This window comes from Phyllostomus hastatus, unplaced genomic scaffold, assembly GCF_019186645.2.
Source record: "Phyllostomus hastatus isolate PE091 unplaced genomic scaffold, TTU_PhHast_1.1 phas_scaffold_345, whole genome shotgun sequence".
NCBI classification, from domain to species: domain Eukaryota; kingdom Metazoa; phylum Chordata; class Mammalia; order Chiroptera; family Phyllostomidae; genus Phyllostomus; species Phyllostomus hastatus.
Genome location: NW_025334024.1, coordinates 9762721 through 10051078, shown reverse-complemented (window position 1 = coordinate 10051078; position 288358 = coordinate 9762721). Strand labels below are relative to the sequence as shown.

General features: G+C 44.7%; 3 protein-coding genes and 1 non-coding gene across 6 annotated transcripts; 3 read left to right on the top strand and 1 right to left on the bottom strand.

Moving 5' to 3' along the window:
- The first annotated feature begins 46270 nt into the window (after positions 1-46270).
- NUDT7 (nudix hydrolase 7) lies at positions 46271-56349 on the top strand. 3 transcript variants are annotated; one of them, XR_006783392.1, is made up of 5 exons: positions 46271-46397; positions 49512-49665; positions 53891-54049; positions 55190-55641; positions 56100-56349. XR_006783392.1 is itself a non-coding variant. In XM_045818750.1 (4 exons), exons 1-4 carry the CDS (start codon positions 46366-46368, stop codon positions 55556-55558), a joined length of 714 nt encoding a protein of 237 aa, XP_045674706.1. In that variant the 5' UTR covers positions 46271-46365; the 3' UTR covers positions 55559-55856. The 3 variants fall into 3 exon arrangements, 2 of the variants coding, with proteins under 2 accessions (XP_045674706.1, XP_045674707.1); XM_045818750.1 differs by lacking the exon at positions 56100-56349 and having other exon boundaries at positions 55190-55856; XM_045818751.1 differs by lacking the exons at positions 53891-54049; positions 56100-56349 and having other exon boundaries at positions 55190-55856.
- A 35134-nt stretch (positions 56350-91483) lies between these two features.
- VAT1L (vesicle amine transport 1 like) lies at positions 91484-240267 on the top strand. The gene is made up of 9 exons (XM_045819199.1): positions 91484-91956; positions 116337-116466; positions 120349-120564; positions 153846-153988; positions 163163-163266; positions 165388-165443; positions 169000-169194; positions 235981-236064; positions 237757-240267. The coding sequence occupies exons 1-9, from the start codon at positions 91727-91729 to the stop codon at positions 237853-237855; spliced, it is 1257 nt and encodes a 418-aa protein (XP_045675155.1). The 5' UTR covers positions 91484-91726; the 3' UTR covers positions 237856-240267.
- Positions 119529-119674, bottom strand: LOC123806226. Its single transcript, XR_006783459.1, has one exon. It is a non-coding gene; the product is annotated as a small nucleolar RNA SNORA15 (small nucleolar RNA).
- A 28453-nt stretch (positions 240268-268720) lies between the features above and the next one.
- Positions 268721-275802, top strand: CLEC3A (C-type lectin domain family 3 member A). Its single transcript, XM_045819200.1, has 3 exons — positions 268721-268835; positions 273716-273799; positions 275411-275802. Exons 1-3 carry the CDS (start codon positions 268721-268723, stop codon positions 275800-275802), a joined length of 591 nt encoding a protein of 196 aa, XP_045675156.1.
- Positions 275803-288358: the final 12556 nt, after the last annotated feature.

Genomic DNA, 288358 nt, shown 5'->3' with positions numbered 1-288358 from the left:
GGAAAAGAAGCATGTTAGAGTGTGCTGTAGACAGAAGTGCATCCCCTAAAGTTCAGGTGTTGAAGCCCTAACCCTCAATGTAACTAAATTTGGATATGGGGTTTTTAGGAAGTAATTAAGGTTAAGTGGCATAATAAAGGTTAGAATCCTAATCTGATAGAACTGGTGTCCTTAGAAAAAGAAACCCAAGAGCTTGAGATCGCTCCCGCGCGTGTTTCTCTCTCTCTCTCTCTCTCTCTCCTCCCCCACTTCCTCTATCACTCCCTCACTCCCTCTCTCTCCATCATGTGAGAACTCAATGAGAAATGAGAAGGTGCCTATTTGTAAGCCAGCAAGAAAGTCCTCACCAGAAACCAACCCTGCCAGACTTTGATCTGGGACTTCTAGCCTCCAGAACTGTGAAAAGATAACTTTCTGTTGTCTAAGCCACCAGTCTGAGGCTCCTTATTATGGCAGCTCCAGGAGACTAACACTGAGTGACTCAGAAGAAAGGCCTGGAGCTGGTCATCAGTGAGACAGGTTTGGTTCTAAACATTCGCTTGTTTGTTGGGTGCCTCCTCCCTCCCCCTCCCCTCCCCCTCCCCTCCCCTCCCTCCCCTCCCCCTCCCCTCCCTCTCTCTCCTCTCTCTCTTCTCTTCTCTTCTCTTCTCTTCTCTTCTCTTCTCTCTTCCCTTCTCCCTCTCTGTCTTTCTTTATTTCTTTCTAGGACATAGATAATCTTCCACGCGGGCTCATTATGAAGACTGAACTGCATGGACAGCATATGTGCATTGTTCAGCACACTCCCTGACACCTGGAAGTGCTCACTATATGGCACCTCTTATTGGCCAGTTTGCACCCATCCCTGCACCTAACATCCGTCACACATACAGGCATGCTCAGGGGAGATTTGCAAAAAATAACTGAAAGGTAAATGGACCTGCTAAGGCACACCCATGCATTTTCATATTTAATTTCTACAATGAAGTAATTGATGTGAAAGGTGTTTCTGATATCTGACACCATTGCTTTCTGTTGACCACAATGTCAATGGGAAGGAATCTTATGGTAGTCATTTTCATTTTAGTGTAAGCCTATCTTAGATATCATCACCACAATTAGGTATTTTCAAATGAAACTATTTGTCAGCAGTCGTGAAAAGAAAACATGTACCTCCCTGAAGCATACAGTCCTACCACAAGGTGGAAACCATTTGAGGGGGACTGGGAGAGCAGACAGCAGGGTGCTTCCATCTGCAGTTGACGTCATCACTGGTTCATCTCAAGGCTCTGGCGGAGACCAAAGGTAAAGAGGAACGAAAAGAGTGTCCTGCCTCTTGGACTCCACAGTTCCCTGGGGACGGGCTGGGGGTGGGGAACAGTGGATGCGTGGACCGTCCACTGACGCCCACGGCAGCGGTGTGCTGGGCCGGCCCTTGCAGCTCCTGAGAGCCGGCCGTGGGCTCTTCTTCCCCACCTCACACTGACTGATATCGTGTCAGTAGCTTGAAACCAGTCACGAAAGAAGTGTTTCTACCACAGAAAACGGCCACTGCCATAAAGCAGGGTTTCCCTCACTCTCTGGAGAGCTAGTTGTTACACATTTACCAGCGTGATGCTGGGTTCATGGCCCAGGCTTGGTCCTGCTTCCCAGGCGAGTGCAGGGAGCACCTGGAGCTGCCATTTGGAAACCCCTAAGAGGGGTAAGAAGTGGAGAGCAGGGGTTGGCGTGCATGAGCCAAGAGAATGAACGACGCAAGGGGGTTAAGGGAGCGCAGAACCTGGACTTTGCAGGCAAGACCTTTATCTGTCACCATTTTTGAAGTTCAGCAGGTGTTTGTGGCCTGCGTCTGAGAACAGCCACGTGCGGTACTGAGAAAATGACCCTCACAGATGCTGGCTGCACCTTTGAACCTGGCAACTTCTCTGCCAGAACCGTTACTTCCAATGAAAGTATTAAGAATATGTGCAAAGATTTTGTCCTTGGGAGGTTCCACACAGCACTCCCTACCACGCAGTGCGTTCTGGGACCACCTAATGCCCCACAGCAGGGGATTCTCTTCCACTCGGCTATTACAGTGGGTCCACACGTGTGGATGCCGTGCAGCCTTCAATACCTCCTAGCATTGGATTTTTAATGTTATGGGAGAAGAGCCACGATAAAAGGCGAGGAGAGCAAGTTATAAAGCAGGGTAATTTTAATGATAAGAGTTTCATAAAATATGAAAGCCTTGGAGATTATAGAGGAGTTAACTTTGAGTGGTGGCGTTTATTGTAACTTTTCTATATTGTGTTACTTTTTCAAACAAGAAAAAAGAAACACTATTTTTTAAAGTCATTTCTCCAACTAGATCATCTATCTGAGAAGTTAAAACCAAAAATTTGGCTTATCCATATAAAAGTAATGCTAATTTAACTAATGAAATATAAAAACCATTATGCCTACCAGATAACACAGCAACATTTATGAAATCATTGATTGTACCTAAAACAATTATTACTATTTTTATCCCTGTACCTTTACTGTCTTGTTCCTCCTCCTCCTCCTCATCTTACTCCTTTTAATAATACTAATAAGCATTTTCCATGTATCCGGTATGGTACCAAGTAAATTAAACACATTAACTCATTTATTCTTAAAAAAAAACCCTATGAAACAGTTACTATTTTTTAAAGATTTTATTTATTTATTTTTAGAGAGAAGAAGGGAGGGAGAAAGAGAGGGAGAGAAACATCAATATGTGGTTGCCTCTCACATGGCCCCCAATGGGGACCTGGCCCACAACCCAGGCATGTGCCCTGACTGGGAATTGAACCAGCAACCCTTTGGTTTGCAGCCCACACTCAATCCACTGAGCTATACCAGCCAGGCTGAAACAGTTACTATTTGTATTTCCACTTAGCAGATGCAAAAACAGAGCTTACAGTCATAAATAACTTGCCCAAACCCTCTCAGCCAGTAAGTGACAGACCCAATATCAAACCCTAGTTAATAAAAGCACACATTTTGTGCTGAAACAAATAATCAAGTCAACTTGTGTTATTCACACAGTCAGACCTTTAAGGAAATGGTTGGCTCAACACTGAAAATGTTGAACTTCTGGGCTGCATGAACTCCTGGGCTGTAGTATAAACCAGATCTAGGAGACTAAACAACTGCAGTGCAGTGACTCACAGTGTGCGCCCTGACTCCAGACACAAAGGAACTCTTCACTTACACACCACCAACGTGACTTGGGGGCAGCCAGCAGAGTTTTTAGCTGGCCAGGCAACAACTAGTGATTGAGCACCTCCAGGGTACAGGGCACTGTTAGCAGATTCTGGGGACAGAACAGCAGCGGACTCTGTCCTCATGGAGCTCGCAGACTCCCCAGAAAGACTAAGGGACTCAGCAAGCAGGACGGATCCAAGGACGGGGAATCACAGGGCTCACACCAAGCGGTCGCTCTCCCCTTTGACATCATACTGGAGTGACGTTCATCACTCCTTTCAGTCACAGCCTAATCGTATCCTCTTATCCCCTTTATTTAAAAATAAAAATGACTGCTTTAGCAAACAATTTTTATGCCTTCTTCATCTTTACGTGCTCTCTTCCAGGTCTTTGTGAACTTACTCTAAGTGTTCACAGACTTATAAGCAGGAAAGACCAAGACTACTGCAAACCACCTCTGAGCACCGGTCCAGAGGTTTGAGGCCAGGCAGGAGTGCTGATGAGGCGGCTGCAGCAGCTGCACTTCCAGTATTCCTCCTGAATGAAACACTAATGTCCCCACCACTCTGCCCTGCCCCTCTCATAAAAGCAGTATGCTTTCCACCCAGCACTAGGTTCCCAGGGACCGTACTCCCATGCACACCCCACGGTGCCCAAGGATTGCCTTTTCTCCTTAGAGAGGGACTTGCTCAGTGTGATGTCTGGGTGGACTCAGGCTCTTCTCTTTGTGTCAATACACGTGTCATCCAGAAGAGGGCAGGATTGCACAATGCACCCCAGACTTACAGCACCAGGGCTGAGCAAAGCCCAGAACAAATGATTGCCACCATGCTTAGAGATGACAGCGTGAGAAATATTCTGAGCTGGGAATCGATATGAATGGGCCCTAGTGTGGGTCTGGGAGTCACTTCACTGGAGGGCCTGTTCTGTGCCAGTCTCAACCTATCAATAACTAATGCTTTGGCTGGACAAGCCCTTGTAGTTATTATGACTTCAAGACACCCTCAGCGAAGTTTATCACTTACAAGCCCTGGAAATGCAAGTCCTATGGCCCACCTAGGACCACACTATAAGGGTACATGTGGAAAGAGAGAGAGCAGGGCTGGGGTTCTGCTTTTATTGGGTTGAGGGTGGAGCTCGGGGTTTCTCAAGCTCATTATTTGTGGGTGAAGTTAAAACATGAGTGGAAATTTAAAGCATGACGAGAAAAAAAACAAGCAGCCCAAATGGTCAGTTATTGAAATCAAACAAGATCTCTAAAACAAGAGGTGTGGGCTGGGTTTTTTGTTTGTTTGTTTGGTTTGGTTTTTACCTAGCCTTGAATGCCTCACAATCAAAGCTTAAGTCAGGTACTTGCATTATAAAAACAAAAGCCAACAGGCAGAGCTCACACTACAGGGTCTCAATTTCCCCTGGTGTATGTGAAAACATTATCTTAGCTGACCCCAGAATTAATTTCTCCTCGAAATTTCTGCACTATTACACTCTGGCCCAACCTGAAGTAACTCTCTCGAAGTTGTGATCTTTCAACAAGCACACTGCAGCACGTGTGCCCCCAGTTTCTAATCCGGGGGTGGGAGCTACAGTGCAAGATGACTCACGCCTGCTGGCTCCAAGCAGGGTCCTCCTCCCAAGTCCAAGTCCAAGTCCGAGTCAGAGGCTAGTGTTGGCTGTGGTGCGGTGGCAGTAATAATAACGGGCTAATATTCACTGATGAGGCAGGTAAATGCAAATCACTTGACATGAATTAATTCATTTAAACTTCCTGCTGGACTTCCAGCCAAGACGGAGGCATAGGTAGATATACTTTGCCTCCTCGAACAACCAAAAGAAGGACAACAACAAATTTTAAAAAACAGCAACAACAACCAGAACTGACAGAAAATCGAACTGTATGGAAGTCTGACAACCAAGGAGTTAAAGAAGAAACATTCATCCAGACCGGTGGGAGGGGCGGAGAATGGCAAGGCTATGGCTGGCAGAGCAGGGGAGGCAGTCCCGCATTCGTGTGCAGATAAACGGGGAGGAATAACTTGGGGAGTGGGACAGACCACACAACCCAGAGCCCCAGTGAGGGGAAATAAAGCCTCAAAGCCACTGACCGAAAACACCTGTGGGGGTTAAGGCAGCAGGAGAAACTCCTAGCCTCACGGAGAGTCTGTTAAAGAGACCCATGGGGTACTAGAACATACACAAGCCTGCCCACCCAGGAATCAGCACCAGAAGGGCCCAATTTGCTTGTGGGGAGTGGGGGAAGTGACTGAAAGCAGGTCGAGAGCCCAGGAAATGGCCTTGTTCCCTCTTGGACCTCTCCCCCTCATATAGCATTATAACACAGCAAGGTGGGTTGCCCCGCCCTGGTGAACACCTAAGGCTCTGCCCCTTACAACATAACAGGCATGCCCAGACAAAACAAAATTTCCCATATGAAAGTACAGATCAAAGCTCCAGAAAAAATACAACTAAGTGATGAAGAGATAGCCAATCTATCAGATGCAGAGTTCAAAACACTGGTGATCAGGAAGCTCACAGAACTGATTGAGTATGGTTACAAAATAGAGGAAAAAGTGAAGGCTATAGAAAGTGAAATAAAGGAAAATGTACAGGGAACCAAAAGTAAAGGGAAGGAAAACAGGACTCAAATCAACAGTTTGGACCAGAGGAAGAAATAAACATTCAACCAGAACAGAATGAAGAAACAAGAATTCAAAAAAATGAGGAGAGGCTTAGGAACCTCCAGGAAAACTTTAAACATTCCAACATCTGAATCATAGGGGTTCCAAAAGGAGAAGAGGAAGAGCAAGAAATAGAAAACTTATTTGAACAAATAGTGAAGGAGAACTCCCCCAATCTGGCAAAGGAAATAGATTTCTAGGAAGTCCAGGAAGCTCAGAGAGTCCCAAAGAAGCTGGATCCAAGGAAGCATACAACAAGGCACATCATAATTACATTACCCAAGATTAAAATGAAGGAAAGAATCCTAGAAGCAGCAAGAGATAAGGAGGCAGTTACCCACAAAGGAGTTTCCATAAGACTGTCAGCTGATTTCTCAAGAGAGACCTTGCAGGCAAGAAGGGGCTGGAAAGAAATATTCAAAGTCATGAAAGGCAAGGACCTACATCCAAGATTGCTCTATCCAGCAAAGCTATCATTTAGAATAGAAGGGCAGATAAAGTACTTCCCAGATAAGGTCAAGTTAAAGGAGTTCATCATTCTCAAGCCCTTGCTATATGAAATGTTAAAGGGTCTCATCTAAGAAAAAGAAGAAAAAATATGAACATCAAAATGACAATGAACTCACAACTATCAACAACTGAACCTAAGCACAAAAACAAAAATAGACTAAGTCAACAACTAGAACAGGAACAGAATCATAGAAATGGACATCATGTGGAGGGTTATCAGTGGAGAAGGGTGGGGGGAATGGGGGTAAAAGGAAGAGAGAATAAGTACCTTAAGTAGTAGGTAGAAAATAGACAGGGGGAGGTTAAGAATAGTATAGGAAATGTAGAAGGCAAAGAAGTAATATGTACAACCCAGGGATATGAACTAAGGGGGGAGGGGGAATGTGGGTAGGAGAGGGTGTGCAGGGTGGAGGGGAATAAAGGGGAGAAAATGGAAGAACTGTAATAGCATAATCAATAAAATATATTATAAAAAAGAAAAATAAACCTCCCACATACCTCATTTTCCAGATGAGATCCCAAAGGCAAAGAAGTAAATTGCCTAAGAGCATGCTTCTGGGAAAGGCTGGAGCTGGTATCTGAACTCCAGAGAAGGAGCTCAGAGCTGTTCTCTGTTACTACCTCTGAGAATTTTGGGAATGGGAAAGAAGCTGACCAAAGACAACTATGGGTCCCCATTTGGACCAAACTTAGTTCATTCATTCACTCACATCCCCCCTTAGTAAGGTATACCAAGTATTTACTGTTTCCCAGGAATTTCATTAAGCCCTGGAAGCCTTACATTTGTGATAATGGCATCCTGTCCAATCACATGGTTTCCTACCACAAAGCTCAGGAGCCTGGGGGTAAAAGCAATTCAGCACTGACTTACAGTTGAGATTTTCCTGGCGAGGCACAGTGAAAAACGGGGTTTAGGGAGGTGGTAAAAAGTTCTAGGGAGACCATCAACCACGAGGTCCAGCTGAAAACGAGTCGTCCTCTGAGCTGCAGCTGGTCCAGATTTCATGCATCGGCCCCCACCCTCCCTTCACCCCAGCTCCCCCAGCTTTCTCCCAGCACGGTCCTCACTCTATGCTGCTGTGTGGCCTATTTGTACCAGAACAATGGCAAGGAGTATTAGGTTCCATCATAGCTCTGCCCCTGAACGTCTATGCAGCCTGGAAAAACTATTCGCTGTCTCTGAGTTCATTTCCCTCACCTATAAAACAAGGTGCCGTTTATCAATATAATAGTTTTGAACCAAGTAGAATGTTCCTGGTACTGTGCTTCATGCCACTGACATAGAGAACAATTACCCTCTTCAAAGAGTTCACATTCTAGCACATTCTAGGTACTTTTAATTTATAAAACAGTGGTTATACCTATGATAGAAGGTTCTACAAGATACCACCACTACTATTACAAATAGCCTATATTTTGGAACACTTAATTTGAGCCGAGCTCTATATATGAATTGTTTTGCTTTTGTTTTGTGGGAGGCAGAGAAGACTGACTCTGTCTTTACCAGCAATTGATCTTAGCACAGGTTCACTGGGGGAATTGTAATAACTTTGCAAGCCAGTAACTTATAGGATAATATCTCTCAATAAGCCAGATAAAGAAATAACACACTCCAAACAAATGACAAATTAATCACAATATTGTCCCAGGCAAGGGGAGCCGAGAGGAAGAAAGCCCAAATTTTGACAGAGGTGTACCTTTTTATAGGAGGAGGCACTTAGGAGAGATGGCGCAAAAGCCAAAGCCCATGTCGCTAGAGCACGTTGCTAGGGAACGAAGACACTGGTGCTGGCAGATGGGCTCCCTTCCTTCCTGGAGCTGCTGTTTGGCTTTTTACCACTGCCCGTCAGAGTCACCCTGGGAATGGCAGGAACTAGATGCCCCAGATGTCTTCAGAGACTCTCACTTGGCCCTCACGGACTCTCAGTGCTGCATTTAAAGTCTATTGTCGCCTTGCCACGGTGGCTCCTCCACGTCTTCTTATCAGTAAGCCCCCAGCGAGGCCCCTCAGCCTCTGGGCTGCTGTTTGTCTAGCAAGGACAACAGATGTGGAATGATGACATCCTGGCACCACTTACTTCGTTCTTATATCAAAGCAACTTTTTTTTGTCTTTGTGCTAAACAAGTGGGTTAAAAATTCACTTGAGTCATACACAAGTGGATTTGAAATCATATTAAACTAATACACAGCATGAGTTATTTTTGTAATCCTTCATCACAAGCCTGCAGAGCAGATACAGTTACCCTTTCCATTTTCCTGCTGGAAAAAACAAGAATTAAAAAAGGCTCAGTTACTCACCAAAAGTCACATTGGTAGTAAGAGGTAGTAGAACCAGAATTCAAACACAGGTCTGCCTGTCCGAGACCGGCGTTCAGGATCGCATGCAAGTGCAGAATGAGGGACCCCACTATCCCAGGAGGTGAAATTTCAGGTCAGTGGTTTCAGGTGACACCTGCCTTGATTCTTGAAAACAAGCTGTGCTAATCTTATCAATTCCTCTCCTAGAGTTAATTTCTCTAGTGCCTCTCCAGTCTTTATCCAAGAAAAGTTGGCTTAGCATGCAGAACTGGAATTCAAGGAAACTAGATTTCTCCAAATGTTTCCTAAAACTTTTGGTCCAGAGCTGTTCAAAAGAGATGTGAAAAGATGGGAAATGTTAATTTGATACATGGTTTAAAAAACAACAGTTCTGTCTTGGCTAATTCAGAGCTGCTGGTTGAACACCACTTTTTTCCAGGACCTGCCCTGGAAACGGCCCAAGTCTGGAAAGGGACTTGTCAGCACTAACCCTGCACTGTACACCCGGACAGCCCCACAGAATCTAAAGTGCTAAGGAGTCCAGATCTGCTGGAAAACATCTGGAAATCACAGATCTTTTCATTTCAATTAACACAGTGGAAAGTTTCAGCTTCAATGACTTACAAAACTCCTGAGCCATCTTTAAAGCCTTGTGTTCCTTCCTTTTCTAAGCCAGGGACGGAAACAGCTCTGAGAGTTATGTTCGAAAGGGTGTACAGCCCAGATGGCTGTTACAGTTGTAAATGTTTAAAATGATACTTCAGATATACCTAGTAGCCTAAACAAACTTTGGTAGTCTATTGGTCATTTTTAAAAAGTTCTTAACGTTATTATTTATATACCATAAAATTCTTTTAAGTGTACAGTTTCATAATTTTTGGTAACTTTTCAGGATTGTGCCACCATCACCACAATTCAGTTTTAAGACATTTCCATCACCCCAAAGACCCTTCATGCCAGTCTATAGTTATTCTTCACTCCCAGTCCCAGCCCCCAGAAACCCCTAATCTCCTTTCTGTCCCCGAAGATCTGCCTTTCCTGGACATGTCACAGACGAGCTCATCTAAAATGTGTTTGCATCTGGCTTCTTTCACTTAGCACATATTTTTGAGGTGCATCTGTGTTGCAGCCTGTAACAGAACTCTGCTCCTTTTTCCTTGCTGCATAGTGTTCCATGGCACGACCATAGTATGTGTTGTGTATTCATTCACCAGCTGATGGACACTGGGGTTGTTTCCACATTCTGACCATTATGAGTGGTGCTGCTATGCACACTTGTGCACAAGTCTTTGCGTGGACATCTGCAGAGCAGATACAGAGCAAATACGCTTCCATTTCTCGCAGGAGACTCTAGGAATGGACTTGCTGGGTCACAGAGTAAATCTAGGCTTAACTTCCTTTTTTCACTTTGCTTCGCTTTCCTTTTTCTGTGTGACTTTTTAAGAAACTGCCGAACTGTTTTCCTGTTTTCCTGAGTAGCTGCACCATCCTACATGCCCATGCCGGCCACTTTTACTAAGACATGTTAAGAGCAGCATGAGCTTTCTGAGTTATTGCACTAACTCCACAGTGTTGAGAATTTCAACTATCTTTAATCCATTGGAGGCTTTCTGGTTTTAAGCTGCTTCAAACCTTGTTGCTGCCCCATGGGATGAAAGGGGGATATTAGGCCTCTCAGCAAACAATCCAGCAATTACGTAAACTGTCACCCCCACCCTTGCAAACTTATGGTTTACAACAGCTTCCTGGCTTCTCTTACTGGCTACATGCTACTGCTGTCGTCAACTCCACTGACACCCCCAAACCCGAGGAAAGCACCCTTATTCATGATTCCTATAACACCCCGTGCCTGCCTTTTGCTACTGGAATATTTGTAAGGCCTCTCTGAAAGAGCTACCTTCTGCTTACCTGTGTCGGCTCACTACTCAGTATAAATTTTGCACATAGGGTATGTACTGAACAATATTCTATGGATCAGTGAATGATGAATCAATGAACACAGAACAAGCCTATCTGCAAAGTATATCATCCTGATCTTCATCTCCTATAACTGGAATATGGTACAAATGCCAATAATGAAAGATTGGAATCTCCATCTAGGTAATACCTGATTTTCCTCAAAAAATTAATAGGAAATTAGCCCTGACAGTCTAAAGAAGGCCGTGAGTGCTGGGAGGAGGCTGCCTGCTCCGTCTCCCATCAGCTTTGGGGCCTCGCTCCAGTTAATCCCACTAAGCCTCAGTTTCTTTATCTGTGAGCATTGCTGTGAGGATTAAATGAGATAATCCACATAAACCCCTTAGTTATTATTTCACTATGTCACCATTCTAAAATCAATTTACTAAAATCGTTGTGGATGTGAGGATGGAAGTAGATGTATTTTGCTTATGAATGCAGCGTTCCCTGCAATAGGCCCCCGTAAGAGGCAATGATGTACGTTTTACCCCCCGAGGGATCTGACTGACACCACATAATTTCAGGCCATCGACCAACCTCCAAATGATAGTCACCTATGGCGAGACTGTGTAAAACATAAGATCTTAAACCCAAAGGTAATGTGGGACAATGACGTGTATGTTGCGTGTGCACACGTGCACACACATCCACACACGAGATCTCCATCTTATTCCTGTCTCCATAGATTCTTTTAATTGGAGAACTTGAGTCCCGGGGCCTTCTTCTCTGAGGGAGGCTGGTGTCAGCACTGCACCCAGACCATGAGCTACGGCTTCTCTCTGGGGGTCTCTCTGGCCCCGACCCACCATGTCAGTCTCTTTTGGGGGAAACAACCCAGGCCACCAGAAAGCTCCTGGGAATCCTCCCACAGAGAGCAAACCACTGCTGTGGAACTGCCTTCACCGCACCTTACCGGATTTGAAAGCGAAGGGGTTGCGAGGCTGCAGCACGTCACTGGTGTCACGTGGACCAGCGCCGTCCATCTGACAGCTGCGCGAGGTGACAGAGCTCCGAGATCCGCCACCCGTGTCTATGTGAACACACGCGCATTCTGTGAGGCTGCCGTCTGTGGAGGCAAAATCTGATTAGAATCCTCACCTAGCACTTGCTTGTCTCAGTCAAATCATTTAGCTTTACTGTGCCTAAGTTTCCTCACGTGGAAATAAGGATGAAATGCTTTGCTGACATTGTAATAATTACATGCAGAAAATGTAAAATCGTCCAGCCAAGTATATGGCAAGTTCTAATTGCTCAAAAGTAATAGGTGTTACTATTCCACAATGTATATACGAATATACTTCTACACACACAAATATGCCATCATGCTAAACCAATTACTCAGCAGTCTACTTATGACTATGTATCCTGTGACATAAACCATTCAAACAGAGACGAGGAAATAAAGGTAAGTTCTCTCCCAGGTTCTGATCTCCATTTAGTTCGCATAGTTTCTTTCACGTTGGTCCTCTTGTTTCCACTGACTGGTTGCCACTGGGCTAATTTTTTTTGGCGTGAATATTCTGACTACTTGTAATGGACAGTGCTGTCACTGGGTCAGCAAAGGAAGTGAGCCTGTTGAGAACAGAAGGCAGCCCTGGCCTGCGGGTGCCCGGCTCCCGCAGGAGATGGAGCAGAGGAGAGAAAGATGGTCTCAGAGTGGCGGCTGAGGCTTCCCTGCCACCGCCTCAAGCACCTGAGACAAGGGCACGGCCCCCAGGCCGCAGGCAGGTAGGAAGACTCGCAATGAACACACACCCTGAGGACACTGGTACGCCCTCCACTTAACCCCCTTTTCCCAAGACCATTAAATCCACAAACACTTCTCCAGAGAGGAAAGAACATTCATTGCCGAAGGTGGTTTGGAGTGCTTTTTCATTTCAGAAAAGAATAAATACTCATTTGTCAATGAGATAGTGTCATCTGGCATCGTGGCTGGTAAAACCCTGGTGTAATTTATTACACTGCATTTTCCTAATTGCTTATACAATTTATTCCACAATCCTGTGTAAATAACGCCGAGACTGGCACCCATGAAGTGCACTCAACAGATGTGAGTTGTCCTCCACTTAAGCAACTTTGGAACAACGCAAATGAATTAGGATTATTGAATGCTGATGTGGAAAGCTAAGACATTAAATATTCAATGCCCCGAATATAATGATGTAGTTGATTTTGTGTTCTTGTTAGTTTTGGCGTTATGATTTTGCATCAGTGATCCTGCAAATGCGTTCATTTTCCTGCAAGGCTCATTGGGTGTTGCTATGGAGACCAGAGCTACTCCGACATGTCCCCCCAGGCCCTGTTTGCTGGCTTTTTCAGCAAACACTTAATTATGCATTGCATTCAGCAATCAGGGTGGTTAGAGGAGAGTTTGCTTAGCTGATTTCAGGCTAAACATGAGTTCCCCCTCATGAGCAGATGCTTTCGTAAGTCTGGTGTGTATGATTTTAATAAACAGAACAAAATAAAAAAACCCTCCAAGAGAAAGGCAAACTAGTAAGAGGGCAAACATTTGATCTAATGTCTTCTGATAACCAACCTATATAAAAGCTTGTCAAAGTCTAATGAACAACCTTAGCTCCATACTAAAAACATTCATCATTCGGGGAGCAGAATGGATTTTTTGACACCATATGACCTAAACCGGAAAACTGCACAAAAATAAATATTTCTGAGGACTGTCTAGGAAGACAGTATTATCAAAATATAAGATCCTTCTTCAGGTCAGGGATTTTCAATACAGGCCTGAACCTTTGGGGTTTGTGATCGACCCCCTCTTTGCCCAGGTGTAAGCAGAATATTGTTTCTGGGTATATAAATGCATCTTTCTGGAAGGAGGGCCCAGACCTTTTATCGGAAACCCAGAAAATCATTAGACAAAACAAAATTTAGGACCGCTGATGCTAATGAAAAATGCCACATGACTTGCTGAGAAATCACGTTGCCTTTTCCACATCATGTGCGATTACCAAAATGCAGGAAGGCAGTTCACGGGAGGAACCCACCTTGCGTCTGTTCGTCACCCAGATCTGGGTTTGGGCTGGAATTCCTCCTCAGCTGAAGGACAAGGGATGGGTGCCCCAAGTAAAGAAGCAGATCTGGCCCATGCCTAGCATTGTATGTTACAATGAAAGTTGTGCCCCAGTGAACCCCTCATTGGGGTTTACTAAAATGTTTTAATTGAAGGAAGTAACTAGTTGACAAATTCCTGTAGGACTCAGATTTCTATTTGATTCATTGTTACTAGGTATTTACTGTGCACCAGGAACTTCCTTACTCACACTCTATATTTGATGTCCTCCTTGTGATTTCAATGTTGTTATTTATGCTGAAACTAAAAAACGGAGGCAAGGGTTTAGAGTCAGACAAAACTCAGAAGGACTGAAGCAAATCTGGGGATGAGAGGCATGTAGAAAGAGTTCAACACATCCTTTGCTAAGTGTCAACAGTGTGAGTAAGTATTTGTGCAGCCACACAGGATGCGTAACACACCACCCTAAGACTTAGGGCTTAAAGTCGCATCTCTTCCTCATTATCTCTCATGGTTCCATGGGGTGCAGAGGGGGCAGATTGTCTTCAATCCACAGCGTCTGGCTTCCACTGGTGTGACCCAACAGTCTGGCCACTGGATCACCCACCATCTTTCTCTGTGCAGCCTCAGGCCTCTCCATGGGCTCGCTCTTGTGTCCTCCCCAGTACGACACTCTCAGGGTAATCCAACTTCTCACACGGTGGCTCAGGGCTCCAGACCGGGTTTTCCAAAAACCAGGCCAGAAGCTGCAAGGCTCCTTGGGACCTGCCCTCATCAGCTCCAGAGCATCGCTCCATTTGTCAAGCAGACACTAGAGCTAGCCCAGATGAAAGGACGGAGGTTTGGCTGTACCTGTCAACGGAAGACTGCCTAGCTGAGTTCGGCAGCTCAAAAGGCAGGGTAATACAGTAGGTAACACTGTCAAGTAACTGTCCTAACGTCTATGCGTACACATCATTGCAGTTACCGCTGCAAAGCAGCCCTGCCATCCCATTTTACAGATGTGAAAACTGAGACTCGGGGAGATGACATAATTTGTCCAGGTGGTGGCAGAGCAGGGATTCAATCCAAGACTGTCTGCGAATTCTGCACCCTTCTCTGCTAACCTTCTTAGCTCTACCATGCTTTGAACTGAATCACAATCACTGCAGGTCCCGTTAATTTCTTCTCCCTTCCTCCTAACACACTATTTGAATAGTTCATGAACTACAGTATAATTACTCATCACCTTGTTTGGCATGCAGGCATCTCCCCAAAGAGGTCACAGAGTCACAGGAGAGCTGTGAGCGGTGAGATGGGGAAACAGAAAGGCACATACGGCCAGCACCTCACCGATCACACAGATGGCTGGAGGAGAGAGGACTGGGCTGAGGGGGAGCGCAGCTTCTGGCCCCGCCCCCGGCTCTGTCTCTTCCTCTGCAGGTTGGGGCTGCACGTCATAGTCTCTGAAAAGAATGTGTGGTGAAGCCAGCGATTACCGACATACTCCCTTCCTCTGCCTTGTTGAGAGCTGAACCCTATCGAAGGGAAGATAATTTGCTCTCTAACAAGCGTGCTGGAAGTGCATTTCTTTCACTTGCTTTGAGGTTTCTGTCGATGTTTTTCATCTAGTTCTAATCTAATAGAGCCTAAATCCATTTTTGGCTAATTACAGGAAATGTTCCTAATAGGTAAATTAAGTCTGCTACTACTCTGGTAGGCTCATCAACTGGCATCTTTTCCTCCATTCCCCAAGGTTCGCTTCTCCTTCTTTTTAAAGGGCTTGTCCCTCCCAAATCACCCAGCCTTGTTAGAAGCTTCCAGAGGTCAATCTGCCCTCAAGGACCCCGAACATCCACCAATTCTACGTCCAGAGAGAGCCCTGAATTTACTGACTGCAAATTGCTAATCATTGTAGGGGATGCAACACCATTCCAGCTTCTGGAAAACAAAAGATGGTTTGCTACTTGCCTGCAGGCTACAAAGCCTGCCAAAAGCGAAGTGGTGGGAGTTGGAATTACCCCAAAAATGCTGTGAAAATGTCTGTCTCGTCCACAGTGCTGCCTTGCCTCCTTTCACAAGGAGCAGAAGGAAACTTTGGGTCACCCAGCCCAGGACGGGTGCCTGTGCTGATGAAGGGAACAGAGGAGCCCAAGGGACAGGGAAAATGAACACTGGGCTGAGATCACGCCTGGCAGCAAGTTCAGCTGCAGATGTAAAGAGTGGGGCTTCAGATGCCAGCTACTGGCTGCTAAACTGGGTTCTCCATAGTGTGGGTCGGGGTTGAAGAGGCAAAAATGGGGGGACCCAGATGACACAGCCTAGGCTATATGGTATACCACAGCTCCACATGTGGTCGTCGGTGATCGAAATGTCACTCTGCTGTGCGTGACTGTAGCAAGTGTGCCCCTATGGAGACGGGGGAGGGGACAATATTTCTGGAAACTGCCCGCGGCCTCCTCTGCCCAGCAGAGCACCCTGCCCTTCCCCGAACAGGTGTGGTTACTCACAACTCTCTCACCCACCTCAGATCTGTTCCCTCCCTCTGCATCTGGGACATCCTCCCATCCTCAAGTCCTCTGGCCCTGTCCTCTCATGGGCTGGCTAGCCCTGCACCCGCCCCCTGCCCCCCGTGCAGATTTCGGAGCAGGCCGGGCTGCTCCTGCACGGAGCTTCTTCTGCCTACAGCTTCCTCGCTCAGCTCTCCTCCAGGCTTATTGTTCCGGGCTTGGCTTAAATGTTGCCTCCACAGAATGTCCTCTCGAGGCACCAAGTAGAAAATAAGACCCTCTTCACTTTCTCTGTAACACGTTCTGGTGATTTTCTTTATTGTGTTCATAAGAATCTCTGTGTGTATGTTGTCCACACAAGAAACGTCCGCACCTGCAGAGAATTTTTATGAGCTGATGTGAGCCAGCCTGACGGCACAGGCTGGGAGCCAGATCCCAAATGCCCCAGAGAATTAATAGTTTTGCAGCTTCTTTTGTGCATTTAAAATTAAGGAGGGACCATAAAGAAGATTACACGGAGGAGAGGAAAAGCAAGGGGATTGGATCCTGTGAAGTTCCTTTCCGTAGAATCTCCTTTTTCGTCCACAGCGTTTAAGGCATTTGTTTACATTTTTAAAAAGTGAGTTCTATTAGATCCAAAGAGTCCCTGTCATTTGTTCCCTTCTGTATCCCTAGCACCTTGTTTAGTGCAGAGAACATGAAAAGGACATAATATGTACTTGAAGGCAGGGAGGGAGGGTTTCTTGGGGGAGGGTTTCTTGGGGGAGTGGAGGGGAGGGAGGGAGGAAAAAGGAAAGAGGGAGGAAGCTATCCACAATTTCAGGAATCCTGCTCTTCCACTCCTGGCATCCATTCATAGAGCAGAATTCCACTTTGGAATTTGAAAATTAGCTGAAAATACGTTAGATCAATTACAGAGGTGGGGGAGGGGGAGGTATGGAAACACCTGTTGTTTTTCTGGCTTATATCAGTAGCAAAAATGTTGAACAGTATAGATAAAATAATTTTGCAGATGAACTCAGTTATGTTTCCAAACTGTTTTTCTCCACGTAAGTGTGTGTCTCCTTACCCCTCCTCCACCGGGCGCACTGGGAAGGAGTGGCTCGGGGCGGGCAGCACTCACTCGCCAGCGGTTGCTGTGTCTCCCCCAGCTAGGTGATACCATTTGAAATGATTACCCGTCTGAGAGCAGGAAAGAATTTTTACCAATGCGTCATAAATATATTCTGAGTGCCATTTAAGAGCACAATAAAACTATCACTTCTAGACAGATCCCAAACTCTAATACATTTAACAAAGGCATTTTACAGCACTTTGTCTCGATAAAATACACTGAGTTGATTTCTCCCAGACCCAAGTCTGGGTGCAGATCGGTTATGAACATTCAGGAGCTCAAACGTCCCACCCCGGGTGAGGAGCTGCTATACCCCTCACCATTGGCGTCCTGTCTTCCCTCCGCTCCTGTGGCATCACCCGGCCTCCCCTTTCCTCCAACGCCAAGCTCTTCATTTCTATTCTCTGTCCCCTTTTCCATTTACTCTTAACTGGCGGGGTTTTCAAGGCTCGATCCTATCCACTTCCCAAAGAATAACACCAGGAATGTGTGAGCTATACATTTATGCAATTTTCTCAAGCTTTCTCATTTATCTCACCTAAGTAATAATGTAACCACTTCCTACTGTTGTCTCTATTCCGTGAAAGAGGAAACTGAGACCCAGAGAAGTTCAATAACTCCCCCGTCCTGGGTCTCATGACTGGTCACGGCCAGAGCCAGGCAATCAGGCACCACAACTCAGCTTATAACCATTTCTCTATACCAGTGGTTCTCAATGGGGCACTTTTGCCCCTCAGGTGACAGTTGGAAATATTTGGAGATATATTGGTTGTTACAACTGGGGGATACAATTGGTATCTAGTATGTAAGGTCTGTCCAGAAAAAATCCAGCCATTGCTAATATAGCAAGAATGGTTTGCACAACATCGATGTAACCTGGAAGCCAAGGAGAATGGACTGGAATGTGCATGTGTGAATGATGACAACTCCACTGTACTAGTCAGTGGGGGTGGTAGACGCCGTTGAGTGAGCATGTGTATTATATGGCTGTCACATTCAAAATGACTGAGCGCGTAGAGCAATGAATCTGCATCTAATTTTGCATTAAGCTTGAACATTCATCCACAGAAACTATTCAGGTGATTCAGAACACCACAGCCATGGGCAGTTGGAGATTGGCTGCTTCATTACAACAACGTGCCTGCTCATGCATCACGTCCCATGCAGACTTTCTTGGCAAAACATTAAATCACCCAGGTGACAGCCCCCTACCGCCCAGATTTGGTGCCCTGCAACTTCTGGCTTTTCCCAAAACTAAAATCACCTTTGAAATGGAAGAGATTTCAGACCATTGATGAGATTCAGGAAAATACGACAGGGCAGCTGATGGTGATTGGGAGAACTATGTGAGGTCCCAAGATGCCTACTTTGAAGGGGACTGAGGCATCATTGTCCTATGTACAGTGTTTCTTGTATCTTCTTCAATAAATGTCTCTATTTTTCATATTACATGGCTGGATACCTTCTGGATAGACCTTCTGTATAAGTCTGATAAACATTCGACAATGCACAGGACAGGTGCAGGGAGGAAATATATTTCTCCTTCCCTTCTATGTTCGTTGGCTGGCCTAATAATTAAATTGACTTAATACAGATTAATAGGAGAAAAATAAATTTTTTACATACAGACACCCCATAAATACATGAGACTCAAAGGCAGTTGGACAACTGAGCCTCATACACCATCCTGAGTCAAGGAGAAGAGGATAGGAGTCTGGTGCTTCAAAGAAGAGGAAGAAATGCACAGGAAGATGAGAAGAACAAATACTTGATAAACAGATGCTTGCCAAGCCATGAAGGTAAGTCTTTCTGATATAAAATTGTATCTCAGATAATAGCTCTCTTCCTGATATAGGCCCCCTATCTAAATTCTTTTAGGCAGTAAAGGGGAAGGTAAAAAGCTTTGCCTAGCTCTGCTGGATTGTAATTGCCTTCAGCTGAAAGCAATCCACATGCCAAAGTGGCATAGTTTGGGGTGGCATTATCTGCACCCCCTGACAGCCCCCACAACAAAGAATTATCCAGGCTGAAACATAAACAATGCTTGGATTGAGAAACCCTGCTCTGTAGCACTTTTGTAACCTTTTGCTAGGTGAGTCTGCCTGTGCCTATAGCTCTAAGTTCAATACACAAACGGAATATACCAGATTGTACATCCTTAGCCCTTACCTCTTCTTTGACTTTTACGACTTTCCTGTGTTTGGACATACCACTTGACATCGCCATGTGATACCACAAATTCAATGTATCCAACACGGAATTCATGCACCCTCCCCCCCACACATCCTCCCCCAGGTCCCCTGTCTCAGCAAATGACACCACCACCCAATCACCTGCACAAGCCAGAAGCCTGGGAGACTCCTGGGCCATTCCTTCTTTTTCCTCTTCTCCAGTTCTATCCAACACAAGTACCATAGATTCTACCTCCTCAGTGTCTCTGGAGACGACCCACTTCTCTCCATCTCCACCAAGCACACTGCCTTCCGAGTCCCAGTCTCCCTCTAGTAATTTCCAGCTTGGGCAATTTCAGCCGCCTCCTCTGCTCTGCATCACCACTCGCCATCAACCAGGGCACCTCTCATATATTATGATTCCTCAGAAGACATCACTTAAAATTGCTATGCTGATTATTTTTTAAAGTTTGAAACTATTAAATAGATATTTTACCCAGCTCTGTCAACATCCTTCTCTGAGCAGATTTCCCAGTTTGACCATTGTGTTTATCTGTTGGCATCTCCACAGAAAACAGATGGCTCGTTCAAGACAGGATGGTTAGGACCGAGATGGCAGAGCCCAGCCTCTGGCCCCTCTCCAACCACCACCAAAGAACAACAATTGGACAGCTCTCCACGAAGAAAAGTAGCTCCAGGTGAGCTCAGGAGTCCACTGAAGAAGCTTCAGGAACACAGAGGAACAAAAAGACCCCTGAAATTCATGGGAGTATGCGTGTGCATTCTTCTCAATCTTAACACTGCACTTGACACATAGGAAGCATTCAATAAATTAAAAATAAGAAAACCCTGAATATCTATTGGGCACTTACTAAGCACCAGGTCCTATGCTGAGTGATGGGATTATGTTGGTGAAAAAGACTGGCCTTTCAGTTAAGGTCCTCCCCGTCACGAAGCGAACCTCTTCACAGTGAACCTAGTCCAGAGGGGAAGTTGCTCCACCTGTTTCCGGGAGGCAGAGCCCCACCAACCGGGCCCTCGCCCTCCCCTGAAAACAGTGGCTCTGCGCCCTTTCCCCTTTCCCTGAATGCTGGCGTGAATTCCTCTCTTCCATTCTGACATTTGAAAGGAATATTCTTTACACTCCTCATTTTTTTTTAATGTTTATCCCCTCTAGGACTCCACGCCTTGCCAGAGTCACCGAGCAGGATATGAAAAATCAGTGCATTGCTATTTTGTGTGTCCTCAGAAAAGGTTATGTTCTCTCTATTGATTTGCTGGACCACGTTAAAGCCCTGAATTGAACTACTGACAAATCCTAGCCCATTTTCATAGATTTTATCAGCCTCAAGAATAATTTAGTAAGTTCTCAGCTATATAATGATTCTGCAGCCTGCAAGAGCTTCTAGTTTCAGACTATCAAAACTATTTTATTTGAATACACCCAGTATAAGATGCTCCAGAGAGTAATTGATTTATGGCGTAATGACTTTCTAAACACAGTATGTTCTAAGACAAATGATCTGCAGGGAACAGCATGTCGTGGTTTAGTATGGAGGAAAGCTATGTTAAGGATTCTTACTGCCTGTGCCTGTTGCCAGAAATAGTGTGATTGCTATGTACTTAAATGCCATCTAAGAGATCCTTGAACCTTTGACGCTTGAAGAATGTCTCTAATCTTCATATTTCCCCATAGCTTAAATTTAAGGATATTGCTTGCCCTCGATGCAAAGTCAAAATGGCTAGACAGAATGAAATTACTGGGACAGCATGATGGAATAGGAATAGAAACAAATTGAAATTCAGGAGACCTGGCTTAGACTCCCTAACACTTCCACTCGCCATCTAAGTCTACACATTTGTCACTTTTCTCCGTAGCATCCTGACCTGTGACGTGAGGTAGCTGGATCCGACCAGAAACCGCCACCTGGCCGCCACCTGGCAGCGTCTGGCTCGCAGGCGTGTTTTCTTTGGGTTGCACAGTACTGAAAACGAAAACAGAAACACCAACATAGCCAAGATACTTTAAGTCAGGAGATTGCCACTTCAATTCCAGATTTCTAGGTTCTCCTGGAAAACCAGATTTGGCCCCTACACATGCATCCTCCTGGTGGGCGCGGCTGGTAGAGCGGTGTGGCCGCTACCCACTTTGCGGCGGGGGGGCCCTGGCAACCCAGTGTGTCACCATCGACACTCCCCATGCTGGTTCTTGGTGTTGAGACAGAAGTTATTTTTTATTTATGTTCCCAGTACTCTGTTCTCTTACAGTAGAGAACCATTTCATTTTCTGAGTGACAGAAAAAAATACGCATGGGGCAGACAACAATAGCCACCACTTCAATAAAAGTGGCAGAGAACATGTTCTTGTGCAGATGAAGACTATTTCTAAGTATGTCATATGCAAACAGGGTGTATCTTGTTGAAACCAAGCAACAGACTGATTTCACTCACTGATGCTCCCTCCCTTCCTGTAATGTAAGCATTAGAGTTTACACCTCCTAGATGAGATGATCTCAAAGGTCCCTTCCAGTTCTATAAACTTGGTCTATAAAAATGTATGTTCTGCTTTTAGAAAGCCATTTACTCATCTTTTAGGACACTCTCTCTCTCTCTCTCTCTCTCTCTCTCTCTCTCTCTCTCTCTCTCTCTCTTTTCTCTCCCTCTCTTAGTCTCTGTCTTTCCTTTTAAGAATAACTCACATCCCAAGCAAATTGATATCTTTGGAGAAGAGGATCTTAAATGGAAAAGTATGGCTTGACCAAATGGAACACGGCTGAGGTTCAGAACACGCACAAGCCCATCCTGACACTCTCCGTCTCTGTGGGTAGAAATCACCCACGCTGTTCAGCAGGGACAGAGTGGATCTGCAAGGGTGCTGGGTGCACACTGATGAGCTCTGTACAGAGAGAGGCTCATCTCTGTGTGCGTGTGGCAGCATCCGCCATCTACAGCAAGAGTTCTTCATCTGGAGTGCAGGGATCTAATCAAGGCCTATAATGGCTCAAGAGGGTCTCTGAAACATCGCAGAAAAATGTAAATTCTTGCATGTCTATGCATATCTGCAGTTTTCTGAGATGACTCCATAGCTTGCCTCAAATTCCCAAAAGGCCCATGACTCCCACCCCCCAAAGTTAGGAACCATTGAGACACACAGGGAATCAATTAAGCAAATCAACTAAATGTGTTCTTGCTGGGGCATAATTACAGTGACCATATTTTCAAAACTAAAAGTTGGGGTACAGATTTGGCACATTGCTGGACACCAAGATAGAATGTTGGAATGAAACTTGTTCCAGAAAATCCAAGACTTTAGAAATGGGTCCTCAGGACATGATGGGAGCCAGGGAAATGTGGTTTGCCTGAGGTCATGCCCAGCAAGTCTGAACAAGCAGTTGCCCTGAAAACCATACTATTATTGGCAAAATCGGGACTAGAAATGCAGAGGCATTTCCATAACTCCACCCCCTTGCATTTATTCTAGAACGGGTCCCTGTCCTCCACCCCACTCCCATCTGCATGCGTACACACGCACACTTCTTTTTCTATCCTCATGGGAAGAAACTTTAGCAAAACATCCCAGGCTCTTTCCTAGGCTAGGACCACATCTTAGAGTGATTGCACATCCTGGATTTTCTTTCTTTTTTAAAATTTTCTTTCTTTTTTCTTTTTTCTTTTCTTTTCTTTTCTTTTCTTTTCTTTTCTTTTCTTTTCTTTTCTTTTCCTTTCCTTTCCTTTTCCTTCCTTCCTTCCTCCCTTCCTCCCTTCCTCCCTTCCTCCCTTCCTTCCACAGCCTGGATTTCAAAGACCTTTTTCTGATGTCAGACTTTGTTTCAAACCCCACAACCCCAAACTTTGGTCAATCAAAGAGTCTACATCAGAGTAACAACACACAAAATAAAAGGGGATGAAAACCTCCCAGACTATCAGTTCTTGTTACTCAGCCCACAGAAGGTCCTTCTGCCCCTTAGCTGTGCACAAGTTGAAAGCCTTGCCCCTCAGAGCACGGTCCCAGAACCAGCAGCACTGGCACTGCCTGAAGATCAGCCAGAAACACAGAGTCACAGCCCTTTCCTTGGACTTAAAGAATGAGAATCTGCATTTAATGGGCCCCAGGGGAGATCTGAATGTACGTTAGAATTTAAAAATGTCCACATTAAAGGCATGTACCCATCTGATGAACTAATCGCTGGCCAAGGTTAGTTAGTTTGACCATCTTAACCTAATTAGAGACACCAGAAAGAATCCAGTGTGCACTGTGAGTTAGCTCTGTAGATCATCGGAGTGTCCCTTTTTCCTTCAATAAGAGTCTGAAATGATCCCACTCCAGTGCATTTAATGGAGCATGACAGAAGAGCAAAAGGACCGCTGTTCTAAACATCGGAACGTGGCTTCTGGTTGTAGCCCTGCTGCTTACCGTCACATCACTCCATTTCCCTCAGGCCCTGTTCCCTCTGATACAAAACAAAGCTAGTATTACCTGTGCTGTCCATGGGGCAGCATTTCTGTGACTGTCAAATGGAAGGGGGTGCAAGGTCATGGTTAAGAATGTGGACCCTTGCTTTAAACAGCCCCAGGGACAAAGTCTATGTCCAGCATTTCTTAGCTGAGTAACCGTAGGTATGTAGCTTGGCCTGTTATGATAGCATAGCACCTTTCCTCTGAGGTAGCTGTGAAGATTAAACATTTAACATTGGAAAAGCAGAAGGCACTCTAGACACATAGTAAGCAATCGATGAGTGTTATCACCTGTGTGAAAGCGCTTTTGCAAACTGTGAAGAGCTCTGCAGATGTGGACGTGTGTTCCTGTTGGCAGGTAGGCAGGCAGGCTGGCAGCAAAACCATCATCCAGCAGGAGATTAAAGATGTTGCCCAGGGCTCCCTACGCAATTTCCCAGACCTCTGTCCCAGTAACCCTGAAGCACACATAGCAGCACCAGGATTCTTAAAAAGTTACTCTTGTTTTCAGAGTAACTTGGGGCTTCTCCACTATGCTTGGTAGCAAAGCCGTGAAGTCGCAGGCTCCATATGCTCACAAATATTTTAGTTTCATAGAAAGTTATCTTGTGATAGATTTTAATAAACATAAAAGGGACTGAGGTACCAAAGGGTTAACCAATAGGATTTCCTCAGTTTTCCACACATGACTTCTTTATAAAACTTGTTTTGTGCAAATTAAAACAGACCCCTGTTTTGTGAAACCTGCATGTTTTAAGTGCTCTGTGGGTAGAATCACATTTGTTCCTCATAACAACCTGATGATTTAGATACTAATAACATCCCCAGTTTATACAGGGAGATTTGCCCAGGGCCACACAACTGGGAACAGGGGAAGCCAGGACTCTGGTCTGTGAGATTCCAAAGCCATTGCTCTTTTTTCTCCTGAGACGGTTCACTCTATTACGTGGTTGCAGCCAAGGTCCACTTCACCAACTATCCCAGAGGAAGAGCGTGAGAACCACCCAGGAGGTGGGCCTGTCGCATAGCAACCTGGTACTTGAGCCTGGTGAGGAGAGATAGGCTCCCTAAGTTTTTTAAAGTGCCATCACTAAAAATAGCCTGAGACATGACAGCGAAACACAGGTCTCTTCTGAGAAGAAAAGCCCATCTTACAGCTGAATGTCTTTGCTGTGCTGTCCTTGAGAAAAGCATGTGAAATTATGGGGGGCTGGGCACCCGCCGCTCTTCTCAGCAAACGCAATCCTTTATTCCTCTCACTCGCCTCACAGGGGAAGGGCCACCATTTGTACGGTCCTTGTGAAATATCTGTCTCCATATTTTCTCCACTCCAAAGCTGGAATGCAAACCAGGTCGAGGCAAGAGCAGCCTACTTGATTGCAAAACATGGCCTTCAGCACCCCTGTATTAATCTCCCAGAAATTAATCACCTCACTTGGAATTACCTTAGGTGTGAGCGTTTATAATGCCTATATTTGTCAGTCTGGGAGAAACCGTGCCAATTACGGTGGCACCAAGGATAAATCACATGCCTTCCAAAGGATATTAGAGATTTAATTAGATCTTGAAAACCCTCTTCACTTAGCACCTTAAGGGTCTCTGGGTCCTCTTCAGAGGCTGGTAATTAAGGGAGGACCTCCTCCCTGAGTCTCCCATATCTCTCTGGGAACCAGAGTGCCCAGTACAGTCATTGCTTAGGCCCAGTACTGGCCTGGCTTGGGTAGGCACAAGAAGGATCAAAAGAAATTTCAGCACAGCCATTTGTCCACAGAGAAATTCCAAGTTACTTGTCCATTTATTTATTCAAGGCAGAGTAATGGTCCCCCAAGAGGTCCACTTCCAGATCCCCAGAACCTGTGAATATGTTAAATTACACGGCCAAGGGGAAATAAGATTACAAATGGAGTAAAAAGTGCAACTCTGCTGACTTTAAAATAGTGAGCTTAGCCCGGATTATCCAGGGGTGCCCAGTGTAATCATAAGGGCCCTCAAAAGTGGAGGGTGGTGGGAAGTAACAGGAATACAGAACTGTGAGAGAAAGACACAGGGTGACACAACTTTGCTGGCTTTGAAGGTGGAGAAAGGGAGCCATGAGTCAGGGAATGAAGGCAGCCTCTGTGGGTGGAAGACAAAAGGAACAAGGAGGAGGTTCTCCTCGAGAGCCAGAGCCTCCAGAGCCCCAAGAGCCTGCAACATCTTGACTCTGGCCCAGTGAGAGCTCTTTTGAACTTCTGACCTCCGTAACTATAGATGATAGATGTGGGTTGTTTTAAGTCACAAAGGTTGTGGCAATTTGTTACAGCAGCCATGGGAAACTGATATCAGCACCTCCTTGGTGTTTACTTAACAGCTCAGTGCTCAGCACTGGGAACACAACAGCCAAGAGATGGTTGCTTCCTTTACCCTCCTGTAGTCCATACACTGGTGATGCAGACCAGTGGGCAATACAAATAATCCCAGGCTATACCAGGCTGGGCAGTGGAGAAACAACAACGAGAGTCTAACAGAATGGGGATGGGAAATATAGATGGGAATGGCAGTAGGCACCTCTGCAAAGGTGATGTCTTAGCCTAAAGGAAGAGAAGGAGTTGGGGGCAAAGGACTCCAGGTACAGGGCACAGCTGGTGCAAAGGCCCCAGGGTGGAAAAACCTTGACACACTCCAGGCACTGGAGGAAAACCAGTGAGGTCGGAGCACGACAGGACTAAACAAGGGAAGCATGAGACGACACTGACGAGCTAAGAAAGGGCCCGTCACACTGGGCCTCAAAGGCCTTGGTGCCAATTTGGATTATCTGCTAAGAGTTCTGGGTTTAAAGAATTTTGAATAAAAGATGGATATTGTGCAATTCACATGTAAGAGGATCCTTTTTGCTGCTGTGCAGAGGAATGGATCGGAAGGGAAGAACAGAGAGACACCAGGCTTTTGCTATCACTGTCCATGGAAGGAGATGACAGTGGCTTGGACTTCATTAACCGCCATGGAGATGGAGACGGGCAGGTTCACGACAGACTTTGAGAATGGAACTCAGACTTGCTGACGGGCTGCATAGGGGAAGGCACGGATAAGGGAAGGACCGCACCTTTCCGGGAGTTTGGTTTTGTTGCCACTGTTACTGTTTTCTTATGCAAGAGGAAGGCAAGAGGTAGGGTACATCTTTCTCTATACACTACTCAATTCTTGCATGTATATTCATTCATTCAACAAGCAGTTGCTGAGTAATGACTATGCACCAAGTGCTGTTTTAAGTATTAGGGATATGGCAATAAACTCAATAGAAAGCCCTTCTCCCATGATGTTTAAAGTGTAGTGGGTTAAATAGACAATGAACAAACAAATGTAAAAATGTATAATGAGATTTCAGGTAGTCAGGCTATAAAGAATAAAGAAGGGAATTGGCGCTTTCAATGGGATGCAAATCCTCCTTAAGTCATGGAAACCATGAGCTCATTATTTAGCTTCATTAGGAAATAGAGATGTTACTTCTGTGGTTAAGATAATTGGTAATAACTGCAACCGGAGTTGTCATGAGCCCTGAGGCAACTACTTTTTCTATCAAAAAGTGTTCCATGGTGAATATTGAGTCGGGCCATGGAAGATGCCTTTATTTTTGATAGCAGGAAAGAAGGGTAAGAATAAAAAGTGGAGGTGAACCCTCACTGGTGTGGCTCAGTTGATTGGGTGTCATCCTGCAAAGCGAAAGGTCGCTGGTTCGGTCTGATTCCCAGTCAGGGCACCTGCCTGGGTTGCCTGTGAGCATGTATAAGGGCGACTGATCGATGTTTCTCTTTCGTGTTGGTGTTTCACTCCCTTCCTCCCTCCCTCCCCCTCTTTCCAAAAATAAATAAATAAAATCTTTTTTTGGAAGTAGGAAAGCAAAGAGAGGTGAGATGGAGGCAGAGAAATGGGAAGGGCACTGACAGTGTCAATTGGCACGAGACTTTTCCAGCCTAACCATGGATAACGGAACTGCACGTTCTCAGTGAAACACGGTGCCGATTTTCCTGCATTTCAAGGCAAAGGAAGAAGTGTGTCAGAAGGGCAATCAGGCTGACAAATTACTTTAACAAACATGCCTGAACTGTACAATTTGTTTGGAATTCCTCTACGAAATAAAATTTCCTTTTTATTCAGATATTACTGAAATTTGTAAGATCAGAAAAACACTGCTCCCCATATTGGAGGTTTACCAGCCCAAAACAAGAAAAGCCGTCATGTAGCTAAAGTCTTGAAATTTCTCTGTGCTAAAAATAGAAGACTAGTGAAATGCTGAGTGCATCATGAAAGATGTTAGACTTTGGGCTTCTTGATGGCAGACGCTGACCCAACAGCGTTCCATCCAGACCTAGCACATAACAGGTGCACATGCTGATGTAATGAAATGGATTAGTTAGTATATTTGAGCAACAAATTAGTAAAACAATAAAGCATTATTGTACAACCATTGCATACAAAAGTCTTCTGTTCCTTGAAGCAATGCCTGGGACACAGTCTTAAAAAAAGATTTTATTTATTTATTTTTAGAGAGAGGGGAAGGGGAGGAGATAGAAAGGCAGAGAAACATCAGTGTGTGAGAGATTGGTTACCTCTCACATGCCCCAACTGGGCCGCAACCCAGGCATGTGCCCTGACCTGGAATCAAGCCAGGGACCCTGAGCTTTGAGGAAGGGCACCCAACCAACTGAGCTACACAGGTCAGGGCTGGAACATTGTCTTGAATGAAAATGTTTACTGTTTATTTCATAAGGGGAAAGACTTATGAAATATTCAAACAGTCATTAAACAACTACATCTAAGTCCGGGATACTACCCTAGAAAAAAGTAAGTCAAGATACATATAACAGAAGAATTTTTGCTTATTGAGAGGTTTTTATACTAAAGAGAGAGAGAGAAAATAAAAGTAAAACATGAAAATGAGGATGGTGATTGGAGGTGATAAAAAGGGAGAAGAGGAAGAGAAGGAGACTATCCACTATTTACTGGGGTCTTACTATTTTTTAAATTTCATTTACCACATTTTTCATACTATAAGACACACTACCCACCCCCCCCACCATTTGGGAGGAATAATGGTTGTTAACGCTGCTGTTGAATTCTGTTTACATTTACATTGGTGAAATATTATGTTATTTATGTTATTAAATATTTTACCACATTTTTTCCTTCAAAATTTTTTTCCTATTTTCCTCCTCTAAAACTTAGGTGCATCTTATTGTCCGAAAAACATGGTATATTGTGTTATATTTATCATCGTATCTAAACCATAAACCACCTTATGAGGCAATCATTAGTTTTATCCACATGTTACAGACGAGAAAACAAAGAAGGTAGGTGACTTGCCCAACGTCACACAGCCCGAGAATAGCAGAACTGGGATCAAAACTCCTGTAGCCCACGCTCACAAATCTGCCTCCCTGAGAAACTTTTGAGCTTGATCTACAGAGAGAGTATCAGCGAGTGTAACTGGCAGCCTCATATTCCACATTAAATACATGGAAAGTCAGTAGCTACTCACCCTCCCAAATTGTGCATGAAGACTCCTGCTCCCCAGCAGGAAGGGAGAAGAAAAAGCACTTTCTTTCGGCGGCTGTAGTTAGCGTCATCACGGCCATGCAGAGAGAGAATGACTGTAACGACATCATGTTTCGAGCCTCCTCGGACACAAGAACCAACGCAAACTTCAGTCGGTCAAAGGTGCAGATTTTGTTATCCAGCTACTGAAAGTATGTTTTGGAAAACAAATGATCTGCAGAAAAGTCCATAATAATATGACTGTGTATATATCATACCATGCTCCAATTTGTACACAGAAAAAAATTCTTTAGGCATATATGAGTTAAAATGTATTTTTAAAAAACTATGGAAAGATATAAACACTGTGGTAATTTCTGTGTGATGATATTTGGGGTTCTTTTTTACCTTTAATTTTTTTCTATCTTCCAAGTTTTCTAGAAAGATTATATAATATTCTTTTATCAGGAAAAGTTTAATCTCAAAATGCACACACACACACAAATCTACACACATATTGATGTTATTCACAGATTACTTCTAAATTTATACAAGTCCATTTGACATATTGGAGAGAAATCTAGAAATAGCAAGGAAAATATAATATTTCTTCTTGATTCATTAAGTCTAATCTATAACTTCATTAATATGATGAAAGACCATTGTCCCAGCCCAGGAGAGTGTGAAATAGACTTTTCTCCTCCAGACGAATGACCTTTACCTGGAGTCAGAGACAGCGGAAACACAATGCAGAAAAAGTGCAAACACACTATAACACTTCCTCTAATTTTTCCAGAAATCCAATGTGAAAGAGAAGAAATGGATCTTAGCAAAAAAGGGGAAGTGAGTTATAACTTCTCACCACTCCAGAAGGAACCACACGTGCCAGAGGAGGAGAGGAACTCAGCAGACTCCAGCTCCCGTGGCCAGAGGGGTCTGGAAAATCACCCCTCCTGCACCCTAAAGAAGCAGGTGGATCCTGTCATCATGATTCATGCACACTGCCTAATAAACACTTAGAGCGGATACTCTGTGTTTTAAGGAAAGTGAAAAGGAATATTTGTGGAAATAAAGATGATTCCTATTTTTTGGAAAAGTGTGAGATGTAGGTAAACAGAACATTTCACTCTCATCTTTGTCTTGCTTGTACTGTTGACCGTCTTACGGCAAATGCACGGGATGCTCCGCGTCGATGCCTGCAGAGCAATAGGGAATGGTGCAAACTGGGGTTAACTGAGGACCAGGCTCCAGCTCACTGGCGCCTCTCATGTTTTACTCTCAGAATGTAGTCTGCAACAGAATTACCTGGGAATATTTCTTAAACTAAAGTCCCTGAACCACAAAACCAAAGGTTCCATTCACTTGGTCTAGAGCAGGGTTCTGGGATCTGCATTTGAAGGATTGCCTTAGATTGGTACCGTCCAATACAATTATAATGTGCACTACAGCTACCAGCCACATGTATAACTTCATGTTGTCTGATAACCACAGCTTTGTAAGTACAGAGAAACTGAAGAAATTAATTTTAATATGTTTTATTTCACTTCACATATCTGTAATTTCAACATGTAATATTATTAATAACATTATTGATTTTTTTTACTAAGTCTTCAAAATGTGGAGTGTATTTTACACTTATCATGTATCTTAATTCACAGTAGCCATAGTTCAAGTGCTCAATTGTTATTGTTGCAAGAGACTTTTTTTGGGGGGGGGGTTGTTTTGTGAAAGTCACACTCATTGATGTCTGTTGCTTAAGCATAAGTTGTTTGTCTGAGTCTGTTGGGGCAGCTACAACAAAACACCAGAAACTGGGGGGACTGTAAACAACAGAAATTTATCCCTCAAACTTCTGCAGGCAGGGTGTCTCAGGTCAGGGTGCGAGGGGCCGTCTTCCCGGCAGACTTCCCATTGTGTCCTCTCAGGGTGGGAGGGCCAGGGAACTCTGTGGGGTCTCTTTTATAAGAGTGTTAACCCCATTCATGAGGGTTCCCCTTCATGACCTAATCCCCTCCCAAAGGCCCCGCTTCCTGATACTAATGCATGGGACTTCAGGATTTCAACATAGAAATCTGGGGGGACAAACTTTCAAACCATAGCAGTGCTCAAAACTGAACAATGTATTTGGCCACTGTCATTAGGTCCAACCATCCCGCTCCAGGCTGAAATAGGAGACAGAAGCCCCAATCCCAGCTCTACCTCTTATCAACTCCCATGGCCTTGGACAAGTGGCCACTTCACCAGTCAAGATCATAATTTCCTTACCTAGATGTAGGTCACTTGAACTAGAAGCACTCTGAGACCTTTCTTTGAAACTCAGTAGTGCTAACAAGTGATTCCCTGCCCTTCGGCCCCAAGAAAAGAGCATTTTCATAGCCCTCCTCCCTTTGTTTTGTGATTCTTCTCAGAGAGTGAAAGGTCCTCCACTGGGCCTGGAGGACCTGCTCGGTCCTTCACTGACACAGCCAACCGGGTATGTTCAGTTCTGTGAGGCCGTGTGAAAGGGAATCACCACCAACCTCTCGGAAGAGATGCTGCTCTCAACTTCATGCCCACTTATGGGCAAGCCGATGACTTGAATGAAGTGTGCAGACAATTAAAACTTCCAGTGTTAATTAGGACAAGTGAAATAATGCTGATATAACAAACAACCCTGAAATCTTAATTGCTTAAAACAGAACCATAGGTCTGAATGAGTTCTGAGATTGATGAACATCCATTGTACTGGGGGAACAATGAAAGGGGAGGGGAGTATAGACACCGTGCACTTGCCCTTCTACTTCCCGGGGCAGCAGGCATGGTAATGAGGCCATGTTTACTTCAGGGGCAGCACAGAAAAGAGGTCGGAGTACCTGATTTTAGGCTTCAATCCCCAATAACGTGATATTGGGGATTCTTCCCTAGTTATGTACACCCATTTATGATTTTCAGACTGCTTTTACTTATGTTATCTCCTTTGGTATTCTCAGCATTCTCGGCAGGCTCGCGCTGTAGGTAAAGGGGAAAAACAGTTTCACAGAGGTCGAACGATGCTCCTAAAGTTGTGCAGCAGGCATGGCTTTCAAAACCAGGATTACAGCCCACATTTCTCAGGGCTCCTACCAGGGGCCCTCTCTGTGACCCTGGGACAGAAGTTAACATCCTTCCAAATCAACAAACCTGCTGGCCTCAGTTCGAGAAAGGTTTTTGAAACAGGAAAAAGAAACATTTTGTTCAGCAGCCCATTAGTAAGAAGCATGGCTAAAGTGCTTCTGTTCTCACACATCTGGTGGTGTAACATTTAAAAGGAATCCAGAGACACACTGCTCCAGAATTTAATATTTAGGCCAGTGTAGAAATGTAACCATGCAGAACTCTATTTCTTTAACATTTCTTTCTCCTTTCTGTTTGTCCCCTCCATTCCTTAATCATTAAGCCATTAGGACATCAGATTCTGGTCAACCTGTCCTAAGAAGAGAGCCTCAGGTCTGTTGACCACAGAAACAGAGGCCAAGCTAAAGATAACATCTTGGCTTCAGCCACATTTCAGCCTGGGGCCCATGAAAGTTGACCCTACAGACTACATCCTCACGAAACCAGACAGAACAATGCCATCGCTGACATCAGGACCTCTTGCAATAATCAACAGCTCCTTACCCTGGCCCCAACTCCTTTAGCCAACGTGATTAATGATTCTCCCCTGCATGATCCATCCCCTGGGAGCCACTGGGAAGCCAGGTCTTTGGACACTGGCTTACCTGTGACTCTGGGCTTCATGCCATTTCCTCGACTAATAAACTTATGTTTTCTTCTATGTAAACTCCTGTTTGCATGTTATTGGGCTTTGATGTGCTCAGGCAAACAGACCCCTTTAGTCCTGCAACAGAGACACACACGCAGGCTCCAAGCTCCGAGGCACTGCACTCAGGTAGCACGGTCAGGGAACACCTCCCTCCCAAAAACGCTGGCTTGAGAGGCTTCCCTAATGGGCAGCATGGGAAAGATGATTAAAGTGGTGCTTTTAAGATGACTTTCTAATTGCAAAATAATAATACTCCAGCATCTCTGCCTCTCAGAGTTTAGGGAAATATTTAGAAACTGCTTATGTGTCCTAAGAGAAAGGTTGGTATGTAATTGCAAGTTATGAGCACTCCTGCAGGTCACCCAACATGATTATCTCCCAGCAGGCTGACTTTCGGAAATCTGCGTCTAATCTCCTGGGTTTTCACAGCTGGCAACCTTTTTCTTTATCCCTGGGTAGCACGGAACGCAGTGGTGTGGGCCTAAGCCTTTCGCTTTCATGGACCATTTATCATATGAAAGCCCATTTGTCTGTGCACCACTCTAACCAAATTAGGTAAACAGAGTTCTCTGAGGCACTGACAGCTGTTAGAGAGACAAGTAATCACAAAATACAAAGCTTCATTGCAGCAGCTGCCATATAAACAGTTTTCAAAATATGGCAGTTAAGAGACAGTTTAAGGAGAGAATCTTCAGGGGACTGCCTATAATGCTCATAATGTTTAGCTTGAAAGGGTGTGGCTTATAGTCCTAATTCTTTGATATAGTGGGAAAAGGCCTGTAATATCTGGCCCTTCTCCCCTCAGCCCTTCCCAGCCTGCAGGGTGCCAGACACAGTGCTAAATGCATTGCACGCCGTGTTTCATTTAATCCTCAAAACACGCCTTCGACAGGTATAACAACTACTGCCATTTTCCAGATGATCAACTGCAGTTCAGAGAGGCTGAGTAGCCTACCCAGGGTCGCACAGCTAGAAAGGGGCAGAGCTCCATGAGTCCAAACATTCTCCATTCTTACAAGTCACATTATCAGGGGCCATGCACTGTGCTTGGGTCTAGGGATTGCTAAAGCAAGAATCAACCTGATGATTGTTAAAATGGCAAGCAAGAACTGATTCTGGACTATTGCAATAGGTGTTAAAACTACCCCACAGGGAAGCAACCTCACACTCAGCTCCAAACACAGCTGGAATTCATGGCATCTAGCAGAGTGTGGGGGGTCTGTGGATAAGTTACTAAAAAAAGACATCTAGGGAGATTCTTGCTGAAGGTAGGTCAAGGACATACCTCAAAGGTCAGGGGTGAGGAACTTAATCACATATCAAGGGTGGGTTAAATCCTTGCTAAACTGATTTAGCAGGATTTTTTGTAAAACTGGGCTAGGCAAGCCAAAAACAGGACAAGGGCCCTGGCTGGTGTGGCTCAGTGGACTGGGCAGTGTCCTGCAAACCAAAAGGTCACCAGTTTGATTCCCAGTCAGGGCACATGCCTGGGCTGCAGCCCAGGGGGCATGCAAGAGGCACCCGATCAATGTTTCTCTTACACATCGATGCTTCTCTCCCTCTCTCTCTCCCTTCCCTTCTCTTTAAAAATAAACAAATTCTTTCAAAACAAAACAGGACAAGGGCCAATGCTGAGACCTACCAAAAGAGGGGCTTTGGGGACTGACCAACTTTGGTCAGGTAGAGTCTTTGTCACGACACTCAAGTGAGCCAAGTGGGCAACTCCTACCCTTCATGAAGTGAAGAGTCTAGAGGCAAGCGACAGTCTTACAGTCTGTGGTGCCCTGGTGCCATGGCTGTCCGCAGTGGGGCCCTCTCTGGGGTTTTCTTTCCTTTCCTCAGTGCTGGACCAGGATGGTAGAAGGTGAGGGTCGGGATAGTGGAGAGGGGAAATGATGAGAGAAGACAGCTTGGTGGCTTGGTGGGTGGGTGGGGGTGAGTATCAGGACCTGCCTAGCATAATCCATTCACCCCTGGAGAGATGGGGAGGCAGCCAGTTCAGGGCTGCATTTCAGTCTCAGCTCCTCATAACCCTTGGTGCCTGGCCCTTTCTCCCTGGCTATCTTGCATTGGGTGCATCTTCTAACCCTGATGTACCACTGAGCTTTGGGCAGCACCCTGACTTTGCCCTTCCTGATAGAGAGTTCGCTACAAGAGCAGGGAGATTGGGGAGACCATTCCCTGCATGATTATACTAGATCTTTCTAAGTCCTGCATTCTGTATTCCAGAGAAACCCACACCCTCACCTGCAGAGTGGAGCGAGAGCACAGACAAGGCACACACTTGAGTGTTCATTCATTCAGCGAACACTTAGTGAGCATGTAGCATATGACAGACCTTGTGCTAAGTGTCAGCAAGTTATAGGGATGAGTGAGACATTAATTCACAAGTTTAGCAATTGCCACAGCTCACAGTTTGTGTTTAGATACCTACATAGGAACTCATGTTAGGAGCTGGAACTTGAAAAGCTGCAGAGGAGAATATAGTAACAATTATAAGCCTACAATGGTTCTAAGAATTTGATGTACATTAGCAATACACAACAATCCTAAGAGGTAAATCCTATTATAAGGCTCCTTTTAAAAGGAGGCTTAGGGAGATTATCTCCTCCAAAGTCAGAGCAATGAAGTAGTGAAGCCAGGACTGAAACTCAACACTGGTACATCCCACAATACACAACGTACTGTGAAAGTACCATAACCTTCACTGCAGCATTGCACAAGTAGGTAACTTATAATGGGCACTGAGACCTGGAAAGCTCAGTTCCACCTCAGGATCAGAAGAGCATAAAAACTCATTCAATGTGAGCACAAAACAGAAACAGACTGAACTCAGCAGACACTAGGGAACCTGAGCCATTACTGGCAGCAGCTGAGTTCTCAAAAGCTCACCTTGTGCTGAAAAACACTTCTCTTTCCTCTGATGCAGCACTTCTCAGGCCTCACTGCAAACACGACTCACCAGGGAATCTTGGTAAAATTCAGGTTCTGGTTCAGTAGGTGTGAGGTGGGGCCTGAGACTCTGCACACTTGACAAGCTCCCAGGTGAGGCAGATGCGGGGGTTCTCAAAGTGTGGTTCCTGGAACAGAAGCTGCAGCAGCAGCATCACTGTTGGAAATGCTGATTCTCAGCCCCGCCCCAGCCAAACTGAATCAGGAACTCCAGGGAAGAGCCCAGTAATCTGTGCTTAGCGAGGTCTCCAGGTGATGAGGATGCACGCTGAAGACATACAGCATATGTAGGTTTTGTATGACTCAGTAGATTTTTGGTAAAATATACACTAGACTAGAAGAAACATTTCCAAGATCTAAATGTAACTACAACAGAAATGAAAACTGCTTAATGTGTAATATTATAGAAAAACATCTCACTCTAATTAAAATGATCTCAGTATTTGTTAGGAAGGTTATAATTTCTCAGGTTATAATTATAAACAAGCTTATTATCATCATTTTATGAGCCTTGAGTTTAATTTCAATAGAAATTCAGATGTTTGTTTCCACTGTATCAAATTTGCCTCTGGATACTGGGAATCTGTATTACTTAAGATAGAATAGGCTAAGTAGTAAATAAATAGAAGTTTTCAGTGTTTTGTTTTCCTTTCATGCTCATGGCACATGTTCAGCATGGGGTGTGTGTATGTGCATGTCTGTGTGAGCAGTAGGAGTCGGGAGGAGTAGTTTGGTCCAGCCAGTCACTCAGGACCCCAGGCTAAGAGAGCTCTACACTCTCTGGACACAGCTACCTCAGCCTGAGGCTCCAGACTCCTGGTGCAAGGCAGAAACTTAAGACGTAGCTGGGGCTTTTTCACTCTCTCAACTGGAAGTGATATACATCACTTCCACTCACATTTCACTGGCCAGAATAAGTCTCATGATTCTGCCTAGCTGCAAGGGAAGCTGGAAGAGTGGTCACCTATATATCGAGGGAAAAAAGAGAACTAGAAATTGGTGAACAATAGTAATGTCTCCACATGAAGCTAAAATATGTTGCATTTGAATCCCGAATAAGCATCGTAAGTAATAAAAAATGGTCAATAATCAACAAGATGTCTATAAATAAGCATGTGTGACACTGCCAATTATGAATAATTTTTTATGTTCCAGCAGTGACTATCTTTTTTTCATATATCATTTCAACTGGTGCCAAAATAGCCTATGAGATTGCCCCATTATTTATTTAGCCAGCATAAACCTTTATCCAATCTGAGGCAGTATTTGAACCCAGTTCTGACCCCAGAGCATGCAGACCCAACCCATGTACAGTACTCCTGAGTGCCCATGTGCAGTCCCCTCCCGTTTCTTCAAAGCTCTCTCCAATCACACACTGCCTTCCTGCGGACTACAGAGTGGTTTAAATCAGATGCTAGCAGAGATGAACCTTAATCTCTGGAGGGCCTCCTTGAGGATACTGGAATGAGTCCAGGACTGCATCCAGTTGAGACTTCCTAAGGTCAGGTCCTGGCACAGCTTGAAATCTTAGATGCTGCCCTAGTCTTGTGTTCTCTTCTGTCCCACTGAGAGAGATGGGGGGCCCTTGTTTTCCCCAGCAGCTAGAAGAGCCCATCGTCCGTGGACAGACTAAAAAGAAAATGCAAGTTGGAAACATTTAGCAGGATGTAGACATGGAATAAAAAGAAAGAAGGCTTCTTGTTTTCTTCTCCCTGGAACTTCAAAGATAACCTCAAGTGCAGCGAACATGTTGCCACCTTGCCTTCCACTTCTGGTACAATGTCTCCCCATTTCTGACATAATTGATTCATGTTCTTCAGTCATTTTTAGTTTTAGTGCCAGGCAAACCATCTAAACCATTGTTTTAATAGGTAGAGTATGTATTCCAAATAAGGGACATCTGAGGACAAAAATCATGTTCAATAAGGATCAAAATCACAGTCACAGAATGAATGTTGACAATAGAGTGAAACGGTTTTTATTTGAATCCCAGCTCCATCCATATCTGCTCTATGATTCTCAGTTGTTTCTCTGCTGTCTGCCTCAGCACGCTCATCTGCAAAAGCAAAGTATCTCTACTTGGGAGGGTGGTTACCAGGGATTAATCAAGCCCAACCATGCAAAGCAATAAACGCACTTACCTACAATGCCTCACACATAGCCCTCAGCATAAGTGGTGGTGAAACCTCACGTGACTGTGGAAGCAGATTAGGGAAGAAAACTGGACCCCCTGGGGCTGCTGAGTGGAGGATGCGGCAGGGAATACAGTTTTACCAATATTAAACAGGACATACATTTTAATCCCTATACAAGGTTGCAGGAGGACTCGCCTTGTAGAAACTATAAACATCTCATTTTCCACGAGGCTGTACAATTAGACTAGGTAGCTGCCTAGAGTCTGCTTGGGGAACAAAATGTACATTTAACTATGAAGAAAGACAAACACCATTAAAAGAAACATGTTCTGCCTTTTATCCCTGCCTCTAAAGCACATCTGCATTCTGAAAGACAAAGCAGAAAGGAAATACAGTCTGGCAGCCCGTGCCCTTTCCCAGAAAGATGACTCACCTCCTCAATGAATGTCCCGGGGAGACATGTTTATGAGGATGGCAGCCTCTGCAAGCCTCTGGTTGTGCATGTTTTATGCTATGTATTTTGCTCCCATGTAGATAAACTGAAGCAAGTTCGTTTTGAATGCACAACCTTGTAAAATTTCATAAAAGCAGATACCATGCATATATCATGCATGTATATATATATGTGTATATATGTGTGTGTGTGTGTGTGTGTGTGTGTATATCTATATCAGTGGGTGTGCTGTGGGCTGCTAATCTAGCCAGAATCCCACAAAACAGACTGTGGCTGTAATCCACACTGCCTCTTCCTCACTGGGGAAGCCAGCACCCTCCCAAGCCTTGGAGGTACCTCCAACATTTCACCCTGCCCCCAGCAGCTCCCCCAGAAAGCCGACCAATCCTCCCTTTGTGCCTCTTCACGGGAGGCCACAATGTGTCCCAGCAGTGCTATCTCCTACTGCTAGGCCCACCCTTTCCTTTATTAACTCTCCATGCGCTTTTAGTCTTCCGTGTGTCTCCTAGAATGAACTTCACCTTCCCTCTGGCCCATCAAAATTCTTCCTTTAGCCCTGGCTGGCGTAGCTCAGTGGATTGAGCACGGGCTGGGAACCAAAGTGTCACAGGTTCGATTCCCAGCCAGGGTACATTCCTGGGTTGCAGGCCAGAACCCCCAGCAACCGCACATTGATGTTTCTCTCTCTATCTCTCTCTCTCCCCGTTCCTTCCCTCCCTCCCTAAAAATAAATAAATAAAGTCTTTAAAAAAAAATTCTTCCTTTAAAACCCAATTGAAATGTTTTTCAATATCTATAACCAGTCAAAAAAAATGATTACCTGGGTTCTAAGGCCATAGCAGTGAGAAAAAAAAGATGCTTTGCTCCTTCTCTCCTAGAGCTTAGATTTTAGTGGAGGCAGGCAGAGAATTAAGGAGAGGCATGTATTAGATCATCTAGTGATGAGTGCTATGGAGAAGAATAGAGCAGATGAAGGGACTGAGGAATGGCAGTATTTTAGACACTGTTTGGGGCAGCGCCATTGGGCTTCTCCGTGAGATTTCCCTCTACCCCCAGGAGGAAGTAACGTGCCCAGGCGTCACTCTCATGGAGCACCACACCAAATGCCTTGAACCAAACACCAGTTCAGATCAGTGTCAGCAGGGATTATGGGGGCAAAAAGAACTCTGTACATCAGAGGAAAGTGGGGCTAAACAAAGTGTGGAAACTTTACCATGTTCACAGATTACATATCTGTGAGGGGTAGTATCAAATGCAGCCTTCCCCAAACGTATTTGACATTAGTGCCCTCCCCCAGGGCATGCCACAGGTCTAAGGTTGCTTGGAACACATTTGAGAAATACCATATTTCCCCTTCCACAATAGTAACTCTTTAAAAGACAGGTATGGCATCAGTCACTGTGTCCAACGTGTAACACAGCTCACGTCATGTAATTGGCATAAAGAGATAAGCACTTTTGTTGCTAACAGCTTATTGTCTTGGGCAATTGAAAGGCCTGCTTCAAACCCTCCCTGTGGTGATGGGAAGTGGGACAAGAGTGGGTGCCCACTGTGGGTAAGGTGAGCTAACTTTTTTTATTAAAGAAAGGAATTAATGACACTTGCTCTGGCCTCCATTCCCCAAAAATACCCTGGGCAGAAGCCTCTAAGAATTTTCCCCAAAGCATGTGTTTAACCCAAAAGACATTGTACCTTTGGTGGAGGTCTTGAGCTAATATTTCTAAGAAGGTTGCAGGATGGAAGGAAACTCAGAAATTCTAACACTGCCTGTGTTAATACGGTAGCCACTAGCGACATGTGGCTATTTAAATTACCTAAAAGTAAGTAAAATTTTAAAGTTAGTTCCTCACTTACACTAGCCACATTTGAGTGCTCAAGAGCCGCATTTGGTCTGTGGCCACTGTACTAGAAAGCATAGAAACAGAGAATTTCCGTCACTGCAGAGAATTTCTATTGGACAGGCTTGTGAGAAGTACAGTCCTCCATCATCAGATCTGAAATCGCTCCATGACAGCTCACATTCTTCTCTGGCTTCCACTAAAGACCTCAAGCAATGACCGATGCCCACCCTTCCCCCTTAACAAGGAGACTGTGTGGCCGTTTTCAGCCAGCCGGCCATAGGAAACACCAGAGGCTAGCAGCGAATGGACTGCATCCTTCTCAAAGGGCCTGTCCATCTGTCTCGGTTCCGTCTGTCTGTCTCTCTGCCCACCTGGTAGTACATATTACCCCAGATACACCAGAAGGCTGCATGCCCGAGTGCAATCCCCGAGAGCAGAGCACAGGCGGCATAGTTTTCCTTGTGGTAGAAACAATGGGTTGGATAAGGTACCAAGCCAGTCAGTGGTGGAGTCTGGATTTAGGGAGTGATGTGAGTTTCCACATCCCCTCATCGATCTTTTAAAGTAAAGGTTTGCCCAGGGTTGAGTTGTGGGTTCCTGGTGGGCAGACCCAAGGCCAGGGTGAGCACACAGAGGGTTATTGCCTGCGGAGCAGTCTGTGCTTCTTCCACAGACATGGAGCTTCCCCACACACTGGAAAATCTTAAGCCAATTTCACAACTAATTCACAAGCTAATTGAGACCAGACTGTGCCTCATTGTACAGCACAGTTACGTCATTAGCTACATCCTAGGCCGAGCCCTCATTTAGATTACAGATTTCCCAGCACAGTTGTTATTGGTAATTAAACCTAGTTGATTGTTCCATTACACAGAGATTCCACGGCAGTAAAGGAATTAAATGTAACTCATCTTTAGCTCATTTCTAAAGGTGCACGGAAATGAGGACAAACAATGGTATGAAATGTGTGAACGATGCCCGCCCACTGGTTTTTATCCGTTTTTGGCGGGCCTGGCTCATGGAAACTCAAGAGATTTAAGACATCTTAATATACAAGCATATATCTATTTTATTGTTACACAATAAAAATTAAATGCGGATGAAAAACACCATGAATTACTTTGAAAAATCACTTTGGCAGAGCCCAGATGTAAATTCCCAGCAATTTCCATTTTTTGTATTCCAGGGCGGCTCTAGAAGCGTTTTCCTGTCATCTGTGTCTAACCTTTTGTTCCCAGTCTACGCTTGCTTCCAGAAATGAGGGTCTGTCTCAGGCCCCTGACTTCTTGGCTAATGCGACTATGTAGATTTCCTGGGCCTGGCGGATTTCCAGTCTTTCATTTTATTTTTTCAGATTTGAGTTCCATTTGTCCCCCTTCAAAACTCAGACATACCAGAATCACCCAAGGGTCTGGTTGCAAATGCAGATGCTTGGGCCCCACCGCATCAACATCCCTGAGGCTGCAGCCCAAGAACCTGCATGTGTAACCAGCCCCCAGGGGGTGCTTGTGCAGACTGAAGTCACTCACCACTGCATGCGACTCCAAATCTCTTAAGAGCTGGAACAAACTGTCATGTGTCTCTAGACCTCCGACACCCAGCTCCGTGCCTAATCAACAACGGGCATCAATGAGAGAATGTGCAGAACCAAACTCACAAGTTCTTTCCCTTTTTAAATGGTCTTTAAAAACAACAACAACAACAACAACAACAACAAAAACAGCAGAGACCACATTATGGAGGGATCTGTCCACTCCCGCCTATTTTCCACAAAACAACCCACTCACCTTCCCTGGAGTCTCTCCTGAGATGGGCCTGCCCAAGTTGCCAACTCCCAAGACCAGAAAGAAAGATTTTACCAATGCTAGCAGGAAGGGTACCTCCTGGTGCGGTGGCCACCATCCACCCTTTCCTCTGGGGCAAGGAGGTGGCTTATGTCCTCAACATTCAGTGTCTCTCTCTGGAGCACTTAAACCAGTGTCTTTAACCTTTACAACAGAATCACCTAGATGCCTGCTCAGAAAATCATGTTCCTGGGTGAATTTTACCCTGAGGTAAGTACCTGGGGGGGGGGGGATTTGGGGAGCTGCATTCTCCCTGTATCCCCCAAGATGATTTTGATGCTGAGGACACTGGCTCATTCAAAGAGAAATTCCTGTTTAAACCTAGTCCTCAAAGAACTCCCTCAACTCCCTCTCCTTAAAAGGTAGGAAGGCTGTGAAGGCCCATCCTGCTTTGCTCTCTCTGATTTGGCATGAGAGGGGCAGGGGAGGAGGGTGGTAATACAAGGTCCAGCAGAAGTAATGCCTGTTTGAGTGTGGTGGGTAGGGTAATGATATGGGTGTCATAATTTATAGTTTTAATTTGAACATTTCACCTAAAATGTCATATGGTGTGCTTGAGTATGATATTGTTATCTTATAGAATTGCATGCTTATGATTTTGCAATAAAAGATTTTGCAATAAAAAAGGGGCGTTATTTGTTTCAGATCCTGTAGATGGAGGTTGAATGCCCAATCCAGCAATTATAACCATCATACTCTGATGGATGTGATACTTAATATGAAAGCCCTCCCTTGAGACTGTCCTCTAATTGCTTAGAGACCCTCCTGCAAATTGAGGAAGGAATGGAGGAAATTCACATTTCTTAGGAAAATAATGCTAAGTGCTAAGTATTCCCTATTATCTTACCACCTCTCCACAGCCTATCCAGACCTCACTGCCTACTCCCAGACAGAATTAATTGCTTGCTTGTGGCTCCTCACTCCCCAGAGCACTTAGCCCCTTTCCTGGATGAGAGCGTTTATCTGGCGGTAAAGCTAATTGTTCATTGTAGGTCTTTCCCTCAGACATTCTTTGCTCTCAAAGACTAGCCGGAGTTTCTTTATCTCTGTGGCACCCAGGCTTGGCTGTAAGGTGCTGCTCAAATAAAGGTCCCAGGTGGGTGAACTGAAGACAAGGTCCACCCTAGCCCCTGGGAGCTGCCTCTTTGAGAGAACTGCCCATTGAGGTGCTGGCTTTGCATGCTGCCCTGAACTTTTTTTATAGCTTTGCTTCTCTTCCACGCATTTTCTAGAATTATGCCACTACCAACAAATCTGTGTAGAAAAGCTACAGAGACAAGTCATCTTCCCTAAAGACGTTGCCCATTAACCTTGAAGCCTGTGTTATTTTGCAGGTTTTGAGATATACATACATATATATATACATGTATGTATCTACCATGTATCTATAATCTTATTATGATGCATTTCACCTGTGATGTTCCCTGTGCTCTGGCTGCCAGCCTTACAAAACCCATACAAACTAAGTATTTTTACAGCAGTCTTTCTGATCCTGAAAGAAGATGCCGCGCACATAGCCCTGGTACTCAAGACATCTCGATCCTGCTTTTTGCAGTAAGACCATCCCCTGCCAAACTCGGACTTTCTGATGTAGGGAGTTTGGGGGTTTTTCAGAGGGCTCAAGGCATCTTTTTCTTGTTCCTTCAGCCAGATTTTTGGAAGAGCCCCAATTGTCTCCAATCTCTCCCTACTTCCAATCCACCCACTGTGATTGCAGAGATCTTCCTGAAAACCCAGACATACTATTCCTCTATCTTTAGGAAGAAGGTCAACCTCCATCTTAGTGTGGCTTCCAATGCCTTTTCACCTGTTTCCAGGGCTCTGCTCTGCCAAATGCCCCCTTTGTTCCAGCCCTGCTGCTCTCTCTGCTCCTCTGAACAACACTCTTCACTCATGCTCAGCTTCTGCTGCTCCCTCTACTAAGAATGCCATCTCCTCCACTTTGGCCTCTTAAAATCCCACCTATCCCTCAAAACCTACCGGAGTGCCAGCTGCAACTCAGTGGATGGGACTGACACCTGGCTGCACAATTCACCCACTGTGTGACCATGGGCAAGGCACTAGACTACTCTGAGCCTCAGTCTGCTCATCTTCAAATCAAAGGTTCAATCAAAGGATGTGTAAAAGAAGAGAAAATAAAATCCCTAGACAATAATTTTCAGTCCCCAATCCAATCTTCTGAACCACTCTCCCCTCCCTTCCCATGCAGAGCTGAGAACACACTATACATTACTAGAGCTGAGTCATGTTTATTACCACTCCCAGTAAACTAAGAGGCCTTAAAGGTCAAGAGGTCACATCTTAGACATGCCTAGCACATAATAACTATGCAATGGATATTGGATGAAAGGTTAATTTATCTTTTCCTTATTCATAATCAGAGCCATATAATTCATAGGTCAGTTGCTTCTGTGAGGTGATGTTGAAATAAATGAACTCAGAGGTCAGAGTGATCTAACCTTGAACCCAAGCTGTGTGAACTTAAGCAAATCATTTTTTATTCCCTGATCTGGAAAGTGATGATGTTAATACCTCTATGGAAATAACCCTACTTCATGGTGCTGCTCAGAGGATTAAGTACATGTAGGTGCGGTGACATGACTGCTATTATTAACAGTGTCATCAAGCTTTTGGTCTGGGCTCTCTCAGCTTTGGCAGCCTCTCCAGGTGAACACCGAGGCTCCGATGGTCTTGGGAACTGTGGCTCAACTGTCCCACAACCCAGGGACACACAGAACTCCACAGGCCCTAGGCAATTTTGGTTTTATAAACCACTTCCTCCAAAAAATAATAATAAAATGAATTCAATTTTATGACTGTATTGACATAAAGATGAATGTAATCCAGGCTAGATTTATTATTTTATATTGGCTATTATTGTATTCATTTTCTCCTGATTTCAAAAGAAATGAAAATTAAAGCATTGTTGTGGGTCCCAGCCAGCGCACCTCCTGCAGGGATACAGAAGTCCGCCTGGCCTTGGGTCTCTGAAATCTGACTTCTTACGTGTGGGCTCCCACTAGGCGCCCTCTCACCGGCTCTCCTGGAGCCACTCCTCTGGGGTCTTCGCACAACATCGAGTCTGGGCGCAAACTTGCCGTTCTTCCTGAACTCTCTCCCCTGCCCCTGTCCTTCTCTTGTTTATTTTCCACACACACCTGAGAGCAGTGGCTCTCTGAGCATCAGAATCTCCTACGCACAGATCACTGGGCCTTGCCCCCAGTTTCTGATCGAGCGGTTCTGGGATGGGACCCAAGAGTCTGTATTTTAACAGCATGCAGGTGGTGCTGATGCTGCTGGGCCTGAACTACCCTGGGGCACAGCTGCTCTGGAGGTCTGCCATTTCCATTCAGTCTGGGAAGCCTTCTCTGATCTGAGTTGGTCACGTTTCTCTGTCAGATGCTCCCCAAAGACTAAAGGACTCTGCTTTATCGATGTAACATTTTTTTATTCTGTTCTCTCTCTCTCCCTGCCATTTGACAGTAAGCTCCACATGCTGTGGCATCTGCACATACCAAGTGCTCAGTAAATGCATGCCGACGGCTATTCAGAAAAGCTGAACCAGCTCAACCTCCTAGCAACAGTGAATCCTCACAACTCACTGGCACTGCATTTTCACACTTTTTTTTTGTCCTTTATTACAACTGTCAACTTCAGAATTCCTCATACGCCTGTTGTTCTCGAGATAGAGCAAGGAGCTGAGCCGAAACCGCTTCTCACAGCCGCACTCGGAAGGCTCGGTCTTATTTCCCTCCAGCCCCACCCTTAGGGTCGCTGGACCCCAATTCTCAGCGGACAGCACTAGGCCCCGCCCACTTCCACTGCTTCCCCGCTCCCTTCCTCCTCCGGCCGTAGGCCCCGCCTCTCTCCCCTCCGCCGGCCCACTGCCGCTCTGCGCACGCCCGTCCAGCAGAACACCTCCGAGGAATCAGCTGCTAGAAACAAACTTTCCCGAACTATGTCGCGATCCTGGCCTCCGGAGTCAGTCAGGTAAAGACCCCCTGGCCCCGGGCACACTCAGCCCGGAATTGATCGGGACAGGGCCTAACAGATCGTGGGCCGCGGGTCGCCTAGGCCTTTTGCCTGAGATTGTTTTTGCTGAGCCCGCGCTCAGCACTCTCGCCTCCTTGGGTCCAAGGACCTCGGCACCTTCTTCGGCCCTAGATATCTTGAGTTAACACCCATCAGGGGTTCACTTCCTCTCCCCCAATGGCAAAGCGTTTCCCTCTGCGCAGCCGGCTCGCCTCTTCTGCCCCAGAGGTCTCCAGACTTCGACCTTAGGAACCACGTGAGTCCCTAGGAGGTGACCCAGAGTTCAGGTCCCCCGGTGCTACTTCCAGTGGGGACCTTGGGTCTCTCAGTTACGTGACCTCTCTGACTTGGACCGGATAATGCGCTCACCTCGCCAGGCTGTTGTGAGGATAAAGAGAAAAAGCAAGGCAAGAGTGTGGTATAAGCCCATGCTCACAACAGGTTGGCTCCTACTGTTGTTGTTTTTATGGTGATTATTCCAAGGACCGGCCCCTAATGTGGTCAAACACATTTTTGCAGACTTTGCATCTGCTGGACCCTCTGGTTGTTATGGGGGCCTCTTAGAAGCCACACTGGGTCAAGTCCATTCTCACTGGGCCGGCAAGTTGCCTCTTCTGGACGTGGGCCTGTGTGCTTGGGATGCACCCTGGAGTGTCCTCAGGTGCCAGCGCTCAGTGGTTATTTTCAAACCTTTTGGTCATTTTTGCAGTTCACAACCGTTATCCGACGACTAATAGTAAGCACCCTGCCATGTAGAAAGAGGCAAAAAGGAGAAATACTTCCCGCAAGCAACTGCTCATTTAATTATGAGGACATTTATGACAGTAGTCACTATTCATAGGCCACTAGCTGAGTACCAGCCACAGTGTATGAATTATGTTATTAAATCCTCACAAATAGTCCCAGACATGTCACAGATGAGGAAAGGGTGACTTGGAGAGGTCATCTGTAAACATTTTGAAATCAGTTCCAGCTGACTTAAACATCTGGTTTTTGCCCACTATGCAAAACCACTACCTTTCCCATAGAATAATTAAACTGTTAGTTTATTGGGTTGTCAATAACAAAGTGCCACAATCTGAGTAGCTTAAAAAACAAATTCTCTCACAGTTCTAAAAGGTAGAGGTGTTAGCAGGGTCCTTCTCCCTCTGAAGGTTCTAGAGGAGGATCCTTCCTTGCCTGTTGCAGCTCCTGGTGGCTCTGGTGTTCCCTGGCTTGTGACAGCATCACAGCCAGTCCCTGCCTCCATCGTCACGTGGCCTTCTTCCCTATGTGTATCTGTCTGCTTGCTGTCCTCTTTTTGTAACGACACCACTCCTTGGAATCAGGGTCCACCCTAAATCCAGGATTATTTCATCTTAAGTCATAAATGAATTGCATCTACAGAAATCCTATTTCCAAGTCAAGTCACACATGAAGTTTTGGGTGGACACTACTTAACCCACTACACAAATCAGCAACAAAATACTCCTTTCAAAAGGACCAAAACAAATGCACAGTCATAAATTCAGGGCACCATTTGTGGTCATAAATCCAAACACTTGCATAGTATCAGGTAATGGTCTTCAAAGTGTGTTCCCCTGGTCTGCAGTATCCCCATGGCTTGGGAGTTTGGTACCTGCTCACTCTTAGGCCCCATCCCAAACTTGCTGAGTCACAGTTTTAGAGCAGGGCCCAGCAATCCATGTTGTATGTAGTCAGCTCTCCTGGTGATTCTGTTGCTGCCAAAGTCTGGGAACCACTGTTTTAAGGCCGTTGAATATTTGATAACAGAAGGAATACTTAATAATATGACATAAGGGCCAGATTAAGGGAAAGTCCTTAATTTTACTATGGCATAAATTTACAGTGACTTATTCAGCAAACCTGTCTTAGCTGAACATAATTATGGACTTCAGCAATTACCTGTTGCATTGTTAAAACATATTTTATCATAATTTAAGTTTAATTTAGTTTCCAAATGAACTTATGTACTGAACTGTGTTTTTAGTATAGTAGTCCCCTGCTCCCCCATGGGGGATATATTTCAAGACCCTCAAAAGATTCCTGAAACCACAGACAGTACGAAACCGTGTGTGTGTGTGTGTATACATACATACATGTATATATGTACTTTGATGGTGTTTCCTATACATAAGTACCCATGAAAACATTTAATTATAAATTAGGCACAGTAAATAACTAGCAACAATCACTCATAATAAAATAGAACAGTTATAACAACATACTATAATAAAAGTCATGTCAATGTGGTCTCGCTCAAAATATCTTACTGTACTGTATTTACCTTTACCCTGCAGGGGTGTCCAACCCGCAGCCCACAGGCTGCATGCAGCCCACCACGGCTGTGAGTGCGGCCCGACACAAAATTGTAACTTTACTTAAAATGTTATGAGATTTTTTTTGTGATTATGTGTCACAATGTATTTAATGTGTGGCCCAAGACAACTCTTCTTCTTCCAGCGTGGTGCAGAGACACCAAAAGGTCGGACACCCCTGCAGCTAAAAGGAAGCAGTTTAGGCCTCTCTTTGGCATATCTGAACTGCCTGCATCACTGCGCTTGTGCTTTGGGGCCATCATCGCATAAAATAAGGGCTCCTGAACACAAGCACTGTAGTACTGTCCATCAGGTCACCAAGAAGGCCACTTAGTGACTGATGGGCAGGTAGCAGTAACACAGCCTGGATGACGTGGATGAAGGGATGACTCGCAGCCCAGCTGGGACGGCGTTGGACACTGCAAGATTTCATCACGCTGCTCAGAGCAGTGCAGAATTTTTAACTTGTGAATTGTTTATTTCTGGAATTTTTCACTTAATATTTTTGGACTGAGATGTACTACAGATAATTGAAGCCACAGAAAGTAAAACGGAAGCTAAGGTGGACTACTGTAGGTTTTTTATCTTACCAAAAGTTATGTGATTTGGGTATTATTTCTGCCGTATTACTGAAAAGTACACCGAGACTCAGAAATGGTAAACGTCAAGGTACACAATGAAGCAGAAACAGGCCGGACAAGGAAATTTTTACCGTCACCCTGGGACTATAATGTTTGCTTTGTTTCCCTCTTAGAGACAACTCAATAGAGGACGCTAAGGCCCGCTTAAAAAAGCATGATCCTGGGACCAAGTATTCTCACTTGTCGTATAGTAAATATTCCATCCTCTTACCATTGTTGGTTAAAGAAGGAGAACTTCACCTGTTGTTCACCCTCCGCTCAGAAAAGGTAGGTAACTGAAAGGTTCTGCCATTAATGTCTCAGGACATTTGAAAACTCCATGAAATTTTATCACTTGCACACATTTTGAGGCAAGAGATTCCCAAATGGACTTTCAAAATTGTGATGTTTGAGGGGCCCACAGGATAACATGGAATTTTTTGAAGCTTTGGAAAGAAAAATAAATAATTTGAAATACATTTAGACCAGGGTTTCTTAACCTTGATGCCATTGGCATTTGTGCTGAATAATACCTTGTTGTGGGCACTGCCCTGTGCATTATGGGGTTTATGTTTCGTATCATCCCTGGCCCTTCCCCACTAGGTGCCAGTAACACACACACACACCACTTTGTGACAGCCACAAATGTCTCCAGAGACTGACTACTGTCCTGGTAGGAATGGGGGGCAATTTTGCCACTATTTTACACCAGTCCCACCGCAGGTATAATGTGAAAGTTGTGAAGCACAGAAATGAGCAGTCTGGGCCTGGGAGCCGGCTGCCCATGTTGGAATGCAGGCTCTCTCCTTGCCAACTGTATGACTCTGTGTCATTTAGTTGCCCTCTCTGTGCTGTGATCACTCCATTTGCAAAATGAGGACAAAAGGCGAACACCCGTTCAATAGGGCTGCTTCAAGGGTTTCACAGGGTAACGAAGGCAAAGTGCCTGCAACAGCCCTGGCCCTGGGCAGGGACTCAGGAAGTGTCAGCTGTCATCACGAGGGCCGTTAGCAGACGTGGCCTGAGGTTTTCAGATGTACCGCTCAACTTTAAAGAAATGTTGGGCTGGGCACGCAGTTCCCCTGGGTTCACACCGGCTGCGGTCACTGTCCCTTGCTGTTAGGGGGACTTCCGAGGAAAAATTGGTAAGCAGGAATTTCAAAGTTATCCAAGTACAAAAGAGAAAATGGGCCCTAATACAGTGTCTTTCTAAGCAGGACAACAAAAGGTATGGCTGTAGGGGAAGAAAGCAAGCTGGGAACTCAGCGGGAGTTTTGAGGATTTGGGATTAGATTTGTGTGCATTCTCCTGTCTGGGTCAGATGCTGGCAGTCCAGTCTCCAAGGGAGATACTTGGAACTGGGGAGTGGGGGTTTGTTCTCAGCTCTGCCAAAAAGCACAGAAGCACTGCAACATATTTTTTAAATTATAAAAATAGTAATGGAGAAAATCTAGACCAAAATGGGCCTCTGGTCTCTGTTTCAAGTATCTTTGCCTATTGATTATTAAGTGAGAATTACCTTAGACTATAAACTCTGATATGCAAAAGTCACATTTTAAAAAAAGTATTTAAATTCAATTAAATTGGACTCGAAGCATATCTGGCTTTGGGGGGTCAAGAAATTCCCCCAGGCATTACCTGAGCTTGGCCTCTCCCTGGAGTCCCACAGGCTGGGTCCACAGATGTTTGTCCTCATGTCAACAGCTACTCCTGTCTAAGTGGGGCCTCCCCTGCGGGCTCTGGAACCCGGAGCAAAGTTCTTCATCCCTGAGCCTCAGTGTCCTCCTTTCCCTGCCCCTCTTCCTTCTCCACTCTCCCCCAACCCCAGCTCTCCCTCCCCTCCCCTCTCTCCGCTCTCTGCTTCCAGCTCTCTAGGGCTTGAAATAAGCAAGCAGAAAGTCAAGAAAAAAAATAGATGAAAGTCTTAGGAAATTCGGTTGCAACCTTATTTGGCTGTGAGTAGCATTCCATAAGGTTTTATTTAATAAAAATGGTATGCTATTTACAAAAAAATGATTGGAAACTTATGTAGTTAGATAAGGGCCCTTTTTGGTGCTGACAGTTTGTGAATAATCATTCTTTTGAATATTTTCTTTAAAACTGCATGACATTTTCTATTTTTTAAAAGATTTATATTTATTTATTTATTTAGAGAGAGGGGAAGGGAGGGAGAAAAACATCAATGTGTGGTTGCCTCTCGCACACCCCCTGTTGGGGACCTGGCCCACAACCCAGGCATGTGCCCTGACTGGGAATTGAACCAGCAACCCTTTGGTTCACAGGCCCGCACTCGGTCCACTGAGCCATACCACCAGGGCTGTATAACGTTTTCTTGCAAGCATTTAAAACAGTCATTAAATCAGGTGTGTATGTCTGTCAAGCCTGATGTGCCCCGCAGGTGCCTCTGGCACTGATGCCTTGCGGCTCTGTGCTGACACCATGGAGTTGATTTTCAGCGCTGATGCAGCCTGAGGTCTGTTTCTTATGCATCTGGGTGGTGAGTGGTCAAGGCAGTAGCAACATGTCCATCAACCTAGTTTTCACCTACGCTTATAACTAAAATTGATGTGAAAACGTGTGAGGTTTCTGCGTATTGCAGCAGTTCCTGTGTTGCTGCTGATCTTTTTTAACTTGCTTTTTTTGTTACTGATTTATTAGCAGAGAGGAACTTTAAAATGATTTCTTTCGTTTTTTAAAAAGTTTGCCTAAGTGGGACTTTAAATGGTAGAACGTGACAATATTTATAACAGCATCTAGTTTATTTTTACAAGGATATATTGGGCCTGGTGCTAAAAAATGCCTACATGACCTCTTGATTTAGCTTCCAAACATCAAGAATTCTCCTTACGCGTTCTTATGAATAAATATTTCACATGGGCCAGGCGCTGTGCCATGTGCTTCAGCCGTCAGCTCCTGTGACCGACTCCACGATCCTGGGTGGTGGGTGCCGCCATTACACTCACTGCACAGGGTGGAGAAGAGGCCGGGCCAGGAGGCTGACCCTGAGGTCGAGCAACAGTTCAGCAGAGAAAGGATGGTGGGCACAGGTGGGAGAGAGTGTGAGAGAAACAGAGGTCACATTTGCTAAGAAGTTTGGTCCTGCAGAGGAGAGAAGCATGGAGGTTTGTTCCTTACCCGTGCCCAAGATAGGAGAGAAATCATTTTAAGGACAGAGATAAAAAAAGGGAGTGAGGGTATTTAGGATGAATCAAGGATATACGTGGTGGGGGCGATGCAGGGGAAGAGCCTCCTGTTCCTTCACCTGTGTGCACAGAGGTGTGGCGGCATTGACACAGGTCAGCGCTGATAGCACGGGGGACCGAGTTTTCTGTGGGAGGTTGGAATAAATGTGTGGTATGTTCTGGAGTGAAAATGCTGGTTTACATTCCAGCTCCACTACTCACACCTTATGTGAGTCTGCTCAGGCTATTGAGGCTCTTTGAGGCTTAGTTCCCTTATATGCAAGTGGAAAGAACAGTATTACAGTATCCTGTATGTCCATTAATGGAAAGATAGATAACTGTGGTACGGACATAGAGTGGAAAACGACTCAGCCACAAAACGGAAAGAAGTACTGACATGTGCTGCAATGTGGAGGAACTTCAGAAACGTGCAGCTAGGCGAGAGAAGCAGACGCCAAAGGTCCCGTGTCATATGATTCCCTTTACAGGGGATATCCCGGATAGGTGAATCCATAGACAGAAAGTGAGGGCAGGGGGATGAGGCGAACAGGGACAGCTGTCCAGTGGGTAGAGTCTCCGTCTGGGGAGATGATGTTCTGGAACCAGATAGTGGTAGTATTGTGTGATGTTATGAATGTATTAAATGTCACTGATACGTTCACTTTAATTTTATGTTACAGATTTCACCTCAATTAAAAAAAAAACACTTTAGCTCTGGCTGGTGTGGCTCAGTGGATTGAGTACTGGCCTGTAAACCAAAAGGTCACAGGTTCGAGTCCCAGTCAGGGCACATGCTGGGTTGCTGGCCAGGTTCCCCAATTGAGGGTTCGAGAGAGGCAAACAATTGATGTGTCTCTTGCACATTGATCTTTCTCTCCCTCTCTTCCTTCCTCCCTTCCCCTTTCTCTAAAGTAAATAAATAAAATCTTTTAAAAAAAAGCAGCTTGTAAAACTATTCTGATGACTCTGAAAAAAGTTCTTGTGAAGCAACATGTCCAGAACAGGGTCAGCACTCAGTGAAGTTATCCATTGGTAACAGTGCCCTTTCTGGTGCCCTTTCTTTCAGCTGTGCCCCGTCAATGTAAATCTGTGGGGGTAGGGCGTGTCTTTGGGGGGCCATTAGGGAATAGTTAACAGTGAGAGAAGTTCCCTTAAGTTCACTTTTTTAAAAAAGGATTCAAGTAAAAACATTTTTTCCTTTGCTCCATTTATTCCCAATATTGTAAGAATGGTCTCTAGCCCAAAATAGAAGTTCAGGGAGTACTTGTTGAATGAATGGATGATTCCGAAACTGGAGCCACACAGCGCAGCTCTGTTCTTTCCCTGTCCAGCTCAGACGGTCACCTGGAGAGGTGTGCTTTCCTGGAGGAAAGCGCGACCCTACCGATGTGGATGACGTGGCCACGGCCCTCCGGGAAGCCCAGGAGGAAGTGGGGCTGCACCCTCAGCAGGTGGAGGTCGTCTGCTGCCTGGTGCCGCACGTGTTTGATGTAAGGGTTGGGACGGCCACGGGCTGCGAAGACTCCTGAGGTCCCAGAGCATCCCCTGTCTTCAGGATGGCCAGACATGCCCCCGAGAGTCTGGTTCTTGTGTGCTTTGCCTCCTACAAGCCGAGCAGCCTTGGGAAAGCCCTTGGCAAGAATGTCCAGGCCATTCTTGCACCATCCGGAAATAAAAGGGGAGCTCCATGGGTGGTTCTCAAACTGGGTGCTGTGGAACCCTGTAGTTGTTTTTACACTGACCCCAGGTGTCCCCCTCAAAATTTCTAGTAGAATCTTTCACTTAGTAGTGCCCTACATTTATTTGCAAGAGGTCGTGATTGTAAATAGAAATCCTCCCACATATAAACATACGGGTAAAATAGTTCACAGATGATTATAATTTCCCATAAATGGGAGTATGTCACAATTAATGTGATGTCACTTTATCAATAAGATGGCACATCTGTGTCTGTACTGATAGGAAAGTTATCTTCTGCATTTTTTAAGGGCTGCATAGAATCCCATTATGTGGCTATACTCATAATTGGCCTACCCTAAATGTCCATCATCTGAGAAGTGGTAACTTTAGAGTTTTTGGCTACCGCAAATAATGTTTCAGTCTTGTGCAGCCAAGTCCTCACTGAACATTGTTGATGGGTTCTGCAACTTCAAGCGAGCCAGCATCCAATGAAACCAATTTTACCATAGGCTAGTTGATACAAACAAAGTTAAGTTCCCACAGCATTGCATCAATGGCATATTGAAACACTGTGATCATAGGACCTGATGTACTTGTATCTTTTCTCTCTGGTAGGAATTTATCATACAGATGTACTTACACAAATTCAATTGCTAAGTCAGAGGGACCATAGTTTTATAATGCCAAATTGCTGTTCCAAAAGATTGTACCTACTGATGTTCACAAAGTACTTTCAGAGTTATCTCGCAGATGCTGCCTGAGGGAGGACAGAGGCTACCCGCTTCTCACGGGGGACGTGAAGTTTACACCTGCAGCAAGTCCTTCCGACCCACCTCACGTGCTGACTGCTCCAGCCTGTTTTCTTAGTTCACGGGGAATTGGCATGACTTTAGCACTTGAAATAATATCCCTTTACTTGTTAATTTGTATATTTTGTTTTCTGCTTTTAGACAAACACACTGATAACACCAGTTGTCGGGTTTATAGACCCGGACTTCCAGGCGCAGCCTAACCCCGATGAGGTTAAGAATGTGTTCCTGGTGCCCCTGGAGTATTTCCTGCGTCCACGTGCCTACCACCAGAAACACCTGACACGGTGTGGTCATCGCATGGTTTTTCATTGCTTTGAGTACACAAACCCCAAAGACGGTGTGACTTACTATATCAAGGGATTAACTGCAAAATATGCTCTCTTCGTTGCCTTAATTATTTTGGAAAAACACCCGACCTTTGAGATGGAATTTAATCTCAACGATCTAATATCATCCTCTGAAAAATCCTTCCTGCACTTTCATAACCATGCAGCAAGCAAATTATGATTTATGAGACCAACATCCAAGCAGCTTTTGGGTGTGCTTGTCCGCAGAACAACCGTAACGCCAGCTGGTGGAGTTCGACAGGTGTGAGTATTTTTCCTGCAATATGAAGATAAAAAACCTTGCCTTGTTTTCAGTTTCCCTGTTTTCTGAAAGAGCAAAAGTCTTTCAAAAGTGGAAAATGTGTTTGTAGTATTGCATAATTTCACTCACAATATATTAGCACCATTTTTTCTTACACATGTAAGAAAATATATCTGGCACATAGTAGGCACTTAATAAATATTTGTTGAATATATGACCATATTGGCATTTATCTTATTTGTAAGAGGTAATTATATCTCTTTCTGTCCGATGTTACATGTGACAGAAACTGCTGGCCAGCCATCAAAATCTATTGTCCCTTTCTCCCATGGTAGGAGAGTTGAGGTTAAGTCCAAAGCTCCCAGGTAGAAACAGCATTACCCAGGATCCCTTGTAGTTAAATGTGACCCTGGAACTTAAGTTTAGACCAATGGGATATGAATGACAGTTCACTTTGCAGGTCATCACCAATGTAAGCAACAAGCCAGTTTCCCTGGACGTTTTTCCCCATTCCATGAGCTGCAACATGGATTTATCTGTACCCTCGCCTTGACCACACAGATGAAGAGAACTCCTGGGGGAATGGCAAGACCAAAAGATGGTAAGAGCTTGGATCTCTCAATGACTCTGGAGCAAAGCAGCCTACCACCCTGGGCTGTTCACTTGAGAGTTGGGATGACTACACAGGAGGACAATAAAATTCTGTTATCTTTCTGCCACTGTAGTTCAGAGTCACTTTGCCTGAGCAGAGCTATAGCCCTAAGTAATATACCATAACACTTGAAAATGGCCAGATGGATAATCACCCAAACTTGAGGTGTTTGCCAGCAGTCAGAGTTTGGGGTGAGCTGCGACATTTAACATACAGGTTCTGTGGCAGGCACAGGATGTCCTGGGATGTTGGTGGGGTTCAGCAGTCACCATCCAGAGCAGCTGAAATGAAGGAGTACAGGTGGCCTGTATGCCTACCAATCGGGGAAAAGTATCTACCTCGAGATGATGAGAGCAGGAAAACACCAATTTCAAGCATAAGCCCCACATCAGAAGTCAAAAGACAAACGTTCTGAATTGCATTGAGATCTGCCACTTCTGACATGGCCATCTCCATATATCATGCATTACATTTAACGGGAATTTCTTAGTTGAATTATGGTATGAACCAGCCTGCATGAGGACAGGGAAGCAGGTGGGTAAAACAACATAACCTTAATTGTGTGATGGCAACTGCTCATCTTGCTGATGCACTACATTTTTAGAAAGCCAAACCATGTTTTAGTAAGACGTGATAGCCAAAAACGTGATGCCCACACTAAACCCCACAACCAGCTGTACAACTGTCCACTGCTGCTGAGTTTCTGCTTTCTGAGAGCTGGCAGAGGAAAATATCCATTCTGCTGTTTTATGCCCGCCACTCTTGAAACAGCACAAATCTGGCTCCAGCCATGAAAGCAGATGTTGGGTAAGGTTCCCCATTAGCATTTGGTAACGAGGCCCGCATGAACAGGCCTAAATTATTTCTGAGCAGTTACAGAAGCATTTGCAAATGTGTGTTTACAGTTGGACAGCAGGGTAATTGCCGGGCAGACTGTTGACCTCCCAGGCAGTGCAGAGTCGCCTTTCGGAACGCTGTACGTGGACTCCACAAAGCTGCCCGGGTTCCGAGGAGCTGGCCAGGCTGAAGCCTGAGATCAGGATGGCACTCATAACCGCTCAGTTTAAGAAGCTAAATATTTAGCAGTAGAGGCATTGTCCCCTCACCCGCCCTTTTTAGCTGTGTATTTTACAGTATCTCTGCCCAACATTCTAGTTAAACATTCTTTGGTTAAAAGGCAAGGAAGTGTAGCAAATCTGGCTCAAATAAAAGAAAAAGTTACTGGCAGAGTACTGATCTCAGGGAATCTGTAAAAATCACTGAACAAATCAGACCCAGGAAGCGTGGCGATGGGGAGTGCCCTCAGTAGCACAAGGTTGGGAACCTCGTTCACTCTTGCGCTCTGTCACATTGTGATAATAACCACCTGTGTGGGCCGATGGATGCGGACATAGACCAGTGACAGAAGCTCGGTGACTCAGTCCCCAGTTCCTTGGATAAAGCTTCATTTGGCCAGTGTCCAATAAGGAAGGGTCACGGTCAGGACCACAAATGCACACATCTCCCTGAGTCACCTGAGCCAGCAGGCTGTGCATCAGCGTTTGGGAAGTCAGTCTGATGGATGTCCCTGAACACCGATGCTCTCCAGTCCCTAAAATCTGTAAGTTGCGTAGATTCTGCCATCCAGAAAGCTCAGCCCTGTCTCCTTTGCATCCCCGAAGCCTTGGTCAGCAGGTGGTTAACAGCCCTCATTCTGGAGTCAGAATGCCTAGATTTGAATCCCAGCTCCAGTGTCCGCCCATTCTACAGGCCTCAGTTTCCTACTCTGCAGGGAAACAAACTTTTGTTTTAGGGGTGTTGGGGGAGTAAAGGAGCTAATACGTGTGACCCCTTTAAGCACACCCAAATGCTCATGACAGTGCCTGGGAAATAGTAAGGGCTCAGTTACCTGTTAGCCAGTATTTACAGCATTGTTATAACTGTGACATTCGTTGTAACAATAATAATGAGCACTGGCATTTCCCCCACTCAGAATGCCATCATTTCCACATACAGAGGTTCCTGAACTCTCTTGGTTCAAGGTGAGCACCCTTGGCGTCTCAGTAATGTTTTTCACAGCACATCTAAGCCAAAAGAAAAGCCTAATTTTTTTATGTTATATCCAAACAATTTAATAAGTGTTTATGTCCTACTAACATGGGAGTCATTTGAAAATATACTGTCTGTACATTAAATGAAGAACACTTATTCAATCTTAAATAACTGCAATTGCCCATTTGTTGGGCACCCCCGTTGGGCATGTAAGTAAATGGAAGAGTCAGATACAGTCATATAACAGGATAAACAAACAGTGAAAGAGAGGAGGGACACCTCAGATTCGGGACTCAGGGAACACACCCCAGAGGAGGTGGTGGCTACGCTGAGCCTTGATGGACAAGGAGATGCTACCCCTGGTAAGTAGGATGGTTGTCAGGATAATGGGGACTATTGCATACCTGCTTCTTTGCTTTATTTTATTTAATCCTCAACAAATCTCTGCAGAAAGTACTATTATTATCACCATTTGTAGGTGGGAAAATTTGAGGATCAGATTTGCCCGTGGTCACATGGTTCATAAATGGCAGAGCCAACGTCCGAACCACCCGTATGAGTGTGAAAGCCCGCGCTCTTTCTGCCATACCCACTTACTCCAAGGTGAGGCTCGTTTCATAGGCACAGAGGCAAGAACAGAAGGTTAAGTTTATGCTTCTCTTGAATTACCACCGGTGGAAGGAAAAGCAATATAAACTTAATAAATTAAAGAGAGAGCAGCTTATTCAGCTGGGGTTGCACACAGTGAAATGAGTGATCAGTTAGGATGATTTTAATTAAAGTGGAACATACCAATTAATAAATTAAAGTGCTGGCATACTTGTTAACTCCTTTCATGGTGCCAGCTTTCCAGTTAAAGAACTGAGATGGGAAGACATTCCTCTATGCCTTAAACAAGATGATTAAATTCAAGTCTTTTTCTTATTTCTGATTGGTGTTGTATCTGAGAAGAGCACAAGATTTTGATACAATTGCTGGAGTGATCATCCCAGGTCCAGTTGTCTTAGATGTGGCTTACGTGGGGCCCCTGGCGGGGTCTGTATGTAACCCTCCATTCAGAATTCTTGGTTGCCCTGCTCTCACCCCTCAGCTGCCTGCCGTGCTTTCCCATTGCTGAGCCCTGCACAGACTTTAAGAGTCAATTCTTCTATGCTCACTTCTTCAACTGCCCCTACCTACTCTGTAGCGTGAACACTGCTTCATGGCACCCCTTTGCAAATCTGATTAACATATGTACAACTGTGTGCCTATTCCAGCCGTGACCCTGGAAGGAACAGACCCACATACCATGAGACCCCTCCATTCTGACTTCCCCTGACCTGCAGTGAATGGATGCGGGATCAGTAGTCAACCCATTAAGTTAGCACCTGATTTAATGACCACTAATCTATGACTTGTGTGGCCTACTTAAATAAGTGAGATAAGCCTACTAGATTTTCCAAAGGATATGAACTATGCCAGAAAATAATATCTTGGGAACTATTTTAGCCATGTGCATGCCCAAGCAGTCAGAGGTTCAAGGTCAGTTGGCCAATAACTGGTGGAAGTGTGTTTGATCTAGGCAGTAGTTGTCACATCAGAGAGTCCATCAGACACAACTGGAAGAAGAAGAAATATTTCCTGAAGCAACTTAAAGATCCTTTTTAAGGTCCTAACACTCAAGCCTGTAAACTTTTATGTTACAGGCATGGCCTTGGTCTGATACTCTCTTGACTGTAACATCCCTCATTTTTCATTTTATATCCTCAAGACTTTATTCCTTACTTCATCATGATCGTTAATACTTGTTTCCTTCCCTACCCCCCTTCTTTCCCATGTGAATCTTGAAGTTTTCCTTCTGGCTATTTTGTTCTCCTGTCTTTACATTCACTTGTGTTTCTTTATTAATGTGAACAGATTCTGCTTTGGGCTCATTTCATCTCCTTCCACCAGCCTGGAGTTCTTCTAAATCTGCTACATCCCACAGAGCCGTAAAGCAGTCTGAGAAGTTCCTTATGTTTTTTTTTCTGACTATGCATTCTATATAGTCAGCTCAAATAATAAAATGAAGATAGTTTTGCTAGAACTCCTAACCTGTTGTAACATATCAATCTATCTTAGCCCCTGCAATGAACTGAACAGTAGCTCCCAAAAGGTATTTCCAACTCTGAACCCACAGTACCAGTGAATGTGACTTGATTTGAAAATAGGGTCTTTGTAGACGTAATTAGGGATCTTGACACGAGATCATCCTAGATTTACTGCAGACCCTAAATCCAATGACTGGTGTCCTCATGAATGAAAGCGGAAGACATGGGACGCTCAGAACAGGGAAACAGGGAAGAAGGTCCTGTGAAAAGGGAGGCGGAGACTGGAATGACACTGTGCGGGCCAAGGAGCACCTGGGCCCCCCCGACGCTGCAAGCAGCAGGAAAGGCTCCTTCTCTTCAGACTCCAGAGGACGTGTGGCCCCATAACACCTTGGTTTGGGACCAAATTACAAGCCTGTGGAGTGAGAAGCAAGAGTCTTCTGCGTGTGAAGTTTCAGACTCTTTTTTTAGTTACAACTTTTTTTTCAAATAATTACTAATACCTGACCATGGTTGAAAACTGTATCTCCAGTTCAGGATGCTTGGGATTGCCAAGTGGCCTTCAATTTTGCATGAGTACAAAGTAGTTTTTCCCATCATGGGGAAGCAGTCTTGGGGGATGGCCGAGGCACAGAGGTCCATCCACGCTGTTTCAGACAAGGGAGTGGTGAGCTCACCAGGGCCCTGCAGAGGTCCCGCGCTGTCCTTCCGGCTCTTTGGAGGCGCGTGCTTTCACGCCTCCTCCTCAGGGGCTGCACACGCCACACTGCCGAAGTGGCAGGGGGCCCAGGCAGCACTGTGCCTCTTGGGCCATGATTTCCCTTTTCCAAAAACCAAAAGAATTCCCTGGTTCTTTTGTCCAGCCTTGGTCTGCCATTCTAGACTCTTCCTTTCAGGTTCCCTCCTAGGGCCCTGTGGTTCCCCTGGCAACTTGTTTGCACGGGCCCACCCCCCACCAAGCTCTGACATGCTGGCACCTTGCTGAACCCCATTGCTGGAAGGTTTCAATTTACTTTCCCAGGACAGGGCTCAGCCACTGGGTGAATGAGTAGATGAAAACAGATGCCCAAGAGAGGGAGCAGTCACAGCCTCACAGCTCTTCCTTACATTTAAAAACCTCAAACTTCTCGGAGTGTTTTACACATGAGCAATTCCTAATGCAAGTATTTGACTGTGATAGATCAGGGTGTAGAAGTAGAGAAAGCAAGAAGGAAGTTCTCTCAAATCTGTCAATATTCTATCAGGGTGTTGCAGGCTGAGCCAACCGATGTCTGCCAAAGATGCACCACGGATTACCTGGATCTCATCACCACAGCTGAACTCTGCAGCTGAAAGTCTTGGTTTCAGACTTTTGATTTTCATTTTCTGTCTTTTTAAAATTTAGGGAGTAGGGGTTTTTTTGGGGGGAAAACTCATTCTATTCAAACATTTCTTATATTTTATAGCCATTTAAACTTTTTGTTTTAAAGGCTAGGCATAATCCCAACCTTCTTCCCAAAAAGAGAATGTTAAATTCTTTTGTGAATGTTCTTCTAAATAGAGAGGTGTGGAAAAACTTATTTGACAAAAGTATATACTTTTCTATAATTTGCTATAATTTACTTAAATATTTCACAAGCTGCTGGGTGTCTAGGTTATCCTCACTTTTTTCCTCATGTATGCAAATTTAGAGCTGGGATAATTAGCTGGAGTAAATTAGACATTTTTTAAAAAAGAAAAACAGCCCTGCCTGGTGTAGCTCAGTGGGTTTGGCACCGTCCCATGAACTGAAAAATTTGATTCCTGGTCAGGGCGCAGCCTGGGTTGCAGGCCAGGTGCCTGGCTGGGTTATACAAAAAGCAACTGACTGAGGTCTCTCTCTCTCTCACATTGATGTTTCTCTCCCTCTCCTCCTCCCTCCCTTCCCCTCTCTCTAAAAATTAAATAAAATTTAAAAAAGAAAAACATTGACACTTATAAAACATAATTAAAATGCATAAATGGTTACAAAATTATGTCTTAGTGAAACAAATGGTCAGTATTAAGAAATAATAAAAATAAATATTGAAGTACTTGGCAATATTTTTAATCTAATCATTGATATGATTTCATTATTGTGTTGACCTACTTTTTGTGGTAAATGAGTTCATTTATTTTTCAACAAAATGAACTCATTCATCTGTTTAAGATCTACTTATTAAGTTCCTGGTGGAAAACAAAATATAATGAAAGGTCTCAACACACCCAGAGCTTATGTTCTAGTAGGAGGTGGAAAAAACCCAACACGTAAATAAAAATACAACAGTATCAGATATAGCAGTGGTGGGCAGAAAATACAAATGCGTGTCTGTAGTACACAGTGACCCACGCTAGATTTGCCCAGGAAGGAACAAGTACACCAGGAGTTCAGAGTAAAACTGGTGCCAGCCAAGCAACCACCAAGGTGAAGGCCACTCCGGGGAGATGGGACGGCTCATGCAAAAGCTCTGTCATGGGGATGATTTGGGAATGTTTCAGGAAAAGAGTGAGAGGGGTCAGAGATAGCATCCAGAATGTGCTCATTCTGTCAGCCAGCAAAGAAGGTTGAATTTAATTATAGGCACAATTGAAAGGCCCTAGAAGGTTTTAAGCCAAGAAGTGACATGGTGTTACTCGTGTTTTCAAAAAATCTTTCTAGATGTCAAGTGAAGAATGGAGTGCAGGGGGCAAGAGCAGGAACGAGGGGGAGACCAGTTGGGATGCTATTGTAGGTGTGGGTGGGAGGGGATGGTGGCTGAGACCAGGTGTTACAGAAGAAATGGGGAGGAATGGGTGAATTTGGGGTATGCATTGAATGCTAAATGAATGACTTGTTTACAGAATGCAAGTGAAGGATGTAGTGGGGGAAACAGAATCAAGGATAGTCAATGGAACTACTGAGAAGAATAGTTATTTTGTCTGCTAATCATTTTTGGGAAAAAAGCATACTTGGGCATCTATTACAATACCAAGCATATTGCAGATTTTTTTCCAATATAATAATAATGATAGTACCTTCCATTTTACTGACTGCCTACGATGTGTTGGTCACTATTTTCCTTACTGTGTGTGTAGAGGACACAGAGATTGAATTAAACTGTATTCCTTTCATCTCACTAAGTTACAAAATGACCCATGTTTTCCATATGGCCTTTGCCCCTCTGAGGATTGCATTGCCAAGGAAACAGATTGTTAAGCAGAGGCTCTGTAGCTAAATCCTATTAAACATGCAATAATTCAGAGAAAACACACAAAGCCACCAGTGCTTGGGTTTGGAATATTGGCTCCAAATATCCCCTTCTTAATGCCTAACAGTATACCTAATCAGGTTCAATGTTTAAATGCCTGTCTAATTCTACCCGGAGTTCTGCCCTTGTACATTCCTGCCCCAAATCCCCACTCTGAATGTCAGAGTTTTTAATTAATCTCCCCAAATGGTATTTTCGCATAATGAACTCTGCATGCTGCTAGCTTCAAACAGTAGACAAATAGGCAATTCTTTTCTTTTCCTCGATCAGATTTTTCCTTTGTAAAACATTACACAAAACTGCTTAAATACCTGTATATGTTCAAATATGGCTGGAGAAAGCCCAGATTAGAGACCAACTAGTTCAAATCTGCTTTACACATAAGGAGCCTGAGGTTCAGGAAGATCAATTCATGTCTCCAAGGTTACTTATATATTAATGGGCAGGGGCAGGGCCGATGCCCACTTACCCTGGCTGGGTAAGTATCTTTAAGTGATCCAGTAGTATCTTGATTTGGTTCAAGGTTGTTCCTGACACCTCCCCTCTTCTAAAACTTGTCCTGACTACTCCTTTAGTGTAAATTCTTTGCCTCCTACCCTGTTCCACCTCCATGCTTTGCACTCCAGCCTGGTCCTTCCTGCTCATTCCTGTCTTCCCTTGCTCACTCCTCAAATGCAGCTTCTTTCTCCAAGTCCAACTTCTGATGTTATCACTCACTCCCATCACAATTTCTCTGGTTCATCCACCTCCTTAGAAGATCAATGCATTTACACATCAAATATGCTTTGCATACATGTGGTTTTTTCAGTCTAGTGCACATGGGTTTTGCAATAAGGCTGTCCTCACTTGACCCTGTCATTTCATTTTTAAAAAAAAAGACCCAGTGGAATGAGAAAAAGTATGATTGGAATCAGTGTATCACGTATAGATAAATTCTTCTTATTTAACAAACTTCACTGCTAGACTTATTGCATGTGGAAGGTAAATCCCGGTGGGCACGAGAGCCGAGGAGTTAAATAGAGGCAACCCTTTTGCAAATAAGTGGGCGTCACTTCGGTAGGGCAAGCAAACAGGGAAGAGAAAGACAAGGGCAAGCGTTGTTGAGGAATACAGCATCAGCCTGGAACCTGATTTGGCAGAAATGCACAGAAATTTTTAAGAACAAGAAAACCAACATTCAAATTTTGTTTTGCTCCCTCATGTTACAATGCAAGTTCGCCTCTCTGACACCCCTATGTCCAACCATTCATATAAAAGGCAGTCTTGGAAAAACAAGAAGCAGGCTCTGTCCTGGATTTGGGTTGACACTTGGGTTAAGGGGTGGGGGAGATCTCAAAATACAGAATGCAGAACTAAGATTCATTGAAGCTTAGATTTTAAACCAGAAGTGATTAGAAGAAATGTAAGCCCTTAAGGGTTTGAATAAATTCTGGGAGAAAACTGAGCTTTGCCCTGGAGTTAAAATGGGGATTCAAGTCCAGCTATTCTAGATGTGAATGCGGCATGGGCCCCCAATACATGACAGGCACTGGGGACAGAAGGGTGAACAGGGTCTAATTCCTGTCCTCTAGGAGTTCATCAAGACAGCTGGGTATAGAAATGACTAGGTCACAGGGCAAAAAGTGGTTAAAGACAAGAGCTGCTCATGCATGTCCACTCTGGGCAGGGCACTTTATACTCTTCACACAGTGAATGGGAGATGACTAGCAACAAGGTTGGCCACCTGAGGTTGATATTTGTCACATAGACTGCTGGGAAGAGCCCGAATTTTTCCTCCATCCACTGAATTGGCTATTTGATTAAAAATAGCTGCCTTTTCACTTATTTAGTTTTCTTCTTTCACTTAGTACCTATGTATTGGGCATCTATTTTTTTGGCCAAGCACTGCAGTAAGTGCCTAGGGCACACTGATGGACCACAGTGGAGATGTGATTCCTCCACTGTAGAGTTCAGAGTCTAGAGGAGGAGAGAGGTCAACCCAAGAATCAGACAAAAGGATGTAATATTGTGACAGTGATAAGCAGGTATGAAGGAGGGGTACGCGGTAACAGGAGCACTTACATATAACCAGGGGAACTGACCTAATTAAGATGCCAGAGGAGGCTTCCCTGAGAAGCTAAAATCTGAATGAAGAATAAGAGTTAACAACAGGCAAAGGCAAGTGGGGAATTATTCCAGATTGAGGGATCAGCTTGTGCAAAAGTCCTGTGACTCCCACGAACTGAACCAAGGCCAGGGCTGGGGGGGTGGGGTGCACAGGGAGGGGGCATGAGGCTCAGCACACAGCCAGAGTGGGAGACAGGAGCCGGAACATGGAGCTGACAGTCTCCATTACTCCTTCACATGAAAATAGTGGGGAGTCATCAAGGTGTCTCAAGGAAAATGTGATCTTATTTAAACATTGAAAAAGTAACTATGGCTGTAGAGGAAAATGATGCAGGGCAATGGTTACCAGAGAGATATTCTACAGACATCTGGGATGGCTTAAACTAAGTTCATGTCAATCCAGATAGGAAGAACTAGATGACAGATATTCAGAACATACATTTAATAAAGTTTGGTGACAGTTTGGATATAGGAGTATCTTAGTTTGGTTTTACCTGGAGACAAACTCTGAGACTAAGATGCAAGTGATGTATTGGAAAGCAGCTTCTAGAGAGTGAGGTATTAACCCAACTACCATAGCAGACAATTGAAGCTTAGTTCATTCTGGGAGCCAGTGGAAAGTTATGCCTTAGAATTATCCCAGCCGAGGGCAAAGAAGCTATGTTATTGATATACCAAATTCCACTAGTCATTGGTTAAGGACTGATTTGGGGGCACTTCCAACCTGTCAAGTATGGACTTAGAAAAATTCTTCAGGAGCAGAGATGGAATAATTGGCTATTGAAAGTGGAATGGAACACAATGCAATCATAGGACCTAAGGGACATGGGTGGGCACTGACTGTGTCTGCTATGGAGGGTGAGGGTGAGTGTCAAGGACAACTCAGATTTCTGGGTTGAACTGCTGAGATCAGAAACAGTGGGAAGTGTTGCACTCAAGATAATGCCAGGCCCTCGGAATGCCAGCAAGGTACAGTCCCTGCCCTCAGGGAGCTCACAGTCTAGCAATTAAACTACTGGCTTAGCCAAAAAGTCTGTTTAGTTTTTTCCATAAAATAAAAGATATTTTTTCATTTTCACCAATAACTTTATTGGTTTGCATATATTGAATCTGTTGACTATCTCCCATGTGGTATAACATTGATTGCTCTCAATTAATGTCTCGATATGATCACTATCAACTTCAACTAGTCTACCTGACTGTGGAGCATTGTTCAGTGAGAAATCTCCAGCATGAAATTTTGCAGACCTTTTTTCACATGTTCAATCAGCCACAGCACCTTCTCCATACACTACATAATTGTTTTTGAGTTTCAGTTGCATTTCAACCTTTCTTGAAATAATAAAGCATAATAGACCAAAAACATTGCTTATTGTCTTCCATCTTCACTATTAAGAGGGCTACAGAAAAATCCACCAATTTTGGTAAGTTTTTTTAAATGCACACTGATATGACCAGCTGTCACATAACAATCTAACAAAATTGTTTTGAAGGAAGTAAAAGACAACTCAGCACTACTAGAGCCATCATACAGAAAAAAACCAATGAGCTTTTTGACTAGCCCAATAGTTAGCAGAAACACCCGAGGGTGCTCCCCAGGAAGCAGGCAGGCAGACTCGGGTGCTGCTTGTTCCTAAACTTGAAGGAACTCCCAAGGGAGTCAACCCGATTAACCGAGCTTCGGCCAAGTGCCAGTCCCTGGGCGGTCAACAGCGAGCTGTTTCCATCTCAATCCTGACACACAGGGGAAAGAGCTGTTCCTCAAATGAAACCAAGGGCAGGTCCTTTCATGGGATGAGTAGATTTTGAAAACCTTCCCTCTTTCCACATTGATCAGGCAACTCTTTCCCCATGGCCTCCTCTTTCAACAACTCCTACTGGAAATAGGTGGGTCCAAAAAGGCCCCCCCCCAAAAAAAAAAAAACAGATGGAATGAACAATTCTGTGCATTCCAGAGTACTCTCACACTGCGTCTTGTTTAGTTGCCCTTACAATGCTATTTGAGAAACTAGAGCAGTTGTACCGTGTGAGTAAGGTGATTTGGTGATGTGCAATGCTTGCCTAAGAACACTAGGCCAGTAAAGTGAGGATCAGCACAGCAGAACCCATACACCCATTCCACCTCCGTCAAATTCCCCACGAGAGACAAAGAGGAGCGAAATCAGGCACATCACTGTAGGGCTCTGCAGCAGCTACATTTCTGATCGGCCCAGCATGTTTTCCTACATCCCTTGGCCATAGGTCAGTAGAGAAATTCCTGGCTACATGTGTCCATAAAATTATTTTTTGCCTAAGCTAGTCTAAATTGCCTCTCTGTCTCTAACAACCAAAGGGACATTAACTCCAAGTGCATTAACTATCACCATCTTCGACTTTCCCCAGTCACTCCTGTTGATGTTCCCATCGAGGTTCCCATCAGAGAGCCTAGTGCTGTTTTTTCCTGCTCCGGCACCAGCATTTTAAAGAACGCTATGTAAACAGGGGAAATACAACACTAGGCAATATTAAGTTCAGAAGACCCTTAGGAGTAACACTAAGAGAAAAACACTAAGCAGATGACAAAGTGGAAATAGACTGTCAGAGAATTCTATCCTCTCTTCTCTACTCCTGGCAATCTGATAAAATTCATTAGCTTTGCCTTCCAGCTAATAACCCATCAGGAGATCAGCTCTGATGAACGTTTTCATTAGGGCCGTCAGTGTTTGTAGGGCATGCAGCACTTAAATTAATGCTTATGCTCTGCTGGTTGGGGGGAAATAAAGTTGTGTTTCTAGGGCCAAATTCATTAAATGAGTTCTCTTGGCTGTAAGAACTCAGACCCCAGGGATAGCTAAAAATAAACAAATTAGATTATCTTGATCTACTCACATCTTGCGGTTAATTTTTCTGTACTATAAAAGTTCCCTTCTCCAGCTCTGCAGTCGAATCTTGGCTATATTAATGAGAAATGAACCATGCTGTCTATTATTTATTTCTCAAATTATCTTCAGTTATACTCCAAAGTTTGATCAATAAGCACTAAATCATTGAGGGGCCAACATGTTTAAAAAGCAACACCAGAACACTTGGATTATGGAATTCTGCGGTCAGGTTTAAAGCCCAAAGGCAAGGTCCATCCCCTCCCACTAGCACTTTCCCCAGATAGATCTCTCCAAAGAGGGTGCTCATTCACACACTGCCTGTGGCTGCTTTGGCCCCACTTTGGTTGAGGTGAGTATTGCCATGGAGACCTGTGACCTGTAAAATATTTACTCCTGATCCTTGCTAGAGAAAGTTCGTTGAATCCTGACCTAAGTGCTGTTTCAGCATTTCCCCATTGGTAGGTAGATGCTATTTCCATTCCCACTTTGCAGATAAAGAAATGGAGACCCACAGAGGATCAAGTAACTTCTCCAAGTAAAGCTGGGGCTCAATCCACTTCTAATGGTAAAACCTTTGATAACTGGTAAAAGTTCATTCTTCTTAATGAATCTAGAATGCTGCCTCCCAAATGCCTACAATACAATTGTCCTTCCTCACCACTAGTACCCTGTAAAATCTATAAAGTCTGCTGCCCAGACAAGAAAAGCAGCTATGGGGACTGGGATAGGAACCTTTAAAAGGTGAATTGAGGGGGTGGGTGCAGGAGGAGTTAGAGGAAAGGACCTTCTGTATCATGACATTATATAAAATGTCAGCCAGCAGTCAAAAAAGTCACCACAAAATTAAAAATTGTCTGGACAAAGTTATTCTTTCCTTCTAACCCCTGATGTTCCTGAAATTTTTTTTTAAAATTCAAGGATTTTCCTGTATGTTTTATGTCACAGAATAACACAACACAACACACACACGCACAAACCTGGCTAATACAGGTCTTGCTATTCAGAGCTTGTCTGAACTCTGTGGCAACCACGTATCTTAGGTCATCCTGTTCCTTCTAGGACCATAAAGGCAGGAACGCGTAACGCCCAACGACAGATAGCTAGGCTGTTTGAAGGCATCTGTCTTTTTCATGACAGCTTGAGAGTCACGGGAGCTTTACGGAGATTGGTTCTGATCTTCTGCACCACCTGCAGCACCAGGATAACCATGCCCATGGTGAGGAGACCCACCAGAGCCACTGACCTGGTGAGGGGTAAAAGGGCACGGCCTCCCTCAGTGGCCGCCTGCTGTTCAGCTCCTGATGCCACTGCTGTTCCATTCTAGTTCTGAATCTGCACTTTCTCTCCTGTTTTACCCCCATTCCTGCCCCTGGGACTTGCTGAATGTCCTTGGCTTTGCTGACCAAACTCCTGGTGAGCCTTTCCCAGTCTGCTTTCTTCTCCACCCACCAGGTGGAAGAGGGTGCCTTTTGCTGCTCCACCTCTCAGCCCCACGCTCTACAGAGGACCCTCTCTGCCCACTGAGCATTTGGACTGTCACTTTACCTAAAAGGACGCCCTGGCAGAAGCTCTCATCCCTTCTCAGCCTGGGTCTTAGCAAGTCCAATTCAATCCTGGTGACATAAGCCTATTTCACGGGGGGATTTGAATATGTCCACTGAGGTGGACTCCAGACGTTACAGGAATCAGAAAATCACTGCTCCCTCTGCAAAGCCCAGTGGCACATGTATATTATTGATGATCAAGAAAAGATAATGGAGGAAAGTAGTGGAAAAAAAAACATTTATTTTGGAGTTACATAATTCTGGCCCCATCACCCCTGACCCCATGCTGACGTGGCCGAGGCCCTTCAATCCTACAAGACTCCATGTCCTCAGCTGCTAAAGAGGCATGCAGATGCCACTCCCTGGGGTCACTGGAGGTGACGGAGACCGTAAAAGTGAGCAGCCTCCAGACTCCTGACCAGGCCAGGCCCTGAGTGACCACAGGCATCCTCCACCCATTCCAGGGCCATTGCTGCTCAGAGTGCTGCCCTTCAGGCTTGTGTCTCTAAAACGATGTACCCACAGCTGCCTCCCTAAACTCTTCACTTTGATCAGTCTATTTATGTCCACCCCACTGCTTTCTCCTCCATTGCTATTCAAAGCCAGGTCCCTGGGCAAGCAACATGGTCCTCACTCGGGAGCTTGGAAGAAACACAGAGTCTCAGACCCTGCCCAGGCCTTGGGGACCGGAGCCTGCACTGTGAACACACTGCCAGTAATTCTAGTGCGTATTGAAGTTCAAGCAGCACTGCTGGTTCACTCATCTCCGGTAATTACCATCAGTAATGCATGCTCCCTAACACATGCTATCTGGTGTATTAGATTTAATTATCACATATTTAGTGACTCAAAACCACACAAGTTTATTCTGCTGACATTCTGGAGGCCAGAAGTCCAAAGACAGTTTCCTGGGTTGAGACCAAAGTGTTGGCAGGGCCCCGCTGCCTCCAGAGATGCTCAGGGAAAGGCTGTTCTATTGCTTTTTGCAGCTTTTAGAACAGCAACCCTTGGCTGTGGCTGTCTTCTCCGTCTTCAAAACGAGCAGCGTCGCCTCTTGCTTTAGTCTCCACACTGCTTGGGTCCCTCCCTCTGCTGTCTCTTATGATTACACTTGTGATTACATTTAAGACCCAGGAGACAATCCAGAATTCTCTCTGGCTTCTAATTTGAAGATTCTTAACTTAGTCACATATGCAGTTTCTTTTGCCATATATGGTAATATTGACAGGTCTCAGGGGTTAGGGTGTGTGTATTTGGGGGCCATTATGCAGCCTACCATACTTGGATGTCTAGTCTGCACTTGGTAGCTCTTTAATAAAGGTTGGCTGACACTTTTATTTATTTGGTGGATGTCATAATTAGTATATGCCCACCCAGAGATGCCTTTACGGAGACAAGCAACTGAATAAAAATGGACTGTAATTTACCATAATTGTTTATGAACATCACCCTTAGGTTCATATGTTTTCAATAGAAAAAAGTAATTAACCTTGAATGGCTCACAAAAGAGGTGAACTGAGTCCTGAAAACTGAATGGAAATCCAGTAGGTGATGGAGATGGGAGCGACATTCCAGGCAGAGGGGGAGGCACTGGAATAGCACAGAGACACAAAAACAAAGCCTATTCAAGAGACTGAACAGGGGGAAATCGAGGGTGAATATGAAGCCAGGAGATCAGAGGGGGAAGTAAAGCGAGTCAGTAAGGGTCGCATCAGGAAAGGTTTGAAAGTCTCGCTGAGGAAATCCATGTCCATCCTGTTGATGACAGCCACCATTGAAAGGTTAGAATCAGGAGATTGACAAGATCTGAGCATGGCAGAAGAAAGGTCATTCTGGAGAGAGTGTGGAGGTTATTTTGCAAAAGGTGGGCACAACTGAATTAACTTTTCAGTTCATGGTAGGTGTGTGATTAATATCTGCCCAATGTCTCTCCTATGTCCCATCATGCTTGAACTGCTGTAGGAGAAAAGACCCAGAATAACAAGATGTTCTGTTCTAAGCAGCTGCCACTCTGAGCTGGGGACACAGCTAGCTGCTCAGTAGCAGTTAGCACGCCAGTCGCTGTTTCAGTCCTTTTTAACGAGAGAGGGGACACCAGGTGTTAAATGGAGAGAGAACTCTTGGCACAGCATGCCTAGAAGGCACCTTGGTTCCTTCAAGACAAACTCCGTCTGCTCTCTGCTGGGTGGTCAGATTCAGACGGTTTGACTGGTCTCAGTCATCTGCCTTTTGAACGGACATCTCTAGGCAGTTCTGAGGTCAGCAGGATTTAGGAGCCCTGGCCAAGCCACCTGAGCTGTCCTTTGGTTGTCTGATCAGTGGACCATCTGGTTCAACACAGACAGATAGCCAAGGATCTTCTTGGCTTCATCTGGAGAGGAAGATGATGATGATGATGATGATAACAATGGCCATTTGATCACTTACCATATGCCTAGCACTTGCTTTACCTCAATTTCTTGTAATCTTTATAACAGTGTTTTTACTTTTTTAATCTTTATTGTATTTTTTCCATTACCATTTAGTCCCCTTATGCCTCCTCCCCCCAGCAGTCACCACACTGTTGTCCATGTCCAGGAGTCCTTTTTTCTTTCTGCTCAGTCCCTCCACCCTCTGGCCTCCCCCCACGCACCCAGCTGTCATCCTGCTCTCCATCTCTGAGTCCCCATCTCTTAGTCTGTCTCCATTTCCCTTATTAGTTCAGTTTGTTCATTAGATTCCACATATGAATGAAATGATATGGTATTTGTCTTTCTCTGCCTGGCTTATTTCACTTGGCATAATGTTCTCCGGGTCCATCCATACTGTTGCAAAGGGTAAAATTTTTTTTTACAGCTGAGTAGTATTCCATTATATAAATGTCCCATAGTTGTTTTATCAACAGTGCTTTTAATAATGTTAAATATCACTCACATTGAGATATTCATTTTCTATTGCAATGCATTATGTTCATAAATGCTTGTAACAAACATTCCACCAAACCACCCTGTGTGTTAAGGCATTGTGGCATTTTCTATTCCATTCTGCTCTATTTTGTTATTTAAATGTTGGTCATCGTGCACTAAATTGACTTAGTGATCTCCAGTTCATGGGTAAGAGGTGAGCGTGGTCGTTCCTATCATCCTAGCAAAACAATCAAGGGTGAGACGCGTCAAGCCCCCGCTCAAGGCCACACGAAGCCCAGTCTGCTGCAAATGCCGCGCTCTTCCCACCGTGTCACCTCTCATCCCACACCAGAGTCTCTGCTATTGGGACAGATGCCTCAGCAGAGAAGTGAGGATAGCAATCACAGCAGTGACATAAAAAATCATAACAGCTGACACCTTTTAAGCCCTGATGCCATGGTAGCTATTGTGGTAAGTGGAAGTGTTGCATGCTTACCTGATTTAAATGATGGACAAACAGCAGCAGAGACCCCACACAGTGACTGCAATGGAAGTGATGAACTGAGCACTGGAAGTTTGCATTTCCCTGGCAGGACCCGCAGACACCAGCTAACAACGCTTGTCCCTACTATTAGTTGTATTCAGAGTCACAAGCCCTGCAGCCCTTTGTGAACTGCACAAATGTCAGCTCTTGTTTACCATTCCCTAAAGGCCCACTTTGCAAAGAGTCTGGAAAAATGCAAAGCCCTCAGCCTTGTCCTTTCGTCAAAGAGGCAGATATGAAAGTCCTGATGTCCCCTGCTTCAGAAAAAAGGGCCTTACACCACAGGGCTCTTTGCAGCCGCCCACCCCCCAAAAAAGAAACAAAACTTGTTACTTTCCAACAAAGGTAACACAGTGGTGTCCTGGCTAACATATATCCTTCAAGCAGGGACTTGTCCCTCCCAGGGCCAGCTGAGATGTCAGCCCCTTAACTATGGTGCCACACAGGCCCTAATGATAAAATCTATGGGGCCACAGTGTTGGGCTTCAGTGTTGGCTGTAGCGTGTGGCAGCACATGGAATGCAGTACATTTGCGCGTGTCATTAATCTCTCCACGTCTCCGCTTCCATGTCTGTAAGCTGAGGACATGGTGGTATCTTCTTTGTGGTATAGTTGTGAGGACAGGCACGTTAATAGGACATATGTGGTAACACCACTGGTGCCTAAAGCTCAGTTTCCCCAGCTCAGGATGTTGTGAGGATTGCAGGACGGGCTGTGTGTGAGTTCCCTAGGGCTGCTCATGGTGGTGTGAGTGGCTTAGTATTTGTTATCCCGGTTCTTGGCTGGTGAAAAAGGAATCCTCATTCTTTCTGGCTTTTTCTTAGGGGTTCTATCTGTGTCAAATGATTTGTTTTGCATATAGAAGGCTCTTGGTTAGTATTTGTGAAAAATGGAATACTATTTCAGGAGCAGGTTAACCAAGATTCCAGAGGGGTGAGGGGCCCAGGCCAGACCAAATCTCCTAAAGTAGGTTCCAGGAGAGAAGATGCCACAGGAAGTCAACTTGCTGCTGGTAAGGAGTGTCCTGGAGGCATGAGGGCAGAGCACTGCAGCCAAGGTTAGATAGGTTAAGCCTCACCTCAGGTCTCCCTGAGTTCATTCACTCATTCATCCATTCATGCACCAGTACATGAGACCTCTTTTCTTTCTCTGAGCTTACTAAACCCAAGGAAAAGTTTTGTCTTTATCACCACCTTCTGAAACATCAACTTGGCCAACCTCAAAGGCCTTCCCTCCAGCCTTCCAAAACACCACAGTCGTGAGGGATGCCCCCTCACCAGACAGACTGCAGGCCAACACGCAGGGCCAGACTAGTGCAGCGTCTCCTCTCACACTACATGACGGCACCCACAGTCCTGTGGGAAACACCGGGCACAGGGCCAGGCTCCTGCACTTGAGTCCCCGTTCTTCTCACCTCTGCTGTGCACCCAAAGGTAAGTCACTTGGCCTCTCTGGGTGGAAGATGGTATGCATGCGTGTTAATATGTAAGCATGACACAGCTGTGGGGAAGAAGGGGAAAAAGGAAAAATAACATCCTTATGAAGTGACTAGTGTTATTTAATGGCATAGCAATGTGCCTGAGGATTAACTATTTGTGTGTGTGTCCCACAGTTTGGGAAAGCCTGCGGTAAGGTAAGCCACTGCAGGGGCAGGACTAAGTCAGGAGAGGGAGGCACTCACCTCGAGACGCAAAGTTTAAATGGATGACAAAAAAGTGATTTTATGTTTGATTTCTAGAAATCAAAATGAATGAGAAAATTCATGGTATTTTCAATATTTTCAATATTTTCAAAACATCAATATTTTCACAAAGACAGGGTCCACCGCTGTGTTTGCACATCTCAGTCTCACTTGCCTCATCCTAATCCGGGACGGTAGGTATTGTCTGGGCTCGGCGGGTGTGGTAGTACCAGTACTTTCCACACCTAGACAGCGCTCTTGAATTCCCAAAACATTATGAGCATCCTGTTTGAACTTCCCAGCCAGTCCAGCAGGGAGCCAGGGAAAGGAAAGTCATTCCTGTTTCCCAGTTCCAGAGCAGCCGTTTTAACCAGAGAGACCTGGGTTCACATCCTGTATCTGCCTCTTAAAAGCGTGTCATGAGCAAACTCACAGATTGACCTTTCTGGAGCCTCCAGGCCGTCACCTGCCCCACTGTCTCCAGCGCTCTCCCACTGTGCAGAGCCCTCTCTGCCCCCTCTGGAAGGTCAGTCCTAGAAGGAGGGCATCTCTTTATTTCAGACTCTCCATCTCCTGCTAAACTCACACTCCTTCACTGTAAGAGGCTTCTCCTGGTTGACTGACTTTCTTTCTTATGCAGGAGAGGAGCTGAGAGTCTAAACAATCATTTCCCACCACATGCACAGAGAAGCAAAAAAAGGGGAGAGGGAAAAAATCATGTTTTCAGATAGAAGCAAAGAGAAAACACTACACCGCCCCAGAGATGGAGGAAGGGGCCGCCTGGATTCCAGACTTCCTCCTGTTTGGCTCCCACAGCTGCCCAGGTGTCCTTCCAAACACTGCCTCGCTTTTTGTTTAAGGTCATCGTTAAAGGTTTTCACTTACTTGTAAGAAGACGGTTCTAACGAGAAAGCCGAGTCCACTTTCGAAGTCAGCAGCATTAATCAACCCAGCTCTCTTCTTGGAGTTTTTACAGCTCAGCTTCCCCTCCTTTTTGGAGTGAAGTTGCCCCTCTCCCAACCAAGGGGTGAAATTGAATTATGTCATTTGTAAAACATGCCAAATAAATATCCATTACTGCTTTGGCTGTTTATTCAAAAGCACTCCTGGATGTTTACAGATTTACTTGTACAGACTCTGAAGCACACAGTGTTTTGGACTGCTCTGTGCTCCCTGAGCTTTGAATGGAGTGACAAAACACGCCGAAGTGTGTTTCTTTACCTCTCTGAAAGACTGTGACTCATGAATTTATTGTGGGGTCAGGTATTACTCTTTGGAGAGGACGGTCTGGGGATTTGTGAGTCAGACATTGGGTATAAATCCCAGCTTCACCACTTATTTACTGTTTGGTGTTGGGCAAGAAATTTAGTCTTTCTGGATCTTATAAACTTGAAATTTATAAACTGGGAATAATATCTTCCTGGCAGGAGTTCTGGAAGAATACAATAATATAGTGGATATGAAGGAGAAATGAACTGAGCTCCATAGACAGGGTGTAAGAAATGTCACATTTGTTTCTCTGAATAAAATTTGACCTACTAACAGCCCTCTGCATTTCAGCAACAAACAAGAAAGTAAATACAGAGAGGAAAAATCTATGTGATCCCTCACTCCACTAGCATGACAGAAACACAATAATCGGACTCCCTCCAATTTGTGCAAGCCGTAGGGAATTCCAAAGGGCAGAGCATTCATTCAGGCGGCTCCTGGTCCTCACCGATATGGTCCTGAAGGAGGATTTCTTTATTGTGTCCACAACGTGAAGTGGGTGCCGGGCTTGGCTGAGGTTGAAGGTCCTGGTACCTGGAGCTCAGCCTCCTTATGATCCTCCTCCCCATAGCCACTCCCTCTGATGCCTGTCGCCTTCCCAGTGCATGGTGAGGGAACTGGATTGAGGGTCCCAATCACTTGCACCACCCCAGCCTCCTCTCAGTGTTGGGAAATGTCCTCAGCCCCTATCTGTGCGCTGCCTGCTTCTGCCTCCATGATCTCCCAGCCCCAGAACTCTCTCCTTCCCTTGGGGACATTTCAACCTGTGCAAAATGCACAGGCCAGAGATGTGTTTTATTCTATTTTAAAAAGTAAATTAGCTGTCAAGATTTAAAAGCTGGGTAAGAATAAACATTAGTACATTCACACAATGGATTACTCAGCAACTAAAAAAAAAATAAGAAAGATCTCTCTGAACTGATTGTAGAATGATTTCCAGGAGACACTGTTAAGTAAAAAGAGGAAAGTGCAAAAAATGCATATATAAAATGCTACCTTTTGTGTTAGAAAAGGAAAAAGAAAATGTACACATACATGCACTAATCTTTTCAAAGACAAATACAAAAGATATGCCAGAAAACAATGAACTTGGGGTAGGTAGACAAACAGGGTGGAGGGAGGCAGAGAGGGGAGTTGCATAGTGGTGACTTCTGCGTAACAGGATTAACATGCTCTATCCTATTTCCTCAGTTGGCACCAGCTCTCCCAGAAACTGAGATGGGACTTTCTCTCTAAGCATCTGAGGTCATACCTTAGCACCACCTGTTTTGCAATTGGAAAGTAAAAAATTACTGTACTTTCATCTTTAATAAATTCTCTCTACTCCTTCCCTTCAACGTCCTTGGTATTTCTTTCCACCCTGGGATGAAGGGAGTCCCACTTCTCATTCATTCACTGGGTTACTTCTGGGTAGGCTCACTGGGAATGAAGATGCGGGTTCATCTTGGGTTCCGCCCATGAAGCATTCACCAGGCTGTGGGCTCCAAGTGCCACATGTTGCCTTTCCTCTGTGCTGTCCAGGAGTCTGCCTCTTGCTCCTCCTCGTGTCCTGTTACCAAATACTGTCTCCTGCTCTGGACTGGGTACACAGTCTGTTCCCAAACGAGGGTCTAGGGGAGTGACCCCACCCCAGGTACAAATATTGTTGGCTGTTTAAAATCAGATAGCCCAAACTCTTGCCTTTTTTTCCCCCTCCTCCTCCCTCCCTCTCCTCCTCCCTCCCTTTCTTTCCTGAAAAGGAGTATTGACCTCTCAAAGCCGATCTGAGCACTGGGCTCTGGGGAATGAAAGGCAGGGGTGGAAGAGCCCTCCCGGAGATCCTTCACGGCCTGGGCGACAGCTGCTGTGGTGACTGTGTCTGGGTTTTGGGACCAGCGACGTGGGTTGAACCCAGCTTTTCCACTTTCTAGTGGTGCGCACCTCACTTCCTTGTATATAAAAATAAAATAAAGATAAAAGTATACTTTCTACCTCATAGGATACTATGTCAATTAATGAAATGATGTATATCAAAACATCATATACCATGTAGCTATTCACTTATTAAAAACTACTTCTTCCTTCTCCCGTCAATAGAGTCAAAAGGGAAGATGTATGCTGGATAATATTTTTTCTTAAAACAAGGTCATTTAAAATGTTTAAGCATAAAAGCAATATATAAATGGTATAAAAATTAGAAAGTACAGACAAGCACAAAGAATAATTCCGGGTATTCATAAAGTCATCCACCAGAAGTAAACCACCATTAAGACCTCCCCTGGTATTTTCAGAGCTGAACATTAAGTACATACGCACACGTGTAGGTATCACTTACTGGGCGCTTTTTCAACGTGCTTAAAATACCCTTGCATTGACAACATTTGCAAAGGTCCCATGGGTTTCATTTGTACGGTTATGAAAAACAAATCTCTTGTCCTGTCTCCTGGTGTTAGAACTTCAGATTTAGAATATCATAATTAATGCTGCAGTGAAAATGCTTAGACCTGAAATATTTGTGTGTCTTTATTTCTTTAATATATCTTTCTAAAAAGGGAACCGCTGAGTCAAAAGTTGATATTTTATCAAGGCTTTTGTTTTGCACGCAGAAATTCCCCTCTCAGATGTCTCTTCCTAAAACACTTCATGCAGAGCCTTTGCCCGGACCTTAACCACACTGGACCACGGCATTCAAAGGTACACACACACACACACACACACACACACACACTCTCACACATGCTTTTCAAATTGACTTGCACAATAAAGGAGTCGGTATTTAAATTTATATTTATTTGAGCCTATTATTTTCAGGCACTCTTTGCTCACCATGTGGAGCATTCTAGAATAAATTGCTGCCCTGTCTCTTGGGCCTTTTCCATGAGTAGGGGTGGTCTCCTCACCTGAGCTGTGTCTATCTGAAAATGACTTTTACTTTTGAGCACGTGCCTCCCCACGAAATCCCAAGTTAATATCCAGATATCCAACATTACAGATGGAAAAGTCTTAAAAAGATTATGCAGCCCACCTGTTTCCAAAACTCTTCTTATGGGGATAATTTGATTTCTTACATAATTAGAGAAAAGTTGGTAAAGGCAATTTACCTAGAAGCCTAGAATTTTTTATTAAAAATAATAAAACCTTCATTAAACTCTAGTGTGTTCAGTGAAGTCAGTAAGAACTTCTGCTTAAAAGGCCTTGATTAATAGATTTCCTTTGAGTTTTAATTCTAGGGCAAGAGCGGTGGAAAGCCAAGTTCCCCTTGCGTGTTCCCTTGGCACTTTCTGAATACTTCCTGCAGAACATTTGGTGTTCTTACAGACCCCTTGGTCTTAAGTGGTCTTTCTTCAAACTATAGCTGGAGGTCGCTGGGCTTCAAAATACCTTTGCTCATCCCCTTTCCTCACGCCAAGTGGAACTCTTTCCTGCTCTGCTCTAAAAATTGCACTTCTCTCCTCATTCCTGCTAACTCAGTGCTCTACCTATTTGTCTTCAGGAGCTGAAGACCTACTATGAAGTGTGTCCTCACTTCCCTGCCCCTCCCTCTCCTCCTTTAAGCGTGGACTCCAGGCCTGTCCTTACTTTCCAGGGAACAAGTGAGGAGCGCCCCTCGCCTTCTAGGATGAGCTAGAGTCGCAGGCCCTGCAGAGACAAGACTACACCGATCTTATGTACCGAGCACCTTCCATTTCCCTATTTTTGGAAGTTTAAAACATATTTTTTAGTTGAACACCTCAATAACTTTTGGGGACATTTTCAGCAGGCTGTGACCAACCCACCAAACTTTTCCTTTACTCCTTTAACTGTGATACCCTAATGAGAAAAGAAAAAGGAAGGACCGTAGTGGTTCTTAATCACATTATTTTTGGCTTCCCAGCATCTCAATCTCCTTCCTATGTCTGGGGGATGCCTCCCCTCAAACCTGAGTCCCACTCTAGAACCTGATGACACAGATGTTTGTTTTGCCAGTTAGGATGCAGGTGCCTGGTCCAAGCCCAGTCATCAGGTTCACACCTGACCTGGGCTTTGCCGCAAGGGAGCAGCAAATTGATTTTGATGATGGGTGGCTGGAGCAGAGGCCGCGGATCAGGATGTTAGGAACAGGAGGGCAGTGAAACAGCAAGGCGGCCCGGGTCAGCTCTGGGTGGTAGAGGCACTAGTAAAAGTGTCCCATGTTTACCAGGAATGGTTGCAGCAGTGTCCTCACCTCCCAGGCGTGGCATGGGGTCCTATCTGCACCCCACCCTCCATCCCTCCAGTAGGACCGCAGAGCCCGACCCTCGAACCTTCCCAGCGGTCCTGGGAGCTACCCAGTACTGTCCAATAGATTCCTTTCCTTCCTATGTTGAATCAGCCAGTATCATGAAGAATCCTGACTGATAAAAAGACAATACAAAACGATGCATTTATGTCACGTGAAGACCAAATGACCCCATAGCCACAGAAGTAACTTTTGCAGCAGCTGGAATATAGAAACATTTGGTGGGGGGGGGGGTCAGGATATAAAAGTGACTCTGGTTAGTCTATTGCTGGAACTCTGGTGGTCTGTACCATATTTGCAGTGCAAAGATTGATTTTGTTTGCCCAAGCAATGCCACCCATCACATCGAGTTATTGTTGTAGTTTTGAATTTTATTGGTTTGTTTTACTGCTTAAAAACATAATGTATGAGTACATTTTGCTTTTTGGAAGTTGTCTGTAAGAGCTGCACATTTGAGGATATTACAATTGGCTTCCATTTATATAAGTAGTGCGATGAGAGCAACAGTTCAAATCAATGCTCGACAGCAGCTGCCAGCACCGCCCAGCCCAGATACCCTCGACACTCACCTGTGCTCTCCTAAAGCTGCTGCCTGAGAACACCTGCTCCTCCCTGCCCGCGGGCTTTCGCCCAGCAAGCAGGGCAAGCTGCAAGTTCTGAAAAGTTAATGCTCCTGAAAGCAATCTTCCACAAATGATAGAAGGAAAATGATTGGTGTACAAAGGCCCGGCTTTATTGATGCCCACATGGGATAACTGGAAAGAGTGTTCTACACGGTCTTCGGGGGTTTTCCAGGGGGGTGGGCCCCAGGTGACCGCTTGCTTAAGGATGCTCCCTCCCTTTAGCCATTTTCTTGCATTCCCCATCTAACTTTCCCACTCCACTTCCAGGGCTTCCTGGGCTGCTCTCCCAGATAAACTGTGTGGACTCACAGCCTCATTTCAGGGGCTGCTTTAGGGGAGCCCTAACTATGGCACCTGCACATCGGACAGCATTGTACCGTCACCTGCACTTCTAGTGTGTTAGGAACTGGCAGGGATCACCTGCATTCGCTCATACTGCTGCCATATAATTAGATTTATTTCTCAACGCTCTAAGATAAGGGTACAGGAAGCTATTGGGAGAGCAACTGCTACCCAGGCTGGGGGCAGACATAGCAGGTTTTGGTGTGGTTCCTCAGGGCCGCAGAACTCTAACAGGGCACACCTGCTGATGACACTGTCATGCAGCATGGGGTTGGCTTTGCTACTGCTCTTGTGTCCTCAGGCTTGCGTCACTGTTCCCGAGGAGTTTTCCCTACCAACCCACAGGCTGCTGTGAGAGCAAGTGTTGCAGGCACCCAGCTCTGCAGGTTCCTGAGTGGAACTTGGCAGCACCAAGGTCACAACCTGCTTATGGGGGAGGCTTGGGAAGGCAGAATAGGGTCTGTGCCCAGGAGCCCCTAAGCCACACCCCTGCCTCTGCCTCTGCCTCTGCCTCTCCAGGACTGCGGAAGGCCTTTCTCCCTAGGGATTTATCCCAGTCAGAGAAACCTTGCAGCAGTCCCAGAAAGGAGCAATGATGTCCCCTGAAGGTGGCCTGAGTAAGTGGGTGACTCACACTGCCTGAGGCAGGGTTAGAGCTGACATCAGCAGTGATGTGCTGGGCGTTTGCACTGGGGACTCCTGTCTTTGTCACCCTCTTGCAGTCTCTGTTCTGGTCACCCCCACCCCTGCTCGCTCTGCTCAAAGAATCAACACATACACCTCTCCATACACCTCAGCCCACAGTCTGCCTCTGTTCCACTGTGGGCATGATGGAATTAAATTCTTGAGACTAAAAAAAAAAAAAAAAACCTTTGCTCAAGATAACCAACTGGACAAACAGGCTCATGCAATGCCAAAACTCAAAATCAATATCCGAGAGACTGTGCCTGTTTGGAAAGGCTGTGGTATATTAAATTAAAGCATGTCCTTTGATTTTTCCTTCAACAAAATGTGTACGCTCTCTAAAACAGAACTGCCCGGAATGATTTAGTAGCCTCTAAAACCAGCTTCAAATGTATTCAGCTGCCCGGAGTGAGACCTGCATGAGACGGGCTTCCGACTGCATCCGAAGGACGAACGGTGTTGCAGGCCGGACCCATTCCCCTGGGTGTGCTGGCGTTTCAGAGGTTATCATTTCTGATCGATGTTGTTTCTGCAGAGAGAGCCCCTGTGCCAGGCCACCGTCCACACTGATGATTAATGTGACCTCATCCCCTGGGCTGAAAAGTCCCCCGAGCATCAATTAGTCCAAGTATCCTCTTTTACCATCTAGAACAAGGACGCTTCCAAAGTCACACAGGCAGCAGGTCAAGACCAGAGGCCTCCTCCCTTGCAGGATCTGAGGAGCCCTGGCTTAGATCAGGGCTTCTCGACTTTGATGGTGTTGACTTTGGGGACAGGGTAATTCTTTGCTCTGCACATTGTAAAATGTTTAGCACTGTCCCCTCCCTCTGCTCCTTAGATGTCTGTAACGTCGGCCGCAACAAACAAAAATGTCTCTATGTCCTGGGGGGGGGGGCGGTTGAGATCACCCCCGGCTGAGAACTACTGGCTTAGAGCAAAAATTGTAAATTGGTCCACATGGGCTAAATTTGGGTCATAGATAAGATGTGTTTATCCTATATAATCTTGTCAGGGTATTTAAAAATTGGGAGATTTCACTAGAAAATCCAGACTCCTGTTTTCTCTTGAGCGTCTGGAAGACTTGGAAGCCCTGAGCACACACTGGCCATGAGGAACTGAATGGCCGTCTGCACTGCTGCTGGTCACGGTCCCCACCACTCTCTCCTGTGACCCACATGAGACCCATTTTACAATCTTCCTGGGCTCCTGCTGAGTTTCAGGCTTCTCGAAACTGTGTATATTTATTTTCTCTTAGGTGTGAGTCTGAGCTCATTGAGGGAGGGTCATGTCATTCTCCTTTTGCCCCTCTATAGCGCCCCGCCCCCAGCAGACACTCTGAAAGAGCCATCCACTGATGTGTCTAGAGCAGCAGAAGGCTAGCCTTGGGGACTTCAAGGGAAAAGGGCTGGAAGTCGAGCAAGTTTGGGTGAAGGTATATTTTGTATCCCCTGTTAGAGATTCAGAATCTCAGGAGCACATTCAGGAGCAGGCATCCTACCCTTTATAAAATGCCCTGCATTAAAAACAAACAAACAAACAAAAAAACAAACAGAAAAACACTGCTTAACTGCACTGGACCTAGGGTGTCACAGGCCAGTTTTTGACCACCACACTCCCTTTCCCTTAGCATCAGTAATTATCCCAATAAATGACTGTTTTATTGAATGCACAGTCATTGAGATGTTTGGTGCTGTGACCACAGCAGTTACAAAGTACAAGCATGTAAAGAGTCACTTTTCCAAGCACAGACATTTATTTGGATTACTCATCTGAATTTCCCTCGCAATGGAAATGCGGGGGAGAAGTGTGAGAAGTGGGTGCAATCGCTATCCACAGCTCGTAGATTAGAAAATAAAGCCACAGAGAGATTAATGGATATACCCATAGTTACACGCGCAGGAAGGGTCGGGTCAGGGCTGGAACACAGCCTGTCCCCACCCCCCGGGCCGATGCACCTGTGGACTCTGCGCTGTCCTGTCCCTTTGGGGCACTGCGCCCTGTTTTTTATGCATCCATCTCCCCCAAGGAAAGGAATTGTCCTTCACTCACCAGCTGCTGTGTGCGGGAAATCCTGGGAGGAGTATGTCATGGCATCTCACACAGTTTTTCACATGACCCCTGAAAATCAGGCCTTCTGATTCTCATTTAACTTGGGCAACTCTCTGAACCTCTTGGAGCCTAAAAGCCTCACAGTTAGTTCATGGAAAGCTGGGATCTGGACATGTTCTGGAAACGAGGCCTGTGTTCCTCCCACTTTGCTTGCAGCATAGCGAGAATACAGGAACTGGATGGATAAACGGGTGGGTGGGTGGATGATGAATGATGGGTGGACATTATTGCTTGCCCTCTTACCTGTGCAGAGCATCCTACTGAACTTTGTGAAGAGAGGGGTAGGATGCCTGCTCCGGAAGAGCTTTTCTCTAATCTCAGAACAGGTGGGTAATGCGCCCTTCTCATATTCAGCATTTTTAGTTTACAACAAGATCTTATAATTTTACAGTCATTACTCTGAGAAAGTCTCAACCAACTTGATACAGGGCATTAAAATAATAAAGGAAACGAAAGGTAGCAGCTAGGAGCTGCCCAAACCAGAGGCATCAGGAAAACAAGAGGCTGAGTTAGCTGGAAGATTATTTGATCCTGATTTACAGTGCGATGTGTCAGCTTGTAAGGAAAAAATATGGTGGTGGTGGGGTGGGAGAGGGAATTCGCCCACTCTGTGGTTTCTCCTGGACTCCACCTGGTGAGTGAATGCTTTGTTTACTTCTGAACTTTACACCCCATCCCATTACCATTATTCATAATGGTCTACGGCAAAGTGCTTTGGGGAGAACACAGCCCACGACAGCATTTGAAAGTGGCAGACAGCGCCACTGTAGAGATGATTCATACAAGAACTCAGAGAGCCTCACACGGGGGGAAACCCTAGATGATATTCAGGGAAGGGGTAAAAGAAATCACTCAAATTATCTTCTGGCATAAACAAGACTCCAAAACATAAACTACTTGATTTAAGTCCCATACTTGATTCAGTCCTATGTGGTATATTCTCCTTCTCGCTTGGCGACCATGTTTACCAAATGATGCTAAACTCTATGCATAACAGCCACTTGTGGATAAAGGAATAACAGCAGGTGCGATGTTTCTAATTCTATTCATACGTGGTCAGGTTCATAAAGAATGGAGACGGTTCTCAGCATCTTTTGGTTATGGGAAGAGAACTGGGGCTTCCAGTTCACTTCCATTATGAAGTTACAGTTGAATTCCTATAGAGAGAAAATCCACTAGGTGAAAACTCCTTTGAAAAAACCTGTTTAGAGGTGGCAGAGTCCCAGGGGTTGAGAGCCGTGGACAGCGTTGTGCTTTCACGAGGCACAGGGACTAGCTTCCACTCTCTACACAGTCGAGCATTCATTTGTTAAAAAGCCCTTCAGTGGCGTCTGCTATGTAGCACTACTATACTTTCCAATATTATCTCTCCTCTTCCACATTAATGATGGAACCCTGACTTTTCCATGGGACATTGTCACTGCATTTCCCAGCCTCCTTTGCAACGGTACACGGCCAGGAGAGTTAAGTAGATGTATCATGGTGTGGACTCCTGAAGTTTCCTTTAAAGAAGGATGCGGGCCTCTCTCCCCCACCCCCACTTCTCCCCGCTGCTACCTGGAACATGGATGTGACAGCTGTGTCTTGACCCACGAGAATGAGGGTCGATCTTCCATCTAGATGATGTAGAGATGGAAGGAACATTGATTCTTGATGAATTTGTGGAGCCTTTCTACCATACTGATGTAGTCTATCTTCTTTAAACCACTTTTTATTTGGGGTTTTTGAATTTGCTGCCAAATGGAATACTTTGCCATCACTCACACAGTGAAACCTCCCCTGACCCCCTGACCACACCCAATATTTCTTCTTTATAGCACACATCATACTAGCAGATGACTAATTACTTATGTGATTTTTTTGTTTGTTTCATCTATAGCAAAGACTGTTGATTCTCTGCCTGTTCCTTCTCAGAACTCACCATTGCCTGATGGCTTTCAAGTGAAATACCTGCAACTCATTCAGGAAGCTTGGGCTAGGTGACAACTTTCGAATGGCCCACGCACAGGGCAGACCAAAAGAGGCAGATGATGTGCCCCCCACTAACATCCCTCAGCCGAGGACTGGCAGGAGTTGGTGGATACTCCACGTACCTTGCCTCTTGGTTGGGATACCTTTGAGGTGTGTTCTATACTGGAGTCATCTAGAGTTATCCAGCAGGACTTAACCTGAGTTAATGACCGTGATAACCTATGAGGTGATGCACCTTGTATTGACTTCCTTCCCTTTCCTGTCTCTCTTCCACAGACTCCTGCTTCCTGGAATCACCATGCAAATAAACCATTTGCACTCAGATCCTTGAATTAAGAAAAGTTTGCTTCTGGGGAATCCAACCTAAACCAGTATGTGTCTCTTCAGTTAGAATACTAGCTCCACTGGGACTGAGAATATGTTTGTCTTTTTCACAATTCTACCTCCAGGACTCATCAATAGCCCAAGGTCAGTACTCCAAAGGTGCTGGGAAAACACTGGTTCACCATTTCCCCTCTGACACATCTAGAGTTTGCCGCCTATGACTGGTCCTACGAGACACGAGTAGGCAGTTTATCCCACCACGTTCAGCGTGGGCTGCACGCCTTCCCAGCACTTCTCTGAAGACAGTGCTGTGCTCGTGGCATTCATGCTCCATTGTCTCCTAAACTGCATCGACACAAACTGTCAGTAACTATGTGCACATCCTGTAATAGGAGCCCCTGGACTTTACTAAGATATTTCACTGCCAGAATCTGCTGCCTCTCTTCACTATTGACCTTCTACATGTGTCTCCTTCTTCTTGACCTACTCTATGTCATTTCCGAAAGGTACAGCAGCATAGACATTACAGCATGGTGTTTAAGGATCCACATTTCAGAGTCAAATGGCCCCCTCTTCAAATCCCAACTCTGCCACTGACTAAGCAGGTGACCTTGAGAAAGTTACTTGGTTCCTAGTAAATGTCCTCCTGTGTAAAATAGGGAGGATGGTATGTATGGCACAGGATTATTTTGAAGATTAAATGATATATGTATCATACATGATTCTCATTGTGTTGAGTAAATGACAATAGATAAAATACTAAAGGGTATAGTTAAAGACATTAGGGGTCTGCCCCAGGCAATATATTTCACCGAATGTTACTCAGCCATTCCACGTTATTTAAACACATTTCTAAATTCACACTGAAAGCGTTCCCCATATATTCTTACTCAAATACCTAACCTTTGTTGGGTGACACTCCTCTCAGTGGCCAACACCTTGAAGCATTCCTGAATTTGAAACTCCACATTCCTCTCCCAGGCACATACACCTGTGCCCAGGCCATGTACAAGTTCATTGAGCTGAGCTGTAATGCTGTGTTTCACCAGGAGTGGCCGCTCTTTGACTGACCTACATGTAACATATTTCACAACTGAAGAAGCTCTAAGTGAATGCCCAAGGAATCAATTTTTAAAATTAAAAATAGATTTATTGTGTTTATTTGAAGAGATGCCTTGCAGTATGTCTCTCGTGACATTCCTCTGGGGAGGATCAGATTTGGGGACACTTAGCCATCCAAACGGCGGAGCGCAGGCTCGGAGGAAGTATTCCTCCCCACGCAGCACAGACTGCGCTGCGTTTCCTCTCAGTCGTCGTGAAATCAGCGGCATACCAATTATAATTTGGGGCTTGTAAACAGCCAGAAGATTCCCTTGGAGAGAGCAATTATATTCCCTTTAACAAACTGTAGGGTAAACGGCTTCTCTTAAATATGCTGTGTGCTGAGTGCAAAGTAGATTTATGTTATTGATGCTAAAAGGCGGGGGATTTGGGGGGACAGAGACATGAGGAGACTTATAAAAGAGCAGAGAACATCAAAAATGCCATGGAATAAGAGGGAAGACCCAAAAAACCCGGAGTTACCTTATAAAAAAGTGTGTATTTATTCTTACATTTTAAACTCCAGTCACCTTTTAAGTGCTCTCCATTTGATGTAATACACCTATTGAGACTTTTTTCCCACTGCTCAGAACAGTTTTTGAACTCATAAATTTTGATGCTTTTAGTGCTTCTGTGGTTTTTTGTTTCACCTCTTCCACATCAGCAAAATGTTTCCCTTTGAGGACTTTTTTCATCCAGGGAAACAAAAAAAAAGTTGTCTGGGGCAAGATCAGGTAAACAGGGAGGGTGGGGCACAGGGGTCCTGCTGGTTTTGGTTGAGAACAGTGGAACACTCAGCATGGTGTGGATAGGTGTGCTTGCACATGAGCAAACTCATTGAAAGAATCTTCAAAAAGAAATTTACTGAAGTCGAACACACTATGTGAGTTCCCAGCTGGTACACTGTTACAGATGGGTTCCTAGAACACTCACCTAGCAGGGGAAGCCTGTACTATGAGGGGCCTGCCCTCCAGAAAATAATTCTGAGTTTTGGGGGGTCCCTCTTTGTATTACCAATCAGGGCAGAATTGATTTGGCCTATCCAAATAAACATGCATGGTCACATGTTCAGAGCACTGATTTGGAGTGGTTTTGTATCCATCTCACCGTGCTCATTGTGTTCCTTTGAGCATGATGGTTCACCATGTTAAAACTCACCTTCCTCTTCTGAAAAGTGGGAATAACAATGCTTACTTAATAAGGTTATTCTAAGAATCAAATGACCAAACATACCTGAAATGTCTAGAATAGCAGACACCGCCCAAATAGTACCATATATCAGATGTTATCACTGCTGAACCCACACCCCCTTGGAGGTCACCATTACCTGTGTGGCTAATGGCTTCCTATGGAGAGGATCTGAAGTTCTCTGCCCGTGGATTCTCTCAGCCCAGGTACATGGGGCAGGAAGAAAGTGCCAGGGAGTTAACACTTTCAGGAACAGACCTTAGACATCATGCAGAAAATTTAGCAATAAATGTCCATTTCCTTATTCCGTAATCAGGACAAGTCTGAGCTTTGTTCCACGCTGCCGCCCGAGGGTCTCCTGTGGGACTGAGCCCCATTTGCCCCTGCGGAAGCCTGCCCATTAGTGCACCTGCATTGGCTTTTATCACTTTCTAGTCTCACTTTCTTACTTCCTGATGGGAGCTTCCTGGGAGCACCTCCAAATCACACCACTGGCACTCAAAACCTTGTTTCAGGATGAAGTCCAACCTAAACACTATACTCACACTGTAAGCAGGCTCAGTCATCTGGACAGTGGGCTTACAGCAGCAGTTTTCAGCCCGTGGGCTGTGGCACACCGGTGTGCTGCAGACGCTTTTCAAATGTGCAATACCTGACTACTTGGTCAGGGGCACTGGCTCCTTTTCCCTTAGAGCATCAAATTAAAAGTGCCAAGAGCCAATGCAACAATAACTACCCTGTGTGAATGAGTCAAAATTATACCTATTTTTGTCAGATCAGCAAAAAAAATGTTTTAAATTCGGTGCCACAGAATTTTAGTAATTAGTTTCTGTGTGCCATGAGGTGAAAGGCTTGAGAAGTGCCCGGCTTACTGTAAACTGTTCCGTTTGCTAACCAAACCTTGTCTGCTCAGCTTTCCTCCACCTCCTTCTCTTCTACCCTACAGCCATCCCTTGGCTAAGGCTCTTCTCATTTGTTTTTTCTGCCCTGTAGTCTCTGACTGATCTCCATGCTTCCAGTGCCTCTGCCATCTAATTCATCACCCACTTACTGCCAAAGTTACCATCCTAAAATGCAGTTCTGTAATACCATTCCCTTGCTGTTGTTTTTTTTCTTTTCTATTTTAAAGACTTCAGTGGTTTCATTGCCTTCCCAATTATGTGATAAATTTTATAACATGGTATGTAAAAACCCTCGAAAGCTGGTTCCAAGCAACCTTTCAGCCTCATTTCCAGTGATTGCTAAACACAGCTGATGCTCAGCCCACACAGAAAATGCCAGTGTTGTCTCAAAGCCCTTTCGCTAGTCACCTTTTAGAGATATTATTTACATTCAAAACCTTTTGATGTGTTTGAATGTACATGTGATTTTCCCTGTCTGAAGAACCAGCCTCATTTGCACGGCCTGGCTCAAAATGCCCCCTCCTCCAGGAAGACTTCTCCAGTTCCCCGGGCAAGTCAACAGTTCCCTCCTCTGGGCTCCCACCATAACATCTGAGCTCACTGACTCATGCATTCATTCGTTCAACAAGCATTTTCTGAGCATTTTCTACTATAAACCAACCATGTGCAAAGTCCTGGGGAAACCATGCTGGAGAAAAAGCAGAAAATGCATGAAGATCACAGTTGGGAAAAGGAAACAGACATTATCAGGAAATCATATAAAAGACTGGCAGCGTCTGCACAGTGACTAGATCATACACCTACCATTTCTCAGCGAGGTCTTTTTAAACTGGAGCATGGCAACCCCCAACTTTTTATCTTGAAAATAGAAGTTTGTCTACAAGCTCTTCTTCAAATTGCTCTGTAACAAAAAAAATAAAGCATAAAGCCAGTTATATGTGTGGAGGGAGAGGGGGTGGGGGGAAGAGAAAGGTGGGGGGAAAGAGAGAGAGAGAGAGAGAGAGAGAGAGAGAGAGAGAGAGAGAGAGAGACTGTTGGGAAATGCAGAGAACCCAGTTTATAATGGCCTGAAGTGATGCGGATGCTGAGAATTAGCCGTCTTAAACATGACTTTCCTAGTGATGCCCCCAGCTAAACGACTCTGGGTTTGGACTTTCAGATCCGTGAGCTGTATCTCTGGCCTCCCGCTTCCCGAACCTCTGCGTCCTTCCAGCCAGGAACCGCGATTTGGGAAACAGCCCAATTTCCCGTCTATCCTATCCGCTCCCGCAGATTGGTGGGCGAGGAGGCAACTACGTTGCGGTGAGACATCCTCCAGGCCCAGACATTCATCTCTGTCCATTTCAAGGCCCCGAGCCTGCGCCGTATATAACCAAACACTGCGCCCACAACGGAGGACACAGCGGCCTTTCTTTGTGTTTTATTCAAGAATCTTGGGCAAATCTGGCTCTGGGCCTGCGTTCAAGATCCTGATTGGAGACTGGTTCGGAAACCGGAGTTGAGGCTTCTTTTGGAAGGGAAGAGAGGAGGGGAGCGCGCTCTGGCGCTGCTCTTGGGAGGATTACGGCGGAGGCTGTGGACCGCGGCGCCGCTCGCCGAGGCTGCAGCCATTGCACAGCTGAGCATCCTACATTCAACAGGAGGAACCCGCGGGAGAGGAGCTCCGAGCCCGCCGCGCCGCAGCCGCTGCAGCCCGTGCGTCCCGCGCCCTCGCGCGCCATGGCCAAGGAAGGCGTGGAGAAGGCGGAAGAGACTGAGCAAATGATCGAGAAGGAGGCAGGCAAGGAGCCGGCGGAGGGCAGTGGCGGCGGCTCGCACCGACTCGGGGACACCCAGGAGATGCGCGCGGTGGTGCTGGCAGGCTTCGGGGGACTCAACAAGCTGCGGGTCACCAGGAAGGCCATGCCCGAGCCACAGGACGGCGAGCTCAAAATTCGCGTCAAAGCCTGGTCCAGTATCCGCGCCTTTCTTGCTTTCTCTCTCTTTGCGCGCTAGGCGCTCGCGGGGTGGAGGTGGCAGAGCCTCGGTGGGGACCGCGACCGGGGTACTGCCTCCGCGGGGTCCACCTCGGAGCCCCGACCTGGGTCTCACCTCCTCCCCGCGGCCAGTCGCCGCTGATGCTGGGGAGCATGCTGAGTTGGCCGTTACCCTCCCCATGCCGGGTCTGGGGGTGACAAGAGGGGACTGTGAGCTCTCGGAAGGGGACGCGACGGGTGGATGGTGGCGCTCAGCACTCAGGGTCTGGAAGATTGCGCCGGGGGAGCAGCTGCCAGGATAGGGGGTTCAATGGTAACGTGGTTTAAAAAATAATAACCGTCTGCTTACTGTGTACCAGCCATCGTTTTTAGAGTTTTTTTGTGAGCGATCTTACTTAATAGTTCCTGGGACCCAGTGCCTTAGCTACTACCATCAGCATCCCCGTTACGGGGACCTGGGCTCAGAAAGAGAGAGAGTGAGTGATTTGCCCAAGATCACCCTGCCACCACTAAGTGCCATGGCCAGGATTTGATCATCGTTGTCACCTCTATAGACGCCCTGATGGGGCTGGGGACAGGATGCAGGGCTAGGGATATGGTGTCCTTCCTCCCTGCTCCTGCACTCCTTCCTCCTTGTAGCTTGGAATGGGAAGCAGGGAGCCAGGTACCAAGCATCTGGGCTTGGTGGGGGGTGGGGTCAAGGCTGAAGCCTAACCCTTCTTCTTTCCCACTACATCTTCTGTTTCTTTGAAGAGGGGGTAAAAACCAAACCTGGTCAATCTTCTCCGAACTCCTGCTCCTGGTCTCAGATGGAGCTCATCAATATGAGTGCCTTTCTGCTCTCCCTCCTCCTGGGGCACTTCTCAGACCCAAACCCAGCTGGGATCCGCCTCCCCTCACCCCAACCCCCAGGTGTTTAAGCCTCTCTGACTGCTCTCACTGCAGGATCATTTCCTGAAGGTCAGGCAGGAGCGTTCACCTGTAGTGTTCACTGGACCCAACCCTCTGAGTTCTCCAGGCAGCAGCCTGGAAAGCTCCTCAGGGAAACTTGCCGGGAGCACGGTCAGATGGGCCTGTCCCTTCCCATCTATACGTTTTAAATCCCTCAACAGACACTGCTCTGTAACACAGCAGCCAGCTCAACGGTTCCCAGGTTAAAGCCCCAAACCCAGAATCTGGGACCATATCTAGAGGCGAGAAACATGCAAAGGGGATTCACCTGCCTTGCTACTCTGAGAGCAGGGGCAGGTTTTCCATTTGTCAGACTGGAAGGCAGCTAGTGAGAGAAGCAGGCACAGTCTCCTCTTGGTCTGCATGTATGCAGCTGGTCATGCTTGATTCTAAACAGGACTCTCGGGCCTCTCCCTGGAGAACTCAGGGCAAGGGAAGAGGCTTTTGCAAACTGGGGCTCCTATATAGCTCTATTTTGTTAACTCTTGCTGAACCAAGCTGATTGATCCTTGAAGGCAGAGTTCTTGTCTGCTCCTTTCGCAGATAAATCCCCAGTACACAGCACAGTACGTCCTACATAAGTTATTGCTGAATGAATGGATTGAGGAAAGGTGCTTGGAGGGAGATTTTTGTGTCATTGCTTTTCTTCATTTGCTGATGGAAGAATGTCTGTCTAATACAATTAAAACCAGGAACTGATAATTCACCTTCCTTAACCACCAACCAAAAATATTTTATGTATGTGTATATACACATATATAAAATTTTTCACTCTCCATCCAAACTGAGGGCTCTAGGACTCTGACTGAGTCTGTATGCAGGAAGTGAAAACGCTGAAGCTACTTTTTAAAGAAAAGAGCATCACCTGAAGTGCCAATGGGTCTGGGTTCTCTAGCCTTATGCTAAGGGCATAAATGCTGATAGGAGCTGAAGCATTTGCAATAATAAATGTCAAGATGAAGGTGAGGAGATTGATTTTTCAAAGCTAGACACACGATCCTGTTCTTCACTGGGGCTGTGTGCACAAACATGCACGCTCGCGCGCGCACACACACACACACACACACACACACGGGAATCACTGCGGACCCCCACCCAGTTGTTCAGAAAGCCAGCCAGGCCTGGAGGAGCATTTGGAACACAGTGTTGCAAAAGTCCCAGATTGATTTTCATTTCACTATGCTGGAAGCAGAGTTAATCGGTTTTGCGAGGGGGGATCAGAATAGATGTGTGAAGATTGCCTGCCAGGCCCCTCCTCCTCCACGGGGCTGGGATAGGCTGGCCAGAGATGCCCATTGAGTGTAAGTTTAGCCTTAGGAGCCAGGATGACTCATTCTGTGTTTTTATGAATCAGTGGATGGCCTCCTGGATGAAGGTCAACACTTTATCTGCTTTCTACTTTTAATGGAAACCTTTTATCATCAAATAGGATATGCGTTTTTGCTTGGGAATAAAGCATAGTCCACCTGAATTAGTATTCAGACCTGGAATGAAGGTCCAAATTGGTTTCTCTATAAATTTTATGGAAATGGAAGAGAAGAGGCAGGGGAAATACATACTATACCTCATTTACACCCTCTCATTTATGGTCTAATGAAATTGGTATTATGGTAGAGCAAATTAGGTTTGGAGATGTTGAGTAAGTTGACAACATCATCACACAGATAGAAGAGTTAGGACTTGAACCCTGGTCTCTCTCTCCTTAAAACTCTGTTGTTTTCCTTTTATTCTATGTTGTCTCTCCCCATGGTAAAGCCACAAGAAATGTGAGTTACCTCTCCAGACCTTTGGCATGTATGCTTCCTTTCCCTTTTCCTGTGAAGACAGCTCCTTTGATCTTTTTATGTCTGGCTTAAGGGAACACTCGTGGCTGTTTCCAGAGTAATACAGCTTTTCCCCTAAAATGGAGACAGGATGGTCAAATACAACGCAAAAAGAACCAACTCAGGGACAGGAAAGTTTTCTGTCTAAATTGTTGCAAGAACATCAGTTTTGATGGGGAACCCATTTCACCAACCATTCTTTGACCAGTTTACACGGCAAGTGGTTTGGGCAGCCACACAGAGGCAGTGGGTGGCCTTTGTGGAAAGGTGGAGCCGGAAGCCCAGGCACCACCCCTTTCTACCTGTGTAGCATCAGTGGACCTGTCTCTTACCTCCTCTAAGCTTTCTGTTCCTTGGCTGCAAAATGGGGATATGAAGATGAACTTCATGGTGTTGAGAGGACTGGGTGCAAGGAAGAGACTGGTCCACGGTTAGCATTAAGTAAATAGTAGCTATTGTTGCGACTGTTGTCATCTTTGTTGTCATGAACTGTGACATGGTTCTTGGCAGCTTGATAACTTGAAGGCCATCATTTTAATCATGTGTATAATCAGGCAATATCATGTCACGGCTTCTTAGTGATTAAGAGTGAGACCTTCCTAGACATGAGTCACAGCTCTGCCACTTGCTAACTGGATGTCTTAGGTCTGGTCCCTGGCAGCAGAGCCTGAGACAGGGATGTTTTTTCTAAGCGGTTGATTGAGGATGCTTTCAGGAGAATGGGAGCAAGAGAAGTGGGATAGGGCAGGGAGAGAGGCTAAGTAAGGATGTGGTTTCACTGGATCCCATCAGGAATTCTGGAGCAGGAATTGTACCACAGAGTCCATCTGACCTAGAAGCAATGGGGGAAATCTTTTGTACCTCTACACCTCCCCTCCTTCCCACTTTCTTCAGTTAGTTTTGGGGTGTGGGCTACTTCCTGAGTGGGGGCATGGAAACTACAAGCAGACTTGGCTTCTGTTTGACTGAGGACAGTTCCCCTTGGAAGTGGGGAAGCAGGAGAGGGGACCGTTCTGAGCAAGCAGCCCACACTCCCGGTGGCTGATGGGTGGGTGCATTACCTAGTGAAAGGGACGGGGTGAGGCACGAACAGTGTGCCTTCTATACTAGTTAACCTTGGACATGTTGCTTACTCCTCCAAACTTCAGCATCCTGTGAAATGGAGGTAAAAACAGCCCCTTTCTTTGTAGTGTTGTTATGGAGTTCAAATGAGACACAGTGCATAAGGACCTTCCTGACGATGCCTGGCACACAGCAAGTGGTCAATAAATGATAGCTGTTATTACTTAAACGATTATTTTTGGTTTCCATAGACACTCTCTATGGTTTAGCATTCAAACTGGAGCTCTTTTGAAAGGGGCACTAAAGTAATTAGTCTGGGACTACAGGAGCAAACTGGAATTGTCCTAGGTAAACCAGGTGTGTGGTCCCCCCTAACTGATAAGGATCAGGTCAGTGCCTTTGCTGTCAGCAGTCTGGTCACCGTAGAGCTTCTGCTGGGCAGGAGCTGGTAGAACACAAGGCTGCGGGTCTCCAGGCTGGGCTATGGGAATGTATTCAAGTGGCCATTAACAAGCCTTGGCTGGTTTGTGGCTCCGATTGGCGTGGGGTGGAAAGGCACTAATGGACTGGGGACGTTTATTTTCTCAGACTGATTTATAGCAAGAGGCCTCAGGAAACTGCTGGAATGAGACCAATTGGATGAAAAATGGTTCCAGCCAGTCATGGCTCCATGGGCTGATCTGAAAATGGGCCGAGGGCAGGCCACGCCAGAGGAAAGCCAACAGACTGATGGGATTCTATATGTCATGAAGGGAAAGTACATGGGAGATGTGGGAGGGAACTAACATTTATTGAACCCTTGTTATGAGCCAGGAACTGAGTAGCCTAATATATATTCTTTGTTTCATTTTATTCTAATAGCAACTCAGCAAGATTGGTATTACTACCTCCATGTTAAAGATGGGGAAACTGCCCGTCAGAGACGTGTCAGGATCGCAAACCGCTAAGTGGAAAAGCGGTGTAAAAATCCAAGTTCTGCCTTGCTCCTGGACTGTTTACATTTGGGAGTTGGAAAATCGGAGAGACACAGTGACAAAGGCATGGGCGGGGGAGGGAGGGAGGGGGAGAGAGAGAGAACAGAGACAGTGAGAGACCAAGAGAACACAGACAGACAGAGAGACACAAGGCTGGAATCAGGGATAGAGAGAACCATCAGTGCATGTGGCTGATTTGAAGTGCAACTACTAAGACTCAAAACTGTGCAGTGCATATTGCCCCCTCAAAAAAAAAATGTGTTTCTGTACCACATCCACGTTCCCTCCCTCCATTTCTGAGGTATGAGATGTTTTGGGGATCCACCTAGGATCAGATTGCTATGGCTGTTGACCCAGAATACCGGTGCTAATTACATACAGTCACCACTCCTTGGGTCCACTCAAGGCATCCGAGTTCCTTTCTTTGCCTCCTTTGCCTCAGGTGAGCTACCGCTACACTGACAGCCTGAATGCAGGAAGTCCCCAAGTAATGCAGCATTAGACTGTCACTGATAAGGTCAATCCAAGGAAATGTGACCAATATGATCTTCCCTGTGTTTATCAAACAAGCAAATGAAGTACATGAGGTTGAATGGCACAGGTGTTTGTAAAACTGAGAAATTGCTTGGAGTGTGTTCAATACTCAAGCCTGGAACCACTCTGGCACAGAGATTGGGAGAAAGTGTTCTGAACCACTCTGTGTTGGATGAAGATGTCAGGATTTGACAGGAAGGGATGACTGTATTGAGTCGCACTGAGCCCCCTCATTTGGTGATGGGAAGATGGAGATGCTACCTCAGGGTTCCTTCTTACTCACTGAAGTTTGCATATTCCCATTGACTCTGTCCTCAATGGTGAGGGCTGGGGATGATGACGATTCCTCCTCTTTAACCAATAATGGAATGGACTTCTTGTCTCCCACAATTCTAAGAAAAAAGGATGCCCAGAATGAGTGATTCTTCCAGTCCATAGAAAAGGGAAGTATAGAAGATCTGACGCAGAGTAGACTCTCGAAAACAGCAGGCTGATCTTAACTGTGCAGGCACTCGTCAGAGACCGCAGGCAGGTAGCTCGTGGTGGGCGGTGGGCAGTGGGAATGACAACTGACGATGAGGCTCACCCTGCCCTCCACTTGCAGTGTCTCTGCAGGAACAAAGCCTGATATTCTCACCCACGTTTCATCTGAGCCCCACGAGTCCATGAGGTTACTACCCTCACTTCCAAAGAGAGGACACTGGGACTCAGGTGAAGTGCAGGTAGTGAGAAGCTTCAACAGGTCCCAGTGCAGACCCTGGCTCTGCCTGGTGCCTGTGTGATCATAAGCAAACAGTACTTTCTACTTGCCCCGCATCACCTTGGTAATAATACCCACTTGTCGGTGTTGTTATGAAGACTAGCTGAGAGTCCAGGAAAGTCCTGACTATTCATTGCATACAGTGGGTGCTCAGTAAGGATTATTTTCTTTCCTAAGTCACTCAGGCTATAAAAGACAATGAGGGCTTGATGCCATCCATTTGTTCCTTGTCCTCTCACCAAACTACACAGGGTGCTGGCTTTTGAATCGTATTCCCAGGGTTGGGAATGGATTTGAAGTGACCTACTGTGGGGGGGCTCCATCTGCAGAGCCTGCCCCCCTCCCTGGCCACCATGGATGAGAATAAGTCTACCAAGACATGATCATCTTGGTGAGGAAAGGTGGCTGATCTCTCAGAGGAGAAGGACCAAGAGCCTTTTCCTCAATGGGCTTTTATTGGGTTCATTTGCATAGGAATACAGATAAAGCTCATTAATCATTGCAAGGCAGTAAGGATCAAACAATAGATAACAAAGAACTCTGAGGGGCTATTTTGAGTCAGGGTCACATAGCTAAAGAGCTGTAATACTCTGAGGAACAAACTCACTTCTTGCTTGGATCCTTATCATTTAATTGAGAGCATTCTAAACAAAGCAGGTTTCACAGGATTTTACATATTCTTTCTTAGACCTGAGTGCCCAGGGGAACCTGCCCTTTCCAGCACAGTGCGACACCACCCTCTGTCATTGTTTCAGGCTTAAGTCAGGCAGGGGAAGTAAGGCAGCCAAGAGATTAGGAGACTTCTTGCAGACAGAATGAGGACTCAGGCTATGTCAAAGCCGAGGGGTGAGGGTCCATCACCCCCTTTTGCTGTAGCCCCCCCAAGTACTTCCCTGGGGGCATCCCACGTGATTGTGCCTGTCTTAGGTCATTCCCCCCTTTGGGGAATCTTACTCATCATTGGCTAACTGACCAAGCATTGGGGGCCAGTTATGGATGAAGTAAAAGGAGCAGAAGCAGTGCTCCTGCCAGGGAGATAAGCTTTGTCTCCTTAGTGTCTTATGGTCTGAAGGTTGCTCCCTTAGCCTTAGCCTTGGGGGGATTACAGGTTCTGAAACCAGGCAGGGAGGTTCCCAACAACCTACTGCTGCCTTTACACCAGTGACCCATGAGTGGTGGCAGAGATTTCTCTGGTAACCAGGTGTGCACAGACAGCCCAGCCTCTGGAGTTTGGTTTACTCTCACTTAAAGGAACCAAAATCCATGACCTTTTGGCACATCGCTGACACTCAACACTGACAACAGAGCTCACCCAGGCATGGGGAAATAGCACCCCATAATCCCAAGCTCCTGGCACTTCTCATTCTTAATAGGGATCTTTTTTGGCATCTTGGTATTTGTCATAGAAGAAAAAGTTTAATTAGAAACAAGAAGAAACTCTTCATAGGAAAGGGCAGTGGGCATGTAATCTCAAATTAGTTTGATTCCTCTGTGTGTGATTTCACCCAGAAAATCAGTTGGAGCCATGGCATTATAATGAGTAAATTTAATGTCTGAAGGCCCAAGAGACAAAATAGATGCTCCGGTGAGAGGGGCTGATTCATGTTTGTGATATTTTCTTCATGAGAGCATGCAGTGAGCTTTTGATCCCAATCTCCTTCCGTGGGTGACCTCTGACCCCTTAGCCAAGCCTCATCTCCAGCATTGTTCTGGAGCCACAGACGCCCCTGGCAATAAAGCGCTGGGTCCTCTCACTCCTGGCTTCTCTCAGAGGATATAGTCCCCAGAGCCTCCTGCAGAGCACTTCTCTTCTGTGAGAGAAATGATTACCATAAATCTCTTGGATGGGAACTGACTATACACTCAAACTGGATGGAAGGCAGTGTGCTTTTTTGTTATAAGATAGTTAATGTTGGGAGTGGAATAGACCTGGATTCAAATCTTGGATCTGATAGTTTTAGCAACTTGTATAATCCTAGGAAAAGGATTTCATCTTTTGAAGCTTCACTTTTCTTGTCATCTGTGATATGGGTATAACAACACCTAGGGGAAGATGTTTTGTGTGATAATAAAATACAGTGCATCTGAAGTACTTAGCAATGATGTTGGCACATTTAATATTGGTTGAATGAATGAAGTCTTTCGTCACATAGTATATGTTTACTATTTGTGAATGGTGGAGAGGAGGTGCAAAGAAATAGGACACTAGAAAGTTCCTCTGTAGTTCATAAAGCTTTCTGTATGGAGTCCCTCTGTATCTCCCCCAAGGGGTATGAGACCCTAACATCAAATGTGGTCCAGATCAGATGGGCCACTATGCTGTGACATACACAAGAAGAGTCAAGTGAATTCCTGAGAAAAACAAGAGAGGAATGAAGCACAAATGCATCGTGCTCCTACTGTATGCCAGAAACAGGCCAAGCTTAGAGATCTTCAGAAGGAAGACCAATTCCTTCTGCCCTCACTTCTTTTTTTCTTTATTTTGGCCATGCTGACCACCGTGATGGATTTGTTCCTGGACTTCTTGGCTCTCTGCTTACTTTCCCTCCCATCTTTTATCACCTCTCTCCTTGTGAGTTAGCTTCAGGTGCCCCTACTGCAATGAACTTCTTTCTTGGGAGTAGAAAAGATGGTAGCCTTTGGCTCCAGCTGCCTGGTGCAGGTTTAGCAAGACTCAGTGCATAGAGAACCTTTTTCTCCCAATTTTTATATAACAAGGAAGGAAGCTGATTGACCCTTTGTGAATCACATACCAGCCCCCTGGATATCTCCCTCTCTCTCTCTGGCCCAAGAGATGAGATAGAGATAGAGATAGAGAGATAGAGATAAAGATAGATAGATAGATAGAGAGAGAGAGAGAGAGAGAGAGAGATTGGCCACTTGTGTGTCACATGCCCTCCTACCCTGACCTGGAAGAATGGGGCATCATGATTGATAGTCCCACCAGGAACACATGAAGAGTGTGTGTGTGTGTGTGTGTGTGTGTGTGTGTGTGTGTATGTGTCTGTGTGTGTTGGGCTGGACAGTTCTGGTAACTGTCCTCCAAAAGGAATGGAGGACAGTTACCAGAAGACAACAGGAAGAAACACAGTGGACTGATCAAAATGGTAGCCATTGTGGGGGTAAGAGACTCTTCACTTTATCAGAAAAAGTGAAGCATCAGAGAGGGGACTGGAGAAGGCAGCTCCATTGTCTATCCTGGGACCATACTTATTTCAGCACAAAGTTATTGAGTCATATTAAATAATATATGTAATATTTTCAACTTTGAAGCCCATTGTCTTTTTTTCCAGTTGCAGAGGGTAGTTAAGCACACTGGGAGCATGTAGACAGTCCCTCACACTATAGAAAAATGCTCACTTGCCCATCCTTTTATATGAAAGCTGTGGCAGGTTTCTCCCCCTGCCCCCATCATATGGAATTTATTTGGGTCACACTGCCTAACAGAATTATAAAGGTTTCAGGTTCACAATTCTACGTACACTGTATTGTGGGTCCACCACCCCCAGTCAAATCTCCACTCGGCCCCACTTACGCCCCCTTTACCTTCCTCCATTTTTGGAAATGTCAGCAACTCTCTCCATTAACGTTTAGCCGATGAATGCCAAACCTGGTGCTTGGTTAAGGTAGGCACCCCATACATTTTTTGAGGATGAGTGAATATATTATCAACATTCCCCATAACATTAGGTGTCCTTTTCTGCATGTTGCCATTTCACTTGTAAATACAGATTTCTTTCTTTTTCAAAAAGACTTTATTTATTTATTTATTTTTAGAGAGGGAGGAGGGGGGAGAAGGAGAGGAAGAGAAATGTAGATATGCAATCAGTTGTCTCTCTCCAGCCCCCAACTGGAGATCTGGCCTGCAATCCTGGCATGTGCCCTGACCAGGAATCCAACCTGTGACCTTTCAGTTTGCAGGACAATGCCCAACCCACTGAGCCACACCAGCCAGGGCAAATACAGCTTTCTCAATAGAAACAATGGCCATTCCAAGCCAGTGTGGCTTCCTGCTCCTCTCTGTCACCTTAGCTTTCTCTGATAAGAGGCCTAAATCTTTCTGCATGCAGGTCTTTTAGGGGAAACCTAATACCAAAGGAGCTATGTTTTCAGAGAGATTTACCTCTCCTTAACACAGCCTGTTCTCTTGAAACCCCAAGTTCATCTCTAATAACGACTTTCCCTCGGCTGGGAAGTGTGGGTTTCTGACTTCTCAAGATGCTCTGTATTTTCCTCCTTATCAACATGAGCCCCATTGAGTGCTGGAGGCAGGGCACTGGGAGAGAACGCACTGAGCTGCTGTTCTGAGGACTGTTATTCCAGGAGAACTTGCTCCAGCATTCCCATATGACTGGACACCTGGGGACCCCCGGGCCCAGCGGCCTGGACATTAAAACAGGGTTTCACTGAAATCTGACTGTGGTGATCATTTTGCAATACCTGCATATATTGAGTCATGGTGTTGTACGCGTTCATCTAATATGATGTCAATTATTATCTCTCAGTAAAACTTGCAAACAAATAATTATTTCAAAGTATCAGGGAAGAAACAACTTTAAAATAAACAGTATGTGCAGGACTCTGTCCCTGCCTTTCTTTGTGGGTCTCAGGACCCCAAGCCCCTCCCTTCAACACCTCCCAACAGTTGCAAGGGTTTCCTAGGGGCTGTTTCCTGGGCACTCAGAAACGGTTCTCCTGGTTTCCCCATTATTCCAGCCCTCTCCTGTTGCCCTGTTCGGCTCCTACTATATGCTGAAGCCATGAACGCCTTTGCTATTTCCTCTCCACTCCGGGTGGAGTCTGGCCCTTTGCTTGGGCTGTGGCCCCCTTTCCACCCAACACAGGTTACAAGGCAATGTATGACACCTACATTTAATAACCTGCTATTTGGAGTTAATAATGACACTTTTGGCACTAATTACTTATCATTATTATCATAATGACCTTTATTGAGTACTTCCTGTGTGACACAGGTACTAGGTTAAGTGTTTTAGGGGAATTTCTATGATGCCAAACATTTTATAGCTGAGGAAACAGAAGCAAAGAGATGAGGGAACGTTGCTAACTTTCACACAACTAACAAGGACAAAAGAGCTGTGATGTGAGCCAGGGTCTATCTCTCTCCAGAGTCTACATCTGCACTCCCTGTACACCCGCCTTTCACCGTTCCGCCCCCGCTAGACCCAAGCTCCCGGAGCTGAAGAGTGGCCTGAGCAGTGAAGGCGAATGCCGCGTTCATAGTCAAGCCTTCCTCTGGCACGGCTGTAAGCCTCTTCATCCGGGCTTCTATTCCCCAATTCACATTTCCCTCAGGACCAGTTTTTGTTTGTCCTTTCCCCCGAAGGCCTATCTGCTCTTCATGCAAAAGGATATATAAGGGGGGACCCCAGAAAATAGAATTATCTTCTGGAAGGTGGGCTCTGTGTAGTACAGGCTTCCCCCAAGGGTGAATGTTCTAGGAACACATCTGTATCCATGTACCAGCTGGCGTTGTTGTGAGAGGCTGCGTTCAGCCTCAGTGAATTTTTTTTGAAGACTTTGTCACTGTGTTTGCTCATTTCATGATGGGTGATTTACGAACACACCTGCCCATGCTGCCTGAGTGTTCAGCAGTTTTTGACTAAAAATGGCAGGACCCCTGTGCCCCACCCTCCCTATCCACTTGATCTCACCCTGGGCAGCTTTCTTGTTCGTTTGTTTCCCGGATGAAAAAAGTCCTCAAAGGGAAACATTGTATCGATGTGGAAGAGGTGAGACAAAGAGTGGCAGAAGTACTTAAAGGCATCAAAATCCACGAGTTCAAAAACTGTTTGAGCAGTGGAAAAAATGTCTTGATAGATGCATTTCATCAAATGGAGAGTACTCTGAAGGTGACTGAAGTTTAACCATGTAAGAATAAATATACAATTCTTCATAAGTAAATTCCAGTTCTTTTCGGGCCCCCTCACATGTGGCGGAGCAGCCCCCGGCCGAGCTAGACTGAGCTCTGCAGGGAACTCTGCTGAGGGTCTCAGACACCACTCTGCACAGCCCCTCCACTTCCTCCAAACACAGACACACTTGCTGCTTTAAATAGTTTATCCATCAAGTTACAGACCACTTAAAAAAATCCCTTGTCTAAGATTAGAAAGAATTGCTTTTCATTTATCTATGCTACATCTAGTTCAATCAGCTAATGAGATGCTATTAAACCTACCATTCCTATGATTCATCTGAGTGACCTTGTGATTGGTTTCCCTTTATCCTTCTGACTAAACTTGCTAAAATTTTTCGGATCGAGGACCTTGTAATAAACTCTGACTCAACATTTGGCAGCCAGAGCCGGAAGCAGGGGTGTGTAATGCAGCTAGCAGTGTGCCCACCTTTCCTGAAATAGTGCTTTCAGGTTTACTTGCCTTCAGATCCCTGAGAACCTCGCTGACGACAGAGGACTTGGCCCACACCTCCAGGACCGCTACTTCCTGGGACAAAAGGAGCAAAGGCAGTTTCACCCCCCATCCCCTGGGAGACTCAACCATCTCTATCCTCAGCTGGCTTCTTCCTTTTGCTCTTTTAACTTTTTTTTCTTTTCTTTTCCTATTCTTTGTCTTCCCTCTTTTGTGTCCTTGATGGAGCAGGGCCTGTTCGCTCTCGAAGAGAAGCCCAACTTCCAACATAACTGAAAAGCACTCTCACATTCTCTGGGGCCCTTTGGGAAACACAAAAGCTAGATCCATTCATGCTACAGAGAACTTCTCAAAAATACTCTTTCCAGTGACATCTCCCCAGCACCTCCTGTTACCTCGAGTGCTCTTCAGACTCTCCCAGACTCTTGACCCCAGCCGTCTCCTCTTGTCTTTCGCATCTATCTCTGCCCACTTTGCACAACTATTTTGTTGTTCAGGGTGAATCTTTGCTCTTCCCAAGCACATCCATCAAGCAGGTCTTTGATCTCACTTCTCCCTCTTATCACGGCCAGCGCACACACGCCAAGCTTGGCGGAGAGATAATTCCCTCTAACAAGAGGAGAGGAGGGGACAGCTTGAACCACTCCGATGTTATTTTTCTACTTACACCTTCAGTGGGGAAACCACTGTCTGCAAGAGTAGAACGTGCTAAGCAGTGAGCACTCAGAAATGAGTTTTTATAAAACACTCTCTGCCTTTGGAGTTGCCCAGGGTGCAGGGGGAAGACAGGAGGGCAGTGACTCTGCTGCAGCCCCCTCCTTAGGCAGCGTAGCATTTGTGAAGTTTCTACTAGACTAACTTCATAAAATGAATCATGGTTCCTCATTAATGTGCTAAAAGATTAGAAGTAGTCAGTGACTGTTGTAAAATCGTAACTATAGAATTAGTAAGTCTTTTTCATCACAATTATTAATGGGAAGTGCTTTTGAAAATATTGGCAGCAAAACAGTTTAATTGTATGACTATAATTAATATGCTATGGTAAAATAATTCCCTTAAAAAGCCATTGAAAGTGAAATAAAATGGTTGCAAAAAGGCTAATTAAATGTAACTATTAGTTAACTAAAATGACAAGTTCAGTGCCTCCCTCACACTAGCCCCATGCCAGGTGCTGTGTGACCACATACGGCTGTGGGCGCCGTGCTGGAAGCACACACGTTTCCGTCACGGAAGAATATTCTGCTGGACAATGCTGCCCAGTCTTCACCCCATTTTCCCTGTTGAAACAGCTGGTTTACTAAATGCTTTTTAAAAAAACACATCAGCAGCAATGACGTAGGAGACAACTGTTGTGTTACAGCAAAAATGGACAGTTTCTCTATGGGGACCCTGCCCCTCGGGGTCTGCAGGGAGAAGCCAAGCAGAAACCACTCTACGCTCTCTGACACGGCCTCCCCTCCCACAGAGGGGGATGGGGCTGGTGAGGCTGGAGAACCAGAGGACACACCCATTCCTAAGTGACAGCTTTCTGAGGAAGCTTCTTAGTTCCAGCAAAGTGAGCTGGTAACTGCCCGCTCTGTGCTGCCTGCGTCCCTTGTACCACCTCCTGTGAGGAGTCTGCTATACCCTGTAGTCGTTTATTTGTTTATCTCTGAACTCCTGGGAGCAGAGCTGTCATTGCCATAGGACACTCCAGTTGTAACACTAGTGCCAAGCCAAGCCCCAGACCACGGAGGGCCTGTGGCACTCAGGTGGAACCGGAGTGTGCATTCTGCCTGACCAACCACTGCCAGGCGCCGATGAGGTCTGTGACTCAGTCAGCCTCTAACGTGGAGCACAGAGATTTTAACCTTTCCTGGAACCTTCTTAGGAATAAATACCTGCTGTGCCCCCAGGAGAGGCTGAGAATAAATAAATGACCCTAGGTCCACCAGTAACGGCTTAGTCTTGGCATCAAGGAGAACTTGTTTGGGACTGATTTGTACCATGGCTTTCAGTTTCTGTTGAAAACTGGCTCTTGATATTTAGATTCTCAGTCTGTTTCCTTGGCCATTTTGTTCTGTGTTTGAAATACTACTAAAGTGTGTTTGGAGTACTAATTTAGACATGTGACCTGCATATATCGTCTCTCAGAGGGGGTATGTACAACTAGAACCCAAGCTGTAGCGCCCTCAGCATCAGCCCAGACTTCGTGGATAAAGGGATCCGGGTGGGCAGCAACAAGCACTGTTCACTTCATAAGTATTCTGAGCTAGCATTCTTCATGGGTTTTCCCAAGCAATTTACCAACCCTGCATGTATGTTTTTAATAACTGAAAATGCAGGTTACAAAAAACTTCAAACGTGTCAGAGAACTTCATGTGTCTCGTAGAGCAGCGGTGGTCTGTTCATCTAAAAATAGTGTGTAGAGAGGGTGTGATGTAGGGTCACGTGCAGCCAGACACCAGGGGGACCAGTGTCAGGACCCACGGGCCAGCCATGGGGAGAAGAGAGCTGAGTGTCCATAATACACTCTTCCCACCCTCTGACGGAGCGCAGGTGACTCCTCTCTCCCGAGGTCCATCCAGGACAATTCTGGCTGTCCTCAAATGAAAGATGCCATTTGAGGTTTGCATAAAAGATGTCCTTACGTTAGACAATGAGTACTTTCCCCTTTGTAGCAGATTTGTATCAGTCTATTCTCACAGTCTTGGGATAACAAAATATGTGCTTAAACAAGCCCCAAAAGAGGGGGGAAATATAATTGTTAACAAGGTCTTTTGAGATCAATGTGTATTGTCTTAGGCGTTTTCAGGTTTCGGCTGGGATGAACAAATGAAAGGGAGAACTTCAGTTCTGGGGAAGCAGAACAACTCCTATACCTGCTTCTCTGCCCGCACTTGGGCTCAGCGTTCAGTGCTCTGAGGGGCACAGCAGCAGCGAGACGAGGGGAGAATACAGAAGGTGCTGCTTCCGCTGGGAGCAAAGCGTCCACTGGGCCCTCTTGCTCCTGTTACCGGTTGCCCCGGGTGCTGGGGCATGGGTGTTTACCAAGCGGAAGGAATTCCAAATTTCCCCCTTGGAACTGGGCAGTGTCATCCCGATGGCCAGGCCTCCTCCAGCATTCTGTGATCTCTGACTTCCCACAGACACATAGAAAGCCCTGAGCTAGCACTGTGCATGGATTTTCCCAAGCAATTTACTGGTCTTGCATGTATTTTAATAACTGAAAATTGTTTATAAAACCCTGTAAAAGGCCTTTTCCCTCCAGCATTGGGATACAAGTGACATATTACATACACATAACATCCTGTAAGTTTAAAGGGTATAGTGTGTTGATCTCATACATTCATAAACTGCAAGCTGATTACCACCATAGTGTTAGCTGCCACCTCCACCCTGTCACAGTTGCCATTTCTGCTTTGTGGTGACCACACTCAAGATCTGCTCTGGCGTGCATTTTGACAGCTCATCTGCCTTTACCCTTCTCTCTCTCTTTTTAAAATCTGTATCCATTCCTTATTTGATCTCTTCAATTCTTCTATTTCCCTTCCTGTCATTGTTTCAGGTCCTGATTTAAAAGATCTCATTCTCATTTCCCCCTTTTCAGCATGAGTGATAAGATCCCCTAGACCTTTTCTCCTCAGGGACTGCTGTGCTGAGGAGCTCCATAAATCCTCACCATCAGTTACAGCTGCTCTGGGACCACAAGGGAACACAACCCTGAAGGGGAGATCATGCCATCCTTGTGGTAGACACTGGGCACGTGCCTGAGAACTAGGACCCAGGCATTCACTCTCCCAGCTCCTGGGAGCGTTGGCTCTGGGGGCTGGTGGCTGCGCCCTTCCTGCGGACTTGCAGGAACTGCCCTTTTTACCCAAGGTTCTCCACCCACCCCCCAGGCAGCTCTCATCAGAGGACTAGCTGATGCAGCGGGACAAAGGTCCAGCCCCCTTGTCTTGATTCATGAGAACTTGAGGGGCCATCCTGGTTCTGAAATTGAAATTTTCTGTGGATTAACCAAGTTCATTATACTACTCTGTCAGTGTTCAACTTCTGCTGTACTCAGCCCAGATTCCCTCACATCCAGACAGGTGGGGCTCCCTAGGGCCAGCTTATTAGACCTTCTGTATGCAAATCTCTGTCTCAGAGTCTGCCTCCCAGGGAACCTGACACCTTCTTTGTGTGGTGATGTTGGTGATGATGGAGGTGGGGGTGGTGGTGGTGGTGACAATGATAACAGCTCACACTTACTGAGCACTTCCTAGGTGTGAGGCACTCTGTTTTACACACACTGTTCCATACAATCTACACCAATGCCCCATGGGGTGAGTGTGCTGCTGTTACATTTCAGAGACAAGAAAATTAACAATCAAGATGGTCAAGCAACCTGCTTGACGGGGAGCCCGAAAGCTGAAGCTAAGAATTAAATTCAGCCTCAGTCCTTGCAGAGGCCCACCAGTGCGATTCTTTGGGAAAACCTTTGGGGGGATCAGTGTTTTGAATACATGGGTTTCCTTGTGTTGGTGCATCTTCCGGTGGCTGTGTGAGCTCTCTGCCTACACTTCTATACAACCACTCAGCACAGCCTGGTAATCAGCTTCTATGATTCGATTTCCCCACGACAGTTTGGAGCCCCTGTGCCTAATCATGTTCAGTGTATAGCAAGTGTTCAGATATCCAGTGCCTAATCATGTTCAGTGTATAGCAAGTGTTCAACGTGACAGATGAGTTGAGAAGTCCCTTCTTTGTAACTGGGAAAACTGAGTAATGGTCTCTCAAAAGGAGAAGAAAAGTACAGTAATCAAGAGCAAAGCCTTTACACCTTGGCTTTGTGAACCTCCATGTGCCTTGATTCTGTTCTCTATAAATGTGGATAGTGTCATTTATCTCTTAGCATTCTTATGGTTGTTATAAAAATTAAATGATATCATGCTCAGAAAGCAATTAACATGATGCCTCTTACATAGCACTCCATAAATGTTATCTATCACAATTACCAGCCATGAATAATTCCTTTTCCCCCATATCCCACCTTGGAGAAATTAGAAGGGGGTCTCTAGATATCTGCTAGCTTCCAGGACCCCCCGCCACACAGTCCTGAAGCCCTACGGGAGAAACGGTTCGTGTCTCCTTGGACATTCTTCTTCATATGCGCAGCTGACGCTGGGCTATCAGAGCAGCTCTTCTCGGTCCTAATGGCACGTGTGAGTGTGTGCTTGGGCTAGAGAGATGCTCAGAGTTGGGGCCAGGATGTACATGTGTAGGAAAAAATAAGAATAAAACACACACCATAGTGATCCAGACACACACCCAGAAAGTCGACTGTAGTAGGGGCTCCGTCAGGCTGCACCCCACGGGGTCAGCAATCACTGCTGTGGGGGAGGGGCACGGACCACCATCACCCCCAAAGAGGGAGGCCTCATGGTCTCACAGCATGCTCGTTACACACACATTCAGAGTGTCTTAGAGATGGCTCAAAGAATCATAAGAGCTCATGATTTGAAGAAATTTACAATCTGTTAGCCAGTCCTGTTTTAAATCCCCTCCACGGCATCTTAATGGTCTTCACGAACCCCCACAGTAACCAGGAACGTGACAGCCCATCCAATACTTTCATCAGCAGTTGTGACATAGACGTCAGTGGCCTGATAACCACATTTCAAAGGATACAAATCCAGGAGGAAGAGCCAAGGATGAGGATTCAAGAAAGAGCCAGGCAAATTGGAACAATGAACTTAATCTAATAAGAGCACATTTAACAAGGGGAAATATCATCAAAAAACTCAGCTGCCCTAGAGGACATGAGAGATCTTTTCATTTTCTTATCTACTTAATAATTGCCTATTAGTTTTTTTACCTGGCCTCATTCCAAAACGGACTTTTTAATAGCTTAATGTAAAAAGAAATGTCACCATGGTGACTCTCTAAGCGTGGCCCCCAGACCACGGGCAGCAGGATCGCCTGGAACCTCGTTAGAAATGCCAAATCTCGGACCTCACGCAGACCCAGTGAGTCGGGAACTCGGGGATGGGCCTGGAAACCTGTGTTGTAAGAAGTCCGCCTGGGAGTGCGGTGCACACTAACATTTGAGAACCACTGTAAGAGAGTTTAAGGCTTTTAAAGATGGAAACTCCAAGGCATTTGGAAGGTTGAGAGGAAGTTGAGTGTTGGGATAACAGAAAATGAATGACTAAACCCTGAAGTTTCTGGAGAGTGGTGCTACAAATTCGTCTCAGAGCTTTTTAATAGCTAACTCGATGTATATGTATACTCACTTTATACACTGTAGTGGGCCTGTAATACTCGTACAAATAATCCTTGTGCTGAGATTTGAAGAAAATGCCTCTGTTTATAGGAAGAAGCAAAAATGTAACATAAGAGATGATATGCTCAACAATATCCCTTTAGTAAGTAAAACAATGAATTTCTAAAGGTTATTTTTTTGGCCATCGATTTCTCAATTGAACCAATGATGGGGCAAGACTTGGGATCTCTGCTGAGTGTGAGGTTATGTGGTAGGGCTCTCCTGTTTGCATCTCTACAGAAGTAGGCTGTTTGTAGAGGGGGATCTTCCTCACGCAGTTGTTTGTACAATGGTCTGCCAGTGTTTGGATTGCCATGGTCACTGCTGAAGACACCTGCAGCCTGAGGAAGGAACCAGATGAAAGTATCTAAAGTCCTCTCACATGAACAACGCCTGCCCTCCATTCAGTTGGATAATAAAAGACAAGGGGCCCCGTCCATATCTCCTTGGGTCAGTTTTATCTCGAATTGAAAACTGAATAAATTCTAGCTGGGCTGATTCTTTTGTCATCTGCTTCATGGTATCTTTTAAGAAATCATTTGTGTTTTCTTCAATATCACTAGCTGATCCAAAAGAAGTGGACAGATTCCAAGTCACAACTTAGGGAGAATACACAGCAGTCTACAATGGATAACAGAAGGACAGCTTAGCAATCAGAAATTCAGACTCTGAAGTCATATGAAAAGGGCTTGGATCTCAGTTCTGTACCTACTTGCACGAGGTACCTGACTTTCTCTAGGCCTCACCTTCCTCTTGCAGAAAATAGAGATGAAAATGGTTCACACCTTACACCTAACATGTAGCATCCTCATCAAGGGAGATGACGACTCCAGCAGCCACTGGCGGACTAACTCCACTGGAGCACCAGCAGGCTCCAGAAGAACATGAAGGGAAAGCACAGACACAGCCCCGAGACTTCACAGTACCCATCACTTAACAGGTAACAGAAAATACAGAGGCCGAGCTAGCTTGCCTTCCTGTAGCTTCTAGATAGAACATAGGTATCCCAAGTTGGTGTCTTTTACGAAGGCCACCAAGCATCTCTCCCTCTCTAGCTAAGCTTTGGCTTGGATAGTATCTGAGGCAGAGCCCACAGGATGAAGATCATCGAGTGAGCAGAGAAGGAGAGCCGGGGGACCTTTAGAGACTTGGCCAAGGCCCCACAGCTCACGATGGCCGCGTGGAAACTGGAGCGCAGGCACCCCGCTTCGGTCTCCTTTCACCACTTCCTCTTCTCCTCAAGATGCCCCTGGGTCTTGACAATACTGTTTTCATTAACATTTGGCTTACTGGCATTTGAGATGTTACGATGTCATGGGATATACAATGAATAAGGAGTTCAAAGGCCTTAATTCTAGCCTCGGTTCTGCCAGGTACTAATTGTGTTGACTCCGACGACTCAGCTCTCTTATCTGAGTCTGAAAGTTCACATCTATTTAATGGGAAGAACGACAATTGAACTTCCCATCTTTCTGGGGTGGTTACAAGATTTAATGAGATACGCCTGAAAGCACCCAGTAAACTGCACTATGCTACGCAAACCCCAAATTCCCCTGTGCCTTCTGTCACATCCTTCATCCTGTGATTTGAGTGGCTCAGGGTCCCTGTCTCAAACCTCTGCCTCCATTCCTCAAGAGTCTATGTTTCAGTAATAAATAACCCTTTAAGCCTGGCCCTTGACTAATAGTTCAATATGGGAAGAAAAAAATAGAAGTCTTAGTACAGTTATACCAATGTTTGAGAAAATAGGGTTACCTAACAGAGCATTATGTCAAGCACTTTCCAGCACTATTTTTTTGCAATGACCTCAAATGTCCGAGCGCCATGTGAAAGTGAGCTGAGAGAGACATTTTACTATCTGTTACCCACTCTGGGGGTCTGAGTCGTCAGGCACAGTCACTCCCCCCCACCCCAAATTTCCAGGTGAAAACTGAATTGCCTTAGAGAGTGCTGGAAACTATAGAGAGTGCCGGAAACTATAATCAGGAAGATGTATAGCTTGATCTGCCTCTATTTTTTCCTGTTGCAGTGGAAAAGAAAAGTTTTAGATAGACCCAAGTTTAAGACCATGGCTTTGCAATTCACTGTCTGTGTGGCTTCGGGCAAATAATTTATCTCTAAACACTGTTACTGGTTTTGTCTGAAGACACAATGAGGTCAGTAATGTCAGCCTAGTGGGTAAGATTTAGGGTTATTGATTATAGTATTTATTTTAGTTTGTATCATTCAGTTTTATGAGGCAGAGACCACACACATAACCCAAAACGAAGAGTTTCTATTATAAAGACGTGTGAGGTAACAGAAAACCTGGCAATCGGAGAGCAGGAGGCACGCCAGTTGGGCCTCAGCATGAGCAGAGACTGGCCCCTCCCAATCCGGGTGACAGCAGTGCGGTCTGTGAGGCCTGACCCTGGTGAGGGCTGCTGGTTGACTCTACTGCTCCTCATCGATTTTCTTGTAATTCCCCCACCTGCTGGCTTTTTCTCTTACGCTTCCTCTTCCAAAACATAGGCCAACTAGTCTCTTAAGGTCAGTTCTATCTTACGACATCCTCTCTGATGCTAAGTTGTTCACTTGCTACGTGTTTCCCAGTTTGTAGTTTGTGAGCACACACCCAGTTCTTGGACCAGCTCCTTTATTTCATGCTAGGGGATGGGTTAAATTACGAATGGCTGCCCCTCCAACATTTGGCCCACCACCCATGTGGCCAGCTGTCAGAGATAAGACGTTCTACACGTGGCACCTTGGGCGCGCCTCTACAGCAAGGACGGTGGGTAAAGTTCCCATAAGGAAGTCCATGTTGTGTGGAATGGCTCGGGTTCTAGAATTTGCTTGAACTCTAATCCTGACTATGACAGTTTCTAAAGATGGGACCTTAAGCAAGTTACTCAATCTTGCTGAGTCTCAAGCTCTGCATCTGAAAACAGGTATAATAGTCCATACCTCAGAGCAGTATTGTTGACTTTTAAATAACACAAGTAAAGCACTTAGCACAGCTCCTGCCATGCACTGCACTGCACTGCACTGCACTGCACTCTCATTAAGCGCCCGCTATACCTGTATGAGGAGGAGCTGTGTGGGCAGGCACCGAGAAGCAGGTCGGGCATGACCCCTACGGGCTCTCTGTTAATGGCACTTCGCCTCTCCTTTGTGCTGAGATGAACAACACTGACTTGATCCCTGCCCCCAGGACACAGCCGCTTCACACTTTTTCCCTGAAGATGGATGGCATTCTCTGTGACCCTGATGCAGTCACTGCGTACCTCACTGAGGAAATGGGATGCTACAGGACTTTTTAAAGTCCGTCTTAGTCCTTCTCGCCGGAATTGGGCAGCTGGCCCTCCCCAGTGTACCACCACCGTGCCCACTTCACAGAGCCCAGTAGAACAGCGTGATGACCGTCTCGGATGTGCCTCCCCAGGGACTGGCATGTTTACAGAACTGTCAAGTAATGTCTTCTGGCATTTCTCCATCAGGGTCTTGGGAGATCACAGGTTTACACACAGAAAACACAGTGAGCTGAGATGGAGAATTTGATTTGGGACATAGAAATTCCTCTTGTCGATATTCCTTTATTTATTTGGTTGTGTTGGCAAATGGGCTACTTCACAGACGTGAAGCTTATGAAGGGACAGCTGAAGTTTCCCCACTTCAGCTCTGAAGCTGTTTGTAACTCTTGTGTAATGGAGTCTTCCTAAAATGTATTACATACTTCTGCCTTTTTAAGAGAGGTTGCAGATTTAAAGGTTCACGTTTATTGAGCACTTACTATGTATGTGGCACCACACTGAAGTGCTTACGTCTCATTAATGTCCCCGAAACCCTGTGAGATAGGTACTATCATAATCCCCATTTTACAGATGAGGAAGCTGAGGCTTGAAGAGGCCAGGTGACTGCCCCAACGTTACCCAGGTAGAAGTGACAGAACTGGGACTTGTGCCCACGACTGCCCAAGCTCGTTAGAAACTGGCCATGATTGGAGAACACTTGATTAATACATGACCCTAATGACTATTAACTTTCAAAGTTGGGCCTTTGGCAGCCTACACTCACATTTTAGAAATGTGTCCATTTTTCTGAGTATCCCTTAGCCGCATTTGAAAAGGAGTTAGTATGCAAATTGGCAGCACAGAAGCCCAGATTTTTGAATATTCAGGTATATTCCTTCATTCATCAGATGTTACTCGACTCCCTACCATGTTACTGTGCCAGGCACTCCGGAGGTAAAGAAACAGGCCTGCAGCCGCCTCCAAGGAGGGCACACGTCAGGGCTGCTGCAGTGGGACAGTATATGAAACCCACCTGACTTGTGGGCAGGAAAGCCTCGAGAAGGTGGTGATTCTTGAACACACCGTTCAAGGAGGCTGTCCTCCTCGTTGACACCCATGCTGTATGGATGAAACCGATGAGTTGAGAGCAGGTGGAGTTGGATGCCTCCCTGGCTCCAAAGAGGCCAAGAAAGAAATGGGGAAGGCATATATAAGAAATAATTCAAGTTGTCTTGCTTGGAAAAGACACTGTGGTCAGATGTTAATGGGCTCTGGGCTAGACCAAGGAGCTTGGTTTCTATAACCTGAGTCTTTCTTAGATGGTGGTTTATAAAAACAGGAAGTCTATTAGAACCACATCTGGTGGAAGAAAAATACATGTTTAGTGGGATGTGCTTTCTCATTTGATAAGTAAATGGGTGTTAAATGCAATTCCCAATTGTAGTTCTTAAATATATATATATATATATATTTTAAAGCATTGGTAGCATCATTAGAATCAAGTATATGGGTTTCCAGGTGATGCGTTTGACATATTTTAATGACAGTGTTCTTATTCTAAAAGAAGCATGTTAATAGAATATACCAACTTCTCTAATCTAGAGATATCTAACAATTTTGAAACAAGCCTCCCCCCGTACACCCATATCCGTGGTCCATGCCTGTGATCTCTCTTCTTCGTGTCACGCCCCTCCAGCTGGACATAATGTCATCTCTTGATGCCTCGTAGTCACCATTATGGATGCTGTTTATGGCACAGTGCTGTAAGCTTGTGTGATGGCTGAGGTGGGACAGTTGTTTAGAGACCTTTTAAATTAGGCCTTTTTTCTTTTTCTCTCTTTCTCGTAGGTTGGCTCATGGTCATTGCGTCTGGCTGCTTTCCATATGTCTTCTCACAACTTCTTCCTAGTGCATTTTCTGCCCGCAACGATAAGTGCTAGAATGGCTAATGGCCAGGCTAGTCAATACGTGTTTTAAAGCAAGAGTAAGCAAGCTCCAAGAGAGGGCAAAGGGGCTGTTTTCTGAATTAGAGCATAAACTCTGCAACAGCTATTTTAACTGCCAGGAAAGCGTTACCTGTCTGTAAGAGATAATGGAGTTTTGCTTTATTGGTGACAGTGAGCTAAGCAATGTTACTATTAGGCAAACTTTTCCAGACAGAAAAAAAAAGAAAGGAAGAAAGAAGAAAGGAATGGGGAGGTGGGACAGGAGGAGAGGGGGGTAGGGAAAGAAAGAGAAAAAAGCCAGACCAGTGCTGGCTTTGGGTTCTCATTTTGAATTTCTCTCTTTTCCCATTTGCTGATCACAGTGGTTTAAACTTCATTGACCTGATGGTGCGACAAGGGAACATCGACAACCCTCCTAAGACTCCCCTGGTGCCAGGTTTTGAGTGTTCGGGGATTATTGAAGCTCTGGGGGACAGCGTGAAAGGATATGAGGTAATGTTTTGACTTTTGACTGAAAGAGTAATATCAATCTGAAATCCATTGAGATAATAAAAGATTATGCAAAATTGCTTGACGTAATCTATAATGTGTATTGTTATTGCTATCTTATTGTTTTATTTTTTTAACAGTGTTGGACTTTCCAAATGCTGCATGTAGTTCTCATGTACCATCTTGGTGCTCCTGGCAACAGTCTGGTGGCCAGGGGAAATCTTGCCATCCCCTTTGTTCGTGTTATACAGCTGTTAAATAGGAGTACTTGGCCTTGGATTAATGAAGTGTGCATACCTACTCTTCCCCCCCATGCTTCCCGCTTTCCCATCACCTGTGGCTCAAAAAACAATTACAAAATGTAAAAGTTGGGGAGAAATAGCCTCTGTATTTTTATGTCGATTCCTTTAAATATCTACTTAACTGATACATTTAAGTGATCGTTTACAAGTGGCATTTTGGGGTGAAGTTTGAAAGCTACAGGGTAGAGGTATCTGACAGTAGGACAGAACTGGTCATGAATTGATGGATTTGGGGGTAGGATAATGGACAAAGAGGGTTATTATATCACTCTGACTACTTTTGTACATGTTTGAAATTCCCCATAATAAAAAAAAATTAAACAGTGGAAAGATATAGACCTTTTCTACCATTATAATGCAAATAAAATAGAAACCAGTCTATAAAAGCTGAAAAATTGTGAGCAAACCAATCACACAAAATTGCAGTAGTTCGGAGTCAGAAAACCAATAGAAATTAGGTACAAGAGCTCTTGCTTACTACTAAGTGCTTCCCCAGGGAGACATGAGTGGATCTAACATTGAGAACCCGCTATAACCAGAAACAAGGGCAAGTTTTCTTTTTTCAGCCTCACTAAAACCCCGCGAAATTACGTTTGTTACTGTCTCCTTAGAGTTGAGGTTCAGAATGGTTCAGTAATTGTCTGTGAGGTCCAAAAAGGAGCAAGTAGTGGTGGAACCTGGATTCGAGTCACCAGGGCCTTCTCACCATTCCATGAGCTTTGCCCTCGCTCCCAACCTGCAGATGCTGCCATACTAACTGCAGGAAGAAAAATCCTATGCAATGCGATGCTAAAACACCCTTGGGACTTGAATTTCAGTCTGCTGCTCAGTCTCTGTGCATCTGAGCCCCAGTACATTCTGAAAATATCAATATGCTCCCAATTCATGATGATGAATGTCTGGAAATCGCTTCTTACCCATCAGTCTTTTTGTCACTGTTTTCAGATAATGGGGCAGGAAAATGTTGAGCAAGAAGTAAATGTGCTTTTTTTTTCTTTTGTATGACTTTTTACATGTTCTGCCCCCAGGTAGCAATAGAACCCGAGGCAGCACCACCTCTCCCTGGAAGTGCTGCATAGAGGAGACACTGCCTGCTCTTCACTCCCTCATATGGTCCCAAGGGAAATGATCGTACTACTAACTCTGTTAATTCTGAACACTGGATACACGACCCTTTATCTTAGGACATAACAGTAGATGGGGATGTCGCTGTCTTTAGTTTAGAGGGAGGACATGCTCTGCTGGATTATATATTTTCCCCTCATATATGACCTTTCTTCTGCTAGTTAGCTCTGGCCTCCAGATTGTCAGCCTAGTCTCTACCCCCACTTCCCTGCAGCGACTTTCAGCTGCACAAATGAAAGACACAGGTTTCCAGTCAGGGTGTGATTTGGGAGAAAACCATTACTAAAATTCCCTCCATAATTTTGACTTAACATTTTCACTTATGTTAGAGATGGAATTCCACATGGCAGCACACTGGACAGGTCTCCTGGTTGATGGATTGTTAGAGGCTTGAAAAGTTGTTGCTGGAGGCCCAGCAGTAAAGGAACAATTTGGTCTTAGTTGCCCAGGTTTTTTTTTTCCTTAACAAAATAAAAAAACGAGTGAACTTGATGTTTTTGAAGTTGCCTACCCCTGGGCTCTGAGTCCGGGGCTGATCTGATGGTGCAGCCACTTCTGCCACTTTGACTATGAGATGGGAGAGGGGGACAGGCAGCCCTGCGGTGATGGCTGGGACCCTCACCATCTGGGCGGCTGAGACAGTCTTTGCCACACCCCGTGTTGACACTGGAGACCACCCGCTACTCTGGGGTACTGAGTCTGTACCTTTGGGTTTCCATGATTCTGTGCAGAAGAGGCTGCCAGTGTTAGTCCACAGTGATTCTCTGGTCCAAGCCATTGCATTTAAGATGGTACTGCTGACACTTATCATTTGGCATTCAACACTTCCAGGGGCTTACACCTTCATTGTCAATGGGACGGCTCCTCCATTTCATCAGCTGCTTCATTAGACAGCTGTTCTCTGCTTCATAAAGCATAATGGGTCTATATTTAGCTTTTGAACACTAAACTGTGAATTCCATGAGATCAGGAACCAATCTGTTCTTTCTAAGAGCTTATATTGATTGCTCTTTTCTCATTTTACATATATACTGCCAAGTGCACTGCATGCACTTCATAAGGACCTTTTCCTAATGTTATACCCATTTTAGAGCTGATAAAACTGAGGCTTAGAGTTAAACATTCTTAGACTTGGAAGGTTCACCTGTTGTGCACCCTTATATAACTTTTTCTTCTTTGTAGTACTTATCTCAGGTATAATGAATTATTTTATCTGGAGTCAGATTGCCTAGATTCAAGTCCTGGTCCACATGCTCTCTAGCTCCAGGACTTTGGGCCTGTGCTTTAATCTCTTTGCATCAATTTAAATGTTTTTGTGTAATCTACAATCATTCATCCGTAATAGGGGATTCTTACAGAACCCACCTCATAAGAGGATTTTGTTGTTTGTTGAGTAGGGTAGAAGAGAAATGCTAAGCTACAAAGGAATTAAAACAGAATCAATATGAACATAAAAGTATACATATATACTAAAACATTCATATATGAAAGCCATTAATTTATGGAGAATTTATTATAACTATGCAGTTTGAATGTTGCATTTGAAAGTCATAGTACAAGCCACTAACATGAATAGCAGCATGACTCAATTTAACTGGCACTTTGCAGCTCCTACAAGCTATCGGTATTAGTTCACTTATTTGTATTTCCCTTCAGTAATGACATGCTATGAAAAAAGGTAGCATACCATCATAACCACTTTAAAGGGAGGACTGCTCTTATTTTTTTGCATGGTGTCTGGCTATGTAAACTACTGATAAATAAAACACAATATTCTGCCATGCTTTTATAGGGAATTTGTACAGAAGCCATGAATTAAAACATGCAATGTTCTTAGCACAATGCCGGCCATATAATGTATGCCCGGTAAATGGTAGTTGTTCTCGCCCCCGCTGGCATATTCCTATTTGGCACTAAGCCTGGTTATTCTTTTTGTCTCCTGCACTTAGATCTGCATGGCTATTTTAATGCGCCATGTTCACATCCACAGTGATATCTTCATTGCGAATACCACAGTGAACTAGCATGTCAGGGCATCCAAGAGGGGTGGCAGAGAATAAGCAACAGTCGATTTGACTCCCGGCCTCGCCCCACTAACTTTCCTAATGGCTCAGTCTTTCTCAGCTCCAAAACAGAGAGATTAGATGAGAGCGTGAGTCAGGACAATGACCTCCTGACAGTGGCACTCCATGGTGTGTGACGTGCTCCACGTCATATATTCATGTGCGAGACAAGGAGTACAGAATCTGGTTTCCACGGCCCCTGGGATTTTTTTTATAGATGGGCTTCAGAGCATCCAAAAATGCCTTGAAATTGAGAGGCAGGTGAGGGTGTGCATATTTGAGGGTTCTTTTTTTCTGGGAAGGAATCTATATTTTTCATCAGATTATTGAGTATTTGAGAAATCCCTCAAAAAGGTTCAGAAAGCTCCACTAACCCTGTGCCTCCCTATGCCCAGATCGGGGACCGTGTCATGGCATTTGTCAATTACAATGCCTGGGCAGAGGTGGTCTGTACGCCAGTGGAGTTTGTCTACAAGATCCCCGATGACATGAGCTTCTCTGAGGCTGCTGCATTCCCCATGAACTTCGTCACAGCCTACATGATGCTCTTTGAAGTGGCCAACCTTCGAGAAGGGATGTCTGTTCTCGTGCACTCAGCTGGTGGTGGCGTGGTAAGTTGGCTGTTTGTGTGTCCTGGTCCTCAAGGTCATGATGGTGAAAGTGAAATCACACCCAAGTGGCAATGAAATTTCTCTGTGAGCTATTTCCATTAGTAGGGATGCTCTCTATAATTCCAGTGAAGCTCACATGGATGGGGGAGGTTGTATAAATGACTGCACTGCAAATAGGGCGAGCCTCGTGGCATGTGAGGACTCAGTGGGTCTCGGAGATGGTTTCTGTAAGACGCACTCTCAGTCTTGGTATTACAATGAGCTGCTTCTGTCAATCATTGTGAGATGCCTCACAGTCCTGTTCTACTACTATTTGAAATGCCAAAAATGTGGATGATGATTTACTTTTTCAATAAATTGCCAAGAATTTGAGATTGTTCCCATATTAACAACATTCTTATTCATTTGTGTTCTGATGTATTTTCTTGAGTGGGAGAGAAGGAGACTATGATTGCACTAGCATAATGGGAAGGTCACATGCATGTAATGGGAAAGCCACCCCATGAGGGTAGCTGCACGTGTGAATGTCATCTGTCAGGTGTGTATTTGACAAGGGGGGAAGCACTGGAACTAAAAACTGCTGCTCTGGAATTCAGGGATGGCAGAAAATTCTTCCAGGGTTTGGATGGGTCTCTGTGACAGTCACTCAGTACATACTGCACACCTGCCACATGGTAGGCACTATGTTCCTGTCATGGCCTACTGTGGGTGGAATAGAACACCAGTCTTTCTGAGAGTGAGAGGACCTACTCATCAACCCAACAATTATTTATTGAACACATACTATGTTCCGGACTCCACGGGTTAAAGATTAATAAGAGAAGGTCCTGATGTACCATCTAATAGGGTTTGAGAGGTTCTCAGTGTTGGTGATCCTGTGGCTGGATGACTCAGAGACTGACTCCTGTGCCTGGGTCTACCTTGAAGATATCTTCTCTGGAGGTCACGCTAACATTGATTTTCTTAAAATATTGGCTTTTTACAATTATCAAAACCCTGCATAGTATATAGCACATTGCTGTTTTTCCCTTTCTGAGAAGACAAGGTCACATACAAAAAAAACAGGAAGGCAAAGAGATAAAACTTTAGGAATGTCTTAAGAGGAATATCTTCAATCACTTTAGCAAATTTGCTAATGTCTTTTGACCATGAGTAAAGATATAATAAAAGCTAAACATCCCTTGGAAAGGAAATAGATTTTAGTGCCAGTTAATGTGGTAACAGCCAGCAAGCCATTTAGAATTCTGACGTTTATGATCTTCGTGTGCTCAGCATACAAAGCATTAGAGACTTGTTTTCGTGCTATGAACATGAGCGCCAGTCTTTACAATGGTGCTGAAGCCAATTCTGCTGAGAACTGGATGTTTGAACACTGGCACTGATGATGCTTCATGTTTTTTATTTTTCATTTGAGTTTGTTTCTGGAACAAAGAGGAATGTGTCAGGAGAATGTATCTCCCAAAAACAAAAAATCTCTGGAGGTAAAAGTTTTTACAGTGCCTTTTTCTGGGCTTACATACACTACAGCAGTAAGAACTGAAATGTGAAACAGACGAAGGAACTGGGGAAAGGGGACAATGCAGGTAGGAAAATAAACTGGCACACACGGTGCAGGCCATGGTGTCCTAGAGCTTTGTTCAAGACGGACAGGAGCCTGGGTACTTAGCTTCCTAATACTGTGCACGAACAGAGAAACACGGCCAGCTGTGTGAGTTTGTGTTCACTCGATGGAAATAAACCAGTTATTACAGAGAATTTTAACCAGTACCAGGTTTTGAGACCTGGGGAATACTTCTCAGTGATTCCTCATAAGAAATGTGTGCTGAAGTGTAGTGAACATCCTCACAAAACTGTTACAGTAAATGCCATGACTTCCTTGATGCTTTTTCTTTAGGTCTACCTCTAGGATTGTCTAATAGCACCAAAGTGAAGGAAATACAGTGAAAGCAAATATCCTGGTGCCAAAAGGAAGTAGTCTGGTTTAAACTGTGGCCAGTTTAAAGGTGTGGTTGTACGGCCCATCTCTCAGGTGAGGGGGTCTCCTTGAATAGTGTCTCTCCCACCCAGGATGCGATAGGTGGTATGAAGCACTGAGTTCAAAGTTATCATTAGAGGAAAGACTTCTGGCCAAGTGCACATCTGTGTGTATGAACACTTAAGTAAGCTATGGTGGAGTTGACCCTGTCTTACAAAATCTAAGAACACCTAAAGAGAACCCAGACCATTCCACCACCCCACAGTGGAAAGGCCAGTGAGTCACCCCCAGGCAGAATTAGACTCCTTCCAAGAAGACAACCAGTCACTGCTGTGGTGGTGGCGGGTGCTCCCTGGGAGCACTTGAAATGTATTATCTGTGTTACCCTGGTGAGGAACGAAGATGCTTCCTATCCCTGTTGGACAAATTGTTAAGTGCAGCTGCTGGCTGTGTGGTCAGTGCAGCAGGCAGGATAATAAGCCCCTTCCCCTTACCGACATCATGTCCTAATCCCCGGCACCTATGAGCAGGATATTTACACAGCAAAGGAATTTGCAGACTAAGGTGAGGACCTTGAGATGGAGAGATCATTTTGGATTATCCAGATGAGCCCAGCGTAATCACGAAGGTCCTTAGAGACGGAAGTGGGGGGAGGGTCAGAAAGAGGTTTAAAGACTACACTGCTGGCTTTGAAGGCAGAAGCAGCACCAGGAGCCAAGGAATGCGGGGAACTTTAGATGCTGAAAGAGATAAGGAAATGGATTCTCCCCCAGGAGCTTCCAGAAGGAACACAGCCCTGCTAACACTTGATTTTTAGCCTAGTGAGACCCATTTTGTACCTCTGATCTCTAGAACTGTAATATAATAAATCTGTGTGTGTGAGGGAGGTTAATTTTTGAGACACTCAGCTTGTGGTAACTTGTTACAGCAGCAATAGGAAACGAATACAGACATTTCCCTGGGCTGCCTTCCCTTCCACTGTGGAGAGCCCACAGAGGCCTGAAGAAAAGCATGTAGCAAGTAGCAGAACTAGGATCCATACCCTCATCTGGCTGGTTCCCAAGACTTCTCTTTCTATTTCACAACCTAGAATGTTGGCAGAACCCAAGTCATTCATTCCTTCATTTATTCATGTGTTTAACAAATACAGTTCTCCTTCTACCTGGTGCTAACTATAGACATTTTATTTTATTTTATTTTATTTTCTAGTGTAATGAGGATTATCTTTTGTAATTGAATTTATTGGGGTTACATTGGTTAATACAATTACATAGGTTTCAGAGGTACAGTTCTACAACACATTATCTGTACATTGTGTTGTGTGTTCACTATCTAAAGTCAACCTCCTTCTGTCATCACTTGTCCCCTGTTTATCCCCTTCTACCCGCCCCCACCTCCCTTTCCCCCTGGGAACCACCACACTGTTGTCTGTCTATGAGTTGGGTTTTTTTGGCTAAATACCTTCACCTATGTCACCCAGCCCCCCATGCCCCTCCCCTCTGACAGCTGTCAGTCTGTCCTCTGTATTTATGGGTCTATTTCTATTTTGTTTATTTTTTATTGGATTCCACATATAAGTGAAGTCATTCGGTATTTGTCTTCCTCTGACTGGCTTATTTCACTTAACATAATACCCTCCAGGTCCATCCATGCTGCTACGAAAGGTAAGACTTCCTTCTTTTTTATGGCCAAGTAGTATTCTATTGTGTAAATGTACCCCAGCTTTTTTATCCACTCATGTACTGATGGGCATTTGGGCTGCTTCTAAACCTTGGCTCTTGTAAATAACGCTGCAGTGAACACAGGGGTGAATACATTCTTAGTGTTCAGGTTTCTTTGGATATAGCTGCAGAAGTGGAACTGCTGGGTCATAAGGCAGTTCCATTTTTAGTTTTTTGAGGTATCACTACACTGTTTTCCACAGTGACTGCACCAGTCTGAGTTCCCACCAATAATGCAACAGTGCCTCTTCTCCACATCCTTGCCAGTACTTCTTGCTTGTTGATTAATTGATGACAGCCATTCTGACAGGTGTGAGATGGTATCTCATTGTGGTTTTAGTTTGCATCTCTCTGATGATTAGTGACATTGAGCACCTTTTCATATGTCTATTGGCCATCTGCATGTCCTCTTTGGAAAAGTGTTTATTCAGGTCCTTTGCCAAATTTTAATTGGATTGTTTATTTTCTTGGTGTTGAGTTCTTTGTAAATTTTTTATATTAACCCCTTATCAGATATATCATTGGCGAACATGTTTTTCCATCCACTGTGTTGTCTTTCTGTTTTGCTATACAAATGGGCTGCCAATCCCATTTTGATAGTTCCTTTGCTGTATAAAAACTTTTTAGTTTGATGTAGTTCCATTTATTTATTTTTTCTTTTGTTTCCCTTGATTGAGGGGATATGTCAGAAAAAATATTGATAGGAGGAATGTCCGAGTAACTACAGACATTTTAGAGAACTAGACGACCTTGGCCTGGTGCACGTTTTCTAACTGGATGTTGAAGAGGTGGCAGGAAGACTAAACCTAGTTAGAATGAAGTTTTCTAAATTGAGTTAAACATATGTGTGCAGTTTTAATGGCACCAAGACTTCTGTCTCATTTATATCGAAGTCTGGGATAGGGAATTTGCAAACAGAATATGACAAATACCAGACTTAAACTGTAATTTCAAGGGAACCTTTAATATAGGATAGGAAAATAATCTGATCCAGAGCGAGTTGCTTTCTCAGTGTCTACACGTCTTTGCACGGCACTGTTTTCCTCTGACAACAGCACAACCAGACAGCCTGAGAGGGTAATGCCCCTAATCGAATCTTCTGAACCCCACTGAAAAATGGGCTTACAACCTCTTAAAGGAAAGATAACAAAATAAGCAACCAAGTGGGGCTCATGTTAGGAATTTCAAGATGAGAGTTTGGCTGCCAATCCCATTTTATAAACTAGTGTGGCTTTGGGCATCTTGTTTGGGGGTGTGCTTGATTTGTGGAGAATAACATTACTGTTACTATGTGGTTATTTGCACCTGTGTGTGACATTTGATGCTTTTGAGTTTTTAGAGTCCCTTCACCTTTTTCATCATCCCATCCTAGCAGAGAAAGTAGCAGCCTGATGTGGTCCACAGATCTTGGAAAGGAAAGCAGAACTTCATTTTCAGACTGAGTTAAATAGCCATCACTGAATTATTAATTTCTATTCATTATGGATGGGGTGTTTCCCAGTGTCATTCAGATCGCTTCAAAGGAGAAACAACAGAGGGAGAGGCAGAATCTATAAAGGAGGCCCCAGGGGGCTCCCTGACCTCATGTATGGGTCTGTTCATGTATGGGCCTGTTCATGTATGGGCCCAGAGATGGATGGTCCTCCCTGAATGATGGATTAACCATACACTGTTTTAACATTAGACTGGGAGAGCCTGGGGTAAGTAGGAATACTCAGTGTGTTAGATGATTTGAACATTGGCTCGTTATTCAATTTCAGCACAAATGACATGACCATTTGCAAAAATCACTACAGGTGAATATTTTGTTGAGATACAACCATCCTTGATCATGAAAGGCACCAATACCTACCCAGCTACCAAAGCCAGCAACCCAAGAATTGTCATTAGCTCTTCTTAACATAGTACAAGTTTCCAAATCCTATGATTTATTTCTTTATTCTTTTCACTCATCCAACACAGATGTAGTGAGGGTCTCAGTTCAAGACACTGAATTAGACCCTAGGTGTTCAAGAGCATATGGCAGATTTTCTTCCAATGAGAAGCTTGATAAGTCAAAGGGGGACATTTAAATCAAAGAATCGCATGCGTAACTGCCAAGTGCTATGAAAGGGAGATACAAGTTGATACGAATGCTTTCAATAAGAACCTGACCCAGGATGGAGGTGGGGGATGAAATCAGGGAAGGCTTCCTTGAGGAAGTGGCATCTGTACTTCAATCTGAGGCTGACAAGCAGGTAAACTGGATACGAGTGGAGGTGAGGTCTGGGCATTCATGAACAGTGAAGTTGGGGGCCCGGTGGGCTACCATGTAAAGAATTCCAGGTAATAGCACATTTCCTATATCTCCCTTTCTCTCCCTGTCCCATGGACTGTTGTTTTACCTTTGGCCCCGGTGTCTCTCACCTAGATTACTGCTGCACACACTTAAAGGGCTTCCTGCCCACAGTTTCCTCTTTACACCAGCTCTTCACTCACGGCCAAAGTGGTTTCCCCAACGCACCAACCAGCTCTTGTCACTCCCTGCCTATAAATGACACAGATTCCCACTGTTGTCAAGATAAAGTCCTTAATTTCTTGACACAAGTGGCTCTCTTCATCTGGTCTTTCTCTCTCTCCCGTTTCCTCTCTTTCTCTCTCAGCTTCCATAGGCGAATGGCTGAGATGGCTGCCCCCAAGCTCTGCTCTCCTTCTGCATACAGACTTGCTGCTGGTAGGGGGCTGCTCAGCCAGGGGCTGCTTTATTAAGCCACCAACCCCACCCCTACCCTCCCATCTACCTAAGGCCATGCATCTGAGCTCACGCCATGGGTGAGGGCAGCGGCCATGTGAAATGTATCACTTCCAGGCCTGCCCTGTCTTACGAGATCCTCCATGCTCTCTCTCTCCCCAGTTTCCTGGCAGATGCCAAGATTGACCTGGGCAGCACAGGTTAAAGGTGGCAGAGCCTGCACCCTCCCAGTAACCTCGATAACTGCACTTCCATCCCCTGTCCTATCCCTGCCTCATTGCTAAGGAGACTTCATGTGAGAAAGAAGAAAGAAACCCCTGTTATTTTAACTACTGGCATTCCACAGGCTACTTATTATAGCAGCTAGCATTCCCTTTACTCTATGCACAAGGCATATGGCTTTTCCACCTCTCCAGGCTGCCCCTTCCCTCTCCCTCTGCTCTCCTGAGAGTAAGGGCAAGTGCAAGGGCCCTGGAGTCAGACCGTCTACAACCAAAGCTCACGCCCTTGGGCAAGCCACTCAGCTTCTCCATTTCCTCATTCATGTAATGGGAAGAACAACAATACATTTATTCCTCAGAGGGTTTCTATGCGTGTTCAGTGAGCTTATGCTTAGGAAGCACTTAACATAGGACCAGGCATAAAGTAACTGTTAGCTGCTGCCATTACTGTTATTCATTGTGGGTTTACTCATCTCCTCTCCCTCAATCAATAAGCCCTTCCGTCAGGGCAACTGGGTCTTGCTCTTTTTGTGCCCATTTCCTGCCACATAATAAATGTAGCAAACAGGTGTCAATCCAAAAACTGTTGCAAGCCATTTTTTCTGTGCTCTAGAGGAGTTACCTTCTGAACTAAAGAAGGCCCTGTTACTGCATTAATCCCTGGGGTCGGGGAAGCTTTCCTAGTGATCTTGTATATTTCAATCTATTAAGCAGTCTTTGGTGCCCTTGCCCATGCCATCCCACATTCTGAATACTCGTCCCAGGTTTTTTGTCTGTATCTGATGTGCGTTATTAGTTGAATGAGGGCCCCTCTTCATGGCCCCCATGGCTGCCACAGCAGGCGTCCGCTCCGTCATCACACATCCATCCATGCTCAGTCTATGCCCTTCAGCACCTGGACTAGCAGGCGCATGCGCGGGACCTCAGAGCAGAAAGGAAACAAAGGCGGACACCAAGTTGTGTCAGACATCAGCTGTGAACTAGACACTTTGAGAACATCAGTCATTTAGTCCTTACAACAACCCTCCCCTATTGGGTAGTACGTGACAGAGACGAGATCAGATTGTGAGTTCTAGAGGGAGGCTCCCTGAGTTTAATCCCAGTCCCACCCTCCCAACCACTTTAAGACTCATTTTCCTCATCTGTAAAGTGGGATGATATTAGTGCCAGCCTTAGGTGGTACTTAGGAACCTGGAACAGGCTTGGCATAGGATAAACAACCAGTGAAATTTAGCTATTATAACTTTCCAGGTTAATTAAGAGGTTCAGTGTTGTTTTTAAGGCTGCAATGTTAATGAGTATGGGGTCATATCTGAACCCGAATGTCCAGTGCCAGGAATTTCTGTCCCAGTGCCCTTAGCACTAAACCACAGACAGCAGTGGCCTCAGAAACATCTGCACCACCCTCATTTTTTCTGCTTGCCCCACCCTGTGCACCTGGATAAAGGGGACTTCACTCTAGCAAGACCTCACCATCACCAAGGACCTGCAACTTCAGGAAATGGAACCTCTGAAAATGTAAACAGAACAAAGTGGATCTATCTTATCCTTCATGAATAATCAAAGGGATGAGGACGAACTGTATCTTGGCATCTGAGGAAAGGGCTGTGGCCTGGGGACTCGCTGGAATAGGTAAGACCTGGTTCTCTAACTGATGACCCCAAGAATCAGGTCCTCTCCTCCCTAAATGACAAAAATGCTCCAGAGACAAGTCATGAAGCAAGGGCCCACTTCCCTCCTGGCCATAACCTCTGATGCCGGTGGCCAATGCTTGGACTTCTCGCAGGTCAGTAATATGTCTAAGGTTAGAATGAACTACATCTAAAAGCACTTCTTCCAAGCTATGTCTAGGCCTGTGAAAGCCTCACTTGATTTTTATTCTAGGTGCTTTTAATTCCTTTAGAGTAAATCATGAGTGGGTCATGGGAACAATCTTTATCATAAACATTATAAAGGTTAAATTGGGCCTCTGAGACAGGATTCATTCATTCCTTGTTAATTGAATTAATATATCAGTTCACAAGGGGATAGGAGGTAAAATAGACTGGCCCAGTAATCTCCATATCCTCTCTATGAGGTAGTATTGTTACGTCCTCATTTTACTGGAGGAAACAGACACACAGAGAGGTTAAGTAACTTGCTCCAGCTCATGTAACTATGAAGAGGACAAGCTGGTCTGTGAACTCTTTGAATACAGAGCCCATGTTTTTAAGGACAGGGCTGTGCTGATAGTAGGCAGTGCTGAACGGAGTCCTGCTTCTACTCAGAGTGAGCTGCAGTAGATCCTACTCCACAGGATTAGTCGGTGGGCTTTCTTCCCCAAGTACTGAGGATAAGCAGGGGCTTCCCAGAGCTGAGGGATCCTCAGGAGGAGGAAAAGAGCCCCCATTGACACGGCTGACTTTGTCAGGTTCAGCACTGGTGTTGCCCTTGATGTTAACTCTCCAGCTGAAATTAAACCCCAAGCTACCATGTCCAGGAAGGCAGGGATGGTGTGATCTCATTCTTCTGGAATCCTGAGCACTGAGCCCAGGGCTGAGCACATGGGTGTTGCTTGAAAAATATTTGCAGAGGAAATGAAGGAAGAAAGAGAACAGAGAAAGAAAGAAAGAAGACAAAAAGGGCAGCATCTGAGTTACGGAGATAGATTCCGGAACCCCAGAGCCAGTTTACATCTCATGTTCTCTGGTTTCCAGGTGAGAGAGCTTGAACAAGTATGTTAACTTCCCTGGATGTTGTTTCTTCGTCTGTAAGACTCAGTGTAACACCTAGCTCTTAGTTTTTACAGTGTTTTAAAAGAGGATTATGTAATGGGCTTTGCATACTATCTGACACAAAGCAAACTCATATGCCAGTTGCTATTATTACTACCGTTACTAAGTTCTTACTATCATTATCTGATTAGAAAATATTACTCAGTGATTCTCTGGCACTTATAGCCAGAATCAAAAGAGCGGAAAATAGGACAGCCAACTGGCAGCTGGTTGTTGAAACTTGAGAGCAAGGGGCAGATAAAGCCAATCTCCACTCCAGATAGCACTTTCCTCAAACACATAAGACATGATTAGACTTTAAGGAAAATTCAGCTCCATAGTTCCAGGCCTCGGACATGCCCCAAAGACTCGAAACACAAGGACTAGTCTTTGCTGAGGGTCTGTGACCCCAGGGACCCCAGCAACACACACAAAAGGTCACAGTTGCTTTTCAAAATATTATTGCCCTGATTAGGATGAACAATTAATTCAGTGGGGAGATACCGAGCAAGAAGCAGCCTTGTCCACTCTCATGGGCACCCACCAGGCTGTCGGCCATGGCCTGGGGATCCTAACCCCCAGGCTGGCCACCAGTCACTCTGACTGTGCCTGCCCAACAGCTTCCCCATGACACACTCAACAGAATCCCCTGTAATGCTGTCAGTCTACTCCTGCACAAAAACATCCTTACGTATTACTCGTCCCACCAGCACCCACTTCCCTAACCCTCTGCCCCCACCACGATCCCCTTGTTTAAATTCTTAGGGAGTCAGAGGAACAGTCAGCAACAGTTGTTAAGCATTCAGTCTTTGGAGGAGACTCCTGGATTTGAATCCTGATTTCTATGACTTATTACCTAGTGTGCTTTATTTTCCTCATGTTTAACACAGTTGTTATACTTAGCTCATAGTATTGGGAGTCTCAAATAAATCAATATGTGTAAAAACCTTTAAATAATGCTTGAACATAATAAGTACTCAATAAATGTTACCTAATGGAACTGTAGTGGAGGCTGGGATGTGCCATCCAGAACCCCCTTCAGGACTAAGGTATTCATTTCTCCTAGCTGCCAGATTCTTGGCTCCTGATGCCTCACAACTGTATCCCTCTCCAGTAATTGCCCCCAGGGGAAGAGAGCTGCCTCGCTTAAGGGGTAGCCTGCATCTAATCATTGTTGGATGCAGGACTAAAGCGCCCAGTTCCCTTCCTGAATGGAAACAACACTGAAGGGCCAGCCCAGCTTTGGAGCTCCTAATGGGACTGGCTAAAAGCATCTCTTGCAACAATTAATACTCAGCTTCTCTCTCTGCCCAGTCTCCCTTCCCTCACTCCTTGGCAGATGCTGTCCCAGAGTACTCCCCAGTAAGCACCCTGCATGCACATCTCCAGTCAGAGTCCTTTTCCAGGGATCCTGGCCAGTGACAATTGTTGTGATGATCATTTTGATTATTGGGCATCATATCTGCAGCCCATGCAAAACTGCTTGCCTAGCTGGTCCATTGGTTGAATTTCCCAATGCTGGCCCTTATTTAGACCTTACTTCTCAGCCCTGTGCTCACTTGGTTCAGGATGAGCTTATCCTCTTTCTGAGAATCCTCCTTGTTGTCTGGAACTCTGCTGAGTGCCCGGAAGCAGCTCATAAGTGCTAGGGATTGAATAAGTGGGTAGGCAAGGGAGCTAGTGCTTATTTCTAACTCAACATTTTGGGTTCCTCTCAGTATTAATAAACCTGGGATGTATGTCAGCCTAAATAACTTTCCAACTTGGCCCTGAGCTGGTTCAACCAGGCTCTAGGTTTTAACCCCCTATGGTGAGATTTGCTGGAGAGAGAAGTAAAATTATTCTGGGCTAAGCTTAAAGAAGAGAAGTTCAAATAAAAGATTAAAGGTATATTTCTCTTTATTTAGGCAAGTTACTTAATCTCTCAGAACCTCAGTTTCCTCATCTTTACGACGAGGCTTAAAATGTTGACGCGAGTGTTCACTGAGTTAATTCATACAGAGCAGTGGTTTCTGAAGTGTGGTTCTAGGCCAGCAGGGTCATCTGGGAACTTGTTAGAGATGCATGTTCTTTGTCCTTACCCTAGACCTAGTATGGAATCAGAAACTCTGGGGTGGGCTAACAATCCGTGTTTTAACAATCCCACCGGGAGACCTCCATGCATGTTCAAGTTTGAGAGCCGAAGACACAGAAAACTTAGAACAGAGCCTGACGCTCCGAAGTTCGCCGGGAATTAGATATCACTGTCATTGTGCAGTGGTGCTCTGTGATGCACAGTGGATGTAGATTTAAGGAGTTTGTTTGTCTTCATTTTAATCCTATCTGTATGTGTAGTTTATGCTTGTTCTGGAGTAGACGTTTAGAATCCTGGAAGTCAGGCCAACCTGTATTTGCATTCCAGATTCAACCACTTACTTGGTGATTAACCAAGTTGTTTTTTTAAAATATTTATTTTTCCATTACAGTGTATGTTCAATATTATTCTGTATTAGTTTCAGGTGTACTGCATAGTGGTTAGACAGTCATATACTCTACAAAGTGATCCCCTGATCTTCCAAGTTGCTTAATCCCTCTACTTCTTAATTTCCTTGTGTGTAAAATTGTTAACAAAGCACCACCCTCCTAAGGTTGTGCAGTTAACGAGATAATGGAGAGACTCCTTAGCACAACGGCAGCTCTGAGTCGGCACGCAGTGCCCATGATTACGTCCAAATAATACCCAGCCTTGGAGATAATAGGCAATGGAATAATTAACTTGCACGCATTTTTATGTTTGCAAATAAAAGCAAATGTGCAACCCAGTTTATTGTGTGAGGGGGAGGATGAGCGGCTGTCATCTTTATAAAAAGGGACTCGTTATGTGTCACACTGGAATGAAGGGTTATTTCAAATTCTCTCAATACCAGACCTGTGAACTCATCCACGTTTGAGTTTTCCTGATGCCTGGCTTCTCTGGCTGCTCGCCCAGTGTGTGGAAGGGCCGACTTCTTGCCGGAGCATGAAGTCAGTAGCTAGAGAGCACCAGTAACACACTTCAGTGTAAAATGACAATACAACACACAAGGAGTATTTGGACACTCAGGGTGCTATTTAAACTCCTTGGTTTTATTTTTTTATTTTGTGTCCATAAAGTCTGTCTAGCATGCAAGTCCGTGTCCCACAGCTTGGAGCAGCCATTCAGTTGTGCATGTCAGCTTGCTGGCTCACGCGGTGGTGGAGTGTGGTGGCTAGGGCACGGGAGGTGGCATGTGTGGGCTTGAACCCTGACCCTCATTCTCATTTGTAAAATGAGGAAGCTAATTTAACATGTATTGAGCAGCCGGCACATGGTCTGCATATAATACCTACTTAACTACTTTTAATTCTACTATTGGAATTGATGTTGTTAGAATATCCAGCATGGATTTCAGGAGGCAAAAATTCAAATTATGCAAGCATGCTTCTTTTTGCACTGTTTTTTTCCCTGTCCATCTTCAAATCAAATTGGGGTCACAATAATTCCAGTCTCAAACCTGAAGAAGCTACACAGATTTAAACAGTAACTGTTAAATCAGAGGCCCCCCTAGGAGACCATAATATGTTTTTCATGAATGTTTCTAAATGCTCTTATATAGCTCTGACTACAGGCAGACATGCCCATTTATACTCCCCTCCTGTCCCGCATTGCACGTGACCAATCCTCAGCCCCACTAACCAGTCTTGGGGCAGTGGAGGGACAACTGCCTCCTGTTCTCGCCCACACGTGTCTAGGCCACATTCAGACTGAGGCAGGTGTGCAGGAATGCCCTGCGTACCAGAGAGATAACAGTTCCATCGAGCTGCCAGCCTGTCTGCTGGACTCTCTGCCTTTTCAAGCCGGGCTTCATTGTTCTGACAAGGAGGGAGGAAGGTGGGGAGCTTGTCCTGGGGACTGGAAGAGCCTGGAGGCTGGTTCCTCAGGAGCCCACTGTCCTGACCTTAGCATGGGGTTGGGATGTGGTTCAAAACAGGAGTTTCAACAAATGCAAGGACAAGTCTGTGCTGCACCTTTTCTGAGGGTCACAGTGACACCCAAGACTGTACCCATCAGGGAAGCGACCAAGGGCTTTCAAAATTGGGCTGGTCACTCTTTTCTAAGGAAAAATGTTGAAAACTCTTTCTGGAGCCAAACGAACCTAAGAGTCAGTTGAAACTGAGCCATATAGATGGATGGCCACTCCACACTCCCCCTGCACAGTGCCCCGAGGAGACAAGGCCGGGGGAGACGGTCGTCACACCAGGAGGGCTCCACATTCTGGGAAGGAGACAGATATGCCACCAACTGTGAAGTGGAGTGTGGAGTCTGCACTAATTGAAGCAATAGAATACTCTGGAAAAGAATAATGAATTCTTCATGGGGGAGGGATGATATGTCAGCAGAATTCTTAAGGAAAAAAGTTGCCAGAATACATGGCATGAAGCCTGAGGAAAGCATGCAGCTGCAAATATTGGGTAGGTCGTGACGAGTGACACAGGCAGACAGGCCTAAACCACGACAGCCCCGATCCACCTGTAATGCTGGCTGGCCGCACGAGACTCTTCCTCCTCTCCATCCTCTAGCTCCCAGTTATGAATATTTATAACTCTGATTAGATGTCTTGATGGATGAATCAGAGCCAAGATAATACGTAGTGCCAATTTTTCTTTAATTTAAAATTGTCAAATTTTAATTTTTCAAATTTTTAAGTTTACTACATATGTAAAACCAAGCATGGAAATGCATTTTTATTGCTAATTTCTTACAAGCATTCTGCCAGTGCCTTGCACTCATTATGTTATTTATATGCTTGCAACAACCCTACGAGGTATCGGCCATTTTGAGATTGAGGAAACTGAGGCTTGCTGCAGTGAAGTCATTTATTCACGGCCAAGTGGTTGGCAAAGAAGAGGGAGGGAGAAGTCACACTTGGATGGGTCTTCCTCAAAACCTGTGCTGTAAACCACTGAGGTGGGTCAGCAAATGAGGAAGGAGACAGCAGGTACAGGTCTACCCATCTGCTCATTGCTTCTGCCCACTCGCCTATTTTTGGAGCATCAGAGCGACCTGGCTGCAAGCTGTCTTTTTCCATGGCATGTAGGGTCATGTTGGCCTCCGAGGAGCCAGGTGGGCGGAGGGGGGCTGGGCAGGAGGGAAGCTTGTGGAGCAGGGCCAGGTGTGGGTCTGAACAAAGCCACCCAGTTCTGAGGGTGGGCAAGCTGCTCCGCTTTCTTCAGAGCCCCACCAGAGGGTCAGTCCCAGTAGGCTTGCCATGTCTAGCAGGTATGGGTTTTATCTTGAAATTTAACTTCCCAGAGGCCCCTGTGTTCTCCTACAAAAAGTTTTAAACCTTCCAGGAAATTAATTACACAAGTGAGTCTGAAAACCTGGATTTGAGGTGATTAGGCGATGTATCAGCCAGGAATTCACTAAGGAGGGCAAATATTTTAAGCCTCAAGAAAAGCGACTAAAAGGAGCCCTATTCTCTAGAGCTCGTCCCCGTGATGAGAAAATGGCTATGTGTTCAATGCCAAGACCTAGACTCCCCTTCCCAAGGCCAAGCAGAGGCCAGCCTTACTCCCAGATGCTCAGAGACCTCCCCCAGCCACGCAACTCTGCAGCATGGAGAGATGACAGGACCTTGAAGGCTGGGGCAATGAGGATGGGGAAAATGGAGGAGACCAGCCTTCCTCTGCCAGAAAGTGCATGAGGCAAGTGATTTACTCTCTGTCACCCAATGGGTCTTTATTGAGCAATTACTATGTGTCAGACAGCATGCTGGGTGTCTACTATGCAATGGCAAATAAAGGACACAGGCACATAACCAAATGAATATCAAACAAGTATTTATCTATATTTACATACCTATCTATATGTGTATATATATATATATACATAGATATGTATTTTTATGTATAAATAATGCACATGTATATGTGCATATTTTATAAATATGTGTGTATATATATTATAAAGGATCAAGAATATGTGTGTGTGTATCCATGATCGAGATGCTATCACAGAGAATAAACAGGGAGAAAGATGCACTGCATATTGAATCATCAAAGATGACCTCACTGAATAGGTGACATTTAAGCAGAGAGAAGGAGGCAATTATATGAAAAGCAAGAAAGAAGCATATTGCAGATTTTGGGAAACAGCAAACACCCCAGGAAGGGAGTGCTGGTGCTACCAAGTCATTGAAAGAGGATTATTATTCTCATCTAACCACAGAGTTGGCTTGCTGAGATCTAGCCTGCTACCCACTAGGCTTTGTGGCAGACACCTGGATGACCACCATGCCCCATCCCTGAGGTTGGTGCAGACAGTCCCAGTTTAGCCAGCTGATACCTGCAGCTCTCTGCCTGAGGTCGTTATTTCCAACTTGGCCCTTGTTTAGGATAGGCTGGAAGTTTCTGTGAGTTAATTACAGGCCCCCAAGAGTATCCCTCAGCGAGTGAGTGATGGGAGTTGAGTGGCGGACACCTAGCTTCTGCCCCCTGGGTGGGAGAATTACGAGGTGTGTTCTCTTAGAAGGGACCCACTAGAGATGAGCTCCCGCTGTTCACTGGGTAAGGCTTTTCACAGGCTTTCTGCCTTCTCTGCCTCACTAACCTATTTCTTCATCTCATTTTTTGGGGCCAGTTCTCAAATAAATGATGTGCACACAAATCCTCATCTTAGGGTCTGCTTTTGAGGAAACCCATACCCTCAGAACAAGTCATTCATGATCAGCCAAAGATTAGCTCCAGCATCCTTCCTCATCATCTCCTTCCCACCAACGTTTCTATCTGCAGCCACACCTGTCCCTCTTCCCTTTGTAGCCACACACTTTTCAACCTGAGAACCCTTACTAGCTCTTATTTCTCTGCCTGGCAAATTCCTGTTTATCATTTCAGTATCACCTCCTCTTGGAAGCCTTCCCTGCTCTCTCATCTATATACTCTCAACAATGTTTTAGTGATTTTTGCCTTGACAAGACTCCACCTGTCCACCCCCATTCACCCATCCACCCACTCATCCAGTAGGTATGTATTAGCTACCTCCATATGCCGGGCAGGCACCAGTGTGCTGCAGCTGTCCACGGGTCTTTCTGTCTAGATGGATCTTTGTGAAGTAGGGGTAGGTCTTAGACATGCCTGTTCTTGCAGCACGTAGCACAGGGTCCAGGATGGAGTGGGTTCTTGGCAATAGTTTGATCAAATTAAATTGATGAACTTTACCTGTTCCAGGCAGACAGCATCTGTGTAATGAGGTTCTTAATTACACAGAGGCAGACACATTTATTAAGCATGTGGAATTAATACCCGAGTATGTTATCATCACAATGTGAATGACATGTAGCCAGTTTCATTACTAAAATAGCTTGTAAGCCATTAAGCCAGTGACCGTGCTTGATTTCCCAATACCGAAATTATTCTTCAAAGCAGACACAGCCCTCCAAGGACTCTGCTTCATCACTCTGTGAACCATGGGTCTGGCATTCCTGCTTTCCCTCCTAGATCTTCTCTCTGGAACTGGACTAAGCCGTTTGACCTTGTAATTTCATTCTGGTAGGGTTGCCATATAAAATACAGATGCAACACTAACTACTGACAATATCTTTTAAAGAAATAATCCGAGAGTTAGTCAAATGGGCAGCCAGGCTGTACTCAGACATTAAGAATCCATACTTTGTCCCACAATGAGCTGGACTCAAAATATACGGGAGCAGGGAAACCAGATTTTGACTCTGCCTTCTGAATCTTACAAAGACCTATGTGTAGAGATGTTCACTGAAATATGGCATATAATAATATAGCATTCTAATTTCCTGCAAAACAGGGATTGGTTAAAATGCATTATAGTATATCCACATAACAGAATATCCCCCAGCCATTCAAAATGATGATGTTAAAGAATTTTCATGACCCACAAAAGTGCTCACAATATGAGCTTAGGAAAAAAATAATCAGGGTATACATGGCATATTCAGTGTGATTCCAGTTATGTGCACAACCTAATACTGATATGTTTCTCCATGTTGAGAAACTACTGGAACAAAGTAAGTCAAATTATGTAGAGTATTTATTTCTGAAATATGGCTTCATAGTTGACATTTTTATAGATTTCTATATTTTCTAAATTTCATTCTTTTCAATTGGCATGAACATGTGTTGCTTTCATAATACATTTTTAAAAGAGCTTCATAGAGATCAGAATAGATCCTTCCGCTGCAAAATGTGGCATTTCATTCTCTCATATATCAGGAGAGCTTACTAAAACGTTCAGGCTCTGTGCTGTGCTTTGGGAAGTAATGGCTTCAGTCTTGCCAAGAGATTTTTGGGAATGAGGAAGCAGACCGGAAACTCTGGAACTGGGAGTGATTTACCCTTAGCTCTTTTGTTGATTGTGACCTATAAATTTTTAGTGGCCAAAAGCAGCAGGTGTGCGGGGAGAGGATGAGAGACAAAAGCCAAGCCCTCCGCCTCTCCCTCTGCGCCCCATGCTTCTGACATATAAACCCGTGGTCCTCGAATTGTGTTGCCTGAATACTGTTCCAGCAATGCACTTCAGAACCTGGGCAGTAATGGGTCCACGTGTACACCTGACCTTTGCTACAGTTAAGGACACATACCTGCCTGTCCACCAGAGTGTGGGCACGCGAGAGCTCTAAAGTGCAGCGTAGTGTGCGAGACAACTTGCTGTAAGCAGAAGCAGCAGCACCTTAGATTGAAGCTGTCACCTCAGGAAGATTGCCTATTTACTGGGCCATGCAGGAAATCTGTCTCACGCGTGAAGTACAGCGAGCGTGGTCAGGCCACTTTGCTGTTCTAAAGTCAAGTGGCGAAACCATGGGAACAGTAGGATGACTGTTGTTGCCTTTGCCCACTGCAAAGACATGGCTGTGCTATAGCTGTGAGTAGCAACACAGCCCTCCCTGCTCTTTTAGTTTGATTTTGACCCTTTGGTTCATGTAAGTGTGCTAGCCAAAATTCTGTTGGATGAAAGGAGGCCAAGAACAGTAAGATATCTAACACTGCTAATGCTCAAGTGGAGAGAGATGGTCCCACCATGCCACATTTAAGAGGATTTTTACCCTACAGGCCACTGTCCACTGGATGTATCTCATTTGTCAAGGAGAGGACTTGAATGGCTTGAACACGGTCAGGCTGGAGAAAAGGAGATTCAGGATGTGGGAGTCATGATAAGGGTGTAAGACACACAAGTCTATTCCCTGTGCCAGGCCTGCTAGGGGCAAAATCTGCAGAGAGGCTACCATAGCACAATATAAATAGAACCTCTGAAACAATGAAAATTGCCCCCAAATAAAATGGGCTAGCTGGGGAGGCAGTTAGTTCACCATCTTTGCCTCATTAGTTTTTCTACTGGAAACACGCAGGAGGGAGCTGCGTCAGGCTTCCTCCATCAGGCAGGAGAGGGAGCGGATGGCCTGAGACCCTGTGAAGGTCTCAGCGTCTGCCAGCCTGTGCTGTCGGTGCTCCCCAGGGTTCTCCCTTCCTGTCTCACCATGTGTCGTCACCTGGCTGGTGTCCAGCCCTCTATGGGGTCTCACCCCTTCAGTCCTAACCCTGACCTTGAGGGGGCACCATCACCACACACGAGTGTGAAGACTGATGTTCTGAAGGCTCACATGACCTGCTCCATCGCAGATGGCTAGTAAGTGTGGTCAGGCGTACTCCAGGCCATTCATGTCTGGGCCATTTAGCGTTCCTGGAACCTAGCACCGCGTGCGGCACACAGTGAATGTGCACAGTGCACAGGGATTTCTTTGTGTGGCATATAATTTTTCACTAAATGGGACAATACATAAACATGGAAAATTTACAAGACAGTGAAAAGGAAACCATGAAAGGAACAGAGTACTGGCTTACTGAGATGTGTCAAAGAAGGAAAAACGTGAAGAGATTTTCATCCATTCATTGCCACACTTTATGAACACCTGTGTGCCGGTGCTGTGCAGGGGGTGGGGGGCTCCAGATAGAGATATTAAAGGCAGAGCACCGGACCTGGTGATGTCACTGTCTCAGTGAGGGGGACAGCTTGATAAATAATATTGAAGTGAAATAATTTTACACACGTTACATTTTCAGTTACCTGAATGTTTGCTAATGTTCTTCGGGGAATGAGCTGCTTTTTAAAGAGAGCGGGTCTGCGAATGGAGAGGTAGAAGGGGTCAGCGGGGTGTGCCGAACATCCCCGCGGGAATCCCATCCAGAGACCCGGCACTGCACTTCCACTTCCTACAGGACTGACTATTGAAGGTACTCTCATCCAGAAGCTTTTGATGCCATCCTCCAACTGGGAAGGGTTCTGCACAGCTTAGTTCAGAACCTCAGCCCTGGGATGTGAAACTGCAGAGTCCCGAGGTCTGATCTCTGAGGGCTGGCAGGGGAGAGCGTGATTTGAGAGCTTTAGTGTTTCAAACCCGGGGTGGGTGCTCTCACTGAAGTTGCCGATCACGTCAGAAGGGTGCTGAAACCAAGGTCAGGCTGCTGTCTCGAGGCCTGACTAATGAGGCACCTTCCATGAACAGGGTTGCTCAGAAAAAGGCAGGAAAGTCAGATCACCGAGTTGTGAAAAATGGCATCTAAAGTAAGGGCAGTTACACCCTGCTGGACACTGTTGCACGCTGCTTTTGGAATCCCTGTGTGCAGGGCTCAGGCGATGCAGTAGATGGGCAGAGATGGGAGCGGGCAAGCAAGCTTGTATGTCCTCAGCCCCCACTTAGCGCCTCGTCCTGCGCAGACCTTTCTCTACATCTGTTTACTTATTTATTTATTATTTTTTAAAAAATATTTTATTTATTTTTAGAGAGAGGAGAAGGGAAGGAGAAAGAGTAGGAGAGAAACACCAACATATGGTTGCCTCTCGCATGCCCCATACTGGGGACCTGGCCTGCAACCCAGGCATGTGCCCTGACTGGGAATCAAACCAGTGACCCTTTTGGTTCACAGGCCCACGCTCAATCCACTGAGCTACACCAGCCAGGGCTTTGTGTGTCTATTTAATACTCCGGACAACCCTATGGCGTAGGTAATATTATCCCAACTTTAGAGATAAGGCTGTCAGTTCACAATAATTGGGCCATAATCCTTCAAGTGATGAGTTGTGGTAGATCCCGGGATCAAAATTCAAGTCTAAGGATGCCTACATTTTTGCTCTCCTCTTCTGGCCACCCTATTAGTTCCTTTCCCTGACTTAATATTAGGGTGGCCACACCCTAGTTAGTAGGGTAGCTCACTTTGTCTAGGACACTTCCAGTTTAAACTTGTTGAACTGGCAAAATAACTAATAACATCCTTCTTCACTCTCAACAAGTATCTGGTTTACACAATAAATTGTTTGATCACCCTACTGAACAAGTTTTTGGTTGAAATAGATGCATTTATCAAAACCACAGCTCCAGACGGTGGGTACAAATCGTAATTTGGCTGGAAATGTGAATCCAGCACCCCACTGTGTGAGTGTGGTCATCCAGGAAATTTATGCAGATGCACTGCGTGGAAGGCAGCCAGCCTGGAACTGGCTGTGGCCACCATGACTTGCAGCTCTTGTGAAGGGACTTCGCCATCTGGTGGGCTGGACTAGCTCCCTGGCCGGGATTCCAGCCACATGGCTGCTGGAGTCCAGCTCTTGGGCAATGGGCTGCCTGTGACTACCCACGGGCTGTTAGTTGGAGAGTGGGACTGATGACAGACGAACTTGGTACTATCCCCGTTAGCAGAGATGCCCTGTGCAGTTGGGCAAATTATGCACTGCACAAAACCCTCAACTCCTGGGGCAAGCGAGGGATGCTGTTTTGTGTTCTTTTATGAGATGGTCAGTTGGATGTAGCCAAAAGGAGACAGAGGAGAGGAATGAGAAAACCATATTTATTGTATTCATAGGTCCTAGAGGCAGAGGCACAACATGCCATGCAGGGCCACTCAGGAAACACTAGGGTGGTCAGGAGGTGGGGGCAAGAGCAGAGGAAGCGCTTCGGCCGTGGTTTTTATTGAGGTGTCTGCAGAAAGGACAAGGCGAGGCAGGGCAGGTGGACAGATTAGGGTGCTGGTCTGAACAGTTTCAGTGGGGTTTGGGCCATAGGGCCGGTCTCTACTACCTGGTGTTGGCCGTGGGATGGTGAAGGTAGAGGAACATGCCTCCTGGGGTGTGCGGACTTGTAGGAAAGTCTGGCTCTGGATCGGTTAGTCTGCATATCAGCGGCATGCTCCCAGCCGGGCCCTTTGTTATTTCTAAAAATTGGCTGGGCCAGGAAAGAGCAGTCTTCCCCCAGTCAGAAAGGTTTTTCAAGATGTTAATATACAACATTATATAATGTTAATATAAAACATTAATATACAAAAAATTTTAAAAATGAACAATATAGATACTGACACTCCAGTTGTCTCTCCTCTTCCCTTTGCCTGCCCCAAGGTAGGGCAGTGGGAAACCCTAGCCGTAAATTGTGCCCTTCCAAACCAGCTACCTGCGCGGCAGTGGACTGTCACAAACCCCCGAGGGCCTGAGAAAAGCCTGCTTAACCTGGAATGAGCAGGCTGGAGATCGTAACACAGCCTGTGCCTTTTTTAATGTAAGAAGAGCAACAGGGCCCTAAGATTTACTGAGTACCTGCTCTGTGCCCAGCACAGCACTACGTACTTCAGTCTGTACTAACCAACACTTTGCAGTTAGCCCAGTGAGGCTCAGAGAGGTGAAATATCTTTCCAAAGTCACACGGCCCATCAGTATATCAAGGTTTCAAGTTCAGGTTTCCCTGACTCAAAATGTTCTCTCAACATCACTAATGATCAGGGAAATGCAAAGCAAAACCACAATGAGATATCACCTCATGCCTGTTAGGATGGCTATTATTTAAAAGAAAAAAAAAAGATAACTGTTGGAGAGGATGTGGAGAAACTGGAACAAACCTTTGTATTCTGTTGGTGGAACTGTAAATCAGTAATCGGTACAACCATTATGGAAAACAGTATGGATGTTCCTCAAACAATTAAAACTGGAACTACCATATGACCCAGCAATTCCACTTTTCATCCAAAAGAAGAGAAATCAGGATCTTGAGGCGGCATCTGCTCTCCTGTGTTCGCAGCAGCATTATTCACAATAGCAAAGACATGGCCGCAACCCACATGTCCATGAGCAGATGACGAATGGATGAACAAAGCGTGGTATAGACAGGCAATGGAACAGCCTTCGCCCTTTACAAGGGAGGAAATCCTGCCCTTTGCTAAACATGGCTGAACCTGAAGGACATCATGCTAAGTGAAATAAGGCAGACACAGATGAACAAGTCCTACACAATCCCACTTAAATTAGAATCTGAAATAGTCAAACTCACAGAAGCAGAGAGGAGAATGGCAGTCACCAGAGGCTGGCAGGGGCATAGTTCCAGTCATGCAGGATGAAGAATTCCTGAAGACTCCCCTGCGGCGCAGAGCCTGTAGTGAACAATACTGTATTGCCTGCTTACAAATTTCGAAGAGGGTGGGTCTCATGTTAAATGTTATCACACACAAAAAAGAGGAAAGGCAGAAATCTCAGAGGTGATAGTTAAGTTCATAGTGACTGTTTCATGGGTATATACTTATCTTCACACTCATTGAGGTGCATACATTAAATACACGCAGCTCTTTTTCTGTATCGATCACGTCTCATTGTTTTAAAGCCCATATTCCCCTCTCCCCGCATGTGGAGCTGCCTCGGGTAGGCCCTCAGGATGCCGTGCCCAGCCCTTCCTGTCCATGTGGGCAGCTCCAGGGGGAAAGGGTTTGGATGGCAGGAGGGGGATCAGGACTCAGTTCTCTGCTCCTGTGTGACAGGGCTCCCTCCAGAGCCACCCTGCTGGGTCTGGTTCTGAAAGAGAGGACCTCCTGCAGTCTGCCCTTAAGGCCCCACCTCTGTTTCTCCAACTCCCTGTCTTGGGGCTGCCTCTCCAACTGCTCAAACAAAAACACCCCATATTGTTTGACCTTCCAGCATACCATGAAGTGACCTCCCTTTTATCCAGAGCAGAAAGCTGGCCTGTCACTGGTGTATCACTGCAGTAGCCCCCAATGCTCATGGGACCATCTCCTCAGAGAAAGTGAAAGTCATCTCCCTGCCCACCTCAGTCCTGAAGCTGCCTGCTGTGCCCAGTGGTGACTGGTCCGTAGGAAAACCAGCTGTGCTAAGACAAGGGTTTTAAGCACCAAGTAGGGAGCTGGATTCATACTGGGCGGTGGGGGTCATTCTTGCCAGATCCCTTCATGCACTTGCCTATGTTCCCACAGGTGACCAGATTCTTGGGAGCATGCCTCTGCTGGCTGGTGTGCATGGGTGGGAGGTCCACCTCAGCCCTGACCAGGGAGCATCTGCAAATTGCCTTCAGGGGAACCTGTGCATTGACCTAACTGTAGTAGGGCTCCAGTGGCTCTTTGACAAATACATTTCTATGCCCAAAGAATGAGAGGAATGGGAAAGGGAGAGAAGAAGAATCACAGCTTAGAGTGGAAGATGGTTGAACAGTGATGTGTGTGAGTTTGGGGGCAAAGCAGAAGACATTAACTCTTCTAGGAATCTTCAGGAAGGCTTCCCAGAAGAGGTGGCTTTGAGGGCATTGGGGAAGAAACCAGCTTAGGAAGCAGCTGCTTTGGGTCATCTCTGATAAGTCACATGACATAAATTACCTCCTTGGACACATACTTGGCCCCATGGAGTAGATATTACCATCCTTAGTTTAACGAAGAGAAATCTGACGCTTGACCGAGTTAAGTGGCAGCTCCAGGAGTGAATCAGGAGGGGATCTAGGAGCTTTCCCTTGCTCTGCAGCATCTGCTGTGTCTCTTCCTACTGAACTGTGTTGGCGCTTGGTAACAAAGAACAAAGAAGTTGGGCTTTGGGACAGGGGGCTTGGGTTTAATCCTATCACTTCCAGTTGCAAGTACTTAGCTTTTCTGAGCCACAGTCTCCAATTACTAGATGGATAACCTTGAGTAAAGTCACTTGATCTCTCTGAGCCTCTATTCCCGAGCCTGTCTTCATGATGGGGACGTGATGTTGGGAGGGTAAAATGCGATGCGAGTAAGTTGCCCAGCATAGCGCTCGACAAAGAGTAACTCCCTAGTGTGGCATGTTCTACTTTCTTCTCTCCTGTCAGTCTCCAGACCCACTACTGTCTTGCAGCACAGGGCAGGAGTTAAGACTATGAATGCTGAAGCCAGACAATGTTCATTCAAATCTTGTCTCGGCTGTTTACTTGCTGCGTGACTTTGGGCAGTTACACAACCGCTCTGTGCCTCAGTTCTTTCATCTGGGGAATGAGGATAAAACAGTACCCATCTCACAGAGGTCACAGTGCAGATCGACTGAAATGGTGTTTCCAGGGCATGTAGAACCCTACCTGGCACACAGGAAGCTCTGTGCAGAAGCAGCTGAGTAAATAAATCTACAGTCTTCACCCCTTGACCCTACTGCTTCTCAGCTGAGTGACTATGCAATGATTTCAGTGCAGTATGATCAGGGGGAAAAGCTTAAATATTTGCCCTTGCAGTCAACCGATTGGCAGAGCTATGAGTGGCTGGGAAAACCTAGAGGTTCAGCAGCACAGCTGAGGCCCTGGGAGCAGGGAGGCTGAACCTCTCCAAGCATCTGGAGCTTCAGACCTTGTGGATAGGGATGGGGATTATTTCCTCTTCTCGCTTCTCTGACTTAGAGAAGACTGTGTTAGTCATGCCCTGATCTACAGGATCCCACCTACTAAACCCACGCTGTGACGTCAACCTCAAGGGGGGAGAGAAGATTGTTACAATGCCAAAACCAACCAAACTAGGAGCAGGAGAACTTTATAGACTGCTGGGTCTGAGCACTGGTTACACATGAGAATTACCCAAGGACTTATAAAATATACACTAATACTCAGGCCTACCTTGGTTTTAAATAAGATATCTGATATTGAGACATCCTGTGCATCATGGGAGCTTAGCGTCTAAATCACGTGGAGTGGAGCGGGGCCGTGAACGACGGTTGCCTTGGGTGAAGAGTGGAGCTGCACAAGACCCCCTGGAAGGGTGGTTGAAACCCTGATTGCAAGGCTGCACCCCCAGAGTGTTTGAATCTGCAGGTCTACGGCAGGGCCTGAGAATCTGCATTTCTAACAAGCTTCCAGACAATGTGGATGCTGCTGCTTCTGGCACTGCATATGGGGAAGCACTGATCCACATAATAAGTGAAAGAAATAAAAAGATATTGTTTACTATGCCTTCCCCAAGAATGTGTCTACTGCTTTTTCAGACTTAAAAAAAAATGTTTCCATACCTAAATCTTAAGTTGAAAAATACCTGTCTCACTCTTCACTTTTTCCCTCCTTTTCTCTCTCCTCTCTCAGCCACCTGACCCTGAAGTATCTTTCCTGTTTTTTAAGATTTTTTAATTTATTTACTTTTAGAGAGAGGGGGAGGGGAGGTGAAATAGAGGGAGAGAAACATCCCTTGCCCCAACCAGAGACCAAAACTGCAACCCAGGCATGTGCCTTGACTGGGAATTGAACCAGTGACCTTTCGCTTTGCGGGAGGTCACCCAACCAACTGAGCCACACGGGTCATGGCTGCCCCTGAAGCTTCTTGCTGTTGAAGTTCTCAGCACAGGTACACATATGTTACAGGGATTGTCAGGCGTAGTTCTGACAAACAAGATGAAGACAAAGAAGGGCTGACTCATTCTCAGCATGTGCTGGGCGAGAACACAGAACATTCTTTGCTGCCTTTGATGGCAGTCACGCAGAGCAGCCCACACAGCGGGATTTGAATATTCTCTTATAACAATCAAGTCAACTAAATTGTTGACAGGAAAATGACAGCACTGATCTGAAAAAAAAAAAAAAGATTTCTAACTCTGTGTCTAAATCCCAATGTGGGAGTTTGTATTGTCACAGGTATAGCATAAGCGCAGCTCAGGTATTCAGTGTGCTAGATTTCACGATAACATTCAGTTGTCTTCTCTAGTCCCAGAGCCTCTTGCATTGGTGAAGATGAAAGGGCAAACTGACAATTCTTTGGAAGACAGAAAACCCACCTCACCATTTCCTTCAGGCGTCCTCTCAGTACATTCGCAAGCTCATTCTTTTCCATCCTTTGACCACATGAATGGCCTGTGGTTTCCACGAGCTGTTGAAAAGTGAAAACAACTTTTGGAAGAGATGCATAATTGTATTTTAAAAGTCATCTCGGAAATGATCAAACTAGCAGAAGAGGATTTCATTTTCCACCAAACTTGGGGAAATGAGTAAACTTCCATTCTCTTTAGGGGCTTCTTCAAATAGACTTTCTGTAGCTCAGATAAAGAACCCTCTGTGTGACCTACAAGTCACAGAACTGGAGAGACCATAGAGATCATCAAGTCCAAGTTCTTACTCTGGTCTCTTCCCCATGTGTCAACGTGAGTTTAGTGCATGCCTCTCATTTTCTGTACATTTGCAAGAATTGAGTAGTGTGCCAATGCGGTCTTATCTTAGGGGTTCAGTGGTTGGAATTGGTTTTCTGAACCTATTAGTATAGATGTATAATTGTACTTGTAATAGCATATTTATTTTATTAATATCTGTTGCCTCTATTAGAATGCAAGCTACAAGATAACAGGCCATATATGACTTTGTTCACCTTTGGATTCCCAGCACCTCTTCTAGTGTCTACTCTATTAGAGGCACTTAATTAAATAGCCCTATTATGATAGAATGAATGACTCAATGAAGTAACAAGGAAGCTGAGATTCAAAGGATAACTAGCAATCAGCCGGAGAAAAGACAGAGAAGAGGATTCCAAATAGCGGAAATTGCATGTGCGAAGGTCCTGTGGTGAGAGAGTAATTGGCCCTTAGGAATGACTGAGCAATTTTCCATATGGTCAAGCTAGAATTCTGGTATCTTATGAGAAACAGCTGAGGAGATAGATGGTATCTGCATTACAGAGGGCCTATTAAGCCATCCATCCTTTGCCTCTTCTTTAGTTGACCCTCTGATGCTGGATCCTGAATCTCAGTGCACTGACAGGATCATAGATCCCAAATTCCCATTTAGAGAGGGACCAGAATTTCAGCTGGGCTCAGTCCTAAGTTCAGGGCAGCTATAGCTAACTACTGGCCTTTATCGAGTACTTAGTGAGTGACAGGCAGTGTATTAAGCCTTTTACATAGACACATTTGCCCCTTTTACCATTTGTGTACTGTGCCTAGCTTTTCTGGAATAAGATCATGCTTTGAGCTGCCAGTATGTTAACACAGGTCAGATTTAGGGATGCAAAACAGCTCTCATGACTACTGTTCCTGATTCCTCCCAGTCTGCACTCTGCTGAGGGGTCCTCTGTAGCCCTGGAATTAGGGTTGATGTGGTTGAAATATGTTCACCCATGTGAACCTGAGACAAAACTATCGCCAGAGTGGCTCAGTGAAGCCTCCCGCTGATGCCAAGGACCCATGGTTTTTCTCTAAGACTTCAGTTCCCTGTCAGCAACTTGACTGCTTAACTGATGGATAAGAAGACACGGCTGAGTGGCCTTGCAGCTGAGTTGCCTCTGAGCTTCATCATTTACAAGCCATACAGCCTGGGACAAGTTCTTTTCCCTCTCAGAACCCCCATGTTCAGCATAAAAGGGAAACAAAGATACTCAAAAAGTGTGTTGAGGGTTTAATGAAGCACAGTACCTGGCACATGGTGAGACAAAGGGACCCCCGGCGGCTGTGACTGCAGTGTTGTGAGCCACAGGGGAGAGCAGCTTTCCGTGGAATTCCTACATCCTACAGAGGGAGACGAAAATCAATTAAAATCAAGTATGTGCATATCTCCATTTATTGCTGTTGTGAGGAGAATGGATTGTCTTGTTCATTTTCTGTTCTGGGTCTGCAGGTAAATTGCAAAATCCTTTTTATTGAAAAGTCATTCCGTCTTCTACAAATGTTTATTGAGTCTGTGCTATTTGCTAGGCATGTGGTAGGAACAAGGATAAATTAGGTGCTGGTCCCACGTTCACCATGGGAGTTGCAGAAGGGAGAGTACAGATTTTCTATAAATGTGAGGGAAAGCACTCTGCTGCTTAAACATGGACTGCTGAGCATTATTTACTTTAGAAAACCATGGAGGATCTTGCAGAGGCCTCTCATTGCCTGATTGAATCCATTCAGAGCTAAAAGGTATGGGGGTGCTGGAAATAGATGGACACTGGATTTGTTTTCTACCCATTGTTATTTACATAATATAAATTTTGATATAATATGTGATACTTACATGTTATACTAATTATATACTATGCATGCATATATAATTGTATTAATTATTATATTACAGTGGTCCTCCCCTTATTCACAAGGGATACATTCCAAGACCCCCAGTGGATGCCTGAAACTGTAGATAGTACTGAACCCTACATGCACTGCATTTTCCCTTACACATACATACCTATGATAAAGTTTAATTTGTAAAGTACACACAGTTAAGAGCTTTGCAACAGCAAGTAATAATAAAATAGAACAATTACAACAGTAACACAGAAGCGGCTTGAACACAAACACTGTGCTACCAACGACAGTCGATCTGGTGACTGAGCCAGTAATGAAGTGGCTAACGGGGTGGTAGTGTGCACAGCAAGGATGCGCTGGACAGGCGGTGGCTCTCGTCCCAGACAGGATGGAGTGGGATGGCAGGAGAGCTCATCAGGCTGCTCAGCATGGTACACAACTTAAAATTTATAAAGTGTTATTTATGGAGTTTTCAATTTAACATCTTCGAACTGTGGTTGACCTCAGGTAACTGAAACCAACGAAAGTGAAATGTAAATGGGGGAGGAGTGTACTGTGTTATTATACTACTGTAATTATATGTTATAAATGGGATATTATGTTCTAGATATTAATTATATATACATTCATACATATAGTACTAATTACATGTTATTCTAATAATGTAGAGTATTTGTATATCAGTATATTGCATACTTCATATCCGATATCTATGTATCTTTCTCATTAAAATGGAAATGGTAAAGTTCTGCTTGGGTCAGAGACTAAATATGCTAATTAAATCCACGCTTTATTCCCACTGTGCAAAGGACATAGAAATCTGCAAAGCAATTAGGGGGCTTTCTCTTTACATGAAACTCCTCTAGTTTCTCCTGCATCACTTTGTCAAGTTGTAGCAAACTCCTGCTATGTGCCAGACTCTGCCCTGAGCCCCAGGGTGCAGAGCCAAATGAGACCTCATAGAGCTCACAGATGGGTCCGTTAGCAGCCACAGAAGGCTGTGAGGGCCCTTATCCTGGAGGAAAGTACCACAGGTCTACAGTGGCACTAAGAGGAGCCAGAGACTCTGCCTGGGACGCTGGGAAGGCTTTGTAGACAAGATGCATTGGGGGGAGTGGCTATGATCTGAAGGTAGATGAGTGGGCACCACTGGTTGGGGACAGCATGTGAGAAAACTAGCACTGAGGCTAAATTAGCATGACAGATTGAGGTGCTGATGGTGATAGTGGATATGCTTCTACTACTGGTATAAGAAAAACAGTAAGTATAGTGATACTAGTAGTGATAGCAAATGTTTATTGCCATTCACTGCCATTTATTGCTCTAAACTCTTGGATGTATTATGTCATATAATCCTAGAACAGTCTTAAAGTATATGTATTATTACAATCCACATGTTAAAATGAGGGGCTAGAGGAACTATGTTACTCAAGGTTGCTCTGCTGGTGAGTACAGAGGTCACGGTCGCCACATCTAACCCTAGTGGCCCTGGACCAGGTACTAAACCTCTGTGAACCTCAGCTTCTTCTTCAGTAGGATTAGGTTAAAGACTCATCCTGACAGTGCAGGGGATGAGGGCTACACAGGACCAGGCTCATGGTGAGTGTCAACCAGTGATGGCTCGAGTTCTGTGTATTGTTAGGGAGTGGCTATTGCAAAGTGGAGGGAAATCACGTCAGTGGGGTAGAGTGGGTCAGATCTGTGAGGCCTGGCCTTGTGTGATAAAGCAGAGGGCATGCATTCCATTCTGAAAGCCCACTTTGGGAGGCTTTGAAAAAAGTAGTGAAGTGCTCGGTGTTGTGTTTGGGAAAAATCACTCTTTCCACAGTATGAGATGCACATGGCAATAGCCAGGCGAATTAGAAGAGTGTTGTCATCATCTGGGGGAGGAAGGATGACCACCTGCACTAAAAAGTGACAGTCATAAGACAGGTTGAGTGGAAATAACACACTTGCCAACCAACTGGATGTGAGGGTGAGGGCAGAAGAAAAATCCAGTATAACCCCAGATTCCTGGCTATAGCGATGGGTGTATGGTGCAATTCCACCCACTGAGGCAGGAAATGCTGTAAGAAGAGTGTTACGGGTTGAATCATGTCTCCCCAAAATTCATATGATGAAAATGAGGTCATCAGGGTGAGCTCTAATCCAATATGATGGGTGTCCTTACAAGAAGGAGAACTTGAGACACAGACACTCACAGAGCAAACACCATGCGAGGACATGAGAAGATGGCTAGCTACAAGCCAAGGAGAGAGGTTGGGATTGGACCTTTTCCTCACAGCCCTTAGAAGTAACCAGCCCTGCCAACAACCTTGATTTCGGACTTTTAGCCTCCAGAACTGGGAAACAATAATGTCTGTTGTGTAATCCACCCAGTTTGTGGAACTTGGTCACAACAGTCTTAACAAACTAATACAAGGAGTAGCTCATTTGGAGATGGCTCTGGTTCCATTTTAGACCAGTTGAGTTTGATGTGCTAATTTTGAACAGCCAGGTAGAGTTAGGTGCTGAAATGGTGGTTCAATATGCAAGTCTGGGACTCAGTGAGGGGCTTGGGACTAGAGATGGAGATTAAGGTGTGCCAGTCATTTCTGACACTCCAGCATCTCCAGCACAGTGTTACTGGTACATAATGGGAATTTGAAAAACAGGTGAGTAGGTGAATGTCATGTTTGCTTAAGGACAGAGGACAGGAGGGAGTGCACAGATAGTAGAACTCATTCTAATCTCCTATCCCAGCACTGACAAGGTTAGCTCAAGCCCTGCTAAATCTGACAGGACTGCTCTGGTAATTGCTGATATTTACACTCACTAGTGAGGACAGTCCCCTCTTTGTTCTCTAGAGTCAGGGGATAAAAAACTTAACCAAATATCAAATGTATTCTTAGAACAGAGAACTATATAGCCTGTCTGGCGCCTTAGGTCCACACCCATGTTCTGAAATGTTGACCTCCGAGTGAGCATGTCAGTACTGTGTCTTATTTCAGGTTGCAACTTAAAAGTCTGCTTAGCTTAAATGTCAAAATAAGTTGACAACATGGCATAATAGAAAATGGCAATGACTGGAAATCAGGAAACCTTGCTTTAAATCTCACATCTGCCTCTGAAGACCTGGGTCACCCTAACCTTCCTGAGTCCCCTTTCCTCATCCATAAAACAATGATGGAAAAGGGTAATTGGATGATCTTCCAAGTCTGGCATTTCTGATTCTCTCAGTGTTGCCTTTGAATGTAAATGTTGGAAGAATTAAATTTTTACAAATTGACCTGCCAACCTAATTTAGTCCACCAATATGAAGAAGACATGTAAACAAAGCAATAGGCAGAATTAAAAATCACAGATGACTTTGGTAGAGTAAGTTCTCTCCTTGTTAGGAGGCATAAATTATTATTTATATGGCAGATGGCACTGGAGAGAGACAGTACTTGGTTTCAGAATGCATCTTTACCAGAGATTTAGGGGTTTTGGGTGGAAGGTTTCTGAATGCACATGCTTACAGTATTCTGTCCAATGACGTAAATTTCTGACCATACTGAAAAAGGACATGGAAAAGTCACCCATTTCTAAATGCATTTGTGATTTCTTCTGGATCATTTAATATTTAAAACTCACCCACTGGTCTTTCTTTACATGCCTGGATATCGCAGCCCTGGGTATAATATAAATAAGCCACTAAAGGGTACAGATGATTAAGATGTATTGAGTACTTACTAAGTGTCCTGTTCTGTGCCAGGAGCTCGAGCTGTGTCACACATTGCCTCAGTAAACACCCTCCTAGCGGATGCTGTCAGCTGCGTCGTGTTGTCTCTGCACTCACCTCACATGCCAAAGGTGGCCTGCTTAGGGCTTCTGTCTGGCTGTCCGAGAGGACAAGCCAGACCTGTACGAGAGTTACTGCTTCAGAACAACCCTCAGCCGCTATCAGATGGAAATTTGGTAGATAAATATTCTAGCTTCCTCACCAATTGGTTGGGATAATATATCTGATGTGCATTCTACACTTGCTCACGGAGTTTTTCAGAGGTCTTGCATTCTAGTTGCCCACGGTGGATACAGACTTGATAACATACACTTTATGGGCTGCCTTCTATTTTTCTTGACACCCTGGTATTTCCTGCAGTCGTTCTCCTGACAAAGTGCTAACACTGGTATCTTTGCCTCAGGGTCTGCTTCTGGGTGATCCAAACTACAGTAACACATCCCCGAAGATCCCTGTGGAGTAGGTCCCATTATTGCTAGCTTCTAGACAGGAATCTGAGGCTCAGTATGGTTAAATAAAAGTTGTTAAGTCTTGGTGCTGGGGTTTTGCTGGCTCACACCAGCATTCCTGTACATTGATGCTTCTCAGTCAAGGGAGATTGTGTCCCCCAGGGGACATTTAAAACGTCTACCTACAGTTTTGGTTGTCACAACAGGGAGTGCTTCTAGCTCCTAGTAGATGGAGCCAGGGAGGCTGCTAAACATCTCATAATGCACAGTTCAGCTCCCTACAGTCAAGACTAATTCAACCTAAAAATGGCCAGTAGTGGCAAGGTTGAGAAATCTGCTCTACACCCAGCAAGGCTGGTTGCTGGATGGTAGCTCTCTGTGACTCCTCTGTTGTATTTCACTTCTAGGGCCAGGCTGTGGCTCAGCTGTGTTCCACCATCCCCAATGTGACTGTCTTTGGAACAGCTTCTACTTTCAAGCATGAAGCCATCAAAGACTCTGTGACCCACCTCTTTGACCGAAATGCAGACTATGTACAAGAAGTGAAAAGGTAAGTGTTTGCTTAAAAGAGCACCGGACTGGCCCTTGCTCTTCGCTCTCTGAAAGAAGAATTGCATTCATTTGGATGGTGACTAATACCACTAATACCAGTAACAATAGTAAATATATATTGGGGGCTTAGTATGACTAGCTCTGTGCTCAATACTTCACCTGTGCTCAATACTTCACTCTGTGCTCAATACTTCACCTTCAATAATTCACTCATTTTATCCTGTCAAAAAATCTATTATTCCCCTTTTACTGAGGATAAAACCCAGGAATAGAGCAGTTAAGTAACTTGCAAGGCTGATTTGTAGCTTGCAAAGCTGTTATGCTGGCTGCTATAACACTGCCTTAGCACAGAGGAGGTTATTTCTCATTCATTCACACAACAGCCTAAGGAAGTGTGGACTCCACTGTGGGGAGGAGTGAGCGCCAGCAAAGGACCGAAGTGGTGACACGATAAGATTTGGGTTTGAACAGTCAGTGGTGGGTGTGCAGAGAAGGGAAGGGAGAGGGGAGGCTGGAGGCAAGGAGATCAGTCTACTGGCTGTTGCAGTCACTCAGGGGGATGCTGGCTTCTAACCCGATCCATTGCCACCTGTGATCCTGGAGCTGCTGATCACAGCCATGTGCATGCCAACACAGAGAATCAGGGGCAACCCAGCTGCCACTGTGTTCTCAGATGATTTGTGAGTCTCCCCGCTCCTGCTGCTCCGAGTTCATGGCTGGTTCTCAGGTTCTGTTCCACTCACAGCTCCTGAGGGCATTCAGGGATGTCCCAGAGCCAGCATTTCTGTATTTTCATTAATCAGCACTAAATTGGAAGGTTAAAAGGAATTAAGTTGTCCAGCGAGCATCATAATAATAGCATCATGACTTTCTGCAGTCACCCCTTAACGTGGAAAATGGAAGCACTAGAGGGATGGGAGAGCTGGTTGTGTGAGGGGATAGAGTTAGACCAGATTAAGTGAAAACTTCTTGGAAAGGAGAGTCTTCTGATAGTCTAAATTTCCAGCTTTGTTTTTAGATTTTGAACCAAGAGATTTGCATATCATTTCAAATTGTCCCAATTTTTCCAGTAGGGCATGAAAACAGAGCTTTACAGCTGGATAGCAGAAGTTTGCCACCTGGTTCTCAGACGTCTAGAGATAGCAGGCATATTTCAAAGACTTCCAGGATTTGTCTTTGCCTATTTTCATAACCCCGTAGCTGGCTCTTCCTTCTTTTAACTAACATCTATCAAGCTGTGGTCTGGACAGCGAACTACCACTGTCCCTTCAGGAACCTTTTCTTTCACCCTCTTAATGATGTTTTCGTGTGCATCCATCCCTTCCTTTACTCCTGTACCTGCCCCTTTAATAGATAGCGAATGTCTGTGGGGGCGGGAGATACAGCCAGACCACCTTGAGAGTCACCATCTGCATGGGGTTTGAGTGTAACTGGGAAAGAGGGGACAAAGTATTTTTTAAACTCATGGATTTCCAACTTCCATACGTGCCCTGGTGGAGAAATACAAGGTGCTAGTAAACACATGCAGATGGGAAATCAGATACATCGTCCATCAGAGAGTGAGATCTGGGTTGGAATTGAAGGATGAGAATTTGGCCAAAGGAAGAGTGTTTCTGACGAGGGACAGTGGCGTGTGCTAGGGCCCAGCATCGGGAAGGGCTTGGTAAATCTGAGAATCTGAAAGGAGACCCGTCCCGCTGGAGGTGGCAGGATGTGGAAAGTAGTGAGAGAAGAGGCTCTTCTGAAGATAGGACGGACAGTCTACAGTCAGGGAGTTCCTGTCATCTGCATTTTCTGTGTAGCTACTCATCCCCTTGCCTCTCTCTGCCTTTGACCTGCTGCCATCAGCCCCTAAGTCAGCTAATTCTACCGACGTCAGAAGAGCAAAAGGCAGCTGCCTCTGAGACCCACCTCACCGCCACCTTCTTTCAAGTGTGACTTCCAACAATTCCTTATGTTTTTAAGTAGAGACACTGGAATTAGACTAAAAATGACTGGGAAGCTGCAAACAGGTTTATGCCCTCTATCCCACTAACACTATCCTCACAAAATAATCCAAAAGAAAAAGAAAGCAACAGGCCCACAGGTGCCTCCTGCAGAGAAAGCGCTGCCTCTGATTCATTGTAGGTGTGCAGCATATGTCAGCTGGGTGAATTATGGCATCGCCCATACTAGTGAAAACGCAGAAGCTGCCTCTATTATCAACAGAAGGAAAATAGTTCAGCAGATTACGCTACACCCACACACTTGAGTATTATGCAGCCCCTAAAGAAAAGATAATTATGAAGACTGCCACAGAATGAAAAAAATACCCTTGGCAGCATATTGAGTGAAAAAAGCAGAGTGCCAAATTTCATCTACACTGTGATCACAGCTTTGTATAAATTCTCAACGCATAAGGACATAAAATGAAAGGAAAGGGGAAAAATTCAACTGCTAACATGCAATGGGAGGGGAATGCAGAATGATTTCATTTTATTTTTTGATCATGGATATTGTTTGCAACGTAATTATGTGTCTGATAAACTAGAAAAATAATAACATAAAATTCTTGGAGATGAGAACTCTTTTATAAACCAGTCAACTGGTAAGCTTCTTTTGAACACATTCTCAGCCTTCAGCCAGGCATTGTAGAGGGAGTGGGGGAAAATATTTATAATACAGACCTACCCTTCACATCACTTTCCCCTTGGTTTGGGAGAGAGATGACTCCGCTTGAAACCAAGCACAAGAGTTAGAAGCCTTGAATTGCTTGCATCTGACTGCAAGGGCCATAAAGATAGAGAGGAAAGAAAAACCAGACAGAGCGCCAGGACAGACAGCCCCCAAGGGGGTGTGTGAAGGATGGAACAATTTCAGTAGGTAGAGGGAGGTGGGGAGGGAGTCACGGGCAAGGCGAGTGAGCCCAGGGCAAGGTGGATGGGAACACAGGCTTTGTCGGTCTCCTCTTACCCTGCTGAGCACTGCAGTTAGGCCACTGTATGTGTACGTCATACAGTCCAGCAAGGTGAAAACCTCTCATTTGCACATAATGAAACAGACTTAGTGGAAATTAATGAGAGTCTAATCACCTGGACAGAAGAGAACGTGATCAAGAAAGGACTCCTAAAGGGGGTACTGCTAAGCACACATGGGAGCCGTTCATAGTAAACGCTTGCTAAGAAGCATAATGTGCACCAGGCACTGTGCCTGGCACCCTGCGTGGAGCCCACTGTGCACTGGGTGCTGTGCTCAGCCCTCTGGGCACTGGGCACTGGGCACTGTTAATTGCCTGTGAGAGGTCTACTGTGTGCTAGGCACTGTGCGGGCCACTCTGCAATAGCCCCACGCCTCTGTCATGAGCGTGGAGGCGATGGCTAAAGCTCTGGCACCAGTGTGCTCTCAGGGGAAGGGAATTCAGAGAATCAACTGAGTGGGGAGCCATGGGCCCAACTGGAAAGGAAAGCTGCAATAAAGCAGAATTAATTTCTTGACAAAGTAGAAGGGTTTCTCCCCCCGCAATGGCTCTATGGGACCTGCCACCACTCAAGAGAAATTCTTCAGTGATCCACGTGGTTGGAAAGCAGAGGTGGCACTCCCAATAAAGGGGTGAGGAGCTGGGGGCCAAGGAAGGACAGACACAAAAATCTTGAATCGGCAATTCCAAAATACCTTGCTGTTGAATCTGGCCCACAGAACCCCTGAGCCAGGGTTACTTCTTTCAAATCTGGAGAGATTTGTGACTGCAGGAGAAAGCAGACACAGCACCCGTGGCCTGTGGCTCGGCCCTCAGCCTCACCACGTTTGTCATTGTGATTATGTGTGTGTAGGCAAGGCGAACACCCCCAGAAATGGGGGGCCTAAGAAATGAGGTTGGCCCTGTGCCTCAGAGAAGCTGTGCTTCTCACAATTATTCCATCAAATTATTCCATTAAAAGGAGCTGCTAGGGTACTTTTCAATGACTGAGGGGGGACCCACCCCCAGGCAACTGTGTGGCTGGCAGCATTTTAAACAGACCCCGCTGGGTCTAGTTCGGTTGATGGATTGGGCTTGTAATGACTGAATGAGGGGTGGAGCTCTTTTCAGTTTGAAATTCTCACCTGAAGAAACAGTGCCAACCTCAAAAGGAGCCATGTCTGCCTAAAGGTTTGATGGAAGTGGCCAAAGCATCTTTTCCCTCGGGGTCCAGGGACCGACATCTGCCTCTACCCAGCTTCTCTTCCTCAGAGTTCATCTCACCCCCACCACACCAGTGACCTTCAGAAGGATGCAATGACAGCAGGGGGTGATGAATTTGAGGCATATTTGACCCTGTGCACACGCAAACCCTGTTTTACCCAATTCAACTACAGAAATGCCAGGAGAGGCGTGGGGAGGAGCAGGTGGCCTGAACACACAGGAGACCTGCAGCGGCTCCTTCCAGCAGAAGCCTGTTAACAGCCCCCGCTTTGCTCAGTCTCTGCTGGGAGACTGTGTGGCCTAGAAGTGCCAGTGGTGGTCACTCCAGGACTGGCCACAGCTCACACTGTAAAACCCTACCCTGCCTATGGGTCCTCCCCTGGTATCTGGATGCAATGGGTCAAACCCCTGTCCTCCCATTGCCTGCAGTGGCCCTGGGGTAAGTCACCTGAACCCACTGAGTCTCTGTTTCCTCATCCATCAAATGGAGATGATGGCCCCCGAGTCATCAGCCTGTATCATGTGTCAGAGATGAGATGTAGGAAGTGCTCAGCACTGTGCCTGGCACGTGGTGGGTGCTCTTGAATGTGGGGCACGCTCTCTTAGGAGGGTCAAGGGCACTGAGGCTCAGTGGTTCTAATGGTTTCTTGGCTGATGACTCTACCCAGCCTGAAGGATACTTGGGTGGATGGTTGGGTTGTTGAGGTTTTGCACAGACTTTTTTCCATGGTCTTTTACCAAACCAAAAGAACTCTCTTTAAGTTAGACTCCCAAAAATGGTACTCAAAGCTACCATGGACCCAGAGCGACCATGCCCTGTGCTCTCTCCACATGCATCAACTCCTTCCAGCTTTACAAAGAAGCCAGGGGTAGGTGTCATCACCACCAGCTCCTGCTCCGGCTGGGGAAATGGAGGCACTGAGATACTAAGTAACTCACCTAAGGTCACACGCAATTAAGGGGCAGAACTAAATGCTTAACACTGAGATGAAACCCATATTCCTGAGCCCAGTCCTATCTTGCTGTTACCCTATCCCCACCGCTGCTCACTACCCCCATATTAGTTGTCGGTTGTGGCAGCCAGTCTTGGGGCCTTCTGGAAGGAGACAGTGGCCAGGACCGCTCATTACCATGGCTGGTTGGTCTCCCAAAGCCTCCTTGGGTCTATCCTGTGCTGACTTCCCAAAGTCAGGCTGTTGCACTGGTCCCTGAAAGGCCTTCCCATGATCACCTGACCAATTCCTGCTCATCCATCATTCCTCACCAGAGAACTGTCTCCCACAGTCCCTGCATCACTCTGTTGGAGCTGTGATTACTCTGTGTCTGGTCTGTCCATTTGTAATCTAACTCCTAGTAACCCATGAGCTCCTGGACAGCAGGGATAAACTTGACCCTTCATCTGTGTATTCCTAGCTTAGCATGCACAGCCTGGCATGAAGTAAGCACTCAGGGAATGGTTGTCCAGCGGCTGGAGATTCAGGGCGAGTGTGTTGGACCCCGACCTTGGATGTCTGTCGTAATCCAGGATGAAAAAAGCAGCTTGAAAATAGAAACCTCTTATCCTACTTGTGTGGAAAAGCATGACTTGCCTCTGGATATATGTATATTTATTTTAAAAGACAAAGTTTTAAGCCTGAATTCTTCAAAAACTAAATTAAATTGACTGTATCCCCAGAGATGCTTTGCTAACGCAGTGCTTCCATAATTATACTTGGTTGAACATTTATTAAGCCTTAAATTCAGCGTGGTGAAAAGGCCATCAGCTTTGCCCTTAAACCAGACTGACATTTGAATTCCAGCTGTGCTGCTGACATCAGCTTGGGAGATGTGCTGCCTCTGGGAGCCTTGATCTCTTCATCACAACAGTGGAGTTAAAATGCCTGCCTTATAGCCTGGCTGTGAAGATTAATTGTGATATGCATGGGCACAGAACTCAGAAAATGTGTGTCCTCTGAAAGAAATATAAGCAGAGAGATACAGAATACCAGTCTAAAATGTTTTCTTCATTCTTTTCATTCATCTGTTTACTTTTTCATTTAATTATTCATTCATATAATTGATCGATATTTCCTGAGAACCAGTGCTTTGTTCAACGTGTTGATAAAGATTGAGGGCAGAACACTCAGCAGCACAGACACGGTCCCTGTGTCATGGGGCTTTTATATTGATGAAAGAAATAGTCAGTGAGTAGGAAAACAAAAAAGTAATTACAGCCTATGATAGATATTAAAAAGCATCCCTACTGTGGACCCTAAAGCATGTATAGAGCTGAAATAGAGATCATTTGGGGGGTGGAAGATGCCACTTCACGTGGGGTGATTAGTTACAGCTTCTCTGGGGAGGTCACATGCGAATGAAGCCTGCAGGATAGGAGGAGCCAGTTCTAAGGAGAGCTGGGGAAAGGGTGCTGAGGCCACGATTATAGCACATGCAAAGGCCCTGAGGCAGGCATTTTAGGGATAGCCAGACAGTTAGGGGGCCTTGAAAAATTAGTGGGAAGTAAGGATGGGGAGTGGGCAGGGGCTCTTAGGTCATCCCTGACTGTGGGCCTGACCTCTATGTCTGTAGAACCAGAGTCCAGAGGATAGTACAATAGGCCCAGGTGGGGCAGCTAATCCAAGGAAGTTTGATTGGCAGGTTGTAGGAGAAAATGTGGACCTACAGGTAAAGTATAGAGTGAGAAGCATCAGGCAAGATGTGAGGATTCAAAGCTGGGCAGGTCTACCAGGAGTGCCCTGGAAGGTGTGCATAGCCTAGCATGTGGGATGCTGCTCCTGAGCACAGCCATTCTGCAGGCAAACAGACAGGTGACGGTAAAATGGAGTTCACAGGGAGGACTTGATGGCCCAGGAGGACCAGCTAGTAGAAGCAGAGCTGTGTCCCACTTCCAGAGGAATGAGAAAACTTGGCAAGAAAAATGGACCTGGCAGAAGTGAGGAAGATGGGAGCATAATCACTCATGCCATGGTATCAGGTGGAGAGCTAGTCACCAGGTGTGAGGCACTGGCTCAGAGCCCACCAACAGTCTGTGTGTTTCAGCGCCCTCCCGTCTGTCCAGCTGCACCTTACAGCAAGCTCCCTGCCTTTCCTCTACTGCAGCCCTCACAACTCACTGCTTTCCAGACTTCCTGCTCACCAGGCTCCTCCCACTGTGGGGTTTTGTACATGGAACACTATTCTGCCTGGAACACTATTCCCAGCACTATGTACCCAGCTAACCCATTCACCCTCCACTCATCATGTCCATAGGGAACTCTTCTCTGGCAGTCCTGGTTGAGCCAACCCTCAATTTAAATGGTCTCATAGTACCTTTGTGACACTAGACGAATTCAGTTTCAATTTAACTTTTATTTGTGTAATCAGTGGTTAATGTCTGCCTAGTATAAGCTCCAAAAGGAGAGAAATCAAATATGTTTGGGCTCACCACTACATCCCCCGGTGCCTAGTGCAGTGTTGGTGCTAAATATATAATGAACATACTAATTACTAGTTTAAAAACTGTTGGCTTGGCTCTTGGGTAACTGGCATAGACCAGAGGTTCTCAAAGAGTGGTGGAAGAATCAGCACTATCAGCATCTCCTGGGAACTTGTCAGAAACACAAACTCCTGGGTCCCACTCCAGACCAACTGAAGCTAGAAGAGAGGGGGAGGGTGGGCAAGTTACAGTCTTTAGGAGATTGCTTTGTACACTTAGGTTTGCAATCCACTGGTTTAATTCCCTAGTTCTGAACTTACAGGTTGGACTTGAAAGGACACACCTGTACAGATAAGAGTGCTATTAGATGGAAGCAAAACTGATCATTTCGGATTAGCCTTTGCAGTGGATTTTAGACTTGACTTGAGGGTTTTGAAGGGCATATTTACATTAAGACTCAGCTGACCAACTAGTGTCTAAACATGGGAGATGCACATGAAACTTCCCACTTAGCAACATTATGGACACAGCTGATGTGAACTGCAGTACCTAAATTTTGGTGGGGGATGAAGGTGTGGGCAGAAAAACTGATCTATGCGCTAAAACAAGATAATCCTGCAAACTCACAAATTTGAGGAAATGCATTCCTTTCTGAACTAGGCCCAGTCAAAATTGGTAACTCTGTGGGCATAAGTATCTCCCCTGCAATCTTCAGAGCTCCCTCCTGCATAATATCGCCTAACAGTGGAAGACCCAGTAGATGTTTTTTAAATGCATGAGTGAATGACTGAATCAGTGGCTATATAAATACATGAATGGAAGAAGTAATCTTCCTAATAGAATGCTGCCTAATGGAGTACAAACGTGATTGTCTTTAGTGTGGAACCTTCCATTGCTGTAGGAGTATTCTCTCTATTCAGTCCCCTTCCCCTAAGACTATGTTTTAGATCGAACCTGAAGGGTGGACAAATAGAAGTTTGCAAATTAAATTAATGTGATTTTTATAGCTTCACTGAAGAGGGAGGTGGAGAGGGAAGAAAGCCAATCCCTCTGAGGCCAGAAGCCCCATGAAGATGGAAAAGTCACCACTCTATCTCCAGCACCTTGGACAGTGCCTGGCACATAATTCCAGCTCCACAAATGTGAATTGTTTGCTGACTGATTTATGGGGTGATGGTTATGTGGCTGGCGAAGGGCCAAGCATTTCATCCATCACCTCGTTTCACATTTAGCACAAAGAAACTTGCTAGCTCCACTTTACAAAGGAGAAAGCTCAGATGCAGAAAAGCTGAGTGAGGCAGCTAGCTACAAACTCAGACGGTCTGACTGTGGTGTTCACGCTCATTCTCCTAGCCCAAGCTGGTTCCCAGTATCAGCCCCAGCCAGCTCCTTAGCTGCCTCCTGCTTTCTAAAATTCCTAGGGTTGGACCCTTGAGGACAAATCTACCTCCCGGGCTTCTGCCCTTTTTATTGCTACTCACAAGAGCTCTCCCTCTTCCTGACTCTGGGCATAAATGGTCTGACACAGGAAGGGAAAGGGATCGACAATTTGGTCCCTGACAGGTCATAGTATTGTTCTTTGTCTTCTCACCATTTAGAATCTCTGCTGAAGGAGTGGACATTGTTTTGGATTGCCTCTGTGGGGACAACACTGGGAAAGGTCTCAGCCTCCTCAAACCACTGGGGACCTACATTTTGTACGGTGAGTGCTCAACAGGAGTGGGGGTACAGTCAGTGATGGGGAGCACTGCACCTGTGCTTCAGACAGAGGCCCTGAAAAATGAAATGTGTTGCCATACTAGGGCAATGAGGTTGTACTGTTTGCTTTTCCTAGTGTTTTCTAAAATGTTGCTGTTGCCATTAGTTGTTTTCAATGATAAAAGTAACATGTGCTTACTGCCTGGGTACTCCTATGAGTACTTCTTATTCCAAGAGGGATCAAGCCCCACCCAGCCAATGTTGTCATTGAGATGGGACTCGACTCATAAAGTGGCACAGGTGGGAAATGAGGGAATAAAGACCCACAGCAGGATGAGGAACAGGGTGGGGGGGGGGGATGTTAAGGAGGCTCTTCAGTTTTGGAAGTAAAATTACAAAGAGCAGACTCTCCTTCCTCTGAATTGTCCCTGTATGTCCCAATCAAGACAGAGCCCTGGTAGATGGAGCACAGACCTGCTTCTGTGTCTTGGGTTTCAGAGGATGTACAAAAGACATCTGGGAGCAGGTTTTCTCAAGCAGAATGAGAGCCCAGAGTTCCCCCCTTTCTCATCTTCTTTCATGGGCATGCAAAGTAACTCAAACATTAGTCTCCACAAAGTCAGGCATGTCTGAAGCCAGCTGTCACATTCCAAAGCTGAATGATATTGGGTTATTCAACATGTGAGAATTTGGGTGCTTCTGTGCCCTGTACGTACAATAGAAAATTGGGCTTTAGCTCCGTATGACTCAGGGAAAAAATGCTTATTTTCTTGCTATTAGCTGAAAAGTTTATAAAAGTGATATTTCAGATGCATAAATATTCAAGCATCTTTTTGTTATCATCAGATCATTATGAAAGAAAAAGAGGGAATAAGCATTCCAGTGCTGCAACATTTTGTTTTTTTTTCAGTAGCAGCCACATATTTGAAAGTCTTTGGAGGTGAACACATAATCTTTAATTATTACTATTGATAAGAGGGGCTCTGAGTGTCAATGCACAATGTAGGAGTATTGAATATGACTAACACGTGAGGCAAGTGCAGGTGGATAATTTATTCATTTTTTACTTGTGTACCGATTCTATTTTTGCCCCAGTTGTAAGTCATGTTGGTGGGATACAATTTGATCATATCACAGGTATCTAATTCATGTTGATTATGTGGTTACTAAGTAGTCGAAGCCCAGCACCATGACTCTTGGTGGTAGTCAACACATAATATTAGAAACAGTGATTAACTGGCTGCTAGTTTACTCAGGCAAAAAAATAAGTTTAAAAATACATATTGTGTTTTCATTAAATAACAGTTCCCTGAGAAGGACTTACTCCCAGTTCTATGGGGACAAGGAGGAAGAAAACTCCTTGAAAAGGCCCCAACATGGTACCTGGACTGTTAAGAGCTCTCATTCACCCACTCTGGGAACCCCACAGGGCATCTTTTCTCCCTGTAAGAGCATCTTAGGGAATCTTCCCCAACTTTACTGCCCATCTTCCTTCTACTAGTGCTTATTCCAATTAGCGAAGCTCCGTTTCTCACATCATTCCTCTCCAGCTGTTTTTACCTCTCTGCCCAGACCTCTCTGGAGCTAAGGCAGTGGCCACACCAGGTCCTGGCTTCTGAACCTGTTTCCCTCTCATCCGCTCGCTCCTCTGTGTGCCATTTCTCCATACACCTAAATGCCAGCTCAACCCAGTCTCTTCTTAACCACTTACATGCCCCACCCAGGTCAAAGCCCGAAGCCCCTCACTTGTCAAGGAACCAAATTCAAGCCATAAAGGAGGCTCACACAAGAGTTCGTTTCAGTCTCAAAGAATGGAACTGACAGGACATTTCAGCACTCATCATTTTATTAGAATGTTGGCTTAAGTCACATTTTTGCCACATGCCCAATTTTACAAAGTAATGAAATTGTCACCTTGAGAAATGTTACTTTCTTCTTGATCTAGTGTAACTTAGTTAAAATTAAGTCCACTTGACACTACCCACCCCTTCCATTATCCTCATCTTCCTCAGGCCAACTCAAGCTCTTGACAGTTCTGGACCTAACAATGGCCATTCTTTCATGTGTAAACAGAGATGTTGATTTTCATTAGCAGTCGCTTGATGTGGGGATCTTCCATTTGTAGGTTCATCCAACATGGTGACTGGAGAGACCAAGAGCTTCTTTAGCTTTGCGAAATCTGTAAGTATCCATGTAAGTGTAACGTACCATGTTGGTGCGGCGATTGGCATGTTGTGAGCTCTTCCATCTCAGGACACTGACCTAATAACCTAAGCCTTGTTTGTCCTTCCTCCACATTCCACCCTCGGTGAAGCCTGCCTGCTCGCCTTGCTCACTGCACGTGGGCAGGACTGTGACTGGGGCTGCTTTTGTCTAAAATGAGGCAGAGAAGGGGGAGTGTCCATGAAACTCCAGAAGGCTTCCTTTTGATTTCAACAAAGATTGCTTACATGCTGATGTTTTTAATCACTGGTTGAAGAGAAACTGAGCATCAGTGCATTTTATTTGATCCACAGAGAGCAAATAAACTTTCTGGCCAGGTTTCCAAGATTTCTCTGAACCCTCATTACACTGAATTGGAGATGTGAATGGAATCCTTTTGAGCAAGTTTTGAGCAAAATCACCCCAAAAGGGGTGATTTTTGAGACCTGGGCAAGTTTTATGAACCATTTTCTTAGGTAACCATGCTCTGAATACAGTGGTCACTTTGTCTGCAATGGAAAAGCCACATCCCTGGACATTCACCCCATTATGAACCTACTTGGACATACATTGCCCCCTGGAGCTACATTTGCTGGGATTAAAGAATGTGGGCTTGAACTTTGATTGTATTGCCTCTTCCCCAACAACAGGGGATTGCTACTTCTCATAAGAGCTTGCTCATGCCTTCTCTCCTCCCAGGCTCCCAAGGCAGCCAGTGCAGTGCTGATGCTTCCCTTACTTTGTAAGCATCTTTGAGCACCTGCTCTCTGTGACTCTGAGCCAGTCACTGGCATCACAGTGAGTGAAATAGGTGCATCTTAGTCCCTGGTGGAAAAAACAGCTGAAATAAGTAAAACATATTAGTGATGTGATTATAAATGGTCATAAAAAAGCTCTGAAGAAACTAAAAACAGTGCTGAAATAGAAAATAGGAGGTTAGGCTACAGGCATTTTGAATCGGTGGTCAGGTAAAGCTACGGTAAGGGGTTTAGATTCATTCTAAGTGTGGTGACAGGGTGGTCATATGCTCTTTAAGTGCCAACGGGGCTGCCAGAGCTTTATCCCCAAACATTATCGGATTCTGGAATGATTAATACTTCCTGGCTTGTGAAATTAGAATTGAAGTGCCTCTGTTTGCATTTGAACTTTAAAGTTCAGGTCAAGAATCATCTCGACTACAGAATAAACAGGGAGCAGGAATTGAGTCTAATGAAGGATGCTGTCTGGAGCGTGTCCCCTGAAGACAGACTTTGTGTCACTCACAGCTGCTTTGTTGCTGTGGCTATAATTAACGTGATGCTGACAGCCTTCTCTGGGTAACCGGATTCGTCCCAAATTACATGCAATTGTAAGAAGTGTTTTCCCTTTCTTCCCCAGATGCACAATTACAACACACAGTCTTAATGAAATGATTGCAGGGTGCCCAGGTTCAGTGAAGGCGCACACAAAAACACAGCCAGGATGGAGGTTGCAATGTTCCTGCCCAAACCAAGGGGGCCAATTACTGGGACGCTTTATGGCTGGAGGTCAAGAATAACAGCTGTTCCCTTTCAGAGGCCTGGCCCAGTATCAGTTGGTCAGTTAGAAGCAAATTGAAGATAGGGCATGCCAAGCAGTGGAATAATGCCTTTGTTCTGGAAGGTTCTAGAAAAGAATTTTCTTCTTTACATTTAAGAAAAGCTTAGAAATTAAAGCATGTTTGTAATCACACAGGAATTTCTCACTCAGCTATCTTAATTATGCTCCACCTTACAACTCCCACAGAGCCTGTACACTCTCTGTCAAGCATGCCATTCACTTTCAGACCATAGCAATGATGCTAATAATAGGTGATGTTACTGTTAAGAGAGCAGTCTGACTCCAAACTCAGGAGTACCTATTCACTAAATCAAAACCATCCCTTCCAACATCAGATGACAATAAAGCTAGTGTATGTTTATAGAGCACCTAGTATGAACCAAGCACTTTGCATGCATTAACACATTTACACCTCAGGCTGACCCCATGAGTACAGCAATGAAACTGCACACAGAGAGGTTAAGTGCCTTGCTTGAGGTTGCACAGCTAGTAAGTGGCAGCACTGGGATTCAAACCAGGTATTCTGCTCTAGAACTCAACCACAACTGTGCAGCAACTGTAGATTCAGCAAGCATTGATTTCATAAACATTTACTGAGGTATTTCAGATACACTGCAAATCAAGTTATTGATGATTTCTTTTTGCTTTTTCTGGCAAGTAACCCATGACCAAATACATGGCTGTCCTGCAGCTGGCCCTCAGGCCCTTAGGGAATGTACTCTGGTGAAGAATTTTGTACATGAATCTCATCCCTTTCTCACACTTATTTTCCTAACAATATGATTTTCTTAATATGTAAAAAAAATCAGATCTTTTACTTTTTTGAAACTTGTCAATGCTGGAAGAGTCAGGATGTAAATAAGCAGAGCAATAACACAGATGTTGTAATGCTTGTAAGTGCCCGTCACAGTCCCCTCCGCCTTCAGGATTGAACTGATATGAACCATCTCACCTCTCAGAACCCCATAAACTGGAACTTGAGTTTCTAAATTCAAACATGAGCCATAGGAAACTAAAATTAAATCAGAACAAAGCAGTTGGATAACCGTTCGTGTAGTGTGTTAATGGACTGTTTACTGACTGTCCTGTCTGTCTGGGAGGTGAGAGACTGGAAAAGAGGCAGCCGTGTTTGCCAGTCGTGTGTATCCCGTGAAGGACTTGACTCTGGGGTTTCTCAGCTTCAGTGCTATTGACATTTGGGCTCAATGATTCTTTGTTGTGAGGCACTGTCCTGTGCACTGTAGGGTGTTCAGCAGCATCCCTGGCATCTACACACCAGAGGCCAGTAGATCCTCTCTTCAGTCATCACAATTAAAATGCCCTTACACATTACCAAATGTCCCCTGAGGGCCAAAACTGTCCCTCAGTCAGTTGAGAACCACTGACTTAGCCCCCACACTATGATTTCATCACTCCGTCATGCTGTTCCTTCTTCCTGTATTACACTTTCTTAATCTTCCTTATCTGGCAATTCCTGGTCACCTCTCTATCCCTGCCGTTATACCCACAAGAAAGCCACACCTCCAGTCAAGGGCCTCACCTCCACTGTGTCCTGCTACACTTTGTAAACTTCTCTGCCACCCCACTCTCTTCTCCAACCCCATCACTACCACCACCCACTAAGCCAAGTGCTTTACACAGCAAGTTGTACAGCCAGGGTGCAACTCCAGAGCTGATGACTCTAACCATACACCTTAACACTCCAGCTCCCTGTGGCCTTGTGGTTGTTTTATCAAGGGCTCTCTCTCCCACTTGGATCCTGAGTTCTTCTCATAAGCATCACTCTGTAGTTTCCCATGCACTCACCAAACAGATGCTTGAAAACATGCACCAACCAGAGCTACCTCTTGGCCAGCTAGAATCTGGCTCACTGACCTCAGCCCCTTTCTCTCCCCATAATGCTGAGAACACAACATGGCACTGAGTGCTCGTAACCTGGCTCCTCCTCTCTTTACAGTGGTGGCAGGTCGAGAAAGTGAACCCCATCAAGCTGTATGAAGAAAATAAAGTCATCGCAGGGTTTTCCCTTTTAAATCTGCTCTTCAAACAGGGCCGCGCGGGCCTCATTCGAGGGGTGGTGGACAAGCTCATAGGGCTCTACAACCAGAAGAAGATCAAGCCCGTTGTGGACTCCCTATGGGCCTTGGAAGAGGTAAGAAGAGTGTTTTTTCCCAGCAAATAATCTCTTCTTAGTCCAGGCAGGTTTGGGCAGCCAAATACAAATTTTCACTAAATTATTTCTCTCCAGGTTTGTTTTAAATGGCTGTCCTAAAAGTCCTTGCCTTGTAGTATGGTGTTTTGGATGTAAGCAATACTTTAAGTTCCCTTGTGGTGCCGTTATTTTAAATTGAATTTCTTGGGGTGACACTGGTTAATAAAATTGTATCAGCTTCAGATGTATGATTCTGTAATACATCATCTGTATATTGCATTGTGTGTTCACCACCCCAAGTCAAGTCTCCTTCCATCACCATTTATCTCCCCTTTACCCTCTTCTACCTCCCCCCACCCACCTCCTTTCCTTCTGGTAATCACCATACTGTTGTCTATGTCCATAAGGTTTTCTGGGTTTTTTTTTCTTAATTCCTTCACCTTTGTCACTGGACCACCCAACCTCCTCCCCACTGACAGCTGTAAGTCTGTTCTCTGTATCTACAAGTCTGTTTCTATTTTGTTTGCTAGTATATTTTGTTCATTAGATTCCATATGTAAGTGAAATCATATGGTATTTGTCTTTCTATGACTGGCTTATTTCACTTAGCATGATATTCTCCAGGTCCATCCTTGCTGTCGAAAAAGGTAAGATTTCCTTCTTTTTTATAGCCAAGTAGTATTTCATTGTGGAAATGTGCCATAGCTTTTTTATCCACTCATTTACTGATGGGCACTCGAGCTGCTTCCAAATCTTGGATATTGTAAATAACACTGCGATGAACATAGGGGAGCATATATTCTTTTGAATCAGCATGTTGGTTTCCTCAGATAAATTCCCAGAAATGGAATCACTAGGTCATAAGAAAGTTCCACTTTTAATTGTTTGAAGTAGCTCCATACTGCTTCCCACAGTGACTGCACAAATCTGCATTCTCACCAACAATGCATGAGGGTTCTCTTTTCTCCACATCCTTGCCAGCACTTGTCATTTGTGGATTTATTGATGACAGCCATTCTGATAGGTGTGAGGTGATACCTCATTGTGGTTTTAATTTGCATTTCCCTGGTGATTAGTGATTTTGAGCACCTTTTCACATGTCTATAGGACATCTGTATGTTCTCCTTGGAGAAGTGTCTAATCAGGTTCTTTACCCATTTTTTAATTGGATTGCTTGTCATTTGGTGTGGAGTTGTATAAGTACTTTATAAATTTTGAAAATGAACCCCTTATCAGATGTATCATAGCAAATATGTTCTCCCATTCGATGGGATGTCTTTTCGTATTATTGATGGCTTCCTTTGCCTTGCAAAAATTTTTTGGTTGTTATAGTTCCATTTGTTTATTTATTTTTTGTTTTAATTGCCCAAGGAGATATGTCAGAAAAAAATACTGCTATGAGAAATGTCTGAGATTTTAATGCCTATGTTTTCTTCTAGGATTTTTAGGGTTTCAAGTCTAACATTTAAGTCCTTAATCCATTTTGAGTTTATTTTTGTGTATGGTTTAGAAGGTGGTCTCGTTTCAGTTTTGCACATATTTGTCCAATTTTCCAAACACTACTTATTGAATAGACTGTCTTTACCCCATTGTGTGTTTTTACCTCTATTGTCATATATTAATTGATCATAAAATCATGGGTTTATATCTGGGCTCTCTATATTCTGTTCCATTGATTTATATGTCTGTTTTTATGCCAGGACCATGCTGTTTTGATTACTATGGCCTTGTACTATAGTTTGATACTAGGTAGTGTGATTCTTCCAACCTTATTTTTCTTTCTCAAGAGTATGGTGGCTATTCTGGGTGTTTTGTGGTTCCATATAAGTTTTTGAGGCCTTGGCTGGTGTGGCTCAGTGGATTGAGTGCCAGCCTGTGAACCAAAGGGTCACTGGTTTGATTCCCAGTCATGGCACATACATGCCTGGGTTGTGGGTTAGGTTCCTAATTGGGACATGCAAAAGGCAACCACACATTTATGTTTCTTTCCCTCTCTTTCTCCTTTCCATCCCCTCCCTCTAGAAATAAATAAATAAAATCTTTAAAAATATATAAAATAAATAAATTTTTTGAATATTTGTTCTAGTTCTGTGAAATACACCCTTGGTATCTTGATAGAGATTTCTTCGCATAGTATGGACATTAACATTTTTGTATTTATTGTTTTTAGACAGAGAAAAGGGGGGAGAGAGAGAGAGAGAGAAACACTAATTTTGTTGCTCTGCTTTTTTATGCATTGATTGTTTCTTGCATGTGCCCTAACCAGAAATCAAACCTACAACCTTGGTGTATCAGGATGACACTCTAACCAACTGAGCTATCTGGCCAGGTCTGGTATGGACATTTTAATGATGTTAATTTTTTCAATCCATGAACATGATATATGCTTTCACTTATTTGTATTTTCTTCAATTTCTCCCTTCAGTGTCATAATTTTCCAAGTACAAGTCTTTTACATCCTTTGTTAAATTTATTTCTAGGTATTTTTCAATGCAATTATAAATGGAATTAGTTTCTTAGTTTCCCTTTCTTGTAATTAATTATTGGTGTATAAACATGCAACTGAGCCCTGGCTGATATAGTTCAGTAGATTGAACGCAGGCCTGTGAACAAAAGGGTTACCAGTTCGATTCTCAGTTAGGGCACATGCCTGGGTTGCAGGCCAGGTCTCCAGTTGGGGGCATGCAAGAGGCAACCATGTATTGATGTTTCTCTCCCTCTCTTTCTCCTTCCCTTTCCCTCTTTCTAAAAATAAATAAATAAATAATTTAAAAACATGAAACTGATTTCTGGATATTTATTTTGTACCCTGATACTTTACTGAATTCATTTATCAGTTCTAGTAGTTTTTTTGGTGGGATCTTTAGGTTTCTCTATATACAGTATCATGCCATCTCCAAATAATGACAGTTTTTCTTCTTCCTTTCCAATTTGGATGCCTTTTATTTTTTCTTCTTGTCTGATTGCTGTGGCTAGGATTTCCAATACTATGTTGAATAACAGTGGTAAAAACAGACATCCCTGTCTTGTTCCTGATCTTAAGGAAAACACTTGTAGTTTTTGCCCATTGAGTATGATGCTGGCCGTGGGAATGTCATGTATATGACCTTTATTATGTTGAGGCATGTTTCCTCTATTCCAGCTTTGCTGAGAGTTTTTATTATAAATGGGTGCTGAATTTTGTCTAATGTCTTCTGTATCCATTGATATGATCATGTGATTTTTATCCTTCATTTTATTTATGTGGTATATCACATTTATTGATTCGTGGATATTGTTCCAACCTCACATCCTCAGAATAAATCCCACTCGATCATGGTGTATAATCTTTTTAATGTACTTTTGGATCTAGTTTGCTAATATTTTGTTGAAGATTTTAGCATATGTGTTCGTCAGGGATACTGGCCTATAATTTTCTTTCTTTGCAGTGTCTTTTCCTGGTTTTGAAAACAGGATAACACTGGCCTCGTAAAATGAGCTTGGGAGTCTTCCCTCCTCTTAAATTTTTGGGAATAGTTTGAGAATGATAGGTGTTAGTTCTTCTTTGAATGTTTGGAAAATTCACCTGTGAAGCCATCTGGTCAGAGCTTTTGTAAGTTGAGAGTTTTTTGAGTACTGATTCAATTTCATTAGTAGTTATTGGTCTCTTCAGATTTTTTTTTTTAAATTCAGCCTTGGAAGATTCTATGTTTCTAAGAACTTATCGATTTTGTCCAGATGAACTGTCCAATTTGTTGGCATACAGTTGTTAATAATATTTTCTCATAATCCTTTGTGTTCCTTGGGTGTCAGTTTTTTTCTGATTTTACTTATTTGGGTCCTCTCTCTTTTTTTTCTTGATGAGCCTGGTTAAAGGCTTGTCGATATTGTGTATATTTTCAAAGAACTAGTTCTTGGTTTCATTGATCTTTTGTACTGCCTATTAGGCTCAGTCACTGAAAGTTTCATGAGGAAGATTCTCAGTAAGTCACCAGGGAGGGGTGAGTGGTGTTCACCAGATTGATACAGGTCCAAACTAGGTGCCAGTGCTGAATCTGAGGCCACTCAGCAATGTCCCAGGGTATACCAAGTCTAGCTGCCACCCTCTGGGTGCTTGTACACCTTTGTGGTGGGGTGGAGTTTCAGGAAGTCTTCAGGGTAAGGCCCCCAGAGTTTATCAAGCCCAAACAGACCAAAATTTGATCATGTGAACGGGGCTCTGCACTGGTCGGGTGTGCAACCAAAAAATGACTCCTGTCCTACAGCCACACAACTCAGTCTGTCCCGATTCTACTGGGAGCCTGAAGCCTGATCTTAGCAGGGTTGGGCAGCCAGGAGTCAGGAGGAAGAGGCTAGTGGATCTCCCATGAGGAGGAGGTGCCAGTCAGGCTTGAGGGAAGGTAAGGGAAGCGGTCCCCACCCCAGACTCAGTCAGTCCTGTATTCTGCCCAGATCTTAGCAGGCTGGAGCCACCAGGAGTAGGGAGGGTGAGGCCATGGGAGCCTGAAGAATGGGTCTAGTGGATTTCTGGTGAAGGGGAGGTACTAGTCAGGTTCAGGGGACTGTGAGGGTAATGGCCCCCACTCCAAAACCACATGACCCAATCACTGACACATCTTGAGTCTGCCCAGACATCTACAGTCCAGTCCAGGCAGCTGACTCAGCAGCAGGGGGCAAGCTCCACGGGGTAGCGTGACAGGGAGTCCAGAGGATGGGGCTATTGCATTCCCCCAGGCTGATGGTGTAAGGAGGGGAGTGCTCCACCCAAGAAAGATGGTGCCTGGGGTATGGGAGAGGGACTCAGCACAGGGATTCTGGTGGCTGTCTCTTCAGCTCTCTCCCCAGAGCCACAAACTCCAGTCTCTTCTCACATGACTCTAGTCCACTCCAGCCTCCTTCTGCTGGAGCCCAGGCTGAGTGGCTTTGAAAAGAGTTTGTCCACTGGCCCTTTAAGAGCTTACTTGTGACTCTAACAGACTTCTGTCTCTCCCTAGCAGACAGAATCCCTGCTGATTTTCACAGCCAGATGTTATGTGGGCACCTCTTCCTGGCTTTGGTGCTCTGGGCTGGGGAGCCCAACTTGAGGCTGAAAACCCACGTTTCTAGGAGAAACCCCCACAACTAAGATATTTCTCCAGACTCCTAGCCACTTCCTTCCCATAGCTGTGGGGCCAGCCCCTTTTTGAATTTTTGCCCTTCCTACCAGTCTTGCTGTATCTTCTTCTGTAAATCCTTGGTTATAAGACTTCTCTGCAACTAGTCTTCAGTTGGCTATTCAGGTTGCTTGCTCTGTATTTTAGTTGTAATTCCAGTTTGGTTCAGGGAGGAGGTAAGTGTAACATCCATCTGCTCTGCTGCCATCTTTGATCTTCTCTTTCCCCTAGTGGTTTTTAAACCACATGTCTCACCATACCGTTTGTACCATAAACCATTTCCAGGTAAGCCACTAAACTTTGATTTATGATGTGATTCATCATGTGTACAAGGGAGCATATATATTGTTGCGGCATCATTTCCATTGTCATCTTACAGGTATACATAATAAGGTCAAGGTCAGGGCAGAGAATGACTTTGAACTGAAACAATTTGTGTGCTAAGCACAGATGCTTGGTGTCCCTGTGAGACACTGTTAGCCGTCACAGTGGGCACCGTAATTATTGATGAATTGTTGTATCTACTGTTGGACTGAGTGTTTCATTAACTCATCTACCAAAAGTTCTAGTATTTAAAAACCATTCCTTGATCATGAAAAAAATTAAGAGCCTCTAATGTAACCTTCGCCGATATTGAAGTGTAACTGGTTGTTTGGGGGGAGGTAAGATGAGCTAGGAGGATGCAGATTCTAGAAAATTGTTCAGGACAGGGAAAGTTTGAGGCATTTGGGAAGCCAGTCATAGCAGTTACCTGTGTGGAGAACATGAATAGATGTGGCCTAGATTTCCAGAGGCACTTTACTAAGAAATCTTCGTAAGTCTGGATTTCATCACCTTAGCTTCAGGTAGCCATGAAGCAAGCAAGGAATATTTTTAAATATATGGGAATGTGGTCATTTGTCTGATTTTGTATTTTGCATGGGTGAGTGCCTTATAGTTCAAATACTTTTTTATACTTTCAGGAGTCATGGACACCTTAGAAAAGCTAACAAACACAAAGTTTTGTGGTACACAGAGTGGGTGTCCTCCTGGAGAGAAGACTGGTGCTATTTGCCTGATGGACATGGTTGGCAAAATCCTATGGCTTCCCTAAACACAGAAATCACCCTAAAAAGCTTTGTGGGGGTCATTGTATAATCAAATAGGACTAGTCCTAGATCCATGGACTAGGATGACTTTCTGATCCTGCCGTGTTACGAATGGTCTTAAAAAAGCCAACCATCAAAACCCCCACTTCTTATGAAAAAAGACATAAATGCTCATTGTAGAAAACTCCTAAATTAACCAAAAGCATACAGAGAAAATGAACTGCAAGTCCACATTTCAGAAGGGAATAACATTGTTAACATTTTGGTTTGCTTCCTTCTGTCTGTTTTTTATTGCAGGTGCTCGCTGTGATTCAATATCTTACTAAATCAAATGAGATAATCACTCACTACTTCTGCTGTGTAATTTCCAAGATTCTTAACCTATCATTGTACTTTTCTTGAAAATATTTTTAATTTAATGAGTCAGGACATCCATATGGTATTACTATGGTACCTCAGTGCAAGAGAATGCAGCTGGATTACACCACTACCAGATTCTCAGTGGTCAAGGAGGAGAGAAAACTGGGAATAGTCAAGACCAGGGATAAGAGATTAACTTGACCATGGGTCAAAGAAGAGGGTTTACACTTAGACTCAGTGCCCAACAGAGACCCAACAAGACTGATAGTATTTAAGCAGAGGTTGAGATCCCTAAGGTATCCCATTGGTCCAGTGGTTCCTTGTTCTAGTTCTTGAAGTCAGTCCTTAGTCACAATGGTAACTAAACTACCAAATATGTACTGAACAACTATTACGTGCACAGGACTAAACAGATGCTGGGGATATAGTGGTGAACAGATGGCTATGACCCCTGAGTTTCATGGAGCTTAAAGTCAGATAGGTGAAAAGAGGCAGAAAATACTGAAATGAACAGTGACAATCGGGGTATTCACCAACTGTAATAAGTTCTTGGAAGAAGTTAAATTAGGGTATATGTGGGCAAGTAAGTGGAGGGGGGGAAAGGTTTCCATGGAGCAGTGTTTTTCAGCTTCTTTTTCATTTTACCCCATAAGGAGACTTTTTAGACATTGTTTTCCTAATTTCACCCCCTCTGAAATTTTAATATCATAGATATAACATCTATCTATATTTGTCTATCTACCTACTATTATCTATCTATCTATCTATCTATCTATCTATCTATCATGTCCTGTATGTATATCTTGCTTTATACTTTAAAAGAATAAGACTTTTTTCATCCTCCAAGAACCAATTTTTACCCCTTTGGGGGCAGGATCCTCCCACTGAGACTGCATGCTATGCTATAGGGTGACTTTAGAGAAGAAAGGTTGGATGTCAAAGGACATGAAAGAGGCAAAAAAACTGGAAGGAGAGCATGCAAGATAGAGAGACCCCCAAAAGCAAAGGGGCAAGGAAAGAAAGATCGTGATGGATTCGAGGGACCAGTTTCCCTGTACTGTTGTTAAATGATGGAGGGAATGGTTTAAGGAAAGCCTTGATGAATAGGTCATCAGGGGCCAGATGGAAATCGAGATTTTACTCTCATCCCCACAGGAGGCCACTAAAATGTCAGAGTTAAGAGGTACTATTAATATACCGCGTTCCTAAGAGTATTATTCACCAGGGAAAAAGCAAAAAATATTCAGCTCCAACTGCAGAAGTCTGATGATTTTCAAAGGAGATCTCAATCCAATTCAGCACTGGGGAGGGGACACCAGACCAAGCTCAGCTCTCATCAGAGAGGGTCTGACCAGGCACGACTGATCCATGTAAGGTGTCCAGGGGAAAGCAGAGCTCCATGCATGCTGGGGCTAAGTCCAGATTGGTTCAAGAGCTGAGTCAACCAAGGATCTCGACCCACACTGAGGAGAGATGGGAAAGTTAAGACTGGCAACCGATGAAGTAATGGACCATATGCAAGTCCAGGCATTTCTTCCAAATGCCTCCCAAATTCACACACTTTCTTTCCATTGCACTCATGACATTGTAGCCTAAGCTGAAATCTCTCCTGTAAGGAACTCCTGACCAGCCCCACACTTCCATCTCGCCCCTCTGTAGAGCATTCTGTACCCAGCTGCCCAAGTGAACTCATCACTACCTAACCTAGATCATGCCCATCCTGTTTTAAACCCTCCCATGGCTTCCCATGACACCTGGAGCACAATCTAAATTCCTCTTCCAGGCCTGTGTGGCCCTGCTCAGTCTGAACTTTTGACCTCTGACCAACCTCACGCAGTCCACCTTGCCTCCTCCATCAAAGCTTCAGTGGCTTGGATGTTCCTGGTGCTTCTCTCAAGCCCTTCCTGTCTTGGGCTGTTGAACCTGTTGCTTCCTCTGTTTTGAACAGTCCTCTTTCAGATTTCCAGATTTTCATTCTCATCATTATGTTTCAGCTTCAATGAGACCTATATAAAGAGGCCTTCCCAATCCCCTGTAGCATCCCACATGGCCACCCCTGCCTGGGTCACCATCTCTCCCTTTACCTTGCTTGATATCCTCCACTGCATTTATCACTGGTTGAAATTACTTTGTTCATTATTTGTCACCTTGTCCAGGCTCTTGTCTCCCTTCCACTAGGATGTAAACTGTAGATGAGGAGAGACTCAGACTATGCTGATCAAGACCCCAGTGTCTGGCATGGAGTAGATAATCAATAAACTTGTATTACACAAGTGAATTAGTGAATCCACCAACACACAGAAATATGGCTACTTGGGTATTTTCCATATTTGACAATAAACATTTTGCGTGAATGAATGAAAAAGCTACCCTAAAATAAGATATTTCTGTAAGACAACTTGGGCACGATTGACATTTTCACCAAACAATCCTTTGTTGGGGGTAGGGGGCAGGGTCTGCTGGTACACTGCAGCATGTTTAGCAGCATCTCTGGCCTCAATCCTCCAGGTGCCAGTAGCTGGGACAGTAAAAAATATCTCCAGATACTGTCAAAAGTGCCACTAATTGAGAACCACTGCCTTCAAAGAAGCCATGTTGGTTAAGACGATCACCAGGAGAACAAAGGAATGTTAAGTCCCCCTGGCAGGCTAGTCATCCACAGAGAGACCAATGGCTGCTGCCTGTTTGCCAACAGAAACATCCACAGGCACTCATCAGTAACACCCACCAACTTCCCGAGGGCTCTTTCCTGCGATCTTTACAGGCGTCTGTTTAGAGTGCCAGTTGGGCCAAACCCAGTGATTTATCAAGCCCACACAGCTCTTCTGGGCTTGAAGAGAGCAGAGCGTGCTTATTCCTTGTGAACCTCAGAAGGAGGACTCTAATGATTTTCCCCTCCCCTTTGATAAATGATTTCACAAAATTGCTTTTCAGGCTGGCTCTGTAATTTCATCTATGGAATATAAATCCCACAGGGATTAAAAGAAAATTTTCTTGGGCTCTCTGAGCCCTCAAACTAGACTTAATAATACCAGAGATGATTAGGGTTTCTTTTTAGCCATCTGTCTTTGACGTTACCATAAATTTAATACACAAAGCAGAGTGGATATGCTGCAGCCTCACATTTGCCTCAGGATATTAAATGTGCAGCTGTACCTCCAGTTGGGAAAAAGTTAATCTCTCCAAGGGGTTCAGAGGTAGGAAAGGTATAAAAAATACAACTGTTAGCAAAGTAGCAGTACTATTATTGAGCACCTACTATGTGCTAATAAGATGTCAAGTTTACAGAAAGGATGGAACATGTGTTCCCTGACACTTGAGTTCATGATTTAGTTTTTGAGACAACTATAAAACAATTACAGAATAACTTAGGGAGCAATCAAGGGGTACTTATTTCAAGTGCAACTGGATGTGGAAATGAGAGAGGGTGCTGTTAAGGAAGAATGAATGTTCAGACACAGTATCAAGAATGAGGTGGGGCCTGGAGGAGACTGGAAGGATATAAATTCGTTGGATGATGTTGAGGTTAAAAAACAAGGTATTGCAAGCAGGAGAGACAGAGATCACGAAGTAGGAGTGAGTGTGACGTAGCGGGGGTTGAGAAGTCTCAGCTAAACCAAGTAGATGTTGCTGTCAGAGGACAGGAAATAAGTCTGGTTGGGTCAATGGAGTCACATCTTGGAGGCTGCTGCTGCCAGGCAGAGGAGCTGGAGTCAGCTTTCCGAGTGAGGGGCTTGCTGTTAGAGAGTGTGACCTATGGAGCATGCACCATTCGACCCTCCCAATTCCTGGAAGCCCATCCTGGCCCCGTGTATGACACTAGAAATATACACACCTGACCTACACAGCTGTGGCCTCAAATCAAAATGTTTTTCCCACCTGCCACTAAAGAGTACACACAGGGCTCTGTTATGAGCCGAAGTGTGTCCTCACGTCCATATGTTGAAGCCCTAACCTCTAGCACCTCAGAATATGATCACATTTGGAGACAGGGCCTTACAGAGGCCATTAAGCTCAAAGGAGGCCTTTGGGAAGGCTGACTGGTGCACTTATAACAAGAGGAGATTAGGACACACAGAGAGACACCAGGGGTTTGGGCGCATAGGAGAGGCCGTGTGAGGATGTGATGAGAAGACGGCCGTCTGTGGGCCCAGGAGAGAGAACCCAGAATGAAGCCAACGCTGCTGGCACCTTGACCTGGGACTTGCAGCCACTAGAACTGTGCAAAAATAAATTTCTGTTGTTTAAGCCACCTGGGCTGTGGTATTTTTTGTGGTGGCCCTGGAAAACTGATACAGGGTGGCATGGAGATCTTGGAGATTTAAAGATTTTCTATTACAAGCATCACCTGTAGTACTTTACAACGTTACTCATGTAAAGATCAATGACCGTGCTAAGATGGTGCTGCTAGCCAGCTGCATGTGGCTATTTAAATTTAAGATTAAGTTAAATTAAAAATTCAGGTCCTTAGCTGGAGTAGACACTTTTCAAGTGGTCAGTAGCCACATGTGGCTAGTGGCTACCACGCTGGACTGTGCAGAGAAAGAATAACGTCCCCATCATTATAGATATTCTGTTGAAGCTGGTCCATAAGATGATGTCATCCTTCTGTTTGAAGACAGGAAAAATTTGCCTCGCCAGCAACCTGGCATGATTACCTTTTTGTAAATTATGTTAATTATGCCCTTCCTCATATTTATATCTATCTCTCTTTGCTTTGGCTGCCCAAATGCAGTCCATTATTTGACTTAAGTGCCCCTAATTCCTCATTATGTGTCCACCACATCTTTGCCTTCCTATTAATAATTGTGGTTTAATTATGTGTGTCTTTCATTCTATGCCATCATAAAACCCATACAGTGACAGGCCTGTCTAAAAGAATAAATGAAGGAAAAATAATGTGACACTGCATTTGAAAGGGACCCTTATCTGTCCCAGAGCAAGAGGGTGACTTGATAAAAGAAAAATTAATGATGAACTAGCAACAGGGTGGATAGAATGATCCAAGAGACATGGCTGAGTGGGGAGGGTGGTGGTTGTCAGTTTTGACAAAGCTCCAAGCTTCAACTCCAACACCAGACTGGGAAATTAAGAAAGGATGAAGCCAAGCATCTAAAGCAAATGTCCAAATCCAAACTAAGAGGCAAAGACTCAAAGAGAAACCATGGAAAGTTCTACCTAATTAGGGCAGAAGGCAACTGGCTGGCTCAGACCATAATTAAAGACTTAGAGGATCTTTCCGAGACACAGTTGGGGCTGGGGACAGTATTTTTAAAGAATCACTGAAAGGCAGCAGTGTGTGTTGCATTATTTACATTTGGTTTGGAGAACAGAAAGAAGGTGGGAAGCTAGTCTGGCCAGGAGCCCATTGAAGATTCCTATGCACGACCCCTGACCAAAGCAGGTGCAATAGAATGGGAGAGAATGAGTGAATCTGAGTCATGGGACAGGCTGGAAATTGGAAATAAAGGACAAAGGAGAAGCAAGAGTTAGAGATGACCAATGGTCTTACAGCCTGGGAGAGCAGGAATGGTGTGTCAGTAATAGCGTTTTAGTTCACAGTGATAGAAGCTGCCATGAAAAAAAAACAAACCTGATGAGCTGAGGTGTGAGTCTGTTTTAAGGTGATGGTGGAACATGCAGGTGGAGATATCCACAGGCAGTTCAAACCCATAGTCACACTTACATGGGAGGAGAGGACTGGATCGCCACTACCACTGCTGACATTTCTAGAGTCACTGCTCTGTTTTACATGTATTGACTCACATGCTCCAATAGCCAGCCCCCTAAGACCCAGCTACTATCATCCCCATCTTACAGGTCACAAAAATGAGGCTTTGGGGAAGTTATACTTGTCCAGAGTCCCTGTTTATAATGGAGTTTAATGGAAATTTTAACCCCAGGGAATCCTAATGCATGGAAGTTGTTGAAAAAAATAACAATGAGCCCTGGCTGGCATAGCTCAGTGGATTGAGTGCAGGCTGCAAACCAGGCATCGCAGGTTCGATTCCCAGTCAGGGTACATGCCTGAGTTGCAGGCCACGGCCCCCAGCAACCGCACATTGATGTTTCTCTCTCTCTCTCTTTCTCCCTCCCTTCCCTCTCTAAAAATAAATAAATAAATAAAATCTTTAAAAAAAGAAAAAATAACAATGAATGAAAGAATAAGCAAAATAATTATATTAGCAAGCACTTAGTATAGCAAGTGCCAAGTACTTTTCCAAGCATTTTCCCTTAATTGACTCATTTATCCCCATGATAACCCCACATGGTGGGTACTGCTGTGACACAAATAAGGAAATGCACTTATGGGGAGGTGAAGTAAGTTCCTCCAGGTCAGCCAGCATGGCAAAGCTGGCATTCGGGCCAAGACAGTCTGGCTGTCAAGTCCATGCCATGGGTATTAGCTTCCCTACTGCAGAGGGAAGTGGGTTATGCCAGAACCCTACCATCCCCCAGCCCTAACACAACAGGTAAAAGATGAGGCACTCTCAAACAGGACAGTGGTGAGGGAACCTGTGTGACCATCTGACAGTTCTCAGTGTCCCCAGCTGCTGACAAGTCAGCAAGCAATAGAGGAAGAGCCTTTGAATTTGACCAGAGGGTAATTGTTGACTTTTCAGTAGAATGTTGAGAGCAGAGGTCTGAATGCAGAGGGTCAGGCAGGGAATGCGTGGGTAGGGAAGACTGACAGCTGAGCAAAACAAAGGCCTGGGAGATAGCCAGCAGGTGCAGAGTCCAGAGCAGGGCTCTTTAGAAAGTAGACTAGTGACTGCCTAGGGCTAGGAGGGGGTGGAGGAAGGAGGGTGGGGAGAAATTAAAAGGGACTGCTAATGGGTAGACAGCTCTTTTTGGAGACATAAAAATGATCTGAAATTAATGATGGTGACCGTTGCACCACTCTGATTATAATGAAAATCATTGCATTGTACACTTTATATAAGAGAATTACATGGTATGCAATTACGTCTCAGTAAAGCTATTGTATACAGAAAGCGGGAGAGGAAGAGAGAGCAGTGCTGTTTATCATTGGGATAAGGGGACTTGGGAGATGGGAGACAGTACAACTTGAAAAGTCCAGGTCCCTGGCCTCAGTCCTTACTAATATCCTAGCTTCATGGGCTTGTAAAACCATTCATTCAGTCTGCTGCACTCTCCCAGTTTTCAGGTGAGGAAACTGAGGTTCCAGAAGTGACTGCTGTATTTGCTTTGTGTCCCTAGCTGCCCTTTTTCTTTGTTTCATATCCCCCTTCCTCTTAAGTAGAATCCTAGAGTTTTCAGTTCAACATAGTCACCCCTTACCCAACCACCTCTACACATTCCCAATCTCCACACATGTTCTCCCAGCATGCCCAGGTCACGTGTCCCTTCTGCAGGTTAAACATATTAGCACCATCTTGCTCCCAAGCCCTGCCATGCATCTGCTTTCAAGCCTGCTCTGATCTCCCCAATGTATCAAATAAACTGAGGCACAGCTGTGGTTCAGCTTCTTCGTCCGTGGTGGGCTGATTAATGGCCCCTCCAGATGCCCATATCCTAGTCCTTGAAATCTTGGAATATGTTATCTTCCTTAGCAGAAGGGACCTTACAAATGTGATTGAATTAGGACTATAAAATGAGGTTACCGTGGACTACCAGGGTGGTCCCCATGTCATCATAAGGGTCCTTAGACAAAGGAGACAGGAGAGTCGGAGAAGATGATGTGACAAAGGGCACAGAGGGAGCAAAGGTGCTGTGATGCAGGGCCACTAGCCAAGGGGTACAGGTACCCCTAGAAGCTGGAAAGGCAAGGAGACAGACCCTCCCCTGGAGCCTCCAGCACGAACTGGCCCTGCTAACACCTTGATTTTAACCCTGAGACCCATGTGAAGCTTCTGATCTGCAGAACTGTAAGAGAATAAACTTGTGTTGTGTTAGGTACTCAGTTTGTGGTGATTTTTTACAGCAGCAATTGAAAAATTAATACATCATCCAGTCAGCAAGTATTGGCAGAAACTGGATTTTGAAGACACACTTTGAGACGGCCTCTTCTCAGCTCAAGGAGCAGCCGGTGGCAGAACAGAACAGCCAGACAATTACACATGCAGGAAGCGCAACCTGAAGGCTGAGAGTCGGAGGGGGTGTTACCTAGGCATGCATCACAGCTTGGGGAAAAGCCTAGAGAACGAGATGGAGGGAGGGGAAGTGTGCATCCAGCCCAACACAAAGTGATAAGGTGAGAAGGCAGGCCTGGATAGGAGGGGAGAGGAAACAGGTCAGGTTCAAGTTCCCACCATTTCCTCAACTACACGCACCACTCCAGCCTCAATGGAACATTGTGGTTCTTCAGAAACCTGAGTTAACATTGCCACCTTGCCTTTATTCATACCTGTTTTCTCCACCCATTATGCCTTCCCTCATCCTCGTTCTCCCGAAAAATTCCTGCTCACCTTCCAGAACTCAGGGGTTGTGTTGGCTCCTCTGCAGAAATGTCTCCAAGGTCCCCCAGTCTCGCCATGACCCCAACCCCGGGCACAGGCTCCTGATTCCAGGTCCCGTGGGCTGGCTTCTTCACTGACATGTTTATGGACAGTTGCCTGTGCAAACAGAAAAATAACAGTGCCTTCCATCAGTTCCTAAAGGGAGGAATTAAATGACCTACAGGAATTAAATGTATGAAGTATGAAAGATGCTCAACCTAATGCTGCAAATAAAGTGATCACTAGCTTGACACGATAAATATTCACCATCTATTATTCTTCCAGGACATTGCAAATGTATCCCTCACCCCCACCCCAGGCAAGCCAGCAAGCAGGGAGAGCAGGGATGTGCCCTGCAAAGGGTTTCTGGGGCCCCAGGGCAGGACTTTCATCAGCTTGGTTCAGCATTTGCCGTCCAGGCCCTAACCAGACAATTTCACCTCCACCAGAAACCACAGCGTGTGGCAGGATTAGGTTTATTCACAGCTCAGCACTCCTTACGAGTCCGGAAGCTCAGCTCTGAATGCATTTCTGTCATGAAGAAAATGATCGCTCCTGCCTTCGCTCTTATCATTTGGCTGAAAATACCTCACAAAACTGGATTTCCTTACGAGCCAGAGACAGAATTTCTGCAGGCTGTTCTTAGATGTGTTTTTAAAAGACCCAGGCAAGATTCTGCTACTTCCAAAGCTGAAAATGTCTCTTTGCTTCTGTTCGCCTTCCAAATCAGTGGAGGAATCACTTTGCATGTCTCACTTGCAAGGTGGCACCAGGAAAATCGTTTTCCAATATTTTCTGAGGTGCCTGTACTGATGTGTTAATAGATGCTGAACTATCTTCCAGACCAGATAAGAGGGGAACTGTGCTACAGAGCAAGGTCACTTGAATCCTAGCACATACATGTAAATCACAGGATGCAGGAGCACAAGACAGAGCCTGGCAGGTAGCTGTGCTGTGGGCGATGCCTCCATTTCCACCCATTTTCTGCCTTCAGTCTCATTTTCCTTCCCTAAAAATGGCACTACTCATGTCCCCTATCATTGCAAAGCATCTTATGGTTATTGTACGATCAACTGAGTGTGCAGGTGCTGACCTCTTATAAACGAAACCACTCCACCAACACGAGGCATGAGTTGAAGAAGCAGCTTCGATCAGATGTGATAGGCATTTGAGCAGGAGGACCACACATTGGCTTCTTAGCCTTCCTACTTCTTGGCTGTTTGACTGCTAACCCTTCATTCTCCTGAGCTTCCTTTTCCTCACCTCGGAAGTAGGAACAAGGCTCCCTATGGACCAGAGAAGTTGTGCATAAGTTTCCTAGGGCTGCCGTCACAACGTGCCCCAAACTGGATGGTTTCGAACAACAACAGAAATGGACTGTCTCCCAGCTGGAGGCCAGAAGTACCAAATCACGGTGTCGGGAGGGAGGGGCCTGCCGAGGGCCGTGAGAGGAGATCTGTCCCGTGCCTCCCCACCTTCTGGGGTTTGCTGGCAACCCTTGGTGTCCTTGGCTTGTGGAAGCGTCAGCTCAACCTCTGTCTTCCTGTGTTTGCCCCCTTCTTGTAAGGACACAGTTGTATGTAATTAGGGGCCTTCTAATTCAGCATCACCTCATCTTAACTCATCACATCACATCTGCAACGACCTTATTTCCAAATAAGGTCACATTCTAAGGTTCTGGGGTTAAGACTTCAACATGTGAATTTGCTGGGGTGGGAGGTGCAGGGACAGGGAGAACACAATTCAGTCCATAACAAATGGTGAGCCAGATAAGATCAAAAGGGGGAATATGTTGTAAAGGGCTGAAGAGACAAAATTTAGCAATAAAGACTAAAGGGTCAGGCTGTAGAATAGTTCAAGTCGTCCTTCCCCCAGGTGCAGCTGTATGTCCTCAGAACACTTACTCACTTTCTCCTTAAGGGGGGTCATAGCAGAGCCTGCCCTCTGGGACTGTAGTGACAATGTCACGAGGCCGTGCAGGGAAAGTGGTCGGGGCACACCCTGGCACCCAGCAGAATCAGCCTCTGGTCATTTGGGATGGGGGGGCCCTGTCTTTCTATCCTCCTGCAGTTAAACCTCCCAGGGCCACTGTCCTCTCTGCCTTACCACTGCCAACATGCAAACGGGCTCGGTGGTGCTCCTGCCTTATGCTTTTATTTATTTCCAAAGACATTTGTGGGAGCTGCTTCATGGAACAGAAGCTCTGAGCAGCACATGATAAACACATGCTGGTGTTTGGATCCCCCATCCTCCAACCATCTCACTGCTTACTAACCACTAAGTCATCTGAGAGCCAAACTGTTAGCTTGTTTGGGGAGGTGCTGCCAGGGAAGTGCCATGCTCTCTGGCTAGTCATTTAATAAGCTCTCAGTGAGCAGCTGCCCGGGGAGCTCCGGACAAGTGACAAAGCAATAACAGTGGCTAACCTTGGGTGTTTACACCAAGCCAGGCAGTGTCCTGGGCACTGGTTCACTAGACTTATAGCAATCCTGTAAGGAGCTATGATGTCCCCATTTAACATATGGAGAGACTGAGGCTCAGAGAGCCAGTTAAGGGGCCTGGACAAGGTCACACAGCCAAGTGGTGGAGTCAGGCTGGCTCTCTCCTGAAGCCAGGCTTGTAATGGAAGCTTCTACCTTCTCCAGGAGGGGTGACTCTGTCCCAGGCCCTTCACTCTGCCTGCCCCATCTCCCTGACTATAGGCATCCCAGTTCAGAACAAGAAGACTGGTTCATCAGTTCCTAACTTCTATGATCACAGACAGACGACGGGTATCTGTAGATGGGGCCAGTAAGCCTTGCCAGTCCTGCCAATTTTAAAGTCTGTTGCAAACCATGTGTGAGCTGTAACATGAATGCTGTGCAGAAATGCCTCAGAGTGGGTGCTTAATATAACTTTAGCTTTTCTTCCCTTCCACTTACCCTCCCAAACATGTGGTACTTTCCTAGCGTCCCTAGCGCATTCACACGTGTTACCACTCTGTGAGCTTGCTCCACAAACACCAATAGGGTGAGGATGGGTGCGTGGCAATTAAGCTGACAGCCCTGGGGTTGGTGTAGTTGCGCCCAAGTGTCAGGTAAGATGACACGCAGACAAGGGGCGCTGACACCTCCTCCGAGACACAGGCCCCTAAGCCGTGGCACAAGTTCCCTTGAATCCAGGGGCAGTACTTGGGTTTCACCACCTCCCTCCCTATCTTGCCCCAATGTTTATAAATTATGAGATAGCTGGGTTCATATTTTACTGCCTTTTTATTGTGTGGCAATTGGACATGCTCCAAATGATCACCTTCACCATGCACGCCACTGAACGCAAGGCTGTGCGGGGGGAAGTGCATGGGTGACAGCCCATGGAAGCCGCCCCCCCACCACACGCCTTCTATCTGCACGGCATTTCCCTTGCCTTGTGGGAATCCAGCCTCCGAGCGAACCCACAGAGACAGCAGGGCAGGTGGTGTTGCAGCCACTGTACAGACATTTACAAAGAGGGACTGAGGTCATTTGTACCAGGCAGAATTACAGAACCAGGGATCCAAGCCAGGTTTCCTATTCTGTCTGTGTTTGTGGGTATGTGTGTACTTTGCTTACGTGTTTGTTTTGCCTTTTTCCCAACATAATTTTGTCTTGCAATTAAAATAATTATATAAATATCATAGCCACAATATATATTTAGAAAATAGAAAAAATAACATCCATAGCTGTGCTACCCTAAACAAAACTACTGTTATTGTGTTCCTGTATTCCACTCCTGGCTTTATTTCTATGCATCTCTGTCCCCCACAATCATAATTGTCAGTGCAGATCCACTCATGAGCATGTGTGAGCACATGACGAGTGTGTTACTATGATGCTTGGTTAAGGGGTCACAGCAAAATGGAAGAGGTGTTTGCTTTGTATCATTGGGAATAAGGGCTTCAACATATGGATTGAGGGGCAGGGGCATTCAGTCCATAATACTTCCTAAATTCCCTAGAAAGACTTAGAATAATTCTTCTTTTCTTCTCTAATTAATGTAAGAATTTCAGATAAAGGGTTATGCTTTCAATATTTTGGGGCTGCATATAGATTCGTTCCTTGACCCATTTTTTAATTTAGGAAAATTTTTTTTTCAGTTTTCATGTAGCGACATGAAATAGTTTTCAATTCATTTGTAAACCAACTTGCATTTATTGAGTACCTACTATTTACCAAGCCCAGAGCCAGGCCCTAGAGAGACAGAAAAGCAAAGCACCAAAGTGGACATGAAAGCAGGTGATTCAAGTACAGTGCAGCAGGCTCAGTAATGGGGGAGGTGCATAAAAAACTCTAATGGCAAACAGGAGAATCCAGCTCTGCTGGAATGGTTACGTGGTTATGAAGGACCCTTATAAACCATCCCTTTAGTTGTCAACAAGGTCCTGGGCTTTAATTTGTAGGCCTCCTCTTGGCAACTGATAAAGACAATCAAATGTTCAGGTGCTCTAAATCTGGAAATAAATGACTAAAAAAAGGGCAGGTAACATTACATGTGTTGGCATGGCTTGTTGTCTTTAAGTAAGAAAAGAATCTGAAGCAGAATCAAAAAAGGAAAAAGCAAGAACTAAGAGGATGCACCTGCTGTTATTCTCACTGCCCTTTGCTTTTTGCCAAGATTCTAACCTTACTTCTTGCGTTTAAAAACTTGACAAGGAGCTTTCTTCAGATTTTCCCTGGAGGAAGTTGCTTGAGAGCAACCACTGAGTGGTGCCTGTAACCCCTGCTAAGATCATTTTCCCGCTCAGATCGATGTTTTTATTGTTTTCCTGCTTCTGGGTTCCACTTGGCTGCCGTTTTTCAGTGTCCTCTGTTGTGCTGTGATCCAAAGGTTGATTTCCTCTGTTCTCTTCTCCAGGCTGGCAGGCTCTCCTGCATCATTATTTTCTGTGTATATCATTAGATGCAATTTAGGTGTGTTGTGTTACAGGATCTTGCCTTGATGCTTTGCTAATATGACTCACCATCTGTAACTTTCATCACCTATGTTTGTTCCTCCCCTAAAGAGTTTATAAGCTTATCACAGATCTGCAGTGTTATAAGCATTCTTTTTAACAAAGTCATTAAAAATCATCAATAGCAGTGGTTACTGCTTCTCTCATTGACGTTCCAAGTGTTTTGCTGGATCTAGGAGGTTCTGGCTTATGTTCATTACAGGTTTACGTTTGTACTTTTCCTCTCGCCATCAGTCTGTGACTTTGGGATGGCCTTGGCAGACAGGAAATCACTGTCTTCCCCCGATAATGGGTGTTTCATAAATGGCTCTTCCGAGGGTGTGCTAAACAGTTCTTGACAGTGCTTTCTTTATTCACTCTTTAAAATGAACACTGATATCTACTCTGTGCTAGGGGATTTTTATAAGGTGAGGAACACAGCAGCCCATTGTCTTAGTGTCCAGGGTCCGGAGGGGAATGACCTGAGGTGTAAGTACGTGAATTCCAGTACAAGGCAGTTCCCCTGGAAGCAAAGATAGACGAGGTCTGGGGGAACCAGGCAAAGCTTCACTTGGAGGCAGCAGTGGACCTGGTTCTCCATCACTGGGTCGCTTTCTGCTTATCACTGTGGGTATCACAACAGGACAGTCATGTGAATGATAGGCAGATGTCAACAGATTCAGAGGATATCTTAGGCTGGGACCTTCCCAGTGCAAACTGAGCCTGGGATACAGGCTCAAGTGCAAGAATGTGCGTGAGAAGTAATCCAAGGGAGGGTAAGTGAGGGAGACAAAGAGAATTTGAGAAATGAAAAAAGGATGTGTTATCAAAGGCAGCTACTGTTATGCTAAGTGGTTTCCAACTGTATTCTTCCAACAGCCTAAGGGGCTCCAGTAGAAGCCGTCCTCCTGAGGGAGGTGGAAGGGGAGGGTAATCTGCAGGGCTGGGTTGACAGTCAGAGGCAATATGCAGGCCTGGAAAGATTCAGAGTTCCATTGATATGGGTTCAGATCCCATTTTCTCCACCAATCAGATGCATGACCTTGGGCAAGTAAGTGAATCTCACTGGGCCTTTGTCTCCTTCCCTGCTAAAGTCAGATAGCATGAGAATGTACAGATAGAGTGCTCAATTATCAGGGAGATTTAGGAATGCATCTCAGGACTGTCTTCCTGGGAAACCAAAAGGGGAAGCATTGTCAGGGACTATCATCCCCCATTAGTCAAGGTGTTCCCACTGGCACAGAGTCCTAGTAATCTGGGCTGGGCATGCATGTGAGTGGGCTCTCCACTGTCACATCAGTGACTCCTCAGGGTGAAGCACAGGTACAGGCAGGACCCAAGGCCCTGTCAGGTTGCATCTGCACAAAGCTGGTCAATCAATGCCTGTGTGTGGTCCCTGAAGCTGTAGCAAGCGTGTGAAGGGCACTCAGAAGATTTAAAAAGGTGTGTAAGTGGTGTCCAATGCAGTGGAAATAAAATTGTATTCTACCACAGTAGAATAAGTCAGAGACCTATAAAGTGGTTATACTTTGCGAGAGGCAGCATAGGAAGCTCCCAAATGGAGGTACACACAGGGGCATGCTGGTACCTGTTTTAACAACCAGTCCTGGAAACAAAAGCCCTGATATTTCACACTTGCCAATTTCCATGGTGTAAACACTCTCTACCATGACCAAGAGCCGGTTACCAACATGATATCACTGAATGCACAGTTAGGAACAGATGCACCCAACTGCTATGAGAGCTAGCCCCCCAGGACCCATTTCTGGTTTGCAAGTTCTCTGGGTTGGCTGATGCGAGGATCACTTGGAATGTGGATTCCATCAGGCACAGAGCTCACTTTTGTTGGCCTCCTATGTGGAGAAACCCTGGCTATGTGCCTGCTTGGTCACCTGGTAAAAAATAACTTGGAGAAACAATCTCAGAACGTTCCACAAACTGTATAAAAAATTAATATCCAGGCAGAACTTCCCTTAGTAGCCTCGAGCTTCAGGACCATTTCTGCATAGTATTTTAGGCCCCTGTTCAGCTCCCATTTCTTGGACACCCTACTTCAGTTAAATCCCTCCTGTGTGCCGCCAGCACCTGGTACTTCCAGCACTGAGATATAACATATTTTTTCTTTTCATTGTGCATATTCCCCATCTAACCTTAAGCTTCCCAGAGGCAGGGGCAGACATTGTGCCAGCATTTAATTTACTAGCACAGTGCCTGAAACCATAAATACCGGTTCTCTTCTCTTGCTCAAGGAAGAGTACTGAGCAGTGCCAAGAGGTGAGTTTGCTCATGAGCTGGGCAGCTTCTTTCTATGAAAAGCCAAAGCCAAAGTCTGTAGCTATGTTCCTCACCATCAACGACTAGAGAGGGAGCATGCAGTCACTAGGGCCTGTTTAGGGAGAACACAATAAAAGCATTAAGTAGCAATGAAAGATTGAAGTAACAACTCAGACAACAAAAGAAAAGTCATCAAAAGGCTCTGCATGATGAATTGTGCAGTGAAGGCCCAGGTAATAGGAGCTGTTACTTTACAAAAAGTAAGGAGCACTTGCAGAAGAGAAGGTGGTTACCTTCTGACTGGGGTGATCTTTAAGTGGCTTAAAACAAGCAAAGGAGAGTAGAATTGAGAGAGAATAAGGGGGAAACAGAAGGATGTGGGCAAAGACGGATGAAAACAACACTGTATAATCATCACCACCATCAACAACACACACTGAGTGAGCACACACCGGCAACGGGGCGCTGCCGTAAGCACGTTATGTGCACCGTATCTCATGGAACCCTCACAGTAACCACAGGCAGTAGATGGTATTATTTATCCCTAATCCACAAGAGGGAAAGTGAGATAGAGGAGTAGAGCCACACAGTAAGACATGAAAGATAAAGCAATCACTTATTTTTAAAGAGGTTTTTAAAGATTAGTTTAAATTAATTTAAAGGTTTTTTGATACCAATTCTTTCTCAATAAATTATATAGTTCCACCAATCCTCACCTTCTGCACTGCTTTCTTCACGTCCCTGCAGTAAGGACTGTAAAGACTTCTTGAGCTGCTAAGTGCTGGGAGCTCTACCTGCACGTTCTTGTGCAGTCCACTCACAACAGAAACCGCTGTGGCGGGTAAGCAGATAGAAGCTCAGAGAGGTTCAGTAAATTGCCCAGACTAGACATGTACTCAGTGGATGAGCTGGGATTTGAACCTGCACTGATTCTTTCCATGCCTGCAAATGGCCTCTATCTATCAACCAGTCCTGCCAGCTCACCCTGCCTCCGCTCCTCTGAGAGCGGCTCCTACTGGAACACCAGAGGCTCTTGGCAGAACACAATTGGAAACCATTTATCACAAATATGTCAGCGGCCAAACTGCTCGACAGGGAAGCCTTAAGAGATTCCTCTTCCGATCTCTTTTGGAAGACAAGAATGACCAATAAGGTGCAATGTAATTAAAGTTGGAATATTCTTTGCAAACGTGATTTCTTCCCACAAGGAAAACTCCACTCGACTCTCTGGAGCTCTGACTAGGGCTCCAGCCACTGCTGTGTAGACATGAGTGACGTGGCTGCTCCAAGGGAAGAGAACACGAAAAGTTGGGAAATAGCAGTTGCTCTTTTCTCCTGAAGGAGAATGGCAAAGATTTCCAGGTAAAGGTGAAAATGGGCTTCTCCCAGTGTGTTTCACAAACATGATACCGGTGGTCTGGGAAGTTCAACATGACTTCTTAGGAATACACTAGGCCTTCTGCATCTTAGAGACTGAGAAGCCCTGCAGTCAAGAAACCTCACTAATGCTAGTTAGACTAGCATTTCCCAAAGCTGTTAGTGTATTACTATTATTACTGTCATCATCTTACATTATTGGAGCACATACTATATGACAGGCATTGTGCTCAGAGCTTTACATGAAATTTTACACTGAATCCTTACAAGGCTAGAAGGTACGATTACTGTCCCCGTTTTATAGATGATGAAGCAAAGGCTTAGCAGGGGTGTCCTACCCAAGGCCCACAGGCCACATGCAGCCCAGGATGGCTATGAATGCGGCCTAACACAAACGTGTCAATTTACTTAAAACATTATGAGATTTTTTTGTGATTACATGTCACAATGTACTTAATGTGTGGCACAAGACAACTCTTCTTCCAGTGTGGCCCAGAGACACCAAAAGGTTAGACACCCTGAAAGATTAAATAATTTTCCTGGGGTCACATTGGTAGTAATTGACATCTGAACCCAAACAACTTGACTCCAAAGACTTATTTGTAACCATTGCATGTGGACATTTACTATCATCAGACAAGCCAAGGTGCCAGACAGGACAGGGTCTCAGAGCTGGTTGGCAGTAACCAGTCAGTGTCTAAGACAGCCTGCCCAACTGGGAACACCACTGTCCAAACTAGGATGCCAGCTTATTAACTGACATTGAAAAATATACCCTGGACCTCAGATATACAGTATCTTTGGAATTGTCCCTGTTGAGGAGAAAATTGAAGACTCCAAGCGCCAATCAGCCAAGGTCCTTGGTTAGAATAAGGAAGTAACAAAGAGGTAACTGAAACTTCCGTCACTCGCTCACTTTGCCCACTTTCTGCCCACCGACCAAACCCCCCATCCGCTGGCTTGGTGCCTGGAGCAGTTCAGCAACAACGTTTCCTGAGACAGCGTCTGTAGACAGCCTGAAGTTCTCAGTCTTTTTGGTCATCTGCTTTCTTGAAAGCTAGAGCCACTCACTCACACAGCTCATGTTCAGAGAGCTTTTACTGCGGCCCGGAGCCAGGCGAGACACTCCGAGTTACAGGATGGATGTGGTGGTGTGCGGCACTGCTGCCGGCTCCTACCGCTCCCAAGAGCCCATTAAGAACTTACAAATGTTGTGAGCCGGTCATTCAATGAAATTATAATAGTAAAGATTAAAGGATAGTGGGGGGAAGAAGGGGAAAGGACTAATCAATGAACGTGAATGAATGACTCATGGACATGGACAACAGTGTGGGGACTGACTGGGGGCAGGAGGTGGGCTGGGTGGAAGAGGGCCAAGGGGGAAAAATTCGGACCACTGTAATAGAACAATAATAAATTTTTTTCAAGTTTGGGGAAGAATAAAAAACGTGGTTACTACAAAACTTAAAAAAGATTAAAGTATATAAACTTATGATTTAAAAATACATTGATATATTGTAAACAAAGTTACTAAATACTTACAGCTTATCACTTAATTTTTTTACTGCATTTGACAACCTATGCCCTCCAAGTTATTTATCTGAATGGGAAAGTACTGTACAATGATGTGCTGTGGTGCATTGCTTCCTGGCTTTGTGTTCGCTGACATTGCTTGGGTAGCTTGAAAATCAGCTATAGGGAGAGTATTTACACCATAGAAATTGGCTTGATTTATCACTTTGTTGACTTCGTAACCCTAAGAAAGTAATGGAGAAAATGTGAATAATGCAGATAAAATTTTAAATGTGTCACATCTAATGCTGAAGCTGAAAGAAGATACAGTGTATTGAGTAACATTTATATGAGGGTGAGAAATAGTTTAAACAGAGGTCAGATATCGGTCGCACTTCAGAGTCAATAACACCAGATCTAATGGGTGAAGAGTAATAGGATTAGGATGCAACTCAATTTGTCAAATCATGACTGATCGTGACCATGGGTTGGCTACAGATAGGAGAGTTCAGCAAAAATCAATGAAAGCATTCTATGGGAATGAATTCACTACATGGACTTTAAAATAAAGAGTATCATGTATTTTGTTATCACTTGATAATTGTGGAGTACGCATTCTCCATGTCACTTAAAATTTATTATAAACATATGCACATACATGTACACGTACATTTTTTCCCACAGTCGGCTGTTAAGCATTTACCAGCATGCCAGTGGCTGTGAGCATGACCCTAACACACAGGAACTTAACGTCTATTTGGAAGAGAAGGAGGGGAACAGCATGACTATAGGAAGAATTAGGGGACAAAAACGTATATATGACAAAAAAGTATATTGTTTAGCCCTGGCGGGGTGGCTCGTTTGGTTGTAGCACTGTGCCTTGCACCAAAATGTTGCAGATTCGATCTCTAGTCAGGGCACATACCTAGGCTGCGGGTTTTATTCCCGGTCAGGGTGCACGGGAGGCAACCAAATGATGTTTCTCTCCCTCTCTCACTCTCCAACCCCCCTTCCTCTCTCTCTAAAAATCTAAAGTCAATAAACATATTCTCAGGTACAGGTTGTTTTTTTAAGTACATTATTTAATGTGGGGAGATGTTGTAAGTAGATGGGAGGGACCCATGTGGAGTCATCAGGAAGGCCTCACAGAGGAGCTGCACTTGAGCAGAGCCTTGTAGGGCCCACAGAGCTGACAGTGCGCAGCACGGGGGAGACAGCACAGCAGAGCCTGGGTCCAGAGACCCTGTTATTGGTGTTCTTTCCCCATGTACGTTACAAGACCGAGTCTGTGTGAATGGCTGGATGGATGGAGTACTAACCACAAGCAGGGATGGAAAAGCTGAGATGTAGCCAGATGGAGGGTCTCACCAGCACAAGCAGACCTGGAGACAGGGATTCAAGTGCAAGATATTTATTTGTCTCCCCACAGCGGGAGACACGGGAAAGTGGAACAGGAAAGGCAAGGCAATCACTGCGAGGTGCATTAGCAAGTCAGCTGCACCTGTGAGTAACTGGAGGTCAGCCCCACAGGGAACTCTGAATGACACTATAAAATGCCCACGGCAGAGAAATCCCACTGAGGGATGGGGGGACCTGGCTACTTAAGCATCAACTCCCAAGAGGCACTGGTTAAAAAGCGGCCCTCCGTGCAGGGGCACTGGCAGAAAGCCTTCAGGCAAGGAAATGGGTAGCTGACCCTGTGGGACTGGGAAGGCTGGGGGGCCGAGGGCAGGGCGGTGAAAGCATCTGCTACACCGTTAAGTCAGTTTGGGTTTGATGAACTCAGCAGTAGCCATTCACTTACTGTACAGGATGGGGCAAAAGTAGGTTTACATGGAAATAAAATACAATGATTTGTTTATATGGGAGTAATACTATAATTCATAATAAGATAAGAACAAACTCTGTTTTGCATACTCAAAGCAGTAAACCTACTTTTGCCCCACAAAAGTAGTGTCCTTGGCAATACTGCTTCCCCCGAAATCTTCCCCATGACAGGATCCCTATGACATGGTACAGAAGAAAGTGAAGGGGCTTGGGTTCAGCTGATCAGAGTTCAAGTCCTGCCAGTGCCACATAGTAGCTGTGCGACTACGAAATTTGGAGGGTTCTTGTCCCCTCATCTGTGAAACAGGATTATTACTACCTTCCCCATGAGGTTGTTCTGAGCATTAAAAATGTACATGAGGGTGTTTTGTACGTTGGTATTTTGTTATTGTTATCACATGTAGAAATTTCAAAGAAAAGTTTTCAAAAGAATTTATAGCTCGCCCTGGCTGGCGTAGCTTAGTGGATTGAGCATAGGCTGCGAACCAAAGCATCACAGGTTCGATTCCCAGTCAGGGCACATGCCTGGGTTGCGGGCCACGGCCCCCAGCAACCACACATTGATGTTTCTTTCTCTCTCTTTCTCCCTCCCTTCCCTCTCTAAAAATAAAATAAATAAAATCTTAAAAAAAAAGAATTTATAGCTCGATCTATCAACCACTACACCACACAGCTATATAATAAATTAATCACTTCCCATTCGCTCTTGAAAAAAAAAAGAATCTATAGCAGAGTTCTTTTTTTTAACCTACTCTTAAAAGGATCTTCCTTATGACATAATTGAATTTTCCCTTTTTTAAAGGTAGGCATATCTTCAAAGAGACCTCTGTCATTTCTCCAGTTTGTTATTGGCATTCTGTTTAAAGCATGCCCTCTGATTAGTGGTGATGGCACTTACAGTGACATTAGTCATTTTCACAGTGACAGCCGTGCCCACTGGCAGGAGTGCTCACAGACACTGCTTTGATAAAAAGCCATCTCTCTGTATTACCTCAGTGAATCAAAGTTGATTATTCATCCACCAGCACTTGAAGGATTTAGATAAGAGATGTCTTGAGTCATTTGTCTCCTTGGCCTAATGGAGCCTCGGAAACCTAACGCAGATTCTTGGCTTCGCCTTTGGAAGCCCGCATTCTCCAACGGAGGGCCAGCTCGGAAGGGCAGCACGGGAACAACGAAGGAAGGCTCCCCTTCCCAGTAAGTATTAAGGTGGAAGGGAGAATTTCTCAGAAGGGGAGAAAAACTGGACGGAATGAAAAAGGGAAGGTTAAGCCACACTGAGCCCTAAGATATACTAGAGTAGTCCCCGCCTTATCCACAGGGAGTATGTTCCAAGACCCCAGTGGAGGCCTGAAACCACAGACAGTACCAAACCTTGTATATGAGTATATGCTACATTTTTTCCTATATGCACATACCTACGATAAAGTTTAATGTATAAATTAGGCACAGTAAGAGATGAACAACAATAACTAGTAATAAAATAAAACAATTATAACAATATACTGTAGTAAAAGTTCTGTGAATGTATTCTCTCTCTCAAAATGTCTTATTGCACTTTTCACTTATAAGGAAACACTTTACCACTTCCCTTTGGCATACTTGAATTTCCAGCATTTCAACTTTTGCACTTTGGGGTCCTTATTAAATAAAATAAGGATTACTTGAATACAAACAGTGCAATACCACAAGAGTTGATCAGATCATCAAGTTGTCTGTTTTGTGACTAATAGGCAGTAGTGTGCACAGCGCAGTATACACGCTGGAAAAGGGGGTGGTTAGAATCCCAGGTGGGATGAAGCAGGACCATGAGAGATTTCATCACATTACTCAGAACAGCATACAATCTAAAACTTATGAATTTTTTTATTTCTGGAAGTTTCCACTTAATGTTTTCAGACCATGGTTGCCCACAAGTAACTGAAACCCCAGAAAACGAAACCATCAATGGTGGGGGCATATTGTATTATGTGGAAAGTCATATTTGTGCTTTATCATCTCAACGATATTACCTTTTATTAAAGTATTTCCTTTAGCCACATCACCTTTAATATTTGATAATAAAAATTGCTAAAGGGACTCAGGTCCCAATGCAAATTAAGCAGAGATAATTAAATTCAACCCAGTGCAGTCCCAAGGATCCCTGTTCAACTTGAAATCATTGCAATTATGAAGGCACTTTTCAAATAAAAAAATAAAATAAAATAAAAAGGTGGCACTCTTCAATCCAACTCATTACCCTAACAGCATTTTCTTTGGTTTGCTTTTCCTTTAGCTTCCATTAATAGGCAGTTTACAAGGTACAGCTAGGAAAACTGAGGCTTAAAAAGATTGCTAAAGGGTGGAGAACAATTTAGATTCTTTCTGTTTAACGCTGCCTTGCTTTTTGGTTCCAGTGAATCTTTTGGAATGGAAGAGAAACTGTTACTGAAGTACACTGAGGAGTAATGAGGAGGGCATAGGATCTGTTCTTCTTCTGAGTGGGAGACACACAGGTTGGAAGGAGTCCGATTCCCACACTTCCCTACCTGTATACATGGGGGAGCTCTGGGAATGGAAACCAGCTGAAGCCAGACCCTGACATTCTGGAAACGTAAGACCCTGCAGATCTAGGCAGCCCCTTCCTGTCATCCCAGGAAACAATCAATTATTTGACACTCAACTAGGGGAGGAAACAGAGAATTTTGAGGAAATGAAGAATTTCATGGTCCAGTAAGAATGTGAATAGGGAGCTATGGGGATGCCAACAAAGGCATTAGGAAATTTGCTCACTGGCTCAAGAAACTAGAAGTTTCTCTAACTGACCTCGCACCACTTAGCCCAGCAAGATATTTATGTTGTTAGAGGCCATGAAAAGGTGATGCAATGTGCCAATAAGCTAGTTACTGATTCAGACATTTGGAACTGTTCTTCTTACATCCCAGTTAATGGTGCTACCACCCACACAGGCGGCCACGGTAGAAATCTCTCCTTCTCCAAAGACATATTTAAATGTATACTTTGCCCACTCTCCCCTCTGAATTTCTCTTGAATCTAGCCCTTTCTCTTCACTCCCATGGCCACTGCTGTGATTCCACCCATCACCTTGCTTAAGTGAGGTTACTGCACTGGGTACTTGTCTCCCTGCCTCCTGTCCCCTTGACCTCTGCTCTTCTTGTGGTCAACCTGAGCATATCGGGTCCAAATGCCTGCTGGGAGTGTAGTTAAGTTACCCATGGTGCACTTGGTTGACCTGAGCTGTCCAGAGAATGGAGAAACCTCGTTTTCTAATTGTTTTCAACATTTAGCTCCATCCCTGAAAATACACTGGCTTAAAATGGGAAGGAAATGCATCGGCCCTGCTGGGATGGTCATGAGCATGCTTCTCACGGGGCGGCAAACAGCGTTTCTTAAACTTTCAGTCTATAAATAATGTACTTGGTATAGATAGACCTTCCAGAAGTTCCTTGTCTTTTGTCCTCCCCACAGTCTCCTGAGCCATTCCCATCGCCCGACACCCCACAGAGCACGGCTTCATCCAGGAGTGGCCTCACCCAGTCTCCGTCCTGCTGCGCAGTCAAAGAATCATACTGCCTTTCTCAAAAGGGGTACCTGTAAGCCACACACACCTTTCCCTCCCTGATGCTGACACCCCTCCCAGAATATGATTTCAGTATGTTACTATTCTAATACAGGTTTCCGTTTCTTTTTTAGTCTCTTAATTAGAGGCAACCCCGCTTCAACACACACACACCCCCCACGATGAGGAGGGGAAGGGAAGAAGGGCACAAGAACAGAAAGAAAATCCAGTTCTAGGAATTCTGTCAGACTCAAACCAAGCATCACCTTCTCCAGAGTGCCTTCTTTGCCTGCTCCTCAGCAGGAGCCAACCATCCCACTGCTGAGCTCCCAGAACCCTTGGGATTCCTGTGCCTCACCTCTGCCACACTCTACATAATTCTTACTTGGCCTTGCTTTCTCCTCCATCCAACTTTGAGCTCCTTGGGGGGAAAAATCTTTCTTTATTCATCTCAGGGTTTAAATTGTATAGCACAATACCCGGCCCAGGACAGGCTCCCAGGAAATGTTGGTTCAGTGGAATAATAATCTCTCTCCCTCTCTCTCTCTCATTTAGCATGGCTATTAGTTAAAATTAAGTTGTTCTGGAAGCAGGTATTATCCATCATTCCTTCCTATCTAGCTTCTTGTTTATTCAAGAGAGCCTTGGCTAGGTAAACAATGCTGAGGCATCTGCATCACTTTTCACAGTAGAGGCTGTGCCAGTGGGGGAGGGGGAGGGCACTGAAACCAACCAGTCACTAATGAAAGGCTGAAAGTCCCCCAAGAGCTTTGAGAGAGAGAGAGAGAGAGAGAGAGACAGAGAGTGAGTGTGTGTGTGTGTATGTGGGGGGCGGGGGGATGCTCCACCTGCAACCTGGGTGTCCAGAGGAAAGCAGAAAGCTCCTGTGTCTCCTGATCTGCAAACCCGATCATGCCCTTCGTTGATGGCTGTTTGACCTAGACGAGAATGCTATTTTGATTGGGAAGGATTCTGGGCTGATTAGTTGAAACAAAACATTCTCCAATTAACAGAATAGTCTGGAGCTGGGATTGGAAGTGTTCAGCAACAGCGTTGCCAGGCAGCCTATTTAAAATTAATTAGAGGTGAAGACATGTGGAGCCAAAGAACACTTCCCTCCCCTGCTTCACAGGGCCGGGGTACAGGGGAGAGGATGTGGGACTGTGTGAGTTTGTGCTGCCTTCTCAGACACCTGTTCTCCAAGTGGTGGCTGTCATGTAGCATTGAGCTAAAGCGAGTGTACATGTGAAATAGAGAAAAGATGGCTCTGACAGAGAAGGAAAAAAAAACTTGTAAAATATCTATTACTAGCTACATCACCTTCACTCCGGGATTTGCAGAGCAAGTGTTCAGAAAGCAAGAAATACCTGGGATGAGATATACTGACAGACTCAATACATCTCATTTAACCAAAAACCAAACCATGCCTAGACACAGCCATAAGTGCAGAAGGAAGGGCCAAGGGATCCCTGTTGGGGCTGCACAGAGGTGCCCAAAGCATACGCCGAGGCAGGTGAGACCCCGTGCAGCTCCTGCGGACTTTTACTTATTGTACATTTTTAACCACTGCACATCTTAGCTGCTTCTCATCTGGTCTGGGGTGGGGTATGCAGTTTCAAAAGGTGGAGGACACTGACAGGGCAGGTCCGAGACAACTGCCAGAATGATAGTGGCCCAGCAAAGGGGGAGGAAAAGCTGAGCAAACCTCCAAAAAGCCATCCAAAGGTTTCACCAAAACACAGCTGCCATTTATAGCAGGGGCAAAATACTTAGCCTACCTCATTAGCACTTGGAAACCCCATTGAGTCACAGTTGAAGATGTCACCTGATGATCATAATGATGGCCTTGTATTGTGTCTTCCACGACTGAATCTCTAAGTGTACACATTCCTCAGCAGACTATCTAAATATTGTGTATATAACTAATATGTCTGTGTATGTATATATGTATATAATATTTATATTCTATAAATGTACATATAGTGTGTGTGTATATATACACACGTATATATATGTAGTCTGCATACACACACACATACATATAGGGAATCCACCAGAAGCTAACACAAATATCCATTCTTCTAGATCATCAGGGACAAATAAATTTTACCTCATATACCACTTTCAGTGGGTTGCCAGTGGCTACCTGGGAATCTGTGTTGGGGAAGATTCTGAGGCCAAATGTTAGAAGAGACAAAGGCCATTACTGGGGGTGGTGTGCAGGTCATGGGATGTGGGAGGGAAGTGCAGCTTCCTACTCTATCCTGTTGGGGCGAGTCGGGGCTGAAGAGCACCAGGAAATCAAGATCCTTTTGCTCTAATCCCTCACAGGACTGCTTTTACTTGCTGTGTAGACATTCTCCTGTCTTCCATCAAGAGGTATTACAGTAAGAAGAAACTCTGTGTGTATCTATAGGGGTGTTTGAAGAACTTTATCCACTTCACAGATTCTACTTTATGAAGACCCATGGGAGAAAGATATCTAGTGGGAGGGAGAACTGTGTTTGTCTTAAGAAACTGGTTGCTTGAAACCTGTAAGGATGATGTTTCCCTCTGCCATGGCTATGGGAGCCAGAGTGGGCTCTTCCATAAACCTGTGGAGGACCTGCTGTATGCATTTCACCTCTTCATCTTACCCACGACTTAGTATTATGTCTTTATTAATAGCTTTTCCTCTGTCCTCATTTGATCACTTTGAGACTTATGGGCACTGATATTTTTCTAAGACACCTCAAATCCTACTTGAATATACAAAAACCAGAAAATCATGTGCACTTCAGTAAATCTTTTTTTCACATCAGCAGCTATTAAGTCATTACTATCTGGAAAATTCAAGTGTGTGCAACACTATATTCAGTAAATGGAGAATAATTATGTGTGTGCATGCATGCTTGTGTGTATAAAATACATGTGGGTCTTGGAATTAAAAGGCATCGTGTTCAAGCTGAGCTACTCAGAGCCACAGAATTATAGTAATTACCAAGGCCATTTCTATCAGGGTAGCTGAGCCAGGCACGTTTCAGTTGAACAAAGAGAGCCTAAGCCATTGTTAGAAATGTGCTGCTTATTAATGGCTGCAAGGGAACATTCTTTTCCTGCCTTGTTCTCACAATGAAAGGAGATTAATTCCTTATGATGAAAAGATAAGATAGGCAGCTGCCGCAGGCTTGTCACAGCTGGGAATGTGATGAAGACAGAGGTGATTCAGTCATGTGCCGCAAAGGACAGGAGTACAAAGGGGAGAGCAGGAAAGAAAGCAGCCTCCCAAACAGGGGCAGAGGGAGAAAGGTACTAACATTTATAGAGCTCCTACTATGTACCAGGCACTTTGTCAGGCACTTTTTAGAAATTCTCTTTAAACTTTCACACCCTAAAAAACTTCCCATTTGATGCCTGAAAAGGCTTAAGGACAATCGGCACTCTTATTTTATAAATTCTTTCACTAAATTTTGGAGTTCCAATGGGATAAAAAAATAATAATAAATTTAATTAAGCACCAAAGGATGAGGCCCCTTCCCCACACCCATGTAGCTACTATGAAGCAAGCCCAGGATTTCAACCTAGGTCTGTCCAACTTCCAAACCCATGCGATTTGCACTGTACCCGTACCCATCAGAGTGTGGCCTGTGAACCACCTGAGCTGGAATTCCTGGGAGCTTCATAATGCAGATTCTGGCGCCCCACTCCAGACCTACTAATTCAGAATCCTGGTTGATTTCTATATGCACTAAGTCTTGAGAACCATAACACTAGACCTGGTGGCCTCTCAAAGACTGCACTCTCTTGCCACGGTGCTGGGCTCCACCAGCTCACCATGTCCTTCCCCAGAAGCAGGCCATGAAGCCTGAAGCCCCCCGCCCCGCAAACACTGATTCCAGAGAGTAGTTCTGTGTAGCCAACAGCACCAGTTAAAAGGAGCATTTAGTAAATTATATTATTGTGTGTGTGTGTGTGTGTGTGTGTATGTGTGTAGTATTTTCCCTCCTCTTGAAACTAGAAGAGGGAAAATAATGTTGAATGTCAACTGTAATAAAAAAATAGTATTTTTTTAAAGGACCAACCTCATGGGCCCTGAATCAGGTCTTCAGATCCCTGCCCCGGCAGGACTGATTTTAACAAAACCAAGCCTACTTCCTCCCTTGCCAGACTTTTTCTGCTTTCTGTTGGGCTTCCCTAGAATCCCCTCGGCATTTTTCAGAAGTCAGCCTCCTGCCTGGTTACTGAGCTTTTCCTTCTGGGCCTTGGTTTCTCAGTTTGTAAAATGAGGGGGATAAACAAGGACACCCCCCAAGGCCCAAAGTTTGCTCAAAGTTTCTACCTAAGTTAGTAGACTCAGCTTCTGAAAACAAACTGCCTTCACTTAAGAAAAAAAAAAGCATCCTGAGAAAACTGTCCCAGGGCAGCTATTTTAAGCTTAGTGGCTAGACACTGGCATGTACGAGACTCATTTGTCAAGCTAGCCTTTTCTTCACAAGCCCGATGTCTCCGCCTCCCCACCTTCCCTTCCCCCAGCACAGAAAAGGGTATGCAGCTCTGAAACTAGACATACCAGAGGTTGGATCCCCACTGACTCTCACCAGCTGCGGGACACTGAACAATTGACTCAACCTATGTGAACCTCATTTTTTCCATTTGTGTGTAGTACAGATGTCCCCTTAAGGAGCCATATTGACTCAGACTCCTAGCCAATCCTTTGGTCTGCTAATGTGTGAAACTCTTTTTTCTATAGTTGCTATTTCTCGGGGCTTAATGATCTGGTGGTCTTCCTCATGACTATGGGCAATGTCTCTGTTCTACCTGGGAGCACCCCGACATCAACTCAGGGCCTTCGCTGAGTTCCATACTACACCACGCCATCTCCACCACCACTACCACCATCACAATCACATGAGACTCAGGGGCATATATGGGTAGGGATAGGGATCACACCAAGGTACGTGAACCCTCAGCCAATGTCCCCCTTCCTTCCAACTCCCCTCAACCCTGCCTTCTGAGACCACTTTTCCCTTCCTCTGGCTCAGTAATTTTATTTTCCCTTAAGACTCAGTATCAGCAAGCCCATAAGCACTGAGGCAGGGAGAAGGCCAGCTCATTCTCGATTCATTTTTGTTTGATCAAAGGATATTATTTCAAACATATGGCCCTCTCTGTAAGAGGAATTCGTGTGCATAAAACTGTCTCTATGTTCCCTGGCTGGTGTGGCTCAGTTGGTTAGAACACTGCCCCATAACCGAAAGGGTGCAGGTTCAATTCTTGGTCAGGGCACATACCTAGCTTGTGTGTTTGATCCCAGGTCTGGGTGTGTACAAGAGGCAACCAATTGATGCTTCTCTCTCACAACAGTGTTTCTCTCTATCCCTTCCTCCCTGCCTTTTCCCTAAAAAGCAATGAAAAAAATGTCCTCTGGTAAGGAGTTAAAAAAAAAAATCTGTCTCTACCTAATCATTTGTACACTAAAGGTAAATATATCCTGTCTCAAGGCATTAGAGATCATGGGTGATCCTTTACATACAGCTCCTGGCAGTTTCCTATTCCCCCACCCCCCAACCAATGCTCACAGCAGGGTAGATGGTCAAGGGTGAGGCAGAAGAGGCGCTCAGCTGCAAAAATTTACGGATGCCCTCATCCTCCAATTCATGTACAACCTTGAGAATGAGGGCCTCCTTAAATGCTGCCTTACCCTGGTCCTGGCCCTGGGTACAGCATGGTCTGCCCTTTATGGTTATTTGAATCTGACAGGTGTGAATTCCATCCCAGCTTCATCAAACACTACTCATTCTCTGCACTTAATCAAGATGCTTGTTTCACCTATTTATAAAATGGGACACCAAGTCCTGAAATGTAAGGGGTTTTTGAGGGAACTAAAGGTGCCCATATACAGAGAGCACTTACAGAGGGCATTCAGTAAATGCTGCTTTCCTCTGCCCGGGGAAAAAAGGGATGATACCAGCTTCCCATGTCCCCAGGTATTCTCCGTTTCGTTTGATAAAATGAACTAAGTGGGAGAGGCGACTAACCTAGAACCACTTTCCAGAGCCCTGCTTCCTAAAATCCGCTTTGCTTTTCCCCAGAACTGCAAATAACATAAAAGTCAGGAAGGAGACAAAAGGAAATTGAAGGAAAGTAGATTGTGGACTTTGGGAGTTGTTACTAGATCATAAGGCAGTGCCTTTTAAGAAATCTTTAAAACAACATAAAAAGCTGGAAGCATCATCTTTCTTTAATACTTCCCCCCACCCCCACCCCTCCCGTCTTGCTTTGAAAGTCCTTGACCATGAAATTTACTAGATGCTTTATTTGGTCCTTTGATGATCAATGCTACATGTTCATTTGATCCTTCCTGCTAATGATCCATCATTAAAAAATAATGGAAAAAATGGAACACTCAAAGATGTGGTAGTTAATAAAATACGTGGAAATATGGTCAGATTTTTAAAAATATCTCAGAATAAAAAAATAAAGTTGGCTTTACAGCCCTCCCATGCCCACTAGCATACACAACTGTGCAAATTACCGACCTAGAGCTCTGCCTGAGTCTTTGCTTTCAGCCCAGAAATACAGCGATGCTCATTCCTCTTGCAGTCTCCCTTTGTGGGGACACTTCTCCCTCCACGTGTGACCTAGAAAGGGACTCTGGCTCTGCAGGTTACTCCATCATGGCTGCCCTTGAAGTTGCAGATCAACCAATCACTTCCTCCAGATTTACAAGGACGATTACACATTTACATATTCTACCTGTCTGGTTAGGAATATGCAATACAACATGACAATTGTTAGCTATTCATTAGAACTTACTACCCATCACATGGCTAGGAGGGCTTTACATATTAAGTACTGCTATTGTCCCTGTTTACAGATGGAGAAACTAAGGCTCAATACAGTTAAATAACTGGATGAAGGTCAAAGGGCTAGTAAGAGGTAGAACCAACATCAAAACCAGTTAGTCCACCTCCACAGTCTGAATTTAGCCAGAAATCTGTGCTATCTCCCTATGATCATCCTAGATACACCCACTAATTTACATCAGTTCTGATTTACAGTTCAGAAAATAAGATGACCACAGCCATCGAGTTCTCAAAATTCTTTTCAAGTTCTTACAATTAGCATTCTTGACCTATGGTTCTGAGTCCCTTTTTTCATGGAAATCAAAAGTCCTTTGACCTCTAGTTCAATCCTTTCACTTTACCAGAAAATGCATCCTACTCACAATATCAGAATAATAAAGCCATTTAGTATCCTTGGTGTCTTCTTGGCTCAAGTGGAAAGTTTTCACAGTAGGACTGACTGACAAGGTCATTGCAGTGTAGCTGAGTTCGATCAAAGACCCTGGAGCCGGCCTTCCTGTGTGAGGACTTGAGGACAGGGACACAGGCTCCGGACCCTTTGCTACCTACCTGTGAGATACCAGGGAAACCATTCTCTCTCTGATCACCAGGCTCCTTTCTGACAAATGAGTGTGTGGGTAACTCTCAATAAGAAAAATTATCCAATCACTCAGCACAGTGCCTGGCACTTACAAAAACTCAGTAACTGTTCACTAATCCCACTATTGCTACTACTATTCTTTCTTTCCTTGTGGATGGGGGAAGACTCAGGGGTGGAGGGAGGTTGTCTCTCAGCCTTTCCAGGTTCATCATCTAGTGCTGAGGCTTTTTGTGACACTACATTACACGTGAGATACAAGTCCTACCCAAAGGCTCCATAATTAACATCTCAGAAACCTTAATTTGGGCGTGACAGCCAACATTTTCCCCTTAAAGGATCTGTACCTCACACTCTCCACCACAGTAACATTTAAAGAAATAGTTATGATCAAAGGGATAAGATTGGAAAGCAAGCCCCTCCTAAATGACTTGTTTCATATTGCTCACCAAAATCAATGATAAAAACAATCGTACAAAATGTCTTCTATTGACAGAGGAGTCAGAGATGCTATTCATTTTTTTAAACAAGCATTAATATCTTCCAGTCTGCTCCAGTCTTGCTACATTTTGCTCCAGTATTGCTACACCAGTCTGCTCTGGTATTTTCATACCGTGTGGTACTGCTGTACTTTAAATGTTTTCTATTTGAGCTCTGAATTCTCTAGATGGATGGCATACAGCATCCTTCTTTGTCTAAAGAAATCCCCATCCCTCTCCTTCAATAATTGGTCTCTTGGCTCAGTGCCACCTGAACAGTGGGGCTCTCTCTTCCAGGCAGGGATCGTTAGTGAGGGAGAGATCAGCAACATTTTTCTACATGGGTAGAAACAGGAGTTATTTGAGCGCTGTGTTCCTAAGACCATACATTAATATTATTCCCGAAGGAGTTTCAAGAATGGTAAATTTCCTTCAGTGTTTAATACTTCATAAATAAAGCTTTAGTAGCAATTCTCAGCTCTAGCAAATCATGGATGTGTTCCAGAGAACATTTAAAACATAAAAGTCAATTCCAAATGGAAGAAAAGAGCCCCATTTTCCCAAATAGTCAACATATCTCAAACCACTGACATTTTCTGAAAGGAGAGGGTGGCAGATAGGGAATCAGGCAGGGACTGTTTGGTGGGACGGAGCTCTCTCACAGACTGAAGCGCAGGCCACCCTCACCCTTACTAAGTGCATTTATACTCATGAGATGACGTGGCCTAGGTGCTGTGATCACCCCCATGTTACAGCTGAAACCCTCAGAAGGTAAGCCCCAGCTGGTGAGTGAGAAAACTGGGATTTGAAGCCAGTGGGAGGATTCCCAAACCTGCCCTCCAGGCTGCCATCCTGGGCAGCACAACACACGCTGCTTCCTGCACACCCGCCCAGAAAAGGCATGTATTTCCAAGTGAACCTCCAACCCACACCCATAGCCTTTATTCCGTGTCCTTTTTGTAACGAACCACCAATGCAGCCCTCCCCCCTACCCTTATCCCTTGTTCTTCTTGGACTGATCCCCAACATGTCCCCCCAAGCCCAAATTCATTATCTTTCTTGGAATGAATCACAAACACCACCACCCCCAGCTCCTATTTCTTATACTTCCTGGAATGAATTATCAACACCCACTCCTGGGCCTGTATTCCTTATCATTCTTGGAATGAACCACCAGGTTCCACCTCCAGCCCATGGCTCTGTTTCCTGGCCATGTGTAGCCTCAGAGGCTGCCATTAGGTTTTCCTCACTGTTACCACTACCAGTGTCATTTGGGGTACACTGCTCAGCTGTCTTCTGCACCACGGTTACTCCCCTACTTCATCCATTGGTCCTGTCTCTTACCACTGTGAGAAGGGCCAGCAGGAGTTTTGTTTGCCCCCGTCCTTTAAATGACTTTCTGGTATGGCTGGTAAGACATGTTCCCAGGAGGGTGTCATACAGATGAGCCATGCTCAGCTGAATCATGCTCAGCCACCCCGGATCCTGAGCCAGTGTTCTGGGTGGGTCCTGGGGCTCCTGTCTCATTTACATCTCAGGGTAAGTTCCCTGACACCCAATAAAACCCTGGGCAAGGTGTGGATCACCTTTGGGTGTTTGGATATTAATCCCAGAGCTCTGAAAGCCTTGCCTGTTAAGAAAACCCCTCATTCTTGCTCCCAGGAGGTACACGTGTCCTCCTGGCATGGTCCAATGTTGCAGTCATCCAAGGGAGCAAGCATGTAGATGAGTGCCCTGCTCTCTCCAATCCGACATGTCTGTCCCTCTGGAAAGAATGGAAGGGGAAAGTAGGCTGGTCTCCTGACACTTTATTCTCTCTGACTTGACCCTGACCCAACCTAAGACATACATTCAACATAATTTCTTGTTTCCAATGTGCCAAGCACTATACTAAGTATTTAAATTTAATCTTAAACCTCACAGCTCTAGAGGGTAGGCAATGTATTGTCCCCATTTTACAGATGAGGCTAAAAAAAAGGTCACTTGCTCAGGAGCACACAGCCAATCAGTGGTGGATCTGAAATTCAACCAAGGTCATTCTTCTCCAGAGGTCATTCTATTCCAGAGGTCAATGGCTTAATCCTTTATAACTTTGCCTCCTAGATCAGAATTATTGCCCCATAAGAATATTCTGTTGAGGTTGTGAATGGGTGTTAAGCAGCTTAGCTTCATAGGAAATAATGTGAGCACTAACAGAATGACAAACTGTGGGAAGTGAGAGGTTCTGGGCTTTTTAACTATTTCAATAGTTCCCTCACCTTTTTTTATAGGTAAGAAAACTGAGGGCCAAAGAGAGGAAATAACTTGGCCATTTAACCTTTGGAAAACAAACAGCAGCCAAAGAACAGTGTAAAATTAACTTTTACACTGGATTTTCCAACATGTGTTCTATGGAAGAGCAAGACCTGTGGTGTTAAAAGTGTAGATCAGGGAAATGGGAGAGAAGGTCCTGGGGTCAATTTCTATATTTGCTCGTGTGGAAAATTTACCAGTTATATGAGACATGTCCCAGTTTCATAGATTTTGTGCAAAATAGTACCTTTCACCAATGCTTTTTCGACAGTGATTACACAGAGGGAAAAAAACTTATACATCTCAGTGCAGACTGTTGTACTGGAACCCAGTTGGAAACCATAAAGTCTGAATACGTCACAATACCTCATAAACCCCTGAGGGGATGTGAAAGTTGCGTAACTGAAAGAAATATATTGGTCTTAGTGAATGCTGGCAGGTGGCTGGACTTCGTAGTAATAATATATTTAAGTTCAAAATATTAGGAAGAAAATCCAAATTCTATATCTAAGCACTATGTGGACTTTAACTTACTATTTTTGATAAGAAACCTCTGCTCTAATGAGAGGAAAAAATACAGGGTGGGCCAAAGTGGGTTTATAGTTGTTGAGATGGAAAATAATACATTAATAAATATTGATACAAGAATAAGCTTTGTGTGTCACACACTCACAACTGTAAACCCATGTTTGCCCGCCCCATATGTTTGGACTGTGATGTTTTTAGACTGCCTGTTTTTCTTCTAGGGGAGTCATCGTATATTCTTTTGTCTTGAGTTTTCATTCTTTCATCCACACCTGGGCATTTAGTGCAAAGTAATTTTTAGATTCTTATTCTTTTATTGCAACGTGGGAAGAGAAATACAGGAAACACATTGTATAAGCTAGAAATAAACTACATGTAAGAAACCCAAATTAAACAAAGTTCAACACGTTTCTTTCCTACAGGACTTTTTGTCGATAGAGTGTATTGCACTGTCCTAATTACCTGACTGTGCAAACATTTTCTTTGTAGTTCACTTAATAAAATTTCATGAGGCATGGATGTTCCACAAAACACTGTTTTAAAAACTACCTTCTTTGCAAACATAAAACTGTGTCTCTGCCATCAAATGATCAAATCCTAGCAATGCAGTAGTTCAAACCTGGGGGAAGAGCAGGACAGTGCGTCGCCATTTAGAACCCACAGAAACAGAGAGTGTCTGGGGACAAGAATGTCACCCCCCACCAATGAAGCAACCCCGAGATATCACCACTCATTATTTGTGCTGGCTATAGCACCTCTAGGCTTCTATTTCTTTCTGCTTAGCCCACAGACTTGCATTCTTGTTTGCCTCCAAGAATTTACAGAAATTCGAAGGGAAAAAACAAAGGGGGTCTTTCTTAACCAAGAGTTCAGAGACAGCATACAAGAGAATGTTAGGACTCAAGCATGCTAGAACTCTACACAAAGGGACAATGCAGTGGAATTCCAAAGACTTGGGGAATATTCTCCTGCACAAATCTCATTGGCTAAAATTGGTCACATGGTCCCACTTAACCTAAGGGGGCCAGGAAATGTAGTTTTTCCTGAGTGTCCAGAAAGGAGGGTAGAGCTGGATATGGGTAGCACAAGTGTCTACAAGTGTCTCTGCCATAAGCCCCTAAATTCTTGATAATTTCAGTGGCCTATAGAAGAAAAGTAAATTAATGTGATAGAATACCTCAAGTATCACATCTTGCAATTTCATAACACTATGTCATTTGAACTTATACTAAACCTGTAATATAGCTTAGTTTTTATTTTCAATTGGGGAAATTATGACTCAGAATGATTGAGTAGCTTGCCCAAGGTCCTTCAGTTAATAGGTGAAAAAGCCACAACCAAACCCCTATCTGCCTGACTGTAAAAACTGTACTTACCCCACAGGGCTGTTGTGAAGACTGATTAAATAGAAATACATCCATTCCTTAAAAAATGTATTAAACACCTACATGTATTCCTTACTATTCAGGATGTTGGGGATTCAAAAGATACTGCCCTCACAAAGCTGAAGTTTGTACTGGGACAAAATAATAAGAAAATAACCAAACAAATTCAGTTAACGACATATTGAAGGAAGAAAAATAGAACAAGCGAAGGGAATAGAGACGGGGGTGATGAAGTATGGGAGTCTGGGAAAGCCTGAAGTCACCTGCGGACAGGAGCCTGAAGGAAGGAGAAAGCAGTCTTAAGCAGAGAAGGAGGAAGGAATGGAGTAGAATCATTTGAAGGAACAGCAATAAGGGAAGTGTGGCTAGGAGTAGGGAATGAGTGTGTGCTATGGTCTGAATGGTTGTATTTCCCCAAAATGCCTGTGTTGAAACCTAACTCCCAAGCTAACAGTATTAGGAGGTGGGGTCTTTGGCAGGTGATTAGGTCATGGTGGCCCTGCCCTCATGAGTGAAATCAGTGCCTTTATAAAAGAGGCCCTAAAAACTCCCTGGTCCCTTCCACCATGTGTTTAAGAACCATGAAGTGTGTTCCCACCATCCACCTAATCTGCCTGCATCATGATCTTGGACTCCCCAGCCTCCAGAACTGTGAGAAATACATTTCTGTTGTTTATAAGCCACTCTGTCTATGGTCCTTTGTTACAGCAGCCTGGACAGACTGGGGCAGGAAAGGAACAGTAGGTGAGGTCAGAGGCCAGAAGATGTTACAGAGTGAGGGGCATGCTGTATAAAACCCAGGAATTTTCTAACCCTGATGGAAAGGAAGACACTGGAGCGCTTTGAACAATGGGTTGACATGGTCTGATTCTCTTGTCCTTAAAAGTCCTTCAGGTTCCTTTGTGCAGAATAGACTGTTCTGAGCAAGGAGGAGCAAGAGTAGAAGTAGAGAGAGCAATTAGGAGGCCACTGAAGTCAGGCAAACAAAAGGGGATGGTTGACTGGATTACAGTGATCAAAGAGAGGAGGTGAAATGTGCTCAGGGTATATTTGGGATGTTCAATCAACCAGACTTATTAGTGAATTGGATATAAGATTGAGGGGAAGAAGAGAATCAAGAAAAACTCCCAGATTTTTGGCCAGAAAAACCAGATGAAGAGTAGTTGTCCTAGAGAGAATAATGGCCCCTCAAATTTGTCTGTTCTAATCCCTGGCACCTATTAAAACATTATTTTACATGACAAAAAAGGACTTTACAGATGTGTTTATATTAAGGATCTCGAGATGGGGAGATTTTCCTGGATTATCCATGTGAGCCCAGTGTATTCCTAAAGTCCTTAGAAGAAGGAGCAGGTGGGATAGAGTTAGAGATCTGGAGACGCTGCTGGCTCTGAAGGTGGAGGAAGGGGCCAGGATCTAAGGAGCATCAGAGCATCCAGAAGGCACACAGCGCTGCCGACACCCTCATTTTAGCCCAGTGAAACCACTGGACTTCTGGTCTCAGAAGTGTAAGATAATAAATCTGTGTTGTTCTAAGCCACTAAGTCTGGGGTAGTTGGTCACAGCAGTAAGAGGAAACCAATCAGTGGTGTGTGGAACAGTGTTTTGAAAACTGTAAAACATGGAACAACGGCTACCATGGAAAACTAGGAACTACAGCAGGGAGATCAGAGGGAGACAGGGTGGGCTTGCTGTCAGCCCTACATTGGAAGAGGACTTAGTTTTGTGGGTGCTCAGAGCTTCCCAGCCAAGCAGGAGGTGTAATTCATGAGAGGTCCTGCACCAGATGATGAAGGAGGGGTAAGGACAGGTTAGAGGCGGGGCAGATGTCTCATTTCAGTGCTAAAAGGAAGTCTGATCTAGTTTGCATTTCTGATTGGAGAAGAAAATGCCCCATGATGCTCACATAACATTCCTTAGGTCCTTTATGGTCCCATGTAATGTTTTGTCAGATCTCTCCTCTTTCTTATTTCTGTCCCACGGATGTAGTTTATTCTCCTTGGTTCTAACTTTCAGCTGAAACGAGCCGAATGATTCACAGTGTGTATGACAAACCCAAAAAATGCAAAATAAAAGATTCATTTCAAGAGTGGATTTTCTTTTTAGTTGTAGGAGATGTCTCTTCATCTAGCCTGATATAATTCTAAAGTGATAATTGAGATTTTTATGGAGTGCAATTAAGGAATTGTATTATGCTTATTACAGATAATGAAATAAATTGCCAGTGCAGGTAGAAGAACTGATAGTCCACAGAACTATGACTCTTCAGGAAATCAGAGGTGGGCAGCCTCTGGGGCACCAGGATGTAACACCTTCCAGTCAGTGGGAATCTTGTACCCTCTACTCCCTCTACCATTCATTCAATGAAGTTCATGAGAAAATCCTCCCCTTACTCTAAATCTGAGAGAGAGGGTGGCGGGGAGAGAGAGAGATCAGAAAGGGAAGTGAGAAATATGGGGATGAGGTTCAGATTTACTGGATTATCTACAGCTATTGCTGGAGACAGAATTGCTTAGGAAAATCAGTACTGGCTGTAAAGTTAAGCTGACCTGAATCTGAAGTCCATCTGTGGCATAAATTACTTGTGTGACCATGGATAAGACAGCTAACCCCTCTGAACTTCAGTTTTTCCATCCATCAAATTAGAGTAATAATACCAGTTTACAGGGCTGTTCAGAATTCTGATGCAATAATGTATCTAAAGTGCCTGGCATTGTTTAGAACATAGTAGAAGCCAACTAAATATTAATTCATTCTTCAGAGCATCCTGCTTCTCTCTCTTCTTGACACTCCCTCCTTTCTCTTTTCCAAGAGTTGGTGACATATGCCTGGCTGAGGTGAAAGTAGGAGGCATAATAAAGTTCTGAGACGGGGAGGAAGGCCTGTTTGAAGGGGTGAATTGGAGTTCTAGAGTCACGTGAATAGAGGAGAGAAGCTGAGACTTAAACCAACTGTGATGCCCCAATTAGGTGAGGATTCAGGCGAGGCTAAGGCAGAAATTTAAAGAGAGTTGACAATTATCTAAGGGAATGTGCCCATAGGTTTGAGATAGAACCACAGTCTTGTGAAGAAGAAGGTTGAAGGTTTAGGGACTGGAAAGATGTGCAGTTCCAAAAATAAAAAGCATTGCTCTGAACAGGTAGGAAGGTTGCTTGTTTCATTAGCGAGTCTATTTGATGCTGGTGCAGGCACTGGAAAAGCTGCCAATAATTAAAGTGGGTCTCGACCCCCCCAGAGGGAAGACAGTTTGGCTCATGTCTCCCCAACTGGGCACCGCCTGGCAGGTCCACTCAGCTTTTTGCCACCATCTGGGAAGGGTGAGTCTACGAGTGTGAGGGGCACAGCCCTTCCTTCTGTGAGCCACAGCCACTGCTGCCTACTCCCTCGGACCACAGAGACCCGGGTTCTTTAAGGGTGGGCCACCCGGCACCAATTCCTGGGCCCCACCTCTCACCCAGTGAATCAGATGTTATTGGAAATGGAGCCAGGGTCTCCCATTTAAATTATGCCCAGCTGAGGACCCCTAATTCCCACTGCATGCTGGGTACCTCTGCTCTAAATAGCTGACTTGTGTCCCTCTCTCTTGCCTACTGGATCCTCATTCAACAGCTATTTACTGGATTCCAACTACTTGTCAGGCACTGTTTTAAATACTTGAGCTATATCTGTAAATGAAACTCATAAAAAAAGAAAAAATTTCTAGAGCTTACATTCTACTGTGTGGGGGGTGGTGAGTGGAGGAGGAAAAAAATAAGCAATAAACATAATGAATAAGTGAACTGTTTTTCGCTTTATGTTAGAAGGTGATAGATACTAAGAAAAAAATGGACAAGGGTAAAGCAGTAAGCTGAGCGCAGGGAGAGGAGAAAAGGGGTGAGGCCACTCAGGTGTGTCCCTGGGCCCTCCCCCACTCCTGGAACAAGGCTTTAGACCTCTGCCACCTGCGCCCACCACAACTGCTCAGACCGGGCCTCCTGCTGGAGCTGCTCCCTCCCCTGAGACAGCTTTACTGCCCCTTATGGCTCCTGTGGGCTCCACTCACAGAACACAGTGGGGAGACCCTTCCACGGCTGGCTGGAATTTGCCACCCCCTCTCCAAGCTAACCCTGGGGAAGCACCTGTCTGCACCTCTCTGCAGGACTGAGTTCTTCCCAGTGGCCTGGAAGGTTGGAAGGCCGGGGATTTATCTGAGCAACACTCATTGATCTGTTGGAGCCGGGGTGCACACCCCTGGCTCAGCATCAGTGACACTGCAATGTGGTTGAAAATCAGCTGTGGTGGGAGCTGGTGTACCATGAAATCAGCAAGCACTGCAAACTGGGGCTCCCCCATGCCAAAAGTAGAAATTCCACAAAAAAATATTATGACACTTCACCATCACACCAATGGTAACACTACATGCCAGAGACAGCCACACAGAAACTTAATTCCAAAGTCCCACCCTTTCCCCTACATGGGGAAGGGGGGTAACCTGGGTGTGGTCCCTTCTCCTGCTTCCTGGATAAGTTAGTAAGATCAAGGAGTTTGAGCTTCTGGACCAACAAGATACATGGAAAGGCTTGAAATAAAACAGACAGTAGCGACATGAAGGAATACAAAGGGTGAAAAATGTCTGCCCTCAATTTATTGTCTTATGTCTTATTTTTTTTTCCGTAATAGTCATTACACCCTCCGAAATAGATGAGTTTCCAGGGCATTATAAATTTTAAACATTTAGCAGAGCCAGCACTAAAATCTGAGAGTATGGGTTGGAAATAAGGATTGTCGGTGTACTTTATATGCAGTAATCAATTGCAGTAAATTTCTCCACAGTGGTTTCTGCTACTGTTCTTTAAGATGCAGTAGTGACGATGAGATTGCCAGACTTCAGCATGTTATTCGGTGGATCTCAGGTTTTTCCACACAATTCTCCCCAGAAGTCTAAGGCTAAGAGATTTAAACAAGTTCAAATTGGCATGTAGAGTTTTAGTTAGTGGCATCCTAGCAAACGTTTTAACAATCATTTCTTGGAGTGTGGGAGACTCAGGTCTATAGTATTTGCCAGTTTATATAGTGTAAAGATTCCCCTCATGGTCAATTTCAACCTACCAATGTGCTGTCAAGTGACTTGCTAAATTCCTGAAAATTTAACCATCGATTCTCATGAGCTAGTACAAGCCAAGTCCAACACACCACTGACTGTAGCTTTAAAATTAATATGAATTTTGCATTCAGTGATACATCCCTACTCAATTTAAAAATAACAATGGTTTTCTTTCTGCCTTCAATGTTTTAGCATCATCTAACATAGTGTTTTCCAAAGTGAGCTCCACTCTCTTGTGTGTGATGTTGAATCGGGCATAAACACGAAATAGCCTCACATTGAATCATCTGGTGGGAAAGATTTTCTCCCTCAGTCCTGACTATGCCAAGAGTGAAGTCTCAGGGGCACAAATATCCTTTAACACCTTGTTCCTCTGCCTCTTCAACAAAGAGGGTGCAGGCCTCAGGTCCAAGTCTGTAGGCAGGCAATGGTGTAAAGCTAGAATGTAAGTAAAAATTGCTTCTTTTTATTTTACTTACTATGTTTAGCTTTTCATGGCCAGATAATACTAACTTTTCTCTATTTATGGAGGTAGCCCAGCATTCTGTTTTAGACATGTTACTAAATACACTACCTGTACTTAGGAGGTACCTGGATGGGGCATAAGTCACTTGTAGGTGGGAATCTTCACAAGATGAGACCCAGCCTCTTGTGGGGTATGCTTTCTGCCCTCTTGGGGCAGAAAGGCCTGGAGGCAGCCTGGCTGTGTTAGCAGTTGATTCCCTACCTTTGGGACCTCCTATTCCCATTTGTCTGTATCAAACAGACTTAGAATCAAGCAGCAGTATATTGTCATATGCTGATTTGTAGCAGTTGCCAATTTCCATGGTGTAAATGTCTCTACCATGGCTGATTTCAAGCAACCAACCTCACATCACTGAACCCAGAATTGGGAAGAAATGCACACAGTCAGCTTTCATGAAGCAGTAGGAGCCATCTCCAGCACACTGCTGGATTCAACCATCACTTATAAATGGGTTTTGTGGAAGGCACCATGCAAGGCATTTTCACAAGTCATCTCATGTAAGCCCCCAACACTGTAGTTTCTGATAATGATTGTCACCATTTTGCACAGAGGTTACAGGACATGCCCAGGCCCATACAGCTGGTAATGGAGTTTGGGATTGAACCCGTGGACACTCTACTCCACCCCTGGAGCAGGCACAACTGCACTGAGTGCATCACCCACAGGCTTCCTTCAGACATATCATCCCCTGGCATGGGTAGTGATGCAGCTCCCTTCTACCATGGGAGCCCTAAACCCTCTTTGTAGCACTTGAAGCTCTGCATCTTGCCCATCTTGCCTTCTCTCTCTTGATACAGACCTTCTTTCCCAAGCCCCCATGTAAGCAGTCAAGAAAAAGAAAAAAGAAAAGTATTTTATCCAGCAGGTCTTTCATAAAGTCCTTGTTTAGGCCTCAGGAAGCCCAGGCATCTCCCTGCTGCTGAAGCTCAGTTTTGCCCTGGCCATGGCATTGAATATCCTGCTCCAGTAGGGGAAAGAGGAGGAGAGCCCTCTGCCTGACTCTACCTGCAGCTTTACCCCATTATCTCATTTATTCTCACAGCCATTCTCTGGGGTAGGCATTCTCATGCCACTTAAAGATTAGAAAACTGAGGCTCTGAGAGGTTGGACAACCTATTGAAGGTCACGCAGCTTGAAAGTGATGAGGCTAGAATTGCAGCTCCAGAGCCCATTACGTCCCCACTCAGCTAGCTCTGCCCCAGGGCCCAGCACAAGCTCAGACACACTAAATGCAGACATGATCTTCTGTGACAAGGCACAGGGCAGAAGAGCAGTAGAGAGGGTCAATTGTCCTTGGAAGGCTGGACCTTCTGGGGCAGTGGCTTCAGGACTCCCACTGACAGAGCTTTCCCAGGGTTTACTAAGCTGGGTCACTCTGGAAGGCATAGATTGTACTGGAGGACTAGAGGGACTGCTCAGATTTCCATCCTGAGAAGGAGCAGTGTAGCCCATCAGTTTATAACTAAACCTCCCAGTCCCCTTGCAGTGAGGGACCATGTTCTTGGAATGCCAACATTGCCAGCTTCGTCCCCCTGCAGTAGCCCCCACTATTCCAGCATGTAAGTATGCTGATCTGTTTGCGCGCCCCCCCCCCACTACCTAATAGCCCCTAAGGCCAGGGAGGAGGTGGCATTCTCTTGTCGATGTTTGTTGAGTGATGGATTGGATGGGGCAATATTGGTAGATTGGCATCTCTCATTTGCCCAGGTGCCCTGTCCCAGAGACAACGTGTCAGAAGTGACGACAGACCTGAGGTTCAGTGGATGCTGCAAACTGTGTCCACACTGGGCTGCACCCCTGGCCCTTCATCTAAGCCTTCCCAGTTGCAATCATTACTATGCCACAGTGGCTCCATTAGTCCTAGAGGCAAGGAGGGTGAGAATACTAGAACTCTACAGAGAAAGCAGCAAACAAGTTCGCATCGGCTCCTTATCCAACTCATGGGATACATAGGCCAGGGCTTCTTAAACACCTGCGCCTAGGAATCAAATAGACAGCACCCCCTGGTCTCCCCTCCATCTTATTTCAGATGAAAAACTGAAAGCAACTTCCCTGGCTGGTATGGCTCAGTGGATTGAATGCCAGCCTATGAACCAATGGGTCACCAGTCAATTCCCAGACAGGGCCAAGGTCCCCAGAATGGGGAGTGAGAGGCGACCACACATTGATGTTTCTCTCCCTCTCTTTCTCCCTCCCTTCCCCTCTGTAAAAATGAATAAATGAAATCTAAAAAATATTTAATAAGAAGAAAAAGAAAAACTGAAGGCAATAAAGTGAAGTGACTGGCAGAAGGTCAAAGCTGCCTTGAGGTTGCAGGTCCCCTGAGAACTAGACCAGCCGCCTCCCCTGCCTCCACGCTGATGCCCGTGAATGACCATGGCGTGTTTGTAAGTCATTCAGTTGGTTGGCCCGGATCTGAAACCTGCACATTGACTTTATCCATCTAAAAATAGAAGGAGCCAGGCCTTGAAAGTCCAACTTGTATTTTAATCCAAACTTTGTGACTTATTAGCTGCTTTTCCTTCCACAAGTCACTTTACCTTTCGCTAATTCCCTCTTCTTCTTTATTCTCTATCTGCAGGGTTAATTTGAGGCTAAGGGAGGATGCCATGGTCTTAAGCAGGAGATGAATAAATTATTAGTGTAGGTTACATCTGAACCTTTAGTTAAGTCTCATTTAGAAGGTGAAGAACAGCAGCGCCCCCCACAGGTCAAAGTGGTAATGGCAGTGGTGGTAGTGAAATCTTTGGAAGGGCCATTGTTCTTTGGGGAACAGGAGTCTTGCATCCACAGCCCTCTCTCCCCCTTTTCCAATTAGTGACCCTCCCAACTTAGGAGAATCAAGTTCAGGGAGTCCCCAGGGTCACTTATCTGTGTAGACAGTGCTGCGCAGTGGTTTGAATTCAGAGACCTGCCACTTACTGGCTTGTGGCCTCAGGCAAGTCATTTAACCTTAAGGAGCAATAGGTTTCTAAGAGCATGGAGCAGGGGCTCCCACATAGCCAACGACAGCTATTAGGATCACCAACCTCATTTGCCTCCCACGACTGCAGAAGTCTGCAAAGGAGACTTGTTTAAAGAGGGTGTACCTTCAGAGCTCTCTCTGCACCTGTGCGTGCTTCCCTGATGCCTTGCCACAGCCCTTGCTTCCCTGCAGCCTCTTGTTCCTGAGGCCACCCCTAAGGCAGGGGTTCTCCACTGAGAGGGACTCTGTCCTCTACGGGACAGTTAACAATGTCCGAGGACATGTTTGGTTCTCACAACTGGGGCAAAACTGATAGCATCTAGTGGTATTGTGTTAAACATTCCACAATACACAGGGCAGTCTCCCACAACAAAGAATTATTCTGCCCAAAATGCCACTAGTCCTGAGGTGGGTCAATCTGGAAGATGTGTCTATTTTGCTGGAATGTGAGGGAAACCCCTAGCATGCCCATCCTGAGCAGGAACAGCCTTGCCCCGGGGGCTGTATTAAGTCTCACGCTCTCCGGGCGAAGCTGGGCACTGCGTTCTCGGGGCTGCAGCAGGGAGGGCTCCCTTCAGCTCCCCTGTGTGCACTCTCTCCTGGGGCCTGTCCTTCATAGACACCCCTCAGCAAGGCAGCTCCATGGAGCAGCACCTAGTTTCTGGAAGAGCAAAACGAATCAGAGCATGAAATGTGCTTACCTCTTTAGTTATAAGCTGCAGATGGACACCGATACCTAAGGCACAACTCTCCTTCGGTAGTGACTCAGGGCATTTTTGTTTGGTTGGCTGAGAATTGCGTTTGGAATGAATGAATGCACCTCGAACTCTCACTGCCTCGCTTAGAGATTCTCAGCATCTATGTCACTTACTCTTCCTTTCCACAAATCTTCTTAAGCAACTGCTCTGTACTGAATTCAGCATTGTGTCAGAAATGAAATATTTATGTGACACTCTGTCATGCTCTGGTGACAGGGCCATCATGTGCAAGGGGAGAGGAAGCAGGCTCTAGAGTCACATGGACACTAGCTGAGTCTGAATCCCAGAATCCCATGCTGCCTCCTAGCCATATAATATTAGAAGATTTACTCAGCTTCTCTTACCTTCCGCTGTCTCATCCTTAAACAGTGCAATGGTGCGCCACACTTCTCAGGCTTATGAGAAGCACTAAAGAACAAAATGGTTGTGATAGGACAGATTTTAAGTTCCTTGATTCCCATCTTTAAACTCTAGTTCTTCCATTTTTAATCTTTTTAGCTATGTGACCTTGGGTATACTAGTTCTAAGACTCTTAATTTCCTCATCTGTAAAGTAGAAAATAATGTACCTGCCATGCACAAACTTCTGAAGATGAGGGAAGCTGATAACTATAAACCAGTTAGCTGGTTACTGCTGGCATGTTGTAAAATAATCAACATAACATTATCATTATTACTGTTACTATTATATTGCCTGCAGTGATCAGAACTGAAATAGCTACTTTTGTTCGCATTATTATTCTGGATCTGTTTCAGTTTCTTAAATAGCTATGGGCAGCTGACAGGCACATATCCCTGCCTCTTCTCTGTGCCAAGACTCTGCAGACTGAGGAACTGTGGGAAAGGAAAACCACCCAGGCAGAAGGGACGGGGTCAGGTTTCTCATAATTCTACCTGCACGTATGCAGAGATAAACTGAACACTCTCCCAAGTTTTCTTCATCCGTGAGATAATTTCTTTAAAACCAGCCTGGAATCCCAAGGAATGAAGACTGATGAGACTAATTATAGACTCCGTGTGGCACAAAGACCTGTCTGCTGTGTGTTTATACAGATTATCTGGGTTGAGCCAAAGTCCACTCAGAGGGCTCAATTACACAACCATCCGGAAGCTCACAGACCTTGTCAGTCAACTCCATGGGGCAAAGACGCTGTATCATTTGGTTCTGACTCCCACAATGCCCAGAATTGCTCCGACACATAGAAGAGCACCTGCCCCCCCAAAATGGTGTAAGTGGCTTGTGGTATCTGAACTTGGTAAGACCACTGACTCATTCACAACGATCATGACTGATTCCTGACTGCAGAATTTATTTGTTAAACAGGAAATCTTCCGATAGTAAAAATGACACATACTCAATAGAAACACTTAAAAATATTTCCCTTTAAAGAAAAAAATCTAGCCCCAGCTGGTGTAGCTCAGTGGATTGAGCATGGACCTGTGAACCAAGGGGTCACTGGTTTGATTCCCAGTCAGGGCACATGCCTGGGTTGCAGGCCAGGTCCCCAGTAGGAGGCGTGCAAGAGGCAACCACACATTGATGTTTTTCTCCCTCTCTTTCTCCTTCCCTTCCCCTCTCTCTACAAATAAATAAATAAAATCTTTTTTTTTCAAAGAAAAAAGTGTATATTCTCATCACCTAACAACAACCCTTATGTATATTTTGTTGTTTTTTCTTCCAATATTTTCTCTTTGTGCATTTTGGGGGTTTGTTTTGCTTTTGTTTGAGTGACAATTTTTAGAAATTATAATCACACTAGGTAAAAATATTTATAGACTTTTTTTTCCTGTTTTTCTCTGGTGGGGGGGGGTCCTCTTATAGACACTTATAAGCATTTTAAACTATCATGGCCACTTAATATTCCAACAAATGGATATAGCAACTGTTCCCTGTTCCTGGATATCTAGGTTATGTTTCATTTTTATTGTTATACCTTTTGGAAATGAAGCTTGTGTTCTTATTATTCTAGCTGTAAGATTATTTCCTTAGGATATATTCCCAGAAGTGGAATTACTAGGTCAGAGAATTTTAAAGACTTTGCAAGGCTTGTTAAAGACCTTGAAAAGACTCTGCAAATATTTCCTACACTACTTGCTCTGGATATGACTTCAGTGTCTTATTATTGTAAGTGAACTGCTACCCACCTCCCCAACTTCTACCAAACTCTTTGTCTGCCATGGGAACCTCCCCAGAGCCACCCTTCCTCATGACTCTTGAGGGTCTGACTGTTCTCCAAAACCACCCTCGAGAAGCAGTCCAGTCTGACCACCCAGTGAGCCCTGGTTCGGAAGAAGAGTGGTCCAGTCTCTCCGTCTCCTAAATGTGGCCCAGTCAGCTGAGGCAGTGGGCCCCTGAGTAGGAATGAAAAGTTACTGGAAGACAACACCTCCCTTGTCTACTTACTTTCAACCCCTATAATGAAAGCCTGTTTTTTGTTTTGTTGCCATGGCAACACAACCTCAAGACAATAGATACTAGCCGTAGTGCTTAGAGAAAAGAAACTCAGCGAACAGACAAGTGAGAGGGATGCAGGAAAGGTAAGGTTAGCCCTCTACCTCCCCTGTGTGCCTCTACAAATGGGCCGAGGTAATTAAAAATTAAACTTTGGAGTCACACAGACACTGGCATAAGGAAGGTTCCAGGTCATCTGTTTCCAATGCTAATTAAAGTGAATGAAGATAAATCAAATTATCTCCACCTCATCTCTGCTTGATGGAGAATCTTTCAAAACGTGGGTCATTTTCTCCATGTCCACAGGTCATATATGCCTGACCCGTGGGCATGGTAGACAGTGTGGGAATTGACTGTGGGAGAGGGGGGTGGGAGGGGCAGAGGAGAGCAAAGGGGGGAAATTGGGACAACTGTAATAGAATAAGAATAAAAAATCTTAAAAAAAAAACATAGGTCATTTTAGAGTCTTTCTACCCTTTGGGGGATTACATGGCTTCCACACAGCCTGAAATGACCTTAAAGGCACGGTGGGTTTTTACAGCATTTCTCTGTATTCCGCCTTCAAATCTTATCAATTCCACTTCACCAGCATCCCTAATTCTCATTGGTCTCCCAGTATCTGAGTCCTCTTCCCAAGACACACGTCTGACTACATCCCAGTGAGTACCTCTCCTAGTTCCTTGTCAACATGGAAGAGAGCCGGCTCACCAAGTAGAGCACAGGGTGTCTCCCAGGCACACAGGCCCCACCTCCACTAACTCCCGGTTCTGGGATGAGATGCCCATCCCCTTTCAGACTCCATTCCTGCTTTGAGCATACACACTTTTTCTCTTCCTGGAAAAGGCCTCCCCACTCTTAAAAAGCCAACGTGTATGCCTTTTCTCTAAACTGTGTCATTTCCTCACCTGGGCTCACATGCCTCTTCTTTTGAACCTAGATACAGCTCTTCCCACGCTCTGTGGCAACTGACTGTGTAGTGCTCCGGTGCCCCCCCGTGCCTATGTGCTTGTCTGGGGCAGGGGCTGGGTGTGTCTTTCTCCCTGCATGCTGACTGGCACAGGGCAGGGGCTCAGCACTGGGAGTTATTACTCTCACAGAGCTGGGTTATGCAGTTAAAAGCATACATTTTTCTACCTGGGGAGGAGAAAATAATACCTTGAACTCTTCTACCACCAAGCTTCTAAGGCACCCAGAGCGCTCTTTTCTGCCATCACCACCAAACACACGTGGGGTCCTGACCACGGTGTAACAGCATCAGAGCGTTTGGGCACTGACATCGCTGTTATGGCTGTTGTTCAGAGAACAAAGCTCTGAATTTACATTCTTGGACTTCTCGGGAAATTCCAGACATGTGCAAAAGGAGCAATAATAGAATGTGGGCGCCTGCCCTGCAGCCATGCACCCAGCAGCCCAGCCTCCCCAGTGTTTAACATCTGGCCAAATTTATTTCCTTTGTTGCTCCCCTTCCCCCATTATTTTGCTGGAATATTTTAAGGCAAATCACAGACATAATATCATTTTATCTGTCAATATTTCACAAACAATCTAGGTTCAAGTTCTCGCCTGTCTACCTACTATGTCTGTGACGCCAGGCAGGGAAATTAACCTCCCTGATCCTCATTTTCCATCTGTGTAAAGTGAGAATGATTATGATGTATGTACCACGGGGTTCTCATGAGGAGCAACGGACTATTCCATGAAAATGCATGCCCAGCTCATGTGCTGAGTGGTCAGTGTCATCAAAAGCACATTATCATTACTCTCACTAAATTTACAACACGGTCTCAGGCATTCGTGGAATGAAAGACATAGGGTTGTACCAGCAATCATGGCTCTGGAAGCAGGAGGAGGGTGGACTGGAGTGTGGGAAAGCTCAAGCCTTACTGAACAGAGAGGAAGCTGGAAGACTCATCTTGGAGGGCGATGATGGGGTCTTGAGCTGGGCAGTGACAGAGAGTGGAGTGAACACACAGGAGGAGATGAGAAATTACGGACTCGCGGGCACACGCACACACACATGCACACAGGTTTGCCGGCTCCACCAGAGGCTGTGAGAAACATGCGGAAAAGCTGTTCCCTCAGAGCTCTTCATGGGAATCTGTCCTGCTGGCACCTGGACTTCTGACTTCTGACCTGCAGAACTATGCAAGAAAGTTCTGTTGTTTGAAGCCTCCCAGCTTGATGTGCCTGTTTCACTAGCCCTAGGAAGCAAATACACTAGGCAAACATTCCCATGTGTTTGTAATTTTTTAAATGAAAAGAATCATTACTTTAGCAGTGCACTGGGTATAATTTTTTAAGGTAGTATTTCCAGATTCTTGTCCATATGCAGTTATTTACTTGGTTGTAGTTAAAAGTCAAATATAGTTTTACTTCTGGGCTTTTTGTTCTCACTTGACAGAGCACTAATCTGCGTTTTTTCTAATTCAAGGGAATCCGTCTCTACTGACCACTGGGTCACATTAGATCCTACTGTTTCCACCCTCAAAATGAAACAGGTTCCCCACTGCATCTCCAGCAGGCAGCTCTGCTGACTTTTCTGCTCACATCGCAGTACGATCTGCTCATTACATCATGGTCTGTGGGTTGCCCAAGTAACCCACTGATTCTATCTTACCCAGATAATGTCCCCTTGCACCAAATCAGATAAAACTCAGCTGTGGAGTCCCCTGAGAGGCCACATAGAGACACTGAGTGGGTTTAACTAATGGCCAAGCAATATCCTGTAGGTCTCCCAATGCACAGAGCAGAAATCAAGTTGATTCCTTCTCAGTTGTCCTAGAACGGGAGGGGCTGTAGCCGTGGCTCTCTGCCACTTTCCAACATGCACATGGAAGCCAAGTGTTAAAGTGGGTCATATCCAAACACCAGCCCAGCCTCTCAGGGGGCATTTGTCAGCCAAACTGGGGGCTTGTCCTTCCGGTCCCTGCCATGAGTCAGCCAAGCCCACTGCCTGACTCATGGTGCCCAGTCAAGGTTCATCAAACAAAACACAGGTATGTTCAATACTTCAGGGCCCCTGAATCACAGTCATAAACAAGAGAAGGGTAAGGCCAGCACATTGCCTATAAAGCCACACTTGGTGATTTTGATGCAGGCAGCCTTCAGTCCACACTTTGAGAAAACCCAATCTAACCAGTGTTTTGAAGTCAGAGACCATATTCTGTGTGTATGTTACTGAGCACCTGCTGTGTACCACACACTCCTCTAGTCCTGGGGATAGAGCAGCGCCCAGTCTTCTGTGGACAAGTCCCTGTCCAAGGTGCCACATGTGTGCTGAGGTGAGGCAGGTGTCTGCCCTGGAAGAGACCCCAGAGGGAGATGGGGAATTGGCTCCCAACACAGGTCTCAACTGGAGGAGATTTTGCCTTCCAGGGACCACTTCCAATGTCTGCAAACACTTTTGTTTATCACACTGGGAAGTGCTATGGACAGCTAGTGAGCAGAGGCCAGAGATACTGCCGAGCATCCTGTAATGCTCAGGGGGGGAGGGCAGCCCCCCCCACAACCAAGAATTATCTGACTCAAAATGGCAGTAGTGCCTAGGTTGAGAAATCTTCAAGAGAGAATGGAGAAAGTGTCATAACCAAGGAGGAAACAAGGCTCATATGAAAGTACAGAGGAAATAACACATTAGTGGCTCTACAGTGCAGTACCCAGGGCTCTGCAGCCTTCTTCCCTCCCTCCCAGCTCTCACCCATCCTAGCTGCATCCTACTCTCGAATACCTGGCAATAGCACGGCAAGCCCTGGAACTACACAGGACTTGGTTTGAAGCCTGGCTTTTCCATGCTTCACTGTTTGACCTTGGGCTAACCCTCATTTTCATCTCAGCTCTCCTCCACCAGCAACAGGGACTCAAGAAGAAAAGGGAGAATATTTTTATGAATTTCTGATTGACAGTCTGACAAACTCCCACTTACCTCACAGGGTTGATGCAATGCAATGAGATCATGCATATAAGGTGTTTTGCTCAGTGACAGCACCTGCTAAGCACTCGTCACATGTCAGCTGCTATGATGATACTAAACTATGTCCCCTATAGTCCCTGCTTCATCCTTTAAATTTACCTTTTAGATTCTTGTTGAGACTCTCACTTTTTCCTAATACAACCAATGGGCAGCTGGTGACTCTTGTAGCACCATGGTGCTAAGTCCAGAGCCTATAGTCTTCCATCCTTCCTTGTATGTGGGAGCATCTATGAAGAAACCCCTTCAGTCAAAGTGGTGGAGGACCAGCTTGCTATGGGAGTACACTGTTGGCACACCCGTCTTACACAATCATTCTTTTCTTCCACTCCTCATTTTAGGCCATTCCACAGCCCTGGATAGTGTGTCTCAGGGATAGCTGCCCCTGTAGGCCACCTCTAATTTTGTACCCTAGGCACCCCAGCACCTGTCTAAATTACCACCATGTCTAGATGACATAGTTAATGTATCTCAATTCCCCTGAGGTGCTGAAAATGCCTGCCCCAAACATCTGCAAATAAGCCCTTTTTCTCCAAGCCTAAAGAAGGTCCCCCTCCGCTTTCTACACTGGACTTGTCTAAATGTCAGCTGGTCTGGGTGTCATCTTTTTTGAAAGATGGCTACCCATATGAGCACTTTCAACACTTTGAAGGGTCTTTGGGCTCCTTCTTGTTCTAAGCCTTTTCCACAAACTCTCACATTTGGCAATTCTGGTTGAAAACATTCAGGGAACATGGAATGGCATAGTTATTAATCTGTGAATAAATAAAGCCAAAATTATCTGGAAGAAAGGTAGTTACGTCATTAATAAGGAACTAGCATTCTCCAAGCAGAAATACAGAGTCTCTCTCCCTGGTTGGAGGACTTGGGTACTATATTCAATATCAAGAACCAGCTGAAATTATATTGTACCAGTTCTGCCACTGTCCTGTGGAATTTCAGGAGCAGCCAGAGCTCAGGTTACTGCTTAGCCCACCCTGCTTTGTCCAGCACCCCTGAGGAGCTTAAGCGATTCAAGAGGGTTTTCAGAGTGTAACTCACCATCAGTGCCCTCAAGCTCTCTGGCCATCAAGGGCTCATTTGCTGGGTAGAGCAATGTTTACTTAGATTATTTGTCCTCCTGTTTGAGTGACAAAGTTCTACTTGACTTTCAACTCTCAGACTCAAAGTTACTTCCTCTCAATAGTTTTCCCTGGTTCTCGCCCTTCTTCCATCCCCGAGTCCCTCTTTTGTGCCCCGTCACAACTCAGATGTTCCGTCCTGTGGGAGACTTGAGAGCACCTCGTGCGCCTTCTTGTTTCCCTCCCCGGCCTCACTTGCATGTTGGAATAAAGCGTCCTCTGAGTTTCCACTCCAGTCCTATTCGTCCACCCAAATCCAGCACGAGGGAACATTGTTAAATAAAATAAAACAAACACTGGAGGCAACTCCCTAGATCTTTTTCATCTTTTGTTCTAGTTCAAAATACAGTAGCATAAAAATACATAGTTTGGCTTGATCGGGGATGGCGAATTTCTGTAGAACATGGCCATAGCACCCATTTGATCAAGAGAGTTTCTGTCGTCCAGGTTCTAGGGAAAAAGGATCAGTCACTGCATCGACATTCTGCTGTCCCACTTTTTGCCTTCCCTTCTTCCTCATCTCAGAAGGCTCTTGACCTCTTCTGAGCCAGTGTTCATACTAACGATCCCTTAAAAAATCCTCCTGGAGCGTCCCCATTGGCTGTCCTGTGGCCAAGCAGATACTTCTGATGGCTACTTAAGGTTCCCCTTCCTTTAAAAGTCATAGTCAGCCTTACAGGACCAGGACCTAGTTGGGGCAATAAAGGTAATAAAGGTGCAGTATTTAAGGATGTGCTCACGCTCTGGTTCTGACCCAGCACTTGAACCTTGAAGGTGAGCACCACCTTAAACTCTGCACCCTTGTCACCTCTCTTGTCCCATCCGACCCTACACCCTGCATTATTGTTTAACAAGAGAAAATATTTATTTTTACATATTTAAGGGAACTCCATGTGCATGAGAGGTTCTTCCTGCATTACTGCAAAGACCCCACATGCAACTGTTCCAAAAAGAACTGGAGTGTTTGAATCTTTTCTCTGCCTTTCCAGTGCACTGGTCATGATCCCTGATGTTTTACTTCTGCAGTCGCTCTTGCATCCAGGTCAAAATCTCAAGGGCTCACTCACTTGTAGACTCCTGCAGCTATTGACAGAACTCAAAAGTTCCAGATTCCAAGTCTACCTACAAGGGATGTGTTACTTTTCAATACCCACTTTGGATTTTACATAATCCCTAAGATGGCCATTGTTAATATCAGTAATTTTCCACAGATGACTTTGGTAGATGTGTTAATTGTAGTATTACTCACTTCTTATTTTCAAATCTTTTAATTTATCATCTAATAGACACAGTGATCCATGAAATAATTCATTTTTATTTTGTTCCTCTTTTAGGTGGCCAGGCTTATTACTATTCATAGCACAGCCCAATGTTTTGATTATTAAGTGGTATCATTTTTGCCCTAATGACTTTGTGCCTTACACACCATTCAAAAGGAAATTGAATATTAATGAAACATTAAATGCGACCCCAAACAAACACTGAGCAGTGTTAACCCTCGTTACCCACATGTGAAGGAACTGACTACTCAGTCAGAAGGGGGCTGGGAGATATTCTAGAGTGGCACGCTCTGGTGTGAGCAACTGCATCCTTGGAAGCTCTTTGGGATGCTGTTCCCAAGGCCCCCATCTCCCTTCCCAGCATTCTGCCCGGCATTCACTCCTGTTCTTTGTCCTCATGCCCGCTGGCCTCTCTTCAGCCTCCCGTTCCACACTCTTCTCCCTGTGCTGGGAATGCTCCTCTCACATGCCAGTCATCCCTTAAATCCCAGCTTAAGTTCACTTCTTTGGAGAAGCCCTCTGTAGTCCTCCCAACTGGGTCAGATCCCCTTGTCACATTCTCATGACACCACCTTACAACTGCCAACTGGCAATCTTACATTGACTTAAGTCATTCTTTGATGAATCTGTGTCTCCTATAAGATCATAAACCTTTTGAGGGCAGAGGATATCGCAGTTGTTTGTTTGTTATCATTTTACCAGGTTTCCAGAAACTCCATCTTATCTAGCTCCATGGCAGGCAGAAACGAGAATGATCACAACCACTGCTCCTCTGAAACGTGGCCTGAGCCAATTCCATCTTCCCTGTGACTCACGCTGGAATGCCATCTGGAATGCCCACAGGCTTTGCTGAAGCATGAACCAATGGTACAGGATCAACTCTGAGAGATTGTGATCCATGTGGGGCCTAAACGAACTGGGAACACATTTTTAAACTGTGAAATTCTCGTTGTTATGATTAGCCTATTTAATAAGTAAAACTGTAATCTCTTAGGACAGAGAAAGCATATCTATTTCACCCATTACTCTATACACAGCTCCTGCCATAGGGCTCTGGCACTGGTGAGTGAGTGAGTGAGTAAATGCACGAATGAATAGAATAGCAAGTATCACTTAACATATAGAAAAGTTGAGGGACAAAAAGATGAAGTGACTTGATGGAATGATATTACCGAGTCAAAGCAGAACCTAGGACTCACCTGCGATCTCCCACCACCACCCACCTGGGATAGTACTAAGGTGGCTTCCCCAGGACAAGAAGTGTCAGAAAAGGCCCAGATGGCCTCTGTACTCAGGATCCTGGCATCGTAAGGTGTTTGAATGACATGACTCAAATTTCCTCCCACTGTCCTGATGGGAAACCAGCTCCGCAGAGATGGCCAGAGAATGCCCAGAATCCCTAGTTCTGGGAAATCCAGCTACTAAGACCAGATCTGGCCAGCCATGCAGATGGCAGTGGAGTCACAGACTGGGTGTGGGAACCACACCCTGAGTCTGAACAGACTCCACTGGGCCCCGGGGCAGCACTGAGCGGGCCACCAGGACACTGCTGCCTGGGCCAGGGGCTCTAGGATGTGGGACAGACGGGAGAGAAACCTCTGGGTACAGCTTAGCCACTTGGTATCTCTCTCCACATACCCATTTACTCTCTCTCTCTCTCATTCATTCATTCATTCATTCAGAGTCTATCCTATGCCAGATACTTCTTTGCACTGGGGTCCCAAAGGTTAGTGCCATTTCCCCAGCCACGCAGAGCTTCACTCTCTCATATGGTTGCCATGAGCCCTGTGCAGCCACGGGGCACGTGAAGTGTGGCCAGTCTGAATTGAGACATAAGTGTAGAATACATCCTGGATTCCAAATGCCTAGTACAAAAAGAAAAGAAATGTAAAATACCTCCTTAACACTTTACTATATATTGAGTATATATTGAAATAGTAATACTTTGGAGTACATTATTAACATTAATTTCACCAGTTTCTTTTTACATCTCTTACTGTGATAATTAGAGAAATTTAGTTACAGCTGCAGCACAACGCTGGTCTAGAGACCTGCCACCTAGAGGAGAAAAGCTGATGAGCACCTTTCAAGCCGGAGGGGGAGGGTAACATTGCTGGCTGGCCCGAGGTGCTAAGGGAGCCCAAAGGAGATGTAGCTGAAACTGATGGGCAGGGCTGAGGGGCACAGAGCAGCTTCCTAGAAGAGTTCACATGCAAATCAAGAGTCCCAGGACAACTCTGGGCTAGCCCCAGGACCAGGACCCTTGGGAGAAAACCCAGTCTGTACGGAGGCATGGAGCTGAGAGGCCCAGTGAAGTCCAGATGTGTTTCCAGGGGCAGCAGTGAGAGGGGAAGAGGGGCAGGGGGAGCAATGAAGCCAGAAAGTCCAAGAGACGTCAGCTCCTGGAAATGAGTCTGGGGCTCTGCAGCAGAGTTTTAGTGTGAGCCACATGCAAAGTTTTTAATTTTGTAGGAGCCACATTCAGAAAGGTAAAAAGTAGGTGAAATTGACTTTAGTAAAATGTTTTACTTAACCCATTTAAAATATCATTTCAACATGAAATCAATGTCAACCATTCTTAGTGAGATCTCTGTGTTCTTTTTTATTAAGTCTGTGAAATTGGGTGTGTACGTCGCACCCCAGCCCCCAGCCCATCACACTGTGTGCTCATGGCCCCCTGTGCCAGCGCAGGTCTGCCGGACTTTTCTCTGGGGTGCAGTGGGAACAGCTCTTAAAGAGAGGTGTGCCTTAGAAAGCTCTCTCTGTAGGTATAGGAGAGAGGAATGGCTTTCTGGAGGCTGTCACCACCATCTGGGTGCTGTCACCTGCTGAGGCACCATAGTTTATAAACTGGCCAACGTGGGAGCAAACTTTCCTTTTGCAGACTTTACCCTGATACGGGGTTATTTGAGGGCCTTGTTGGGATGCAGACCGCAGAGCATTGTCCTGAGTTTTGTCCAGAGTTCTGAAAAGGGGAAGCTGCTCATTCAGTTCCCATCTGGTTCTAACCACCTTGCCGACGCCGGCCTGGAACAGACTCCTTAGATTGTTCCACCTCTGGGCTTCCCATCTGTGAAACTGTAATGCCAACACTCGCCTCAAAGGCTTGGGGCACAGATAAAAAACTGAAGCAGCATAAGCTGAAATGCCTTACACTGTGCCTGATACAGAACCGATCAGGAAATGGTAGTTTCCTTCTTTCTAAGTTATCATTGAAAGGACTCTCTCACATCTCCAAGAGCAGCTAAGGGGATGTGAACTCAGACAGCATGTCTGGGGATCAGACTGCCTTCACTGTCTGCTGGAAAGACTCCTCACCTTTTCTCCATCCCCCACGCAAGGGACTTCAAGGACTCAGTTCATTTCAGGAAGAAATATTTAAAACTATGCAGATTAGAGCCAGCCCTGCATGGGGGCTTTTTCCTAGCATCACAATACGCATTAACTGGTAAGAAAATGCCTTTTCATTTCCTTGGGCTCTATCTTATTGGAAAAGCAGCTTAAAAACTGTTCCTTATCTTCAAGGAGTTTCCAGGTGTTTAATGACTTGGTGGGGTAATAAACAACTGAATTCGGGGAAACCATTATGTGAGATGTTACCTCCCACTTTCCCCTCTGCCTTTGAGAATCAAATCCAGCTATATAGTCTAGGTGGAATTGGGAAAAAAACATAGGTTTTGAAATCTGACAAACCTGAGTTTGAACCACAATTCTGTGGCTGATAGCCATAGAATCTTTGAGCAAATTGCTTATCCCTTTGAGCATTGAGGTACTTTTCTATAAAATGGGTATGACATATCTTTGCAAGGTAAGAGTTACACATGCAAGGTGGGAATGTATTAGTTATCTATTGTTGCATAATGAATCACGCCCAAAACTTATCAGCTCACAACAACATTTGTCATCTCACAGTGTCTGTGGGTAAGGAATCTGGCCATAGCTTAGCTGGGTCTTTTGGCTCAGGACCTCTCCAAAGGCTGCAATCCAGGTGTCAGCCAGGGTTCAGGTTTCATTTCAAGGCCCAAGCTCACTCTTTGGCCATTGGCCCTGCCCTGTGGGCCTGTGGAGATAGGGCAGCTCAGATAGGGCAGCTCATGTCATCAGAGCAAGAAGGCAAGAGGAGTCAGAGAAAGAGAGACTGCAAGACAGAAGTCTTTTATTCTGCTGTGTCTATCGGTTAGAAGCAAGTCACCAGCGCAGCCCACAGTCACAGGGAGGGGATCACATGTGGGGGTGAGTGTCAGGAAGTGAGGACAATTAGAAGCTGTCTGCCACAATTTTTAAAGATTTTCAGTAAACAGTAGCTGTCATATGACCAAATAGGAGAGAACTCTACAAAGTAACCTTTACTACAGAAATAGACAAAATCTCCTGGATTATGTATTAGGGTCAAGAAATTTAACAATCATATGACACTGTCAGTCCATCAAAGATCTTGATTCTACCCAATGCTACGTTATCCAGAGACTACATTTATAGATGTATTTAATTTATATTAAATACAGATTTAATAACTTGTTGCCAAATAACAATGTTTGAATACCAGAGGTAAAAGACATACATCTCCCCTATGTAATATTTTATTATATATCTAGTTATGTTAGGATGTCCATGTTTTTATGGGAATGCAAATAAAAATATGCATCTTATTCTTCTCCTTTAGCATATTATAAAGGATTGGATCCTTCTGTATGTTCTTTATAATTAGCCCTTTAATAGCTATGTAGCGTTTCCATTCAGTAGATAAATATAAGTCACGGTTTACTTAACCATTCCCCTTTTCTGTGACATATCAGTTGCTTTAATGTTTTGCCATTAAAAGCAATGCTGTGACTGAGTATCTTTTGTGTGGTAAGTCCCCTCCCCCCCATAATTTGAATTATATCTTTAGGATAAAATCCTAGGAAAAGCAATTAGAATACACACATTTTAATGGCTCTGTCAAGTTTTCATCCAAATGAGAAAATGGCTTTGGTTTTTACATAAGCAAATATTGCTCCATCAGCTCCAGACTGAGCTCCTCAGAGGCAGATACCCTAGCTTAGTTTTTACATTTTTTTTTTAAACAGGGCATCTTGCCTCAAAGCAACATTTAATGAGTATTGTGGGCTGAATGAACAAAATATTTGAAAATCTGAGACTTTAGAAAAAATATTTAGGCTAAATCTATTGAAACATTTTTTTTTTAAATCAGGAGATGTTGCAGTTCCATTTAGAAATCACTGAGAGTTGTGAGGGAGGTATCCATATGAAGCACTGGGCTCTCTTGGGTTCCCTTTTCTCTCTCATTGAATCCTCACAGCACCCCCTACAGTTCATTTTCCATACAGCAACAGAATGAAATGCTCCAAGCACAATCAGATTAGGTCTAAAGTTGGCTTTAATGAAGGGTCCCAGGAGACATTTGTTGGCCCCCAACGTTTGAAAAGAAATAGTAGGTCCTTTTTTCTACGGAGAATACTAGTTCTCTGGAGATGTCTACTTGGTCAGACACAAAATTTTCACCCAATACCAAGAATCAGGGGAATTTTCTTTAATGTAGTTAACCCCAGGGAATGAGTCATTTTAGCCAAACTGTAAGTCAGAGTGATAAAACATTTAGGTAAGCATGGCACCAATGATCCTGAAAAAGCATTTTTATTGGTCAAAATTTACACTGGCTGATGTGCCCTGCTACTCGGCAGCACTTACATCTTGGAATTCCACAGTACCTCCTCCCCCACCCACCACCCCTTTTTAAAAAGAAATTTTAATTGACTGATTTCAGGAGCTATCATCCTCATGTTTCAGACCCAAGAGACCAAGTTGTACAGATCAGAGTGTGTGAGCACCACAACCACAACTTATTTGAACCCTTGGTTCAAAAACCATCTCAGGTTTCGCCACTAAACTGGAACCACAGTGCCCTCTGGTGGGCATCCGGTCGCTTGGTTTGTTTCAGGCCCTCTTCACTGGCAGAAGTCTCACCTACTTTGTGCTTCCGTTTTTCTGTTACTCAGGTGAAGGAGGCCATGCAGCGGATCCATGACCGAGGCAACATTGGCAAGTTAATTCTGGACGTGGAGAAGACCCCGACTCCACTGGTGAGTCAAAAGCAGAGGGATCTGTCCCATCCAACGCGAGAGAGTCTGATCAGGTGCAGGCACAGGCAGGGCAGAGGGAAGTGCAGGCAGCTTCTGGGCTGGCAAAGGCAACTAAGTATAATCAAATAATTGCACAAATGAAGGGTGTCACACACTGAGACAAACGCTAGGGAGGAAAGGAAAATTCTCCCACGAGAGTGTTTCAAGAGCAATGTGGGGGCTGTCAGGAAAGGACAGAAACCATCGACCTATGTCCGGAACCAGTGCTGTCTATCGGCTGCCACGAATGGGAAGAATTCTTGGTAAAAATCTAATAAATTCATGTTCACGTACTGAACAGATTGGTGCCGACTGCCTCTGAGATGCCACTCAATGACTCCATTGATTTTGCTTCCTTTTATCAGAATAAAACCCCTGTATCCAGGGATCTCACCAGGAGTGAAGCACATCAAACCCACATCCCAGACGCTCTCACAGTGGCCACTTGAGGGGGGCTGTGCGGTGTGGGGGTCAGCACAGAAGCTGCCATCTGACCACGTGACTCAAAGTCCAGCTCTGAGCGCCTGTGTGTGACCTGGGCAATTACCTTGCCCTCCAACATTCGTCCCCGTCTGTAAATTGGAGATTGATAAATTCTCAGAATTATATGCATAAAACATTGTCTTATACACACTACATTCCAGGAATGATTTGACAAAGAAAATACTTAGGAAGGTTTGTTTGTTCTCACATGTTTAAATGTGGAGCTGCATCAGTCCTTTACAAAAGAGAAAGGACGAAAATGTCTGGCATGGTTTAATCCAAAGTGTGCATCTTCAGAAGTGTTTACTGGGCTTTTATAACCATAATGCAGTTTAAGTATGATGGCCATATCCCCCAACGGAGGGCAGTCACATGAGAGGGCATTTTACAACGTATAAGTGACTGATGGCAATAAGGATATACTTCATTAAATGCTGTGGCAACAAATGTTCTGGGGCAGATGGGGGGACCAGGTTAAGGAGGAGAAGGTGGCTGGGATCCTGGATCTTCTGTGCACCTGTGTTGTGTTCTTTAAACAAACGACCAAGCCTGTTTCAGGCCCAGCAGTAAAAGGCAGGCAGGTCTAGACACACCCCGGAATGCTTGTTGCTTTCAAGCCAAATAGCTGGCACTGGCATCCTACCTGTTTCCATTACACGTGAGGTCCTGCTGGGCACTAGGGCAGGTAGGAAGGCCTTTTTGACCCGGAGTGTGTGGGCAGTTCTTATCAAAGCAGGAGCTGAGAAGCACACCTGGCAAGGTGAGAACTGAAACCCTGCCTCGGCATCTCTCATGGGTTTGTTCCTGGATCTCAGGAGGGCTTTCCCCCTGGGACTTGGGGAAGCAAAGCAGTGATGGAGAGTGGGCCGGCTCAGTTCTGTATTTGGAGCATCACTGGGGTGGGTGGAGACCACAGCCCATCAGGATGGAAGACTAGGCTTGAAGAACTCCTCTCCCAAATTCCAAATACTTGCCCTGAAGTCCCTAGCTCAGAGACGCTTCTTGCAGTGCCCAACCTAAGATAGCTTATACCACACTGCCTTCCTGGGGGAGCAGGCAACCTTAGCTTCTGGCCCTTAAAAGAGTCCTGTCGAGTGACTTCATCAGTTGCTTGAAGGAGGTGGGGGTCAGGCTGCAGAGCCATCTCACAGGTCCGCTGTTGCATTACAGATGGCCAACGACAGCACGGAGACCAGTGAGGCAGGAGAAGAGGAGGAGGACCATGAGGGCGACAGCGAGAACAAGGAGCGGATGCCCTTTATCCAGTAACCCAGGCCCCAGCCAGAAGAATGAAGGGCAGTTTGGAAGAAGAGGGGCCAGCTGAGGAAGCTCTTCTGCACCCCAGTGAACAAACCCTGTAGTCCAGTGTGTGTCGTGTTTGTCTGCAGTCGGCTGAGCTAAAAAGCTTTTGATCACTGTTGTTTTTTGAAATTAAGTGCCAATCTTGTTCCACGCAGTATTATGTCCCTCCCCTTCTGTGTATCACCCTCTCCCCTCTCCCTTGTCCCAAGACCATCCATCTTTGGGTCCTTCTTGACAGTTCTAGAATAGCCTTGCCAATTAATACAAGCCCACAGGCCCAATGCCTAGGAAACCAGGCATGGGCAAAGACAAGTTTGGATGGAAAGGTGTGATCACAGAGCACTATCCAGATCCGAGAATTCTTCAGGCCAGTGACACTTTTCGCTGCCAGCCACCCATGCTTCTGGTGAGAGCACATGCCAGTGTGGCTGGGCAGAGAGGGGGTAGGCCAGATCGTTTCATGAGCCTATCAGTTGAAGATCTCTCCAAATAGTCCTTTCTCCCCCTGTAAGAGGCAACTTCCTCACACTCATTCCGTTGTTTCAAGGTCAGAAGGTAGGATGCTCCATCCCTTCACTGGTCCTTGTCCATAAATGCAGGGAATCAGATGTGATTTTTTCAGGATAAAAGATGGGTCAACAGCGTGAGCTGGAGGACCAGTCACAGAAACCTCTGAAACCACATCTCATGAGCTAAACCCTCTCCTCCCTCACCGTACATACTGAACTTTAATTTTAAGAAAACTGACCGCGTGTGGGACTACTTCAGCAGTCACAACTGAGTCTCGTCTGCATCTGCACACTTGCCATCAGCATTACCAAATGTACTGTGCTCACTTTCTAGGAGTGAGCCGCCACCTTTACTGTGGCCCCCCCAGGGGAGGCCTCCCTGGTGGACAACATTTGGAAAAGATCACTGAGCAAACTTGTACTTGCCAAAGCATGTTTCAACATGTACCAGATTTCTAGTGCTACAAAAGTTTACGTTTAGTATCACATGCCAAATGCGTGGCCCTCTCCTCTGAAATATAAAATTATGGTGCAGACTTTTTGCAGAACCCCTGTATTGGGGAAACTGGGGACCAAACTTGATTATACGCTGTTGTTCAATTTTCCAGCTCCTAAACTGTGAAGAAGTTCACCCATTGCCCCACCGCACTTGGCATGGCTGAGGTGAGCCGTTAACCTGCAGGAAGAGAAAGAGGCTCCACAAGGGGGTCCTCCTTTCTTTCTCCCACTCCTTTGGTCCCAAAGGGCTGACTCTACCACGCATAAACCACACTGGAGACACAAGAAGCCCACACGAATGGTGCCCCAACTCACTTTACACGCTGGAAGATACTGGAGGGTTCCCACATTGCCCGATCTCTCCACCGCTGAGCCTTAGGGGAGGCCCAAATCTTCCAAGAAGTAACGGGAATGATCGAGTTTCAGCAGTTACCTGTTTTATCTCCAAAGTCCTTTTGTAACAAATGTCACCTCATCAGTCATGTTCTCTTTCCCACCCTAAGCTCGTGATGACTTATTTATGCCAAATATTTGCCTGAAGGGAGTGTCGTTGTGAATGTACGAGGAAAATATGGAGATGAGAAAGGGCGCTGCCGTCTGATGTGCAGAGAGAGGAGAGTAGCTCCACCCCCTCTTCTCTGCCTGCTGTAGGGCTCACCAACTGTCCAGCTCTGGAACATTTAGAGAGCGGATGTCGAGGTTCCATCCCGACTCCTTTGCCAAATACTGTATTACTGGTCGTGTGCCTCCCATACCCAAGCAGACCACGGGTCTTAAGAAGACCTCTTCTGCCATTTCCTTCCAGCTACCCAAGGGACACTCCTGGTGCGCTGGACAGAAACGGCATTTTCTAGGGCTGAGGAACAAAGAGCCACTGGTCACATCCGAGTTCCCCTCGGCCAGGTACGTGGGCACTCCATGTTCGGAACCCAGCCAGCGGGCCTGTGTGAGGAGAAACATAAGTCATTCCACCCCAAATCTGTTTTTCCACCTAGCAAGAGTAACACAATAATCACAAATAATGCCAGTTGGTTAAAGAAAACCCTGTCGTCTCCTCGGAATACAGAATGAGAAGAGAAAACTAGACCTTGACTAATGCAATTAATTTGTGTCACGAAGGACAAGGGACAAAAAGAATCAAAATTAACTGTTTAATGTGCTCCCTTCTGGAGCGCCCTCTTTCCTGCCCTGGGACGGTCTCTCTGGAGGAAGTGTGAAGAATGTCTCAGTTTGCCTTAAAGGAACTGTGAAGGCTTCTCTGTAACCTAAGCTTGATTGGAGTGAACTGAAACATTGTCTAATGTATTTGTGGCTTTAGAGCTTTTGTTATATTGTGCCTACAAAGCAAATTATGTTTACATAAAAATATAAATAAAGTATTCAGCATAGCATAACCTCGCCTGGCATGAGTTACTTCACGTAAATAGTTGTTGGGAAAGAAGCACCCCCGACCCCCGAAGAAATGTAAGGAATGGGTGACTGAAAAAGGAAAAACAAAAAACTGGTGACATTAGACTCTCCAGATGAGGAACTAGGGACTACATAGAAAATATAGGGTAGAGATGAAACAAGCCTTTAAAAAGACATTCAAGTTTCCCTGAGCAAGGAAGTAAAACCATTAACTAAAAGGATTAGCAAAAACATCATATAATAATAATAACAACAACAACAATAGCCCTGGCTGGTGTGGCTCAGTGGATTGAGCTCACACTGAGCTCAGTGGATTGAGCTCACACTGAGTTCAAACCCTTTGGTTTGAACCTACAAACCAAAGGGTTGCCGGTTCGATTCCTAGTCAGGGTCACTGGCCAGGTCCCCAGTTGGGTGTGCATGAGAGGCAACCACACATTGATGTTTCCCTTTCTTTCTCATTCTCTTCCCCCTCTTTAAAAATAAATAAATAAAATCTTTTAAAAAATAACAACAATTATAATGGCATTTATAAGGCACCTACCTACTATATGCTGTTAAAAGAGTCATATACATATGTACAATATGCATTCACTGGCCTTTCCCAACAGCCCTGAGAGGAAGGGTTTATCACCAAGTCCACTTTATAGCTGACAAGCCTGAAGCATAAGGGAGTTTTGCCCTTGCCTAAGATTACACAGCCAGTAAGTGACAAGAGCCAGAATTTCTGAACCAAGCCAGAATTCATGCTCTTAACTGCCGTATCGTGTTCTCTTGCCTTAAATAAAGTTAAAATGTGATGCATTTCAAATTGCCATCCCTTGGTCACTAGAAACTCTTTAGGGATTTTGTTTTCTCTAATTTCAAGGATATGTCTGTCAATTTGTTTTGCTTAGTAGCAAATAATATGCATAACAAGAAGCACTTTTTTTCTCCTGGCCCTCTCTGCAAGTGTTCAGTGCAGTACTGATTTTAAAACACATGTCAACCACTTTTATTTTCACGATCTAATATCCTCAAGGTTATCAAAGAAATACACAAAAGTAAATCTCCAAGGGCTAAGATTTCACGAAGGAGGAATTCATGATTAGGGAGGCTTTATCGTGTTTACCTGATTTCTCAGCAGGAAGCCAGGGGGAAAAAAATAGAGCTACTCCCATGTCAATAAAACGCCACCATCGATACACCTGAGTTTACAAGGTGGAAAAGTTAGTCACTCTGGTTGCCAGTGAAAATCCTACAAGGCCACGCACAAGGGATTTTTCCACACATCCGCATTTAACGCTCAGGTGCCCCACGCAAATCGCACGGCTTCACATGGCCAGTGTCAGGGCACAGCCACATCTGAACTCAGGCAGCAACAACAACTGGAATCTGAACTAAAACCCACATCTTCACCTACAACTGTGAGAACGGGGAAGAGGTCTAGCAGTGGGAAACAAAGTTCTTTTCAGCAGTGTGACCATGTAGGGTAGTAATGGAAGCAAACCTTTCAAAAGCCATTTAGGGCACAGCGAAACATTTTTGTAGAAGCCGAGGTGAGAACTTTTGAAGGGCATAGGGGAGGGACGAAGAGTAGAGCAGTGTAGCTGGAATACACACGTGCAGGAGTGGAGTGGTGGAGCAGACAAGCATGATGGGAAGTTAGTGCCAGGGTTGGAGACCTCTGAATGCCAACCTGATAATCTGGGATTGCCATGGGAAGGAAGAAAGAGATATTGTACAATGGGGAGTGGAAAAGTTTGTGGTGTAGATGCAATTACTAAGAGTAAATACAGCATTTAATGGAAAGAGAGGTATGAGAGAAGGCTACAGGTGGTCTGGAGTTAGGTATCAAGTGCTGTGCCTAGTTTGGGTCCTCCAGAGTCAGACACTGATACAAGGGTTTGGACATCAGCAGTGTTGGGAGGCGATCCTGAGAAACGAGGATGTTGGAAGAGGCACATAAAACAGGAAAGAGGCAATGCAGGGTGCGCTGATGAGCAGGCTGCCACCACAGACATGCCCACAGTTGTCCCACTTGAAAGGTGAGGAAGTGGTCTGTTTGCTCTGCTTAAAAGGCTCAGTATGGGGGTGGGAGGGGGGGTGGGGGATGCGCCTTACAGACCTGACCGTTGACCGCACTTAGCACGTTCATGGGCAGAGACTAAAAACGGTGGGACAATGCTTACTTCAGTTCTGGCTGCCGAACACTGGAAAGAAAAATCCCCCCTCTGCTGACTCTTTCTAGGATTTGCTTAATTAGAGAAGAGCTTTGCCCATCAACCACAGATGGTGAAAATGGTTCAATAATCTCTTAACAGCCCTTATCAGTTGCCAATAGAAAGAGAAGAGAGAGGGGTGAATGTAAACAGGAGGAATATGTTTGTTACTCTCTAAACCCCCCACCTACTATCGATAAGTGATTTAGTCCCTTCTAAGCTTGTTTACCTGAAGAAATGGCCAAGGCTCCCAAGAAAGGTGATGAAGCTGTTGTATTTTCCACTCATACCCATGCATCCTCGGTTGAGGGCTACTCCCCCGAGTGTGTTGATTCCCTGACACTCCTGACATTCCCCTCGGGTGGACAGGGTACACTGCTGTGGCCAGACAGTGTCCGCAGGCAGACAGCCACAAGAAGCCACTGATGCGTATGGGAGCAGCGAGGGAGGAGGCACAGAACAAGTGTGCACAGCTCCTACTGTAGCACTTCCAGGGAACCTAATCTTTATCCTGAAATTAAACAGGGACACTTTTAAGGCTTTCCATAAACCATACTGCCGTCTTACTAACCATACCCTCCTTCCAGCTGTCCCGTTTGCCCAGATCGCCCCTTCACTTTCTGCTTTTGCTCTGTGAGTGGTCTCTTGACTTAGAAGAGATGGCCGAAATGCCTCTCCATCTTGCCACAAAGACTCACTTCACTGGGGTCTTCCTGCCAAATTCAGGTCTTCCCTACACATGGGGCCAGAGAATCTGGGGTCGTCCTATGTTGCATAAAACCACATGTTTGTCCCACAAATTTGTAATGAACATTTACTGGGTGCAGTACCCTGTTCTGGATTCTAGAAATAAAAGGAAAATAAGGTATAGACATTTCCTTGAGAAATTTATACTCTAAAACTCTGCTGTCTGATACAAATATATAGGGTGGGGCAAACGCGGGTTTCTAGCTGTTCATATAGAAAATAATCCAATAATAGATCATAGTACAAGAATGAATTCTGCATACTCACAACTGTAAACCTACTTTTGCCCCACCTTGTATGTGAGCCACATACAAAGTTACATTTTCTTGTAGTCACATTAAAAAGGTAAAGAGAAACAAGGAAATGTAATTTTAATATTTTATTTAACCCAATATACACAGAATGTTCTCATGTCAATATATAGTTGACATAAAGGTTATTAATGAGATATTTTGCAGTTTATTGTTTATACCAAGACTTCAGAATCTGGCACGAATTTTATGCTTGCAGCACGTCTCCATTTGAACTAGACACTCTGAAGTGCTCCGTAGCATTAGTGACCAGTGGCTTCCATTCTGGACAGCCAGGATGAGAGGAAAGGCAGAAATGGATACCAAGACATGCAACACTGGCTCCAACAAGGCCAAGGTAAAGGCAGCAGGAGCACGGGCAGATAGGGATCAATTCCGTGATGCAAGGGGATGGGGAAGACAATGAGTGTGCTTGGAGAAAGTGATGCTGGAACATAGTCTTCTAAGATCAGTGGGTGTTGCTCATGAGAGCAATGTATTTAAAGCACACAGAGGAGAGCCTGGCACACAGTAAGCACTCCCTCCACATCAGCTTCCTTTCCCTACTCCCATCTGCCCGTGATGGAAGAATGAGATGACTGGGAAACACTCAGGAGCTTTCCTCTTATTTGTAACAAAATAGAATATATACAGGTCTCTGTATTTGCATCCAGATTTGCTTTTGGGAGAAAAAATAAGTTGTTATGGACTTAATGTTGTAATGTTTTTGTCCCCACCCCATCCCCCATCCTCCCCAGTCCCTACGTTAAAATCCTACCATCCACCACGTGATGGCATAGGAGGTGGGCCTTTGGGAGGCAGGGTAATTGGGATAAGCTGAGGTCACGAGGGTGGAGCCCTCATGAATGGGATTAGTGCCCCCTATAAAAGTCCTGAGAGAGCGTGCTTCCTCTCATTCTCCCTTGTGTGACAATGCAATGACAAGTCAACAGTCTGCAAGCTCATGAGAATCTGACCATGCTGGCAGCTGATCTGGGACTTCCATCCTCCAGACTATAAGACATAAATTTCTGTTGTTGATGAGCCACCGAGTTGATGATACTTTGTTAGAGCAGCCTGGACAGTCTAAGACAACATAAGTGTTTTTGCATTCTCTGCCATGAGCAGAATGAGCAGAGCTCCTATTACCAGCCAAACAAAGCTGCTGGGAAATCTGTCCCCTGAGTTTTTCAGACTGGCATCCAAACACCCAAACAAAGGAGTGACTCAGGAACAACCGAAACCTCAATGCACCACACACATATGCACCCACACACAGGCAGTGATTAGGAGCATAAGCCTTGGAATCTTGCAAATCAGGGATCAAACTGGGGAAAATTGATCAGAATTTGAGCTTTCCTTTATTAAAATGGGGATGATCATATTGTCTATTTCCTAGAATTGTTATGAAGATCAAATGTAACAGTGTATATTTAACCAGATTGAAACCATGATGCACAACTCCAGTCTGGAAGCCAGATGGTGAATGCTTTCAAAACAAGGTTTTTTTTTTTGTTTTGCTTTTTTGCATTCATTCAACGAACAGTGATCAAATACCTTGCATGTTTCCTATGCAGTATTTTCAGTGTATTGGTTGAAAAATAAGAAATACATAGCCTCTGCCATCCAGGACCTTAGAGTTCCATGATGTGACAACAACAAAGTTTATCTCTTGCACAATTGCCAATTTATTTGTAGATTCTGACTCAGAACTGAGAGCTTATTTGGGTGGACTGATAAGGAACAGTGTAACTGACAAAAATTGCCCATCAGTGGTAGGTCAGGGAAGCTCCTCTCGGAGCAGGAACGATCTTTAGACACGTCAGTGGGGAAGTACCAAGTAGATTAGTAGAATGGTCCATTTAGCTATCAAGAGAAAAGACAAAAGATTAAGAAGACTGGATGATAGAAATTCTTCAATGTCCCTTCACAGGTTCTGGATTTTGCACAAAAGCAAAGGGATTAATCAAGGGATTACTGGAGAAAGACCATGGGAAATCTCTCCAAAATGAACTCCACCATTTCACTTGGTCCAGTCAGGGGAGGCAGAACAGATAGATGGGCCATGTTGGAATAATCGTTTAGGGGCTAGTCCCCCAAGGTCCATCCATAGTCTATTTGGTCATGAGTTAAGGCAGCATGAGAGGAGAAAAGGGACACTTCTCCCTTTCAGGAGAGGGAAACAAAGAGGGTTTGGTGATACAGGCTTTTCCTGAGGAGCTGGGACTCTTGTCCATGGGAGGATCCCAGAAAAAAATATCACCACATATCAGAGCTGGGAGTCAAAACTAACAGTGTCACCACCAAGCAAGGGCTTGCTGCCTGGTGTGCCTAAAAGTCAATACTATGGCACCAGGTTTTGGAAAGAAAAATCTGGTATTGTGAGGTCAGCCAGCAAGTCTCAAATCTGTCCCCCCATCCAGGGATGCAAGATTCTGGTATTGAGGCAAGATTTAAGGGATTTCAGCACGAGATCTTCCCGAACATCAGACCCTTTACCTCTGAAAGGATTTTCAGGATGTTCAGATTCTGGTTATGTCCTGGTCCTTTGGTTCCATCGGGGCAGCAGTTACGGGTTCAGTAGGGTTGCTTGTAAGTGGTGTACCCAAGGTTTAAACTTTGGTTACAGGTCTTGTTAGAAACAGGACAGGACCAGTTGGAGCTGGTTCATGGTTACGAGAGGACAATGAAACCACACGGCAGGCTCAAACACACTCATAGAGATTGGACTGGCTTTCCAAAACTCTGCCAGCTTAGAGTTTGGAGATTTCCATAGAATGAAATCTAATCAAGGCAAACCACAAAAACAAAACTAACATTTACTGAGAACTTGTTGCTTGCCAAAATGTTACACATGCCCTCACTGAACTGAAACAATACCTGAAAATTAGGCATCCCCCCACTTACAGAAAAGGACACTAAATTTCAGAGGACTCAGGTGGCCTGCCCATGTTCACCCACCTAGAAAGTAGAGGAATGCTGTCCAGAACCCAGGACTCCACATGGCAGAAAGGTGTCTTCCCAGCAGCTGAGAAAGGTGGGGCTCACAGTTCCAAATTAATATCTTCCTGGCAAGGTAGTCATTCCCACTACCTCCCCCTACTCCCTACCCCTTCCCTTCAACCTCCAAAAGGGAAAATAACTTCCTCTCCACCAGCTCTGGTGTGAATCAAGGTCTCTCAGGAAGGCTCAGATTAACCCAGTTGGGTCACATGTCCATCCTAAACCAATCATTGAAGAAGAGGAATGGATATTCTGATTGGCTAGCCTGGGTCATGTGACCACCCCTGCAACTCACACGGTAGGAGCTGGCACCTTGACAGACAACCCTAGAGAACCGTATCAAGTGACAGAGGGATAGATCAGCATAGCAAGGGATGATGGACAGGGTTTAAAACTCCATTCACTATAGCTGCAGTACACTGAGTACTCATAGTGTACCAGATACTGTTTTAAGCCTGCATAGCAGTCACCATTGATGCCCCACCACATACTGTCTTGGTATAAGAGAGTTCACCTGCAGCTGTACACAGTCCCTGGCATGCTGTCAGCTTCCCACTGCAAGCACCTGCATCTGTCTTTCTTCTTCTGTGCCCGTAGGCTTACTCCAGAACCACAGGGCACAAACGCACAAAGGTAGCCCAGAATTACTGTGGTGGGAAATGGGAAGTAACACGCCCAGGGGCGGCCTCAGCCATGGAGGATGGGAGCCAGTGGACAATGCCCCGATTCCAGTTCCTCTGGTGTCATGCTTCTGAACCACGTTCCACAGAGTATGTCAAGGGTCCCTCCGGTGGGGTCCAACCTAACTTGCCCACAGCAGTAACCTACTCATTAGCATGACTTGACTGGCTTTTCCTCCTTCCTTATCTCATTCCCCACACTCCCCCACTGCTGCTTCTTGACACCACCTTCCAAATAAACTATCTGAAACCCAGTCCTTATCTAGGGGCCTAGTTTGGGGGAACCCAAATGAAAAATAGCATTTTGTGTGTATTATCTTGCAAATACTCCTAACAATCCTAGAGAATCCCCATTTTACTGATGACTACATGAAGCCCAGAAAAGTTAAATAAAATGCCAGAAACTACCCATAGCAACTGAGTTTCCAGAATTTGGGCCCAGAAATCAAACTAAGCTGTCTCTAAATGCCCAAAGTCACTAAAGACACATGATACCATTTAACAAGCTGGAAAAGTTATTCAAAAGCTAAGCTAGTGTCAATTAAAATGACTTCTGGGGCCAGACCTGATCCGTGTTTCACAGCCTGCCCAGGAAGTGAGAATGGACTGTGACTGTTTTCCTGACTCTGGAGAACTGTGTTCAAGGCCAGCAGGAGGGGCGCGGCAGCCCTGGTGAGTTAAAGGGCTGTGCTGCAAAACAGGGAATCAGACCCACACACAACCACAGTGCATTTGATCTTTTCATCTTCTGCAAAAACAAGCATGAACACCAGTTTACTCAGCCCAGGCTAATGCTGGGGTTGACTGCTGATGTGAAGAGCCGGTATGACTATTGTCTTTGTTTAGGGGCAGGGGACTGGATATCCCCATGACCCTTTGAGGTTAGTCAGCCAGCAAGGCAGAACCTCAGTGTACCATCAAACTGACAGAGTGTTTAATTATTAACTAGATGAATTAAGAGGGTATCAACACTCCCCTTCTCACTCAGGATCAATTGATCTGCCCTGTCTATCTATCTATCTATTTCTGCTAAGGTAAATAGTATCATGGAGATTAAATTCAATTCCACAAACACTTCCTAAGCTTTGGCTATGTGCAAGGACCTGTTTCACAGGCTATAAAGGATTCAGAGACAAACACAGCCTGCTCACTGGGTGAGACAGGGGCACGCAGCGCCAGGAAAAACCTAGCAGCGTAAAGGGGAGAGGTGCGCAGGATTCTAGGGTGCAAAAGTGGGAGAGGCGGCACTGGACAGAAGGTAAGACAGTCTCTGTGGGACAGAAATGTGGTGGAGACCCCAGGGTTTGCCTGCGAGAACTGAGTTTACCCCACTTACAGTTCAGTGGTCAGAAGCGGGACTCTGAAGACCGATGGACCGATGGCCTGAGTCTGACTCATAGCTACCAAGGTGCATGGCCTTGAACAAGTTACTTCATCTTTGGGCTTTTGTCACCTCCTCTGTAAAGAGGAATGATAACATTAAAATGCCATCAGGTTGTGGTAGATATGAAATGAATAAATAGATGTAAAATGTTTAAATAAGTGCCTGACATAGAACAAGCACTGGTAATTATGAGATGTTTTGTCAACTGCATCTGACTTTCCTCTGGGAAATGGCCCCACCCATTGCATGTCGTCTTGGGGATTCTGCAAATAAAAGTGCTCTATCCTCCTCTAGGCAAATGGGACTCATAACACAGAGAAGGCAAAATACATGGTCTCCTACTAAGGCGAAGCTTAAGAAGGGACATACAAACACAGGAAACCACACGGAGCCCATCCGTTCTGGTGGTGGTACATTGAAAAGGGTCCCCATGACTCCCTGCTACCCAGCCCCCAAAGCTGCCATGTTTCCATTTCTTTCCCCAAGCCTAGAGCTTCAGGCTGATCTTCAGTTCTGTGAGTGATCCATACATACAGCTTAAGTTAGCCAAACCTGATTTCTATTGCATGCAACTAAAGAACCCTACCTGATATAAAGAGGGTCTTTGAACTGGGCCTTGAATCACTTGGTGGTGTTACTAGAATAGTTCATCTTCCTGGTTATATAGATGAGGTTTTGTCTGGAAAAGTCCCAGACACTGTTAGTATAACAAGAATGGTTTGCACATCTATGTAATCTGGCAGCGAAAGAGAGTAGACTGGAATGTGCATGTGTGAACAGTGCACTGTTGAATGAGCCTGTGTACTGTGCGGCCATCACATTCAAAATGACTGAGCAAGTAGAGCAATGAATCTGCATCAAATTTTGCATTAAGCTTGAACATTCCTCAGCAGAAACTATACGGATGATTCAGAAGGCAGCAGCTATGGGCAACTGGTGATTGGCAGCTTCATCAGGACAACATGCCCACTCGTGCATCATGTCTCATGCAGTTTTTTTGTGAAACATCAAATCACCCAGGTGACTCAGCCCCCCTACAGCCCAGATTTAGCACCCTGCAACTTCTGGCTTTTCCCAAAACTAAAATCACCTTTGAAAGGGAAGATTTTAGACCATCGATGAGATTCAGGAAAATACGACAGGGTAGCTGAGGGCAACTAGGAGAACTGTGTGAGGTCTCAAGGTTCCTACTTTGAAGGGCAGTGGGACGTCACTGTCCTATGTACAACGTTTCTTCTATCTCCTTCAATAAGTGTCTCTATTCTTCATGGCTGGATACTGTGTGTGTGTGTGTGTGTGTGTGTGTGTGTGTGTGTACCACTTTTGTTTCCCAAAGGAAGGTCAGGACATGTAAACTGGCAAAGGACTACTGTGATGCATCAGGGTTAAGAGGCAGTGTAAGAGACAGTGTACATGCCAAAATATAGGCATTTCAGAAACATTCTAAGTTTTTAATTGGGACACATGGTCAAATATCTGAAGTGTATAAAATAATAGAGCTGACATACCCAGCATACAAGAGCAGTATTTTGCAAATTTCAGAGGACCTTGAGGCCAGGTTCCTCTTCTTTATTATCTTATTAAAGAGGAGATTAGCAAGTTTTAGAAAGGTTTTAAAAGACATAGCAACATCAAATTAAAATCGTCTCGCTGACACCATAATCAGGATTTAACAGAACTGGGAAGGGAATAATAGCCTTCTCACTGTGTGATCTGGTGTTCTCTAATACATGTGCCCCAGTGGTATGAACACCAAACTTCAGGGAAACCTGCTCTCGAGAAAACAAGGCTTTTAGAAGCTTTGATCTGTTGAACAGCTGGAAGCCAGGGAGGTGGGAGGCCAGGGGAGAGGACTTCCTTCCAGCGCTTGGCTGGGAAGACATGCCAGGGCACGGAATTTAACACCCAGGTTTCCTCTGTAAGAAAACCACTTCGCTCAAAACAGTTCTGAAACCCTTCTTGCTTCTGGGTGGTGACAGTATTTTCTACAGCCAGCAGTTTCTATTTAAATGCTGGCTAAAGCCAACTTCAACAATGAATCATCGACAGAAGTTTTGTTTCCTTCACACCAGGAAACTCAGATGAAAAGACAAATCTTCCATCAGCCACTTCTGCAGCCCATGTCTAGCTGCCAAGCACCTGCAGTCCCAAAACTGAGACAGAATCCCCTCAAAAGGCCCGAAAATGGCCCCAGGACTTTGAAAGGGCTGCATTTTCGTGACACCAGAGAGTGCTGGAAAGAAAGCACAGCCATGTCCACCGAATGTTTTACCATGGCTGTGGGGAGCTTAGGGATTCTCAGTGTGTTTATTTATCACTTACCACAGGCAGGGCCCCATAAGCACTTTGCATGGATTATTTCATTTAATCCTCCTGCAATATGCTCTCATTTTACAGATGAAGAAACTGAGACTAGGCGAACCTAAGGAACTCACCCTGGTTTGTGGAGCCTCAACTCTCAAACCCCAGACAAGCCCGGGCCTAGTTTTGTCACCTGTGTGACTCTGTGGCATCGCTTTCCCTCCTCGGGCCTCAGCCCCCTGAGAGGCAGAATGACAGCGCTGGTCTCGGCGGGGTGGGGAGGTCCCGAGGTGTGGTCCCCAGGCTGCCGGTACCAGAATCACCTAGAGAACTTTTCATACAAGTCGATTCTTAGTTTCCACCACAGACCAACTGAACCAGAAATCTAGGGAAAGAGTCAGGAAAACTGCATTTTGATAAGCTCTCCGGTGGATCCTGATGCTTCCAGAAGTAAAAGACCAACTGGACTCATTAATAAAACTGTGAACATACTGTGCTAATTTAAAGAAGTCAAAGACAGAAGGTCATGCATTGTGATTTCATTTATACAAAACGTCCAGAATAAACAATTCTACAGAAACAAAAAGCAGATCAAGCTATGGGGTAAGGGGAGGGAGTGAGGAGTGACTCCCTAATGGGTGTGTGGTTTCCTTTGGGGTGATGAAAACGTTCTGGAATTTGATAGTGATGGTTGCACAGCCTTTTGGGTATACCAAAACCCACTGAATTATATACTTTAAAATGGTGAATTTTATGACATGAATTATATCTCAATTTAAAAATATACTAAGAAATTGAAAATGGTAATAAAGAAATAAACAATGGGACTATGGTCCTAGATCAGGGTTCCCCAGAGTGTGCCCCCAGAATTCTCTGATGAAAGCCCCTAAGGGAACTAATCGAGCATGAAAACCCCACCCAGAAGGTCCAGCAGTTACTAGGGGAAAGGCTCTGTCCTTAAAAGGAAATCTTTAGCCCAGCAATTCTTATGCTTACCTTCATTCTAAGGAACGTGTGACTAAATATTCATGAAATAATTCATGTAGGTGGCTATATACAGTATATGTGAGACTTCGTGTCCTCAGTCCACAGCCAACCTGTACAGTTGGTGTACAAATGTGAGGGCCCCTGACATTACTGTGCATGTAATCAGGACAAAAAAAAAAAGAAGCAAAGCCACAACCTGTGTGTATATGTGCGGATCTATGTGACAGCCTGAGTATGTGCACCTGGAGGTGGCTGGCACCGCTAGACCTCTGAGACGCCCGTGAGACTCCCAGGAAGGCTCCAGAGAAAGCCTAAGGGCCTGCTTCTCACACCTCAGTTGTACAGGAAAATCACAAGGGGCTTGTTAAAAGCCAATGCAAATGCAGGCTAAAGCACTTCCAGGGGTTCCTATGGAGAAAGTCTGGTAGCTCCTAGGAATCTGCGTTTTTAGACACCCCAGCCCCAGGTGATTCTGTGGTGTTATAAAGAGACCTTTGTGGGAGCAGGGCTCCTCTTGCAGCGGGAACAAGCTCTGCGGCCGGACAGTCCCGGGTCACCACCACCAGGAGGCCTGTTCCACAGCGGGCTCTGTAGGCAGGAGTGCGGGACTTCTCGGGTGCGTGTGTACACTGGGGTGGGGAGAGAGCAGGAACAGAGGAAGAAGGACTTGCCACTTCTGTTTTGAAGCTGTTTGTATATTTAAAGCATTTCAGAAATACTGTTTCCAAAAATACACAGATCTAGAGTTACATGAATTTTTTTCAGTCCTGTCTGTGAATTCCTGTGACAGTGGAAACAATAAACTCACGTGCCTGAGTGTGCGCCCTTGGGAGTAAGGCCTCCTTGTTTGCTCCAGCCTTCCCCTGCCATGCCCCAACCAGCCTAGGAGGACAGTCAAGGCCCCTGGAGGAAGGCTCCCTGTCGGGCGCCCCCACCCTCAGACAGGGCAGCCAGGCACCTGAGTTTGATCCTCTTACCACCTAGTGGTCGGTAAAAAACATGCTTTTTTATCTTCTGACCCTCCACTCAGCCTCATTTATTGATCCTGCAAAACTTTGTCAAGCACCTATGGTGTGCGCAGGCACCTTGCTGGGATCTGAAGGAAAATAAGACTGTTACGGGGCTGGAAGGAATCCTGCCAATTAGGTAAGTCAAGTCATTTGCAATGGTGAAACGAGGCCTAGGGGCCACAGGGGACTTGCATGACCCACCTCAACCATCCTTTCCATCACAAAACAGGGTTGTAAGTCTGAACCACCTGTGAGCTTTTTTTAAAAAATGCAGCTGTCCAGGGGCCCACTCCTAGACTTTTGTATTCGGAAAGCTTAAAATGGGCTTCCTCATACTAAATGTATTTTTTTAAACTCCACAGATATTTGTTTCTTACATGTACACATACATGTATCAAGTTGAAAGCCATGGTTTTACATCACAAGACTCTCACCCAGTTTTCTATGTGATAACGATCTCTCCTTATATGGCATCTTACAGTTTACGAATTCCCTCCACACACTTTATGGCCTTGACTTTCACACAATAATGTGCAAGCATAACTTACACCTCGCAGATGAGGAAATTAGACGTCACAAAGACCGATCCTTCAGGGTCCCGTGACTGATCAGCCCGAAGGCCAGGTCTGGAATCCAGGTTCTGACCGATTCCAAACCCCATCGTTTTCTGCTGGAGTGGGCTGCCCCTGGATGGCTAGTGGGACAATACTACACATGAGGCCAAGGCTGGAGGACTGATCCCAGTCTGGGCCAGCTGTTAAAGAACAATATATTTTCACTTGGGAGCCCACAAGGTGCAAAGCATCGGGAAGGAACAGTTTTAGAGATGAACAAACATGGCCCCTGCCTTCAAGGTCCTTAGAATGCCCTCTGGAATTGCTGTCACATGCATCCCCACTGAGTCCCACATGCCCCCCATGCTCCCCACCTCACACAAACACTCACCCACAGTGGTGTGCTGGCAAGCCAGCTCTCCAGCACTTTTTTCTAACTCTAATTTGTAGCTGCTGATTTCTGTAAATAATTCCAACATGGTCAATTTTGTGCTCTCAAGACTTTGACAATGAGCTCGCAAAACCCCCCAATACCTCAAGATTGGTTCTGGAGTGCGGATGGGAGCTAGTCCTGCACACACTGCAGCCACACATAAAACACAATGCCACATTAGTTCACACGTCTGCTATAATAAACAACCACAGACTTAGCAGCTTAAAGCAACATACCTTCGTTATCTTACAGTATTATAGGTCAGAAATTCAAAAATGAGTATCCAGGGCCAAGATCAAGGTGTCTACAGGGCTGCATTCTCGTGGAGGCTCTAGAGGAGAGTTCATTCCCTGACTTTGCCAGCTGCTAGAGGCCACCCACATCCCCCTGCCTGTAGTTCCCCCCCGACCACTGCACGTCCCTAACCTCTGCTTCCCTCATCACAGTGCATTCCCTCGAACTCTGACCCTGCTGCCTCCCTCTCCATCAAGATACTGGGCCCACCCAGATAATCCAGCACAATCTCTCCATCTCCTTCTGTCGTGTAACCTAGCACAGTCATAGGTTTCCAGGGACTAGGATGTGGGCACCTGTGATGGGCCATTGTTCTGTCTACTACAAACACTTTGATGAAAGAATGCCCAAGATGCTGAAAGGACCAGTGCCGATTCACCACATCCTGTGTGTCAGGCCCCTGTCAAGCAAAGATACTGAGAAAGGGCAGAGTCCCCACTCTCAAGATGTTTAATTTGGGAAGATCTAAGTTATTACCTCTTGGCATAGAAATGTCCTGTTGATCTGTGATGGTTCTAGTCCCCAAACACCATCAGCAATACTTATCTAGGCCTATAACTATTCCTCTAAACATTGTCACATGTGGACCATACCACATGGGCTTATAATGGACAGGTACTAAGCTCACTTCAAAGATGAGAAAGCTGAGGCTGTGTTGCCTAAGGTCAGACAGTGTGTAAATGGTGGAACCAAGATAAGACAATTAACTCCAAAAATCTCACCCCGAAGTCTTACCCAATTCCATGGTTAAGGACCTATAATGGGACTTCTACAACCTACATACTCATCCCATCTACAAAACAGAGCTGCACCAGTCAGAATTCTCTATGCTGAGAAGAACTCAATAGCTTAAGGAAAAAAAATGGGGGGGGGCAGGGAGCATTCCATTGACTTATATAATTTGCAAGCTCCAAGCTGATAAGAATGTGGCACCCTGGCTGACAACCACCACAAAGTGGGGTCTCAGTCATACAGCTACAGGGAAGTGACTTCTGCCGGCAGTCTGAAATAGTGTGGATGCAGCTTCTTCCCCAGTCAAGCACCCAGTTGAAAACACAGCCCAGCTGACAATAACTTGACTAGAGCCGGAGCAGCAGACCAGCTAAGCCCAGACTTCTGAGCCACACAAACTGAGATAAGATTGTTTATTTTAAAAAAGGAAAAAAAAATGGCTCCAAGTTTGTGGTAATTCATTATACAGCAATAGGAAACTATATTAGTACTCAGTAAATCTTTGTTGAAAAGTGGAGAAATGAGACGGGAAAGTAGAAAGAGAGAAATAAGAGAGAGAAACAGTAAGTTGGTGGGTTAGTTCTGGAGGAGAGCTGACTTTAGCACAACTGAAACTAAGTCAAAAAGCAATGTCTCTGTCTCTGTCTCTGTCTCACTCTGTTTCTGTCTCTCTGTCTCTCTCTGTCTCTGTCTCTCTCTCTCTGGTATATGTGTGTTGAGAGGCAAGAGTAGATAGCATGTGAATCTTTGGCTGCTAGGAACTATCTGTCTGGTAATCTCAGCAGGGGAAAATCCAACCCTGCTGATGGTTCTGGTGGTTAGGCTCCAGGAAGGACTCTGGCTGGACCTGGAGGAAAGACCTCCTGGTCACTCACATCTGGTATACTTGTCTACCTCTGGAACACTGAAATGGGAGCTGTTCATCTCCGCCCAAACCACAGAGAATGTGTTTCCCACAACAGAGGTTTTGTAACTAGGAGGAGGAAAAACATGCCAGGCAGGAAAAAAAGCTGAATATGTTCATCATGGAGAATAATAAATTGTATCTAATGGGTATTTGTGAGCATTGCATGTTCTCAAAATAGTAGGTATCAGAAAACATTAGAACATAAGTTCTTTGCAGGCAGAGATTCTGTCCGTGTAGTTAACTGTTGTATTCGTGCACCTGGAACACTTCATGGCATACAGCAGGGCCTAACCGATCTCTAGCAAATGGACAGATCTGACATACGGATGCAGACAGGGACAAAATTCTTTTTTGTTGTTATTGATTTTTTTTTTTTGCGGGGGAGAGAGAACCATCAATTTGTTATTCCATTTACTTACGCATTCATTGGTAGATCCTTGTATGTGCTCTTACTGGGGAATGAACCCACAGCCTTTATGTACTGGGATGACGCTCTAACTGACTGAACTACCCAGCCAGCCAGGGCATGGGGCCATAGTCTCATCAAAACAATCAGTGGTCTTCCCCATTCATGGCCCAGAAAACCAGTTCTGACACGGGTCATCTTCTCACCCTTTTGTACCTATTCCCCTTAGCTTGAAAAGCCTTGGAGGAAATGATGTTATTATTCTAGAGCAGGCGGTAAGGAACATGAATCCTAAGTCACAAATATGAGACACAACTGTATCACTAAACTCCGGCCCTGTTTCCAGGAGAGTCTGATTAATACTGACTCAAGCCTTGTCAGTGATATGAAGTAAAGGATAAATCCAATTCCCCCATCATGGACTTCTCATAGTAGAACACTACATTTGTCAAACACCCAACACCTTGCTTTATTAAATAGTTGTGCCCAACAAGTTAACTGAACATCCTGGAACAGATATACAAACAAAAGTCAGCAGAAAACTGAAAATTTCACTTCTCACAATGATTTCTATTGATCAGAACTAGCAAAAAAGAAAAAGAGTGGGAGAGGAGACTAAAGCCCGTGCAGTCATGTATGCCAGACCTTGTATCCTCAGGCATGAACCATGCGATGCGCGGCTGGCAAGAGATGTAGGCGCTGTTGAATAACAAACTGTCCAAATCACAGTGGTTGCTGCTCCAAAAAGAAAGTACCCAAGGCTTCACACCCCCAAGAGTTTAAAAGGAAATTCTTATACAGTCAGAGAAGTTCTTCCCTACACAGTGGTAATCGGAAAATAAATAGGATTTTGGCACAGAAAGAGTTTGTGGCAGACCTTACTGGTTGTTTATCCAAAAGCCCCCGCCGCCCCCCCACCCTTTTCCTTGCTGACAGAATCCATGCTTTATTCAAGTATCTGCTAAAGTACCTGCCATCTTGGGGAAAATGGGCCTGGCCCCCTGTCTAGGATTTCTGTGACCCAATTCTGGCCTAGGAAACATTGAGGAGAAATCTTCTAGGGAACATCTGAGTGCATGTTTCCTTCCCTGAAAAAAGGGAGGCACGTGAGGACCACGTTTCTGTCCCACAAAGCCTGCTGCTCACTGCTTTCCAAGTGGTGCTGTGCAGGTGTGATGCTGGCGCTGCCACAGCCATCTCACACCTCAGAGAAGGCCTAGGGAGCTGCGAAGACGGCTGGGCCAATACCCAAATGTTGAGCTGCTGAGCTCACACTGCACTATCTCCCCCAGGTTTCTTATTATGTAAGAGAAAGGTACCTCTCCCCATTTGTTTAAGATGTTACTTATAGCAGAACATGCCCCTAAGTGATTCAAATTTGTACTAACACTGTCAGGAATTTTATGGCTGTTGCTTGGTAACAAACCACCTCAAAACTTAAGGGCCTTAAACAACAACCACTTCATTTGGTCACAGTTCTGTGGATCTAATGTTGTGTAGCAAATTACTTCAGAAATTAGCAACTCAGAATAACAATATACATGCATTATTTTACATAGTTTTGGGGGTCAAGGATTTGAGAGGGGTTTAGCTGGGTGGTTCTGGATCAGGGTGAACCTCTGCATAGGGACAGCGGAATGTCTTCAGGATAGGGCAGCTGGCTTCTCCCAGAGCAAGACACCCAAGAGAGGAATGAGAGTGGCAATGTCAGTTATGACCTAATCTTGGAAGGCACATACTGCCATTTCCACCAGGTCAGTCCTGCTCACAGGAGGGGACTACACCAGGGTGTGAACACCGACAAGTGAGGACCTGTCATTGGGAGTCACTATCATCCACCCCCTAAGTCTATTATCAGACAGGGTTCAATCAGAGAAGCAAAATCATTAAGAGATACACATGCGAGCACGCACATACTCATATTAAAGAGTTGATTACAGGGAACTGACCTGACGCAATTGTGGGAACTAGAGAAATGGCCTCTCTAAGGCTGATAACACTCACGTCTGAGGTTGGAGCAGGAGGCCCACGGGGCTGGCCGTGGGCAAGGGAAGACAGAAGTAAAGTGGGGGAGAAGGAAGGCAAGCTGGAATCTGTGAGCATGAGCTGAAACCCCATCAGCCTCTCACTGCCCCCAACTTTTGATGTTGTGGGGGTCCTGCAGGGAAAGCTGGTGCCTCGCCATAATTCAAAACATACAGGGAAGGGGGTTCTGGGAACACAGTGGAGACAGGCTGAGCTGATATCTTCCAAAGTCACTGCAGTGGCTTACCCTTTCTGGGACAGTGACGAGAACAGGGCACAAAGAAGCGTCTGGGATGCTGGGAATGTTCTCCTCACATCATCTAGGTACTAGTAGCACATACTTGAATTTTATGAAGAGAAAGAAAGCTGTATACGTACAATTTGGGCATGTATCTACATGTGTGTTATGCTTCAGTGAAATATACACATTTAAAATATTGCTGTATGTTTTATGCAAAAGACTGAGGAACCCCCCAAAAAATAATCTCAGCCCCCAAAAGGAACCATTAACTGCTATTTTGATCTACACACCTGTTACTCCCCAACTCGTTAGTTCTACTTTATAACTGCTTTTTCCTCTTTAGAAACATACTATGTGCATTTTCCATGTCGACCGGTATCCTTTGTAACAGAACTTTAACGGTGGCATAGAAGACTAATTAACAGTAGATTAATCCCCTTTGAGTAATCCTCTTTCAATTTTTGGTTGTTAGGAATAATTATTTTGCTTACTCCTTCTAAACTATTGTCAATAGACCCAAGCCAGGACCACGAGCTCCTTTATTTCCAATAAGGGAATGTACTGGGTTTTCAACAACAATCCCAGCTACCTGGTATATATTTTGGAGGATGGCCCAGTCTCCCTGAGCAGAAATAAACAACAGACGGAAGCAGGCGTGGTGAATGTGGGTCTTTCAGAGACATTAGACTGTCTCCTGGACTGACTGTCTCCTGGACTTTCTGTCTCCACACCCAAGCAGCCAAGCTCTGGGAATATTTCCTGTCTGGTTTCCACTGGAAGGAACCCTTCAGCAAAAAAAAAAAAAAGTCTACCAATATCCAATGCAAATTGGATGGCCCTTGGCTCATCACAGGAAAGAAGAAGCTGAAAAATATTCCTGAGATGAAAACTAGACATTCATAAAACACTGACCCCTGTGTTATTTACCAGACATTCAAAATGGACATGCTAGTGGTTCCGTGAAAGGAAAGAAAAGCTGGTTCATATTCTGAAGTCCTAAAGGCCTTCTGCCTCTGAGAAAAAGAGCAGTGTTTATGGGGCACCAACACAACTCTCCCTTAAGCCCATCTGAGGGACCTCTCCACACCGCTAAGAAAAGACACAAAATTGAAAGCTGCCTCTTACATATTTTTCCTTCTCCAGAGTTACGTATGAGGGAAGCATTTGGGGGCATGACTAGGTGATATGGGCAGGGAGTGCAGAAATACCTGAATCCTGCTTTGGCCTGCCCAACCCTCCTCCTTCATGCACAAGGGACTGTGAGGAGTGGACACAAGGACCTGCTCAGCTGGTACAGAGCTTGTGTCCCAAACTCCATTACAGAGCGCTCTGCTGTATACTGCGCTGGACCACAGAAAACTGCCCCAAGTACAGAAGCTTCTGAGATGAGACCCACATCTCAGGACCTCACCAGTATCCATCCAGCTGCATACGACAGAGGAGCAGAGAGATGAGCAGGAATGTTCAGGGGAAGAAGCAAAGAGAAAAGCTAGCCATTTCCATGTGGCGCCCTTTTGAGAATCAGTGAGCCTGTCTGCTGGTCCAGCAGCCCAATCTGTGGCCTCAAATGGACCCAGTCCAATCACTAGTCTTTCCTCCTGGAAAGGAGACAAGCTAAAACCTTCCCTGTCAAATATCATTCACAGTATGTATTAAGACTCTTAAATATTCATCCCCCTTGGCCCAGTCATAATAATTATTACTTATTGATGCTTACTGTAGAATAAACATTGTTTTAAAAGTTTTATAAATATTAACCTACTTATGCCCCACAATAACCTCATATTTTAAGGACTGCTACTGTCTCCTAAGTTTACAGATGGGGAAATCAGGATGTGGGGAGACTGATCCATGATCCACATCTGGTGGCAGGGCCTCCCTTTGTTCCCAAGAAATCCAGGCTCCAGGCACTCCTGTTAAGCATCGGATTACACAGCCTTTCAGTAAATCCACTTGTAAAACAGTGTGTTCTAAGAAAATAATCTGGAGTACAGATAAAGATTAACATGCAATGATGTTGTCTCATATTTATCTTACACATATCTCATCGTTACTTATAAGAGAAAAGTTGAATGTGAGTTAAAAAATTGAAGAAACTTTTGTAAAGTAAGGTACACTGAATATTATGTACCCTTTGAAACAATATGTAATAACTTTGTTGGCGGGGTAATAGGGGCAAACCTAGGGCAACTGCAGACCTACCCAAGGCTTCTACCTGATACGGAGAGCACAGATCCTCTGAACTGTCACTCAGCCCTACTGCCCTGTCATATTAGGGAGGATCAGGCTGCCAGACTCCCAACAGGGGCTCTAGGACAACTCACCAACTATACAATGAGCCCCGCCTTGACAGACAAAAACTTTACCAGGGTTAGAACCACTCAGCATCCCCACCTATTTAATAACCATTGTTAGCATTTGCTATTGGACAGGCATTGTTGCAAGCTATTATGTGCACTCACTAATTTAATCTCCACGTAGGAGAGGTAGATGCTGTTGTTAAACCTTCTCTCTCTCCCTATGAAATAAGAGATGTAGCAGCAACAACACACAGCTGAAAAATCATAAAGCCAGGATTCAAGCCAAGGTAGCCTGGTTCTAGAATCTTCATCCATAACCACCACCCCACCCAGCCATTTCAGCATAGAGCCTGTGGTGGGAGCCACCTCCTGCCCACCAGCCTGTGGGCATGGATATGTGTGGCCCTGGGGCCAGCACAGTTCCGCAGTAAGTGTGAGGTGCATTCAAGAACATGGATCCAGCCCTGGCTGGTGTGGCTCAGTGGATTGAGCATGGGCCTGGGAACCAAAGGGTTGCTGGTTTGATTCCCAGTCAGTGTACATCCCTGGGATGTGGGCCAGGTTCCCAGTAGGGGATATGCCAGAGGCAACCACACATTGATGTTTCTCTCCCTCTCTCCTTCCCATCCCCTATCTCTAAAAATAAGTTAATAAAATCTTTTAAAAAAGCCCCATGGTCTGGACCTAGGGTTCTACGGAACAGGTAGCAGCAGAGACTGGATCAAAAGATGCAGAAGGAGAGATTCCCCCACCCCCTTGCACACACACACCCCCTACCCATCCTCCCATGGTCTACAAGCAGAGAGGAATATGCAGGGGCAGTGCGTACTGGGAAATCTCTGTACCTTCCACTCCATTTCACTGTGAACCTGAAACCACTTTAAAAAAAAAAGTCTGTTAAAATTTAACTTTTTAATCCCTACTTATTATTTTCCTCACTTCCATGTCTAATGAATTACAGAAATTGCTTGAACTCATTTTCTAACTCCAAAGACCAAGGCTTATTTTCATCTTTTTCCTATTTTACTTCTTTGACATATTTGCCAGCTCTGTCCTCTCCCTCCTCCCTAACAACCTTCAGCTTAAGTTCAAAAAATGTTTGTTGAATCAGTAAAAGGAAATGCAGTTTTTCTCTAGCTTTCCTGACCACTTAATCCCTTTCCTGTTTCCACCTAACCCTTAAAAATTTCTGGGACCCCATGGGGTCCTCTGATCCTCCTCTGTTCTCCATAGAAGTATCTGGCTTCATACCCATCATTGGTTTCCTGCTATTATATATCACTGATTCCCTACTAACAAATTCTTGACTCACTCGTTCAACTCTTTTTACCTCATTCAAGCATCCAACTATCATTTCCAATCATCAACTAGACAAATCCAGCTGAGCATCCCTTGAACACCTTAGGACCAACTTGTCCAGTACCAACCTTATTTCAATCCTTCTACCCTAGCCATCTGTTCATTCTCTTCCTCTTTCTTTATTACTCTCAGACTCAAAAGAAATGTAAGTACCTAGGGCATTGTACATACAATTTGTCTAACTATGTGGTTTCCTTTCCTATTCTTTCCAAGAAACAGGTATCGCAGACACAGTTTCCTTGGTTTACCCATTAAGGACAATTTCATTTTCCCCCTTCAGGGTTTCAGCCACAGAGAGCACTTCCTGGAAAGTGTTTCTAAACCAAAGGGAATCACTTGACTCTTTACTTGAGTCATCTCAAGGGGAACACAAGATGAGACTTTAGTTCTATCCCTAAATTCTCATCAGTAAAATGGTCACAGATTTAAAATTGGAAACTTAGTTAGTACCCACAAAGGCAGCCCTTCTCAAAGGTTCACTCTGACAAGGTGCATCATCTTGCTCCAAGCACAGGCACAGTCTGCAAGCCTCTGAACTCCAAGGAAGAACAATGACCTCACTGTTTTCACCTGAAGGTCGGAAACTCTTTCCACCAAGTCCAACCTTGGGAGGCCCACAGAGAAGAATTATGAAGGTTTTCCACTGTGGGCTGCCCTTGCTCTCGGTGGAAGGGAGGTGAATACTGACTTATTTGTATTCTTGGACTATCTTGGCAGCAGGGCCAGGCAAACCTCATACTAAATTTGAAACACCAGTACACCTAAGAAAAACAGGCCAACGACTGTTTGCCTTCCTTTAAAAACACACTGTTCGCTGCAGTGAGTGCTTGGAGGATGGGGCGCAGCTATACCAGATGGACCCAGTGGGGAAGCTGGAGAGAAACAATTTCATGGTCAAATCATTAAGAGCTAGGACATTATTATAATTAAGATGGTGATAATGATGATTAATTTAGTAATAGTTAAATCCACATATGAAATAATCTGTTCTGTATCAGCCACTAACTAACTATATTGCCTGTTTTTAGGGCATCTTTTTAATCTTAACAATAATACTGGCAAATAGTCATTATGATCCCCAATTTACAGGAATGTGAGGCTCAGAGAGGTTAATGAGCTTCTCAAATTATATATGGGTAGCTGGCAAATGAGAGAGCCCTGATTCAACCCCAGGTCTGTATGATCTCTTTTGTGCAGTTTCCACTACTGCATGTTGCTGTGGGAAGTAAGGACTTAAGTGAGGTGTCTGACTGCTGGGAGCCAAGGATGCAGCGGCTCGGCTCCTGCCAGAGAGGCCCTACAAAGAGGCAGGGTGGGATGGGGCCAGAAGAACACTTGAATCTGGGCAGGGAGCAGGGGGAGGTAGTTCAAGATGAGAACACACAATAGAAACCAGCTCAGAGAAATAACTACCAATGACCCAAGCAGACCAGAGGGACTCAGGGAGAGGTCACTACAACTAACATCAGAAAGAACCCACAGAAATTACAGTGATGACGGAGGTACGCAAACAGGGCAAGTCAGACACAGCGATGTCTGGCAGCATTCATGAATTAAACTTGGTGCTGAAATCTTTCATTATAGGTTGCCGAAAACAAAAGCTGGTCTTACTGTATAAGAGAGAAGAAGACATAGAAGAGGAGGAGGGGCGTCTTATGGAGTAAGGCAGAACTTTCTAGCAATAGAATTGGCTACCCTTGTTAGGTAGTGGATTCTCCATAATGGGAATTGTTCACAACAGACATTTGTCTCTCTCAAACTTGGGATTCCATTGTCCTCATCCCACCACCCTGATTTTATCAGAAATATTCACACTGACCTTCTAGGTAATCCCAGGAAGCTCCAAATCCCTTGTACCACCCGGTGGGCCTCACACCTCAGCTGAACTCTAATGTGGGAGAACCAAGTTTGATGAACACTAGAAACTGAGGATTCTAAGTCACTTTACTCCCTAAGACTAGGTCTCATTTACTATCAAAGAGAGATACCAATGCCTTCTTACTGGGTTTAGATGAAAAATCCTGGCATAGTAGTTAAGATGAGATTAATTGAATTGAAATTGCCACTCTCTTGACTCCAGACCCTCATGGTCAAACCATTTCATGTAATATACATGTATTAAATGCCCACTAAGCATTAGTCATTTTGTTAGCCACAAAAACTGGGCTATCCAATACGACGGCCACTAGCCACTCTCAGACTGGTTTAGCAAATAAATAAGAAAAGAATAGGACAAGATCCAAGTCCAAGGTAAAAAAATGTGGGGAGACAAATATCAAATAAGTATATGTTTAGAAGTCCTACGATAGAAGTATGTTCAGTGTGGGTACAAATGAGACCAAATCTGTGGGGCTGTGGTCAGAGCAGGGTGGTTCTGAGGACCCTGTGCGGGTACAATGCCCCGACATGCATACGATGGTCATGTGGGAAGCCCCAGTTCCCTTTGAAGGATCACCTCCTCTGACAAGATGTGACTTGAATACTTTACAGGTGTGCTCTAATCTTCTCGTTTATTCTGTAAGACAGACATCCAGGGTCAGAGAGATGACAAAGTCTGACCCTTGTCACAAAACTAGTAACAGACCTGAATTTTACCCCCAAATTATCATAGTCTTTGTTCTTCACCTATATTCAGTGCTGCCCTATTTCAGCAGAGTCTCAACCCTCTTCCCTAGAACCTGTCCCATCCTTCTCTTCAAATGCCCTGATGTTCACCAGTCAACAGTGACAAGTAACAGCCCTAACAGAAACCAGGCAACCTGTACGTACACCATAATCAATCTTCCCTCCAAGCATTTCAACTGGTGGCACTCTGCTATATTCAATTTCAATCCTAACATTTCTGCTAAATGCTGCCCTTGAACCTCTGAACACAGCCTCCAAACACATTCAGCCTTGAGTACTAACAGACAAACAGCAATGAGGCCAGACAGGCATATTTGTTAGAATACGACACTGGAAAACAACTTAGAGCAACCTTAAAACGGCAACCAGTGAAATAACTGCACCAATTAAACAGGATGGTCAGGGGATGTATTGTAAACAGCCATTCATTAAAGAAAGTAAAGCCCTGGTGACAGTTTTTAAATCCTCACCAAAACACTTTTGACTAAAGGCAATATTTTTATAGTTTTTATTCCCTGCCTATAAATGTGTGCTTCTTCTTAAATAGCCCTTTCAGAAACCAGGCTCAGCCCAGCAGATGAGCTGGCGACATCATCCTGCTGCACAGAGAAGGGATTGTTCAGCCTCCAAGAAAACCAGGTGAGGTCTGCCTTCCCTAAGGACAAGGTGGGGCAAGGACCGCCCATCCCCATTATCTTTACTGTGTACGCAGCACTTGATGCGATACTTTTCAGATCACTCCAATTCTTTTCCTGCTTTTCCTGCTGAAGTTTGGGGAGTGGGGGAGCTCCAGCAAAAGGCCATGTCTGGCAGGGAGGCCATGTCTGATGTTAGCTGGCATCTGGGACTAGGACAAAAATCCTTGCCTTGAGAATATTCTCAGATCCAACTTCACCCTGGGATCCCCGCCTCCTCCTTCTAGCCAATCCTGCAGCCATTTAGTTTCCACTGGTTTTTCCCTGAAGGAGGGTGACCTGGACTTGGAATTGCCGCAGGACAAGGGAAGTTAAAGGAGAGTTCCCATCCCTGTCTGGCCTCAGGGCCAAGCACTTACAAAACAATCAGAACCTCCTCAGTGCTAAGATGGAGTTTTTTAGCAGGACTCCAAGTGTTAGTATGCCAAGTAAGTCATGGTCTCTTACTCTTCCATGAGTTGAGTTGCTCTTTTCTTGGTCCAGTGCCTTATTGCTGGAGTCTAAGGGAAGATGTGGGAAGAAAGGGAAGCAAAAGCAAAATGGTCCTGCCACACATTAGTAAATATTTATTGAGCAAATACTATGTACCCAGTGCTGCGATACATGCAGAACTGAGCTAACCTGAAACAGCCCCTGCCCTCCAAAACTTACAGCCTAGCCAGAGAGACTGAAATCCAGCAAGGAAATAATGGAGTAAATAAATTTTTAAACAAGTACCAAATTATAATAAGGGCTACACAGGCAGCAGGGTACTTTGATGAAGAGAACAGAATAGGATCTTTCCAGATTACGCAGATAGATAAAGTATGTCTGAGAAGATTTAAAGATTACACAGGTTTTCTAAAATCCACAAAGCCATACAACATAAAGAGTGAACTCTAGTGTAAACTACAGACTTTGGTTAATAATAATATATCAATATTTATTCATCAATTATAAGAAATATACCACACAAGTGCAAGATATTAATATAGGAGAAATTGAGGGGGTACAAAGGAGTCTTCTCTACTTTCTGATCAATTTTTCTATAAGCCTAAACTTCTCTAAAAATAAAGTCTATTAATTTTAAAAGAAGAAAGCATGGGCTTTCAGATCTGGCTAAAAGAAAACAAATCAGTAAAGTGTCAGAGACTTTCCTGGAAAAGAAAAAGAGCTTAGAAACATATAGATTTATTTTGAAGAAAAAAAGACACCTTGTTCTTCTAAGTTTGAGTTGAACACAGCACCTATCAAAGATCCAAGAGAAATCATTAGCTTCCTACCCATATTCTATAACTTGAAATCTCAGAGTAAAGGATTTAAGAAGCTGGCAAAAAGCATTTTTGATCAATTGTAGGATCAGTTGTAAAACATTGATTCTTTTCCCTATTTGAATCGAAGCACATTTTTCACAACACAGGTCAAAAGAGAGATCTGGGGTCAATCAAAAATGGGGTTTTAATTTCCACTCCTATCCTTGGGATCTGAGTGACACTGGACAAGTCCTCCTGACTTTTCTGAGGTGCAGTCAGCTTCAACCATCTGCAACAGGGGTACCCAGCCTCCCGGCCACAGACCGGTACCATTCCAGGCCCATTAGGAGCAGAGCTACACAGAAGGAGGTGAGCTTGAACATAATGTGCTTGAATCATCCTGAAACCAGCCTCCCACCCTAGTCCATGGATAAATTGTCTTCCAAGAAACAGTCCCTGGTTCCCAAAAGGTTGGGGACTGTTAGTCTATAAAATTGAGAGATTACTTAGTCCACAGTCTTGCTGTGAAGACTAAAAAGGTCGGGCATTCTGGAAATGTACATACTATTGTAATTAATGGTAAGGATATTACAGTTGTTACCATTATTATTATTATTATTATTATTATTAAGCAGCACTGGACACTGTGCTAAGTGCTCTACCCATTATTTCAGTTCATCTTTCCCACAGCCCTGTAGAGTAAGCATTCCTGGCCCCATCACAAAGAGAAGACTCAGAGAGGCTCACTGACTTGCCCAAGATCACACAGCTAGTAAACAGGTGGACATGAGCCCCAGCTTGTCTTGTTTCCACCCCGCTCTCAAATGCAGGTAGGTCAGACTATGGCTTTCCTCACTGAGATTCAGAGGGAACCAATCTCCCCTGGCTTCTTCCCTTATTATCTCAAAAAAAAAGAGACAAAATTACTTTCGTCCTTCAGACCTTCCAAAATCTGCAAGCCCTGTGCTCTATCTGCACCTGTTCATCAGGTAACGTGGATGGAGCCAGACCCCAGAGGTCTTTTTTCTGAGGTCTAACTCACTCAGTCTTGGTCACACCTGCGTGGAAATCCCTTGCTTTTGATACAAACAAAAGTCTATCTGGCTCTCAATTTTGTCCTTAAAGCCCTCATAACATAAGTATAATTACACAGAGTCATTATATTTCTCTATTTCACTTGAAAGTGTTATTTAAGTGTTTAGGGTAGTTTCACAGAAAAAGTATTGGGTGGTGGGGATCACCCATAATATAATATACCTATAGTTGTTATTTTACACTGATTCTTGTGGAAATAATTCACTGTCTTAATTTTTTTTAACTCTAAGAGTGTAGTGAAACTCTAATAAAGAGATGCCTTATACCTAAACGTGTGCTGTCCACTTCAGCTCTTTCCATTATTTCCTGTAAGCAACCCATCGCCAAGCTCCACTTGGGCTGTGGAGATGCACAAGTGGGTATAGAAACACAGGGGTGTTGAAGCATCACATACACACAGTAACTTTCCTGTTTTGGGGTGTGTGTGTGTGTGTGTGTGTGTGTGTGTGTGTGTGTGTATTTCTTGGTCATTTTTTTGTCCTGAAAACTGAATTGGACACATTCCTAAAACATTAAGTGAACTCCAGAGTTCCAAATAAAAGACTTAAATGTTGGGATCTTCGCAGAGACTCCACACTTCCTAGACTCTAAATTTTTTTTAAAGGAAAACGGACAAAAATCTTTGTCCCTTAATTAACTCTGATACACTGTGAAAGGGCAAGTCCACTAGGAAAGGTAGCACACATATTAAAATAGCAAAGTCTGACATGAGGAATGAGAACAAGGGGCCACCTTATGCTGTGGCCAGCCTAGGCCTTCAAACGTTTCGTCAGCAGGACGGAAGCCAGCCCTCCCAGCTCACTTTTATAAAGCTGGGCCTGGCATTCCAGAGCAACATGTGGCTGTGCAGCCTGCTTGTCCCGTAGCTGCTTCAGGGCAGCTGGCAAAGTGGCCGTTGGACTTGCCCTGGAGCCATGGCAAAGAGTGGACTTGTAATTTACGTCCTGGTTATCACCTTACTCCTGGACCAGACCACCAGCCACACATCCAAGTTCAAAACCAGGAAGCACAGCAAACGCCGAGTGAAAGGTAATGGGGCTTCTCAGTCTAAGCTTTTCAGGGAGGGCAGGGGCTGGGCTTTGTTCATCTCCAAACCCCTCCAGGAGACAGTCCCTGGTGACAGTGCCATGCCATCATATGGGCATGGCATTTCATGGGATTGAGTGACCTTCTAATTCTCTGGAGAGTTTGATATTTAAGAGTCATGTAACAGGTTTAATTGGTTTTTACAGGGAAAAAAAAGCTCTTGTGATACAAAAATAATTCTGTATTATATATCCTTTGTCAGGTGGGATTAGGCCTGTAGAATGTTCTTCAGAGGGAGTCACCTGGATATGGTATTATGAACGAGGGGTCAAGCAGAACATATTGATTATTGAGTACACTGTTTCACTCGTAGAGATTGTGTAACTCTATTCAAAGGTAATTGTGAGATTATAATCTTATTCAATGTGGAGTAGAGGTTAGAGCCATTGGTAATAATAATTTCTGTTTTGTCACTGGTTATCATGTATCTTTTTATATCCCTTGCAATATAAGGACAGTCTATATTATATATATTAAAGCTTTTCAATGTCATAGAGAACCTAAACCTGTCTTTAACTTAAACATATTTTAACTTGCGAAGTCATATAGCGTTTGAAGATAATTTAATGCAAACTAAATCCACAAGCAATCTCAAATTGTGGGTGACTTAGCTAGGTTAAGTGGTAAAAAGTAAATGTTGCAAAGAATAAAGATGATCTCAGTTTATTTGACACATGCTGAAACCAACGCAAAAGGAAAAACATGGGTAAGGTTTTATCTCATACTCTGAGTCATTTTCACATAGGATATTTTAAGGTAAATATTATGACACTATTTTCTCATCTACTGCACTTCACTAATAACAGCACACACACACACACACACACACACACACACACACGCACAAGCACCAACAAGGTCAGCTTTGATTTGACACGACACAGACGTCTGGTGGGTAGAAAGGGTGCTTGTCTTACGTTGCGTTTTTATGATTATAAAAAGTGCACTTTTCTAGGGGAATTTATATAATTTATGTCTGATGCAAAGTTTCTTAAGTGGGATCTTTTTTCCTTATAAAATATACTGTTCTGTTACCTTTTTTAATGAAAGACTGAAGTATCTCCCATGCATAAAGGAGGTATGTTGGTGAAGATGGGGGTGGGGGAGAGAGACAGTACTGGGTGATGTGGCATATTTTTGTTGCCAGCATTTCTTCACCAACGGGAGGGAGTGGCACCGTGGTGACCACCCAATAGGGATGTCGGCGGGAGGAGTGTGAATGTGTGAGTGTGCGTATGTGTTCTGAGTGGCTGCTTCTGAAATATTCGCAGTTCAGGTCATAGAGAGCTCCCCTCCCCTCACATACATGCGCACACACGTGAAAACACACTTTTTAAAAACTGATTGGGTACACATCTTAAATATTATCCTTTCTAAGCAGTTTTTGCCAGTCTTTGCTGTTAGTTCCCAAAAAGCAGATTCTACAGTAGATGAAGTAGTAAGCCTGGATTTGCAGAACAGTTCTTATCCCATGCTCTCAAACACAGAGTATTTTAAGTACCTGCAAATAATACTTTATGAAACCAAAAGAAAAAGCCATTTTCTCTCTTTCAATCTTCTCCACAGAATTGCCCACTGTTATTTGTCAGGAGGTAATGTTCCCAGTTTTTTTAAATGCACAAGTAAAATCATATTTTTAACAAAGTAAGAATTGGCTATATGAAGTGTCTGGTAGACAAGCAGACAAGCTAATTAACTTCATCTACTAAATCTTGGATAGATATCAACACAAGGCACACCTCAGTCACTCTGACAACTGCACAGTATTCCCCTGTGTGTCTGGGTCATGACTTACTTAATCTGCCTCTTGGTGAACTTTTGTGTGTTTTCCAGTCTATCTCTTCTTGAGTCAGTGCCTCGGTGAACTGCATTATACACACATAAAGACACTCCTAGACTTACAGTGGGGTTATGTCCTGATAAACCCATCATAAACTGAAAATATCATAGGTTGAAAATGCACTGAATACACCTTACCTATCAAATAGTATATAGCTTAGCCTAAACTACTGTACATGTGCTCATAACACAATATTCAAAATGACGCTGACAACACAGTGCACCGTACAGAGTATCAGCTGTTTAGCTCTGTGGTCACATGGCTGACTGGAAGCTGTGGCTCTCTGCCTCTGCCCAGCATCACAAGAGAGAATGGTACCACATACCACTCACCCAGGAAAGGATCCAACTTCAAAATTCAAATATAGTTTTCACGCCATCGTAAGGTCAAAAAAACATAAACTGAACCATCCTGGCGGCGATCATCTATATGTGTACTGATCCTCATGCTAGGATGTTCTCTTATGTTTCCAGCAGCAAAGTTGCAGGTTGATCATACTTTCTATCCATCTCCTAAAATAACAGCTTCAACCTGTGATGCTGCCTTCGGTGCCTGAGACTATCCATTTCCTCAGACCCTACAGCCCAACATCACCCCTTCGGCTTCAGCCCTGCCAACCTAATGAAAAGAATTAAAAACTTTTTCAAAGTTTGTGTTTATCTAAATGTCACTGAGGCTAAGGTATTTTCCATATGTTCACTGGTCATGTGTTCTGAGAATTATTTCTGCATCATTTCTATACTGCACCTATGTTGGAGCACACAGATAATAAAGAAAACGAGCCTTTTTGAAAACACAAAATGACAATCGAGTGATTTAGCTCTAAAGGAAAGATATTTCTGGTACTTACTGCACAGGTCTCAAAAATTATGTGCTATAGTAATGAATAAAACACAACTTTTGCAGTGAAACAGCAGCTGCCCACAGTCACTGTGGACAAAGCACGGTCACATGTGTCACACAAGACAGAAGCAGAAGCTGATACACCCGGGTAACAACTTCCGTAGTGATTTTCCAGGGACCTAATATTAATTCTTGTATCTTTCTGTTAATTGCAATGTTTACAGCTTCTTTGTGGATATCACTTGGGTGAAAGGAATGGAGCCCTGGCCAGTGTGGCTCAACTGGTTGGACATAGTCCAGCAAAGTGAAAGGTTGGCCAGTTCAATTCCTGGTCAGGGCACAGGCATTGTGAGTTTGGTCCCCAGGTGGCAACCAATCGATGTTTCTCTCCCTTTCTTTCTCTCTCCCTTTCCCTCTCTCTAATAAATCAATATTTTTATAAATAAATAAAATGGAGCAGGAAGCTGAGAGAATGGGGGAATGACATTTATAGGGTCGACAACTTATAACTGGAAGCAAGTCTTCAGGTCTTTGCAAGCCTGGCCTCCAACAACCAATGGTTTTACATTCTTAATATACTCTCATATTTATTCTGGACTGAATGTTCCCTTTGAGAAATGCTTAGGCTATTGTATTTCTAGGCTGAGATACTGGATGCTTTAAGAATTGATGGGCAGTATCAAGTGAAATGGGTCAAGTGAAGCAGGGAGCTGGGAGCACTCTGTGTACCCCAGAAAGCATTTTTCTAACCCAACTATGGAAATACCTGGCTTGCAAAGCACTTGTTTAAGGGGATGGTGAATCAGCATGTTTGGATTTGGGACTGTCCTAAAAGACTCAGCAAAGAGTGTAGATTCTTTAATGTGAAACCTCCACAAAGAGGCATTGGGGGACAGCTCGTATCAAGCTTTAAGCATCTTCTCTGTCTGAGACCATGTGTTAGGGACGGAGCAGGTAAAGGCAATCATGGTGCTGAAGCAGATGGGAGGGATAGGGGGAGAACAGAAATGGAGTCAGTGAGTCAAAGCCCGACTGCACCTTACTAGCTGGGTGACCTTTTGCAGGTTCATTCAGCTGTCTATGCCTCTATTTCTTCTTCTGTGAGATGGGGACAGTGATGGTGTATATCTCACAGGAATGTTGAAAGAATTAAGCTCTTGATGCATAGGGTATAATAACATTTTAGTACTTTTTATTTTTATTATGATTTATTACAATTCCGACCTTTGGCTCTGGATGGTGTGGCTCAGTGGATTGACCGCCGACCTGCAAATCAAAAGGTCCCTTGTTCAATTTCCAGTCAGGGCACATGCCTGGGTTGTGGGCCAGGACCCCCGTAGGGGGCTTGTGAGAGGCAAAGGATGGATGTATCTCTCAAATATCGATGTTTCTCTCCCTTTCTCCTGCCCTTCCCCTCTCTCTAAAAATAAATAAATGTGATCTTAAAAAAAAGATAAAGAAACAATACCTGCCTTTAAAGAGTTCACAGCTGTCACTCTCTGAGGCAGTCCCCATCAGTTCTGGGATTTTGTTGATTCATTCAACAAATATTATGAGTGCCTATTATGTGTCAAACATTGTATTAAACATCAGGAATACCCTGGTAAACCAGACAGATAAAATTAAGTAAAATGATTATAGATTGGAGGGAGTACTTTGAAGAAAAATAAAGTTCTAAAAAAGAGACAAGCCAGAGGGGTGCTAATGTAGAGAGGATAATCAGAAAAATTTTCTCAGAAGAAGAGATGTTTAAACTCAATCAAGAGATGAGTAGGAGTGTTCCAGGCAGAAGGCACCCAAAGGAAAGGGTCCTGTGGTGAGATAGCCTGCTGTGGGCTGCATCTGAAAGTCAGGGAGTCTGGAGCCCGATGGAGGGAGAGTTCCGTGGAAGGGACTGGAGAGTGAGATGGGAGCCCAATCTCATGGAAGGAGCTACTGGTATGATCACCCCCAGCAAACCATAATGAATCTTCTTGGCCAACTTATTTTCATGCTTTATTTTTCATGTACACTAGGCTCAATGTCAACAAAACCACCATTGCCTTAGGTTCTGGGTTCCAAAGCTTTATTTTATTTTGATCTTATTTTAATCATATGCTTTTTATTTCTCCTATACCACCCCATCCTAAAATACCTCCAGAAAAGGATGGAGACCTAAAGACTCAAGTTGAAAAGCTCTGGAGAGAAGTGAATGCGCTGAAGGAAATGCAGGCCCTGCAGACAGGTAAGACCCATCTCATCAATGCCTCATCTCCAAGGAGCTGAGGGAAAATGGTGCATGTCAAGTTCTAGGTGACCTCTCTTTAAAAGAGACATTGACAAGCCAGAAATGTCCAGGAGTAAGGATCCAAGAGCTGGGGAGATGATCGTCTCAGGAAATCAGCTTGATTTTCCACTCCCTTCTTCTATATATGGGAGGTATAGAAATAAAAACAGGCATTTCAATAATATATTTATTTAAAAGTCTGTTCATAATTTTCTTATAGGCAATGAAACAGAATTAAAGCAAGTATTAACTACCTTAAATAATTAGTATTCATTAGATGTTCACTAAGTGCTCTTTGAGAGACCTGGTCAAATTCAACTAAAGGCAGGGTCACAGGACTCAGTCCACACACAGCAAAAGCCCATGGAAGGATCTTGGTCAAAAGCACAGCCTCCCCAACAGAGAGCAGCAGCTGGCACTCCTTCTTGTCTGGAGCAGAGCCCCCAGCAGCCTATGCAGTCATGCATTATTGACCAGGAGCTAGGAACAGCTCTGGCTTGCAAGGCTCAGAAGCCCAGGAACCAACGCTCTCATAGCAACTTCAAAAGTGGAGCTTTGAGGGCCCCACAACAGACCTGCTTGATTATAAGAGTTACAGCCTTCAGAGAAGACTAAAGGTGTGGCTTCCAATCAAGTATTTATAATTCCCAGACCATCCATGTTACCAATGCAAGGTCATTTTTTCACCAAAAGCAATGTTGCCTAATAACACTGGTGATGTATTCCCTTTATCAGGTCTCCAGGGAAACAGAATTAAAAAGTTAAAAGCAGGTCAAATGTATGTGCAGAGGGGGAGTTTTGTTAATGCTTTACCTATAGTCAAGTACTTTGTGAACATTAACAAATCAATCCTCAAACAATTTATGAGACATCTGCCATTATGATTGGCCTCATTTTACAAATGAGGAAACTGAGGCACAAAGAAATTAAATAATTTGTCCAAGGTTTACAAAGTTAGTAAATGGCAAAGCCTGATTCTCCAATGTTTTGCCTTAAACTATCTTTATGTTTGGTTTTAGCCTGGATAACCTGAACAATATTACCAGGGCTGAGTTACCTGCATAAGAAAAACACTGTAGCTCCATATACAAACTCAGACTTTTTCTCTTTTTTTTTAATAATCACGGAATACCATTCCACCTGTAAAAGCCCCAAGGAAATCCAGCACATGATGGAGCTACACTAACACACATGTGTATATTAGGCAGCATGAGGCTAGAGGCCATGTGTGAAGGGTGTAACAGCCCTAGGTGTGTGTAGTGGTGACCTCACGTGCTGTGTAAGTTACATTCTTACATGCTAAGTTGGTGCAAGTAATGACTTCTCTATGCCTCAATATCCTGATATGTAAAGATGAGGGTAATAAAATCCCACTTCATGGGATTGCTGTGATTCTTACATGAGTTCATATAGGTACAATGTTTGGTGCAAGGTCCAAAGCATGCAAAATCTCTAATAAATAAATGTTAACTCAGCATTACCATCACATATTCATTCCACAAGTATGTAATGTCCTGGATGTATTATGCTTTGACATATCTTAATATGTCAAATATCGCATCTTTACAGTCTGTCTCCGGGGCACAAAAGTTCACAAGAAATGCCTCCTTGCTTCAGAAGGCTTGAAACACTTCCATGAAGCCAACGAAGACTGTATTTCCAAGGGAGGGACTCTGGTTATCCCCAGAAACTCGGATGAAATCAATGCCCTTCGAGACTATGGTAAAAGGAGCCTGCCAGGTGTCAATGACTTTTGGCTGGGCATCAATGACTTGGTCACAGAAGGCAAGTTTGTTGATGTCAATGGAATTGCCATCTCCTTCCTCAACTGGGACCGAGCACAGCCTAATGGTGGCAAGCGGGAAAACTGTGCCCTGTTCTCCCAGTCAGCTCAGGGCAAATGGAGTGACGAGGTCTGTCGTAGCAGCAAGAGGTACATATGTGAGTTTATCATCCCTTAATAGATCCTTCTCAAATGCATCTTCCAGGCTAGCGAGGTCATGATTTATAGGCTAATGGTTCCCAAGAGTAAATCCAATTGTCCATAGGAATACAAGAGTCAGACAATTTTGCTACCATAGTTCATGGTGACTTTTCCCTCCATAGGGCATGGGGGATCAGAAAATGATGATCCAGCAACATCCACACACTGTTAAAGTGGCTTCTGCAAAGTGGGCTGTGAAACCTTTCTTTCCTAGTCCCTCTCACTGATACAGAGCAGGTCTGTTATAAAAATACAATAGCCAGAAAAGCAAGCTATTCTAAAAAGTTTAGCATATATTTTATTAATGAAAATTCTCTAATCGGACATTGTAGGTATTATATAATCAAAAAACATTTTAGTCTGGTACTCAATCTGTTCCATTCTGGCCATAGAACCTTGTTAACCCATTATTCTTTCTTTGAGTTCCTGCATCTCCTGATGGAAATTGTATCGTGTTTGCCATGTCAGAACATGAATGTCTCAGATTCCCACTAAGTCTTTTTGTTTCAAGACCCCTTCCCCATGCACACACCTTTTTTGGGGGGAGGCTAAAGTTCTCAAATAAGATCTGAAAGAAAATGATCAAGCAGCATATCTGTCAATCTTCCCCTCTCAGCATTGCATTACAATTTCCAGTTTGAACCAGTAACCCTAAGACAGAACAGGAGCAGTAGATTGTATGAAAAAATAGAAAAAGAAAAATGTCTTCTCTTTCCTTGCTTTAGCCTCCTACTATTCTTTATGAAATTGAGGGTGGACATAATATATGTTAGTTTCTTTTTTTACATACTTTATATTTTAGTAATCATATATTTAAGTCTATTAGGAGCAGCCTATCTTTGGAGGTTGAAAACTAGATTTAAATAAAACTATTTTGAAGTCACATATTTATGCAATTTTTAAAATTCTGCAAAATATTATTTCCATTAAATTGTTTAACTAGATTGTATAAAATAATTTCCATGCTTACTATGAAATTACAAATTCAGGCTTGAGAAAAATGGGCTTTTTAATTGTAAATAATTTTTTAAGTAAATTTTGTTCTTCAAATGTCATTTTTTTCTTTAAATATTGACTGTATTTGGTGAACAATATGCTTCTCTGCAATCTTTAACTACAGGTGCTTGGAATCAAGTTTGGTTATTTCCACTGTACAGTAATAAATCCTGAATTCTGATAAATGTGGATGTGTTTGGATATTGATTATAATTATTCAAACTATGTTAGTATATATCAAATAAACTAACATTGTATTAGTTTGACACAATTTGGGTGGATGGATACCCTGGATTTGATGAAACTCATGACTTACACACACTAGGAGAATAATTTTGCCTGACAATAAAGAGAAGTCTGTGAGGAGGATGGGAAATTTAAAAAGAAAATTGTACTGTAATTGTTTTTTTGTTGACCCTGGTAAACTCTCTACTCCAATATAACCACAATCTCCTTAAAGACTGTGATAATAATGAAATTAGTAGGCATTAATGGTAGCATATTTTCATGATATTCCAGGTATTGTGCTAAATTTTACATAGTTATTAATCTCCAGAACAACTCTGGGAACTGGGCTCCAGAATGACTTCATGTCACAGAAGAAGAGGAGAGATGTAGTAACTTGCCCTAAGTCACATGCCAGGAAGTAGTGGAGTTGTGACCAGAACCCAGCAAGCTGCTCAGATCCTACACCCTTTGCAACTACAAGGGAGTTAATAACAAGGTCAAACCTGTTCAACTAGGCCTTGGAGGTAGGCAATAACCTGTTTTCCCAGTTCTCTCACCTGGGGTAACAATGTGGGCAAACAGCTGATCTCGAGAAGGCATTCAGTCTGAGGCTGCTTGGAAAGGGCTGAATAAAGACAACCGCAGCCAACAGAAGTCAGTGTCAGAGTTGGGGTTTCAAGGAGATGGGGTTAAATAATATCATCCTCTCCTCTTCTTTAAAGATAAGAAGCTTAATCCAAAGGAATAGAGAAAATTTAGTGAGGGGGATCAAGATGAGCTAGCAAGACAATGAGCAGATGGATAGAAGACAAAGCAGGGCTGGAAGAGGTAGATTAAGGGATAAATTGGCTGGCCCAAGGTCAAACTCATGACCTTGACTTTTATTATTTAGCCAATGAACCAAAGGCCACCCCCACAAGATTCACTAACCTAGATTTCTCTTTGGTCTATTTTGCCTGTTGGGCACTACATAGCCAACAATTGGTCTTTTGGCAAGATTGGTGAAAAGGCCTTTATTCTTGGGCCAACTTTTCTGTGTCCATGAAAGCTGCCTGGGCCACACAGTGGAGAAACATACTGAAGCTTGGTGGAAAGAGTGCCAGGAGCAATCAGCAATATCTCTCACAAGTTTATCATTGGAGGATGTCAATATTTGTACCACATAGTTGTCATCCCTACTGTAAACACCTGGCTTTCTGCAGATTTCAGTTACATTCAAAGCTCAACAAACCTTACCAGGAAGCTGATTCTGATCTCTAAGGTAGTGTTTCTCAAACTTTTTGTGCTTACAAATCACCTGGGAACCTTGCTAAATTGCAGACCCTATAGGTCTGGGCTGAGACCCCAGATTCTGCATTTGTAAAAGCTTCCAGGGGAAACCAACTATACTGGGCCACACATTATGATCTGATAGCAAGGGCCTAAAGCTGCAGTTACTTGCCCAGATAGAGTCGATGATGGATTTCAGCAAAAAAGTCAAGGGTAGGATCTATAGTTTGAGTGAAAAAGAATACTTAGCATTTTCCCCCACAGATATTTCCATCCATACCATTAAATGAAGTACAAAGAAAAAAAAATCAGTTAGTTAAAGAAAACATCAATAATAGAGACAATTTTAGGAGTACTTATTACAAGGCTCAATGGTTCCTTTCTCTGCCTTAGCACTGTTGAATTGCATTTATTAAACTAAAAATAAAGATATATACATTCTTACTTTCAGATTAGTGAAAACTTTCAGATCCTCACCAAATAAAACATGTTTAATGAATGAAGAAGCCCACAAATTTAGCTAGTTAAGTAACAAATTTAACCTGATGTAAGAAATGTGAAGGATACGTACTAACTGTACAGCACTGTGGTAGGTAACATGGAGGGACAGAAAGGGAGCTGTGGCACGTACACCCATGGATATTACAACGTAGCATGCACAAGGGGAGCAAGACTAACCATTGGCACCTAAAAAGAAAATACGAGTAGCTCTAATTACATATGAAAGTTAAGTGAGTTTACAGATTATTTCTATCTAGTTTTACCTAAACTTATACCCACAAAACGGGCAATGATTTAAATAAATTCCCTCAAAGAAATTCCAAATTGAACATACAGACAGTAATAAAACACACACACATACATGCGAGCAAGCACAGCTGACACTTCTACTCCTATGATTGGTTCAGGAGGTATATATAACCTAAGCAAAGCCAATCAGAAACTTCTCCAGTGGTGGCCATCTGCACTGGGGACAATAAAACTTTTTCTGGTGGAGATGATAAATTGTGACAAAGTGCATTCACTCCTGGAAACTCTGCTTCTGGAAGAATCCTTCCTTTCCAGATGGAAGCAATGTGTAGTTTTCAAATATAACCAATGGTGAGAAATGATGGGGCAGGGAGGAAGGGAGGAAATGAGGAAGGGAGGTAAGGGAAGGGAGGGGGAGAAAGTGGAAGAATATGTGTGTGTTTTCACATATTACTGAGTTTGTCATTCTTAAGGCCTTAGTTTCAATTTCTGTGAGCTACTTCACCGTCCTTTCAAGCTGCACAAGATAAAGTATCTTTTTCATTTGAGCTAGTTTAAGTTTGCATAGCAGCCAGGACAGGCTTGGTTAAGACCTTACGGAGTTTCCATCTAGATAACCATAATATACAATAAAGACAAAGAAATAAACAAGATCATTTCTGAAAATGACATGACAAAATATCGAAAGGTTGACATGAAAACTATGACATAATGAAAATGACAAAAGACAAAAATGAAACAGGAAAATGAAAGATGGTGTGATTGGGAGGAACAATGTTAGACAGAATAATTAACCCTTCAAATACAACCTTCTTTCCATTGAAAAAGAGAGTGGAGAAGAGACTGATCTCATAAATTATCAGAGCAAGAGTCCAAGAAAGACAGACCCTGAGAAACATGACTTACCCAAAATCACCCAAAAAGCCAGGGACAGGGCATGGATTAGAATTCAGTTTCTTGTTTTCCAATTCAGAGCCTGGAACATGCCAGGCCAGTTCAAGGTTAAGTAAGGTGAAGAGACTTGGAGACAGAAGATGCAGACTCCACACTTACTACGGGTGTCATTCAGGTAAGAATAAACTTTTGGGCCCCCACTGCCTCATCTATCAGTGGGAATGATCCATCAAAGAACTGTGAGTTGAGATTGGAAAATACACTTTATGAGCAAGCAAACACTCTAGATATGGCATCTTAAAAAATAGTTTTGTTCCATTATAAAACCAAAACATCCATTACAGAAAAATTTGGAGAGTAGAAAAAAACATTTTAGAAGTTATCCTTTATCTTGGTCTTTTCTACTCATTTGTCCAATGAATATTTGCTGAGCACATGTATCCAGCAGTGAGTGTCTAGTTCTGCCACCACCCATGCAAAGTTGTAGAGGTTACATCATCAGGCAATGTTATATTTGCTTTATGTTACTTATTCAAAGAGCCATTCTTCTAGCTTTTGTATAATATATTTTCCATAATGTTCCATATGGGCTCCATAATGTTCCAGTTAGGTTATTCATTGAGCACCTGTGATTGTGCTAAATAACATTCTATTTTTGAATATATTTATTATTGGAATTTTACTTAAACATCTAAATTGTAAACATTTACTATTTATTTAAATAAATGGAGATTTTGCTTTTCATTTTTCTTCTGTAAATAATGCTGTTAAGATAGATTTCCAGGAGTGGAATTATTGAAACCAAAGGAGCAACTTTAGACACTTCGCATCATGGTGCTAAACTGCTTTCCAAGAGGATTGTGCAGATTGAATGGTCAGCATGTCCTGTAATGCCACACACTTTGGAGCCAGTCAGTCCTGGGTTTAAATGCCAGCATCCATGCTCACCAGCTCTGTGACCTGGAACAAGTCATTTTGCCTTGCTAAATATTTTTCCAATTTGTAAGTAAAACAGAAACGTAGGGGGGTTATGATATTCATATTTACCTCAGGGAATTATCAGGATTAAAAGTAAACAGGTTAAGTATTTTTGGTAATAGTTGATTTGACAAATATTAATGGTCTGATTAGCTCAGAAAAAGACTAGGATGGTGTCGGGGGAGGGGTATGTGTCAGGAGCTGTGGGCAGCGGCAACATTCTTATTACACTGGGTATGTTCATTTGGGTTACACAAATACAAGCTATGCTGAGAACTGGAAATGCAATGGAGAACAAAGAGGGATGGAGACCAGCATTAAATTAACAAAAAAAATGTAATTATACACCACAACAAACATCTTTTTAAAACAGGAGAGTACAACAAAGGGGTTTTAGCAGGTCTCAAGAAAAGACATCAAAGGACAGACTCCATGAATGACTAGAATCTTTAGCCCCATGAAGGGGCGTACTTATCAGCAACCACTTCTGTATTTGGTTCCTCTCCCACTGACATCCTGCTGGGAGGTGTGTGGAGGTCAGAGGGGTGTGGCCCTGCCCCAGGGAGTGGCTGCAGGGCAGGATCCCCAGGATCAGGCCTGGGGAAGGAGGTTCAGGGCTATGGGCATAGGGACCAATGGGCCAGACTGCACCCAGGTGCTCAGTGAGGTGCTGGACACTTTGCTGGCCATGATGCTGCTGGCAGTGGTCCAGACAGCAATGGCTGTGGTATCCTCAAGTGAGCTAGTTCTGCCCTCCTGGGTGTGGGGCCCTGGCCTGCTGGCTAGAGGAGCTTGTCGCTGTCCACACAGGCCAGGTGCTGAAGTTGACTGTGTGGGACGCGTGTGCACGTCCGCTGCTGAGGTGCTCACAGCAGATTTCGCTGGACCCCTGCAACATCATCTTCCTGTGGCCACTGGGAGCAGACTTCAGCAACACTAAGGGTAGCTATCACACCAGCCACTTTTTCACTTGGGTTAGTGCCTTCCAAGAGCACCAGTTCAGCCTCCTAGAAAGGAAGGGAAAGCAGTCTGCCTTCCTCCTCCTTTCCCAAGGTGAGAAGGGGTCTGGGAAAACAGACTGTCCTGTCTCAGCCCCTCAAACCCCAACACCAGCAGACTACCAGGATCCACAAACAATTAACTAATGGGCATGACTGTCTTCCCTCCTTGCCTGCTAATGACAAAACTAAAGTTATCCTACCAGCAATTTTTTTTCTTTTTGGACAGGAGCAAGCAATTCACAAGCTGATTTGGTTTCCTCATTTGTAAATGGCAGGTCATATTTGAGAACATCTAGAAGATGAACTAATACTCCCACCCTATTAAAGTTTTTATGATGGCTGTAGGGGACAGTGCAGGTAGGAAGACAATACACAGTCTGCTGCTCATAAGAGATGCTGAGAAAATGAAAGTGATCATCACCAGCTGCAAACCGATTTCCAAGAACTGTGGAAAAAAGGACCCTCATGGTTTTAGAAGCAACTGCTCAAAAATCAAATATCAGGTAGTTCTGAGAAAAGAGAAATTTCCTGAGTACTTCAAAGAACAATGAGAAGATTAAAGTGAGAGTATGTAATTTTCTGAGGTGTGGATTTAGCCAGAAGGAGCGATCTAAATCACCCCTACAGTTTCCCTTTGAAGAGTGAGCACCCTTAATTTAAAAGTTTGTTGTCTTTTAGCATGATATCATTTTTTAAGTCCCAGGCTACCCTTTGACCTTATAACACAGTGACCTTTTTACTTACAGAAAACTTACATGGAATGATTAGCCATGATTTTTAAAAAATTATTTTTCTAAGTCTCACTGTGTGATAACTCAAATTTACCTAGCATTTTTTTCTTTGTACATATTTTCATCTCACAAAAACCATATGATTTTATGCATTTGGGTTTTTACTATGTCACTTTAACAATGAGGAAACTAAGGCTCAAAGAGATTTTAAGGCCACAGAGTTTGGACGTTGTAGAGCCAGGATTTGAGTCCACACCTGAAAGACTGCAGGGCCGGTGTTCTTCCTCCTAGCCCAGGCTGCCACTCCCTTCTGGTGGCATACTGCCAGTTAAAATTAACATTAACATGTGACTATGTTATCTAATTAATCTATTAGTGCCATTAACATGTACTGTCACTGTTATGTAGGTAAGTCTGGAGAACAGACAGTCAAGGTCAATCACCTGAAGGAGGAATTCTAAGCAGGACTAACCTACAAAACATCGATATTGTATATAGCTGGAACTCACACCAGTTTCACAGTAATCAAAACCAAATCAGACTCCATTCAAATGAAATGTACAAGTCATCCTGTCCACATACTATAAACATTAACTTTACAGTATAGCAGGCACTATTCTAGGTTTTTAGGCATATAGCCATTAACAAACACACATAATGGAAAGGAATGCATTAAACTGTTAATAGCTGGGTGATAAAATTTTATGAGTGAATATTATTTTCTTCTTTGTGTTTTCCTTATTTTACATATTTTCTAAAATGAGCATATATTATATTTAAATCAAGAAAAAATGTCTTATATATGTCAGTGAACCAACTTATTTTGATACTTTGGTGCTTGCCAAACACATCACAACTGTCCCCACTGACTCACTTGAGAGCTTACTATCTCAGCAGTCAAGGTATCCATTGATTTATGTTGCAGCCTACTTTGTAGGAAAAACAAAGATATTTTTAATAGCTAGAGTATGTCCACCAATTCAAAGAGGGGGTGGGAAAAAAGAGCAAGAAAAATAATCATGTGAAATAGAGACCAAGTCTTAAAAACTTTTATGTTAGCCAGTAACATGGATGTAGTACCCAAGACCAGCTTTCATCACAAGTTATAAGGTGAGTAGTGGGTTATGACTACAGAGACTCAACCTCATAAGAGTGGAGCAAAAAGCAATCCTCACATGTACTAATTTTATAGGGATGGACCAGAAATTTGGACCAGAAGCAAAACAATGTCATACTGTCTTCCCTCCTTTCATTTCTTTTAAGTATTTTGAGTTACTTTTGCCTAGCAATCTTATGAGACCACAAAAGAACAAGAGCTCAGTCAAGAAATTTAAGAAAATATAAAAGGGAAACTTAAAAATTAAAAGGATTCTTTCCCTGAATTAAAAAATTGCCAGAGAAGAACACAGGCAGAGGATGACACTCTTAGCAAATAGTGTCTTTCCAACTCCAGAGTGAGGGAATCCTCTTTTGTGTTTAACTTACCCTCTTCCAGCTATTTTTTAAGCCCCCTCTTTTAGCACACTGTGAAAGCTTTCTGTTGCTTTTCTGTATTTTAGAGTACCAAGTGTTTATACTGTTAGCCCCTTGACAGTCTCTTTGCTGAGAAAGAGTGTGTGTGTGTGTGTGTCCTAAATGAAGAGAAATCTGCATACTATTAGTAAGGCAGAAAATGTGAAAAGCTTAAGGTGCTTTTTTTGCCAGTGGAAAAACCAAAGCTGATGGTCAAGTTAAGGTGGATATGTTAGCAATAGCCCAATGATAGCAAAGATTGTGTTGGCATCACAATTCTCTTTTTATAAGTGCCAAGGGCTCAGGCAGACATCCTGAGCTCTGTGGATATTTTTTCAAACATTTCTGGCTTAGTTGAGCTAGAGCTTTGGTATTCTATGCTGATATTCTAGACCTTTGGTATTCTATGCTGATATTCTATGTTAAGAAAATATTTTTTAATAAGATGAACTTTACAGTGGTCCAAGGTCAAATAACTAATTAAAATTAACAGCAGCCTGGAAATAATGAGTAACTACTAACAAACTAGAGAGGGAGGTTACCTCAGGTTGGCAGCTCTCTAAATTAAAGAGCTGTGTACATTAGGCAATAAAACTTACTCAGCTGAACTGTCCAGAAATAGAAGGTTTCTGTGGTTTAGCAGTTGTTGAATTGTTGGTTACAAAGAGAGCAATCATTCTCGACATCAGCTTCAATTCAGCAAAGTAATTAAGGCTCTGAGGCCAGACAGACCCAGGAAGGAATCAAGCTCCCTTTACTAAGTTAACTAGAAAACTTGACTGAATAAACTGAGGTACATTAACATCTGCAAAGCTCACTTCTCATCTGTAGATAGAAATCAAAATAGTACCCAGTTATTGTGGAACTTCAGTAAGACAATGTCCATAATTAGCAGATGTCCCTAAGTGCACAATGAATTCTAGCTATTCTTGTCTTTTGTGTCATTGAATGGTGAGCACATTTTCCTAAATGTCTGTCTTTATGAAGAAGGCACTCAAAAGACACGCAGGCACTTGCTTGCTCTCTCTCTCTCTCCCCACCCAAGGCAGATGCTAGATTCTCCAAAGGGGCCAAGATAAAAGGCAGGCCTGTGGAGATCATCCTTAGCTGCCCTGTGGCCAGATTCTCAGATCCAAACTCCTGTGTGTTCACCTGCTATGACAAACACTGGAGAGTAGCCTGATGCAGAGGAAAAGAGCAACCATTAGTCAACCCAAGTTCAGGTATGGGCTCCACCAATGACAGATGGCCAGCTGAGACAAGGCAAACTTCTTAATCTCTTAGATATTCAGTGTCCTACCTTAAAAATTGAACACACTGGATGAGGCTCAACAAATTGTTGTTGAAGATTAAATGGAATGAGGTATGTGGATGTGTCAAGCAAGTACAGTGCACAGCACAAAGTAAATGCTTAGTCAGCACTGGTTTACTTCCTGAGTTTGGGGCAGCCCATTCTGAAGACTCCTTATCCTGACCATATACTTTTGGGGTGCTTCTCATATAAACTCGTAAGTGGAAACATATGCAGAAGGTAGTCATTGTATCTCCCACAAACATAGCATGTGTGCTTATTGCACAGAAAATACAGAGACCTGGGCTTGAAAGTCTAGGACTAAAGAGGCCACCTGGGCAGAAGGATGCTCTGGACGTGTCAACGTACGAGGGCAGGCTGAGAAGGGTTTGGGGAAGGGATACTTTGATTATTAAATTACCTAAGTGGCATTCATAGTCAGTCCCTTTCTCTCAGCTTCATTTTCTTCCTGGAAAAAAAAGGAGGATATCTAATAGAGTATTCTTCCCAGACCTCTCAACTCTGAAAATTCTTCTGTGCTAGTCAGTGTTGACCTTTCTTTCAATGTAAATGAAGGGGACTGGTGGGAGGGGTAAAGCGGAGAGCTCTGGTGTCAGCCCCTCTCCTCTCCCTAGTCTTCCTCTCGTATTTCCCTGTCTGAGAGGGAAACAGTGCCCCTTCCTGTGCTAAATGTTAAAAGGAATTCCTAGGGCCTCCCTTGATCATTCACAGAGAATTTCTTTAGAGAGGAATGAGGAAAAGCCTCACTGTGTAAACAAGAACACATCCACAGTATTAAATAAATTCACCTCTTATTCTTTCTGTGACCCAGGACAAGTTCTGTAAATTCTCTAAACTTAACTGTCTGGTTTAATAAAAAAAAGTCAGTTGAGAGACTGGACAATAGTAACCTCATAGGTAAATTGAATAGAACATGCTTTTAAGAGCCTGACACAAAGAAAATGCTCCATAAATGTTCACTTCCCTTGCTTTAATTTTAATACCCAAAGGGACTGTAGGGCTATTGAGATTACAGATACCTTTTCTTATACTTCATAGAGCTTGCACATAGCCTGGTATAAAACATGATAGAAATATTTGCAGGATGAATTCAAATACAAACAGATATTTTAAAATAAGGCAAAAGCTCTTGGCATAATGTCAGATGAGCAAAAAAGTACAGAATTGAGCCACCAAGTTCTGGTGCGATTGACAGATATGTGGTCTTATGATGAATGGAAATTTTTTGGTTTTGTTAGCTCTGCTACCTGACATAGCGGAGCCCCCTGACAGATATTAAGTACCAACCTAAGACTACTTTTTAGCAAAATCAGGGAAAAAAACAAGGAAATGGGCCTATGAGTGACGAAGAGAAAAAGAAAGAGTTTGTTTTTTTTTTAAACCAATGGCCCTGTATTTTATTAGGGTCACACACAGAGCCCATCAGGAAAGCATGAGTCCCCCTCCCATAAAATGCATGTACGCACATACACAAACCACTTGATGCACGGTTTTGGGGGCCTCATAAACTCTAATTCAGAATCCTCAATTTCAATCCATTTAAACGCAAAGTCTAAACTTCGTAGCCAGTATCATGTTTGTTAGCCCATTATGGACTTTTCGAAAATCATGCGCAAGTAGTTAACACTCATTGATTTTGGAGATTTGAGCCCTGAAAAGTAGCTTAAACCTCCCAGAGTACAAGATTTGTATGCTTGCACCACTGACAATGTAGGAAAAAGTCCTTATTAAACTGCTCAGAAGACCCTGTGTGTTTTACAGCTCAACTGCTGGGGAAGGGACTATTTGTTCACAGACCTCTCTCCTGGTGGTCAGGGGAGCAAGGACTCTAGCTCTGTGAGCCCAGACCCCCAAGACAGAGTCCATTCTTCTCAGTTATCAGAGGTAAGAAGTTAAATCTAGTTTTCCTCCCCAAGACCTTACACTGAGACACTTCAGAAGTCACAAGTCTGGTGTCGGGAGTGACTCTAACTGAGGATGTACTTATGACATGTCTTTGTCCATTCAAGCTGCCATCACAAAATGCTTTGCAATCTGAGCTGCTTATACACAGCAGAAATGCACTGCTCACAGTTGTAGAGGCTGGAAGTCCAAGATCAGAGTGCCAATAAGACTGGGTTCTGGTAAGAGCACTCTTTCAGACTGCCAACTTCTTAGTGTATCCTCACCTACAGGAAGAGGCTAGAGAACTCTCTGGGGTCTCTTAAGAACACTAGGCCCATTCATGAAGGCTCTGTCCTTATGACTCAATCACCTCCCAAAGGCACCCCCTCCTAATATCATCACATTGGGGGCTAGGATTGAAACATACAGATTTTGACCAAACACAAACACTCAGCCCATAGCAAGAGATGTTTTGGATAATTCCAACATCGACTGAATTTCTGCAAATGAGTGAATTTGGCACAAGCATTAAGAGTGAAGAGTCTGGAGTGAGCCTGAAGAGGGGCTCAGGTGTCACCCCTTGTCATTTGCTATCTGCATGACCCAGGACAAGTGACAACTGCCTAGGAGAGAGGCTGTGGGGCACCAGTCCTTCAAGTATGCAGGCACTCATTTTTCCAGCTGCCAGAAGTGTCACCTCCTGATCCTGTACTGATGAGGCCCCCCTGAGGACCTGCCCTTGACTACAGGGAGGTGCTTCACTGCAGGTTATGCACTCTCCTGGGCAGCTGACAGTGATGAAAAGAGACAAAGACCTGGCCCCTGCTCTCAGTTCTGGGCCTCGTCAAAGGGCCATCCTAGTTTCAGCTCTTTCCCTGGGATCAGCTGGGATCAGCTCTACTGCATGGGGTTGGCTGAAAAGTCCATTTAGGTTTTCCATGAAATAAAAGATACATTTTTCATTTTCACCAGTGACTT

Bases quoted from the DNA above. Each gene is read 5' to 3' on its own strand.
- NUDT7 (XM_045818750.1), top strand. From the start codon at position 46,366: ATGTCGCGATCCTGGCCTCCGGAGTCAGTCAG. The intron at 49,666-53,890 runs GTAGGTAACTGA...TTCCCTGTCCAG, and splicing joins TCACCCTCCGCTCAGAAAAG to CTCAGACGGTCACCTGGAGA. The intron at 54,050-55,189 runs GTAAGGGTTGGG...TTCTGCTTTTAG, and splicing joins TGGTGCCGCACGTGTTTGAT to ACAAACACACTGATAACACC.
- VAT1L (XM_045819199.1), top strand. From the start codon at position 91,727: ATGGCCAAGGAAGGCGTGGAGAAGGCGGAAGAGACTGAGCAAATGATC. The intron at 91,957-116,336 runs GTCCAGTATCCG...TGCTGATCACAG, and splicing joins AAAATTCGCGTCAAAGCCTG to TGGTTTAAACTTCATTGACC. The intron at 165,444-168,999 runs GTAAGTATCCAT...CTCTCTTTACAG, and splicing joins TCTTTAGCTTTGCGAAATCT to TGGTGGCAGGTCGAGAAAGT.
- CLEC3A (XM_045819200.1), top strand. From the start codon at position 268,721: ATGGCAAAGAGTGGACTTGTAATTTACGTCCTGGTTATCACCTTACTC. The intron at 268,836-273,715 runs GTAATGGGGCTT...AAATACCTCCAG, and splicing joins CAGCAAACGCCGAGTGAAAG to AAAAGGATGGAGACCTAAAG. The intron at 273,800-275,410 runs GTAAGACCCATC...GCATCTTTACAG, and splicing joins AATGCAGGCCCTGCAGACAG to TCTGTCTCCGGGGCACAAAA.